General features: G+C 38.5%; 4 protein-coding genes, 1 long non-coding RNA gene and 1 pseudogene across 19 annotated transcripts; 3 read left to right on the plus strand and 3 right to left on the minus strand.

The window, feature by feature from the left end:
• Positions 1–31,269: 31,269 nt before the first annotated feature.
• On the plus strand, positions 31,270–54,225 carry RNF146 (ring finger protein 146). Of its 5 annotated transcripts, none has more exons than XM_045805588.2 (4): positions 31,292–31,382; positions 39,911–40,075; positions 42,532–42,639; positions 52,460–54,225. In XM_045805588.2, the coding sequence occupies exons 3-4, from the start codon at positions 42,632–42,634 to the stop codon at positions 53,538–53,540; spliced, it is 1,089 nt and encodes a 362-aa protein (XP_045661544.1). In that variant the 5' UTR covers positions 31,292–31,382; positions 39,911–40,075; positions 42,532–42,631; the 3' UTR covers positions 53,541–54,225. The 5 variants fall into 5 exon arrangements, with proteins under 5 accessions (XP_045661543.1, XP_045661544.1, XP_045661546.1 ...); XM_045805590.2 differs by having other exon boundaries at positions 42,537–42,639; XM_045805587.2 differs by lacking the exon at positions 39,911–40,075 and having other exon boundaries at positions 31,270–31,382.
• Positions 54,226–55,278: 1,053 nt separating this feature from the next.
• Positions 55,279–124,871, minus strand: ECHDC1 (ethylmalonyl-CoA decarboxylase 1). Of its 5 annotated transcripts, none has more exons than XM_045805593.2 (6): positions 124,740–124,871; positions 105,298–105,519; positions 103,849–103,991; positions 80,228–80,280; positions 78,280–78,360; positions 55,279–56,270 (listed from the first exon to the last, which is right to left on the minus strand). In XM_045805593.2, the coding sequence occupies exons 2-6, from the start codon at positions 105,515–105,517 to the stop codon at positions 55,862–55,864; spliced, it is 906 nt and encodes a 301-aa protein (XP_045661549.1). In that variant the 5' UTR covers positions 105,518–105,519; positions 124,740–124,871; the 3' UTR covers positions 55,279–55,861. The 5 variants fall into 5 exon arrangements, with proteins under 5 accessions (XP_045661549.1, XP_087721598.1, XP_087721597.1 ...); XM_087865472.1 differs by lacking the exon at positions 124,740–124,871 and adding an exon at positions 124,602–124,728; XM_087865471.1 differs by lacking the exon at positions 124,740–124,871 and adding an exon at positions 124,048–124,173.
• On the plus strand, positions 118,079–120,148 carry LOC123797610 (large ribosomal subunit protein eL21 pseudogene; annotated as a pseudogene).
• On the plus strand, positions 124,804–151,997 carry LOC123797611 (uncharacterized). 5 transcript variants are annotated; one of them, XR_015726106.1, is made up of 8 exons: positions 125,167–125,698; positions 132,045–133,864; positions 134,602–134,719; positions 137,543–137,676; positions 139,353–139,571; positions 141,813–141,970; positions 142,675–142,885; positions 151,163–151,997. It is a non-coding gene; the product is annotated as an uncharacterized LOC123797611 (long non-coding RNA). The 5 variants fall into 5 exon arrangements; XR_015726107.1 differs by lacking the exons at positions 141,813–141,970; positions 142,675–142,885; positions 151,163–151,997 and having other exon boundaries at positions 132,045–132,730; positions 133,756–133,864; positions 139,353–139,855; XR_015726108.1 differs by lacking the exons at positions 141,813–141,970; positions 142,675–142,885; positions 151,163–151,997 and having other exon boundaries at positions 132,045–132,387; positions 133,756–133,864; positions 139,353–139,855.
• A 41,043-nt stretch (positions 151,998–193,040) lies between these two features.
• KIAA0408 (KIAA0408 ortholog) lies at positions 193,041–214,605 on the minus strand. 2 transcript variants are annotated; one of them, XM_045805585.2, is made up of 5 exons: positions 213,969–214,605; positions 203,613–203,975; positions 203,444–203,523; positions 200,266–201,592; positions 193,041–198,110 (listed from the first exon to the last, which is right to left on the minus strand). In XM_045805585.2, the coding sequence occupies exons 2-5, from the start codon at positions 203,937–203,939 to the stop codon at positions 197,937–197,939; spliced, it is 1,908 nt and encodes a 635-aa protein (XP_045661541.1). In that variant the 5' UTR covers positions 203,940–203,975; positions 213,969–214,605; the 3' UTR covers positions 193,041–197,936. The 2 variants fall into 2 exon arrangements, with proteins under 2 accessions (XP_045661541.1, XP_045661540.1); XM_045805584.2 differs by lacking the exon at positions 213,969–214,605 and adding an exon at positions 207,780–207,921.
• On the minus strand, positions 207,924–263,206 carry MTCL3 (MTCL family member 3). 2 transcript variants are annotated; one of them, XM_087865473.1, is made up of 7 exons: positions 262,109–263,206; positions 261,427–261,651; positions 259,428–259,586; positions 233,231–233,302; positions 226,221–227,396; positions 224,512–224,818; positions 207,924–208,032 (listed from the first exon to the last, which is right to left on the minus strand). In XM_087865473.1, exons 1-6 carry the CDS (start codon positions 263,204–263,206, stop codon positions 224,708–224,710), a joined length of 2,841 nt encoding a protein of 946 aa, XP_087721599.1. In that variant the 3' UTR covers positions 207,924–208,032; positions 224,512–224,707. The 2 variants fall into 2 exon arrangements, with proteins under 2 accessions (XP_087721599.1, XP_045661542.2); XM_045805586.2 differs by lacking the exon at positions 207,924–208,032 and adding an exon at positions 219,704–223,797.
• Positions 263,207–273,400: the final 10,194 nt, after the last annotated feature.

Below are 273,400 nucleotides of genomic sequence, written 5' to 3' on the forward strand. Positions count from 1 at the left end.
GTTCCAATAGCAGAATAAGAAGCAAAAAGAGAATAGAGGTTTCTGTGTATATTTTAGAATTTTAATATTTCTTCAGGAATAATTTGAGAGTAAGATCCATCTAAGGAATTTTTCATTTCTGTGTAGGAACAAAGGATGTTTTTGATTAAGAGAAGAGATTCAATTTGTTTGGTTTTATGGAAAGAAAACAGTTTGCAGACACATTATATTTCTGGCCTCATATAACTGAGCTGGGCTTTTATCTGATGGATGTTGCATAACCCTGGCTAGTTCTCCCACCCAGCTGCGTAAGAAGAGCCAACGGAGCTCCCCTGAGTTCCTCTCCCAGCCAACCCCAAAAACACAGAGGAAGGGAATCCAACCAGTTTGCCGTAGGCCAAACACTTTCTTGGTTTTCTCTGCTTTCCTCCACCGTTTGTTGCTAGACCGTGTGCTTTCCTTGACTCCGAGAGTGCTGACATTCCAAATTCAGATTTAAACTTTGAAGCACAAGCAAAGAAAGCAAGTAAGTCTCCCACAGGGGGTGATCCTAGGCTACTTAGGCCCAATTAGCCAGATCGAAAGAATCAGTGTATGGTCAAGTGTACCCACCCACTGGAGCTCTCCAAAGGAGTGTGGAGCCAACACCCACAGCAATAACGTGTTCTTTGGTTTTGTTTTCGGTGCATGGTTTTTGTTTTTGTTTTATTTGTGGGTATGGGCAGCTGTTAAGAATAAAATTAAGGTGCTTGTAATGCTGTGTCCTGGCTAGCCATACTTCTTTCCATAAAAATCTTTTGCAGTTCACACAAACATATATACACACATTCACACACTCATACTTTATTACAACTAAATACATATGTATGTGGGGTTCTGATATCCTAGTATAGTGGAGTTCTAAACTTGGCTTTTAATTCCTTTCTTACTTAGGAGTTTATGAGATCCCCTTAGTCAGTGTAAATGAGGAGATATAGTATCTGTACGGCTTCAATCTGGAATCCTCTTATATTCTCTTCTATGACTGTGATAGTTTTTAGCAGGCCACCTACGTTGGGATTTATGTCTTATTTAAAAGCCCTCATTACTATTTTCAGAGTAGTCTTTTTCTTTTATATCTACATGCTCAAATTTCACGATCAGTTGATTTCTACAGAGAATTGACTCCTCTAATTTGTTCTATAAAATACTTTCAGCCTGCTTTACTTCTTAACCTTGACATGATCTCTCTCTCCTCTCCTCTCTCTCTCTCTCCCTATCTCTTTCTCGGAGAGATGGTGGATGGATAGGAAGGGAGAGAAGGAGGGATGGAGGGAGGGAAAGAGGGGAAAAAGGAAAAGAAAAAAAAGAAAAAGGAAAGAAAAAGATCTCAGAGTGCATTGGTATCATATTCCACAAACATGGGCAAGAGGAGTTATCTCTAGCTGGGTTGATAACAACTTTCCTATTGATTAAAACCTGAATTTCATGCATGGCATGGCCTAGGTCAACACTGACTACAAGGGCTGAGAAAATATCTATTTGACAATGTCACCCACAACATCACAGAGGTTAAACGTAGTTAAAATTCAGTTTCCTCCTCCTTTGGCAGGAGCATAACCAGAAAGGCAAGAAAGAGATTCACAGGTGTCCCACGGGGGCCAAAAAGAGGATCAGAAGACGGAGACTCGGGCTGCCAAAACTTCCCTACCCCCCTGCTCAGCCTTTTCTGTGCCTTAGCAGTGAGTCAGGGAGGCTCTGAAAAGCCTGGGAGTGGGTTTAATGGCCCATGAGGCACCTCTGAAGTCAGGGCATCGGTAAGAGTGGGCCCCTCTCTTAACTCCTGGTAGCCTGGGTCGTGTCAGAGCGCTCAACACAGTCAGAAGTCAGCTCTTGCCATCCCATTTAGAAGTCTTCTTGACCTGGGGGTGCCTGGGTGGCACAGCGGTTAAGCGCCTGCCTTCAGCTCAGGGCGTGATCCCGGCGTTGTGGGATCGAGCCCCACATCAGGCTCCTCCACTATGAGCCTGCTTCTTCCTCTCCCACTCCCCCTGCTTGTGTTCCCTCTCTCGCTGGCTGTCTCTATCTCTGTCAAATAAATAAATAAAATCTTTAAAAAAAAAAAAAAAAGAAGAAGTCTTCTTGACCTGAAAACGTTAATGAACCTGTGATATGTGTTAACCTTGGAATGACTCCTCTTCTCTTTCTTATATCATTTCTTGTGCCAGCTTGTACGTACAATTACAATATAAGGAAAATAAGTTTGAATTAAGGCACAGATAGATTGTAGTAACTATTCTTTAAAAAAAAATGGAGTTGGTGTCTAATCTAGTTAGATATAAGCTGTGTTGTCATGACTCAAAGGGTATGGCAGCCAGATGTGGAGGAGGCCGCCTGCCACGTGTTAAAGCACCAATACCTACAGAAACTAAAATGTAGGAGTAAATCCAAACTGATTCAAATTTCATTCCTAAAATACTGGCACTCTCGTTTTTGCATTTTGGTATGTGTAGGGCTGGAGACACTCGTAGCGTTCCGTGTAGATCTCCTTGGATGCCCTTGGCCCTCCCTGAGTGGCTCTCTGCCCATTTCTAGCCAGTGCCTGAGTCGCTTTCGTAAACCTGCCTGAAGGTAGCGGTGTTGGGGAAACCTAGAGCATGAAATCAGCCATAGTGCCTGGCTTGCTAAAATGTAACACGGAAGCCGCTGAGGGCGATGAAAGGTTTCAGAGAAGGGCGTAGGCCTTTGGAATGCCGAGGCCTGAGTGACCGCTCTGCCGTTGGAATGCCGCAGGGAGTTGCCTTCCCCAAGCTTTCGGAGCCCCAACAGTCACCCTGTGATCTAAGATGTCGGCATTGCCCCTAGGCTGTGTTTAGCAGAACTCCTAGAATGCACAGATTAGCTTATCGTATCTTTCCCTAAACAGATCCTCCCAGTTCCAGTAAGACCCCTTGTCACACATCACATCCTTGAGAAACAGTGATAAGGATTTGTGATTATCTTGAAGGACCAATAAAAGCGGGAGCAGAGAAGAGCGAAGGGTCCTCGCCTCTGAGCATTGATCCCCTTGCCTTCTCCTCTCTTTCACAGCAAAGTCGGGAGTTGGGAGTCATCTTTCATCCATCAGTACAGGGACTGCCGGCCATTCCGCCACAGCGGAAGCTGTTTTGCCTACAGACTTCGAGCTGAGGAGCTGAAGGTGCCTGAGAGCCTCTCCACCTCCCATTTCCCCAGTCCTTGGCCATTTACTCACTGACACAAAAACACGAATGACTGCTCTTTTACCTCCAATCAGGACAAATGCTGAGGTGAATTTTACCTTTCAGAGGACTTGACAGTCTCTGGAAGGCAGGCTGAGGCCCCTCCCTGGCTTCTTTTGCTTCCCTGTCCTGCTAGCCCTATTCCCTTGCTCTAGTGTTTCCCATGAGCCTTTCTTTACAATTCATGTGTCTGGGGTTGGTATGCTTCTGAGAAACCCGGCCTAAGACAATATGCTATCTTGAATAGAAGAGAAAAATGAAAAAACTTGGACATGGTCTACCAGAAATGGCACAGGGTTCCAAGTCCACCCACAGAACTGCCCCTCAGAGGAATGTCATCTGTAAGATGTCACCACAAAAACACAATGTTGAAATCCTCCCCAAACTAAGCCTGGATGAAGAATATTTTTATATATTCACTCTTTGTACTGAAGGAGAGAGAAAGAAAAAAAAATCGTAAATGAATGGTCATACAAGTTGTGGAATTTTTATTTATTATTGAAGTATAGTTGACCAGTGGTGGAATTTTTTGAGAGAGAGAGAAATGAATCAGAATCTAGTCATTTTTTAAATTATTAATGGGAATGTTGGATTCTACTGATTTATCCCAAAAAATTATAAAATTTCCATTTCAGTTACTTTCTAGAGAAAGGTGAAGAATAGGAGGAAAAGAGCAGGGGACAGGGAATGGAGACGAGACAGTGAAAACCAAATCTGCAATCATGTCTAAAGCTTAGAGACTGCGGATTTGGGGCTAAGTATCATCTGAATACACACATGTACACATAGATATACATGTGTCTGCAGGTGTGTATTTATCCACCCACCACTCTATGAGTTGGGGACTATTATTATTTTCATATTTCAGATGAGTTTAAACTATGTGGGTCCACTTATAAGCAATTTTTTTACAATAGAGTACCATAAATGTATTTTCCTTATGATATTCTTAACATTTTCTTTTCTTTAGCTTACTTTATTATATAGTGTATAGTATGTAATACATATAACATACAGAATATGTGTTAGTCAACTGTTCACGTTATTAGCAAGGCTTCCAGTCAACAGTAGGCTATTAGGAGTTAGCTTTTGGGGGAGTCAAAACTTACATGTGGATTATCAACTCCATGGGGGTGTCCCTAACTCCTGCGTTATTCAAGGGTCAACCGTACACACATCCACACATAAATATACATGTGTGCCGCGTAGGTATGCTTCTGCCTACAGTTCTATGAGTCGGGGACTATTATAATCTTCATATTTCAGATGGGAAGGCTACGACACTGAGATGCTGAACTTGTCCCAAGGACATCACACAGTGTGTGGCAGAGCTGAGGTCTAGGTCCCAGCAATCTGACTCCAGTGTCTGTACTGTAATCCACTTCACTCTGCTACCTGTCCTGGGAGAGAGTGAGAGAAATAAGTAGAGAAAGAGACTGAGAAGGAAAAATGGAAAGTTAATTAAACATGTAAAAACTGACCCATACATAAAGATTAAGGCTTGGGCAGAAAGCTATCAACAGAGAAACACACACATCCCACGGAGGCAATGCGAAATTGATATAAAAAGACTCATACTGTAACACAATCAGAGAGAGCTACCCATACACAAAAATAAGGCATGCACACTTTATAAAGACAGACTGATAGACAAATCGAGGCAGGAGAGGGTTTACATATAAATAAGCAAGACTCAAGAAGAATGGGACGTGCCAACTAAAGGATTCTGCGAACCAAAATTCAGGCAGACAGGTCTTTATTGCCGGAATGGCTTCATTGGTGTGATCCGAAGGGAGCTATCTTCAGAGATAGAAGAGGGAAACTGATGTGAACCGTCCCATAAGGAAAGTTAAGTCCAAGATTCAGAATATCCACTTGTTCCCATTATCTATGGCTGCGTAAAAATGACTCCCAAACTTAATGGCTTAAAACAATAACCATTTATTATATGTCATTATTTTGTGAGTCAGGAATTTGAGCAGACTTACCTGGGCAAAGGTTTTGTTTGCAGAGCTGACTCACCGATTTTCAGCTGGTGGCTGGGCTGCCAAAAGATCTAAGGTAAGCTTCACTCTTATACGGGATACCTTGCCACACTCAACTAGAAGATGGGCTCAACTAGATCTCTCTCTCTCTCCCTCCAAGTATTTTCAGGCCTTTTCATGTGGTCTCTCCAACAGAGTAGTCTGACTTCTTATTTTGTGTCTTGGGGCTTTAGGAGCTCAAAGCAGGAGCTGCTACCCTCATAAAAACAAGGTCTAGAACTGCCAAAATCTCTTTCACATAGTCTCTCTCTATTAGTCAAAATAGCCTCTTGCCAGTCCAGATTTAAGAAGAGGACAAATAGACCCTGTCTCCTGATAAAAGGAGTATCAAAGAATTTGTGGCTATCCTTCCTCTGCCATACCATTCAAACAGAAACAGGCCAATAATGCACAAATGTCTGAGAAGCCAGCAAGGATTCAAACCTTGGACACTTTCCAGAAGGAAGTGCCATGGGCAGCTAACTTTAAGAGCAGAAAATGTCTCTGAGGTAACTAGTGAATCTGAGGGTTGGATAATTACGGAAAAAGAAGGCAATAAGAGGACAGACTGTGTGGTCAGAGCCACGTACTTTGTTCGGAACTAACCAAACATGCTACAGGTACTTGGCCCAAAAGGTTGTCTGCATGTTCTTACATGTTACACTGTATACATTGTCTTAACTGCCTAAGTGACTTACTTGCTCGGACTCCACAGCCTTGTTTTTAAGATCCTAAGTTCTGATAATTTTCATTGTCCTTTATGTTTCTGAAGTATCCTCCATCTGTAAATATACTGGGGTATGTATGATTGATTGATAGTACACAGCCCCAGTCAGGATGACTCTCCTGTTCTATTTCCTTGATCAAGACCCACACACACAAAGGTAGGAGTGGAGACATGAATAGTAAAAGCACTGATAATTACGTAGTTATATTAGCAGGATTTTCTTTTTGCCCCCAGGTCAAAATAGAATAGTTCAAGGCAAAACCGGTGGTGGTTCACACAAGCTCTGGAGTCAAGTAGAAATCTACCATACCATTTGCAAGATAGATGACTTGTTTAAGCCATAGTTAATGCGAACTTAGCACTACTTATTTTCTAGAATTGTTGGGATTGTTCAAGAAAATGCATATTGTACAGATAGCACAGAATAGTCACTCAATAAAGTAGCAATCACTATGAATATTATGTCAACTCTAATACCATAAATAGTTTATCAGTATGACTCATATTTATGTATTGTCATTCAATCAGAAACTACATGTTACATTATGGGTTTTACCAAAATTTATTTTCAGAATTCATTCTTCTTTGAATTTGATTTGACCAGTGTCTGATTTCTGATATGTTTGCTCACCCATTCTTCACGAGCATAAAAATTTAGAAGATATTGTTGTTAATGGAAAGTAGTAGATTAAAAGTGACATTTTTTATGGCCATAATGTCTGTTCTTGGCATTTTCTTTGGAGAACAATTATTTCTTGATTATTCTAAGTGTACTTAAAACTAATACACTTGAAAAATGTATATAGTACCTCAAAAGAAAGTTTCCAATAGGCTAGTTTTGAATATAGAAGAGTATTTAAAATAGATCCTCACACCCCCTTAGTCTGGCATTTTCTGTTTATTACCAGAGTCTAGTTTCCAGGTCATCACATATTATTTGTTTCCTCTTCCCGGTAACCTCCAATGAGAATTAATCTCTCCCTCATACACCTTTGTTTTTAAAGGGCGGATGTTGTATTTTTTTTTAAATAATTTTAACATTTTTATGTGGTGCTTTAAGAACTGTGTTTATGCCTGTCTCTCCCACTTGATTACGAGCTCCTGAAGTCAGAAGACCCTAAACCTATGTTCAAAATACAAACCAAAATGCAAATCAAAAGCCTGTGTATGTCAAAGACATTCAGTAAGAGGGATTAAGTCTGGTAACGCACACCATGAACCAATCATGTACTTCAATGACCAACCAAAAACACACCATAACATAACACAATAAATACGAGCTTTTTACAGCAACCTACGTATTTTGTAAGACGGGCTATGTAAAACATACAGCCTTACCGGAGTATTTAGGACTAATTTTATTCCAAGAATACATCACCTCGTGTCTTAAGACAGAGCTGCAACTAGTGTCCTCTCGAGATTGTTGACGGGGGCTACTCCAAGGGCAGCCCGACGGACCGCAGCAGAGCCAGACCTTGGAACTTGTCAGAAATGCGAAGTATCTGGCTGCACCCTCATCTGCTGGATCCGAACCTCTGGATGAAGGAATCAGAAATCCGCGTTTTATCAAACTTCCTGTGGGACTTTAAGGCACACTAAAGTTTGATAGATATTATTCTAAACATTTATTAAAATTCCAAGCTAGTAGGAAGTCTTACAGTCTAGCTCTTTACTTATTGGATGAGAAACTGAGGTCAAGATGGGATATGGTCCTTGCTTAAATGGCAGAACCAGGATCACAACCAGGATCTTTGATTCCAGACCAATGTTCTTTTCAGTGTTCTTTAACCCCCCCCCCAAAAAATGTCATTTTCTCTTAAAGTAAAACAAAACGGTTTTGAATGAATACTAGGTGGAGTTTGAATTAATGCTGGGTGGAATTTGGGATCCAAACTATAGTCACTTGTTACAAATTGTTAAATTAGCCAAAAGATGTTAAATAAAAAGGAGCATGGAAAAGTTGCATTCTTTTGGCTGCTGGGAAGGGACCATGCAGTATATGACCCTCCTATTCATCCTGTCACTGAGCAATAACCACACAGGCTCTCGCATGTATACACACAGTTATACACAGGAAATTTCACCCCAGATATGCAACAACATCACAATGAAGCCGTTCCTCCTCCAATGACGCATTTAGGAAGATCAGACATCTATGTCTTGTTCCTGACATAGACGGCAAACATTTGTTCTTTTACCATTAAGTATTATGTTAGCCGTGGGGTTTTATAGATTTCCTTTTTCAAGTTCAGGGAGTATTCTTGTTTTCTTTCTTTGCTGAGTATTTTATGAGGAGTAGATGTAGAATTTTGTCAAGTGTTTTTTTTTTCTGTGTTGGTTGAGATAAGTTTTCAATATGACTTTTCATTTTTAGCTTGTAATATGGGGAACACATTGATATATTTTCTGTTAAAGCAGCCTTATATTCCCAGGACAAAGCCCATTTGGTTATGATGAATTATCCATTTAATATATTTTGGGGCTCAACTTGCTAAAATTTTGTTTGGAACTTATATAAAGATACTCATGAGGAATATTGATCAGTAATTTTTCTTATTTGTTTTGTTATGTTTCTTGGAATGCCTTTGTTTGGTTTTGGAATCAGTTTAATAGTAGCTTCATAGAACAAGTTGGAAAGCATTCCTTACTCATTAATTTTTGGAACCGTGTGCATGGAATCGATATTGTTTTCCCTTAGCTATTTGTTAGAGTTCACTAGGTAAGCAATCTGAGTCTGGAGCGGTCTTCGTGGGACGTTTGATAACTATACTTTCCGTCTCTGTAACAGATGGAGGAGTAGTTAGATTGTTTATTTGTTCAGGAGTGAGCTTTGGTAATTGATGTCTTTCAAGGAATTTGACAATTTCCTCCTTCCTTCTTGACCTGGAAACTCTCTCAGAGCACTGTGGTAAGGATATCATAGTACTCACCTCATTTGTTTCCCATCTGTCAGAAATCACTCTCCTTGTAACTGTATGTGCAGTGTTTTAAAATTATTGTTTCATATTATTTATACATTTTTTGTTTGTTTGTTCCTTGTGTGAGGTAATCCCCCATCCCTGTTTCTTCACTGTGGCCAGAAGTGAAAGTCCTCCACCATTCTTTTGATTAGCCTTTGCATGGTATTTATTTTTCCATGCATGGTCTATCTTTTCCCATGCTTTTAACTTACCTGCTCTTTTCTATTTAAATTCCGTGTCTTGTAGACAGCATACAGTTGGGTCTTTCTTTAAAAAAAAAAAAAAATCCAGTCTAACTATCTCTGCATTTTAATTGGGGTATTAGGGCATTTACATTAAACACAATTATCAATACTTATGGGTTTAAATCTATTATCTTGTTATTTGTCTTCTTAGTTTCCCATCTGCAATTCAATCCATTTTTCCTGCCTTCTTTTGGATTGTGTATTATTTTTTATTCTATTTTATTCCTATTACTAACTTATTACCTCCCCCTTTTTATTTAATTGTTCAGTGATTACTTTAGGCTTTACAGTATACATCAACATTATAGTCCACCTTCAAATAACTTTTTTAAATTCATGTATAGTCTAAGAACCATAAAACTGTCTACTTCCCTTTCCCCCTCATCCTTTGTGGTATTTTGTCATACATTTTATTCTATGAATGCTTTAAACTGCATAGCACATTGCTATTATTTTTGCTTTAAACAGTCAGTATATACTAAGAAGATTAAGAAATGAGTTAAGAATAAAATATTCATCTTCCATTTATTTATTATTTCAGGTGCTTTTCATCCTTTAACTTAAATCCAAATTTACTTCTGATATCATTTTCCATCTGCCCAAAGAGGTTTGTTTTGTTTTGTTTTGTTTAACATTTCCTGTTGTACTTATCTGGTGGCATGAATTCTTTCAACTTTTATTAGTCTGAAATAAAGTTGTGTTTTGCTTTTTTTTTTTTTTAAGATTTTATTTATTTGGGAGGGACACAACTGGTGGCGGAGGGGCAAAGGAAGAGAGGAAGCAGACTCCCCACTGAGCAGGGAGCTAGATGCTGAGGTTCCATCCCAGGATCCCAAGGTCACGACCTGAGCTAAAGGCAGACACATAACCTGCTGAGCCACCCAGGTGCCCCTATTTTGCTTTTGTATTTTAAACATATTTTCACTAGCTAAAGAATTCTAGTTTGACCATATTGTCTTTCAGTGCTTTGAAGATGGTACTCTGTCCACTGTCCACTGTTTTCTGGTTTCCATTGTTTCTGCTGTTATTCTTCAATATGTTCCATTGTAATATGACTTCTCTGGCTCCTGTTAAGATTTTCTCGTTTTTTCTGATTTTCTATAATTTGATTATGATGTGACTTGACATGGTTTTCTGAGTAATTTTTATTGACCTTCTTGGATCAGTCGGCTTATAGTTTTCATCAAATTTGAAAAATGTTTACCCATTATGTCTTCAAATGTTTTTCTGACACCCTCGCCCACCCCATCCCTTTCCTCTGGGACTTCATTTACACATATATTAGAATGCTAGATACTGTCCTGCCGGACATTGATTCTTTGTTTTTTCATTCTATTTCCCCCCATACTTCATTATGGATAGTCTCTACTGCCATGTCTTCAAGTTCACTGATCTTTTCTTCTACTGATTTAGACTGTTCTTAATTCCATACAGTGCATTATTCATATCTGATATTGTATTTTTCCTCTCTAGAAGTGCCATGCCAGCCATTTTTTTTTAATATTTTATTTATTTATTTATTTATTTGACAGAGAGAGAGACAGCCAGCGAGAGAAGGAACACAAGCAGGGGGAGTGGGAGAGGAAGAAACAGGCTCCCAGGGGAGCAGGGAGCCTGATGCGGGGCTCGATCCTAGGACTCTGGGATCACTCATCCTGAGCCGAAGGCAGACGCTTAATGACTGAGCCACCCAGGCACCACTACGCCAGCCATTTTTATAGCTTCTATATAAAAGAAGATTTTCTCCTCATCATTTCATGTTTTGCTCTACCTTCTTGAACATGTTGGTCCTATTTATAAGACCTATTTATATGTCGTTGTTAATTTCAACATCTCTGTTATTTCTGGATCAATTTCTATTGATTGATTTTTCTAACAGTTATGGGTCACAAGTTTTTACTCATTTGAAGAAAATTTTTAATTTTGATTCTGATTGTGGATTTTATAGTATCAGTTGCTCTCTTTTGTTTTATTCCTTTAAATTGTGTTAAGTTTTGTTCTGGTGTGTTGTAACATGTAAACTATAGGTAAGTTACATAACAGAAGAGTTACATTACAATCAGTTAGATCATTCTGAGTTTTCTTTTAAACTTTATTATAGTGTGGCTGTAGTGTAAAAACTAAAATTTCAAATGCTGCCTTGTTACCTTTGAGCCTCATAGGTCCCCACAGGCCTATTTATGTGTTCCCCTGCTCTCAACAGATAACGCCCTTTATGCATTGGGAAAGGCTGTCTATCTGGTTATCTCCCTATCAGCTGAACCAGCGACACTGTACTTGGTCCTCGACTTAATAGTCTCATCTTATTGCCAGTCCACACAATTATTCAAACAAGCCAATCACAACATCCCATAAGAACCAAGGGACACCTCTTGTAACTACAGAGCCTGCCTCCCATAGCCTCACTGGGGTTACTTTGCTCCCAAGGCAACCCCATGTAGCCCTACATAGAATTTGGTGTCCACTCTTAAGCTGTGAGTATATGTGGCCCATAAACTGCTTCCAGTCTCTTCTGTCCATTGTTGGGTGCCATGTGTCTGACAATCTTATACTATTTAGGGTGAGGGACCCCTCCCTCACCAACAGGGTGAATAGGAGTTCATCAGAACAGTGTCAGAGCAGTCCTCAGTCTAGGGCTTATGTAGTCCCATGATAGTAACATTCTTTTGAGAATTCTCTTAGATGAGCTTTGTATTATATGATCTTCACACATTTTCAGGTGGGAACATGAACAGTTTCCAAACCTGTGTGATTTCTAGGAATTATTCTTCTATTCCTTCATGGAGGTGCTTTATGTAATCCTCAGGTAGTTTTCAAAACCTCTTACTTATTATATATAGATAACTTTTCAGCTAAAGACTCAAGAGATCCCTCTGAAAATCTCTGGAACTCTTTCTGTGCAATTCTTTCATCTCTAGTAATCTCTCCAGCAAGTTTTAGCCAACTCAGCCTCCCTAAACTTTGATTTTTTTACTCTCCAACTTAGCAAGACTCCTGGGTTCTTTTGGGTTCCTATAACTTTACTGAGGCATGAAAACTCTAAGCTACTAGTAAATCACAGGGCTCTTACCATTTACTTCTCTTCTCTCAGAGGTCACAGTTCTGTGCTGTTTGCTATCCAGTATCCGAAAACTTTCATTTCTAATGTGTCTCTTTTTAAAGTTGTTTAAAACAATGAATGTGCATAAAACCTGACCCCAATTAGTTCATCTTGACTGGAAGAGAAAGTTCTCATCTAAAATTTTAAAGTGTATTTTTAACAAATAATAATGTGCTCAAAAATGGAAAAATATTTATTTTTCAACTAGAAGTAGAAACTATAAATTCTGAGAATTTATAGATGTGAGAAGAACTTTGTTTTTATTTTTTTTAATTTTTATTTTTTTAAAAGATTTTATGTATTTACTTGACAGACAGAGAGACAGCCAGCGAGAGAGGGAACATAAGCAGAGGGAGTGGGAGAGGAAGAAGCAGGCTTCCAGCGGAGCAGGGAGCCCATGACGCGGGGCTCAATCCCAGAACCCTGGGATCTCGCCGTGAGCCGAAGGCAGACGCTTAACGACTGAGCCACCCAGGCGCCCCAGGACTTCGTTTTTAAAGATTTACTTTGAAACCCTGGAAACTGTTGATTTTCACCAAGATGTATGTTATTCTTTGGCAAGTTTCCTATTTTTTTTTCAATTCTGTCTCTCAGATCTCTAGCCATCATATATCTCTAGATTAAAATAAACTCCTATCTGATCTTTCTGGCTCCACTCTCGACCCTACGTCAGATCTCTTGCCCATCAACGCAGAATAGATTGTTCTTTACAGCTATCTTCACCATAATATTATCTTGCTCAAAATTGAAACATATATTTTTAATGCTTACATAATTAAATCAAAACTTTCAAAATTTGGACTATTTTATAAACTAAACCACAAAACAAATGTTATTTATTAATAGGATTATACTCTGCCTAAATTTTAAAAGCCCTAACATATTTCCAATAACAATGTGAGTCACAGACTCAATGGTATTAAACTGGGATATGTTTATCTTCCTGTTTTGGGTTTGTTTTTTTTTTAAGTTTATTTGTCAGTATTTGAATGCTACTTTAGGGATAATTCTCTTCATTTTTTTGATCTAATATTTATTGAATGTTCACTATTTTCCAAGTGCTATATTACATATGTTAGGTACATAGATGACAGATATTATGGGGTTATGTATAATATAGTACTTATGCACCTTACATATAATAATCATATAATGATATAATACTTAATTTTAATACAATCCTGTAAAGCCAACTCCACACCCATTTTAATTTTACAACTGAGGAAATATTCAATTGAAGAGTTACAGTGACTGTATCACAGATAAAAGATGTATATATGATCTTTCTGTTTCCAGAATTGATCATCTTAACCACTATATATAAACGGGCAATACAGAATATAAATGTTGCGATTATTTATTTGCTCATGGAATCCTGAAATAACAAATTATAATTCAAGCAAAAAATTATAGGAAATGAGTGATACATAGTAGTAAAGTATAAAAGCCACAATGACTATTTAATAGTTATGTAACTTAAGGGGCACCTGGGTGGTTCAGTCAGTTAAGCATCTGCCTTGGGTTCAGGTCCTGATCCTGGGCTCCTGCTTCTCCCTCTCCCTCTGCCACTCCCCGTGCTTGTGCTCTCTTTCTCTGTCAAATAAATAAAATCTTTAAAAAAAAGTCACGTAACTTTATATACCATTGCATCTCTTATATATCACACCACTTTTTAAACCAATTTATTTAACTAACATTTGAATAAATACTATTTGAATAAATACCATTAAGAATATAGCACAAAATTAAAAAAAAAGTTTCAGAAGCATAAAAGGAGTAAATAAATGTACCATGTCATTCTGTTTATTATAGTCAATTAGATGAAAAACTATAAATATAGGGTATAATGGAATACTCTCATTAATAAGATTTATATAATAGCTATGTGTTGACTAAATTCTCCAAAAGTTACATGGTCTTTTCAAGCATACTTTTACATAGGAAGATTTTTGAGTGCATAATTTTGCACAAGGAAAAGTCAGTAAATTTTTTAAAAGATACAGAAAAAAAAATAACAATGCTACAAATGTAAACCAAGAAAATTATATTCAAGACACATACCTCTCCTAAAAAAAAAAAAATTCTTCACAGAGAAATCAAGTCTTAAGCGCTCTTATAAAATAAAGTACAAAATAATCACAAGAAAATGAGGGGTGAATCCAAGAGATTAGTACAAAATAGCAAATGAAAAATAAGAAAGATATAGAAGAAAAGAATCAATGAAGCTAAAAGTTGGAACTTTCATCTCCGTAAAAAGAAATTACTGTCAGAAGGGGAAAGAAGAAGAGCATAAACAGAGAGCTGAGATGGCTTCCCTCTGACTGTAATGAAAATTCTGGATGAAATATTTTCTAAATGGCGTAATACAACTCTTAGCTTGAAAGAAAAACAAGAAAACTCCAGGAGCCCTAAGCACAGAAGTAAAGCAATTAGCAGAGACAGAAGGTGAAGCTGATATCCCAGCCTACATAGTAGTCAGTCAGTCAGACCTGCAGGTGCCGGGGCTCCAAGGCAAGCAGGAAGCCAGAAGCGTGACAAAGTAGCTACATAATGGAAAATTTTAACACACTTCTCTCAAACTGGTAGTTAAATCATAGTAACTGATAGCATTAAAACACACTTTTTAAAGATATGAACAACAAAATTAATAACTTAGAGAACAGTTAGGGAATGCACATTCTTTTCAAGCTCAAAAGAGATGTTTTCAAAGGCTGATCAGGTTCTGCCACAAAGTATTTTCAATAAATGCCGAACAATTAATAACATAGTCCACATTCCATTATTACTCTGCTACCAGGATGAAATGAAAAACCAGTAACTTACAGCCTAAAAAGGTAAATAAATCAAAATTATTGTAACAAATATCTGGTAAGTCACAAGTCAAAGAAGAAATCATAATGGCAAGTGTTTCTTATTAAACATTAAGTCGTGAATTATAACTAAACCCCAATATGGTAAAGCTTGTGCAATGTAATTAAAACAGTTTCTAGAGGGAAATGTATAGTCTTAAAATGCATTTATTACAAAACAAGAAAAACTAAGAATTAATGAGCTATTCAACCAAGAACTTAGAAAAATAACAGAAAGGGCACCTGGGTGGCTCAGTGGGGTAAGCACCTGCCTTCAGCTCAGGTCATGACCTCAAGGCCCTGGGTATCCGAATCCTCCAATCCTCCAGGCTCGCTACTCAGCGGGGGGTTGCCTTTCCCTCTGCCCCTCCTCCCTGTTGAGAAACCAAAAAGACGTTTTTGAAAAAGACTAATAAAATAGAAAAATATGTAACAAGATTGATGGGAGAGACAGAAAGAGCGGGAAAGAGGCAGAGGAAGATGTGGAGAGAAAGTGTTGTGTTAAACCAGCTCTCTGGTGTGGGGGTATGTCCCAGTTCGTGAGACTTCTGACTTCCATGGTGTAAATATTGCTGGTATCGCTGATTTTAATCTACCGACATGATGTCACCGTACACAGATTGAGAAGAGATGCAGAGATTTGGCTCTGGGCCGCCAGTATAAGCCAGCTCTTAGAGAGAGGTCACTGGAGAGAAGTCATAAACAAATAATATTAGGACCGAAAAGAGTACACAATGCAGTAAAAATGTAAAACATTATAAGAGAATATCTTGAATAATTCTGTGAACATAAGTGAAAACTTGAGAAAAGTAGACAATGTCTTAGAGAACCACAACTTACTAAATAGACCCAAAAGCAAGCTAGACTAGAACTAGTCTTCATACTTACTAAATTAGAATTTCTGGGTATGAGGTCACTGAGTCTGTATGGTGATACACACTGAAGTTTGAGAAAGATTGTTTCAAGGAAAAGATCAACCTAAGGTTATGCAAACTATTTTAGAGGCTAGAAAAAGAAGAAACTCCCCTATGAGGCCGATATAGCCTGCCATCCAGAATCAGACATAAATACTATAAGAAAAATTATAGGCTGATGTCACATGGGATATAAATCTTCGAGCTAACGTGTTAACTAACAATGGAATCCACCAACACTTCTGTGTGTTTGTCTCTGTTGGTGTGGGCCATGACTAAGTTGGGAATATCCCCGGAACCAAAAGATGTTTTTATATCTGGAAATCAGTTACTATATTTGCCACAGTAATAAATTAAAGGAGAAAAGCCATATGATGATCTCTATAGGTACAGAAAGTATTTTTGGTAAATTTAAATATTTTATTATTATTAACTCTTAGCCAACTAGAAATAGAAAACTTCTAACCTGATCAAAACGACCTTTAAAAACCATAATTATTTTGATAAAATTATAGATATATTCCTTTCAAATTAGGAACAAGACAAAGATACCTGCCATTAACACCTCTATTCAGCATTGTATTGGTGGAAGTGGCCCCACTCTGTGCAGTAAAAAATACAAGAAATAAAAGGATGTCAACCAGATAGATGGAAATTTCATTTTTCTCAGTGATATTATTGTGAATACAAAAATTCAAGACACTTTGTTGACAAATTAATAAAGTTCAAGAAGCTTGTTCAATATGAGATCTCTATACAAACAGCAACAGGACTCCCCAGTAATAACATTTGATCTGATTCACAATAACTTGAAAAATTTTAAGTCATTTAGAAACAAATCTAACAAAATAAGCAAAATATACAACCCTAATTATTTAGTGATATAAACACTAAATAGATGGAGAGTATACAGTGTTTGCGAAAAGGATGATTCAGTATTTTAATGATGTTATTTCTTCCCAAATTAGGGTTGCCAGATTTAGCAAACACAAAATAGAGTATACTCAGTTAAACTTCAATTTCAAATAAATAATGAATAACTCTTTAATATAACTCTCTCTCTCAAATATTGTGTGGGGCATATTTACATTAAAAAAATTATTGCATGGGGGCGCCTGGGTGGCGCAGTCGTTAAGCGTCTGCCTTCGGCTCAGGGCATGATCCCAGTGCTCTGGGATCGAGCCCCACATCAGGCTCCTCCGCTAGGAGCCTGCTTCTTCCTCTCCTACTCCCCCTGCTTGTGTTCCTTCTCTCGCTGGCTGTCTCTCTCTCTGCCAAATAAATAAATAAAATCCTTTAAAAAAAATTATTGCACGGATACCTGTATCTATCGAACTAGATATATACACATATAGATATAGATATTTATTTATATTTATATAATTTGTTATTTATCTGAACTTCAAATTTAACTGGGCATCTTGTAATTTACTGGGCAACGCTATACTAAATTAATCTAGTGACCAGGTATTATCCAATATAATCCCAACAGGATTTTTCATGGAATTTAGAAATAATCCTAATATACATCTAGAAGAGTAAAGCAAGTAATATATAAATATGAAAATGGCTTTTCCAAGAATAATGGGTAGTGTAAAGAAAATCTACACTACTCCTGGGTCTCTCCTTTATGCTCACATGACTACCACACCAGCAACACTCTGACACCAGCTAGAGGTGTGGGGGAACTGTGACAGCAGCTGGGTGACCTACAATTTAACTTAATTCTGACACTATTTACCTGGGGACAGCATCAGAACCCTCAGCTTAGGGCTATCTCACAAGACGGCCCCCCAACCTCAGCCAACAGCAAGCCCAGGTCGTTGCCTGTACTTCTGGCCAATCAGCTATAGACCGAGAGATTCCCATTTGTCAGAAGGTGGAGGAGAGACAGTAAAGTATCTCCCAGACTGAAAAGGCACTTTGAGACCAGAAGGGAAGCAGGCCAGTCTGTACAGTTCACAGAGTTTTATTCAGGATAACTTACTGACAGGGAGCATTGGGCAGAGAATGATGCATGGCAGCTGCATAGTCATTCCCTACAAAACTCGGCCCTTAGTCCACAGATGTCACAGAGTGAGGGGACAGTCAGAAGGGCAGTGTAGTGAGACCAAAGGGTTTGCAGGCACCTCCGAGGGTTGCATGCACCTAATTGACAGCTACTCTTCCGTTAGATCTTGCAGCACCACCTATGAGTCAGGAATGAGAAAGACTACGTTCTCTCTAACAGATTCATGGGATGCCAAAGCAGGTCCCCCTCTCCCCCATCCTGGCCTTGGTGGGCATTTCTGAGGTATGTGTATTAATCTCCCAGGGGCCTGGAACACGTAGCCTCAAGAGATATCACTGAGCAAACATGAACAAGATGGAGGGCCAAAGATGGAGTCAGTATTGTCAGCACTCCTACACCATTACACCCTCCTGAGATTCAATTAATTTGCTAGAGCAGCTCACAGTTTACTTACTGTTTACCAGTTTATTATAAAAGGGTATGATAAAGAATGCAAATGAGCATCCATCCAGATGGAAGAGACGCATAGGGAAAGTTATGTGGGAGGGGGCACGGAGATTCCATGCCCTCTCCAGGAGCACCACTTTCCCAACACTTCCATGTGTTCAATGGCCTGGAAGCTCCCCCTACCTGGTACTTTGGGGATTCTTATGAAGGCTTCATCATGTAGGCATAATCATAATTTACTCAACTCCAGCTCCCTCACCCCTTCCTGAAGGATAGCAGATGGGGCTGAAAGTTCCAAGCTTCTAATCATGTCTTGGTCTTTCTGGTGACCAGTCCCCACCCCAGAGGCCATGGAGAGTCATCTCATTAGAATAAAAGACACACCGCTATCACCCAGGAAATTCCAAGGGATTTAGGAACTCTGTGTCAGAAACAGGAGTTAAACATCAAATATCAGAACAAAAGATGTTCCTAGTGTTCTTGTCACCTAGGAAATTATAAGGATTTTAGGAGCTTTGTACAGGAACCGGGCCAGAGACCTATATATATATATTTTTTTCTATTAATTCACAGGTAGGTTTTTGCCTTAGACCTGGATGATTAAAGAGACATTTTTAAGAAATCTAAAAAGCAAGATAATGTCTTCCTCAAAGATAAATTCAATCTTTTTACTCCAGAACTCAGAAACTTCGGCCCTGATTACACCTGCACTGGCCTATTCACTCCTGCCAGGCGGCAACAAGAGGGGAAAGGAACACCTCCACATCACAGATATTGCTGTCATCTGCTTTCTTCTCTCCCCATCGGGGATTCAAAGAGTACTTTTGATTTGTGGCAATAAAAAGCAAAAACGAAAGTATTAGAATTTGAAAATGAGTCATGACAGTCATTTGACCTCAATAACCATATTCTAGCTATGATCTGATCTTAGCCCCATCCTGTGCATAGATCCTGCATCTAAGAGAAAAGTAGACCAGATGGGAGGATGGTGTCAGTAAAATCAATGTGGAATTCTCCTTGTAGGTAGATGTAACCGAGTAATAGGAAATTTGGAGAAAAATCATTCTTACATAAAAATGCAATCACGAGTAGAGCTTGTATCAGTTAGGATTCTTTAAGAGCAAGAAACAAAAATCAACCCATCCTAACAAGCACAGAGGAATATATTGGAGGATTGAAGAATATGGGACATTTTTACACAACCTCAGAGTCCGTCTTGGAAAAGTGAGGAGCCAAAGTATCTATGGGGAAAATGGAAAGGAACAGACAGTTACAGCCAGATGGGCTTGATCAGCTCCAGTTGCTTTCTCCACCTTTCTCTACATTCCATGTGAGCTTTAAATTCCAAAGAGAGGAAAGCATCCGATTGGTATAGCTTGGGTCACATGTCCATTCCTTGGCCAAGGGAAATGGGGACATCTTGTTTGATAGTTCCTTGTTGTATCCAATAGTGAAGAAGTAGTTTTCCCAACAAAAGTTCAGGGCACCATTTCAAAAGAAGAGGAAATGGATTTTTGGCAGCCATAAACGGCAGATGTCCACTGCATGACCAAATAACACAGGTTTTGGGAAATGTACCAATGTACAACAATGACATTGTGATTATCAGTTGCACCTTGGTGCAAGACTGTGAGATATATATATATATATATATGTATATGTATAATTATTATATATATTATATATATAAAGATTTTCTCAAGATTAATCATTCCAGAAAGTGGTTAATCCTAGAGTAGAAAATGAGTAGGGCTGGAGGCAGTCTGCTGACACCAAGATGTTATTCTAGAACTACTCCTGCTTATGGTGGCTGCGGGGAATCTCTGCTGTGTGAGGTGCGACAGCAACAACAACTTAGAAAGGTAAGCTACTTTCTCAAGCTTCCAGCACCACGGCGGTCATGGAGAACCCTCCCATGGCAAGGAAGTTACCTCCTGAGTGAGTGGCAGATACTAGAGCATGGCAGAAGCAAAACAAAACCCAAAAATGCCACCCCATAACAAAACAAACCAAAACACTCCAGTTATTTGGACTGCACAAGAGTCTTCTTTGCCTAAGGTTAGGATGGGTTTTCCTCAGTGGTGATTAGTAAATGGTCTGTGGTCAGCAGAGAAATACTGGAATCAGCGGCAGCAGCATAACACAGAAGAAAACAGAAACATAGGTACCTATATGATGTATAAATGTGTACACATATGCATATGTGTATATATAATAAACATAATGTATCTTTCACTTAGGAAATAACTACTACTAATATTTCCAATCTTTGCCATTCCCCCCCCCCCGCCTTGTGCTCTCTGGCTCTCTCCCTCTCTCTCTCTCAAATAAATAAATAATATTTCCAATGGTTCTTCATTCCCTATTTAATTTATTTTTGTTGTACAGAAGCTTGCCATTTTTGTGGCATCAAATATTGTTTTTTTTCCCCTGTAATTTCTTCTATTTCTTTCATGCTTGGAAAGGACTCTCCTGCAAAAGACACTATTATGTCCATAATTCACTTTAAAAGCTGTTGGCATGGACGGTGTGCTACCAGGCAGGTGCTACTTGGCTCAGGCTGCGCATTATGTGCTGTCATTTGCTGCAATCAGGACTTCCCATCTAAAGGGCGATCAGCTAGCTTTCAGTCAGAAAGGTCACACTCCAAAGACTACATCTGAGTGCTTCAGCTAGTTTCTCTCTGATCACCACCAGATATTTTGCTAATCAATATATGAACGGGAGAAAAGGGTTTCTGTTGATGAGACGGATTCTTATTGATGGAATTAATGGCATTGGATAAAAATCTCAGAGACACCTTCTGCTCTTGCTTAAACAGCATACAGAAATCAAGGAAACCCTAGATGCTGGTCGCTCAGGGATTGCGCCAAGACTTGATCCCTAATGAGGTTTTTCGCCTGCTACTACTACTACTGATAAATGGTTGCATGTGCGGAAGAATTTAGTCTGAGAATCGCCTTCTTTATAACCTGATAGAGGTTGTGGGGAAGTAGTTAATCCTCACCCACCTCTAACCCCTGCAGACTACTATTAATTAACAAAAATAACTGAAGAGTTGTACGAAATCAAATTGGCTTAGGCCAATTCATAAGAACCAGTTCAATATCCACCTGTGTTTTCTTCTAATTTATTTCATGATTTTATCTTTTATATCTAACTCTTGATCCATCTGGAGTTTTTAATTTCCAGTGCCTACAGGAGTGGAGCCATTCATATAAATGCATGAGACAAGCTGGCATAGAACAGGAGGTAGGAAGAATTGTGCCAAATTGCAGAACCCAGGGGGCCACTACTCCTCTGTTCGTGCCAATTCTGGCCATCTGGGGATGAGGGTCCAGTGTTGCTATAGTTTCTGATGTACTTTTTCTTCACAGTTTTTCATAAACATTTATATTTTGTTGAAAATTTTTCTGATTTTTAGAATACCATGCAACAAACAGTATATATTTGCAGCCCAGTTATGGTACAAGGGGGGCCAGGTTATAATATTTGCTTTATCATATAAGAGGTGAATGTAATATATTTTTTCCCTCCAGGCAGGCAATTTCTCCCGAAAACTGTTGAAAACAGCCTTCCTCTTTTAGATTCTTATGCTTCCTTTATCAAACTGTATACTTGTATATTAGCAGCTTTTATTTCCCACATATTTGGGTAAATTTGAGAATCACTTGTCCATCTCCAACAACATTCAGATTCTGACTTGGAATTTTAATTGCAAATAACGTCCTTATTACTTCAAATAATTTTTAAAGCAAAAAAACAATTTTTAAAACAACATTCATATTTAATACAATAAATATTTACTTTAATATTTTAGTAAAAGTAATATTTACATTTTTGGGTATTTGTTTTGTTTCTAAATATCTGACTTAAGTTTTTTCTAATTCTAAGAATTTTAAAATTTATTCTTTTAGGTGTTCTAAATATATAATTGAATAATCGGTCATCACTTTCTGGGCTAGCAAACATTTCATGTAACATGGAGAGTTTTTATTTGTTGAAAGTTTGCAAGGGCTCAACAGTAAAACGGTCATGCCTTGGAACTATTTATTTTTTAAAGATTTTATTTATTTATTTGAGAGAGAGAGAGACAGAGAACGGGCGAGAGAGAGCACAAGGGAAGGCAGGGTAACGGCAGAGAGAGAGAGAGAAGCAGGCTCCCCACTGAGCAGGGAGCCCAAGGTGGGGCTCAATCCCAGGACCCTGGGATCATGACCTGAGCTGAAGGCAGATGCTGAGTCAACTGAGCCACCCAGGCGCCCCTGAAAGTTTCTTTTTTTTAAGTAATTGCATACTTATTGGAGGTATGTCTTATGATTCTAGTCTATTTTTATTTTCCTAAAACATTCAAGTCTTGGTGCAATCCCTGAGCGACCAGCATCTAGGGTTTCCTCGATTTTTGTATGCTGTTTAAGCAAGAGCAGAAGGTGTCTCTGAAATTTTTATACGATGCCATTAATTCCATCAGTAAGAATCCATCTCATCAACAGAAACCCTTTTCTCCCATTCATATATTGATTAGCAAAATATCTGGTGGTGATCAGAGAGAAACTATGTGCCTCTGTTTTATGAGCGTTGGGCAGTAAAGACATTCAAGGCCCCTCTTTTCAAGAAACTTAGATTCTCAGAAGCAAAGACAGATAATAAACCATGAAATAATTTTTTACAATATCAAGTAATGAAAAATACTCCAGTGAGATTAAGAGTGTGATATGAGGGGCACCCAAGTGGCTCAGTTGGTTAAGTGGGCACTATTGGTTTTGGCTCAGGTCAGGATCTCAGGGTAAGAAACCAAGCCCCCCCTTGGGCTGTGTGCTCTGTGCATGGGGAGTCTGCTTGGGGTTCTCTCTCTTCTTCTGCTTCTGCCTCTTCCTATGCTCTCTCTCTCTCTCTCAAATAAATAAATCTTTTTTTTTAAGATTTTATTTATTTGACAGAGAGAGGGAGAGAGCCAGAGAGCACAAAGCGGGGGGGGGGGGGGTGCAGAATGGCAGAGGGAGCCCAATAAAGGGCTGGCTCCCAGGACCCTGAGATCATGACCTGAGCCAAAGGCAGATGCTTAACCGGCTGAGACACCCAGGCGCCCCTAAATAAATCTTTTTTTTTATTTTTTTAAGTGTGATGTGATAGGAAGTGACAGGCTGAGGGATGTGGAGGAATTATGGGTAGTCAGGGGAAAACAAAAACAAAAACAAAACACCTCTCTGAGGAGGTGATACCTAAGCTGAGACATCACTGACAGGAAGGAACCACCACAGATCCAGAGAGATCTGTCTTAGTGCGCTGGGGCTGCTGTAAGAAAATACCACAGACTAGTAGCTTATTAACAACAGGGATTCAACACTCACAGCTCTGGAGGCTCTAAGGCGAGATCACGGTATCAGCAAGGTTGGGTGAGAGCTCTCTTCCAAGCTGCACACCTCTCTTTGCATACTCACAAGCAGAAAGCTGGGTAGCTCTGCGGGGTATCTTTTACAAGAGTACTAATCCCATTAGTGAGGGCTCAACCCTCAGGACTTTGTCTTCTCCGAAGTCCCATCTACAAATAAATTCACCTTTGGGAATTTAGGATTTCTTGCAGGGACACAAACATACAGACCATAGCAGGATTCCACATAGAAGACATAGTTAGTCCAAAGTGTACGAAAAATTTCTCTGTGTACAAAAAAGATTAGTATGTTCCAGGTTACTCATGTCACTGGAATTTTCAAATTTATTAGTATAGTGTTATTTAGTAATGCTATCTTCCTCCATATCTATGGCTGTTTTTCTTTCTCATTCTTAATAATATGTATTTGTAGTTTATATCTTTTTACATTTATTTTTAAACCAAACAAAACTTTTATAGTATCAATTTTACTTTGATTTTTATATTTAGGATTTTATTCCTCTATTCTTGTGTCCTTTTTAAAAAATGATTGTTTTTATGCTTTATTTTTAGTAATAGGAAATTATAAGACTATGAAATTTTCTCTGGTAAGTTTTGCCCATGTTCAAAATAATGCTGACACATTGTGTTCCTCTTTTTCTTGTTTTAAGATTGTCTCAAATTATAATATTGATTTTATTGTTGGCCCAAGATTTAGAGACTTTAAACTTTGAAATGATAGGTGATTTTTCCTATCATTTAAGCTTTATTAATATCCAGTTTAACTGCATTGTTATCAGAAAACATGACCTGAGAAACTTATTGAAATATTCTTTGTAGTCTAAGTACATATACATGAGTTTCTTTTCTTCCCTTTTCTGTTTCATAATTATCACACAGGTACTTGAATATAAGGTATATTCTTCTCTTGTGGATATAAAGTTTATCTTATATCTATTGATCAACCTTAAAATATTATGCAATTTTTCCTTGTCATTATCTTTTTTAAAAAGCTCTGTACTCTATCAAATGTTGAAAGATGTTATTGGTTGTACAAAACAGATGGGTGTTTTTTTTTTTTTCAGTTTGCCTGTTTCTGATGGCTTAGTAGGAATGAAACGGTGTGAGAGCCAGAAATACAAGTTTGCAGCTAGAGTATGGGACTCTTTATTGCCAGATCTAGGAACTGTATCATGTATCAGGATGTTTCTTGTTGCAAATACTACCCAAAAAGTGAACTCAAACTGACTCAACAATATAGGGGCCAGACGAGCTTACATAATTGAGAACTTCAGAAAAAAAGGCAGCCTTGAAGTGTGCTTCCATGAGGCTTCCAGCATTCTCTCAGTCCAGTTGTTCTGTCCCTATTGGTTTCATCTTCAGGCTGTTTTTCCTCATGGTAACCATATGAAGGAGGCAGCCCGAGGTGCAACCTCTGCACTTGATGCCACCCAAAGGAGGAGAGGGTCTGCATCCCAAAGCTCTCTGCAAAAGTCCCAGAATTTCATGATAGCACTGTCTTAGGTCAAATGCCCACATCTTATAGTCATTAGCCTGGGGTTTGTATATACTCGCTGATTTAGTCCAGTTTCATGCTCCATTTATAAGAGTGGTGAGTTGTTTCTCAGAATCTCATGGACCCCATATGGAGGGTCCATAGGACAATGAGGAAGAACAAAAGGGGAAACTCAATAATAGTTAGAGTAGCAGCTAATATCTTGTCTGTTGATGCCCAGCTTCACACTGGCACGTCTATATTCTGCTTGGTAGCTAAGGGAGCTGGAAAGTCATTTTCCAGAAGCTGCTGACTGTTGGTTTCCTGTGTAGTTCTACCAATGGAAGATACTCATATGCAAACAGGAGGTGGAAGGGGGAAGTTGATTCTTTTCTGGCTCTGGCAGTGGCAGGGGTGGGTAAGTCCTGGTGGCCAAGAGTTCCTGGATCCCTGCAGCCTCGGTGAGCTTATGAGCTCCTGGCTTGCTCTTGTAGCAGTTCAAACAGATGTGCTCCAGCGGCCTCGAGGAACACAGGAGTAGGTCTTGGGAACACTAGAAAACCCTCTGCTCCTTTGACCTCAGGAGAGCTTAGTGACTTTCTAGTTACTGATTTCATGGAATCCTCATCTTCCTTCTTTGGATCCTCTATTTTTCCAAAACTTGCAACCAATTCACGGCATCAAGTTTCCTTTGTTTGAAATACGTAAGGTGGTTTCTACATTCCAAACAGGACGCCGACTGATACAGTGCTATGCAAAATAGTTCAAGTTTTTAGGCTATGATTTTTTTCAGCTGATAATTGATATGCATATAATTCCATAAATAAACAAAAGCCCAAATACACATGTTTATAAGTCCATTTAACATTGATTCCTTAAATCCTAGCCATTTTGAGAAAAAAATGTGATGTTGCAAAACATATTTGCTGCCTGTATGAATGTAAACTACTTCCTTTTATGTAATATGGTGCACTCTTTAAGTTTCAGTTTTACTAAAATAATAATCAAGCTTTAAAACAACACATGATTCTGTCAAAAAATAAAACAGAGCACTTATCTTTCAATACTATACTTAATGAGTGGTCATGTCATCCAATAAATCAAGCATGGATTTTGGAGATAATAGCTAATATTGTCAATATAAGACATCTAAAAATCAATACATACACCATGTGTTCATACAACCGAAGTTAGGAAAGGCATGCTTGACTTGACAGTCAAACTGTAAAATTTTGACACAGTGACTGTTTGTACTGCATTATTTCTGAGGAATAAAGTTGTCAGAATTCGGTTGTAACTTCTGGGGCTGCTGTAGGAACATTGAGAACTAGTCAAAGGAGAGCATTGATTACCACATTAGGTAAAGGAAAAACACAAGTAAAACTGTCTACTATACTATTACTTAAAAGGGAATTCTACTGGGAAGGTATATTTTATTTGATAACTTTAAGTAGAATGACATCAAATGGTAGGACAGAGCTCTTGGAACAAAATCTTCAATTGAGATGGAGAAGTTTGATTCCAAAACTTCCCCTTGGCTTTATTTGTATTCATCGGCTAGCTATAATGACTGGTGCATTTCTGAATCTGGTTTCTCCTGTTTCCAGAGATATGAGAAAGTTGTGTCCACACAACTGGTAACAACACTTAACAGGTGATTGCTGGCATGCAGGAAGAAATCTAGCTTAGAGTGGGTACATGAAGGGGCGCCTGGGTGGCTCAGTCGTTAAGCGTCTTCCTTCGGCTCAGGGCCTGATCCCAGGGTCCTGGGATCGAGCCCCATATCGGGCTCCTCTGCTGCGAGCCTGCTTCTTCGTCTCCCACTCCCCCTGCTTGTGTTCCCTCTCTCGCTGGCTATCTCTGTCTCTGTCAAATAAATAAATAAAATCTTAAAAAAAAAAAAAAAAAAGAGTGGGTACATGAAATTGGCTGAGGCCAGTGTTCTCAAACTTTTGGGTCTTAGGATTCCTTCATACTCTTGAAAATTATAGAAGACTCAAAATTAACTGCTGTTTGTATGTGTTCATTAGAAAGTAAAATTGAGAACTATCTAAAATATTCATTCATTTCAAAATAATAACCCCACTGGGGTGCCTGGGTGGCTCAGTCGATTAAGCATCTGACTCTTGATTTCAGCTCAGGTCATCATCTTAGGGTCCTGAGATGGAGCCCTACGTTGGGCTCTGCACTCAGTGGAGAGTCTGCTTCTCTCCCTCTCCCTCTGCCCCTCCCCCACTCATGCTCCCTCTCTCTAAAATAAACTAATCTTAAAAAATAATAACCCCATTAAGTGTAAACATAGTACCTAAATATTTTCTGGAAAAAAAAAAAAGCTCTGTATTTTCCAAGAAGAAACTTACTTAGTGAGAAGAGTGGCATTATCTTTTGTTTTGTAAACCTCTTTTAGCCTGGCTGAATTGATATAGCCAGATTCTAAGATCTCCTTCTACATTCAGTCTGTTGCTCCACCACACATCATGTAACCTCTGGAAAACTTCACTGTACGAAGGGGCAGGGGGGTGGGGAAGTGAGTGAATCAGGCAGCTCGAGTCTTAGTATTATTATCAAAATAATTTTCACCCCTGGAACCCTCTGAGATCTCAAGGACCCCCAGGGCATACTAGAAAACACTTTGAAAACCATTGCCCTAGACTGGCTACATCAATAGTTTTCAACACATTTTTCACTGTAACACATAATTTTCTCATATGTGTTTTCATGGATGTCCTCATATTAACTAAACAAAATGAATATTTTTATTATTAAGCAAAACAAATAACATCAAACACTTTTGGGTGCTGGGAGGATAGTAGGAGGAAGTGGGGCTGCCCAGAGACATACCTGGTTTTCATGAAAAGTATTTTTTGTGCTTGTGGGAAATAGACAATGGGTTAGGAATAATGAGCACTTCCTAGCAGCCTGTTGCAACTCCTTTATTTTTGATTCAATGAAACAAAATAGAATGCTGGTGTCAGTAACATTATTACAGAGATACCTTGAATCTGTTAGGCTCTGATTTATTTCTTTAAAACACTTGAAAGTTTGGGCATTTTAACTACTACTGGAAATCAATCACTTTTTATTTAAAAAAATTTATTTGAGAGAGAGAGGGCGCGCGCGCATGTGCACATGAGGGGCAGGGGCAGAAGAGGGAGAGAGAATCTGAAGCAGACTCCACACTGGGCACAGAGCCCCATGTGGGGCTGGATCTCACCACCCTGAAATCACAATCAAGAGTCAGATGCTCAACCGACTATACCCCCAGGCGCCCCAGAAACCAATCACTTGACAATGTTGAGAGGTGTTGTACTGTATGTATTATTCATAGATAGAAACTCACCAATGTCTTTCAGGTGGCTGGTAGAAATGGGGTACATACTATTATATAGAGCCAATTCTCTTTATATGCAATTGCTGACAAAAAACAAGTTTTTATTCATTTATGTATTGTTTGGGATATAAATGTGTGTGCAGTATTCATTCATTCTTTCAACATATATTTATAGAGTTTTTCTAATGGGTCAGGTACTATTTTGGGCAGTTAGGATACAAAAGGGAACACAAATTCCTGCTCTAGAGAGATTTATGTTCTAGTGTGGAGAGAAACACAATAAAGATAAATAAACCAACTAAATCACACCTTACTTTGTGATAAGCATTAGAGAAAAAAAAAGTAAAGGAGGGGAATAAGAAATACTGGGAATAGGGGATGCCATGATTTAAAATAGGGTGGCAAGAAGAGGACTGACCGAAAGAATGCCTTTTGGGAACAGACAGAGGAAGGAAATCATTACAGGGAAGAGCGTTCTAAGCAAAGAAAACAGCAACTGCAAAGACTGAGGCTGAGAGCTTAGTAGTCTTCTTAGAACACAAAGCTGAGAGAACAGTTTGTGAGGTCAGAGAGGTAATAAGGGGAGAATCTTAGAGCCATGTTTAAGGACTTCGGTTTTTACTTTGTTTTGGGAGGTCATGAGAGACTCTGAATAGAGAGAGGAGTGTATGATCTGACTTTCTTCTAATAAGTTTACTTTGGCCTCTGTGTTGAGAATAGGCTCAAAGGAAAGCAAGAACAAAAGCAAGAAAATCAGTCCCTGGGCTATTGCAATAACCCAAATAAAAGATGATGTAGGTTGTAGTAGATGTGGTAAGAAACCATTTTCTGAATGTGTTTTGAAGGAAAAATCAACAGATTATTTGCAAAGTGGATAAGGGACATACAAGAAAGAGGAATTGAAGATGGGTTTGGATATGGAAAGATGGAGCTTTTCACTGATATGATTTAAGATTATAGGTGTGGCTGAGAGACAGTTTGAAGCCTGAAGGGGCATTGTAGTGAGATTGCTGATTAATTCATTTCTCGTGTGCCGATGGGTAGATAGACAGAATATCAATTATAATATTTATTTACAGAAACTGTTCTAAATATACACCTAGAACAATGGAAGACTCCTGAATAACTCTTTCTAAATTAAAAGAATTTATAGATCAGTAAACATGCTTGTGTTCTGATCCCCATTCCATCTTGAACAGGAAAGTCTTTAAGTAAGTCATTCAACCTCATTATATCTATTTCTTAATTGATAAAATAAGCACTGGATTAGGTGAACTCTTAACGGTCCCTGCCTCGATTCCAATCCCAGCTATGTGTGTTTCTGTAAAATGGGAATAACAATAGGACCTACCTCATAGTTTATTGTGAGCTAATATGTGTAAATCACTTAGAATGATGTAATTCACAGTTAGCTCATATTAGTATTATATCTTAAAGCTGGAATCTTCAAGTATATGTCAAATTTTTGGTATTATTTATTCATGGGGTGTATAGGATAGAGAGGTAAAACTGGATGGCTAAGGAGAACATAAAGACAGAGGATTAAGCTTAAAGCTGGAGAACATACTCTTCAACGTTAATACACTTACAGAAGTTATAAAAAATATTGTTTTTATTACATTAAGCATCATTGGCACTCTCTAAGAACTAGTTATATACTGATACATATGAATAAGAACCTTGAAATATATTGATTTCAGAAGAAGAAAAGAAAATGTAAACATGTATATGTTTATACACACACACACACACACACACACACACACGTGCGCGCGCGCGGAACAGACAGTAAAAATTTCCAACCTAAGTAAACAGTTAATGACATCTCAAAATGCAACAGCACTGCAGGTAAGATACATGGAATGTTGGAATATGTACTCTTTTAAAGACAAAACGCATGCTATTCCACCTTCCTCATTTTACTATAAATTGAGAAAATACAGTCAGTTCCGAGAAAGACTATGTACACGCTAAAATGAAATGGAGGATACTGCCAAGGTTTTGACGTTTAAAACCACAGGAATGCAATAAGATAAACCATTCCTTTAGTTTTCGATTCTTCTGATTAATCTCTTCCTCCAGCTTCCTAGGCTCTAGTCTAAGAAAAATAGGTCCAAAGGAAATTAAGATCTATTTTTTCCGATTAAATTGCTCAACCCTTCAGACGACGAATAAACTAGAACTCTCAAAGGACCCCTTTGTTGTGGTTAGAAGAACAAGCAGTACTCTGCCTAGGGCTCTGTACCCCAAAATCCAGCTAGGCGCCCAAAGGTTTCCTTGGGTCTCGAAGAGGGGTTTCTGAGCAGCACCACCTGCTGGTTCTACACGCGTCTTACTTCCTTTGCCCCAAATGTCTCTCCCGTGGACCTGCATTCTTTCAGTCTTCTACACCTAATTATAAGTAAAGCACAATACAAAGCAGGCAGAACGATTCAGGCAGAAACTGCAGGTCTCCAAAGGCAGAAAAAAGTAGGTACCGAACCGCTCGCTTCAGGGTTGGGTCGTCGGGAAACACCTCGCGGAGGGATTGACGCGACCGCCCCAGTGCAAGGCTCTACTTCCGCCCCGCGCGGCCCCGCCCCCCGCAACGCGACGGGCGGTCACGTGACCGCCGCGCGCGTTCCCGGCCGCTGCGGGCTCCGAGGCCGAAGAGGAAAGACTGCGAGCCGGCCGCGGCTGTGGCTAGAGAGGTGGGAGTCGGGGCGAGGTTCTCGCGGGGAAGGGTCAAAGTCAGCCAGTCCGACATCCTAACCCAGGGAAAGGCGTGATGGCTCGCGGTGTCACCTCCAGCCGCGACGCGCTCCGGGTCGGCCCTGCGCTTCGGGCCTGAGAGGGGCGGCGGCGGGGTCAGGGGCCGGTACGTAGATGGACGCCCTTGGGCCGGCGCGGCCGCAGCTCCCTGCGCCCAGGCGGGATGGGGCAGTTCAGTCTTTCCCGCCGCCCCCACCTTGGCTGCTGTCGCAGGCAAGAAGACTGTGACGGGCCCTGCGTTGTCCGCGGCCGCCGCAGAGCCTGCACTGGGCGACGGCCCGGAGCTGGTCACGGTCGGGGTGCGAGAGGCGGAGCAGCGGCCATTACTGCGCAGCCTCTTCCGCCGGGGTCCTCGTCTCTGCCTTTGGTGGCAATCAGGTCCCTCTCCTCTCTCCTTGGCGGTGGTGTCAGGCCTCTACTCGGGGACCTTCCGGCCTCAAGACTTAGGGGCGGCTCTGGTTTGAAGGGTATCCTGCTCCCAGTCTCCCGTGTGGAGGCCTCTGCCCGGGCCTTGGGTCAGATCGCAGCCAGGGCGTACAGTCCCTGCGTTTTGTCTTTTTCCGGAGTGTCTTTGGCTGCTTCCTTCTCTTCCCTCTCTCCCTCCTCCTCCTGCTCAGTGTCTGGGTCTTGCCTAATAGGAAGAGCAGTCCCTCTACCTTGCCCTGGTTAAGCCCAGCGCTGCGTATTCTCGTTGTTTTGATGATCAGTAAATCATCGGAACAATTAAGAGATCTCTTGATACCCGTTGAGCCAAAACAACAACAACAACAAAAACAACCCCTCAGTGCATCTTAAAAGCGGAGGCTGTTGCTTTGTTCTGGTTGCCGAGTGCGAGTTCTCTCCCTACCCGCCCCCCATCCCGTCTTAAAGAGTACGGGCCTTCCTTCCATTGTTGTAGCTGTTTTGTTTTCCGTAGGGGTCTAGAGAAGGTTGCAAAATTGTTTTGAGTTTACACGCACATTTTGGCAACTAGAGCTTTCTCTTGTTAACCATTTCGAATATGTTTTTATTTTTCTTCCCTAAGAGCCAGTTCAGTGACACTTTCCAAGTTTTGAAAGTACTTATATTTTGTTTAAGTAATATTTTCGTAATATTGGAACGTGTGGAATTGAGGGAATAAGAAGGCCAAGAAATGATAGAAAAAGCGTTGTCTTTATAGCTTGACATTTCAGGTGCTTGGGTGCACTCCCTCTCCTCCAGTGTGTGTACTTTTTAAATAGGATGTGAAAGTATAACATTGGCATTGAAAGCACTCTATAATTACAGAATTGGAGGACTTAAAACTTTTTGTCTTTTTAGCAAGCGAATCTATGTTTAGACTCTTAAAAAGACGTGGAATATAGGACACATGAAGAAAATGACCCACAGAAATAACAGGATTTATGATGTTGGCTCTGCTGTTTTCATGACCAGCAAATACTGTTCTGTCTTGAGTGTTTGAGTGCTCTAAAAACAAATGAAAATGGGTCAAGTAAATCTCTTTTTAAAGGGAAAACCAGAAAAGTGAAAGCTACACTAGAAATAGCTTTTTGGGTGTGTTTGTTTTAGCCTTGTGTATCTTAAATTGAAACATTTTGTTAAGCCCGCTCTTTGATGTAGAATTTATGTTTCAAATGGGCCAATGTAAATTGTGGGTAAAATAAAAATAATGGTAAACATTTGAAGGTTTTTGTTATTTACTAGTTGTTATAAACTTGGTAGAATTATAATCATCAGGGAAACTATTTTTCCAAATAGCTAGTCATTAGGAGGATGAGAAGGGAAATGGCGTTTTTCTTTTAGGAGACACGTGTCAACTGGTGAAGTATTTTGTTTCAGTTTCCACCAATTTGAATTGTTAGAAGAATAGGACAGATTTTTCTTCTTGAAAGGATCCAGAAATGATTTTTTGACTTAGTGTAGAAGAAAAGGTAGTATTCAGTCTTGTCTTTTCACAATATTAGTCTGTTTAGAGAATATTATTTTATGTATTAGCCATACTAGCATGAAATGCCTGACACACTTGTCAGCTGGATATTGAATGTTTTTTTCACCAGTGTCAGTAACAGAGGCTTCTGACCCTTTTTTCCATTCCCCTGCCTGGTTCTTGATTGTGACAAGGAACATGAATTTGTGAAGCAACAGGTTGGATTAGAAATAATCTTTGTGGGTATGGAAATCATTTTATTAACATTCTTCTACAGCCACCTGCGCTTATTTATGGAATATTTAGTGTTTATGGCTTATTACCTTTTGGATTAATTAAAATAAAACCTGTTGTTAAATTCCTGTTAATTAGGGGTGCCTGGGTGGCACAGCAGTTAAGCGTCTGCCTTCGGCTCAGGACGTGATCCCGGCGTTATAGGATCGAGCCCCACATCGGGCTCCTCCGCTATGAGCCTGCTTCTTCCTCTCCCACTCCCCCTGCTTGTGTTCCCTCTCTCGCTGGCTGTCTCTATCTCTGTCGAATAAATAAATAAAATCTTTAAAAATAAATAAATAAAATAAATTCCTGTTAATTAAAGTATTTAGAATTAAGAAATACAGAGTAGGGTGAAATAACTAAGACATGGGAGTTATGACTTGACCAGGGTCACACATACAATTAGCAACAGAGCCTACATTTACAAAATGGCTGGAGGCTGTGAAACTTCTGTTTGATAAGATTAAAAGACTATTTGTGCACATTCACATTTCATGTTTTGTTTAAATAAAATGCAAAGGCCACAGCTGGGGGGATGTAAAGGTTTAATGCTTGAGTACGAAGATTGTGAAGGTCATAGATTGCCATACAGTAATGTTTTTTAAGGGAAGTACTGAACAATAAGGGTTTTAATTCTTTTAAGATGTGTAGTGTTAGGGCACCTGGGCAGCTCAGTTGATTAAGTGTCCGAATCCTGATCTGAACTCAGGTCTTGAACTTAGGGTCCTGAGTTTAACATTTTGGGCTCCATGCTGGGTGTGGAGCATACTTAAAAAAATTTTTAAAAGTAAAATAAAATAGTGTAAAGTATTGGCCTCCATTTAGTTGAAATGAGTTTTGACTGAAGACTTTTGTTTCCCAGTATGACCTGTGCTTCCTGTAAGCTGAGTTTTAGCAGGGGATGAGAGAGAAAGCTAAAAATGGAAACATTAGGGCATTTAGTTACCTCTCTCAATTTGAGACTCTTTCTTAAGAAATATTAAGATGTATCTATCTGCTAAATTACACCCCATCTCTCTATTCTTTCTTTCACTGGTCTTTGCTTTTTCCTTTTTCCTTTTTTTTTTTTTTTTTTTTTTGAGTTTGTATACCACAAGTTGGAAGGTTTGAAGGTTGTTTTTTTTTTTTTTCTGTCATTGCTATCTTTTATATAGAACATTTCCTGTTTTGTGTATTTTGAATTAAAAAAAGTAAAAACTACTTTATTAAACAGCTGTCAGTAATTAGAAAAATATAAGAAGTCTTTATATCTTTATAATTTGATGTTTTAATAGTTATATACATAACTTTTTCTTTGATTAGTTCTTTTAAAAAGATAATCATTTATTTGAATCTATTATGTGGGAAAAAATGATGGTTTTTTGACTTTGTGACTGACTTGAAAAGTGGAATGTAATTAATCCTAGATATTTTTAGAGAAGATAACAGCATATGCAAATAATAGAAGTGTGAATTTGTTGAGTGGTCACAAATTATAAATAGTACAGTATTACTTCATTTTCAGTTTTACTTATTTACTAATTGGTTGAGTGGGTAAATGACTTAACTTCGCCAACAATCTCTAAACTCATGTATTTTGAAATTCAGTCTGTCATCTTTTTCCCTCAGAATTGTTAAGAGGAGAAATATGTAAGGTAGTTTCAAATCTTTTCTCTTTTTAAGTTACCTTCCTAATAGTTCTTTTCTGTCTAAATTTTCACCTAAAGAAAGACCCCTAACCCATTCACTAATTGGTACGTGCATATCAAAATACTGTGGTAAATTTTACTATAGTAATTAATAAATTATATTGAGTTTGGTATATAGTTTATAAATCATTCATTGAAGCGAGAATTATGTATGTTTGAATTATTTATGTTTGCCAGATTAATTCTGGCTTATAGTTAGAATTACACTGTTTTATCTTACATCTTTGGATGAAATTAAAAGCCTCCCCCTTCCCCTCATTAAAAAAAAAAATCTTTGGTTTCAAATGTAGAAATTTTCTGAGGACTACTGCATATGACCATTCTGAACATTACGTGCTATGCCTTGTGTTGTGCCCACTTGGCATTCTAATTCTCAGACATTATAGTGGATGGATCCATTTGGCAGAATTGGTGTCACTGAAACCAGTCCATTTTGATTACAACACAACATGAAATTTGCTTTTTTATCTGTGCCAGCACAGGTGTGGATAAAGTAACGTGGAGTTCATTTTCTTTATTCAGCGATTCTGGTAGTAAATTGCCAGCTTTGTATTTTAAAAAATTGTTAATATTGCAAGACATTCTAAACCGGCATTGCCCAGTATGGTAGCCACCAGCCACACTTGATATGTGGCTAGTCTGAACTGAGTTGTGCTGTAAGTATAAAATACACCCACATTTCAAAGAGTGTACATACACATGAGAATATAAAACATCACATTAATAATTTCTTTATATTAAATACATTTGGAAATGGTAATGTTTTAAGTATTTGGGGTTAAATAAAATATTTAAATTTTACCTGTTTCCTTTTATTGTTCTTAATGAGGCTAATGGAAAATTTGAAATTACAAATGTGGCTTGCATCATATTTGTTTGATGATGCTATTCTAGACCTTTTCTCTGAGATACAATACACTGAAGATTTTTTTAAAGAAACACATGGGTTTGAATCCCATCTCCCGGTATTGATAGCTTTGTGACTTGGGGTTAAATCCTTATGGGTTTGGGTTTCCTCCTTTATAAAATGGGTGTAGTCATATCTCACAGGGTTGTTTTGAGGTCATTGAGAGCTTCATGAACTTTTTAGTATGCATATGAACCATCTGGAGATCTGATTTCTGTCGGTATGGAATGGGGTTCTAGATTTTTCATTTGTAAGGGACTCCCAGGTAAATGCTGTTATAGTTGGTTGGGGACACAGTTTGCATAGCTAGGATCTAGAATACTACATAGATTTTAGTTTATTTTCCATCCCCCAACCATTATTATCCATTTAAAGTCCACTTTGAAAATTATCCATGGAGTATAGGAAATGGAAAAGTCACTGTAGCTTGCACGATTTACTAAAACTGGTTTTATTCTTGGTTTTTCATCTGCATTCTAGAGAATTCATTGCCAGTGAACTAAACCTTAGGTAAATTATGTGCTTGTCAAAAGATATAAAGATGGTTTGAATCTTATATTTGTAAATATATTAACTTCCCTTTGTTGTATTTTAAGCTCTTCAAAAGAAATGATTAGAACTTGGGTATCTTTGTATCTTTTGTGGCTGGGTGCCTTGTTCACAGAACACAAGTGTGTTATGTGAATAAATTTATTTCAATATTTTATTTTTCTCAACAGTTACTTTACGAAGTTTTGCCTTCATCCAAGAAATAACACTTCAAGTCAACAAAAACTGACAATTTACTAGCCACTTAGAGATAAAAGACAGTCTTTATCTTTAGGATGTGGATGGTTTAATAGAACAAGTCAAAAGCAAACAAATAATTTCAGTGTATGGGATAAGTTCAGTAATAGAAGAATGTACAAAATACAGTGGAGGGAACAGTTTTTGGGAGGTAGAGAAAGTGGTAGTATAGTAGCATTCATAAGCTGTAAAGTATGTTATACCAGGATGGGGCGCCTGGGTGGCTCAGTCGTCAAGCGTCTGCCTTGGCTCAGGGCGTGATACCGGAGTTTTGGGATCGAGCCCTGCGTCAGGCTCCTCCGCGGGAAGCCTGCTTCTTCCTCTTCCACTCTCCCTGCTGTGTTCCCTCTCTCTCTCTGGCTGGCTGTCAAATAAATAAATAAAATCTTAAAAAAATATATATATATATTTATTTATTTAAAATACCAGGAGGAGGAAGTACAGAACTACAAAGGGAGGTTTAGAGAAGTATGAATAATTTAGATTAGGTAATAATATAGATTATGAATCTCTGAGAATGGTGGTAAGAGGTAAGTAAGACTAGAGAGAGATTTAGGTTTCAGGTCATTAAAGCCTTTGAATGCTGTTAGGAGCTTTGCCTTTATTGTGTAGGCTGGAGAACCATTATAGGGCTTCGCATGTGGGAGGCCCATTTGCCTTTTTAGTATATCACTCAGAGGCTTAGTGAATAAATCTGAGGGGTGTTACTGAAGCAAGATAGACTGAACAGTAGTTGGGGTGAGAGGTGATGTACGTCTAGACTAGTACACTAGCAATGGCAAGAGAGTAGAAGATAGATTCCAAAGGTGTTAGAGGTAAAATTTGACAGAATTTGGTTGGAGAGGAGATGAGAAAGAAGATTTTTCTGGTTTTTCTATCTGCATTTCTTGATTAAAGCGTGGAGGCCGAGATGTCGCTTTGTAAGATTCATGCAGACATGGGGTTTTGTGGAGAATGCGTGGATGAGAGACAGATGTGAAAGAGCCACTTCCTTCTGCTGAGAAAGAAGTTACAGTGGTTGGGCTCCAGATTGGGCAGGAAAAGAAATGAGACTGGGAACTGGCTAAAGAAAAGGAGGCTGTCAAGAAACTAGAGGTCCCTGTGATATTGAAGAGCAGATGTGGGAATGAGTAAATTAGTTGGAAGGACCAGAGTTTATAATCTAAGAGTGAGATTAAGATTTTGGAGGGGCAGCACTGTAGGTGGCTTCTAGTTCCAAATGTATACATCATAATTTGTTGCTGGATGGACAGGGAGGTGAAGTTCACTGAATTTAGGATTTTAGGAATTGAAAATGGAGAAATTTCTTTTTCCGGAATTGGATTCGATGGATTACCTACATTGCTTTGACTTAAGGTGAGATTACTAGGCTTAAAGACCATACATGTCTACTGGCCTAGAATCTCCAGGGTTAGGGCCTGAGAGTGCATATCTCTAATAAGTAACCTCCGTGGGGTAAGTTTAAGAACCTCTGAGTTAGGAAGTTGGGATGGGTCAAATTTAAATTGGTTCATAGTGATGTATCAGGAGTTAGGATGGAGAGGATGATGAACAGTGAAAATTAAGTCACTGCCTTAAAGGTTAAGCTAGAAGAGCTGTAGGGGATTTATATAGTCAGTGGTGAGCCTTTAGAGAAATACTGTTTTTGTTAAAGAGTAATGATGATAGAATAGTAGAATGTTTCCTCCTGTCCTGTGTGTGAAAATGGGCAGTTCTGTTTTGAGTGGCCTGTGAAAGAGAAATGGAGTCTCCTGTGGTGTCATGGAAGTTGTATAGGCACCTAAAGGGCAGAGTGAAAGGCTTTGGCGGGGGGGGGGGGGGGGGGGGGTCCAGACAGTGGAGTCCATATAATGTATCAACCAAGTTTCCGAAGTCTGTATAACAAAAAGGTTCTTTAGACACTCTTTTTGAGTCAGTTACTTTTGAAAATCCTCTGGTTCTGAAACAGATGATTGTTCTGTTGAACATTTGGTAGGATAAGCTGGCTTGTATTAAATTTCACTGGGAAAAATTTCTATAAAAGGTAAATATTTATCTTTAAACACTAAAACTCCTGTACTGTGAGAGGCACGTGGAACTGAAAGACTTCAAGTGTTCCCTCTTGATGTTACTGTGAGGCTTACAATCTCTTTAGTCACCATGTTTGCTTGGGTTTGCTTGGGTCTGAGTTCTATGTAGTATGATGTGCCTCCTGCACTGGGCATCGTGAAGGGGCAGGAGAGAATACTGAAAGAGAAGAAAGGATTAATGATGAATGATGTTTTGATTGGTGCTTCTGGATTCTCTGAATAAGAGGCATCTTGAGAGAAGTTTGGCTGAATGATGGTAAACTTGGATATACATACAAATAGCAGGAGGTTCTAGTTAATGTGGTGGCGTTGTCTTTTCACACTACTTCCTTGTAGAGAGGCAGTGGCTTTGGAAGACCTCACATATGGGCTAATTTGTCCATATAGAACCTGTTTTACTTCAGAAACATTTTTATTATGGTAAAATATAAATAACAAAATTCACCATCTTAACCATTTTAAATGTATAATTCAGTGTCATTAATTGCATTTACAATGTTTTGAAACCATCACCACTATATATTTCTACAACTTCTTTATCATTTTAAACAGAAATTCTGGTGGGGGGATGGGCTAGCCCGGTGAAGGGTATTAAGGAGGGCATGTATTGCATGGAGCTCTGGGTGTTATACGCAAACAGTGAATCATGGAACACTACATCAAAAACTAATGATGTACTCTATGGTGACTAACATATCATAAAAAAAAAAAAAAAAGAAATGGAACTTATCCAGTAGCAGATGCCTAAATCACTTGACAATGGGAAGGTTATATCGTCCTTTGGCATTACTTCACTGTACATAAACACTCTCTCTCTCTTTTTTTTTTAATGCAGCCAGTTTTTATTAAAATCTAAACCCTAGTGTTTTGAGGCAAAACCATTATTTATTTAGCTGGAGAAGTTGACTGGTTAATGAAAAGCCACTGAAGTCTCCATTGTTGCTTTTATTGCTGTTATTCTGCATGACAAGCTGTTATTTAGAAGACACATTTTATAATGGTAAGATATTTGGATATATGCCTAAGAATCAAGAAATGTAAACCTTTTATTAGTATTCTAGTAATGCAAGTAACTCAAGGGCCTGATGTAAACTTACATTTGTACTGTCCACAAAAAGAGTTCAGCAAAATTTTATAAAAGATTAAGAGTATAATTACACGAGAAGTGATAATCTCTAAAATACTGAAGCACCAATAGCATTTATCACAATTGGTGATTGTAGATTATAGCTTATTAACAGCTTATAAACAATGATTTACCACGGTAATCTTATTACATAGCCTGGTATAAAAGCTCAGAAAATTTTGTTGGAACGGATCAATTCTTTTGAGTACCTTACAAACACTCGAAAGATCCATTCACAAGTAATAGGTGAATCACTTTACCCACTCTTTAAAAATAGCTCATTAAGCATAAACACTCTCTTAGCTCCAAAAAAACAAACAAATAAACAAATTCTGTATCCACTCAGCAATAACTCTGTTTGCTCCTCTCCCTAGCCCCTGATAATTTATCTGCTTTCTGTCTCTGAATATGCCTATTTTCAATATTTGATTTAAATGGAATCATAACATTTGTCCTTTTGTGTCTGGCTTATTTCACCTAGCATAATACTTTCAAGGCTCATCCATGTTATAGTATATATCAGAACTTCCTTTCTTTCTGTGGCTGAATAATATTCCATTGTATTTGTATACCACATTTTGTTTATTCTTCTGTTGATGGGTGCTTGGCTATTGTCCACCTTTTGACTTTTGTGAATAATTCTGCAGAGAACATTGGTTTACAAGTACCTGTTTCTGTCCCTGTTTTCAATTCTTCTGGGTATATATACCTGGGAGTGGAATTGCTGGATTATATGGTAATTCTGTTTAATTTTTTTGAGGAACCATCAGACTTCACGGTGGCTGGTCTATTTTTCAGTCCCATCAACAGTGTACAAGGGTTCCAGTTTTTCCATATTCTCACCAATGCTTATTATTTTCCTTTTTTTTTTTAATTATATCCATCCTGATAGATGTGAAGTGGCAATTCTTGTGGTTTTGATTTACATTTCCCTGATAACAATGTTTAGCATCTTTTCATGTATTTTTTGGTAATTTCTACATCTTCTTTTGAAGAAGTCTACTCAAGTCTTTTGTCCATTCAAAAAAATTTTTTGTCCTTTTGTTGTTGAGTTGTAGGCATTCTTTTATGTATTGTGGATATTAAACCCTTATCAGTATATGATTTGTAAAGATTCTCTCCCATTCTGTAGGTTGACTTTTAACTTGCTTGACAATTTCCTTCAATGCCCAGAAGTTTTAATTTTGATGAAGTCCACAATTTGTTTTTTCTTTTATTACCCATGCTTTTGGTGTCATTCATACCTAGGAATTCATTGCCAAACTCAGTGTCATAAAGATAAACCCCTCTGTTTCTTCTAGGGGTTGTATGCTTTTACCTCCTTTTAGGTTATTGGTCTGTCTTGAGTTTGCTTTTGTATGTGTGTGAAGCAGGGGTCCAACTTCATTCTTTTGCATGTGACAGTTCACTTGTCCTAGCATTGTTGAAGAGACTGTGCTTTCTCCCATTGAATGGACTTGGCACCCCTTTTTAAAAATCAGTTGTCTATACAAGTGCGGGTTTATTTCTGGACTGTCTCCTCTTTCGGTATATTTGCCTGTTCTTATGGCAGTACCACATTGACTTGATTACCGTAGCAATCTCGGTGTGTGAGTTCTTCAACTTTGTTCTTTTTCAAGATTGTTTGGGGTTATTTTAGGCCCTTCACAATTTCATATGAGTTTGAGGATTGGCTTTTCATAAGAATTATGTTGAATCTGTAGATTAGTTTGTGTAGTATTGTCATCTTCAGTCTTCCAATCCATGAACAGTTGTCTTTCCATTTAATTAGCTCTCCTTTAATTTCTGTCTGCAGTGTGTTATAGTTTTCATTGTAAAGTCTTTTCCCTCCTTGGTTAAGTTGATTCCTAGGCATTTTATTCTTTAGATGCTATTATAAATGGAATTTTTGAGCATTCTCTAAAATGCTTTCTTGATTTCCTTTTTGGATTGTTGACTACTAGATGTAGAAACACAGCTGACTTGTACTTTGAGATTGTGACCTGCAACTTTGCTGAATTTATTACCCCTAGTGGTGGTTTTCTTGGGGATTCTTGGGATTTCTTATATAGAAATAGAGGTAGTTTTACTGTCTCTGCAAATAGAGATAGTTTTACTTCTTCCTTACCTTTTTGTATGCCTTTCATATCTTTTTCTGGTCTAATTGCTCCAGCTAGCACTTCCAGTACTGTGTTGAATAGCAGTGATGAAGCAGGTACTCTTGTTTGAAATTTTGTCATTTTTAAGATAAAATTTGCCACTGAATTTTGTTAAAGGATCATACATAATTGACTAATTTTGTCGATCATAATTAGTCTGTATAGAAGTTGATGAAATAATTTCTTTTGCAGCACAGAATGAACCAGCAGTGGAAGACAAAATACCACACGCTGTTTGATTGCTGGTGAAGATGATCTTTTATTTTTGTGACATACAACTGTGGGATCTGTAATGGAAATGTAAGTATGGCATCATGGTTTGTCCCAAAGGTGCAGTAAATTCAATGAACTGATAAAATGCAATAAGCCAAGTGTATGTTATATTTAGTTCTAATTATACAAAATGAGTGTTTTGTATTGAGTTTTAGATGTTTTATTGAGTTAGTAATTTTACTCACGTGAAATTACTGTTAATGTTAGATACCCAGAAATCTTAATCAGGAAAAATTTTTATTCTATTTTTTATTTTAAAGTCAATGAAACTGAAGACAGAAGAATTTTCTCATAGAAGGCTAAAAAACTGGAAAGATTTTTAGATCTTCTAGGTTCTACTTTCTCTTTACATAGTAATTTACTTAAAAACTAAAGTAGGCAGACAGTATCACCTTTTATAAATAAGAGGGACTTAATGGGACTTAAAAACACTAGTTATTAAAAGCCTGTTTCACTAAATTAAAGTGTTTTTTAAATTAACTGATTTTTTAAACAGATTTATTTAGAGGGAGTGAAGGGGAGGGAGGGGCAGAGAAAGAGGGAGTGAGAGAGAATTAAGCAGATCCTACACTGAATGCAGAGCCTGACATGGGGCTTGATCTCACGACCCTGAGATGAAACCAAGAGTCAGCCGCTTAATCAGCTGCACCACCCAGGTGCCCCTAGATTAATTGATTTTTTAAAGATTTAGTATATTATTGCATTTTAATTAATACTGAATTCACTCTAGCCCCCAGTTTTACCAGTTGTGTTTTCCTATCATTTAGTTTTTGTGAAATATGCTTTAAAATATGACATTACCATGATCTTGCCCATTTTGGTTGTCATTCTATTCTTGATGTATATTTTTACATGATGAACATCATATTTCTGTCTTCCAAGGTAATATGAACATTATCTAACCTGTAGGTACTATTTCACATGTTTGTCAGTTTGACATGTAACTATTGCTATCTACTTTTCAATATGATGCTTTAATGATATGTTAAAAGTATGGCAATATCATCATTAGTGTTGAGAATTTGGTAAAAGAAAAATGAAACCTGTGAGCATTTTTCTTTAAAATTGGGGCAAATATATCTTTTATTTAATCTTGTTCGTATGTTATCTGCCTGTATATATGTATATATATATATTTTTTTTAATCCTGTAGATTAAATATTATAGGTGCTGGCCATCAAGGAACTAGACTATGGTCTAGGAAGTGAAACATAATTATTAATTAAACATTGGAAGAAATGCCATATTGAGGTAACAATAAGATGCTTTTGGAACTAAGAGAATTTAGTCCATATGAAGGTTCAGAGTGAGAAGAACTTTTAGCTTGATCTTGAATAAGTAGAATTTTAACAAGCTGAGAAAATTAGGAAGTATTTTTCAAGCCAAGGGAATGAAGGAGGGGCACAGTTGTCTAAATATCAGGGCACCTTAGGGGAGTCAGGGAACAATCCCATGTGGCAAAGTGGCGTGGGGAGAAAGAGACTTCAGAGTTGGTAAAGGGAGTGAGTGTTTATTTAGTACTTACTGTATTGCTTGGTGCTTACTGGGTATTGTATTTGGATTATTGAATTGAATCATTGTGAAAAATGGTAGTAGCTCATTTACTGGAGAAACAGAATTAGAGAGATGAAGTCATTTGCCCTAGGTCAGTTTTCCAAATTTCTCTGAGAATAATCCTGTGGGGCACTTGTTAAAAACACAGATTTTTAGACTGTACCGCATATATGTGCAAATTTACAGGGTAGAGCATATCAGCTAATTCTTACTTTTGGAGAAGTTTGGGAAATACTCTTCTAGGTCAGTTTAGTGAGAATAAATAATAGAGCCAGGATTTTAGGTAAGTCTGTTTTACTCTATCGGCTATGTCAATTTTACTTGGAAGCCAGTGCTTGGGAATTTGGATTAGATAATGTAGGCAGTAGAAAACTATTTAAGATTGAAGAGAAGACTAATTAGACATGATTGAACTGAGAAAAAGGGATGAGGAGGAGAAAGGACTGAAGTCAGGGAGGCCATTTGGTCGGTTAGTAGAAGAGTGTTTCCAAGAAGCCAGAATTGGGATCACCGGCTTTGGGAATGAAGGGGACACATTCTAAAGAAGTTTCTGTCATGGAAAAGAGAAGTGCCCAAGGAATAAGGGAGCATCGAGGATGGCTCTAAGTTTTATGCAAGATCAAAAACAAAGGAAAGAGGATTCAGGTTTAGGAGAACAGATAATTTTGGTTGTAGTCCTGCTTGATTTTGGGTCCTTGGAGAATATTGAGGTAAATTCTTTGAATACAGATGGGAAATACAGTTGGCATGGTTCTGGATATTAGATTTTAGGAGTCATGGTGGTATATGTATTAGTTTGAAATACTCAGTAGATTGTCTATACCTAGAATGTAGTATGAAAATAGGGCCACATGCAGAGCCTTTGTGAAGAATACTGGTACTTAAAGGGCAGCTAGAGGGGCGCCTGGGTAGCGCAGTCGTTAAAGCGTCTGCCTTCGGCTCAGGGCGTGATCCTGGCGATCCGGGATCGAGTCCCACATCAGGCTCTTCCGCTATGAGCCTGCTTCTTCCTCTCCCACTCCCCCTGCTGTGTTCCCTCTCTCGCTGGCTGTCTCTCTGTCACATAAATAAATAAAAAATCTTTAAAAAAAAAAAAAATAAAGGGCAGCTAGAGAAAAGAGAAAACAATGAAATAGAAAGAATTGGGAGAGAGTACCATCATGGAAATGCATAGTATAAAGTTTTAGAAAAAGAGTTGGTGGTCATATCATTCAGCGTAATGGGATCCAATATATTGAGACTGAAAGAGATCATTAGACTAAGGATAGTAGTTGATTTTGAAATTTAAGGATTGAGAATATTAACCAAAATCTTCCAACAGTTGGGATGCTACAAACACCAGAAACTGAGGAGTTAGCTTTTCAAAACAACTAGCAGTACCCCATCCTGAGCCAAGAGGAATGATGATAGGGTAGAGTAAAAATAGAGATAAATTTCAGGGATTCACTCTTACCTAATTTTTTAATGACACAGGAGTCCAGGATACCTCTATACTAAAAAGTTGGAGAAGTTGTGTAATAGTCTTTGGGGGAATAGGGAAAGAAAGTTGTCTTGACTGAGTAAAAAGTTATTGATAAGAGGCTTGATAGTCTCTGGGAAATCAAAATAGCTAATTATGGGTGGTGCTCACAACTTTTGCACCATACGTTTCACTCTAAAAGTGGAAATTTTCATGAGTTTAATAGTTAACTTTTGTTAAGTGCTCTGCTTGATTGACCCTTCTTTTTTTCAAATGTCTCCCTTGTAGCTATTTTGGTGGTGGTATCTCTTTATTCCCCATCTCTCTCTGACCATTTCTTGACATGTTTTGTAAGCTATTTTGCCTCATTAGTAAATACCGAAATAATCTAAGGTTCTGTGGTTGGGCCTTTTGTCTGCTCCCTCTGCAGGTTTAATTTGGGCATTCATTCATTTTCGTGTCTCGTAAGAACCATATATTAGTGACTCATCAGACTTTTTTTTCAGCTTAGATTTCTTCAGAGTACCAGTCTAGTAAATTCAACTGTCAACTACTTATCTTCATCCGGAGACCTTATAAATATCTCAAAGTCATTACGTCTGAAACAGAACTCTTCTCAGATTCTGAATTTTGATGGATGTGCCACCGTTGATCAGTAACCAAATGCTTTCTCTTGTTTCCTAAGTATTTCTTATATTCATTTATTAGAACCTTATCTGCACCCTCCTTCCCATTATCTTATACCTGGACTACTATAAATTGTAGTTACTTCTTACCCCATGCCACTAAGTCTTCCTCCAAAAAGCTGTCCAAATGATTTTAATAAACTGCTAAGCCTAGTATCACTTCCTTACATAAAACCTTTCAGTGAATTCCTGTTGCCTGCTTAGGAGTTCGTATGTAGACCAGCTTCATAGTGATCCTGAATCCTTTGAAATTATATGTAACATTTCATCAAATTCTTCTTAATCATGCTGTGATCTAAAAATGTTTAAGAACCAGGATGCCTGGGTGGCTCAGTCAGTTAAGCGTCTGCCTTCGGCTCAGGTCATGATCCCAGGGTCCTGGGATTGAGTCCTGCGTCGAGCTTCCTTGCTCAGCAGGGAGCCTGCTTGTCCCTCTCCCACTCCCCCTGCTTGTTGTGCTTGCACACACACGCTCTGTCTCTGACAAATAAAATTTTTAAAAAAATAATATCTAAGAAGCATTGGTATTTAGAATAAATCTTTAAACTTACTAAGATAACAGTGTACAAGGTCTTTGCAGCACTTCCTCTTGCATAGTACATTTCATCATAGCCATAATTATAATGGAGGCATTCATAGTAGCTAAGAGTGCAGACTAAAGTCAGACCATCTGGATTTGAAACCTAGATTTGGAGTTGGTTCAGTCACTTATGAATGGAGCCGGTGACTTTGGGCTTAACACTGAGGTTTCTGTATCTCAGTTCCCTCATCTGTAAAATAAGGAAAATAATGGACCCATTTTATAGGTTAATGTGAGGATTAGATGTAAAGTACTTCAAACAGTGCCTGGCACATATTACACAATAAATGTTGTTGTATTTATACTTTAATGTAATGAAAATATGCATCAATAAACACCTAATAGTATTGAGATTAAACACTGTGCAATATGAAAAGTAAAGAATTTTAAGGACTTCGGACATTGTTTAAATTTTTAAGCTGTATTTTTAACTTGTATTAAACTTTGAACTCTTTATATTCCAGCAGAGCTAATGATTTGAGAAATTTTTTTAATAGTCAAAGTTTTTAGAAGGAAGATGACATTCTTCTCTGATAGGTTGACACTTAACAAAAGGTGGTTTGTTAACTTACACTTTGTTCTCTTTTTGGTGTTTATAATTGTATTCTGAGCCCAGACTTTTAAACCTGATTTGCAATATATGGAATTTTTATTGCTGGCTGTAAAGTTCTTCAATACTCTGTAAGCCAAAGACTTTTTTCATTTATAGTAATTTTATCTTTCTTTTGATTAGATGTCTTCAAGAAGAATAAACAAAATCTGAGTACTTGGCGATTTCCACTAACTTTGCCCACCATACGCTTCTATATTTTGTCTTCTTGAAGAGAAGGCTTACTTGTTTTCCAGAAATATTTAACATACATACTTTACTTATGGGAAGAAGAATGGGACTTTTGCATAGAAGTTACATCACATTAAGAATTCAACTAGTAAAGTCTTCAAAGTAGAAATATTTGAAATGTGAAATATTTACTGTGTTCTTCAGCAGAGTTGAACTTCACTCCAAATTTCTACATAATAGATTATTCTTAATTTAGTAACCAGCAAATAAATTCTGTTTTCCAGAACAACCTCTGGAGTTTCCGAAGATATTTATTAGTTAGGGAATGAATACCTCTCTTTGATTAGCATTAACTGTTTTTCAAATCCTGCTCTATGAAAAGGAAAAAGACATTTTTTAAATTCATATTGGTATGATCCCCTGCACACATTTAGCCTCCAGCCTATTTGAAGATCATTGAAGCTATGCGAAGTAGAGACTTTGTAGGGTAGATGAAAATGGCAATAAAAGTAATCTTGAAGTATGTTTTATAGGCAGGCTAGTAGTTTAGGTTACTTTGTCTTTATCTTGTTATATATCTCAGTTGTATCTTGTCCACTATGTGCCTCATCTAGAATTATGTAAGAGGCATTTACTAAGTTGTACTCCTCATTTCTTAGTTGGTGATAAACTAACAGTACAACTTGTTGGGCAGACAGAATCAGAATTTATAATTTGCTATGGCAAGTTAATAGTTGAAAGTGCTTTAGATGAAACAATGAAGCTTTAGCTGTTTGTGTCTGTTTCCTGATGTTTATCCAATTTGTATCCTTCATTTTAATGAAAGAACCAAAGTACCTGCCCCACGGATTGTTTTGCCTTTCCAGGTGTGGTGCTTTTCCAGTTCATGCTTTCCTCTGGGATGGTTGTAATTGATTTTTTTTTTTTTTTTGGTTTAAAATTATGTTTAGGTTTATTCATTTGTGCAAGAGTAAGAGTCATAAGACATTGATCATGTTAATAAGCAGGGTGGAGATAATGTTTTTAGGTTGAAAACTTTTTTTGGTAGATAAGCTAAGCCAGCTAATGGAAAATTGACTTTTGGGGTCAATTTTACTTAAATGCAGCAGGGTTTGGGATTATGTTGTTGTTTCTAAGTATGGTATTCATCCAAATTACATGTTGGATATTTTGTTCATGTTTTATAAGGCTTTTCGTTTTCTTTTTTAAGTTTTAAAATTATGGGCCTGTCCTTTGCCCAGAGGGTACCTAGATAGCTTAGTTTAACATCTATACTTATTATATGTACTTATTATATTCAAGACGTTGCTGCTTTTTTTCCTCCAAGTAGTGATGAGCAGTAGCCCTTCTCCATTTTTGTCTTATGAATAGAATCAAAATGGATGATGGCTCTCTCTTTTTCTTCTTCTTAAGTGGGGCTTTAAATAAATATGGAGATATAAAAGATTTTCAGGAATTTCATTGACAACTAATTTCTTTAACCTAAATTGAAAGGGATATAAGAATATACATATTACTTGTTCTCCCATTCTGTAGCTAATTTTAGTTCTTTCTGTTTCCAAAATGTTTAAAGTTACATTGAGGTTTAAATGTAGCAATAGGAACTAATGAATTAAGAGAGGCTTTCATTTACAGGTTTATGCTTTCATTTAATTTATTCACTTTACAATAATTTTGAGTTGAACATGAATAATCCCCATTTTACTGATGAGAAAGCTGGAGACCCAGAAGCACAGTGTAAGTGTGTGATTTTTAAAAAACCTCTTACAGGTACATTAGGTGCTGCTTATATTTGGCAGAATTGAAAGTAATATACATAGACTGTTACCACAGTGTAAAGTTACCTGGAACAGACAAAAGTATTCTGAATCTTTGCCAAATGTAAATTGAAATACGTGGTATTCTCTCTCTCATGGCTTTGGGAAGTACTAAGATTTTGTATTTAAGAAATACAGATGAGTTGTGGGGAGTCTAACAAAATGTATTGTGCACGGCCATTTCACTTCAGGGGAAGTAGGTGGACAGCATTAATTAACCAGTTGAGAAGCAAGCGCTTTCACTTACAACTTAGACTGTTAAGTTACAAGATACTGTTTATCACAAAATACTTTGAAGCTCCTATAAGCGCCTAACACATATGAAGAGTTCACACCTGCTAGAACTTAACCATAGGTTGGGAGAAAGTTGTGCTTTACTAGTATGTGTAACCTAGAGGTTCTGGTAAAGCAGTTGATTGGAAATGGAATTAAAGGTTGAAAAAAAGAGTTTGGAAATCAAGTATTTCATAGTGTTCAGTTCTTTCCACTGGGACTGTGTGCCACTTTCTTTTCTAGATAAGTACAGTCTTTTCCAAAACTTGCTATCGTTTTGAACCTTGTCTATTGAGGAACCAAGGACACAGAAAAAAGCAGTAAGAGAATGGATTGTTGGACTGGATGTGCTGTGATGAAAGCCTGAGAGGATTGTTCTTCAAGCTTTGATGAACATAAACATTTTTACTGACTACACCTTTTGTAACCACTGTACCCATTTTTAAATGCTTGATCTTGGAAAAAGGCAGAAATCCTTAGGGTGATTAAATTCTAAGTATTCCTTGTTTAAAAGAGTGAAATCAGCTGGTACAGAGAGATTGTCATTTTAAGCAGCAGTTAATTAATGGTTGTGAATCTCTGCGATTCCTTTACCTCTATTTCTCAATCTTTTTATATATCACTGGTGCACTTCCTCTACCATTTTCTCCCCTTTTAAAATATCTGTGGTTTCCTAGTACTATGGGATAAAATCAAATCAGATGCTTCTTTAGCAGGGCACAAAAAAGACTTCCATCATTTGACTTCTGATTACCTTTATAACTTCATTTCTTGCTATTCCATTCCATTCCCAAGGTACGTACAAGTAAATTCTTTTAAAAAAGTTTGTCAGATGGTTTAACTTAATGTTATTTAAAGTAAACTAAAAGGGACGCCTGGGTGGCTCAGTTGGTTAAGCATCTACCTTCAGCTCAGGTCATGATCCCAGGGATGGAGCCCCACATGGGGCTCCTTGATCAGCGGGGACTCTCTTTCTGCCTCTACCTTCCGCTCCCCCTGCTTATGCACTCTCTCTCTGACAAATAAGTAAAATCTTTTAAAAAAATAATAAAATAAGACTCAAAACATCTATTGTATATGATGGTATTATATTCTTCATTGAAAAACATATTCATTTTCTTAGCTAATAATATTTGAGTGTTCTCTATCTGCCAGGTCTTGTATGGGAATACAGAGAGACAAGCCAAAAGTGATCTGTTTCTTGCTTTTACAAAGCCCACCTGCTTATGGGGAAGACTGACATTAACAAAATAAACACACGAATAAATGTAACCATGCAATTCTGATAAGTGCTAGGAGTGAGAAGTACATGGTAGTAAGATGGGTAGTAGTTTGTCCATGGGGGATGTGGGAGGCAGGAAGTGAAGAAATGTTCATGTAGAGAAAACCTGTTGAAGGGAGTGATGTAGAGAAAACCTGTTGAAGGGAGTGGCTAGTGTGATTGGAAGCCTGATCAAGGGGAAGTCTGATAGAGATGAGGCTGGTGTGGGAGTTGGGGGGGCAGGACCATTGCAGGCCTTATAGATCCTAGTCTTTATCCTAAAATCATTTTTTTAAGCAAGAGGTAAGGCTAGACCAATTAAAACGCATGTTCAGTAATTTAATAAACAGTATTCATGTGGTGGCTAGGGAAGGGTAGAAATGCATGGTAGGTGGATTCAGGAGATACTTAGGATAAAAATGATAAGATCTGGGGATGTTTGGATGCAAGGAGTAGGAGAAGGGCAGTTTCAGTGATGGATTTCTGGCTTGAAAAAGCAGATGGATAATGGTGTCATTGGGGTTGGGGAGCTTTTAGGGAGTAAATAAGGAAGAAACAGATATGAGTTAAGGGTGTTTTTTTTGCCCTCAAGACATCCAGGAAGAAATCTAAAATAGCCGTTAGAATCTGTCTAGATCTAGGGCTGAAAGGAGAGACCTGGGCTGCTAAAACCAATTTGAGACATTTGTTTATAGGTAACAGTTGAAGCCGTGGGTATAGATGACATCATCTTTAAAGAGTAAGCAAGAAGAGCATATGGTTTAGAAAAAGGCAGCAACGACAAGGAAAGGCCATCACAAGAGCGTGTTTTCATAGAAGGGGTAATGAAATGACTGGTTTAACGAGTGTTTTTAAATATACAGCAGGAGTAGAAAACTTGTAGGATTTAGTCTTAATTTCATATGGTCTGCTTGTCACGTACCAAAAGTGTATTAATATATGGTAGTGTTTGCAAAATTGCCACTTAGTACTATCGTAACAGGCCACAAAATACCACCTTCTGTAATCGGAATCTATATTACTTTCAACCATTTTCTGTGTCTCTGACTACTTTCCACACTGACTGGAAAAGTCAGTCTAGAATAGATTGTCATTTAACATTTTTAAATCTGCATTTAGTTATATGTCATAAGTTCTGTGACTGAATGGAAGTGGTATATTTACTTAAAATCTATATTTTGGTTGTATTTTTATTAATTTTTGGCTTAACATTGTGTGCCTCATTGCTCCCCACAAGTATAAATTAATGACATAACAAATTAAAAAGATTTTTCTGTACAAGTTAGATTTTTTCTTTCATTTTTGTTTTCCCATTGTCCAGTATGTAGCACACATATAAAATAGGTGCTTAATAATAATCTGAATTGTTGAATTAAGATATTGGAAGAGTTGAAATATAGTTTTAATATTATATGTATTTTCTCTCATTTTCTTAGGATGGCTGGCTGTGGTGAAATTGATCACTCAATAAACATGCTTCCTACGAACAGGAAAGCGAATGAGTCCTGTGCGAATCCTGCACCTTCTCTAACTGTCCCTGAATGTGCCATTTGTCTGCAAACATGTGTTCACCCAGTCAGTCTGCCGTGTAAGCATGTGTTCTGCTATCTGTGTGTAAAGGGAGCTTCATGGCTTGGAAAGCGATGTGCCCTCTGTCGACAAGAAATTCCTGAAGATTTCCTTGACAAGCCAACCTTATTGTCACCAGAAGAACTCAAGGCCGCGAGTAGAGGAAATGGTGAATATGCATGGTATTATGAAGGAAGAAATGGGTGGTGGCAGTATGACGAGCGCACTAGTAGAGAGCTGGAAGATGCTTTTTCCAAAGGTAAAAAGAGCACTGAAATGTTAATTGCTGGGTTTCTGTATGTTGCTGATCTTGAAAATATGGTTCAGTACAGGAGAAATGAACATGGACGTCGCAGGAAGATTAAGCGGGATATAATAGATATACCAAAGAAGGGAGTAGCTGGACTTAGGCTGGACTGTGATGCTAATACTGTAAACCTAGCGAGAGAGAGCTCTGCCGACGGAGCGGACAGTGTATCAGCACAGAGTGGCGCTTCTTCTGTTCAGCCTCTAGTGTCTTCTGTAAGGCCCCTGACATCAGTAGATGGTCAGTTAACAAGCCCTGCAACACCATCCCCTGATGCAAGCACTTCTCTGGAAGACTCTTTTGCTCATTTGCAACTCAGTGGAGACAGCATAGCTGAAAGGAGTCATAGGGGGGAAGGAGAGGAAGATCATGAATCGCCGTCTTCAGGCAGGGTACCTGCACCAGACACCTCCATTGAAGAAACCGAATCAGATGCCAGTAGTGATAGTGAGGATGTATCTGCGCTTGTTGCACAACACTCCTTGACCCAACAGAGACTTTTGGTTCCTAATGCAAACCAGACAGTATCTGATCGATCAGATCGATCAGGAACTGATCGATCAGTAGCAGGGGGTGGAACAGTGAATGCTGGTGTCAGATCTAGAAGGCCTGATGGACAGTGCACAGTAACTGAAGTTTAAATAAAAAAGTCTTCAGCTCCATGCTCAAAGTTAAAATGGTTATCTGTAAATTTCTGCCCACATAACATTATACTCATCCCTGGTAGTGCATTTTTGGGAGTTGGGGTGGGAAGGGGTATGGGGAGGACAGACCTGTAATTAAAATGTCTAACACGTCTCTGTTGAGGAATTTATTTAATATAAGGAACTTGGCGTTAATAGTTGAGAGCTGTTTAGTAATAACCCAGTTTTCTTGAGGTCTGTTAATTTTATAGTTTTTTAAAATTTCTTCAGTTCTTTTGGCCAGCGTGTGCGTATTATCTGTGCATTAACAGTCCTCATCTGACTCTTGCATTGTGTCTTATTTTTCTGCATGGATTGACGTAAAACCATTACTAAAATTTGGCTCCTATGAGATGTCTGGTATCGGTATGAACAGGAAGCTTAATTAATGTGAGAATAGATGTGAATTTGGGATTTTAAAATAGATGAATAACAACTATTAAATAGTAAAGTTACTGAAATGGAAATGTAAAGAAAACAGCTAATAACTCGTGTTTCAGAATCTTGTCTGTAACATACTTCATGGCGTTTCCCATAGGCTTTGCTGTCTAGTCCTTGTAGTTTGAGGTTTCTCTTGATCTGCATTTTTCTTTTTGATTACAGAATTTATAATTTAATAAATACTAGAGTTTATCAAAAATAATTTGTCTGTTGTTTGAGTCTGGAAAGAGGATGGAAAGAAACGCTTTGACGTTTGTGGCCAAAGGTCAGTAAACAGGCGGTGGTTTGAGTTGGTTGTACTCAGCTTAGTCACTTGCTCAGGAAAGTGGGTTTTTTCAGAGAATAGACCATCTACAAGCAATTGCACGGCATGAGTATGTATGGAAATAAACCTAAAGTGATGAGACTTAAATTTCTTACATAACCGATAGAGACCATACATATTTTAGATTTCCATTGCCAGTCTTCATTAGTGGCCTGACACTAATGAATTAAATGGTAGGCTTATTTGTAAACAGCATCAGTAGGCACAAATGTTCTTTACAGAAAATGTAGAATCTGTGGCAAAATAGGAAGTCTTGGGTTAACTTGGTAATCCAGAATTTGGTTCTAAAAAATGATAATGTGAATTTGTCTTAATATATTTTAACTCAAAACGGTAGGATCGTGTTGAAGCATATGCAAGTTATTTTTAATATGTTTTTCAAATGTGAATTGAATGTTACCACAGCAAATAAAAACTGTCACTACTTCGAAATTATCTTTTATCTCTTGTTGTGATAGGTTAGAATTGGGAGTTAATTCTTTGACTTACATGTTTTTTAAAGCCTATATTGTAGAGAGGATCATAAAAGTTTGAGTTGTGCATCTGTATTAAGTCTACTTTCAAAATATAGCTAGTAAATGAAAAAGGTTAGCTACTTTTCAGAAAAAAATAGAAATCTGGTATATAATGCAAATGTTACAGGATGCTTCATGAGTCCCTTTGACTTCTTGAGAAGTTTCGATGTAAAGTTAAATTTTATTACTATGTAAACAGTAGTACTTACTATCAGTTCGGAAATCCCAGGGCATACACATAATGGCCAGTTTTGTAGTCAGTAGACCTTCCACGTGATGGCTATTGTTCAGTAGAGAATTTAAAATAGAAAACTAATTATTAAGGCTCCAAATTTGTTGGAGGGTAAAGTGGGAAGCATTTTTATTTAAAATAAGAATCATAAAAAAATAAAGCGCCATTCACCAATTTTTTTTTAAGATTTTTTATTTTTTTATTTTTAAGTAATCTCTACACCCAATGGGAGGTTTGAACTCACAACTCGAAGATCAAGAGTCCCATGCTCCAGCAACTAACCCAGCCAGGCACTCCCTCCCCAAATCTTTACCTCCCAGCTGCTCAGAGCAGAAGAAAATGATTGATCATACCTTTTCTTATCTTGTCCCTGACCCCTCTTCTCCACTTTTGCTCTTTAGTGCAAGTTTCATTAAGTTATTTTTGTAATTTCCGGGTAGACAGAACACATACTATGAAAAATAACCCAGGAATAGGTTTTGTGGAAATGTTTTTCCTTTTAAAAACTGGTCTTTGGTCGTAGGGTAAGAACTACTGTGGGAATTGATAAGTTTTAAGCCAAAAGTGTTGTGTATTTTAGCTAAATGTTTCAGATTACTTGATAATTACCCAAATACACTGAAAACTAGGTCAAGGAGTTCAGCTATTCAAAAAATGATTAAATACAAATCAAATACTAGTGTAACCTTCAAAGTAATTCTGGTATTTAACTTTTATAAATGTTAATCACTGGAGTTTTACTCTTAGTACATCGTATTTTTTTAAACTACTTCTTAAATTTTCCTTTCCTAGCAATAGCTTCTTTATTTGCAGGTCCACCCCAAACTGTTCCTAGAAGATCTTTTTCAGTCTGTAATGCCTCCTCTAAACAAAGTTCTTTGCCTGAAGAAACACATCTTTTCAAAGCTCTGATTACTTCCGGTGGCCCTCTGATAAACTGCATTAGCCACTCCTGTGCCTCTCCTAGACATTCAGTTTCACCTGTGGACTGCAAGACCTCTTCAGCCATTCCTATGCTTAAAGCTTTTTTTGAATCCAGTTTGAGGGCCCCACTTAACACTTTGAGAGCCTGCCTACTGCCAATGATTTCAACCAGTCGGGTAGCACCGCCCCAGCCTGGTATTATACCCATCTCTTTGTGGACAAATCTGATCTCACTCTCTGCAGTCATTAATCTGCAAAAGAGAAAAGAAAAAACTTAAGTATATATGCTTTAGTCATAAAGTACTACTCATTCATTATCTACTCTGAAATCTCCATAGATCTTTATAGGTAGATTTGTGAAACTTCAAAGAATCTGGCTAAGTACACAATTCAGTTTTACTACACAGTCCTTAATATTTACCTTTGAAAACAGTATCAGCATTTTTATTGTGCTTGCTTATCCTTTGCTTCGGAAAATAAGAATTCAGTTTTTATTTCATGTTTATTTCTAAAAACCCAAATCATCTCTCTAAAGTGAGTCGTGGTCTAATGAGAAAATCTGGATTAAGTGAAAATATGGGAGTAGGAAATGTTGGGGTCATACTGTGAAAAAAAAAATGCATAGTAAAGTTAAGGTCCATAGTTATCAGGAAAAAATTGGTTCTTAACCCAGGATCTGTACATCTTCAAGGAAATATTTACTAAGCACTATCTATGCCAGGTTATCTAGGTGTGGAATTACAGGAATGACCAAAATAAAACCCTGTGCTCAGTTGACATTCCTGATAGGAGAAAAAGACACTGAACAATACAGGACCAGTGGTGTAAGTGCTATAGAAAAAATGGGACGAGGGACTAGAGAATGAGATGTGTGTTGGGGGTGTTAACTAGTGTTAACTAGTCCTCAGAACAAGCATATGAGGTATCGTAATATCCCCATTTTACAGAGGGAAACTGAAGCCACAGAGACTAAATAAATGGCTCACTCAAGGTCATGCCACTATAGCAGCGCCAGAACTTAAACCCAGGAAGGTTAGCTTATTATGTGTGCTCTTAACCTCACAATACACGTAACAGCGAGACTAGGATGGAAACAGGGATGCCATTAAGAAAGCTGACAGTGGTATGGGTGGGACTAAAAATAATGATATCCTATAGCAGGTATGCATTTTCCCCAAACAAGGTTTTTGTGAATAGGGTGATTAAGAAGCAAAGTGGAACAAGAAAGGGGAGTGTTAACACAAAGAAATCAGTGGACATAGTAAAAGACTTCGTATTTGCTAAATATCCATATACTATTAACAGAATGCACAAAGCTACCCTGTGTACAAAATACTGCCTGTGAGTTTTATTTTGACTGCACACTTCAGTGAGCTTTCACTGTCAAAACCTCTAATTTGGAACAAAGGTCATGTCTGAATTTTAATTTTTTAAGAAAAATTATAGCTGTCAAACTATACACTATGCAAAGGGCGGCCTTACATTCATTCTGCTTTCCGAAGTGTAAATACTCAGCTGCAGGTGTTTGGGTTCTATTAGCACCAAGAACAACAGACTCTTAGTCTCTGACTCTTTAGTCAAGAAAAATATTCCAGTAAATTCTCACAAAAGCCTATTTATTAACCCACTGGGAAAGAGAACTTTCTCTTCACAGCTGTGAACTCCTACAAGAGAAAATCTGCCTCAATTATGAACAATTGATTTTAGAGGCGAATAGCCATGAAAACAGTAGTTTTCAATAAATTTAAGTGGAAAGGAAGAAAAACAAATCATCTAAGAATCCAATCTAGCCCCAAATTGTGAGAGGAGTACTCCCTGTTATATAACAAACAGAAAACAATGTCAAAAATTAAAGTGGGGGGCACCTGTGTGGCTCAGTCATTAAGCATCTGCCTTCAGCTCAGGGCATGATCCCAGCATTCTGGGATCGAGTCCCACCCACATCAGGCTCCTCCACTAGGAGCCTGCTTCTTCCTCTCCCACTCCCCCTGCTTGTGTTCCCTCTCTCGCTGGCTGTCTCTCTGTCAAATAAATAAATAAAATCTTTTAAAAAAAATTAAGAAAGTGGAATAGAAATTAAGAAATAATGTCTAAGTCTTGGAGATAGGAATACTGTTAATACTGAACACAATTCAATGAAACTTTTCACAGCGTAAATTCAGTGTGTCACGTTGGCTCAGAGCTATGCCTACAGTACAGAAAAGGATTGTCAAAAGTACATTCACTTAGAATCAGCTGAACATATAAAAAAAGTTGGTTGAAGCCCAAGATGTTGGGATAATGTAGATGAGCTTATGACAACGGAAGTTGTTATCTATGTAAGCACGCTTCTATTTGGAATTCTCTGCTTCTAAAGAAGAATCTATTTCTATACCATGTACTATTTTTCCTCTGCCACACTTTACAAGGTCAAGTATGCTTTTTGGAATTATATTTTACAACTCCAACAAATCCTGAGGGAATCTTCGTAAACACTACCTGTTGTGATCAAACTCTGACATCCATTTTTTTATATATCATGCCTAGGGTGTGTTTGTGTACTGATACACATACAATTAGCAAATACTACCAAAAAATGTATTAATGACAAAAGAACACAAGGTAGTTTAACGATGAGAGAAATACGGAACGTTCAGATTACCTTTCACAAAACTCAATCTAAAAATTAAAGTTTAAATATAAAATTTTAAATGTTGGTAACCATAATCTACAAAGAAAATGTCCAATATCCAAAAATAGAAACAGCTTCCCGATAGACCTTACAAGATTGTACACTAATTACTTCTAGAATTTAGATGCAGTTATACCACCTGTAATGTAATTTATTGCAAGCGATAATCTGTACGGAAAACTGGAAGACCTAAATCTTAACATTCTGAAGACTTAACAGTAAACTCAATTTATAAGATGACATTAAGCTCCCTTATTTTGACAAGTAAAAGAATTACAAGTATTTTCTTACCAGTATAATTATTATTGGCAATGTTTAAAATCTCTTGTGACACTGTGGTAGAGAGGGGATGAGGAAATGAATCAAGTGTCGATACACTCCTCCTTACTGGGTGGATGCAACAGTAAACTACCCGTAAAAAGAAAAAGTCATTCGACAAGTGTTGCAAAGTCAGTGATGATACCTGAAAGGACTCTTTGGTGTGCTAGTACTTTCTAAAAAGTTAGCTATAAGTTACAGGTCTTTTTTTTTTTTTTTTTTTTAATTTTATTTGTTTATTTGACAGAGAGAGAGAGACAGCCAGCAAGAGAGGGAACACAAGCAGGGGGAGTGGGAGAGGAAGAAGCAGGCTCCCAGCGGAGGAGCCTGATGCGGGGCTCGATCCCAGGACTCCGGAATCACGCTCTGAGCCAAAGGCAGATGCTTAACGACTGAGCCACCCAGGCACCCCAAGTTACAAGTCTTTGAACAAATGTATTCAAGAAAAACTACTTTTAAAGATCTTATTTATTAGAGAGAGAGAGCACGCGCTCACGCAAGCAGGGGGAGGGGCTGAGGGAGGAGGAGAGAGAATCTCAAGCGGACTCTCTGATGAGCATGGAGCCTGAGGCTGGACTTGATCTCACAACCGGAGATTATGACTTGAGCCGAAACCAAGAGTCAGACCCTCAACCACTGGCCACCCAGGCACCCCCAAGAAAAGCAATTTTAAAACAAGTATCAAGTTTTACTTAAAAAGGAAGCGTTTTAGTAAAACTTATAAAAGGTTATTTTTAAGTAAAAGTACTTTTACTGAACTCAGTTGTAAAAAATTGAGAAATAATTATGTTGGGAGACAGTAAGGCTTTGATGGGAAGTGCACAGACTTGAACCAGACTGCCTGGCTCTGCCAATAGACAGGCTGCGTACTACACCCTGTAAAATACAGCAAAGAAAAAGACACACGGTATAAAGAGGATGAGGAAGATTAAACTACTTAACATCCCGGGGCTTCAGCATGCTTGTTTATAAAGTAGATATAATAGCACTTATGCCAGAGAATTATGAATATTAAAGGAATTAATATATGAAAGGTGCTTAAAATATATTGGCCACAATTCATTTAAATAGAAGAAATCTTAGAGGGATTGCATTTGTGTATGTTTAAAAAAGAAAGTCTGTGAAATCTGCCTCAGCCACATCCATAGTGGAGCACAGTATTATACTTTAATTTGGAATATAAAAGTTGTATATGTTTTGTAGCCTCACAAAATTAAACTGTGTACTAGCTTGTATGAAGTTGGTTGCATTGATAGGTGGGTCACTACAAGTTAACAGTAGTGTTTCTGCTAGAAAAGCAGCATAAAGTTGTTTCCCCGACTAAAATGACTTGATCCCTAAAGTACTGAAAGTAAAAGAGTTCTTACACTGGGAAGCCCAGCAAATAACAGTATACTACCCTTCCTCAATGTCTGTTAAGAGAGACTACAAAATATATACAATTTTTATTTACACATAAAGGTAGAAATAATACCCGGTTCTATAGATAAGGCTGAAACAAAAGATTCTAAGTTGATTTAAAACGAACATATGGGACGCCTGGGTGGCTCAGTCAGTTAAACATTTGCCTTCGGCTCAGGTCATGCATGATCCCAGGGTCCTGGGATCGAGTCCTGCATTGGGCTCCTTGCTGAGCAGGCTCCTTGCTTCTCCCTCTGCCTGCTGCTCCCCTGCTTGTGGGCTTTCTCTCTTTGACAAATAAATAAATAAATAATTTTTTAAAAAATTAGACATATATCTAACTTAAGGAAGACTGTGTAATGTAAGTAAAAGCATAAATGTTTTTAAATTTTAAAGAAAGCATTCATGTTACAAATTAAGTAATACAATGTCATGAAACTAAAGTTGAGAATCATTGATTTAAATAAACTTTAGCCTAGGGCCGGCAACTGCTAGTCCTTTTACAGTGCATGTTATGAGCCAAAGACAACAAAACAAATTGTGGTGACATGAGGGAAATAGGTTACAGAAAAAGTATATAATTAGCAAGAGCATCTCTGATTCCAAACAATACTTTAAATCATGCTTGAAAGTCAGCACTGATGTGTTTGCATATGTACTTTCCTGGCACCTTCTCCCTCCTGCTTTCTACCTGACATCACACCCCATGACAAACTATGAAGAAGAGAAGGCAAGAACCCATACATACTCTCCATAATCTCCCCATAATCTACTCTGAGTAGATTTTCTACTCTTAAGTGATTGGCCTCATGGGGCTCCAGTTATTTTATGCAGAGACTGCGGGAGTGAGGAAGTACACGGTTGAATGAGTGAACTTTTGTATTTGTGTACGGAGGGCGGGTGATGGTTGAGTGAGGGAAGAGCAGACAGGAAAATATTTTGGGCTGTCAACTCTGATTTTAATATACAGTGGGTAAGCCTGCTCAGAGGTGAATTTTCTTGATATTATAGGCTCTAAAGTAAGAATTACACATAATATGGTGGTAACTACAAAACGAGCCAACATAGGCAATGTGATTGCTTCCCGAGGTGGACATCTCATGTTCAGAGAACAGGCTCTGCCACATCAGAAGTGAAATTTGCTTTTTAATTACTCTGAGACCTGGGGTGTGTGTGTGTGCGCGCACACACAAATGTGCACATTTGTCTCTGTGCAAGTGTATGTTATATATAGATATTTTGTGTTTTATTTACAAATAAAGTTCATATTAGAAGAAAAGGGCTACCTACAGTAGCTCCCTTGGGATAAGCATGCTTACAGCCCCCTTTCTTTGTCATATACCTTGGGTAGCAGCTGGAAATGCTAATACCTGGGGCTAAGGGTTATTATTTAGATTCATGAAAACGTTAGAGAATGGAAACAAATTAGACAGGCAGACTCTAAACTGCATAGTTGAGAATCTTATTTCACTAGGGTGATGGAGGAATAAAAATGTGTTTTTCATCCTGTGCATAAACAGCTAAATCCTTGATCTTCCAAAGAGAAACAGGAAAAGAAAATGCAGACAATTCACACACACACACAAACACACACACACACACACACACAATGAACATAAAAATGTATATGTTACCAAAAACCTTTAAAAATGCAAATTAAAATTTAATTTTTGGTGATAAAAATTAGAAAAGTGGTTTTAAAAGATTATACTCGGGGCGCCTGGGTGGCACAGCGGTTAAGCGTCTGCCTTCGGCTCAGGGCATGATCCCGGTGTTATGGGATCGAGCCCCACATCAGGCTGTTCCGCTATGAGCCTGCTTCTTCCTCTCCCACTCCCCTGCTTGTGTTCCCTCTCTCACTGGCTGTCTCTATCTCTGTCGAATAAATAAAAATCTTTTAAAAAAATAATAAAATAAAAGATTATACTCATTAAAATGTTCTCAAATAGATACTCGTCTACTGCTGGTATTAGTATAAAGTGGCAGAATCTTTCCTGAAGGATAACTTGGCAGTATGTATGAAAAACTTTGAACATTTCCACATCCTTTGATTAAGTACTTTAACTACTTACAGGATTTATTCTAAGGAAATAATCTGAAATGTGGTAAAGTCTTATATAAGTTAGTTATCACAGCATTAATTCATAATAAAGAAATCAAAATAGAGAAATTAATCAAAATAGAGAAAAACTGGAAACAACCAAAGGAGGATACTTTAGTACATCCATACTGACGGAATATTTTATACTTATTAAATTCATGTTTTCAAGTATATTCAAATATACTGCAAGACTTCTTCCCTTTGTGGGATCTCTAGGGATCAATCCACTCCAAGCTTTTTCAGATTGTTGGCAGAAGGAAGTTCCATGCGATTTTAGAACGAGGTCCCTGTTTCTGGGCTGGCTTTCAACTGGGGGGTTGTTATCTTCAAAAGGCCACTTGCATTTCTTGGTTCCAGGTCCCTTTCTCCATCTTGGAAGCCTTCGCATGCCTGTAATCTCTCTCACTTCCCATTCTGCCTCATGTCTTTATTTCTTAAATGCTCATGTGATTAGATTGGGTCCACCCAGATAATCCAGGATGATCTCCCTGTTTTCAACTTCAGAACCTTAATTACATTGGCAAGATCCCTTTTGCCAAAAAGTTAATACAGTTGACCCTTGAACAACATGGGCGTTAGGGGCATTGACCCCACGCATGGGTGCCCCCCTCAACACAGTCGATTAACAATATTTTGTATATGTATCATATACTATATTTTTACAAAGAAGTAAGCTAGAGACAAGAAAATATTAAGAAAACCATAAGGAAGAGTAAATACATTTACAGTACTGTAAAAAATCTGGGTGTAAGTGGACCCATGTAGTATAAACCAGTGTTTTTCCAGGGTTAACTTATAACAAGTTCTGAGGAAGAACAGAATGTGAGCAGACATCTTTGGGGGGCCAATATTCTGTCTACCACATCACCTAAAAGCGTAACGGAAGCTCTCACTAGCTCCCACTACCCCTGTCACCCCCTTTTCACCTTTCACCTTCTAGATAATTTCTGGCTATTTAAGGATTCTTTTTGTTCTATTGTTTTAGTTGTTAGTAAGTAAAGACTTCATGGGAAAAGCAATCTCCATTAGGCAGAAAAAATGAGAATTTGCTGGAACCATAGCATTATTACTCTTAGGTGAATGTTAAAAGCACTCTAACACCTGTTGAGGAATCCAGATTTCGTTAAGTGTAGACCCTAGACCTGCATAGTTCCAGAACCTCAAACAAGACTTTTTTCCTCCAATATTAACTTAGTAAAACCAGAAAATAAAGGCATGATTGGTCCCTGCTGTGCTGTCATTTTAAAGAACAACACGGGTATAGAAATCTAAGTAAGGCCTGACTGAATATGAAAAAAAGGTAAGTATCATAGTTGGTGGAATTAATGTATTCTGTTAAGAACTTTCCTAATTATAAAATATTTCAGTATCATAGTTGGTGGAAATAATGTATTCTGTTAAGAACTTTCCTAATTATAAAATATTTCAAATACACAAAAAATAACATACAAATGTACCCACTACCCATATTTTATAGATGTTAACATTTTGCCACATTTATTTCTGGACTCTATTCTCATCCCTTTTCCTTCTCTTCCTGACTTCTCTCTCCAGTGGCAGCTAATATCCTGAAGTTAGGAGAATCATTTCCATGTATGATTTAACTTTTAATAAATATTCTATAATCAAATAGTACATTTCTGCATGAAGTAATAATATTTCAGTTTATGTCCAGTATCACAAAAGACTCTGTACCCTGACTGCCCACACTAGTCTTAAATTGTTCAATATTTGGCAGGTAATTTCTATATTGAAAATGAATTCATCAGACTATCATAGTGTGATGACATGAACCATTAAGATAATTCAGTTAACCCTGTCTACTCTGATTTATCACTTCCACTGCTGAAGGACCTTTAGGGTTGTTTCCTGTTTTTAGCTATTATGAATCGTGCTGCTATGAACATTCTAGCACCTGTCTGTAGATGAACATCTGTATGCATTTCTACTGAATTTATGCTATATTAAGGTTTTTTATTATTATTTAAATTCAATTTAGTTAACATACAGTATTGGTTTCAGGGGTAGAATGTAGTGCTTCATCTGTTGCAATAACACGCAGTGCGTGTTACATCAAGTGCTCTCCTTAATGCCCCTCACCCAGTTACCCCATCCACGCACCCCTCTTCCCTCCAGCAACCCTCAGTTTGTTTCCTAGAGCTAATAGTCTCTTATGGTTTGCCTCCCTCTCTGTTTTTATCTTATTTTTCCTTCCCTTCCCCTATGTTCATCTGTTGTTTCTTAAATTCCACATGAGTGAAATCATATGGTATTTGTCTTTCTCGGACGGACTTATTTTGCTTAGCATAATACCCTCTAGTTCAATTCCACGTTGTTGCAAATGGCAAGATTTCATTCTTTTTAATGGTTCAGTAATATTCGCATCCCACATCTTTATTCATTCATCTGTCAATGGACATCTGGGCTCTTTCCATACTTTGGCTATTGTGGACATTGCTCCTCTAAAAATGGGTCATGTGTCCCTTCGAATCACTTTTTTTGTATCCTTTGGAGAAATACCTAGTTAATATAATTGCTGGGTCGCAGGGTATTTCTACTTTTAACATTTGAGGAACCTCCATGCTATTTTCCAGAGTAGCTGCATCAGCTCGCATTCCCACCAACAGTGCAAGAGGGTTTCCCTTTCTCCCCAACCTCACTAACACCTGTTGTTTCCTGACTTGTTCATTTTAGCCATTCTGACTGGTGTGAGATGGTACCTCATTGTGGTTTTAGATTTCTATTTCCCTGATGCTGAGTGATATGGAGCATTTTTTCGTGTGTCTGTTGGCCATTTGTATGTCTTCTTTGGAGAAATTTCTGTTCATGTCTTCTGCCCATCTCTTAACTGGATCTTTTGTTTTTTGGGTGTTGAGTTTGATAAGTTCTTTATAGATTTTGAATACTAGCCCTTTATCTAATGTGTCATTTGTGAATATCTTCTCCCATTCCATATAGTTTTATTGATTGTTTCCTTTGCTGTCCAAAGCTTTTTATCCTGATGAAGTCCCAGTAGTTCATTTTTGCTTTTGTTTCCCTTGCCTTTGGAGACATGTCTAGCAAGAAGTTGCTGTGGCTGAGGACGAAGAAGTTGCTGCCTGTGTTCTCCTCAAGGATTTTGATGGATTCCTGTCTCACGTTTAGGTCTTTCATCCATTTTGAATTTATTTTTGTGGATGGTGTAGGAAAGTGGTCCAGTTTCATTCTTCTGCATGTGGCTGTCCAATTTTCCCAACACCATTTGTTGAAGAGACTTTTTTCCATTGGATATTCTTTCCTGCTTTGTTGAAGATCAGTTGACCATAGAGTGGAGGGTCCATTTCTGGGTTCTCTATTCTGTTCCATTGATCTGTGTATCTGTTTTTGTGCTAGTACCGTACTGCCTTGATGATTACAGCTTTGTAATAGAGCTTGAAGTCCAGAACTGTGATGCCTCCCGCTTTCTATTACAGTTTTGTACGTTACAAAGTCCAACAAAAGACTCACTAGTTTAAAATCAAGATTTCAGTAGGGTTGCATTCCTTTCTGGAGGCTCCAGGGGAGAGTCCATTTCCTTACCTTTTCCAGCTTCTAAAGCCTGACCACAATTCTTGGCCCATGGCCACGCTCCTCCATCTTCAAAGTCTGCACTGATTGGTTACATCCTTCTCACACTGCATCAACTCTGATCTTGCTTCTATCACTAACCCTCCTTTTCTGACTCTGAGCTTTTCAGTGTCCCTTGATAGCATTTTAGGACCTTGTGGTTACACTGGGTCTACCCACCAGGATACTCCCCCTGTTTTAAAGTCAGCTGAGTAGCAATCTTACATCCATCTGCAACCTAATTCCCCCCTGCCATATAACGTAACATGTTCACAGGTTCCAGGGCTTGTAAGGCCATTACTCTGTCAAACACAGACACATAGGAATAGAATTACCGTGTCTTTGGGTACGTGACATTCTATGTTAGTAGATACTGGGCATTTTCCACTGTACCAACTTACACTCCCATCAGTACTTTCTGAAAGGTGCAGCTGCTTCACACCCTTGCTAACACTTGATATATTCTTTTTCATCTTAGCTTTTCTTGTGGCAGTATAATAAAAAGGTGTGATTTTAATTTGCATTTCCTTAATGGCTAATGAAATTCAGTGCTTTCTAACCTTTTTTTTTTTTTGCCATTTAGATATCCTCTGAAAAGTTAGAGTTTTCTGCTTCCTTTATTTTAACTGGGTTGCCTGTCTTACTGCTTTAAAGGAGTTCTTTATATATTCTAACTATGTCTTTTGTCAGATATAAATATTGAGAATCTTCTCTCCCTCTGTGGGTTGCATTTTCATTCTTTTAGTTATGTTTTTGATAGAAGTTATGAACTTTAATATAGTCTAATTTATCAACCTTCTTCTTTACGGTTAGTGATTATTGTGTCCTGTTTTAGAAATCTTTGACTACTTTAAGACCACAAAGATATTCTCCTGTTTTCTTTCAAACAGCTTCACTGTTTTACCTTTCACTTTTATATCTGCAATTCATCTTGAATTGATTTTACACATACACATAGACTTACTAAAGAGACCATTCTTTCCTAATGCACTAACAGTGTCACATTTGTCTTAAACAACCATGTGTTTTGGATCTGTTTCTAAACTCTGTTGGTCAATTTTTTCTACCCTTGTATGTACGAAAAGCATATGTTTAAATTACTTTAGTTTTATAACAGGTTTGCTATCTGGTAGTATAAACCTTCTAACTTTTCTCTCTGTGACTTCCTTAGTTCTTCTCAGTACTCTGCATTTCCTTACGAATTTTAGAGACTGTTGATTCGCGCACACACACACACACATACCAACCTTCTGGGATTTTTATTGGAACTACATTGAATCTTTGGATTATTTGGGGGGAAAGGTCAATCTTTACAATATTGAGTCTTTTATTCCATGGACATGGTATATTTCTATTTCACCATTTATTTAGGCATTCTTTACTTTCTCTATTATTTTCCAGCTCTCAGTGTAAAATTCTGACATGCCTTTTGATTTGTTCCTAGGTGTTAGGTTATTTTTTTTCGAATGCTACTCTTAATGGTATTGTTTAAATTTTGGTATTTATTTGCTTGCTGCTGGACTACAGAAATGCTATTGACTTTTATTAACCTCACGGACAGCAAACTTACAAAATTCACTTATTAATTCTAAAAGATTAACTATATATATTCTTTTGGATCACAATGATGTCATATGTGAATAATAAGGTTTTATTTCTTTAATCCAATCCTTATAACTTCTTTAATCTTGCCTTACTGAACTGTCTAGTATAGCTAGTATAATTATGACCAGAAGTGGTGATAGCACTCTCCTTGTTCCTGATGTCAGAGGAAAAGCTTTCAATATTTTTATCCTTATGAGAGGTTTGCTGTAGGATTTTTGTAAATGTTCTCTATTAGACTAAGAAAGTTCCTTCCAAATGTGTTAAGAGTTTCTATCACGAATGGATGTTGAATTTTGTCAAACGCTTTTTCTACATCTATCAGATTGTAATAATCTGTCTCCCTTTTTTGTTAATATGGTGTATTACTCTAATTGTGTGTGTTTTTTTTAAGATTTTAGTTATTTATTTGACAGAGAGAGAGACAGCAAGAGAGGGAACACAAGCAAGGGGAGTGGGAGAGAGAGAAGCAGGCTTCCCACCGAGCAGGGAGCCTGATGCAGGCTCTATCCCAGGACCCTGGGATCATGACCTGAGCCAAAGGCAGATGCTTAACCACTGGGGCACCCAGGTGCCCCTATTTAGTTTTCTAATGTTAAACCAACCTTCAATTTCTGGAATAAGCCCCTTGTAGTCATAATGTATTATCATTTTTATCATTAGATTAAATTTGTTAATATTTTGTTAAGAATTTTTAAATTTATGGGATTGGTGTATAATTTGCTTTCTTATAATGTCATTTCTAGGTTTTGGAATAAATATTATACTCATTAAAAGAGCTGGGAAGTATAACTTTTCTATTCAATAAGTGTATATAAGATTGATGTTATTTCTTTCTTAAATGTTTGGAAAACTTCACTGATAAATCTGCTAAGTTTTAAAAACTAAAATTTCAGGCATTCATCTAGAAGATTGCTGCCGAATGATTCCTAATCCTTCCACACATCCTCCCCCAAATTACAAAATTAACAAGGAGTGAAAGAAAGCCACACCAATGGGATTACTCAGAGACAGAGAATACTGCCTCCTTGAAATTATCTTTAAGTACAGAAACACAGACCAAATTCAAAAATTATTTCCTGCTGCTGTTGCAAGGTCATGGGCACAAAGCTATAACGAGGAGGCTTAATATATCCATATAAAACAGGACAGGGAAATGGAAGACTTTGAGGAAGTACAGTTAAAATCACGCCCAGGGGGCGCCTGGGTGGCTCAGTAGTTAAGTGTCTGCCTTAGGCCCGGGGCGTGATCCTGGGGTTGTGGGATTGAGCCCCGCATCCAGCTCCCTGCTTGGCGGGAAGCCTGCTTCTCCCTCTCCCACTCCCCTTGCTTGTGTTCCCTCTCTCACTGTCTCTCTCTGTCAAATAAAATAAAATCTTTTTTTTTAAGATTTTATTTATTCATTCAACAGAGATAGAGACAGCCAGCGAGAGAGAGAGAGAGAGAGAGAGAGAGAGAAAGAGAGAGAGAGAGAGAGGGAACACAAACAGGGGGAGTGGGAGAGGAAGAAGCAGGCTCATAGCAGAGGAGCCTGATGTGGGGCTCGATCCCATAACGCCAGGATCACGCCCTGAGCCGAAGGCAGACGCTTAACCGCTGTGCCACCCAGGCGCCCCAATAAAAATAAAATCTTAAAAAAAAAAAATTTCTCAGAAAAAATACATACACATACATATATAGATATACATACACATATATGAGAGAAAATAAAAACAAAATATCAAAATGTTAAAAACCAGTGAATCTAAGTGAATGTTATAGGAAAATTCTTTGTATCATACTGAAATTTTTTATAAGTTTGTAATTATTTCCAAACAAAAAAAATGCAATTCTAGTTTGTCTTGTACCAAATTCAGTAATAAAAAATTAAATATTAGAAATGTCATTAAAATATTTACATGATTTTCCTTGCCAAAAATTGATGCTAAAAGCCAAGCAGTCTGAGTCTGTCATTTTCTCTTTTCTAGGGTAGTTTCAAGAGATTTTTCTTTTCTCTCTCTCCTCCCCCACCCCCATTTTTGAATGATACGGAATAAGACAGAAAGTGGAATAAAGGAATGAGTGTTCTAAGTACCTCCTAAAGCACATTCTGGAATCTTGAGCTTAAAACCAATCTAAGAAACCATATTATAATTACTCTTAAAATATGGGGCGCCTGGGTGGCTCGGTCAGTTAAGCATCTGCCTTCAGCTCAGGTCACGATCCCAGGGTCCTGGGATCGAGTCTTCGAGTGTGCGTGGGGCTCCCTGCTCAGTGGGGAGTCTGCCTCTCCCTCTCCCTCTGCCCCTCCCCCCATTCCACTCCACTTGTGCTCTCTCACCCTGCTCTCTCTCAAATAAATAAGATCTTTAAAAAAAAATAGTGTCTGTATAAGTGAACCTTTATCAATTTGACGTATATAGGAACTATTATTGTTTTCCAGAAAATATCTAAATAAAAGTTAAACAAAAATAAAAATAGTTTACAAAGGTAACTTACAATAACAAAGTTACCAATTTTCATTAGTGCTCAAATAGGTGAAAGGTGACAACTCTATTCTCTATGCCAAGCCTATATGCTGTAGGCAGAATGCTCCCACAAAGATGTCCACGCCCTAATCCCTGGAACCTGTACAGCATGTGTACTTCATGTAAGAAAAGAGACTTTGCAGATGTAATTAAGATTACATACATTAAAATAGGGAGGTTATCTGAGTGAACCCAGTTTAACCACACGAGCTCTTAAAAGCAGAGAACTTTCTCCAGATGGAGTTACAGAGATGTAGCAGAAAGGTAAATGAGAAAAACTCAACCCACCATTGGGCCATATGGAAAACATGACAAGGAATGCAGATATCCTCCACAAGCAAAGACTGGTTCCCAGCTGATAGTAAGGAAAACAGCGACCTCAGTCCTGCAAGTGCATAGAACTGAAATCTGCCAGTTGCAATTGGGATGAGCCTGGAAGTGGTTTCTCCCTGAGTCCAGTCCAGCCAACATACCTTTTTTGGCCTTTTGTGACCAGGTTTAGAGAAACCAGCTGAGCCCAGCTGGACTTCAGGCCTACACAGTTGTGAGATAAACTGATGCTGTTTTAAGCCACTAAATTTGTGGCAATTTGTTATGGCTGCAATAGAAAACTAATAAGTAAGTATTTTCTTAATTTATATTTCATTCTAAATATTTTTATTAGTTAAGATAGATTAAAAATTTAGAAGAAAATTATTTTATCACCGTTCTAGCTTTTCATTTCCTCACATCAATTTTACCACTAAAAAGGAAACCTAATGTTTGACTAGATTCTGAGCACTGAGGAATGCCAATTTTGAATTCGTAAGTCTTTCGCTCTTAAACATGTTTTTAAAATGCCATTTTCTCTAAGAATATTTTATATGAAAATTTTGACTCCATTGAATGCAATTTAATATAAGGGTCTATATATGCCAAATACACCTGAGTGTTTCTGCACTATTCTGAAATATTACTTCATTATATGTATGATCAGCTGGTGCTTACAGGGTTTGGGGACAGCTAGAATGCTGCATGAGCTCGTTTCTTTGGAATATTCCTATTCACTGTATCTCACATCTTCTGAAATATTTCCCATGGGAAATGGAAGAGCAGCAGGAATGAAAATCCTAGCTGAGTGAATTCCAACAATTCTCCAAGGTAAGAAAGTTAAACAAGCTAAAAAAGGGACAACATGTATCCCTAAGGAAGAAAGTTATCTTTTTAGTGGAATGCTATGAAAGCTTTTGGTGTTCTTTTGGAACAAGCAGATGTTTTCAGAACAATAATTAAAAGCAATCTGTCATGGAAGATAACTGACAAGGTACTGATAGAGTTGGGGGAAAGATCGGCTAGAGTAAGTTGTATTGACTTATCACTTCCTTGTAACTGTGGCTAGTGAGGTAGTTCAGTATGCGGTCCTCTCTATCAGGCCCTAAGTTCTAAGAACTTTTGTTTCTGGTATGTAGGTTAAAAAGAGCTCAACAGCTGAAGACGGTGCTTTTCAAACTTCTATTGGGAAGGGTCAGTTTCTACCATTTGTTTTTCAACTTGTCGATTGCAAATCAATAATTTTGTAAGATACAGTAAAACTAGAAATGAAACAAAATCCCAAGACATAGAAGTTTCTTGAATGGCAGTGTTTAGTACATATGGGTGCTAAACATATGCTTAATGAGTGACTCAACTGAATATAATTTAATATGAGGGCCTATATATATATACCAATAGTTGATCCATAAATGAACATGGCAAGGTGAATGTATCTGGTTTATTACTTGATCTATCTGATGAGAGCAAGCACTGTCAGACATCTCATAAGCAATAAAGTACATATTTTATGAGACCCTAGGATATACGACACTCCCTTCACTTAGAGAACAACATAGCAAGCAAGGCAAGTTAGCAGTACTAAAAGACTAAGTATACGTAGTTTCTGATTATTTTTCCTGTGATTTTGCCTTTTGTCCTAAACCCTAACTACCCAAATGCAGATCAGGAATGACTCCGAAGAATAATGCAAAAGTCTTACAAATGCTTACAGATGAACACGAGACTCTACGTTAAAGATATCCAGAGGATATCTATAAAGTTTAATTTGTACTTACTTTTATGTAGAGGGTTTTTAAGTGTAATAATGCACATTCACATATAGCTTAGAATATTCTTTAAATATATTAAATTATATATTTAAATACAAATTTATATATGTAATATATTAAAAAGCATATATTTAAATTATATATAAGTACCTGTATTTCAGAATAAAGTGAGAAAAGTATTTAATCCTTTCACACATAGAACACTTTAAATTTAGTCTCACATTGTCCATAAAGCCAATGATTACCACTTCTTCAAATAATCAAATGTAGTATTCCAATGCAATCTGCACTGATGACAGCAGAGGGCACTGTCATATGAAATGACCATTTTTCACTGTACACAAGATTCCTCCCCAATTAAGAAGTACTAGTTTTCAAAGAGGCTAGGATCTTTATAAATTGTCTTATACACCAGAACTAGTTTAATATATATATTTATGTGAACACAAAGTGATATATTTCAATTGATAAATTGGAACCCGAGTCATAAATTATAAAAAAGATGAAAAATAATTTAATACTTTGCATGAATAAACTTAGTGAATCTTTCCTCATACTATTTCTATTACTATATGATGCCATTTATATAGAGCTCAAAAGAAGAAAAATAGAACATATCAGTTATAGGATAATTTCCTTTCTTAGGAAATAAGGGAAGTAAGTACTTTCAAAAGGAAAAAAATTAATTCTCACAAAATTTAGGGTAATAGTTTCCCCTAGATGGAAATAAGGGGGCTGTGAATTAGAAGGGGCTTATAGGAGACTTCAGGAGTGCTGACGATGTTCCCATTCTTGACCTATATCATGGTAACATGGGTTCCCATTTTGTAACAAGCCAGTAAACTCAACATTTGGTTTATACATACAAACCCAAAATATTTTAAGGCCTTACCAAAATTACTTCAGTAGTCAGAAGAAATATAGAAAAAAGGTAATGATAAAATAAATAGTATACATGTAGAAATACCTACTTTGAAAACAGGGGTTCTAAACCAAGGGTCTATGGATGAGATTTCACGCAAAGTTTCCTAAGGTAGGGTTCATAGCTTTCATTACATTCTCAAAAAACTAGAAGAACAATGTGCAATGTGAAAATAGCATCTGGATATTAATAGAGGTCCAGCTATCTTACAAGTAATTGAGTAAGTTCCAAATGACACATAATAAAACATATCTAATATAGAAGAGTTTCTGGTTAAGGAAATCATTACCTTCATTCACGAAGTTAAAAATTCACTTGTGCTTAAATGCATAAAAATTTGTGAAGTTATATGTGGAAGCAAAATGTATGACAACAATAGCATGAGGACAGGAGAAGGAAATAGGAGAATACTGTAGTGTTCTTGAATTTTATGTAAAGTAGCATAATATTATTTGAAGTTGGGCTGTGATAAGTTTAAAATGCATATTAACTCTAAGCCAACCAGTTAAAAAAAAAAATATATATATATATATATATGCACATGTGTTTGTGTACGTATATAAATAAAATGAGAAAATATTTTTCAGTATTTTAGAAATATGTATTTTTATATATTTGCCAAACACTACAATTCCAGAAATTTGTATGTCTTGGTTTTGTTTCATTTTTCTAGGAACATATTTTTACTTAATATAAATATGTATATAAATATATACATATTTATACACACATATATATTTATATATAGGCATACCTCATTTTATTGTGCTTTGCTTTATTGCACTTTGCAGATATTGTGATCTTTACAAATTGCAGCTTTATAATAAACCTGCCATCCAGCAAGCCTATCAGCTCTGTTCTTCCAACAGCTCCACTGACTTCATCTCTCTGTGTTGCATTTTGGTAATTCTTGCAATATTTCAAACTTTTCCATCATATTATATTGGTTATGGTAATCTGCGATCAGTCATTTGTGATGTAACTACCGTTAACTGTTTTGAGGTGCCATGAACCATGCCCATATAAGACCACAAACTTAACTGATAAATGTTGTGTGATCTGACTGATCTAGCCACTGGCCATTCCCCATCTCTCTCCCTCTCCTTGGGCCTCCCTATTCTCTGAGAGACAAACTGCAATTAGGCTAATTAATAATCCTGCAATGGCCTCTAAGTGTTCAAGTGAAAGGAAGAGTCTCATGTCTCTCACTTTAAATCAAAGGCTAGAAATGATTAAGTTTAGTAAGAAAGGCATGTCAAAAGCTGAGGTAAGGTAAAGGCTAGGCTTCTGATACCAGTCAGCCAAATTGTGAATGCAAAGGAAAAGTTCTTGAAGGAAATTAAAAGAGCTACTCCACTGAAAACACAAATGATAAGAAAGCAAAACAGAGATGCCTAGGTGGCTCAGTCATTAAGCGTCTGCCTTTAGCTCAGGGCGTGATCCCAGTGTCCTGGGATCGAGCCCCGCATCAGGCTCCTTGCTCCACTGGGAGCTCAGTGGGAGCCTGCTTCTTCCTCTCCCACTCCCCCTGCTTGTGTTCCCTCTCTTGCTGGCTGTCTCTCTCCCTGTTGAATAAATAAATAAAATCTTTAAAAAAAGAAAGAAAAAAAGGAAGCAGAACAGCCTCATTGTTGATATAAAGTTCTAGCGGTCAGGATAGAGACCAAACCAACACAGCATTCTCTTAAACCAAAGCCTAATCCAGAGCAAGGGCCTAACTCTCTTCAGTTCTAGGAAGGCTGAGAGAGGGGAGGAAGCTGCAGAGGAAAAAAGTCTAAAGCTAACAGCGATTGGTTCATGAGGTTTAAGGAAAGAAGTCATCTTTATAGCATAAAAGTGCGAAGTGAAGCATCAAGCGCTGATGTAGAAGCTACAGCAAATGAGAAGATCTAGCTAAGATAATGAATGAAGGTGCCACACTAAACAGACTTTCAGTACAGATGAAATAGCCTTCTACTGGAAGATGATGCCATGTAGGACTGTTACAGCTAGAGAGCTTCAAAGCTTCAAAGGACAGGCTCACTCACTCGTTAGGGGCTAATGCAGCTGGTGACCCTAAGTTGAAGCCAGTGTTCGTTTACCATTCCAAGACTCTTAGGGCCCTTAAGAATTATGCTAAATCTACTAAACGTACTCTGCCTGTGCTCTATAAATGGAGCAACAAAGCCTTACTGATGGCACATCTGTTTACCACACAGTTTAATGAATATTTTAAACCCACGGTTGAAACCCACTACTCAAAGAAGATTCCTCTCAAAATATTACTGCTTATTGATAAATGCAGCTGGTCACCGAAGAGCTCTGACAGAGATGTATGGGATTAATGTTGTTTTCATACCTACTAACACAACATCCACCTGCAGCCTATGGATCAAGGTACCATTTTGACTTTTAAGACTTATTATTTAAGAAATACATAAGTCTAGAGCTGCCATAAATAGTGATTCCTCTGACAGATCATGACAAAGTAAACTGAAAACCTGGAAAGCATTCACCACTCTAGATGCCATAAAGAACATTCATGATTCATGGGAAGAGGTCAAAATGTCAACATTAACAGGAGTTTTGGAAGAAGTTGATTCCAACCCTCATGGATGACTTTGAAGAGATTCAAGATTCCAGTAGAGGAAGTAACTGCAGATGTGGGGGGATTAGCAAGAGAACTAGAATTGGAAGTGGAGCCTAAAGATGTGACTGAATTGCTACAATCTCATGATCAAACCTGAATAGATGAAGAGCTGCTTCTTATGGATGAGCAAAGAAAATGGTTTCGGAGGGGCACCTGGGTGGCTCAGGTCATGACCCCAGGGTCCTGGGATCGAGCCCCAAGCTGAGCTCCCTGCTCAGTGGGCAGTCTGCTTCTCCTCCTCCCCTCCAGCTTGTGCTCTCTCTCTCACTCTCTCTCTCTCAAATAAATAAAATCTTAAAAGAAAAGAAAAGAAAAGAAAAGAAAAGAAAAGAAAAGAAAAGAAAAGAAAAGAAAAGAATGGTTTCTGAGATGGAATCTACTCCTGGTGAAGAGGCTGTAAAGATAGTTGATATGACGACAAAGGACTTAGAGCATCACATGAACTTAGCTGATAAAGCAGCGGCAGGGTTGGAGAAGATTGACTCCAATTTCGAAAGAAGTTCTACTGTAGGTAAAATCCTCTATCAAACAGCCTTGCATGCTAATGAGAAATCATTCGTGAAAAGAAGAGTCAAGTGATGTAGCAAACTTGACTATAGTCTTATTTTAAGAAACTGCCACAGACACCCCAACTTTTAGCAACCACCACTTTGATCATCAAGCAGCCATCGAGGCAAAACCACCAAAAGATTATGAGTCACTGCAAGTTCAGGGTTGGTTAGCATTTTTTTAGCAATACAGTATTTTTAAATTAAGGTATGTACATTTTTAAGCCATAACGCTACTGCACACCTAATGGATTATAAAATAATGTAAACATAACTTTTATATGCTCTGGGAAACCAAAAACTTCATCTGACTCACTTTATTGTGATATTCGCTTTATTGCGGTGTCCAGAACCAAACACAGAGCATCTGTGAGGTATGCCTGTTTGTTAAAAGTAGTATAAGGAAAAGGTAAATCAGTTGGTGTATAGAATAAATTTTATTTTTGAGGAAAGCCTGGAAAAAGACAGGTTGTTCTGGAAGCAGCTGCAGTGGTCCGTGTGTGAAGCAATGAGAGCCCAAATACCTTTTTGTCATCTCAGACATCTTAAGAGTAAAATGTCACAAAAAGACATGCGCCTAACATCTAAAATGTGGAATTTCAAGAAACTATAAAGAGCTCTTATCTTCTTTTTGCTCTCAAAATTCCCCTATTCAGATCATCATTGTTATGAAAACAGACTTTTTATGCTAACAAAGAAATACGCAACTTTGAGGAATGCCTTTTTGAATAATTAGGGCTCCTTTTGATCATAGTTAATGCAGACAGTAAATCTCTCTCGTTTTCTCTATTCTCTACCTCTTTCTATGCAAAGGAAAACACTACTGTTCAAAATCTTTGGGATGCAGCAAAGGCAGTCCTAAGTGGGAAGTATATAGAACTATAAGCCTTTCTCAAGAAACAAGAAAGGTCTCAAATACACAACCTAACCTTACACCTAAAGGAGTTACAGAACGAACAGAAAATAAAGCCTAAACCCAGCAGGAGAAGAGAAAAAATAAAGATCAGAGCAGAAATAAATGAAATACAAACCAAAAGAACAGTAGAACAGACCAACAAAACTAGGAGCTGGTACTTTGAAACAATAAGATTGATAAACCCCTGGCCAGACTTATCCAAAAGAAAAAAAAAAAAAAAAGGACCCAAATAAATAAAATCATGAACGAAAGAGGAGAGATCACAACCAACGTCAAAGAAATACAAACAATTATAAGAACATATTATGAGCAACTATATGCTGACAAATTAGACAATCTGGAAGAAATGGATGCATTCCTAGAGATGTATAAACTACCAAAACTGAACCAGGTAGAAATAGAAAACCTGAACAGACACATAACCAGCAAGGAAATTGAAACAGAAATCAAAAATCTCCCAAAAAACAAGAGCCCAGGGCCAGATGGCTTCTCAGGGGAATTCTACCAAACATTTAAAGGAGAATTAATACCTATTCTTCTGAAGCTGTTTCAAAAAATCGAAATGGAAGGAAAACTTCCAAACTCATTCTATGAGGCCAGCATTACCTTGATCCGAAAACCAGACAAAAACCCCACCAAAAAGGAGAATTACACACCAATATCCCTGATGAACATGGATGCAAAAATTCTCACCCAAATGGGGTAACTAGGTGATGGACATTGGGGAGGGTATGTTGTAATGAGCATTGGATATTACAGAAGACTAATGAATCACAGACCTGTACCCCAAAACAAATAATACATTATATGTTAACTAATTGAATTTAAATTTAAAAAAAATAAAATAACTGACAAGAAGAAAATATTCACTAATTGAACATCCTGTTTAAGAATATAAATAAGGTTTATATTCAAGCAAAAAATAAGTTTGAGCATGTTGATTATATTTGTGGAGGGAGTAAAGCAATTTTCATCTTACCTGAAATCACATGCTGTAGTAAGTTCTGCTCCTCCACCCAATGCCCAACCTTGAATCAGCGCAACACTTATTAAAGGGAGTCTTTTTATTGAAGGAAAAAAGAAAGAAATGGATGTTAATATTTTTCATTTCAATATTAATTTACAAATATTACTTTAAAAAAACTTGAGATGCAGTAGAAACAAAATTATTGAACTATGTTTATAATAACAAACATACCTTGAAGTATAGTGGAACCCTGAGTGTGTATATCATGAGGAATAAAACAGTATAATTCTTAAGATATAATAATTCATACTAAATGCTATGTAAGTTTAACAAACTACCTCCCTGAATCATCTATTTTTAAACTATTAACTATATTTTTATATATGAATAATATAAAATATATGAAGTTTTATAAATACTATATATGATATATATACCTAATGTATATTTTTATGTATTACTAATTATATATATTTTTAACTAGATATTGTAACTTTCTTCCAAATAGATGAATGTTTTTTTATATAATATACAGCTTCTGCAACACCTCAGCCACTGGCAATCAAGAATAATTCAATGGATCTTATCTTACTCCATTTTTATTGATGTCAAGTTAGATGGCAAAATTAAGGCTATATCCAAAGGGAGGAAATGTGGTCGAGCAGACTGAGCTCCAAAACTGTGTTATTATAAAGATTCCTATCAAAAGTCTTATTACCTATTGAAATGGTCAATAAACTAATACTATATAAAGGAATGGGTCTGTGGCAAAAATAAATCTCTTCACCTTTCCTGTCTGCAAAGACCCACTTTGGAGGAGTGTGTGAGTATTACAAGGTAAATCCAGATGCTTTGAAAGCACGGAGTACTTTGTAGGTTCTAACCAAATGCAAAGTTGCACGCCTAAAGCAATGGAAAATTCATTAACACATTCTGCTTCCAAAAAAAGAAGATTAAAAAAGCCTTTTAAGATTTATCTAAGAAAGAGTCAAGTATAATAGGGAAAGGAAGGTGAAGAGGAACTAAAACAATAAAAAGAAGTACTTTAGAATAATGTTGTTGTTTTTTTTTTTTAAAGATTTTATTTATTTATTCGACAGAGATAGAGACAGCCAGCGAGAGAGGGAACACAAGCAGGGGGAGTGGGAGAGGAAGAAGCAGGCTCATAGCAGAGGAGCCTGATGTGGGGCTCGATCCCAGATCGCCGGGATCACGCCCTGAGCCGAAGGCAGACGCCCAACCGCTGTGCCACCCAGGTGCCCCTAGAATAATGTTTTGATTCCATTACTCTTTCTAGGCTCTCAGATATGAAAAGCACCAAAACCAGAGTGATGTCCAACTAGTAAGGATGCTAAATAATATGAAGCCTTAGTTTTTATAAGTTTTACATTATTTACATTTGGAATACAGAGGTAGAAAGCTAATTAGCCAAAACATGTCAGTTTGTAACCCCAAATGCATAGTGATAGGCCAAGAATTTCCTTCCCTTTTTTTCTTCATCTAGATGCAAAGTGAATCCATTTTCCTCAAAAATCTGTACAAACCTTCACCAATCCATAGTTCTTTTTCTCTCTCCTTGGATATAGATCACTTCACTATACACTCTAATTTTGAATATAAGGGAATCTTTATGTGTCCTCTCTTGACCAGTGTTTTTATTCTGATCTAAAATCACTATTTATCTTTCCCAAGTCTATACGTAAATATAGCTAGTAATAAACTCTCTTTAGGAAAAGTGCTGTCTTAAAATTCTTTTTATCTCTCCCTTCTCCTTTCTTTTAAATACCTATGCATACCTCACTAACATTTAATTAAAGGACTTTCCTTGATAGCACAAGTAAACAGTTCACCATTAAAATAAATATAATTGGAAAATCAGGTATTTTTTAACTGGTGCAAAACAGAACAAGAGCTCTTTTTGTTTTTTAGATTTCATATTTTAAAAAGAAAGATACGTTACCTCATAAATCTTGTTAAGGTGTTTTGCATGAACATACACAAGGCCATTCCATCCTTTAAAGAATAAGCATAAACACAAAGGTATAATGTAAATGTATTATAAAAGAAATTTTTAAATTTTTTTCAGGATTTAGAAAGTAATGAAGCCAAAAATATGCCCAACTTTTTTTTTTTTTAATGAGGTTTTCACTTAAAACTCTTTGATGCTGTCAGAAATGCAAATGATGCAGTATTAGATTTTGTTGACCTTCTAGGGCTCCTTGAGCTCAGCTCTACATGAGGTATTAGCAAAGACTTAGGCGTGACAGTCAAATCACATTCTACTCAGGTAATTTGGGAGAAAGAGACATAAGATGAACTTACTTATTATCCCAAATTCTGACCCCCTAAGAACATATAAAAAAAAATTTCTTAAAAGTACATTTGACCCTTGAACACAGGTTTGAATGGCATGGATCCACTTACATGTGGATTTTTTATAGTACAGGACTGTGAATGTGGTGAATGTGTGAATGTGTATTCTTTTCCTTATAATTTTCTCAATAACATTTTCTGTAGCTTACTTTATTGTAAAAATACAGTATATTATACAAATAACATACAAAATGTGTGTTAATCAACTGTTTATGTTATTGGTAAGGCATCCACTCAATGTAAACTATTAGAACTTAAGTTATTGGGGAGTCAAAAGTTACATGCAGATTTTTAACTGCACAGGGCTCGGGGGCCCTGACCCCTGCATTCTCCAAGGGTCAACTGTAGTCTAAACTCACTACCTTCTCTTTTTTAACTCACATACTTCCTTCAACCTAGTGTAATCTAGTCTTCGGCCTTCTCTCAAAAGACTCCCCTCAAAGGTTTCTAATAATCTATTTGTTAAATAACTTATCCTTATCCTTATTGTCTTGTCTCTGTAACATAGGTATGTTGCTTTGACCAGTTTCTGTATTTTAAAGGCCTCTTATAGTTTCTAGCAGTACTTTCCACTCTTGATTCTCTTCCTATTTCTTTGATTGTTCCCTTCCAGTTTTCTTCTTTGTCTCTTCTTATTCAGATAAATAAGTAATTTAATATCTGTAAATGCATGTGTTCCCCTAAAATCCAATCCATGATTCCCTTTCTCTATCTACAATTTCTTCCTTGGAAGTCTCATCCACCCCCATTGCTTCAACTCTTGTTTTCATGTAAACTCCCAAAACCTACTAGAAATTTCACATTCTGCCAAGACTTCAGATTCAGCATGGCAAAACCAACTGGGAGTGGACGAGCTGAGTTTGGATCCTAGTGCTACTGCTTAATAATAACATGAATTGGAGCAAGTCTTAACTGAGTTTCCTCATCCGAAAGGAAGGAATGACAAATAAAAATACTTGTTCTTTTTTTTTAATGATTTTTTATTATATTATGTCAGTCACCATACAGTACATCCCCGGTTTCCAATGTAAAGTTCGATGATTCATTAGCTGCATATAACACCCAGTGCACCATGCAATACATGCCCTCCTTACTACCCATCACCGGTCTATTCAATTCCCCCACCCCCCTCCCCTCTGAGGCCCTCAGTTTTTTTCTCAGAGTCCATAGTCTCTCATGTTTCATTCCCCCTTCTGATTACCCCCCCTTTCTTTATCCCTTTCTTCCCCTACCGATCATCCTATTTCTTATGTTCCATAGATGAGAGAAATCATATATTTGTCTTTCTCTGCTTGACTTATTTCACTTAGCATTATCTCCTCGAGTGCCATCCATGTTGCAGCAAATGTTGATAATTCGTTCTTTCTGATAGCTGAGTAATATTCCATTGTATATATGGACCACAACTTCTTAATCCAGTCATCTGTTGAAGGGCATCTCGGCTCCTTCCACGATTTAGCTATTGTGGACAATGCTGCTATGAACACTGGGGTGCATATGGCCCTTCTCTTCACTACGTCTGTATCTTTGGCGTAAACACCCAGTACTGCAATGGCTGGGTCATAGGGTAGCTCAGTTTTTAACTTTTTAAGGGACCTCCACACTGTTTTCCAGAGTGGCTGTACCAACTTGCATTCCCACCAACAATGGAGGAGGGATCCCCTTTCTCCACATCCTCTCCAACAATTGTTGTTTCTTGCCTTGTCAATTTTTGCCATTATAACTGGCATAAGATGATATCTCAGTGTGGTTTTGATTTGAATTTCCCTGATGGCTAATGATTTTGAACATTTTTTCATGTGTCTGTTAGCCATTTGTATGTCTTCATTGGAAAAGTGTCTGTTCATATCTTCTGCCCATTTTTTGATTTATTTGTTTCTCGTGTATTGAGTTTGAGAAGTTCTTTGTAGATCTTGGATACCAGTCCTTTATCTGTAGTGTCATTTGCAAATATATTCTCCCATTCCGTGGGCTGCCTCTTAGTTTTTTTGACTGTTTCCTTGGCTGTGCAGAAGCTTTTTATCTTGATGAAGTCCCACAAGTTCATTTTCTCTTTTGTTTCTCTTGCCTTTGGAGATGTGTCATGAAAAAGGTTGCTTTGGCTAATGTTGTAGAGGTTGCTGCCTATGTTCTCCTCTAGAATTTTGATGGATTCCTGTCTCACATCGAGGTCTTTCATCCATTTGGAGTTTATTTTTGTGTATGGTGTGAGAGAGTTGTTAGTTTCATTCTTTTGCATGTAGCTGTCCAATTTTCCCAGCACCATTTATTGAAGAGACTGTCTTTTTCCACCAGATGCTTTTTCCTGCTTTATCAACAATTAGTTGCCCAAAGAGCCAAGGGTCCATTTCTAGGTTCTCTATTCTGTTCCATTGGTCTATGTGTCTGTTTTTGTGCCAGTACCATGCTGTCTTTGTGATCACAGCTTTGTAGTACAGCTTGAAATCCGGCATTGTGATGCCCCCAGCTTTGTTTTTCCTTTTCAACAGTTCCTTGGCGATTTGGGGCCTTTTCTGTTTCCATACAAATTTAAGGACTATTTGTTGCAGTTCTTTGAAAAATGTCCTCAGTATTTTGATTGCGATAGCATTGAAAGTGTAGATTGTTCTGGGTAGCATGGACATTTTAACTATGTTAATTCTTCCGATCCATGAGCATGGAATATTTTTCCATCTTTTTATGTCTTCCTCAATGTCTTTCAAGAGTGATTTATAGTTTCTAGAATATAGGTCCTTTATGTCTCTGGTTAATTCCAAGGTACCGTATGGTTTTTGGTGCTATTGTAAATGGGATGGATTCCCTAATTTCTCTTTCTTCAGTCTCATTATTCGTGTATAGAAATGCAACTGATTTCTGAGCATTGATTTTGTATCCTGCCACATTACTATATCTATATTATAACTTCTAATAGTTTGGGAGTGGATTCTTTTAGGTTTTCCATATAGAGTATCATGTCATCTGCGAAGAGAGACATTTTGACTTCTTCTTTGCCAATTTGGATACCGTTGATCCCTTTTTGTTGTCTGATTGCTGTTGCTAGGACTTCTAGTACTATGTTGAATAACAGTGGCGAGAGTGGGCATCCTTGTCGAGTTCCTGATCTTAAGGGAAAGGCTTCCAGCTTTTCCCCATTGAGAATAATATTTGCAGTAGGCTTTTCATAGATGGCTTTTATGAGATTGAGAAATGTACCCTCTATTCCTACACTCTGAAGGATTTTAATCAGGAAAGGATGCTGTATTTTGTCAAATGCTTTTTTTGCATCAATCGAGAGGATCATATGGTTCCTGAGACTTTTCTTGTTGATATGATGTATCACGTTGATCGATTTACGAATGTTGAACCACGCTTGCATCCCAGGTATGAATCCCACTTGGTCATGATGGATAATCCTTTTAATGTACTGTTGGATTCTATTAGCAAGTATCTTGTTGAGGACTTTGGCATCCATATTCATTAGGGAAATCGGTCTGTAATTCTCCTTTCTGAGGGGGTCTTTGCCTGGTTTGGGGATCAAGGTAATATTGGCCTCATAGAATGAGTTTGGTAGCTTTCCTTCTGTTTCTATTTTTTGAAATAGCTTTAGGAGAATAGGTATTATTTCTTCTTTGAATGTTTGGTAGAATTCCCCAGGAAAACCATCCGGGCCTGGAGTTTTGTTATTTGGAAGGTTGTTTATCACTGACTCAATCTCTTCATAATTAATTGGCCAGTTTAAGAAATCAATTTCTTCCTGTTTCAGTCTTGGTAGTTTATAGGTTTCCAGGAAGGCCTCCATCTTTTCCAGATTGTTTAATTTATTGGCATATAGCTGTTGATAAAAGTTTCTAATAATCCTTCCAAATTTCATCGGTGTTGGTCATGACCTCTCCTTTTTCATTCATAATTTTATTAATTTGGGTCCTTTCTCTTTTCTTTTCGATAAGTCTTGCCAGTGGTCTGTCAATTTTATTGATTATCTCAAAGAATCAATTCTAGTCCTGTTGATCTGCTCTACTGTACTTCTGGTTTCTAATTCATTGATTTCTGCTCTAATCTTGGTCAACTGCTTCCTCGTGAGTGGATTAGGCCTGTCCCTCTGTTGCTGTTCCAGCTTCTTGAGGTGAGAATATAAAAACTGCATTTTAGATTTTTCTATTCTTTTGAGTGAAGCTTGAATAGCTATGTATTTCCCCCTTAGGATTGCCTTTGCAGTATCCCATAGGTTTTGGACCGTTGTGTTTTCATTCTCATTGGTCTCCATAAATTGTTTAATTTGATTTTTGATTTCCTGGTTTATCGAGTCATTCCTGAGCAGGATGGTTCTTAGTCTCCAAGTGTTTGAGTTTCTTCCAAATTTTTCCTTGTGGTTGAGTTCCCATTTCAGAGTGTTGTGGTCTGAGAATATGCACGGGATAACTTCAATCTTTTGGTATCAGTTGAGACCTGTTTTGTGTCCCAGAACATGGTCTATTCTTGAGAATGTTCCATGGGCATTAGAATAGAATGAGTATTCTTTGGTTCTGGGGTGTAGTGTTCTATATATATCTATGAGGTCCAACTCGTCGAGTATGGCATTCAAAGCCTTTGATTCTTTGCTTAGTTTTTGCAAGGGTGTTCTGTCTATTTCTGATAGTGGGGTGTTGAAGTCCCCTACTATTAATGTATTTTTATCTATATGTCTCTTTATTCTGGTTAAGAGTTGGCTTGTGTATCTTGCTGCTCCCCTGTTGGGGGCATAGATATTTATAATTGTCATATCCACTTGTTGGATACATCCTTTAAGAATAATATAGTGCCCTTCTGTGTCTCTAACTATAGTCTGTAGTTTAAAATCCAATCTGTCTGATATGAGAACTGCTACCCCAGCTTTCTTTTGAGGTCCATTGGCGTGAAAGATGGTATTCTATCCCTTTACTTTCAGTCTGAATGTATCTTTAGGTTCAAAATGAGTCTCTTGTAGACAGCAAATGGATGGGTCATTTCTTTTTATCCAATCTGCAACCCTGTGGCGTATATGGGAGCATTCAAGCCATTAACATTGAGACTGCATACTGAGAGATATGATTTTATTTATTTATTTATTTTTAAATGATTTTTTATATTATTATGTTAGTCACCATACAGTACATCCCTGGTTTCCGATGTAAGGCTCGATGATTCATTAGTTGTGTATAACACCCAGTGCACCATGCAATACGTGCCCTCCTTACTACCCATCACCGGTCTATCCCATTCCCCCACCCCCCTCCCCTCTGAAGTCCTCAGTTTGTTTCTCATAGTCCATAGTCTCTCATGTTTCATTCCCCCTTCTGATTACCCCCCCTTTCTTTATCCCTTTCTTCCCCTACCGATCATCCTAGTTCTTATGTTCCATAGATGAGAGAAATCATATGATAGTTGTCTTTCTCTGCTTGACTTATTTCACTAAGCATTATCTCCTCCAGTGCTGTCCATGTTGTAGCAAATGTTGAGAACTCGTTCTTTCTGATAGCTGAGTAATATTCCATTGTATATATGGACCACAACTTCTTAATCCAGTCATCTGTTGAAGGGCATCTTGGCTCCTTCCACAATTTAGCTATTGTGGACATTGCTGCTATGAACATTGGGGTGCATATGGCCCTTCTCTTCACTACGTCTGTATCTTTGGGGTAAATACCCAGTAGTGCAATGGCTGGATCATAGGGTAGCTCAATTTTTAACTTTTTAAGGGACCTCCACACTGTTTTCCAGAGTGGCTGTACCAACTTGCATTCCCACCAACAATGTAGGAGGGACCCCCTTTCTCCACATCCTCTCCAACAATTGTTGTTTCTTGCCTTGTCTATTTTTGCCATTCTAACTGGCGTAAGGTGGTATCTCAGTGTGGTTTTGATTTGAATTTCCTTGATGGCTAATGATTTTGAACATTTTTTCATGTGTCTGTTAGCCATTTGTATGTCTTCATTGGAAAAGTGTCTGTTCATATCTTCTGCCCATTTTTTGATTTGTTTATTTGTTTCTCGTGTATTGAGTTTGAGAAGTTCTTTGTAGATCTTGGATACCAGTCCTTTATCTGTAGTGTCATTTGCAAATATATTCTCCCATTCCGTGGGCTGCCTCTTAGTTTTTCTGACTGTTTCCTTGGCTGTGCAGAAACTTTTAATCTTGATGAAGTCCCATAAATTCATTTTATCTTTTGTTTCTCTTGCCTTTGGGGATGTGTCATGAAAAAGGTTACTTTGGCTGATGTCGTAGAGGTTGTTGCCTATGTTCTCCTCTAGAATTTTGATGGATTCCTGTCTCACATCGAGGTCTTTCATCCATTTGGAGTTTATTTTTGTGTATGGTGTGAGATAGTGGTCAAGTTTCATTCTCTTGCATGTAGCTGTCCAATTTTCCCAGCACCATTTATTGAAGAGACTGTCTTTTTCCCACCGGATGTTTTTTCCTGCTTTATCAAATATTAGTTGCCCAAAGAGCCGAGGGTCCATTTCTGGGCTCTCTATTCTGTTCCATTGGTCTATGTGTCTGTTTTTGTGCCAGTACCATGCTGTCTTTGTGACCACAGCTTTGTAGTACAGCTCGAAATCTGGCATTGTGATGCCCCCAGCTTTGTTTTTCCTTTTCAACAGTTCCTTGGAGATTCGGGGCCTTTTCTGTTTCCATACAAATTTAAGGACTGTTTGTTCCAGTTCTTTGAAAAATGTCCTTGGTATTTTGATCGGGATAGCATTGAAAGTGTAGATTTCTCTGGGTAGCATGGACATTTTAACTATGTTAATTCTTCCGATCCATGAGCATGGAATATCTTTCCATCTTTTTATGTCTTCCTCAATGTCTTTTAAGAGTGATTTATAGTTTCTAGAATATAGGTCCTTTACGTCTCTGGTTAAGTTAATTCCAAGGTAACGTATGGTTTTTGGTGCTATTGTAAATGGGATGGATTCCCTAATTTCTCTTTCTTCGGTCTCGTTATTCGTGTATAGAAATGCAACTGATTTCTTTTTTTTTTTTTTTTTTATTAATAATGATTTTTTATTATATTATGTTAGTCACCATACAGTACATCCCCGGTTTTCGATGTAAGGCTCGATGATTCATTAGTTGTGTATAACACCCAGTGCACCATGCAATATGTGCCCTCCTTACTACCCATCACCGGTCTATCCCATTCCCCCACCCCCCTCCCCTCTGTAGCCCTCAGTTTGTTTCTCATAGTCCATAGTCTCTCATGTTTCATTCCCCCTTCTGATTACCCCCCCTTTCTTTATCCCTTTCTTCCCCTACTGATCATTCTAGTTCTTATGTTCCATAGATGAGAGAAATCATATGATAGTTGTCTTTCTCTGCTTGACTTATTTCACTAAGCATTATCTCCTCCAGTGCCGTCCATGTTGTAGCAAATGTTGAGAACTCATTCTTTCTGATTGCTGAGTAATATTCCATTGTATATATGGACCACAACTTCTTAATCCAGTCATCTGTTGAAGGGCATCTTGGCTCCTTCCACAATTTAGCTATTGTGGACATTGCTGCTATGAACATTGGGGTGCATATGGCCCTTCTCTTCACTACGTCTGTATCTTTGGGGTAAATACCCAGTAGTGCAATGGCTGGATCATAGGGTAGCTCAATTTTTAACTTTTTAAGGGACCTCCACACTGTTTTCCAGAGTGGCTGTACCAACTTGCATTCCCACCAACAATGTAGGAGGGACCCCCTTTCTCCACATCCTCTCCAACAATTGTTGTTTCTTGCCTTGTCTATTTTTGCCATTCTAACTGGCGTAAGGTGGTATCTCAGTGTGGTTTTGATTTGAATTTCCTTGATGGCTAATGATTTTGAACATTTTTTCATGTGTCTGTTAGCCATTTGTATGTCTTCATTGGAAAAGTGTCTGTTCATATCTTCTGCCCATTTTTTGATTTGTTTATTTGTTTCTCGTGTATTGAGTTTGAGAAGTTCTTTGTAGATCTTGGATACCAGTCCTTTATCTGTAGTGTCATTTGCAAATATATTCTCCCATTCCGTGGGCTGCCTCTTAGTTTTTCTGACTGTTTCCTTGGCTGTGCAGAAACTTTTAATCTTGATGAAGTCCCATAAATTCATTTTATCTTTTGTTTCTCTTGCCTTTGGGGATGTGTCATGAAAAAGGTTACTTTGGCTGATGTCGTAGAGGTTGTTGCCTATGTTCTCCTCTAGAATTTTGATGGATTCCTGTCTCACATCGAGGTCTTTCATCCATTTGGAGTTTATTTTTGTGTATGGTGTGAGATAGTGGTCAAGTTTCATTCTCTTGCATGTAGCTGTCCAATTTTCCCAGCACCATTTATTGAAGAGACTGTCTTTTTCCCACCGGATGTTTTTTCCTGCTTTATCAAATATTAGTTGCCCAAAGAGCCGAGGGTCCATTTCTGGGCTCTCTATTCTGTTCCATTGGTCTATGTGTCTGTTTTTGTGCCAGTACCATGCTGTCTTTGTGACCACAGCTTTGTAGTACAGCTCGAAATCTGGCATTGTGATGCCCCCAGCTTTGTTTTTCCTTTTCAACAGTTCCTTGGAGATTCGGGGCCTTTTCTGTTTCCATACAAATTTAAGGACTGTTTGTTCCAGTTCTTTGAAAAATGTCCTTGGTATTTTGATCGGGATAGCATTGAAAGTGTAGATTGCTCTGGGTAGCATGGACATTTTAACTATGTTAATTCTTCCGATCCATGAGCATGGAATATCTTTCCATCTTTTTATGTCTTCCTCAATGTCTTTTAAGAGTGATTTATAGTTTCTAGAATATAGGTCCTTTACGTCTCTGGTTAAGTTAATTCCAAGGTAACGTATGGTTTTTGGTGCTATTGTAAATGGGATGGATTCCCTAATTTCTCTTTCTTCGGTCTCGTTATTCGTGTATAGAAATGCAACTGATTTCTTTTTTTTTTTTTTTTATTAATAATGATTTTTTATTATATTATGTTAGTCACCATACAGTACATCCCCGGTTTTCGATGTAAGGCTCGATGATTCATTAGTTGTGTATAACACCCAGTGCACCATGCAATATGTGCCCTCCTTACTACCCATCACCGGTCTATCCCATTCCCCCACCCCCCTCCCCTCTGTAGCCCTCAGTTTGTTTCTCATAGTCCATAGTCTCTCATGTTTCATTCCCCCTTCTGATTACCCCCCCTTTCTTTATCCCTTTCTTCCCCTACTGATCATTCTAGTTCTTATGTTCCATAGATGAGAGAAATCATATGATAGTTGTCTTTCTCTGCTTGACTTATTTCACTAAGCATTATCTCCTCCAGTGCCGTCCATGTTGTAGCAAATGTTGAGAACTCATTCTTTCTGATTGCTGAGTAATATTCCATTGTATATATGGACCACAACTTCTTAATCCAGTCATCTGTTGAAGGGCATCTCGGCTCCTTCCACGATTTAGCTATTGTGGACATTGCTGCTATGAACATTGGGGTGCATATGGCCCTTCTCTTCACTATGTCTGTATCTTTGGGGTAAATACCCAGTAGTGCAATGGCTGGATCATAGGGTAGCTCAATTTTTAACTTTTTAAGGGACCTCCACACTGTTTTCCAGAGTGGTTGTACCAACTTGCATTCCCACCAACAATGTAGGAGGGACCCCCTTTCTCCACATCCTCTCCAACAATTGTTGTTTCTTGCCTTGTCTATTTTTGCCATTCTAACTGGCGTAAGGTGGTATCTCAGTGTGGTTTTGATTTGAATTTCCTTGATGGCTAATGATTTTGAACATTTTTTCATGTGTCTGTTAGCCATTTGTATGTCTTCATTGGAAAAGTGTCTGTTCATATCTTCTGCCCATTTTTTGATTTGTTTATTTGTTTCTCGTGTATTGAGTTTGAGAAGTTCTTTGTAGATCTTGGATACCAGTCCTTTATCTGTAGTGTCATTTGCAAATATATTCTCCCATTCCGTGGGCTGCCTCTTAGTTTTTCTGACTGTTTCCTTGGCTGTGCAGAAACTTTTAATCTTGATGAAGTCCCATAAATTCATTTTATCTTTTGTTTCTCTTGCCTTTGGGGATGTGTCATGAAAAAGGTTGCTTTGGCCGATGTCGTAGAGGTTGTTGCCTATGTTCTCCTCTAGAATTTTGATGGATTCCTGTCTCACATCGAGGTCTTTCATCCATTTGGAGTTTATTTTTGTGTATGGTGTGAGATAGTGGTCAAGTTTCATTCTCTTGCATGTAGCTGTCCAATTTTCCCAGCACCATTTATTGAAGAGACTGTCTTTTTCCCACTGGATGTTTTTTCCTGCTTTATCAAATATTAGTTGCCCAAAGAGCTGAGGGTCCATTTCTGGGCTCTCTATTCTGTTCCATTGGTCTATGTGTCTGTTTTTGTGCCAGTACCATGCTGTCTTTGTGATCACAGCTTTGTAGTACAGCTCGAAATCTGGCATTGTGATGCCCCCAGCTTTGTTTTTCCTTTTCAACACTTCCTTGGAGATTCGGGGTCTTTTCTGGTTCCATACAAATTTAAGGACTATTTGTTCCAGTTCTTTGAAAAATGTTCTCGGTATTTTGATCGGGATAGCATTGAAAGTGTAGGTTGCTCTGGGTAGCATGGACATTTTAACTATGTTAATTCTTCCGATCCATGAGCATGGAATATCTTTCCATCTTTTTATGTCTTCCTCAATGTCTTTTAAGAGTGATTTATAGTTTCTAGAATATAGGTCCTTTACGTCTCTGGTTAAGTTAATTCCAAGGTAACGTATGGTTTTTGGTGCTATTGTAAATGGGATGGATTCCCTAATTTCTCTTTCTTCGGTCTCGTTATTCGTGTATAGAAATGCAACTGATTTCTGAGCATTTATTTTGTATCCTGCCACGTTACTGAATTGCTCTATAACTTCTAATAGTTTGGGGTGGCTTCTTTTGGGTTTTCCATATAGAGTATCATGTCATCTGCAAAGAGAGACATTTTGACTTCTTCTTTGCCAATTTGAATACCTTTGATCCCTTTTTGTCGTCTGATTGCTGTTGCAAGGACTTCTAGTACTATGTTGAATAATAGTGGCGAGAGTGGGCATCCTTGTCGAGTTCCTGATCTTAAGGGAAAGGCTTCCAGCTTTTCCCCATTGAGAATAATATTTGCAGTAGGCTTTTCATAGATGGCTTTTATGAGATTGAGAAATGTACCTTCTATTCCTACACTCTGAAGGGTTTTAATCAGGAAAGGATGCTGTATTTTGTCAAATGCTTTTTCGGCATCGATTGAGAGGATCATATGGTTCCTGAGTCTTTTCTTGTTGATATGATGTATCACGTTGATCGATTTGCGAATATTGAACCACGCTTGCATCCCAGGTATGAATCCCACTTGATCGTGATGGATAATCTTTTTAATGTACTGTTGGATTCTATTAGCAAGTATCTTGTTGAGGATTTTGGCGTCCATATTCATTAGGGAAATCGGTCTGTAATTCTCCTTTTTGATGGGGTCTTTGCCTGGTTTGGGGATCAAGGTAATATTGGCCTCATAAAATGAGTTTGGTAGCTTTCCTTCTGTTTCTATTTTTTGAAATAGCTTTAGGAGAATAGGTATTATTTCTTCTTTGAATGTTTGGTAGAATTCCCCAGGAAAACCGTCTGGGCCTGGAGTTTTGTTATTTGGAAGGTTGTTTATCACTGACTCAATTTCTTCATAATTAATTGGCCTGTTTAAGGAATCAATTTCTTCCGGTTTCAATCTTGGTAGTTTATAGGTTTCCAGGAAGGATTCCATCTCTTCCAGATTGCTTAGTTTATTGGCATATAGCTGTTGATAAAAATTTCTAATAATCCTTCCAATTTCAATGGTGCTCGTCGTGACCTCTCCTTTTTCATTCATAATTTTAATAATCTGGGTCCTTTCTCTTTTCTTTTGGATAAGTCTTGCCAGGGGTCTGTCAATTTTATTGATTCTCTCAAAGAACCAGCTTCTAGTCCTGTTGATCTGCTCTACTGTACTTCTGGTTTCTGCTTGATTGATTTCAGCTCTAATTTTGGTCAACTGCTTCCTCGTGCGTGGATTAGGCCTGTCCCTCTGTTGCTGTTCCAGCTTCTTGAGGTGAGAATATAAAAACTGCATTTTAGATTTTTCTATTCTTTTCAGTGAGGCTTGGATGGCTATATATTTCCCCCTTAGGACTGCCTTTGCAGTATCCCATAGGTTTTGGACTGTTGTATTTTCATTCTCATTGGTCTCCATAAATTGTTTAATTTGATTTTTGATTTCCTGGTTTATCGAGTCATTCCTGAGCAGGATGGTTCTTAGTCTCCAAGTGTTTGAGTTTCTTCCAAATTTTTCCTTGTGGTTGAGTTCCAATTTCAGAGCGTTGTGGTCTGAGAATATGCACGGGATAATTTCAATCTTTTGGTATCGGTTGAGACCTGTTTTGTGTCCCAGAACATGGTCTATTCTTGAGAATGTTCCATGGGCATTAGAATAGAATGAGTATTCTTTGGTTCTGGGGTGTAGTGTTCTATATATATCTATGAGGTCCAACTCGTCGAGTATGGCATTCAAAGCCTTTGATTCTTTGCTTAGTTTTTGCCAGGGTGTTCTGTCTATTTCTGATAGTGGAGTGTTGAGGTCCCCTACTATTAATGTATTTTTATTTATATGTCTCTTTATTCTGGTTAAGAGTTGGCTTGTGTATCTTGCTGCTCCCCTGTTGGGGGCATATATATTTATAATTGTCATATCCACTTGTTGAATACTTCCCTTAAGAATAATATAGTGCCCTTCTGCATCTCTAACTATAGTCTGTAGTTTAAAATCCAATTTATCTGATATGAGAATTGCTACCCCAGCTTTCTTTTGAGGTCCATTTGCGTGAAAGATGGTACTCCATCCCCTTACTCTCAGTCTGAATGCATCTTTGGGTTTGAAATGAGTCTCTTGTAGACAGCAAATGGATGGGTCATTTCTTTTTATCCAATCTGCAACCCTGTGGCGTTTATGGGATGGTTCAAACCATTTACATTAAGACTGATTACTGAGAGATATGATTTTAATGTTGCCATGTTGCCAGTAAAGTCTTTGTTTGTATTGGCTGTGACTTTCTGTTCTGTATCACTCTTGGGGCCTTTTTACTTTTATAGAACCCCCCGTAATATCTCCTGTAGGGCTGGTTTCATGGTTACGAAATTGGTTAGTGACTGGCGATTCTGAAATGTCTTTATTTCTCCATCAATTCTGAATGACAGCCTTGCTGGATAAAGGATCCTTGGCTGCATGTTTTTCTCTGAAAGAGCTTTAAATATGCTCCCCCAACCCTTTCTCTCATTCCAGGTCTGTGTAGACAGGTCTGACGTAATTCTGATGCTTTTGCCTTGGTACGTGAGAAATTTCTTTGCCCTGGCCGCTTTCAATACTGTATCCTTGCATCTAATATTTGCGAAATGCACTATGACGTGACGTGACGTGGCGTAGGTTTGTCATGGTTGAGCTCTCTGCCTCTTGGACACGAATGTTTGTTTCCCTTGCTAGATTAGGGAAGTTTTCAGCTACAATTTGTTCAAATATCTCTTCTAGACCTCTGTTTTTCTCCACCCCCTCGGGGATGCCGATGATTCTAACATTGGATTGTTTCATTGAGTCAGTAATCTCCCGTAACCTACATTCGTGGGCGTGGATTTTTTTAAGACCATCTTCTATTTTCATTTTTTCCTCTATTAACCCATCCTCCAATTCACTAACCCGTTCCTCTGCTTCTGCGACCCTGGCCGTCAGAGCCTCTAGTTTTGCCTGCATTTGGCTCATAGAATTTTTAATTTCTGTCAGATTCGCTCTCATTTCTGTCCTTAGGGATTCTATATTCTCAGTAACCTTTTCGTTAATAGTTTTTTCAATTCTACTCATCATTTTGACCATCGTTACTCTGAATTCCATTTCTGATAATTTGGTTACATCCATATCCATTATTTCTGTGGCAGAGGCCACAGAATCACTGTCTTTTCTTTGCTGGGGGGGGCTTCTCCTTCTTGTCATTCTGATGAAGAGAGGTTGCGGGGTTTCCAGAGCCCAAATTATTGACTGGGTCCCAGGCCGTGCCCCTTGTTTTATAGGGATCTTAGGGATGTGGGCTTCTTCTTTAAAGATTTTATTTATTTATTTATGTGGCAGCCAACCAGCGAGAGAGGGAACAGAAGCAGGGGAGTGGGAGAGGAAGAAGCAGGCTCCCAGCGGAGGAGCCCGATGAGGGACTCCTTTCCGGAACGCCAGGATCACGCCCTAAGCCGAAGGCAGGCGCTCAATGACTGCGCCACCCAGGCGCCCGGGTTGTGGGCTTCTTGATTTTTCAGCCTGCCTTCTGTGTTCTGGGGGAGGAGCCTGCCGCGCCGATACTCAGGCAGCCATGTTTGGGTAGAGTCTCGGCATCCCCTGCGAGGGGGGATGGGGATGGGCACTCCCTGAGCCGGTATTTCCAGGCTTTTGTTCTCTGGCGGCTTTCCCTGGCGGTTTGCTGTGCCTCTTCTGAGAGTCAGAGCAGCAGCGGCCAAATTTCAGCCTCTGTCACAGAACAGAGGGATTGCGGCCCGTTCTCTACTAATGTTCTGGCCACTTTAACTCTGTTTCTGTTGGTGCTGCTCAACCCTGCAGCGTCCGGGATGTGCGCCCCACACCCGGCGTCCCAGCCCTCACTTCCAGGGCCAGCGCGTCTCTGTCCTTTGTGTTTCTAATGCCGCCAGCCACACCGCGCGCGCTCCCGGATCTCCCGGTCTCAGACTGGATCCAGTGAGCGCACCGGGATTCCGGTGTTCCGCGAGATGCCTGGTGGCACGCGCACCCAGCTCACGGTCTCAGTCTGCTGTTTTGCGGGTGCCGACCACGAGCCCGCCCGCTCTCTCGTGCAAGTGGCTGCCGCTTCCCGGCGCCCGAACGCGGCGGCTCCCTCCCCCTTCCGTTTATCTTCCAATATCTGTGCACAGTTTCACGGCTCCCCGCTTCGTACCTCAATACTCAGCGCTGGAGATGTTCATTTGTAGAGATCCAGATGCGTCTTCCTGCGTCTCAGGCTGGTGCCGTGGTTGTTTAGGCTGGTCTGGTACCTATCCAGCTCGACTCGGAGGACCGGCTGAAAACGGTGTCTCCTACTCCTCCGCCATCTTAACTCCTCCCCGAGAGATATGATTTTAATGATGCCATGTTGCCAGTAAAGTCTTTGCTTGTATCGGTTGTGACTTTCTGTTCTGTATCACTCTTGGGACCTTTTTACCTTTATAGAACCCCCCTTAATATCTCCTGTAGGGCTGGTTTCGTGGTTACGAAATTGGTTAATGACTGGTGATTCTGGAAGGTTTTTATTTCTCCATCAATTCTGAATGACAGCCTTGCTGGATAAAGGATCCTTGGCTGCATGTTTTTCTCTGAAAGAGCTTTAAAAATGCTCCCCCAACCCTTTCTCTCATTCCAGGTCTGTGTAGACAGGTCTGACGTAATTCTGATACCTTTCCCTTGGTACATGAGAAATTTCTTTGCCCTGGCCACTTTCAATACTGTATCCTTGGATCTAATATTTGCGAAATGCACTATGACGTGACGTGGCATAGGTTTGTCGTGGTTGAGCTTGGGAGGGGTCCTCTCTGCCTCTTGGACACGAATGTTTGTTTCCCTCACTAGATTAGGGAAGTTTTCAGCTACAATTTGTTCAAATATCTCTTCTAGACCTCTGTTTTTCTCCACCCCCTCGGGGATGTCGATGATTCTGACATTGGATCTTTTCATTGAGTCAGTAATCTCCCGTAACCTACATTTGTGGGCGTGGATTTTTTTAAGTCCGGCTTCTATTTTCGTTTTTTCTTCTACTAACCCATCCTCCAATTCGCTAATACGTTCCTCTGCCTCAGTGACCCTGGCCATCAGAGCCTCTAGTTTTGACTGCATTTGGCTCATATAATTTTTTTTTTTAAAGATTTTATTTATTTATTTGACAGAGATAGAGACAGCCAGAGAGAGAGGGAACACAAGCAGGGGGAGTGGGAGAGGAAGAAGCAGGCTCACAGCAGAAGAGCCTGACGTGGGGCTTGATCCCATAGCGCCAGGATCACGCCCTGAGCCGAAGGCAGACGCTTTAACGACTGCGCTACCCAGGCGCCCCTGGCTCATACAATTTTTAATATCTGCCAGATTCGCTCTCATTTCCGCCCTTAGAGATTCTATATTCTCATTAACATTTTCGTTAATACTTTTTTCAAGTCTACACATCATCTTGACCATTGTTACTCTGAATTCCATTTCTGATAATTTGGTTACATCCATATCCATTAGTTCTGTGGCAGAGGCCACAGACTCATTGTCTTTTCTTTGCTGGGGGGGACTTCTCCTTCTCGTCATTCTGATGAGGAGAGGTTGCGGGGTTGTCCAGAGCCCAAATTATTGACCGGGACCCAGGCCGCGCACCCTTGTTTTATAGGGATCTTAGGGATGTGGGCTTCTTGATTTTTCAGCCTGCCTTCTGGGGGAGGGGCCTGCCGCGCCGATACTCAGGCAACCCTGTTTGGGTAGAGTCTCCGTGTCCCCTGAGAGGGGGGATGGGGGTGGGCACACTGTGAGCTGGTATTTCCAGGCTTTTGTTCTCTGGTGGCTTTCCCTGGTGGTTTGCTGTGCCTCTTCTGAGAGTCAGAGCAGCAGCAGCTGAATCTCAGCCTCTGTCTCAGAACAGAGGGATCGGGGCCCGTTCTCCACTGATGTTCTGGCCACTTTAACTCTGTTACTGTTGGTGCTGCTCAACCCTGCAGCGTCCCGGGATGTGCGCCCCACACCCGGCATCCCAGCCCTCACTTCCAGGGCCGTGGCGGCTCTGACCTTTGTGTTTCTAACACCACCAGCCGCCAGCCGCCCCTGCGCGCTCCCGGAGCTCCTGGTCTCAGTCTGGATCCAGTGAGCACACCGGAGCTCCAGAGTTCCATGAGAAGTCTGGTGGCGCGCGCTCCCGGCTCACGGTCTCAGTCTGCTCTCTCAAGGGTGCTGGTCCGCGAGTCTGCCTGCTCCCCCATGCAGGTGGCTACCGCTTCCCGGCGCCCGAACGTGGCGGCTCCCTCCCCCTTCCATTTATCTTCCGATATCTGTGCGTGGTTTCACGGCTCCCCACTTCGTACCTCAATACTGAGCGCTGGAGATGTTCATTTGTAGAGATCCAGATGTATCTTCCTGCGTCTCAGGCTGATTCCGTGGATGTTCAGGCTGGTCTAGTACCTATCCAGCTCGACTCAGGGGACTGGCTGAAAAAAGGGTCCCCTACTCCTCTGCCATCTTAACTCCCCTCCACCAAAAACACTTGTTCTATTTGACTTAAAGGATGTTTGGAAAGATGAAAATGTACCTAGATACTCTGTAAAAGATCATATAAATGTGAGTTTTGAGTTTAAAAAAAAAAAGGTCTGCTGGTCAATAGGCTCAGAATTTTGGTATTTTCTTGGATTCTTCCACTTTACAGTTCACCCACAATTAGTTACCAAGTATGTCCTCTGAAATATTTCCAATATAAATCCCTTCTTTTTCTGTTTGCACTGCTGCTGCGCTAGCTCAGACTTGTTACTCATACTTAGATTATGACAACAGCCTTATTTCCTAACTAGGAATGCATTTCCTAACTATATTGCATCAAAGTACATTATATTATACAAAGCATTTTAAGAAATGCTTGAACAAACAGAAAAGTACCAAATAAGAAGCAATTCATTTCAATTGGGTCAAAGTAGTTGGAAATGCTTTATAGAGGAGAAGGGAAGATGGCATTTGCTAAGTTTACACAATAAGCCTTCTGAGGTTGACAAAATGCCTTCTTTGTCCTCAGAAGCTAATAAAATGTTTTGCATATATTTGATTTTGAAGTAAACTGAATCAGATGAATTTTAAATGGAAAACTATGTTATTCTAGAAAACAAATGCAGTAAATGAAAGGTAACAACCAACATAAATTAAATATAAATTTCATAACTGAAAGCCTTTATCACAAAGGTCATTCTATATTATAAATTGGTAAGAAAATTAACACAAGCACAAAGAGCTAGAAGGTTTAAAACTAGACTGATTTATATTCTATTAAAATCTATGCAATAGGGGCGCCTGGGTGGCTCAGTCAGTTGAGCAGCCAACTCGTGATTTTTGGCTCAGGTCATGATTTCATGGGTCTTGAGATGGAGTCCTACATCAGGCTCTGTGCTCAGCAGGGAATCTGCTTAAGATTCTCTCTCTCCTCTCCCTCTGTCCCTCCTCCTGCAGTGCTCACTCTCTCTCTTGAAAATAAATAAAATCCTAAAAACTTTGTGCAATAAAGCCTGTTAAATTATCTCAATAAATTAATTTTAATAGGCCTATTTTCTATTATACTAGATTTAGAGTTTTAAAATTCTGGCAGAAGCATCTAGAATTGGCAGAAATGAAAGTGAAGCATGTATTAGACTGTATACTGTCATAATTCTCATTCAAAAGATAAGTCACACTAAAAATGTTTAAAAGCAGTATAGAACAATGGTTAACAATATAGACTCTAGACCTAAAATGCCTAGGTTGAATCTGGGCTCTACTACTTACTAGCTAGAGTTTGGCTTTGGGCATGATACCTAACCTCTCTGTTCTTCAGTCTACTCACCTATAATAATGGTACCTATCTCATTAGGGTAGTTAGTAATGAGTTAATAAATCTGACATGTAAAGAACTTAGTGCCTGATATATAGTAATAGAGCAAGAAATGTTATCTAGCACTGTTTTTTTTTTTTAATGATTTTTTATTATATTATGTTAGTCACCATACAGTACATCCCCGGTTTCCGATGTAAGGCTCAATGATTCATTAGTTCTGTATAACACCCAGTGCACCATGCAATACGTGCCCTCTTTACTACCCATCACCGGTCTATCCCATTCCCCCACCGCCCTCCCCTCTGAAGTCCTCAGTTTGTTTCTCATAGTCCATAGTCTCTCATGTTTCATTCCTCCTTCTGATTACCCCCCCTTTCTTTATCCCTTTCTTCCCCTACCGATCATCCTAGTTCTTATGTTCCATAGATGAGAGAAATCATATGATAGTTGTCTTTCTCTGCTTGACTTATTTCACTTAGCATTATCTCCTCCAGTGCCGTCCATGTTGTAGCAAATGTTGAGAACTCGTTCTTTCTGATAGCTGAGTAATATTCCATCGTATATATGGACCACAACTTCTTAATCCAGTCATCTGTTGAAGGGCATCTCGGCTCCTTCCACGATTTAGCTATTGTGGACATTGCTGCTATGAACATTGGGGCGCATATGGCCCTTCTCTTCACTACGTCTGTATCTTTGGGGTAAATACCCAGTAGTGCAATGGCTGGATCATAGGGTAGCTCAATTTTTAACTTTTTAAGGGACCTCCACACTGTTTTCCAGAGTGGCTGTACCAACTTGCATTCCCACCAACAATGTAGGAGGGACCCCCTTTCTCCACATCCTCTCCAACAATTGTTGTTTCTTGCCTTGTCTATTTTTGCCATTCTAACTGGCGTAAGGTGGTATCTCAGTGTGGTTTTGATTTGAATTTCCTTGATGGCTAATGATTTTGAACATTTTTTCATGTGTCTGTTAGCCATTTGTATGTCTTCATTGGAAAAGTGTCTGTTCATATCTTCTGCCCATTTTTTGATTTGTTTATTTGTTTCTCGTGTATTGAGTTTGAGAAGTTCTTTGTAGATCTTGGATACCAGTCCTTTATCTGTAGTGTCATTTGCAAATATATTCTCCCGTTCCGTGGGCTGCCTCTTAGTTTTTCTGACTGTTTCCTTGGCTGTGCAGAAACTTTTAATCTTGATGAAGTCCCATAAATTCATTTTATCTTTTGTTTCTCTTGCCTTTGGGGATGTGTCATGAAAAAGGTTGCTTTGGCCGATGTCGTAGAGGTTGTTGCCTATGTTCTCCTCTAGAATTTTGATGGATTCCTGTCTCACATCGAGGTCTTTCATCCATTTGGAGTTTATTTTTGTGTATGGTGTGAGATAGTGGTCAAGTTTCATTCTCTTGCATGTAGCTGTCCAATTTTCCCAGCACCATTTATTGAAGAGACTGTCTTTTTCCCACCGGATGTTTTTTCCTGCTTTATCAAATATTAGTTGCCCAAAGAGCCGAGGGTCCATTTCTGGGCTCTCTATTCTGTTCCATTGGTCTATGTGTCTGTTTTTGTGCCAGTACCATGCTGTCTTTGTAGCACTGTTATTATTAGTATCAGTAATAGTATTGACAATTGGATAAAGAATATGCTTTGGCTTTAAATGTATCATAAAGTAGAGATTACACTGTAGTAGTCGACATGACCTTGGGAGAAAAAAGATTAGATTTGTCCCCCAAAGCCATTGGGCCAAAAATGGTTAAATGCTCAGGCCCTTTCCTGGTCTGTAAGAAGAAAAAAAGCCAATGAGAGATAAAACCCAGCTTGTGATATAATAAGTTGAAAAAAAGGAACCAACGAAAAGCTAGAGCTGCTCTGATGAATAAAGGCTGGAAACTGGAAAGTAACAAAAAGAAGGCTTTAAGAGCTGCTGCAGACAGTGATATTTTCATCCAGCTAAATGATACCCTGAGGCCCAAACCTACTCCTCCAGCTTTTGCTTGTCTAACAAAGATGGGAAGCACAATGTTCCACCAAAGTGCCAAAAGGAACTGTTAACATCTTATTTACTCTAAGCCACATTTATCCTAAGTGGAAAAATGCTCAGCCTATAAAAGTATCTTATCCTAGAACCATAAATAAGCCTTTCTCTTTTTTTCCCCTAAGTGCTTATTGTATGGATTTATTAATTTCCTCAAAATACATGGGAGGGTTTAGAGAAAATTAGAATAATTTGTCTATAAATTAATGAGGCTACAACTGAACAACAGTAGTAGCAAAAGCAAAGAAGAAAGATGAGCACTTTGAGATCACTGCAGAAATTTAAGCAACAGAGAAATAAGGACAACAAATTGGCAGAAAAGTAACTGAAAGGTCAGGGAGCAAAGGAAAATATTTACCTTTAAGCTAGATTAAGAGTATAAAGGTTTCTAAAATGCCAGACTTTTCCTCGAGAAATTATACCCATTCACCACAGAATAAGTAGGTTTGTTTTCCCATATCCTGAAGATTATAATTGGATTTTGATGATTTCTGCCTTCTGAAAGGCTATAGAACATCTGTGGCATCAGATCCAACTCTCGTAATTGGGTTAACACATTAGATTTTTTTCCCACCTTATTCTTTTCTCTGTCCCATAACTTTTCAGGGCTAATGTGTATGTTATGCTAATCTATCTCCCTGCCTCAACCTTTTTCAACCCAGGATTAACTGCCTAATAGGGACAGTTGGAGCTCTTTTTCTACTCATAAAACAAAAAATACCAAAATGAAACCAACTTCTTAAGATACCAGCTACATTTTTTAAAAAGTGGACTGATAAATATAATAAAGTGTTGATGGTTATTAATGCTATTATGGCTACATGAGGGTTTCACTGTATTAGTCTACTTCTATCTATATTAGGTAATTTTCACTAATAAAGTATTTTTCAAACATTGAAAAAATACACTGGCAAAAACATCAACATAATTATATATTTTTTTAAAAAGCCATTTAATAATCACTTTCAAGTATCTTATTATAATCAGAAGGGACTGTAATCCAATTACTAAAATCATCATCTATTCTAGTTATCTCATCATCTTCAGAAAAGCAAATTCACCACATAAGCAAATGTTAGTGATACATATGCAATAACAAAGAGTAAGTGTATTAGATAAAGAAACACTTCACTTAGAGAAAGGCTGTTCATAATTGAGTGTTAAAAGTCTTAGAGTATCTCAGCTGTGAGGGGCAGATGCATTTATACATGCAGCTGCAACTCACACACATGTGTGAGGCTCAAAAGTCCTTTCTGAGGTCATTTTAAATCTCAGTTTTACACATATTCATAGTTCTTTCTTAGGTATATAGAAATCAGCATGATTCTGCTTTCAGCTTTTACATGTATACAAAATAAAAAATCCTGGCCATATGATCTAAAGAGACAGAAACAACCTTTTAAGTAAAAGAAAGCAAAATAACCTTTCACATTTTTACGGATATTTTCCTACCCAACTTACATCAGACCCCAAATAATCTATTATCTCATTCTTTCTATCCAGTGTCTTTTATGAACAAAGTAAGGTGCCTAGGAATTCAATCATTCCAGAGATGAAAAATTATAATCAAATAACTTGCAGCTCATATAGCTAATTATGAGATGACCTTGGGCAAAAATTCATATAGTGAAATCTCCAGCTTAGTGCTCTAATCATTTGAACACAGAGCAAATTTAAGTCTAGTGGTGCTACAAATTATGGATCATCTTGTGGATAATAATGTTTATTAATACTTAGATCTTTGAAATAAAAATAACAGTTACCTTTTTCAGACACTATCCTAGTATACATTTTATATACATTATCTTCAATCCTCACAATAGCTCTGTAAAGTACAGAATTCTCATTGCTAGATTAGGAAAGTAAGACTTAGAAAGATTAAGTGATTTGCCCAATCACTTTCTCAGGTGTTGAAACCAGCATTCAAATCCAAGTCTATCAAAATTACCCAAAGAGAGTGCTTTGCTCACAATTTTATGCAAATATAGATCATATACTACATAGAGCAATGTGACTTACGGAATACCATTTAAACATTATTACCCACATAGAGCCCACCCCCATAATTAAATAGCTATGAATACTTTTTTTTTTCCTTTTTCTTCCGTTATTTTTTTTTGCCTAGGGTATATGGGTGGAATCCCAGGTTCCTTGGAGAATAATGGAAGAGACTAATAACAGAAGATGATTAGGATTCCTTTTCTATCAGGGTAATTCAGAAGCAAATGTTTTAACTGTTAGCATTTGTTGAAGCCTACTATGTGCCAAAGGTTTGCTGGGTACTTTATATATGTACCTCATATAAAATTCCTCATCATGAGATACTAAGGGTCTTCTACTTGAAAGAATTCAAACTCTTGCTGGTTTTAATGGGCTTTAGTGATTGCGAATCTTCTTGTCCTTCCTTCCTCCCCTCCCCCACCCACACTATTTCACCCTATTTGTAACCTCATCTTAAGGAGAAAACCAAAACCTCTGATCCTTGGAAAGATCTTAAAGAGTAACTATCATAATAACCATATGTAAAATATAAATATCTCAGCTACAGATAGCTGATAAACATGTGGAATCTAGTGCATAATTCATATAACACTTGCCTCTGGAGTCCCTAGTGCTTTCACAGCATTCAGATCAGATCCTGAGCAGAAAGTATTTTTTGCCCCACGGACAATGACACCTTTCCCCTCTGTCCAATTTTCCAATTCAATCACTTTTTCCAGAAGTTGTAGCATCATAACACCTGTCAGAGAGATGAGGGGGAATGAAAGCACATAAGATACTGGAAAAAGAGAAATAATTTAGAAACTATCAGGAGTCAAATAGGACTCTTAGATCCTACATTCTACAAATATTAACTGAATGTCTATCAAATGTCTATTGTGTTGGTACCATGGGATATACACAAAAGAGGTATATTTGACAGTCCCTGCTTTAGAAATTTACAATATGTTAGTAATCTCTCTATCTTTCTCACTATCTTAATTAAGAAATCACACAAACACATGGTTAGGTAGAAAATGAGAATATATCATACATATTCTAGGAATAGGAAAATTGGAATGAATAAGGGGTATGGTGGTAAGAAAAAATTATTTCTTAGGGTCAAAGTCAAATATAGACCTGACTTCACAGTAGTACACACAGCACACATCTTAGTCAACAAGCTCAACAAGGATTATAAAATCAACAAGCTCATAACAAGAGTTATCCCTGTATTCTGAACTCAAATATAGTACTGCCCCAGAAGACTGAGATCTTAACAATCTATTGGGTATATGGTACTCAAAACAAAGGTAAGATTCCTAACTCTACTCACATGAGAACTATTATAATAGGATGTTAATTCAGGAAAGGGATAGTACATCATCTTATTCCACAGTTGACAAACTATGCTCTAAACCAAGGCATACTATGAAAGTACTTCATAGGCTGCTAATAAGACACCTACCAACTATCAGTTCTATGATTTATAGATCAAATTTTTACCTTAGTGTCATTTCAAAATTCTACTGGAGCTTCTTTATAATGGACAAATTTAAAATGGAAACAGCAGGGACTATAATTCTTATCAGTGGTGATCTTCCAAGTTCACAAAGTTCATAATGCTATCAGTGATTAAGTTTACTCTTTCCTCTGCTTAAGAAAATGCTTTAGAAGCCAATAAAAAGATGATGACAGAGGTTTAAAACTGGTGAAGAATCTGTACCACAAGGTTTCAAAACTTAACTATATAAGCCCCATTAAACTACGTACAGTACTTTGGAATATAAACCCCATGATTTCAAGAACTATTAATCTTTTTGCCATTTTCTGAAGTAACCAACAATGAAGTGGTTCCACAATAAGCGTTAATGTTATTGATTCACAAGTAACTAATGCAGCTATCCTTTCTAATTGCTAATTATGACCTAATTAAAGTAGTAGCCCTACCCTAGGATGTGCTAGGTGTTTTAGAAATATAGTTCTGTCACCAGAGTAGAGATTAAAATCATGTGATAGCAGCTTAGATTTAGTCTCATTCTTTAGCAGAAGAAAGATCTCTATACCTGAGAAGGCATTCATTTTACTTGGATTGTTCAGAGTAAGAATGCCAATGCCACTGTCTTCCTTCTGAAGCTCAATGGATCCACCAGGAAACTGCTGAAGTTTTTTTTTTACTTCTTCCTCATGGTAGCCATGAGATGTATTATAAAGTGACACTCCCATTTGATGTAGTAATTTTGTCCTTACAGACAAAGATGATGTCTTCAAAAGATTTCCTGCCATTTCTGGAAAACAGAGAGAAACATGCAGTAGTCCAGATGAATGCTTTTCTAATATTATATGTTAATAGACCTTTCTGTTTAATTGGCACTACTTCCCCACCTGTAAAAGCACTCTGAGGAAATGGTCAGTATGGAAATCCTTCCCTTTTCCCTCCTTCTCAAACCAAATAATTCACAAAGTATACCATTTCAGTATACCACTGAGAGATGATGATGTAGTTACAGTGCATTTACTGGGATCCAATACACTGGGAAGGTTTAGAAAAATGTTGCTGTTCTGTATTTAGCACCATTTCCTACCTCCTGGCAAGTCTTTCTCATGATAGTAGCTCTTCTTCCTCCAACTCTTTAACTTCTGCAAAATCTAAGAATAAATTCAGTCCAATGTCCCCTTGGAAACAGTCTCTATGCAGGAATGCTACAGGAGCAATCCTACTCTCTAATAGAAATTTCATTCTCAGCATTATTCTTACCTTATGTAACACTTTCATAGGAAACCCTGAGGAATATGGGGAAAGAAATAGGAATGTGTGCATGGTTTCTTGTGTTGCCCAGCATTTTGTCACTCTTCTCTTCTCACTTTATATATACATCCTGGATAATCTCATTTCTGCCCATAACGGTTTTTGCCCTTTGTAAGTATTTTTGTTGACATAAAACATACATTCAAACAGTATACAAATCATAAGTTATACCTCAATGAATTTCACAAGGTAAATACACTCAAGTCAATAACACCCAGATCAAGAAACAGAACGTGAAAACAAACAAAACAAAAACCATGAAGCTCAAAGGTCTGTTGTGTCCTCTCTATCACAACTCCAAATAAGGATAATAATTACCCTGACTTCTAATACCCTAGATTAGTTTGTGTTTTTGAATTTTATACAAATTGAATAGTATATAGCCTTCTGTGCCTGGTTTCAACTGTGTTTGTGACATCCATTATGGTTATTACATGTAATTACAGTCTAAATAGTTTATTCCTCCCATTGTTGTATTTTATTACATGAATACACCACAATTTATTCTAATAGATATATTTCTGTTGGCTATATCTAAAAATGGAATTATTTGGTTGGGCTGCAGCTGACTTATACTGATTGTTAAACGTTGAAGAATTTTCAAGTTGGTTTTTTAAACCATTGATGGCTTGAAATTGATCATGGCAGGAATATCAGCAAACTCTACATATCAATATTCACCTGTCTCTCTCTCCCCTCTTTTTCTCTCTCCTTTCCTCTCTCCCTCTCTTTCTCTCTCTCACACACAACCACCCACAGCCGGATTCCCATTATTGCATCTGTTCAACTTGAAAAGATACCAAAGAGTTTTCCAAAATGGTTGTACCAATATAAATGGGTATTTCCACAGCTAGTGAATGTTCTAGTTGTTTCACAATCTTGCCATCACCTGCTAACATCTTTTTCTATTTTCTTTTCAATTTAGGCATTCGAAAGAGTGGTATGTCATTGTGGTTTCACTTTGCATTTCGATGATGTCTAATGAAGTCAAGCTCCATTTTCATATGCTTATTGGTTATTTGCATATATTTTCTAAAGTGCCTGTTAAAGCTTTTTGCACATTTTTTCTATTATTGCCTCTTTATGATTGATTTGTTGGAGTCCTTTTATTTATTTTCCTGTAGCTTTTATTAAAACTCATAAAACAACAAATCCCATATTTCCATCTCCAGTAGAAACTTTATACCTGTGTACTCCTAACTCAAACAGAAATCTAATTCCTTATTCCTCACCTCTAGATGTACCACAGGCTTCTCAAAATCGTTGTCGAAACCTGAAGTCATACTTCTCCTAAAACCTGTTGCTCCTTCTTTATTCCTTTCCTTAACTGTCTCTAATATCATCAGTGCTATAGGCCACAGAAAACCAAATCTCCTTCCCTTCCTTCATCTCCCATATGCAACCTACCTGTAAAATGTCATCTTCTTTATCTTTCCATCCTTTATTCCTTCTACTACCAACACAGTTTAAACCTCATTACATAACATACATGTCACCAATTAGTTTCACACTACTCCTTAAAATCAAAGCTATCTCTGTAATCCGATCAAGTTATTCCAAATGTAAGGTTTTTTCAGTAGCTTTCTACTAACAAAGGGATCAGGTCCAAAGCTCACTTTGTTTGGGCCCTTACTGGTATCTTGAATCTCATAACATCTCTAGGCACAGTCTACATGGACACCAAACAACTAGAATTCCACAAATTTACCCTGTTATTTTACATTATTACATCCCCATATAATGTTTTTCCTTCCTCACTGACCTGATAAGTACCTAATCATCTTTAAATTCCTAAACTTTCTCCTCAGTGATTTCCTAAGCAGAGATAATTATTCCTTTTATTTATCCCATCCCATTATATGATTACATTTTAACACATTTTACACATCATTTTAATTTTATTTTTCATTTGTCCTTCTCACCAGACAGAAAGCTTCCTGAGAGCAGTTCTCTGAGGTACATACTCTCTGTTGCTAGGGCCTAGTACAGTGCTCAACACAAACAAGGCACTTAAATGCTTAATGAAGAAAATAAATAATCAGGTTGCCAAATGGAACGCCACAAGCTTGTTTTATACCTTTAGAAATATCTCTAATATGTGAGTTATAAAATGGTATCAGAAGCAGATGGAGAACAGGTCATCTAAAGATTACAATATGATGTCCCTTCCACTTTAAATTCTTTCACTTTAGAAAGGACCTTTTTTGTTAAAGTGTTTCAGCAGAATACTTGTAACTATGTAAGTATCTAAAAATATTACACAGTGGAATGCAATCCTCTAAACAGATATACTTTAAGAACTTGGAAACAGTATTTCAAAATTTCCTCATTAAGGTGACTTTGAATACAATATGGAGGAGACCAAGATGTTCCTGAAATGTCATCCAAAAAGTTAAATAAAATGTAATTCATATTAGATACAGTATGACCTAATGTGCTGTGATACATGGGAGAGGGTTTAACAAAAAAGAATGGTAGTGAGTAAGTTGTTTGTTGTCTTTGAAAACAATATCCAAGAATAAGACCTTAATGCTATTTTTCCAAGAAAAAAGGTGTCCTAAGTTGCTATCATAAGTGCTGTGGCTTTCAACTGCCATAACTTTATTCTTACTATCAAACTACTTATGGTCTTAACAGTTAATCCTCTTTCTTTCCTACTGGAAGGGCACTTCTGCTTCCCCTGAGTATTTTAAAGAAAATTTACAGGATAACTTTCAAGTGTTTGAACACAAAAGCTGAGATCTTGAACCACTGGCAATCTAAGTAAGAAGCCCTCTGAAGCACTCCCTAAAAGACTTCAAGAGCACCTTAACTATAAGAAATTCTTTGAACCCAGAAGTTACTTAACCTAGAGGTAGAGCTTAGCACTCTGGAACTTAGTAAAATTTGTTCTATAGACTCTCTCATCAATATTCAACTTGGACATTCATCCATCCATGTAACAGCTTTCAGAATTATTTTTCACAACTACTGGGGTTATTCCTAACAGGGTGAAGATTTCAAGGATTCTATCCAGAAGCAAATTCTTTTAGGTTCTTATCAATTCATTCCTGAAACTTATGGGAAAAGAGGAACAGAGAAAGAGGCTCTATTTATTATAGTTTAGGCTGCAATAGATCTAGGCATTGTCTCCCCATTCTGGAATAAAAATGATTAGAAATTTAAAAGAAAATATGCGGACTAAGTGGAAAGGATGCGAAGTGCTCACATGCATGGAAGTAAGCAGACAAGTGTTTATTTAGAACAGAACATGACCGGGGCACCTGGGTGGCTCAGTCAGTTAAGCGACCCACTCTTGGTTTCGGCTCAGGTCATGATCTCATGATCTCATGATCTCATGGGTTGTGGAATTGAGTCCTGGGTTCGGAGGAGGTAGTCTGCTTGAAAGATTCTCTCTCTGCCCCTAGCCCCCCTCCCTTGCTCATGCTCTCTCTCTCTCAAAAAAAAGCTAGACATGTCCATGCTCCTTTTCTCCCCCCACAAAAAAGTCACTATTTGCCTGTAGCTATAGTAATTGACATTAATCTATCAGTAAAGAATAATAAAAGCACAAAGGACCCACTTATGGATTCTGAGTAATACCGGTCTGGGTCAAGGTGATAAACAGACCTAATAAGCAACCTAGCAAAGTAGTCAAATATTACAAGTTGCAAAATAAAATATCTAAGTACTTAAAATTACCTTTAATATCTTAACCTGGTGCCAATTTTATACTCCTTTTCCAAAACCCATGTAATATGCTTACTTGTATACCATTCTCCCATCCTACCGCCAATCCTATCAGATTAGAAAATGATATAATTAAGATGATAGATTCTATGGTATTAACTGGTTCTAAGGTATCTAAAGCCTCTTGAAGATCTTGAAAGCTAGAAGGAATGCTTATCAAACATAATTCTGTAACATTAAAGGATATTTTCAGTTAATTCAAGAGACATTGCAAGATTTTTGAAATAAATTTCAAAATGAACAAAAGAATCCAATTATAACACAGAAATGTATAATGACACACAATAAATGCAGAATAAACTTAAAGATGTTCCCACCCCCTGTATTAGTGCAATAAAAGGTACTTTATTGGTACTACATAAAATTATTGGGCAGATAGGAAAATTACAGGATACTGTAAAACTGAAGAAAATGAGGCAATCTCTAAATGTTGACTATTATTACCACATGCTATTGGCATCACTGTAAACAGTGATTCATTTGAAATAATTTTCCTGCAAATATTATTGCATGTTATTCCCCATATCTACCTTATTTCTTTCCCTTGCATAGCCCCAGTTCTCAAAACTTAAGCCTGATTCAAAGGCATAGTTCCCTGCTTTTCCAAAAGAGAGTTAAAGTTCTTCTGTCTATGGAAAGGAAGTACCTCTATAATTATGGTCATTAGTTATCTAGCATCACTAGAAAATCAAATAAACTAGTAACCCTTTAACTGAAAGCAAAACTAGACAAGGACAAATCCTTTTGTTGAAAGCATTCTTGATCTCAAGTACATAGAATTGTAATGTTAAATATTTCAATTAATTTCAAGATATTTCAATTTATTTTTTAGGTATTTCACATTCCTAATCATTCAAAAGTACACCCATAGAAGTACAAATCTATGTACACATTTTCAAAGAGATTGAAAAAATTTTAAATAAGGTGGCTTCTCATGACTTGAGCATGAAACTGAAGGGGAAATCAAGTAATAAAGATAGAAAATTTAGGTCTATGTGAAGTGGGACTGGAGAGAAAAACTTCAAAAATAACATGTTATTACTAAGTATGAAGTAGTTATGAAAAAACACAAGGATTTTGGAGGCTTCCTAGATTATCACCCATACGTAAATATCAAGCTGCCTCGAGATCTCTTGAGCTGGCAAAAGAAGTCTACACTAAAAATCTCAGAAGTTACTGAGAATGACAAGCATCAGGGCTTGAAATAAATTTAACAAAACCAATATCTTCATGACAAGATGGATTTATGTTCATAAGCTCCAGCCACGTGAGTAATTTTCTCATCCCCAACAGATGAGGGATAGAAGCTGAAAAATGTTCATCTTTGGCCCAGAAAGTTGACCCATAGCCTTCATAGTTGTGGTAAGGATCAAATCTGCACTCCTTCCTTCTTTCCTCCCTCCCTCCCTTCCTCCCTCCCTCCCTCCCTCTCTCCCTTCCTTCCTTATTATGTTATTCACCACACAGTACATCATTAGTTTTTGATATAGTGTTCCATGATTCATTGTTTGCATATAACACCCAGTGCTCCATGCAATACATGCCCTCCTTAATACCCATCACTGGGCTAGCCCAACCCCCCACTCCCTCCCCTCTAAAACCCTCAGTTTATTTCCCAGGGTCCATAGTCTCTAGTGGTTCATTTCCCCCTCTGTATACTGCTCCCTTCATTTTCCCCTTGCTTCTCCTACCAATCTCCCTGCTATTCCTTATGTTCCACAAATGAGTGAAACCATATGATAATTGTCTTTCTCTGCTTGACTTATTTCACTTAGCATAATCTCATCCAGTCCCATCCACGTTGACACAAATGTTGGGTAATCATTCTTTCTGATGGCTGAGTAATATTCCATTGTATATATGGACCACATCTTCTTTATCCATTCATCTGTTGAAGGGCATCTCGACTCCTTCCACAGTTTGGCTATTGTGGACAATGCTGCTATGACACTTCACTACGTCTGTATCTTTGGGGTAAATACCCAGTAGTGCAATTGCTGGGTCATAGGGTAGCTCTATTTTTAACATCTTGAGGAACCTCCACACTGTTTTCTAAAGTGGCTGTACCAATTTGTATTCCCACCAACAGTGTAAGAGGGTTCCCCTTTCTCCACATCATCTCCAACATTTGTTTCTTGCCTTATCAATTTTTGTCATTCTAACTGGTGTAAGGTGGTATCTCAAGGTGGTTTTGATTTGAATTTCCCTGATGGCTAATGATTTTGAATATTTTTTCATGTGTCTGTTAGCCATTTGTATGTCTTCATTGGAAAGTGTCTCTTCATATCTTCTGCCCATTTTTTTATTTGACTATTTGTTTCTTGGGTATTGAGTTTGAGAAGTTCTTTATAGATCTTGGATACCAGCCTTTTATCTGTAGTGTCATTTGCAAATATCTTCTCCCATTCTGTGGGTTGCCTCTTTGTTTTGTTGATTGTTTCCTTTGCTGTGCAGAAGCTTTTTATCTTGATGAAATCCCAAAAGTTCATTTTTGCTTTTGTTTCCCTTGCCTTTGGTGACGTGTCATGAAAGAAGTTGCTGTGGCCGATGTCAAAGAAGTTACAGCCTATGTTCTCCTCTATAATTTTGATGGATTCCTGTCTCACATCGAGGTCTTTCATCCATTTGGAGTTTATCTTTGTGTATGGTGTGAGACAGTTTCATTATTCTGTATATAGCTGTCCAATTTTCCCAGCACCATTTATTAAAGAAATTGTCCTTTTTCCACTGGATGTTTTTTCCTGCTTTGTCAAAGATTAGTTGACCATAGAGTCGAGGGTCCATTTCTGGAGTCTGTATTCTGTTCCATTGGTCTATGTGTCTGTTTTTGTGCCAGTACCATGCTGTCTTGGTGATCACAGCTTTGTAGTATAGTTTGAAATCAGGCAACGTGATGCCCCCAGCTTTGTTTTTCCTTTTCAACATTTCCTTGGCGATTCAGGGTCTTTTCTGGTTCCACACATATTTTAGGATTGTTTGTTCCAGCACTTTGAAAAATGTCTTTGCTATTTTGATCTGGATGGCGTTGAAAGTGTAGATTGCTCTGAGTAGCATAGACATTTTAACTATGTTTATTCTTCTGATCCATGATCCATCTTTTTGTGTCTTCTTCAATGTCTTTCAAGAGTGATTTGTAGTTTCTAGAGTATAGATCATTTACCTCTCTGGTTAAGTTTATTCCAAGATATCTTAGGGTTTTTGGTGCTACTGTAATGGAATTGATTCCCTAATTTCTCTTTCTACAGTCTCAGTGTATAGAAATGCAACTGATTTCTGAGCATTGATTTTGTATCCTACCACATTACTGAATTGTTGTTTGAGTTCTAGTAATTTGGGGGTGGAGTCTTTTGGGTTTTCCATATAGAGTATCATGTCATCTGTGAAGAGAGAGAGTTTGACTTCTACTTTGCCAGTTTGAATACCTTTATTCTTTTTTGTTGTCTGATTGCTGTTGTTAGGACTTCTAGTACTATGTTGAACAATAATGTTGAGAGTGGGCATCCTTGTTGTGTTCCTGATCTTAAGGGAAAGGCTCTCAGCTTTTCCCCATTGAGAATGATATTCACTGTAGGCTTTTCATAGATAGTTTTCATGAGATTGAGGAATGTACTCTCTATCCCTATACTCTGAAGTGTTTTAATCAGGAAAGGATGCTGTATTTTGTCAAATGCTTTTTCTGCATCAATTGAGAGGATCATATGGTTCTTGTCTCTTCTCTTACTAATGTGTTCTATCACACTGATTGATTTGCGAATGTTGAACCACCCTTGCATCGGAGAGATGAATCCCACTTGGTCGTGATGGGTAATCCTTTTAATGTACTGTTGGATCCTATTAGCTAGGATCTTGTTGAGATTTTGGCATCCATATGCATCAGGGATATTGGTCTGAATTCTCCTTTTTGATGGGGTCTTTGCCTGGTTTTGGGATCAAGGTAATGCTGGCCTCATAAATGAGTTTGGTAGTTTTCCTTCTGTTTGTATTTTTTTAAACAGCTTCAGGAGAATAGGTATTATTTCTTCTTTGAATGTTTGGTAGACTTCCCCAGGGAATCCATCAGGCCCTGGACTCTTGTTTTCTGGGAAGTTTTTGATCACTGCTTCAATCTCTTCACTGTTAATCGGTCTATTTAGATTATCAATTTCTTCCTGTTTCAGTCTTGGTAGTTTACAGGTTTCCAGGAAGGCATCCATTTCTTCCAGGTTGCTTAATTTATTGGCATATAGTTGTTGATAATAGTTTCTTTTTATTTTATTTTATTTTATTTTTTATTTTTTTATTTTATTTTATTTTATTATTTTATTTTATTTTATTATTTTATTTTTTTATTTTATTTATTTTATTTTATTTATTTATTTTATTTTATTTTATTTATTTTATTTATTTTATTTTTTATTTTATTTTATTTTATTTTATTTTATTTTTTATTATTTTATTTTATTTATTTTATTTTATTATTTTATTTTATTTTATTTTATTTTATTATTTTATTTTATTATTTTATTAATTTGACACAGAGAAACAGCCAGCCAGAGAGGGAACACAAGCAGGGGAAGTGGGAGAGAAAGAAGCAGGCTCCCAGAGGTGCAGGGAGCCTGATGCGGGGCTCAATCCCAGGACCCTGGGGTCATGCCCTGAGCTGAAGGCAGACGCTTAACAACTGAGCCACCCAGGCGCCCCTTGATAATAGTTTCTAATGATTGTTTCTACTTCCTTGGTGTTAGTCGTGATTTCTCCTCTTTCATTCATAATTTTATTAATTTGCGTCCTTTCTCTATTCTTTTGAGTAAGTCTGGCCAGTGGCTTATTGATCTTATTAATTCTTTCAAAGAACCAGCTTCTAGTTTTGTTGGTCTGCTCTACTGTATTTCTAGTTTCTAATTTATTGATCTCTGCTCTAATCTTAATCAGTTGTCCTTTCATGCGTGGCTTAGGCCTGTTCTTTTGTTCCATCTCCAGCTGTTTAAGGTGTGAGTATGAGGATGGCATTTTAGATTTTTCTATTCTTTTGAGTGAGGCTTGGATGGCTATGCAGTGTCCCATAGGTTTTGGACCGACGTGTTTTCGTTCTCATTGGTTTCCATAATTTGCTTCAGTTCTTCTTTAATTCCCTGGTTTACCCAATCATTCTTAAGCAGGATGGTCCTCAGTTTCCAAGTGTTTGAGTTTCTTCCAAATTTTTCCTTGTGATTGAGTTCCAGTTTCAAAGCATTGTGGTCTGAGAATATGCAGGAAATAATCTCAATCTTTTGGTATCAGTTGAGACCTGTTTTGTGACCCAGTATATGGTCTATTCTGGAGAAAGTTCCATGTGCATTCAAAAAGAATGAGTATTCAGTTCTGGGGTGTAGTGTTCTGTATATATCTATGAGGTCCATCTGGTCCAGTATGTCATTCAAAGCTCATGTTTCTTTGTTGATTTTCTGCTTAGATGATCTGTCTATTGCTGAGAGTGGAGTGTTGAGGTCCCCTACTATTAATGTATTATTATCTATATGTCTCTTTATTCTGGTTAATAGTTGGCTTATGTAGTTGGCTGCTCCCCTGTTTGGGGCATAGATATTTATAATTGATAGAGCCTCTTGTTGGATACACCCTTTAAGAATAATACAGTGTCCTTCTGTATCTCTAACTATAGTCTTTAGCTTAAAATCTAATTTGTCTGATACGAGAATTGCTACCCCAGCTTTCTTTTGAGGTCCATTGGCATGAAAAATGGTTCTCCATCCCTTCACTGATGGCTCAGGGCGTGATCCCAGAGTCCTGGGATTGAGCCCCACATCAGGCTCCTCTGCTGGGAGCCTGCTTCTTCCTCTCCCACTCTCCCTGCTTGTGTTCCCCCTCTCACTGGCTGTCTCTCTCTGTCAAATAGATAAATAAAATCTTTAAAAAAAATGAGTCTCTTGTAGACAGCATTTGGATGGGTCATGTCTTTTTATCCAATCTGCAACCCTGTGGCATTTTATGGGAGCATTTAGGCCATTTACATGGAGAGTGATTATTGAAAGATATGATTTTAATGTTGTCATGTTGCCTGTGAAGTCCTTGTTTCTATAGATTGTACATTTCTGTTCTGTATCACTCTTGGGGTCTTTCTACTTTTATACAACCCCCCCCCCCTTCATATTTCCTGTAGGGCTGGCTTGGTGTTCACATATTCTTTGTTTCTCCCGGTCTTGGAAGCTCGTCTCTCCATCCGTTCTGAATGACAGCCTTGCTGGATATAGTATCCTTGGCTGCATGTTCTTCTCACTCAGTGCTCTGAATATCTCTTGCCAGCCCTTTCTGGCTTGTCAGGTCTCTGTAAACAGGTCTGACATTATTCTGATGTTCCTCCCTCTGTACATAAGGAATCTCTTCCCCCTCGCCGCTTTCAAGATTGTTTCCTTGGATCTAAGATTTGTGAATTGCACTATTTTATGTCGTGCTGTTGGTCTGTTCTCATTGATCTTGGGAGGGATCCTCTCTGCCTCTTGGACACAAATTATTGTTTCCTTCACCAGATTGGGGAAGTTCTCAGCTACAATTTGTTCAAGTATCTCTTCTAGACCTCTCTCTTTCACCACCCCCTTGGGGATGCCGATAATTCTGACATTGGGACGTTTCATTGAGTCAGTAATCTCCTGTTGCTTTATTTCATGAAAAAGGAGGTTTTTTTTCCCATGTTATTTCTCTTTCCTTCTTTTCTATCATCTCATCCTCTAACTCACTAATTTATTCTTCTGCCTCGTTTACCCTGGCAGTCAGAGCATCCAGTTTAGACTGCATTTCACTCATAGAATTTTTAATTTCCACCAGATTCGTTCTCATTTCAGCCCTTAGAGATTCTATATTTTTGTTAATATTTTTCTCAAGCCTATACATCATCTTGATAATTGTTACTCTGAAATTCATTTCTGACAACTTGGTTATATTCATATCCATTAGTTCTGTGGCAGAGGCCATAGTCTCTGTTTCTTTCTTTTGTTGGGGCTTCCTCCTCCTTGTCATTCTGATGTGGTGTGGTCGTGGGGATGTACAGAGTCCAAATTATTCACCAGGACCCAAGCAAGATGGACCTGTTTTATAGGGACCTTAGGGATGTGGGCTTCTTGTTCTTTCAGCCTACCTTCTGGGGGAGGGGCCTGCTGCATTGATACTCCGGCAACCCTGTTTGGGTAGGGTTGCCCTGCCCCCTGTGGTGGGGGGGGGTGGCCACAGTGAGAACGGTTTTTCTGGGCTTTTGTTCTCTGGTGGCTTTCCCCAGCGGCTTTCTGCATCTCTTCTGAGAGTCAGAGCAGCAATGACCTTATCCAAACCTCTGTCTCAGAGCAGAGTGATCGCAGTCTGTTCTCCACTGAGCTCTCCAGGCCACTCTAACTCCGTTTCTGTTGGTGCTGCTAAAAACCCTCAGTGTCCCGGGTTGTGTGCCCCACCGCCACTCTCCCAGTCCTTGCTCCCAGGGCCGGCAGGTCTCTGCCCTTTGTGCTTCTAAAACCTCAAGCCACTCCCGGTTTGCGTGCAGACTCCCAAGCTCCCAGTTTAAGTCTGGTTTCCCCATGGCTACCAGTCTGCTAATGCAGCCGCTCCCCAGCTTGGGAGGCTTCTACTTCCTAGCGCCCGAGTGCAGTGGCTCCCCCGCCTTCTGTTTTTCTTCCAAAATCTGCCTGCAGACTCTCAGCTCCCCGCTTCATACCTTGAGACCAAGACCAAGTGCCAGAGATGTTCTGTTTGTAGAGATCCACATGTATATTCTTATGTTTCAGGCTGCTTTCATGGGTGTCCAGGATGGTCAGATACCCAGCTAGATTCAGGGGACCAGCTGAAACAGGGTCCCCTACTCCTCTGCCATCTTTCCCCTCCTCCTGATTGCTACATTTTTACAGGGTCTCAGGACTGCCTGTATCTCTTGCTGATAGTTAATACTGAATTGAATGATAAGCACCACAGAAGTCTTGCAATAGTAGTTTTACCACTACAAGCAGAAACTCGAAGAAGACATTTATGATCTAATACACCCACCCCGCATGTCTCCTCCCTCTTGAGCACCAAGCATACAACCACCAACTTCATACAGCAAAAGTGTAGCTCTTTCTGCCCAAGGGTCCTGAGCCTGTACTAAAATAAACTGTTGTACCATACAAGGCTCAAGAATTCTTTCCTGACCATTATGTTCCACCACCATGCAATCTAACCACTGTTCTTTTTCACTCCTCTTTCACAACCCCTAGACCCAAGTTCAGGAGTCAACCTCCATGGGAAAAATAGTGAAATATACCAAAATGTAAAATTCAAAATGAGTTGTGATGGGAACAGCCATCTTCCAGTAATTTGCCAAACTGATCAACACAAAGGGAAAGAGAAAAAAAGACACCCGCTGTATGTTCTCTAGCCTTTTAGGAAACATGGAGCTGTTCTTTTGGCCACATACGTGCAAATCTCCAAGAAAGGTGATATTGTAGGTATCAAGGGGATGGGCACTGTTCAAAAATGAAAGCTCCCCACGGTACCATGGCAAAACTGGAAGAGTCTACAATGTTACTCAGCATGCTATCGGCACTGCTGTAAACAAACCAGTTAAGGGCAAGATTGATTCCTGCCAAGAGAATTCATATATTGAGCATATTAGGCATTCAAAGAACCAAAACAGCTTCCTGAAGCATGTAACGGAAAATGATCAGAAAAACAAGGAAGCCAAAGAGAAAGGTTATTTGGGTTCAATTGGAGCATCAGCCTGCTTCACCCAGTAAAGCACATTTTGTAAGAACCAATGGATAGGAGCCTGTGCTGCTGGAACCTATTTCCTATGAACTCATGGCATGATAAGTTTAAAAAAAATAAAAACCTCAAGACTGTTAAAAAAAAAAAAAAAAGACTTCTTTGCTTCTCTAAAGAAAAATTTTGACAATATTAGCAATTAAGATATTTTAAAACAGGACAGTATTCATTGTCAGATTAAAGTAAGCAATAATTGCATTCTAAGAAATAAAAAAAGGACTGAAGGGTGCCCGACTGGCTCAGTTGGTAGAGCAAATGACTCTCAATCTCAGGGTCATGAGTTCAAGCCCCACAATGTGCATGGAGCCTACGTAAAAAAAAAAAAAAAAAAAAAAGGTTGAATAGTTTCTTTGCATGGATACCACACTTATTTGTAGGTTTTGATGGCCAAGAAATTCATAGACTGGGATCCTAGTGTATAAACACACACACATATCATAAAAGCATTTGGCAAGCTATAATTGGTAACAATTAAATGGGTATTTATTGAGTTCCTACTAGTGATCTCCCCTTTGCTGTTTCAAAGAGAAAAAAAAGTAGCTTTACCCTCAAAAATGTTTTAGTTTTATCAAGGAAACAAAATATGCACACCAAAAGCAAAAATAATTCAACTATCTAATAGAAACCAGAATAAAGTCCCTTCTTTTATTAAGCTCTATTAGAGATTTACATTATATTTAAAATACAGTCTTAACTTCATAAAGGGATTTTATTTTCTTAACCAGTGAACTTTTATCATGAAATCTAAGCATTTTTGGGGTGCCTGGGGGGCTCAGCTGGTTAAGCATCTACCTTCAGCTCAGGTCACGATCCCAGAGTCGTGGGATGGAGCCCTGCATTGGGCTCCCTGCTCAGCAGGGAGTCTGCTTCTAGCTCTCCGTCTGCCTCTCCTGGCTCATGTGCTTGCACACTCTCTCTCGCTCTCTCTTTCTCTCTCTCAAAATCTTAAAAAAAGAAATCTAAGGATTTTCTATAGGCAAAAATGGATCCAAAGCATTAAATCACCTGCACAAAATTATCATATTTTATTTGCCTTCATTCTTTCCAAGTTTCAAAATTCTAAGCAGAAGCACAACAAAAATCAGGCAATATTCCAGGTCTCCTGAGTAACCAAAAGAAAATGTAAACTCAGGTTTGCTTTTCTTTGTAGTGCCTTATGGCCAAAGTATTGGCAGAGGGAGTATTTAAAATACTCTCATTTATATATTTTCAGAGTATCATTTCTTTAAAAGATTATGCTCCTGCTCATCTATTAGCATGAAAATTATATAGTTCCATTACCCTTTGTGAAACAAATCTAAAAAAAAAAAAAAAAGCAAGGCCCACGTTTCCTTTTTACAATTAAAGATTACCTTTTGTCAAATTTTAAAACAACAAAAATGCTCTCAACCAGTTTTTACTCTTTTCCTCCAAATAAATACATATTTATTTTTAAATAAATTATCAATTTATAAAAACCTTTAAACTTTAGACATTATTTTATGTAACTCCACAGCTAGAACCACAAGCCTTTTGAAGGGACAAGAACATATTTTGTACATAGGCATCTGATTTAATAAAAATATTTATGAGATGGTTATAAAATTGTACAACACTATTGTTCATATACTACTTCCATAAAGTATTATTATTTTTATTTCCTAATTTGAAATTCAGGTTGAATTACAGTTGGCCAGAATGAAAATAAATGAAGGAAAAATGAAGAAAACTATTGCCTGAGTCACCTAACACATACTAAAAAAGTCAGGTTTCAGAACATGGGTGTATTTTTTCTTAACCTAGGTAAGTGATACAGTGGTATTTTCTGTTGTTCTTTAAATTCTTCTTATGCACTTTTCACTATATGTATGTATGCTACATTTCTCAATAACCTTTCTTTTTAACTGAAGAATATCATTCCAAACTTTGGGGGCTGTCTCTGCCTTTACCAGTAATCTCTTCCAATCTTCTAAACGGCCAATTTCTTTTTTTTTTTTTTTTTTAAGATTTTATTTATTTATTCGACAGAGATAGAGACAGCCAGCGAGAGAGGGAACACAAGCAGGGGGAGTGGGAGAGGAAGAAGCAGGCTCATAGCGGAGGAGCCTGATGTGGGGCTCGATCCCATAATGCCAGGATCACGCCCTGAGCCGAAGGCAGACACTTAACCGTTGTGCCACCCAGGCGCCCCTAAACGGCCAATTTCAAAACTACTTTCTTAAATACTCTATTTCATTACATAGAAGATATTAAACAAAAAACATGTAGCCATAAAGATACTAAACAAAGGACACAGTGGCCACATAGTCTGGCAGGTCTGACAACTACTAAAGAGTCCTTATTAAAGGTAGTGATATTTCTTAAAACTCAATGTACAACCAGAAACTAGATAATAGAGAATTAGAAATAAAGTGCCTGCCTTCACTATATTAAAAAATTCTTAAGGGCAGGACTGCATCTTATTCACAGCCTTTAGCACACAGTTTCACATTTAATATTTATGGAATTAAATGACCCCTAACATGGTTATTACTGTGTAGGAACTACAGTACCTACCCATCAATTCCTAAACTAAATGTAAGATCTCTATTTGCAAAATAGAAAAAATTTATTTCACTGTTGGGTTTCTATGAAATGCAAGTCCAGGATATGTAGCTACAAATGTGCAAGGTATGATTTCTTTCCATATTTACAAAATGGGTTTGCATACAACACAATCTGTATTGTTTCATTAATAAAAATATTAATACTTTTTAAGAAATGAAGTAATAAATAAGACATCACTCTATTATCTATAATATGTGTAGTTGGCAATACATATTTTACAAGGATCTGATTAGTAATATTCTTTGTTAACTATATAACATTTCTCTTACAAGAGGAATCCTAGGTCAGGTCCAGCCTGTTACATTCTCTAACTTTCTCCGGATGAGAGGCAATTCACCCAGTGATACTGAGGTTAGTACCTCATAACTGTTAGTGGCAAACTTAAAGAGGGAACCTGAGATTTGACTTACTTTGTCTCACCTTCTCTTCTTCAGCTTCCAAAGGAAGATACTGGTTTTGAGCCAAAAACAAGTAATTCAGTGTATAGCTTTGTGTACTAGGAAACAAAGTGAAACTATCTGTCCTGGAACTGCTGCTATATGGGATTTTCTCAGTTCTGTTCTCCCTTCTTTATGTCCATCTGTCTGTCTGTCTAAGAGGCTTATGTGGTAAAAGAAACCTGCGGCTGCCTTTATCTTGTTCCATTTGAAGAAGATCAAATAGAGTAGGACTCAGGGTTCCTTAGGCCTGCTTCCAGTCTAGGGAAAATAAGCTCTCAAGATCACTTATCAGGTCAGTTCACAAAAACGAAAGGTGTATATACAGAGTCAGAGCCAAAGGCAATACATCCAAGCTTTTACCTGGATATTCTCTATGCATGTTGTGCCCCTGGAGATGTCAGATATAGAACAGAAACTCAATGGAAAATTCACGTGAGGCAGAAGTCCTGATCTTTTCCATATTTACCATGGCTTAACATTTTAAAAAGTGCCCAAAAAACCTTGATAAGGACTTTGATGGCTATTTTCAAAAGCTAAATTTGCCCGTTTTCCACAATATTCTGTTTAGGGAAAAGAACAAAGAGCTAAACTAGAAAATAAGGAACAAGGCTTACAAAATCATTAGCATTTGAAATTATTATTGTGGAATTACAAAATCAATGAACAATATATCTTCTCTCTTGTAAGGAGCCTGTTCTGTCCTCATATATTACCTTTCCAATATCCAACAACACAAGGGCAATTAGAATAGATGCCATCAGATATATTATTTCCTTATCTTTAAATCATTACAAAATCAAATATACATATAACTAATATTTTTGCCTCATTAGACATCTTTGATATGCTGATTTTTCCAAGTAAATCTTATAATAAATACTTCACATATCCTTCTATTAATTCCATTTTTTCTCTCCTTTCCCATTCCTATCCCCCTTCTACTACTAACTCTCCCTTCTTTTCTCTCCTCTCTTCATGTTCCCTTGTTGTGCCACAGAAGAGTACCACAAAAACTTAAGTGTACTTCTTTTTTTTTTTTTTAAAGATTTTATTTATTTATGTAACAGAGAGACAGCCAGCGAGAGAGGGAACACAGCAGGCGAGTGAGAGGAAGAAGCAGGCGAGTGAGAGGAAGAAGCAGGCTCCCAGAGGAGGAGCCCGATGTGGGACTCGATCCCAGAACGCCGGGATCACGCCCTGAGCCGAAGGCAGACGCTTTAACGACTGCGCTACCCAGGCGCCCCCTTAGGTGTACTTCTTAAGCCTCCTAGGTTTGCTGACCTCAAGTTTGGAAATCCAATTCTACAAATTTGGTAATCACCTATTATGTATACTTTCATCCCAATTCTAAATTCAAAGACCAAATTAGACAGGAGTTCAGGGCTAAAGAGATGACAACGCATTAGCCACTAATAAACTACTATAGTTTCTGAAAGTACATGTGAACAAACAGGGTTGAGATCCAGGTTCTGTGTAAGCATGTAGTTAAACAATCAGCATTTTGGATTGTTCCAGAATCATAAGGCAATGAAAAAGTTCCGAGGAATGTACATTTTATACATTATACATTATAAACTTTTTATACATTTATAAACTTTCTTCAGGACAAAACATATGTTTACAGTTTATCATGGAGAATGCTTTGCTGTCCTGCCACTGTCACATTGGCTGAATGAGCTCTTAACCAAGCCACTGGAAAAGGGAAAGAGAAGAGAGCCCTCTGGACATCTGAGATCACATGTGTTACTCTCTCCCATTGTTGTTAAAGTTCTGCAAAGGCTTTCAAACAGTTCCCCTCCTTGCACAGGGAATAATCTACCTTTTCTTTTAAAAGCCATACGTAACCTGTTTTACCATATGCCAGAATTACTAAATCCAGAAAATTAACACAGATGCATACTTAATAAGAAAACAATTAGCCTGAGGCAGGTGGTAAACAACAACTACATGCCTTGTTTGTCAAGTTTTGATTCCGTTTTAGACGGTCATTATATAACCTACCTTTCAAGCTTCATTTACATGCCACCATAAGCACCCTTTTTCCTCATATAGCCAAAATGAACTTTTTAGTTTCTCAAATCCTTCGGGTTTTTGCTCTTCATTCATCACCTCTATATATGTGTTACACTTTTCCTCAGAGTAACTCCACATCATCTCCTTTAATACTTTAGACTGCATAAAATACTCTGCCTGCATGGCACAGTATTTTTATTAAGCCTCATGTAATAATTTTTTAACTGGACATCCCCACTGCATTTCGCAAAGCAAGGCCTTTGCAATGCCTAGAACAGTGCCTCACAAATAATATAAATCAGTAATAACCTGGCATACAATTAAGAATTCTTAATGCCATAGGAGGTTTAAGACTGTTCACAAACCAACTCTCGACCTACCCTATTTCTTACTCCCATCACTCACCCTGCTTCAACTCCATCGCTCTCCGCAAGCTGATTTCTCTGATTTCTCTTCCTGGAACGGAACCGACTCTTACTTACTTCTCCTTCAGGTCAGGTGATAAGCCGTCAGGAAAGGATCAGCTGATTTATTACTCCTCCCATTCCCAGATTTCATAATTCCATCCTTCCCCCGGTTACTTCCTCCAATAGAGTGATAGGTCTTCACAGAAAGGATCCTCTGTTATTCTTGCCAATGTCCAGTTTATCTCTATACCTCCAGCACTTAGAGCAACAGCTGGTAAACAGGAGGTTCTCCAATAAAAGTGGGAAAAGGAAAGGAGGGGGGAAGGAGGTCGGAAGGGGGTCGATTTAAATTGTTTTCCTCAAGGTCCTTATCAGCCCTTTCAACAAGTAATTTAAGTAATCTGTGGTTTTAATCCTCTACATTTGTGACCCCTCTGTTGTGTGTGTGTGTAGCATTAAGAGGATTATCGGGGCTCAAAAGAATTTCAGGAAGTAAAGAACCTATACCAAAAATGAGCTGGACATTTTTTGTTGTTGAAAGTGGGCTACACGAAACGAATAATGTTAAGTTTTAACTAAGCAAAGTAATACACAGGACAAATTCAGAAGTCCTAGGAAACCTCACCTACCCAGCACAGGGCGTGGAAAGTATTCAGAATTTAAATTAGTGCGTTAAAACCATGCCTCCCTATTCTGAAAACATTAATCTTGGTCGCTTCATCACGTTCCTTAGAAAGTTTTACTCTTCTCCCGCCGCCCTCGTTCACCTCGCAAAGTCCGCCCGCGGCGCTCTGCACTGCTTCCCCAAGCCCCGCAGAGGGCACTGGGCCTCTGCGATGGCCTCACACGGATCGCGCCGCTGAGCCCGGACGGGTGTCCACTTGGAATTCGTGTGGAGAAGCGCTAAAGTCCATCACACAGCGACAAGCTAGAGTCCTCTCTCATATGATACTTAAGGTACAGTCCCTACGCCCACTCAGTTGTGCAGGCAGCAAGGCGGGCAGCTTCCCCTTCAGCTCCCCTAGACCTTCTTCCGTTTTCAGCTCCTCTCTTCCGCTCCCCCCGGACTCTTCCTCTTGCGGGGGCCTCCCTTTCGTTCCGCTGCTTGCGTTCCCCTGTCTGGAGTCCTCGTCCCTTTTCCCGGCGTCTTCATGCATGTCCACACCGCCTCCTCTCCCGGCGCCCTTTTCCGTTCTCCTGCCGGCACCCCTGATCCCGGAAATCCCGCCCGCGACTAAGCGCCCGGGTTCTCCCGCGCTGTGGCCGGCCTGTGCGGCTCCTTTGGGTCGTGAGCGGTCCCGGGATGAATGGACCCGCTTCGCGTTTTCGGTTCTGCGACACAGCGTTAAGGGCTGGTCTAGCGAAGCCTACAGACTCCATTTATTTTTCAGGCTCCCTGTATATGTGGGGAGAGTGGAGGGAGAAGAAAGCCACGTGAGGGAATTTTGAAAGATAAGGGGAGAGGAAGGGACCAAAAGCTGTTACTTCTTGAACATCTTTTCTGCGTTATTGAACGGGGAAAGTATTTGTCTTTTTTTTTTTTTTTAAACGAATACTCAACATATGCCCTGCGAGTGATATGATTTTTATAAAGTTCAGCAGGCTTAGAATTCTGTGCCAATACCTATCCTATGGAGCAAACAGGACCTACTTTGGAAGACAGCTGGAAAGGAATGCCATTTTTCATTAGGATTGGGATCGTTTTGTCAAAAAGGAGGAACTGAAGGTAGATCTTAGTAAATAAGGGAGTAGTCTGGTGGGAGGAGCAGAAAGTGCCAAGAACAGGGGATGATAAGCAAGTTTTAGGGTATGGAAATGTGGATAATAGGGAATAAATGGGAACCAAGTTTGGACAGATGGGAAGAAGTCCAAATATTGAAAGTATTTAATTCCAATTTAATATAAAATGAGCAATTTAAGCCATTACACTCTGTTGAGCAGGATATTCGCTTGATTAACTGGTGATTCGGGAGAATTCGTTTGTAGAGTGGGGGTAACTAGATGTATTGATTATGCCATAAATTTGCACGTGTGTATATGGTATTGCACAAGTTCTGTATGTAGGTGTATGGGACTGCAGCTTTACCAGGTTGGCAGCTGTGGCTAAGAGGTTTAGCCTTTAACATTTTTTGTGTGGATTTCCTGATGGTATCTTTCTTAAGTTGAAACAAAATGTGTCTTTAGGGATGATACTAACTCATGCCTTATCTTTTTGCCAAGCATTTAGTTACTTGCTAGTTCTCAGAATTTACCAACAAGTTGAGGAGATAAATTGTTTTAAAAGTTTTTAGAATACACACACACACTATCAGAAGAGGTCCAGAGCAGCGGAGTGATTTGGAGGAGGGAAAAGATGTTGGCAGCTAGTAAAGATTCAAGGAAAGTGGCCCCAAAAGATGGCATTTATGCATTTTCAGTATTGTGACCAATATGCTAACAGATAAAACAGCACTCCTTTTTTCTAACTGTGCTTAAGTAGTGCCTTTTTACCCACAGCTATGCGAGTGTAGTAGGAAAGAATGGGAATTTGCAACGAGGTGTCTGGTGTTCTTAGATTGTGTAACCAAACCAACATGAGTTCTCTCCTTGGTGAGTCAGAAACTGCAAAGGTTGAATTGTCACACGAAGAAAACTTTTATTTGCAGTAAATGAGGTCACAGGGAATAGTTTCCAAAGCTGTGACTCCCTGAGAAAGGGTCAATGGATTCATTTTGTTCAGGGTTAGGATGAATATTTAGATAGGGAAGTCTTGTCATCCTATGTACAGACAGGCATAAGGTCATGTATGAGCCTAAGGAAATGTGCCTGTCCATCTATTTTAGGCGGATGAGGCTGAGGCACTTCTTTGGGTGGAGATTTTAGTATTATAATGAGGTAAAGATCATTCTAGAGGTCACTCCATGGTCCATCTGTGTAGGCACAAGTCAGATTTAGCTTAAATGGTCTGGGTGGTCTGGGCAGGTGGGATGGCAGGAGGTCTTGTCTAGGCAGTCCCCATCCCTGGGGAGTAGTGTTGGGTTTCCTTTGCCTGAGTGAAAAAGAAAACCAGAAAGAAGAGCTTAGGGAGGGGCGCCTGGGTGGCACAGCGGTTAAGCGTCTGCCTTTGGCTCAGGGAGTGATCCCAGCGTTATGGGATCGAGCCCCACATCAGGCTCCTCCGCTATGAGCCTGCTTCTTCCTCTCCCACTCCCCCTGCTTGTGTTCCCTCTCTCGCTGGCTGTCTCTATCTCTGTCGAATAAATAAATAAAATCTTTAAATAAAAAAATAAAAAAAGAAGAGCTTAGGGAAAAATATAAGACAAAGTTTATTAAGTACAAGCAAGTGGGCCAGGTCTTGGTGTCAAGCCCATAAATTGGAATTTATTACTATTTTGAAGTTAAACCACAAGAAAAGAAGTTAACAAAGGTTAGTGAGTACAAGCAGGTGGGAGCTGGGAGGGCTGAGACCAAAATATCTGGTACTTGCTTCCCATATCCTATAGAAAGATGGAAAGTTTTTCTCTTTCGAGACCTAGTCTTTCTCATTTTTTTTCTTTTCCAGTATCATTCTGATTGCTCATCTGTATGTATAGCATTTCAGTGTACTTGCACATACAACCTAGTGTCAAAATACCTTTTACTATAATAATGGCTGTGCCAAACCACAAGCTACAAGGTCGTGCACTATAATTAGCAGGTCAGTACTTATTTTTTAACTGCTGGCCCAATAAACAAATACTGGATGACAATTTCTTTAATCATTTGCTTTTTCACAAAATACATATCCAGGTATTCTCCCCCTCCTTCACTTGACTGTTAAACTGCTTTCTTCCTTTTACTCCATATCATGTTTTATAGTCAAAACTTTTCAATACAGATATCATCCACTATCTAAAAGTTACCATTAAACCTTTCATAAACCAAAATGGCATAAAGCAAAGAAGAAACTACTATTAGTTTATGGAAAAAATTTTGATCAACCCCAGACCCAGGTTTTAGGCTTTTTTGATACCTAGAACACATCTTGTTAAGAGATGCACAAAATAAATTGAGATAAAGCACATGATGAGGGGTAGAAGCAGAAAAGCATTCACCTGTAGTCCAGAAGGTTGGCCTATAGCCTGCATAGTTCTCACAGGATCAAATACTTACTGATTGCTACATTCTTAAAGGGCCTCCTGACTGCCTGAACATCTCACTGATAGTTAAAAATCGAACTGAATGTTAAGCATGAGAGAAATATTACAAAAGTAGTTTTATGAGTAAAAATTTGAAGAAGACATAATTTAATACTCCCTGCATGTCCCCTTTTCCTTGAGTACCAGCTTTATACAGCAAAAGTGCAGCTCTTGATGTCCATTGGTCCTGTCCCTGTGCTATAATGAAAGCATGTTTTTTGCACTGAAAATGTCTCAAGAATTCTATCTTGACCATTTGCTCATGGCCCCACATCCTTCTGGGGCCAAGTATGGGGCCAGTCTTCTCTTCTGGACTCCAAGCTTCGGTGCAAACTTGGCGAGTTACTCCCTTTTCTCTTTTATGTACATTCCAGGGTCTTACCGGAACATTTTTTTTTTTTTTGAAGATTTTATTTATTTGAGAGAGTACACGCTCGAGAGCGCGATCATGAGCAGGGGGCAGAGGGAGAGAGAGAAGCAGACTCCCCGCTGAACAGGGAGCCCCACGTGGGGCTTGATCCCAGGACTCTAGGATCCTGACCTGAGCCGAAGGCAGATGCTTAACCTACTGAGCCACCCAGGCACCACTTACTGGAACACTTTTAAGTCAATTGCTCAGGCTACAATCCTCTAGCCCATGGCTATTCTACAGGGAGAAATAAAAAGTCAGCCTTTTGACTGGAAGCCAGTATCCTAGCTGGAATGGTAATGAGACCCAGAAATTGATGCCCTCTCTTTATTCCCATTCTTATACAAAACAATCTTGGGCACAGGATAGCCACCTAAGTCACTGGGTTGGCTGCCAATTTTAAGACTCCTATGTGAGGATTCCTCTCATTGGTCTAATGTGATCTCCACATCTCTGATCTAGCCGCTTCTGGCTAAGAGAACTCCACCTAGAGCCAGCCAAAACCAGTACCCAATTAAACTAAAACCCAACCAGGGACTGTTTCCTAGGGAAGTTGGTGTAAAGACTGTATGTGTTGGAATGTCCCTTAGACCATGGTGGATTTCTGTCTTTGCTATTTTTCATCAGTGTCCCCTACTGACTACTTAAATTACAACATTGGGTAATTTCCTCTTATAAAACTTTTCCAGTGTTTTCCATGGGTTAAAAACAGCAGGTTTTTCCTTAACACAGCACAGTATTTCAATCCATTCATTGGCACTCATTTGTAGTCTATAATGCAACGGGGAAGTGGAGGGATGCCAGCATCCCTCCCAGTTTGTTCATAGCGATCATCCAAGGGATGCCTCTGGTCCCTTTGACACTAGGAACCTCTGACATATCCTGCATGGGATGCAACCTGGGAATTGGGGGTGGGGGGAATTTTCTTCTCTCAGTCCCCAAGGACTCTCTTGGGATGACTTTTAAACCACTGGAAACAATTCAGATTGCTATATTTAAGGAAAAAAAGACTCATCTTCTATAGCACTGCATGGCCTCAATACTCCTTAAGAGACAAGGAAAAATGGCCCATTAAACTTCTGTATGATCTATCAGTTAGATTTCTTCTACAGGAAACAGGGCAAATGGACTGAGGTACTCTATGTGCACGCATTCATGACCCTAAATCAGGATCCTGGCCTATGGGCCTCTTGCAGAATGTGTTTGGCCACTAACCAAGCTACTAAACCCCCTTCCAACATTGGATGACGATTATCTAAATAGGCCTCCTCCTCCTAACAGACCCAGGTTGCCAGAGGAATCACAGGCCATCCCTAATGAAGGGGATGCTGACTCTCTCACTGTTCTTCCTCCTAATAGACCCAGGTAACTCTCGTATAGGGGGGCTTCTCCCTCATTCATTTCCCAGGTTAATGGCTATGATAATTGGAACCTATTGTCTGTGGTTAGGCTATCTCAGCACAGGAACTTTAAGGAATATTCCCAAGCAGCTGCTGAAACTCCTTTGGTTTCAGGGAAGTTCCCTGTCTCTTCTGGTATGACATGGAATGCCTATTTTCACCTTTTGTTGGTGGGGGAAAAAAACAAACTATCTGTTCATCTGTCTGAGCTGACAAGCTTTAGGATGATGAGTCCTCTTTCTGTGCCCTGTGGGCTTTTATCCACTTCCAGCCTTGCTGGCCACACCTTCTGCCTCCCCTTCCTCCTCCTCCTGTTTCTGCACCACCATGGATAAGGTCTGTATAACCGCTCCTGTACCATCTTCGTGCCTCCAGCACCATCAGCTCCTACTCTTCCTACCCTCCCCACTATCAGGGAGTGAAAAGCACCCCTCCCTAGACTTCAGCTGACCACTTCAATTTCCCCATCAATGCCCCAGGTAAAAATTGACAATGGGGAACAAATTAATTGAATTTTGGCAGATATAGGTGCAACATATTCTATATTAAAGCTAATTTGAGTTTGTTGGTTTAATTAAGATAGACATATCTTTGGAGTTGTCAACATTAAATATAAAATGCTTATTCTATCAAGGTTTACTAAAGGTCAAATAGGCTTGTGTTATTTCTTGCAATTTGTCAACAAAATATGGCTTAAAACGATGGTTAATTTTTTCTCTCTCAAAATTTTCACAGGTAATTATTAAAATAGCTTTCAAAATCTTCAGTGGCTTGAAACTTGGCAGTTTTATTTGGGTGATGGGTTGGATTGAATTCACTGGCTGTCTAACTCTTTTCCAAATGAGATAAGATACTGAAACATTGATTATCGAACATAAGGTTTATCTATTTTTGGCTTATTGAAGAGGAACTGAGGATACTTGGGTCTGTTGGTAAACATACTTTATGCTTTATTAAAAGATTATACTATGGAAAATGTGTTTTTAGAAATTATTAAATGTTTTTATAAATTTGCCAGTCTAAAGAATTCTGGCATCATAGACAGTTCGCAATTGGGTATTACTTAATTTTCACTGGAGAGTAAGGATTCTAAGAATTAAAATTCTGATAAATGTAATTAAGACTAATGGAAGTAAGGAAAGCAACACTGTATGTAGGAAAGTAGGAGATATATAAGAAAGATATAAGAAATTACAATATATTTTGTTGAAGGAAAAAAGAAAGTAATTTTGTCCTAATTAGAGACTGGTTGTTTGGAAAGAAAGAGCTTAGGACAAAATCCAAATGCAAAAGGAAGTTGTAGAAAGTTTGTGAAGGGAAAGCTTTAAAAAGAATTTAATGTATGGTCAGGACTAAGGTTGAAATGAATGGATTTTAAAAGTTCACTGGTATAAGATTGAGATTCTGCTTTTTACTCTCTGTTAAAAAGTCAAAGGTTTTCTTGTATTATGGGTCTGCTCTTCATAAGAGAGTGTAAACAAAGCTTTTCTCTCTCTCTCTCTCTCTCTCTTTTCTTTCTGCCCAGAAAACTAAAGCTTCTATGTTTTGTCTTTATCAGGTCTTTGATTACTCAAGAAAGTTAAAACTTCTCAATGTTAAAGAAGCTAAGTTTTACTAACAACTATATAACTTCCTGTAGAATTCCTTATCGCCATCTTGGTTAAATACAAATATTAAATTTATAATGATCTGTAATCCTATTTAGGCATGTGCTTTAAAACTTTCTGAGGTTTTTAACAAACTTCCTGAGCTTAAATGGCAAATGAAGTCTTTGTGACTAATTAGGTTTGTTTATTTGGTATGTAAAGTTACTTAGAAAGCACTGTCAGACCAGTGATGATATCCCTTGGGTTATATTGTATGGGTAAATGCTATAACTATTCAAGAAAATACATGAAATCTTTGAAGTTTTAATATGTCATAATATAAGGTCATCACTTGATATTCTGATTATTGAAGTGTTATGTATCACAGAAATAACTGGATTACCTTGTCAGCTACATTATAATGAACTCTCATATCAGATCTTTAACCATGTCCATTTCCATTTTTTGTCATTTGTACTTATTTTTCTGATGCTCTTACGAAATGAATTTTGTCTTCAAGGAGATTCATACAAAGGACTTTTTATCAACAAATACAGGTATTTGATATCTTTAAGATCATAAAATTGAACTGATTAAAAATTTCCAGAACTAATGGGAAATCTGCATTCAAACTGAGTAAAAATTAATAACGTGGGACTAAATGAATTAAGAAAGATGATTATAGTTTTTATGACTCTTATTTGAAACATTGCTGGTTCTCTAATGTGTGTTCTTTTAGATGAAGGAAGTTTTCTCTTAAGATATCTGTGACTTATGCAAATATGATAAAATATTCCTTTGCAAGCAATTGAAACATCTAACTTTTCTCCCTACCTGAACACTCCAGAATTCAGAAACTCTCAGTGAGTATTCTTTCCATGGCAGTTCTAATTATGTGCATAATTTCAATGAGAACCTGTTCTCCTTGTAACAGGACAGCATTTGGAAATATTGGTTATATTACTTTGACTGGAATGTCATATTTGAGAGAGACATGCATAGACTCAGATATAACCAGACAGCTTTAAAGAATTAAGATTGACTTTATGGAGCCAATAGAGCCCCTTGGAAATGTTAGCCTGATATCTTGCCTACAGAGTTCCCAGCAGCCTTACCAGGTGAGTAAAGAATGTCACTTCCTGGCAGGTGCAGGAACCTCAGGATATTTGGGGGACCTTGAAAAGAGGAATACACCCAAATCTACAGGTATTGCAGACAAATCTAATGACAAGAATTTGGCTTGGCTCTGGCCTTGAGAGGCTATTGAAAGTTCAATCAATACAAATTTCCAGCATAGCAGATTTTAAAGGATCTATATGATCAACCACTATTCTTGTTGAGCTTACGTAAATAATGAGGCCAAGTTTGTTTAGACTGGACTTGTTTTACAAACAAATTAGTTTTGATTTGGCTATCTCTGGAAATAAAGGTAAATTTAGAAAGAAAAATTATTTTTCAGTAACACATCCTTATGAATGTTAAAATCTAGTTTTGAGTAATTGTCATGAATGTTTGCCTAAACTAGACAACTTGAGGTAAACTTCAGAGAGATTGCCATAATAACTCATATATAGACAATTTTTCTGCTTACTCTGTGGAGATAATAAAAGGGACCCCATGGACATGATTATTTAAACAGCTGGACAATGAGGTGGACTCCCCAAAAATTGTGTAACTCATCTGTCACCTTGATCAATTCTATGTGGCTGGGATAAAAATTTGCTCCTTAAAAGCCAGAACATATCCCACTCCATGGAGTTAACTGTGAACTTATGGAAATAATATTTGGCCCCACCCTCCTTATAACTGGATTGGATAATACACTTGGGGATGCCCTTTTCTCCTGGGACAAATCATCTCCCAATTGCCAGTGATTCCTTGTAATTATGATATTGTTAACATTAGATATCACACAAAGAAGGCTTCTTAATGGTTTTATCCCTTAGCCATATTTGTCCTGGGAGCCACTGTCTATCGATGTAAAATTAAAGTAGAGGCTTTAGCCTAGCATACAGTGGCCACCTTTAACCAAACCCAAAATGAAGTTATCAACAAATTAAAAAACTGGCCCTGCAAAACCTAATGGCCCTTGATATCCTAACTGCAAGTTAAAGAAAAAGTTATTATGCTAATACTAAGTTTATGTTGTGTAGATATCCCTGATGACTGCTAATGTAGCCAAAGTTTTAGCACACATCCACACCATATCTAAATGGTAACTCTTTTTTCAGCAGGAACAAAATTATGTTGAGCTACAAAACCAATCATCCTGCTGGATGTGTGGCTTACTGCCCATATCAAGCACTTCAAGCCTCCCTTGGTGGGTTTCTCCATTACAAGGTACAGACTGGCATTATTTCTATCAATACATAGCTGATATAATAGACCATCCCAATACCAGCACATAAATGGATATTTCTATTACTAAAAAAATGTTTCTTGCTGGCCTATGGTAAATGCTACATGGGATGTAGCCATAAGAGGCCTTTTTCTTATCTTCATACTATCAAAATTTTTAACTGAATATGCCAACCCACAGATGGGCTCACAACAATGATGGACAAGATCCGTGTTCTATTGGTATGACCATCTGACATCTATTTTTCTTTTGTCAGTACATTTAGAAGTTGTTATATGGCACATGGCAGCCCTTGATAAAGGCACAAATAAAACCTTAAATGACTCAAAATAAAATTATGTTATTAAACACTAAAGTAACTCTAATGCATAAAGCAATTGTACAAAATAGAATGACATTAGGTATCTTAGTAGCACAAGGAGGTACATGTACCATTATTAAAGCAGAATATTGGTTCTATATTCCAGATTATAACAAAAATATACCAAGATTACTTACTGATATAAATAACCAAATTGGTGCTCTTAAAGACCTTACATTGTCACTTAATGATTGGTTACATTCCTGGTCAGGAGGTGGACTATGGTCCACACTAAAGGGTCTTCTCGTTGCTCTTCTTATTTAACATTATAATAATAATCCTAATGTGTTGTCTCTTTCGCTTTGTTCTCTCCTATTGCTGAGATACATACAAACAGTTCCTTTGCCTGTCCAACAGATGATCCTTACTACTTGATACAAATTCAACCATTGTGTCCCCTCTGGAATCTACAATAACGGCCCGCCATAATAGTTGCTTGTAGGGACCACCTACAGTGACCAATTTTGGTCCACAGGTAAGGACATCTCTATGACCCCTGTTAGCTTGAAGAAGTTACAGAAAATGAGCCCTTTGCCCTTTAACACTCTTAAAGATTTAAGGACAGAAAATTGGTCAGGGGGGAAATGATGAGGAACAGAAGCAGAAAAATGTTCACCTTTAGCCCAGAAGGTTGACCTATAGCCTGCATAGTTCTTATAAGAATCAAATACTTACTGGTTGCTAAAAGGGTTTACATTCTTAAAGGGTTTCATCACTGCCTGTACATCTCAATGATAATTAATATTGAGCCGAATGATAAGCACCAGAGAAATCTTACAAAAGTAGTTTTATGAGTAGAAATTTGAAGAAGACATTTATGATCTAATACTCCCTGCATGTCCCCCATTTCTTGAGCACTAAGCATATAACCACCAGCTTCATATGGCAAAAGTGCAACTCTTTCTGCCCATGGATCCTACCCCCATGCTATAATAAAAATACCTTTTTGCATGGAAAATGTCTCAAGAATTCTTCTTTGACCATTCGCTTATGGCCCCACATCAGCACAAATGTTCACAAATACAGTTTAAAGATACGGCAGCTTGATGCTGACATGCTGAGTGTAGTTTCCGGGGAAGGAGATGGTGGTGCCACTCTTGCTGCTCAGGGTGCATGCTTCCTCTGTAATGGCTTGCTGCAGAACCAATGCTGAATGCCATTTTTGCTTGTTGCCCTTTTTTGTAAAAGCAAAAATCCTCTTAAGATTTCTTTTGGTTAGTGAAAAGAGGTACTAATGTAGGTCTTTTGTTAAAACAAAATGGAATAACACAATCCTTCCAAAAGCAGGTGATACATACCTGTATCCATTCTTCCTGAGCAAATGGTTCAAGGTGGCTATCAGTCTTGAGACACATAAAATTTTCTTTCCTACATCACACTTAATTACTCTTTTTGCACTTTTGTAACAATTCCAAAAGACTTTATGGATCTTAAAAAGTATTTCGACCCAACTTTATATCTGGATAGGTAAACCATTCATCCCTTTCTAAGGAGTTGAATGTCCAGAAAAACCCATTAAGAGGTGAAAGTGGATATTTTTGTTAAATACTAAGGGATCAAGTGGCTACAGCTTGTTATTTTATGATATCCTGCTCTCTCCTACCTCTCCCTTCTCTCTCTTCCATTCCTTTCCCACCCCCTCTCTTTCTGACATTTCCTTACTTCCTAAATAGTAAGAGATACTCCGTGGTATCCTCCCAGCTATTTTTAAAAAAAGGTGGCATTAGAAAAAAACCAATCTCATATATATAACTGCTAATATTTGAGAATATTTTTAAAATACAGATTGATATATTCTATCTATAGGAACATGTGTATCTAGTTATATATATCCACATGCATACATGTATGTATACACCCATAAAATCTATGTAATATTTAGCAAAATAAAATACTTAAAGATTTCTCCACATTGGTAAACATTTTTAAATTGATGTTTAATGATTTGTTAATATTCTCTCACTTTTTTAAGGTGTTCCTCTTACAAGCAGCATTTAACTCAATCTAAGAGTTTTTACCTTTTAGGGGAGTTTTAATCATTTACGTTCGTACAATATATGCCCTTTACTCTGAAAATTAATTTCAGAATATTTAAAATACATGAAGTTTTTGAACTCCATGAAAATGGCTATATCAATATATGATTTGGTTACTTTTTTGAAATCAGTTTTAATATCCAACAATGAATATTACAAATGGTGGGAAAACAAAGGACATTTTTACTAAGATGTATTTACTCTTTAGCAGATAGTGCTTGTATGATAAGCAGAATAATAATGGCAATACTCAAATCTATTCATGTTCTAATCCCTAGAAACTGTGAATAAATTACCTTAGCAGGCAAAATGGACTTTGCAGATAACTAAGTTTAGAATCCTGAGATAGAGAGATTACCCTGGATGATCTGCATAGTTCTTGGCCCAAGATAGTCTAGTAAGTCATGGCCAAAGTGAAACTTACACCCTTTAGATACAAGACTACCCAATTAGACAGAATACCTAGAGACAAAAGTAGCAAGTCACTTTGTTCTTTGAACCTAATAGTCAGAACTCAGAAAGTATACGGACCAACTAAGTCATTATGCATGAACTTAGTCACATCTGAAATTTGAAGGCACTTAATTGTTTCTCAGCTGTTGTGGGAGAGTATGGTTTCACTCCTAGATTCACTTAGCTCTGGAGTAGGATATTTGAGAGCCATATACTTTGCAAGATACTTCAGCTAAAGTGCAGATATTTCTTTTCAAGGAGATGTTCAACAAAAGAAGCTTAATACAATTTTACTAAGTATTTTTGTGACCTCTCCTAATAAGATGTCAATATATGGCATCCCTAAAAGTCTCTTACAATGCTAACAGGCATGTTGGCAACATACTCTCTGCTCATTTCTTGGTGGTTATGTTGTCATCTCAATTGCCCGTTATAATCCACTGTGGGGTGGACAAATGAGCCAGGCTTTGTGGAGTCTTTTGTGTGAAAAAAACTTACAGACAAGGAAGGCCAATAAGCTATTGACCAATCGTTTAATACCAGAGAAAGATGCACTAGGAGCTAGAAGAAGGATGTTGCAGACTGGCGATTGCACAGTAACAGCAAAATAGGTTAATGCAAGAAACTTTCACCCTATTTTGTGTTAGGAATTTGCCCATAAGAGAGCCTATAGGGAAAATTTTCCCTTGGTTTCTAATGCTTAGTGTGTCTACCAAAGAAGCCGGGGACAAAGAATGAATGCTGCTAACTTCATCTGATTTTATAGTGGGAGTGAGGAGCTGAGCAACAAATTTGATTGTGTATTCCAGTGGCTGTTTCCCATGATGCCAAGAAGAACTGATTCTGTCAGTGGTTGTTCGTCATCCAGCTCGAGATTTACAGTACTCTTCAGAGAATTTGAAGAGAGTCAGAGTACCCTCCTTTAGAGAGTTTGAAGAGGCTGGTATGGAAAATTTCTTGGGATATTCTCAGTGTTCTGTTCTTCTCACTCCAGGAATATGCAAGCAGAGTCTTCCTTTTTATTTTATTTTTTATTTTTTTTAAGATTTTATTTATTTATTTATTTGACAGAGAGAGACAGCCAACGAGAGAGGGAACACAAGCAGGGGGAGTGGGAGAGGAAGAAGCAGGCTCCTAGCAGAGGAACCTGATGTGGGGCTCAATGCCAGAATGCTGGGATCATGCCCTGAACTGAAGGCAGACGCTTAACGACTGTGCCACCCAGACGCCCTGACAGTCTTCCTTTTTAAGTGAGATGAATGGCTAGGAGAACTACTCAGAGACCTTGAAGTATATTGGTAAAGTTTTAGGGACATAGCAACTAGACTAGAGGGCACCCACTGAGCACTCATTGAGTGCTAGGCAGAAGTCCTAGCTGGAGTAATCAGGGAAGAAAAAGAAAGAAAGAAAATAAAAGTTCTCAGAATTGGAAAGAAGTAAAATTGTTTCTATTTGCACATTACATGATTTTATATCCCAAAGGTACAATCAAAAAACTGTTTGATCTAATTAATGAATTCAGTAAAGCTGCAGTATACAAAATTAGCATACAAAAATCAGTCACATTTCTATACACTAAAAACAAATATTCTTTTTTTAAAAGCAGTATATAAGTGTTAGCGATTGTTGATATTTTTTTTAAGATTTTATTTATCTGAGATAGAAAGAGCGAGCACACAAGTGGGGGGAGGCAGAGGGAGAGGGAGAAGCAGGCTCCCTGCTTAGCTGGGAGCCCAATGTGGGGCTTGATACCAGGACCCTGGGATCATGACCTGAGCTGAAGGCAGATGCTTAACCGACTGAGCCACCCAGGTGCCCCTAAAAACAAATATTCTGAAAAAGAAAGAAATCAATTCTATGTCCAGTAGCATCAAAAATAATAAAATACTTAGGAATAAATTTAACTAAAGATGTGAAAGATCTCTACTCTAAAAACTACAAGACATTCATGAAAGAAATTGAAGAAGACACAAATAAATGGAAAAGTATCCTATGTTCATGGATTGAAGGAATTAATAATTGTTAAAATATCAACACTCCCGAAGCCATCTGTAGATTCAATGGAATCCTGATCAAGATTCTAATGGCATGTTTTTAGAAGTAGAAAAAACACTCCTAAAATTTATATGGAACCACAAAAAAACCAAAGAAATCTAGAGAAAGAAGAACGAACAGAACAGGAAGCATCATACATCCTGATTTAACCCTGTACTATAAACTGAGATCAGGTGGTTTAATAAGTTGCCAAAGGCCTCACAGCTTCTAAAGGCAAAAGTTATAACTTGAACCCAAATCTTGTGGCTTATTTTCTTTATAATGCTTCAACAATTATTTCTCTTTTGTATCTGTACTGAATACTGAGCTATATATTAAAAAAAAAAAAAAAAAACACCACCTTCTTCTATTTGGTTTTTTATACCATTTTTAGAGCTTCTTCTACCTCATTTGTGTCTGAGTAAAAAGAAGAAAGAGTATTTTAAGATTGCCAGCAAACATTGCTGACTGCATGGCTACACAGCCAGGCCAATAGAGAGGTAGGGAGTGAGTAGAGCATTCAAAACCGATATTCCCAATGTTAGGTTCAATATTCTTAATTCCTGTTTTATATTCCCTCTGCAGGTCCTGGGCCAATTTGTCCTCAAATTCCCTTCTTGGTCTGGCTCTTTTGCAAAAGAATGGACTCCGCTGCCAGTTGGCGTATTGCCAGTGTGGGACAGGGGAGAGAAATTGAAGGGTGAGAGGAAGAGGGAAGACATGCTCTGTCTGCTCCATCTCCTTGACAGCGGCGCCTTGATGGGCAGCAGTTGTGTTTTCTAATGGTGCCCCAGCTCCGGAAAGGTGACCTGGACCCTGTGCTCTGATAGTGCTGCCTCTGCCTTTTGTCCCTTCAGGCTGAGATGGGGGAAATAGTGGTTTGCCATTGTTGCTAGCCTCCAGACGGCCTGGCTGTCTCGTTGGGCTCCTCAGTTTTTCATCTCCTGTATAATCATTCCCCTGCAATAAAGTCCTGCTGTTTTAAAAATTCAGGTGGTTTTTCATATGATATCATTTTTATGTGGAACCTAAAGAAACCAAACAAATGAATAAACAAAGAAAAAGCAGACAGACTCATGAATACAGAGAACCAGCTGATGGTGGGTGAAGGGGAAGGGGGGATGGGCAAAACAGATGAAGGGGAGTGGGAGATACAGTCTTCCAGTTATGGAATGAGTAAGGCAAGGGGCTAAAATGCACAGCATAGTCCATGGTATTATAATATTGTCCGTGGTATTATAATTATAATATAGTTGTGTAATATAGTCCATGGTATTATAATAGTATTGTATGGTACCTGATGGTAGCTACTATACTTGGGGTGATCATAGCATAACATAGAGAGTTGTCGAATCACAACTACATGTTCCTTAATTTACAAACTCAATGTATGAAGCATTTATTTCCTTCTATAAACATAGATCAAACTAAATTAAATTCCTTTCAAAAATTGGTTTGGCTATTCAATCGATCGGCATTACAGGGTCATTTGGTCCTAACTATAAAAACTTCCATTCTCTCAGTATGTTACTGTCCAATTTCTTACAGGTTTTCTATTTTTCAGTTGTGGTTAGGTTTTGTAAAGAATGCACTTACCCTAATTTAATATGTGCCTGAGCTTATCATGCTTTCAATTTCAAATCTTTTCAGATTACGCACTACAGCAATATGGAGATCACTAAACAACAGTGCTGTGTCTCCATTTTCAATGCTCATCATTTTTTTGGTGGAGTTTAAACATTGATGTTGAGGAATTGACACCAGAGAAAAATTTAAAAGCTCAGCATTGGACCTAGGTGATGTAGTTAGTGGAAGGAAGAAATTAAAGAAGGAAGGAAGGAAGGGAGGAAGGGAGGAAGGGAGGAAGGAGGGAGAGAAGGAGGGAAGGAGGGAGGGAAGGAAGGAAGGAAGGAAGGAAGGAAGGAAGGAAGGAAGGAAGGAAGGAAGGAAAGAAGGAAAAGAAAAGGAAAGAGGGAAGGAAGGAAGAAGAAAAAAAGGAATAAATTTAAAAGCTGGTTACTAGGCAGGGTAATGTAACATGAAAGAAGCGAATAAACACTGTTATGAGAAAACAAAGAGGCACCAGTCCCACTTGCCTCAGAACCATGAGACAGAAACAGGAGCACAGGCAAGGACAGCCTACAATGTGATGGGGGCAGGGGAACAAAAACAGTTGGGTCCACCAACTAGACAGTCTGTGTGAAGACGTCAAATATAAAACTTCTGAATCCATCTACACTTGTCATTTTCAACTTATTTATGGCTTTTGGACATGAAGGAAAATGACGTGAGGAAAAACATAAATAACTTAAAAACTTTATGTACCACTGTGGTTTAGGAAGACAAAAGACACAGTCGAACAGTATGACTATTTCAGTCCATCAACACAGATTTTGAGAGCTCTTTATTAGGATCAAATATTTCCTAAGATTTGGGGAAGTATATTTCTGTTCTACAGATTCTTTTTTTTTTTTTTTTTTGAACGTTCAATAGACCTAGCTTTTTTTTTTCTTTTTTTTTTTCCCCCTTTTGCACATATTCCCCTGTGGAAGGCCTGCAGCACCCTATGCGTTAGAAAAAGGAAAAGCAGAGCTGTTCTTCCTTCAAAAGCAGTAACACTTGGTTCTTTTAAGGACCTGCTTCTCTGATCTTCCCATATTTAGTAAAGCAAGGAATAACAGAGGATGATGCATTAATAACACTGGCAGGTTTATGTAGCAATGCCTAAAGGTAAAAAAGAAAGAAATTTGGATATACTGTGCATTTTAGCCAGATCAGAGGAAACTTTCCAGATGTTTTTTCTGGACTATTTAGGTAGTTTTTAAAAAATGTACTCCTGAATTTCCGTCATATGGGACTTGTGACTTGATCTGTCTCTGATCCGTGTGGCAGGCTTGGGTTTACTCTGGCATCCTCAAATGGCTTCAGATCATGGGGTAAACATTCTTCTTGCCCCCCTCTTGAGCACGGTGGATGGGGGGAAGGAAGCATGCCCTGCTTTATTTCAATGAAGTACATGCCTTATATTTCCTCTTGTTTGAGTAGAAAGACTTGGAGCCATCATGCAAGAGTATCCAGGTGGGATTCAGAAGGGAACTCAGAGGACCTCACCTCATAGCCCAGAGCCAAATAACTCAGCAATATCATTGTAGTGCATATCTGATGCGCTTTGGAATTTTTATCAGCTTTTCTAGCTCTTCTTGGTAAGAGGGCTAGTCTACAATGAAATTCTTTGTCAATACCAGAAATGGGAATACTATATAGATATTAATAAATATGGACAAAAATAACTTTTTATTGTGAAGAGTCTTTCAGCAGGAATGGATATTGAACTTTATTGAATTTTGTGTTGGTTTCTAGTGAGATAATTACATATTTTTTGGCTTTGACTTATTGATTGAATTAATTATATGAATATATATTCTAATATTAACTTATTCTAGTATTTCTTAATAAGAGCCACTTAAAATAAGTGTTACTTTTGGCATATGACCGAATTAATTTTGCTTAATTTTTATTTAGGGGTTTAAGAATGTATGTTTATAAAGAATTACGGCTTTAATTTTTAAGTGCAAGTTTGATTTCTTCTTGGATGAAAATGTGATGAAACCCCCCTGAGTTTTAAATTTTTAAGTGATATTTTTGTTCATACTTTTATTATTACATTGGTTTTATTGCATTATATTCAGAGAATATGGCCTATGCCATTTATGTTTTTTTTGTAATTTGAAACTTCCTTTGTGGCCCCATAATCAATTTTTGCAAATTTTCCATTGTTATTAAGAAATAAGTTGTATTGTTTATAAGGCACAAATTTGGGGAAATTAATAAATTCTATTAATTATATCATCAGATTATCTAGAGTTATAATTTCTGCCTACTTTTTCTTTCTTTTTTTTTTTTAAAGATTTTATTTATTCGACAGGATAAATACAGCCAGCGAGAGAGGGAACACAAGCAGGGGGAGTGGGAGAGGAAGAAGCAGGCTCATAGTAGAGGAGCCTGATGTGGGGCTCGATCCCATAGCGCCGGGATCACGCCCTGAGCCGAAGGCAGACGCTTAACCGCTGTGCCACCCAGGCGCCCCTCTGCCTACTTTTTCTATCAAGGACTGACAAGTAATGTTTGTATTTTCTATTAATATAGTGCTTTGGGTGGTTTTCCTTTCAATTAAAATAGTTTTGAGGTTTTGTTGTTTGTTTGTTTGGTGGGGGGGTGCCTGGTGGCTTACTTTTCAAATATGATGCTTTGGTTAATTTTGTCTCTATTTCTTTCATTTGTCTAGCTGATTCCTATGGTTTTCTTCATGTTATTCAATATGCTGATGATAGCATTGTTGAGATCAATTCTGATCTTAATGTGAATTAATCAGACATTTCGCTAGTGGGTGTGGTAAATTTCCGTAAGTTTATAGTAGATTCTTTTTATGAGTAAAGAAGTTTTCTCCTATTCCTAAGTTGCTATGAATTGTGATAGTAAATGCTGAATTTCACTAATGCATTTAATGAGATGATCAGAAAACTTTTCTTCTTCAAGATATTAACATACTGAACTCATAGTAAACTTTTAAATGCTAAAGTGTTCTTGCATTCCTGCCTGGTATTAATCCAATTTGATCATGATGTATAATTTTTAAATGCATAGTTAATTCAGTTTCCTGATACTTCTTTTTAAAAAAAGATTTTATTTATTTATTTGAGGGAGAGTGAGAGAGAGAGAGAGAACACAAGCAGGTGGAGTGGCAGGCAGAGGGAGAGGGAGAAGCAGGCTCTCTGCTGAGCAGAGAACCAGACAAGGGGCTCAGTCCCAGAACCCTGGGATCATGACCCAAGCTAAAGGCAGCCACTTAACCAACTGAGCCACCCAAGTGCCCCAGTGTCCTGATACAATGATTTTTGCATCTATGACTCATGAAAGGCCAGAAGATTTCCTTTCTTGTTCTGTCCTTCACTAGTTTTCATATCAAATTTTTCCTATTTTCTGCTTTCTGTATATCTTGATTTTTATGTTTCTCTTTTTTCACCATTCTGAATTTCTTTTGGATTACTGTAGTTTTTTAAAACACTTCTACTGCCCTCCCACACACACACTGACTTGGTAATTATAAATTCTATTTCTCTTGGTTTTTCCTTTGAAAATTATAATAAATATTACACATAGTTCTGACTAATTCCATCTTACTATGTAATTGTCCACTATTTTTTGTCAGATCTTCTTTTCTTGCTCCCTGAGTTAGACATTGATATTATTGTTCAAATTTTTAAGAAAAATATATCTTTTTCTTTATTTTTATCAATTACTTCATCATTATTCCTTCTCATTTTTCTGGGACGGTTTTCTCTTTTTTGAAATATACTTTGGAATTTCCTTTATTGAGGGTTTATTGGAGAAGAATGAATCTATTTTTGGTTGTTGTTCTAATATGTTTTTATTTTGTCTACATCCCTGAATAATAACTTATCTGTATATATAATGACAGGTTGAAATTAATCTGTATCAGTACTTTGAAATGTTCTGGTTTCCACTGTTGAGATTGAGAAGTCTGCAGTGAATCTAATTATTATTACCTACAAAGGTCATCTTTTTCTTCTGACTGCTTTTAATATCATCTCTCTGTCTTTGCTTTTATTTTTACTATGTATGTTGTGGAAGAATTTTCCTTTATTTATTCTGATTATGAGGATTTGTCCTTTATTAATTATAAACATTTATTAACTATTATCTCTTGAAATATTGCCTCTTCCTTTTTCTATTTGCTTCTGTCTTCTAGAACATCATATAAATACATATATATAAATGTGTGTATATATGTATGTGTACATATATAATATACATATACACACATATGTACATGTATATACATACATATATTTTATCCTTCATGTGTCTTAATCTCTCTCATATTTGTTCTTTATTTTTGTGTGCAATTTTTTAGAAAATTAATTTGGATCTGTCTTCCAATTTCCCAATTTTTCTTATGTTACATGTAGTCCATTATTTAAAGCACATTGAATATTTAAATTCAATGATTACATTTTTTCCTACAACTTCTATTTGTTTACTTTTCAGATCTGCCAATATTTGGAAACAAAATATCTGGTTAATTGCTTCATTTCTATTTATTTCTACTTCTTCAAGCATTTAAACATTTTAATTTTGTGACTTTCATAATTCTGAGATGTGAGATCATGTTTGGCCTGATTTTATCTGCTTGACTTAGACTTCTGAGAGCTTAGATTAAATGTATGCCCTTTAAGGAGAATGTTCTGCCAGGTACCCAGAACTCTGCCCATGAGGACAGCTGCAAATTTATTTCTCAAGCTTGGCACTTCCCATGCCATACAAGTAGTTTAAATTAAATCCCTAAAGCTGCCCAAATCATGCCTGTGTTTACAAATCCCCAAAGGAGAATTTTTCCTTACTCACAGCACAAATTAAGACAGATATAGTTTCTGATTGTACAGATTTTGCCTTATTTATCATTTTACAGAAGGCATAGGCCTTCAAAAACCACAGATTTGTGTGGGGGTAGGAGGGCTGGATTTAATTTTAACTCTACCTGGAATGGTTCCAGGCCTTATTTGTTTTTTCTGTGTGTCATTAAACCCTGATCCTCTAGATAACTCAGATCAGAAAATACCCTGAGGGCTACTTCAACTCACCAATATAAAGCACAAAGAAGAGTAATCTGTAGATAGAAAGCATTATGTATAAATACACATTAAATAAATAATGGAAAATGTCACATAGGAAATGGTTGGTGGGGCACCTGGGTGGCTCAGTCCATTAAACGTCTGCCTTTGGCTCAGGTCATGATCCCAGGGTCCTGGGATAGAGCCCTGCATTGGGCTCTCTGCCCAGCGGGGAGCCTGCTTCCCCCCACCCCCCATTGTGGTCTCTCTTTCTCTCTCTCTGTCAAATAAATAAATCAATAAATCTTGAAAGAAAAAAAAAGAAAAGAAAGAAAGAAAGAAAGAAAGAAAGAAAGAAAGAAAGAAAGAAAGAAAGAAAGAAAGAAAGAAAAAGAGAGAGAAAAAGAAGAAAGAAAAGAAATGGTTGGTGGTACCAGAAATGTTTAATTTCGACAAGTTGTGACATTTTGTTAGGGTTGAGGATGAGTGGGCAGATCATTTGGTAGCTTTCCATACTTGTTTCAAGTATTCAAATGTTAGAGAAGTTGAAAGAGATTTGCTCTGTATGACCTAAAAGAACAGTATTGTATTTAGATTGATCAATCAATAAATATAGCAACCATTGCTGTCTGGCACTAGAAACTATAAAGAACTGAAATAGCATCATTTGATTTGTTTTCTTACTCATTTTTCAAAAATTTAACATTAAATCATAAAACTTTAAAAATAATTGAAAGTTTTCAAAACATGATTATTGGCTCCACAATATCTTGTAATTTGGAAATGACATGATTTATGTAATCATTCTCTTGTAGAGTTAATTTTTGCTCTCAAGAGTACCGTAAAAAACATCCATACTACCTTTTTAAAAGATCTCTGATAATCCTTGGATAGATTGCTAAAAGTGTCCAAAGGTCATGAATAAGTTTTAAAGGCATTTGATATTTGTTTTCCAAATTGTTTTCTGGGAAGGTTCTGGAAAGTTTAGACCAAGTTACACTCCACCAGCAGTACATGATCGTATTTGTCTCATTTCTGTAATTTCTTTTCTGGGTGTATTTACTACAATTTTAAAACCAGGATCTCATGTTTGCAATCTGTAATACTTAAACTACAAGTGTTTCTCAGAAATTATTCACCAGATTTGTAATGATAAACAGTTGCCAAATTGATGGCTATGCAGGTATTATAGTTATAATAACTTGACATAGCCTCTTTCTGCTGCTTCTGTTGAACAGTCCCCTTGTTTCTTTTGCCCAAAGGAGTCTACCTATAGTTCCATATGGGATATGTTTGAAACCTTCATGGTTTTAGATGCCAACTGTTAACTACCATTAATTGCTTTATTAAATTTCATAATATCTAATACAAATCTGGATATAATAGGCCCTTTGTTTTAGATGCTAACTGTAACTACTTTTGTGGCAATAGACATAGAATCTAAAAGTAAATCCATTTTAGATTCCTTCTTATATGACATTTTCTCTTCCTACAATAGCATGAAGTCCTTGATAGCAAAGAAATGATGTTTATTAAAGGTCAGAAACTATCATCTTTAGAATATAAATGTTTTTATTTTTTAAACTTTGAAGGTATCAAGGTTGCAATGTAAATTTTACTCAATACAAAATTATATTGTTATGGGTGGTGTGAAAACTGAAGCTACATTGGCTAACGTGTTTCAGTGAGTTGTTTAAATAAGTAAATCAGTGATCCAGAATATTTATTGCTATTCCACACTGAGATATACTATGCAAATTTTCCCTGGGCAAAGAGAGTTGGGATGACATGATCAACTTATTGCATTAGATCAAAAGTAAGTATTCTACTGGCATGACTGAATCAACCTCATTCATTTAAACCTTGAAGTAAACTTAAACCAACTCCTTATGTTCACAAAACATCTTCGTTTAGAATTTCTTTCTCTTCTTTTCTTTTCTTTTTTTTTTTCTTTTTTTTTTTTTTTAGGATGAAAGCTTTCATCCCTTGTAAATGTGTCAGGAGTCAGTCAATAGAAAAGGAAGTTGATTTGGGTGGCAGGCAGCCTTCGTGTTCTCCCCAAAGAAACATTGCATAGGGGCTCCTGGGTGGCACAGTGGTTAAGCGTCTGCCTTCGGCTCAGGGCGTGATCCCGGCGTTATGGGATCGAGCCCCACATCAGGCTCCTCCACTAGGAGCCTGCTTCTTCCTCTCCCACTCCCCCTGCTTGTGTTCCCTCTCTCGCTGGCTGTCTCTATCTCTGCCAAATAAAATAAAATAAAATCTTTAAAAAAAAAAAAAAAAGAAACATTGCATAAATAGCGATGACTCATTGGACAGGTATCTCAAGGCTTCTTGACCTGGTGGCTATATCATATTTGGAAATACAAGCCATATGCAACTGGAACTCTTCCTGTGAAATCTTTAAAAATTGAATTTCAGGAAAGAAAATATCATAACTGGAAAAAAAAAAGCCATACTTGTAGGAAAAATGTGTCTGTGCCATCTGCCTTTAAATTAATCACCAACTGGTTTTGTCTAGGTGAATATAGCAACTTATATTTTAACAGACAGGACAGCAAGACGCAAACAGAAAACATAATAGCCACCTACTTTGAAAATTAATTAAATGGAATATTATCCTTTATGATCTTTCAGAAGCTGAAGTTTATGGTCTTTTGTTCATCAGCCTCAAGACTTGTAACTCAAGTTACATGGCTGCAGAACTGGGGCTGTTCACCACTGTGTAATGCCACTGCCCACTTTCCCTCCCTGTTGCCTCATCTATAATGGCTTCTGATTCCTTGTTCCATGACGTACTTCTCAGGAAGACCTCTCTCTTTCTTTACTCTCCCCTGTACAATCTTCGTTTATCCTGTTCTCCTACTCAGAGAAGTCTCCCATCTTTTCACTGTCAGTTGAAATGCTACACTGTCTGACTAATGTCAAGTGGCACACTGAAATTTTACCTTACATGTATACAGAAACTTACCTCTCTATCTTGCGTATATCACATAATTTACCTTTAGAATTATATTCAGGCTGTTAATTTTGTTTACTTTCTGTCTTTATTGTTTTGAACTTATTTATTAATTGCTTTATTAAATTTCATAATATCTAATACAAATCTGTATATAATAGACCCTTAATAAGTACTTGTTGCCTAAAAATAGATCATTGTAGTTCATCCTAAAATATGTACATTTTGCAATGATGTAAGAGCTTAACCATTATGAAGATGAACTTAGCCAAAATTGCCTAAAATATGTACATTTTGCAATGATGTAAGAGCTTAACCATTATGAAGATGAACTTAGCCAAAATTGCCAAGTGCAACATGGTAAGGATGACAAGATGTCTATCTCATTAACTGCTTTACTCAGAAATATCGGCACAACTCCTAAATATCAGGCCTTGTGCTAAATGTATGGGATTCATTAGTGTGCAAATCACTAATGTTCCATTTCTTCATAAAGCTTACAGTCTAGGGGGGGATCTGATAGTGAAACAATTAAAATATTGTGTGTGGTTAGGTGCTCTGATGGAATAGTACACAATGACTGGTTCATGCTTTCACTGAAAAACAGAGAATGTTAATTCTACCATGCAACCTCCAAAGAATGTGTTTTTCTTTCACTTCAAGTTATTTCAATTGTAACATCATTCATAGAATTTTTTTGGTTGGGAGCAGTAGGAACCAATTGTGACTAGCATAAGCAAACCAGGGAATGTGTTGGAAGACAATGAACATATCTCAGAAAATCAAAAGAAAAAATCAGAATACAAGAAAGGAGGGAAGAAGGCAGATGCAGGGATCCAGTAGCAGGATACCATTAACATTTTTTTCCAGATATTCCCTGCCATTTAAAGCATTCAGGTGAACTAACTCTTCTGGTTAACCAGTCGTCCTGTGCCAGTCCCAGCCTATCAATAACCAATGTGTGGCTGGACCAGCCCTGTGTTTCTTACTATCATTGTGAGATGCCTTTCAGCAATAACCACCAAGAAACTTTGGGTAGGGGAACAAAAGTTTATTGTTCATATATCCTGGAAAGCACATGGCATCCCTGGGGCCACACAGTGAGATTTTGCGGGAAGAGAAAGAGAAGGAGAGAGAGAGAGAGAGAGAGAGAGAATTCACAGGCTGGAGTTCTGGTTTTATAGTCATTAAGGGTGGAGGACTAGGGTTTCACTGACTCACTCTTTATTGGTAAAAATAAAAGTTAAGAATGGAGAATTTATTTTTTTTTAAGATTTTATTTATTTATTTGACAGAGAGAGACAGCCAGCAAGAGAGGGAACACAAGCAGGGGGAGTGGGACAGGAAGAAGCAGGCTCCTAGCGGAGGAGCCCAATGCAGGGCTCGATCCCAGAACGCCGGGATCATGCCCTGAGCCCAAGGCAGACACTTAAAAACTGCGCCACCCAGGTGCCCCAAGAATGGAGAATTTAAAGCATGCGAAGAGAAAAAACAAGTGGCCTAGATGGATAGTTATTGAAACCAGCCAAGATCTGTAAAACAAAGGAGGTTCAGTTGGGGGGTAGGCAGCCTGACTCATTTTCTAGTTGTGTAGCTGGAGATAGGTATATTTGAGATAGCTATCTTTGAAATGGATGCCTCTTTGAACTGGATGCTTCAGTAATCAAAGCTTAAATTAGGCACTTGCATTACAAAAAAGGGAAAAAAAAAACCCACAACTATCAGAGTTTACACCACAGTCCACCTTGTGCTGTCACAACATCAGAGTTTACGATGAGGACACTAACTGCCTGGGTAGATGATATACTAAAAGTCAGGTGTAGGGCTCTGTTGTAACCCAGACATTGCACACCGAAACAGGATCAGAATAGCAAATTCTATAATAATTCTATAGGCAAGAGCCTGAAATCCAGTCCATAGTTACTGTCCAAATTTAAAGGTCCAAACATAAAAAGGGGTCAGTGATCTCAGAAGTCTTGGGAATCTGTTCAAGGATTTGGATAATATTGTGAAATATTTTAACACCTTGGGCCAAAGGTGTAAATAGTATTAAGTAGGTTTGAACATGTCCTGCGTTGGTAGATTACTCATCTAAGGAACAACTAAGGGAACCAAACTCTTAATCCTGAGGATAAGTCAGTTCAGTTAAAGGGTTGCGTCTCATTTTAGGAGGTGACAATGCAGGTTTCTCAAGTTAGGCCTATATGGTACAACAATTTGCATCAGACATTTAATAAGAGGCACCAGGTATTTAATAAGAGTTTCTATGGAAACAAACAAACAGGAAACAAAGGTTAGTGATTGGAGCACATTATAAACCCAGTTTTAGACTTTCTGAAGGCAGCCTGTTGATAAGATTTCTAGACATTGGGCTCAAAGTGCCTTCAGATGGGGTGAGGGTAGACAGTGGCAATCTGATAGACTTTCTTGGCTTGCAGTTTGAATGTCTCTGGTGATCTTTCTGAGTGGTCCACACAGCAACAGGCATGAAGACTGTCCATATATGAGCTATTTTGGTGATTTCTCTGAGGTTTATATAAAGTTACCCCATTTTAGCTTGCATGGCTTCAGGAAAAGGGAAGTTCTAGTTCTCAATGATTCCAAGTCAGAAGGTGGGAGAAAAGAATGGAAATGTTAGTTTGGAGAGTTATAGCCAGATATTGGAGGAAATGAGAAGAATTCAGCATTCATTTTAGTTTACAAGGAGAAAATAAAACTTCAAAGACAATTAAGAGGATTAGAATCTGATATTCACAAGGGTGTACTATAGTTTCCATTGACACATAATTTTTTTCTCTCTGTAGTCATCCCTACTTCTAGCTATCAAAGAAGCCACACCAAGGACTGGCCATCAGATTTCACTGGCAATACCTAAAGATTTGGATAAAGTCTTCTCTTTCCGAGCTCTCCAAAATATCCTGAGTTTCCTGGGCCCACAAGGAAATGACCTTCCTTGCTCATCTGATAAGGCCGTCTGGAACCCTGTAAGTAAGGTCCCAGGCTGGTTTTTCCAAGGGGCTTTCCCCGCTCCATAAAGTCAACCTTAGATCCTTAAAGATGTCTGGTCATATCTGAGTCTATGCACATTTTTCTCAAATATGACATTCCACGCAAAGCCTTATGAATTTAACCAATGCTTCTAATTGTGTCCTGTTACAAGGGAAACAATTGTTATTGAATTTATACAAATAACTATATTGTCATTAAAATAAGAATACTTATGGAGAATTTTTTAATTCTGGGATCAGGTGGGGAGAAAAAGTAATGGTTTCATCTTTGTTCACAGAGATATAGTTTACCAAATTGCTGTACATTATAGATAATTAAAGAGAAATATGTAAAAAAACAAAACATGAAGAATCAACAATGTTTCAAACAAAAAATCATAAAAATTATAAACACCCTCATCAGTTCATTCACCCTCATGTAATTAACTGTTGTTGATCTTGATCTTTTGTCAGTTCTATGAAGTCATCAATTTCTCTGTTTGTGTCCTGTAAATTCATACCCAGTTTAGTGGTATGACCTGAAAACTATAAGAAACCTGTACTTATCAGAGTTCTTTCCATGAATCTCCTTGAAGACAAGCACTTTTGCCAAAGCATCAGAGTAAGACAATAACTGTGAATGGCAAATGTTTTAAAAATGTCTATGGCTAAAGATCTTGTGAGATTCATTATAATGCAATTGACAAAGAAATTCAGCTATTTCTTTGACCCACATTTTAAGATAATGGAATTATGAGTGATAACATTACATATCAGATTTTTAGAAATTTCATATAATTTCCAAGAGACTTATATTAATAACATATATTCATACAAGGATAGCCATAAAGAAGGTTTCCATTATTTTTTAAAATAGATTTTATTTAATGGGGCGCCTGGGTGGCTCGGTCTTAAGCGTCTGCCTTCGGCTCAGGGCGTGATCCCAACGTTCTGGGATCCAGCCCGGCATCTGGCTCCTCTGCTGGGAGCCTGCTTCTTCCTCTCCCACTCCCCCTGCTTGTGTTCCCTCTCTCGCTGGCTGTCTCTCTCTCAAATAAATAAATAAAATCTTTTAAAAAAATAGATTTTATTTATTTGAGAGGGAAAAAGGGACCACGAGCAGGGAGGGAGGGGTAAAGGGAAAGGGAGAAGCAAACTCCCTGCTGAGCAGGGAGCCTACCTGGGCCTCCTGACCTGAGCTGAAGGCAGCTGCTGAACCAATTGAGCCACCCAGGTGCCCCTTCATCAATTTTTCCATTATTTTTATGTGACAATGATTCCCACATAATTTAAGATATTAAAGAAGCCTAATTGGTTTAATGTTTCTCTTTTTATAAGAAAAGAGAACAAATCTTTTGAGATGTTTTAGGAACTCTCTGGAAAATCCTAAAGGTAGTTCCAGTTAGAGTAGTTCAAAAATATTTCATTTAGAATTTGAAATATTGGGAAGTTTGTAAAAAAAAAAAATCAAAAGGTTTTAAAACACTTGATTAAAAAGAATCAAAGGTCACTGGGAAACAATACTTAGTTATCTGTTCAACAAAGTGGTACTTAAAGACTTTGCAGGCAAATACAGAAAGTTACATAGTTGTAAAAAACCAAACAAAAAACTTTAGCTCATAGTAGGGAAGACTCAGTTTTCATAAATAAACCTGATAAAGAGTGATGCACAAAGATTATTTTGATAAAACAGAATCTTTGTTTTTGAGGCAGATTACTTTAAAGACAAATAAAAGCCTTTTATAGTTCATCAGTATTGGGATCACAGAGGCCCAATAATGAATTGGGCCCAATAATGAAACTGGACCAAGGCAGGCAGTTTTATACATTTCAGACAAAGAGACAATAGATTTGTGAGGAATTTATAGGATAAGCAAAACAAGTGTTTGGGAGCTTTAATTAGCAAGAAATTTTAAGTGGAATTTGGGCTGATGTAGTAGATTAATAAATATGTAACAAGGCTTGTTTTTAAAGCTTTCTCAACTTTAAAGTCTCTTATCGCTGATGATTTTTGATGAGGTTGGGGAATGTAAGTGAGGTTCAGTGGGGTGGAGTCCAGAGCCGACGACCGAGAAAGAATTCTTGAGACGTCTTTGGTGCAAAATGGTGGTTTATTAAAGCACGGGGACAGGACCCATGGGCAGAAAGAGCTGCTGCCCTGAGGTTGTGAGGAATGGCCATTATATACCCTCAAGTTGGCAGGGGGTTAGGGATAGCGTAAGTCTCTAAGGAATTTTGGAAGCAAGGTTTCCAGGACCTTGAGGGGGCTAGCTGCTGTTGGGAAAAGGTCATTTACTACTGTCTAATAACACCTTAGTCATGAGACCCTTCAGATGTATATCGGTGGGCCATAAGCTTGGGGTATGATTGCCAACACGTATCCTGGGGGGGGGGGTGAGAGATAAAGGAAGTTTCCAAAGGAATTTTTATACATTACGTATAAAAATAGACTTACAGGATCTTGGTGGAGGGGAGGGGGTCAGGCTAGGACTGCCTTTTGCCCTTAGCAAAGTATTAACATCAAGGCAGCTGAGTTCCTAGAGGAATGTCACCTTGCCTGTTTCAAGGACTTGTCAATGGGCTGTGGGTAGTAAGGAAATTTCATTGTGTCTACATACATTCGTCTTGGAAGCTAGATTACTGATAGCTTTGTTCTTGTAAACTGCTAAGACATTTGTAAAGTGAAGGAGACTCAAGTCTTGCAAGATTGTGGTATCTATAGGTTAACTGTTTCTTTGTCCTTTAGGGCAGCCAGGAGTGCCTGAGGAATGTCACACACTTCCCATGGAGGGGGGGAGTGGGAGTGTTGTTGCAGGGTGTCAGCTTCTGCTTTGTCTTCAGCTTGCCTTCCGTTCCCTCATCAATTTTTACTTCTTAGTATAGGAAGGATGCCTTTTACATGGGAGATATATTTCCTGCTTTTGATGAGGGATGTGCAGATGATGAGGAGCAGAGGGCGGGCTGGGGACAAAGCGGTAACAGACGCCCCACAACTCCCACCATGGGATGTACGTGGCATCCCTTGGGCACTCCTGGCTGCCCTGAAGGACAAAGAAATAGTTGACCTATAGAGACCACAATCCTGCAAGACTTGAGTCTCCTTTAGTGTACAAATGCCTAGCAGTCTACAAGAACAAAGCATCTCTGTCAGTAACCTAGCTTCCAGGAGGGAATGTAGATACAATTGAATGTCCTTGTAGTCTGCAGCCTCCAGGAAGTTCCCGACTATCTTCATGTTGATGCCTTACAAGAGGGGTACAGGGCCTTGACTTGACAATGGCAAGGCCTCGGTATCCTGTGAGTCTTCTTTAACATATGAAAGTCCTTTCTCAATCTCCCTTTTTCCTTTCCTCCCCCAACCCTGTGGTATATAATCAGCCACCCCTCACAACCTGGGGCAGTATCTCTTTCTGCCCACTGGTCCCATCCCCATGCTTTAATAAACCACCATTTTGCACCAAAGACGTCTCAAGAATTCTTTCTCAGTTGTCGGCTCCGGACTTCACCCCACTGAACCTCACCTGTCCCTCATCACTTTCAGGGGGACAAAGGAAGTTCTCGGTGACCTTCTTGCATAAGTTGTCTCCTAAGTAACTTATAATTAAAATAACTGTTGAGGAGGAAGAATTTCCTATGCCCTTCAAAGTCCTTCTAGCTGGACAAGAGTCGAATTGACATGAGACAGATTAACAGGAGAAAATCAGATGTAATAGTGTACGTATGGGGAATCCACAGACATGGAAATTCCAATGACAGTGAAGCATCATGATGCTTATATGAACTAAGGTGAGGGGTAGTGGTCTAAGGATAAAGGGAAGCAAGATCATTAGTAAGAAGATGAAAGATGTTTGCAAAGCAAAGATTGTCCTGTTATGTAGATAAGCTTCTTAGGTAAAGGGTAGTCTCTGTTAATAGCTCTTTTCCTGGTACAAGCAGGCAGTTGGTGGGGAGAGAAAAGAACTTTTTTTCTGAATCTACTGGCTGTGGATTGCTTTTAACTCAAAATAATGTTCTTGTCATAGTGACCCATCTTGGTGCAGCCTGAACTTGGCCAGCACAGAAAGCAACTGTAAATTGTTACACCAGCACTTTTTAGATTGGCAAATTTATGAATACATTTCGCAATTTCAGAAATGTACATTTACTCATAGCACAATTTCTCAGCATGGCATAGACATTTTTACTGTCAGACCCAAATATCTTTCTTTCCTCAGTAATAAGAGGTCAACTTAAACTTGTGTGACAATTACTGTTTTAATATTGTATCTTATTTAGAGATGATCTAGATAAGTCAGTAAATTTTTAACATTTAACTTAACCCAGCAGAACTCTAAGGATGGGGGCGCCTGGGTAGCTCAGTCGTTAAAGCGTCTGCCTTCGGCTCAGGGCGTGATCCCGGCGTTCCGGGATCGAGTTCCACATCGGGTTCCTCCTCTGGGAGCCTGCTTCTTCCTCTCTCACTCCCCCTGCTGTGTTCCCTCTCTCGCTGGCTGTCTCTCTGTCACATAAATAAATAAAATCTTAAAAAAAAAAAAAAAAAAACTCTAAGGATGTAAATCACCAAAGAGGTTTAGGAAACAATTTAAGTAGATGTATCATAAAACGTTATTGTTGAAAATTTCACTTAAAAACATTTATCACACTTATATTTATTTACTTGTTCCTAAAATCCTATCTAGATTACTTATGAAAATTTTTATGAGACATTAACATAGCTAGCCAGAATTTTATAACAGGTATCAATGAGTTTATTTGACTAATAAACCCAGATAGAATATAAGTTGTAAGTCTACATTATATTTAATGCTGATAACTCTGAAGACATGCTTATTTTAATTAAACTAACAAACTTAAGCTAGCTTTTATTTACCAAAGATTATCTTGGCTCTCATGAAATTGAAACACGTTTGGGTTAGTTTCTATTATATTTCTGAGAGTTTAGAAATATTTAATTTGATAAGCACTTATTTTTCTTTAAGCCAATTAAATAGAGCTTTTTCATAAGTTAGTTTTGGCAATACCATCCAGAGGTAGAGAAGGGGGGAAAAAAGGCACATACATATAACATAAATCTACAGACATACAGAAACACACAGACAGACACAGACACTCTGTAACTTCTACCTCCAAATTTCAGCCAGGAATCAGGTATAACAACATAAAACTCACTAGTTTATAAGTAACAGTTGAATTCAAATTTTGTCTCCAGCTAATGGAACAAGTTAAGGTTACCTGCTCCAATGGCTAGAGCTTTTAAGAAATATCTGTGCACACAACTTTTGTATCTGTCCTTGACAACTAATCTTTAAAAACAAAACAAAAAAAAAGATTTTATTTATCTGAGAGAGAGATGGAGGGGGCCGGGGGGAGGACAGAGGGAGAGGGAGAAACAGGAGCAGGGAGCCAGCACAGGTCTCCGTCCCAGGAGCCTGAGATCGTGACCTGAACCGAAGGCAAATGCTTAACCCACTGAGCCACCCAGGCACCCCTGTCCTTGACCAAAAATCTTAAGGAGTCTGCAAACTAGATTTGGGGCACGAGCTTTTACAACACTTTGTATTTTAACAGCCCTCTTCCCACCACTTCCTACCCCTCTTTTCTTCCTTTAGTCTCAGGAGATAGAGGGCAGTGTTTTAGTTTGCTCCTGGGACGTTTACATTTCAAAGACTTGGTAAGATTTACATATTCAAGAGACAGAAAAAGAATGTGAGTTTTCTGTGGGAGTTCTATTGCCTCTAGGTTGGTTTCGTCAGTCCCCATGAGATGTAATTGTGCTGCCCTGTAATTGGGAGGAACAGCTTGTGAAAATAGTTTTCTGGGTCAGAGGGGGCCTCTTCGGAGTTAGAAATGAATAATGTGGGGCGCCTGGGTGGCACAGCGGTTGAGCGTCTGCCTTCAGCTCAGGGCGTGATCCCGGCATTATGGGATTGAGCCCCACATCAGGCTCTTCCGCTATGAGCCTGTTTCTTCCTCTCCCACTCCCCCTGCTTGTGTTCCCTCTCTCGCTGGCTGTCTCTATCTCTGTCGAATAAATAAATAAAATCTTAAAAAAAAAAAAAGAAATGAATAATGTGTCCTTTGGGTCACTGTGGTCATGGAAATGTGCCACTGGACTGTGCCAGTTTTGTGGCACAAGATACGGGTCTCATCTTAATGTCTTCCATGCATTGTGAGCCTTAGCAGGGACTGTGATGGAAGGATGGGCTCAAACATTGCCCTAGGGCCTTTTGCCTTTCCATTTCCTCCTTCTTCTCCCCTGGAGAGCCTCGATAACCCTGTCAGCTTTTCCCTTGCTTGCTCGGACACTTTTTGAGGCATGTTGCTTAGCTCTGCCCCTTTCAGAGGAAAGGGGGGGGGGATTGAGGAGCTCTGGTATGTTGGAGGAAATGAGCATATAGCCTGGGTAGATCTTTAAGGAGGCTATGGATTTTAGGGTCTTTAGAGATCCTGGCCGGTGGAGACATTTTGGCAGCCATGTGCAAAGGTTCCCAACCAATTGAACAAAACCCCACAAAGGCCAGGTAGCTCCTCACCTCCTTCCTGCTGCATAAAATCTTTAAGAAAAATTTGAATTTCAGTTAAGAAATAGTTTCTGATCTCACTTCCTACTTCTTGATTTTCTTCTGTTGCCTTATTTCTTATGGTTATCAGAAAATTTTGACTGATGCCCCCTTGTAGGTGGCCACTTTCCAGAGCATCCCAGCTAACCTCTCTAGAACTGAGGTCTGCTGTGCTACCGGGATACACACATGGTCTCTGGGAAAAGCCCCGAGCCCTCAGGACTGCAATAGCAGAGATCTAGCACGTTTTCATGCCGAGGCACTACAACACCCAGGAAGCTCCTATGGGGGTCCGCTTCTTTAAGGAGCTGGTACACCTCCACAGGGCTCTTAGGAGGCACTAGCACCAGAAGTTCAGAACATTTATATTTGTCCATTAAGCTTTTCTTAGCAACACTGTGCCAGAGATTAGACCCACAATATTCCATTGGATCAGAGGACAAAGAGTGACAGTGTTAGGTGAAACAGGGACCATAAACCTCTGTTTTATTTTTCCTCTGGTTGTGCCAGTAGTTTCCAGGTGCAGGATTATTTTCACTCTTATGGGTTAGGACACATAGTCTCGGTACAGCCCGCTGACTCAGTAGTTACAGATAAAGATCTTCTATTCCCTTTAAAGGAAATCCTTTCCTGTGCCTTTAGCCCAGAGCCTTTCCATAGGTGGTGACAATAGACTAGCAATCCAGTCTGCCTTCCTTAGCTGTCCTTGGCCTTGAGGTATGGACATTAATCATGCACATTAATCATCAATTAAACCTTTTATAATTAGTGGTCTTATTAGATAGTTCTTATTCTCATTGGACCATGTGGCCTTGATCACGCCACTCTGGGAGAAATTGTTGGATTATTAAGGCAATCAACCCTTTGGGCAGACAATGCACAACAGGGGCAACATGCCAAAGTACATAGCAGCATGACAGGCTCCCAGCAAGAGGTAGTTCTTTCCCAGGTGGTGATTCCCACTTGAGTTGGGTGGTTAGTAGCAAGCTGCAGGTAAAGGACATTCCCCTCAGTTAATCGCAAGGGCAAGCATGCAGTCCTGCTGACTGCGCCAATTGTTTTGTGCCAGGCTCAGCCTAATAATAAACTATGTTCTGGCTGGACCAGTCCTTGGTTCTCATCATGACTGCAAAACCCCTTCAGCAATAACCATCAGGAAACTTGGAAAAAGAAGTTAGGACTGGCAAGTCCTGATGGCACACTTCGTGTCACACAGTGAGGTTGGAGAGCGAAAGAGGGAAAGGGAGAGAGAATGTATGGGATAGGCCTGGGATTCTGGTTTCATTGGGGTGAGGGGTGGAGGCCTAGAGTTTCATAAGCTTACTATTTGGTGAATTTAAAACAGAAGAGTGGGAATTTAAAGCATGGGAAGCAAAATAAACGAACAAACAAATAAATAAATAAAAAGTGGCCCAAATGGTTAGTTATTGAAATCAACCAAGGTCTCTAAAATAAAGGAGGCTCAGGCTGGGTAGGTGGCCTGACTCATTATCTAGTTGTATGGTTAGCAGTGTGCTTATTTGAGATAGCCATCTTTGAAGTGGATGCCTCAGCGAACAAAGCTTAAACCAGGCATCTGCATTACACAAAGGAAGAAAAATACCCAACTGTCAGGGTTTACACTACCCCACTTTGGCTCTAGAATACATCTTTGGATCAAATAGTCTTGGCTGTGGTCGTAACCTAGGGGCTACTAGTCTGTACAGCTTGGTATTGCATCAGTCCCGTTACCTAATAGAAAGGAGTTATTAGCTTGCATATAATACTCATATTTTATTTTATATTATTTTAAAGATTTTATTTAGTTATTTGAAAAAGAGAGAGAGTGAGCAAGCTTGTGCCAGGGGAGAGGCAGAGGGAGAGGGAGAAGCAGACTCCCTGCTGCCTGCAGAGCCCAACGTGGGACTCTGCACAGGGCTCAATCCCAGGACCCTGAAACCATGACCTGAGCCAAAGTCAGCCGCTTAACTGACTGAACCACCTGGGCGCCCCTGTAATGCTCAGGTTTTAAGTAACATCTCAAGATACAACATTCAAAGGCAAGCAACATTTTCAACTTTTTTACCCCTATTAAATTAAATATAAATAATTACTTCGGCTTGTTAGTGTGCCCTATCCGTGGGTACAAATTAGCTACGATTTGGCAGAAAACTGTGAAATGATCATTTTCCGTATATGTTTTATATCACATACAGATATTTTTGGATTTATAGATTTTTATTTTCTATGCCCATTCAATGGATATAAATACACTTGAAAGAGAATTTACTTCAGAGTGAGTTAGAGTTCCCCCTGTTGTTCAGAAAGTGATCAGAGCGTTAAGGAGTTAATTGTGAAGTCCTACAGAGAGGTCTTGCGTCCTGCCTTGACATGATGGATTACTGGAACAGCCAGCCTGTCTTATTCTCTGAATTGCATCAAGAACAGTTGGTTGCAAAACAAAATGAAGCAAAAAGAATAGTGTTAACAGCAGAAAGAATAGTAATAGTCTCTCTTCTACCGCTATCTCTCCATTCTGTTGGGAGGCTCATGACTACTCTTTCCCTATAGAGCTGAGTGTATCTGTTTAGACAAACAACATGTTTCATATTCTATCTTTTCCAGGTCAAAGGTAAATTAAAGGCAAATTTGTACAAAGAACATATTGTATGGAAGGCTAAATGAATAACTTTTGAAACACGTTCTCACTTAATAAGGCGATTAAGTATTAATAAATTGGTTTTACCGAGCTCTTGGCCAGAAAAGAATAACAACAACTTTGCAGGGAAAGCCTCTGGCAATGTTCCCAGTTAGAGGGATTCTAATTGTCTCTCATTCTCCGTATTGTTCAGCTACTCGATAGGACTGTGCAAGTAGAAGCCCTAGGTTCAGTTCCATTTGTGAACTGGTCCAGAGGCAGTTCTCAACAGAATGATGACCCAATGTTCTCTAGGGGCAACTTCTTGGCACCCTGCTCCAAACTAGTTTTTTTTGTGAAATACTTTGGAACTCAATGAAAGAATGGGTAAAACCTAACATCCCACTGGATGCAGAAATTAAAAGGGATAGAGAGATTTCTTTTAACAAAATCAAAGGCTACTAAGAAGAAAGTAGGTGGGGAACAAATATTTACTGGTGCCTGGTCTGTGGCTGACTGTGCTAGGAGCTTGACAGTCTATTACATTAAAACTTCAAAAAGATTATACCCATACAAAGTATTTTAACATTTCAAAAATGATGAAACAGAGTTTCCTATAAGTGATATAATGAAATAATCCCTCCCATTCCTAGTAAGGAGCAAGCTTAGAATTCAAAGCCAGACATAACTGATTTTAAATATCATGCTCTTTTACCATGTGCCTTTATTTAGTTTTCGTTTTAGGTTCTTTTTTATTTTATTTTATTTTATTATTTTTAAGTAAGCTCTACACCCAATGTGGGGCTTGAACTCATGACCCCAAGATCAAGAGTCACATGCTTTACGGACTGAGTCAGCCAGGAGCCCTGTTTTTGGTTTCTTTAAAAAACTTAAAAGCTCACTTAAAATTAATTCTCAGCATTTATAAATTACCAGTTAACTAGGAATTTCCCGTATGAAGCAAAGGAAAATGAATAAAGCACTATTTCTAAGAGCTGCGTTCTGATGTCACCAGTGGCATACCTTGTTGAAAACAGAGAGGAAACTTGAATCGATCAGTTTTTTAAGATGTTGTAGAAAGGCATATACAGCAGAAAACATATTCCTAACTTATTTAATATTTCCATTATATAAAAATGTACTAACAACACCTCTCTTATAGTTTAATTCAACACATCAGACAGATTGTAATATTCTGTTCTCCACTAGAACTAATAAGATAAATTACTTGAAATACCTTTTGTGAAAAGAGGACAGAGACAAGCCAGAAATTGTCTTTGAATGAGAACACACACTTTATAGGGCCAAGAAATCTCTGGACACTTCAATGTGACTGAATAAGGAATACAAGGCACTAACTATAGTGCAGGGTGGAGAGTATCACACATTTTTGCAATGCTGCAGCTATTTCCATGACCAAGAATGTGATGTGTCGGAGCCATCGTGCAGCCAGAAACCCCTCATGCACAGACTAATTGGCAGGACAAGTGTGTACTGCATCACAGTGACTGCATGCTAACAAGTTTTAGGTGGAACTTTCTAGCAGGAGGGGAAGGGCAGTGCCACCCTTGTCACAGACAAACAGTTCACCACCCTGTCTCCCAAAGCTCATAATTACCTATGAGTGGTTCATCTCTGACAAAGCCTGGACCACATGTGTGTAATGTCAATAATGCTCCCTGTTGATGTGCAACGTTCTGTCAAATAGATAACTATTTTGCCTGTATAACATCAAGCCAATAGGCATTCATTCATTTTCCTCTTCATTTATCACATAAAGTTATCTTTTTTTCATTTGGATGCTTGATATCCTTTAAATATGATCCAGAACTTAGTCAGAAATGAAAAGCGCTCCTTTCTTATACAGCTCAAATTACCAGCATGATATCACCACCACCTGGCTATACATAATGGGCCTATCAAATATCCTGCTGCTTCCCTCACACAAAGCGGATGACAAACTCCTACCCCTTTACTCCGGAGGAAGATCTAATCCACAATGTTCTTCTATTTTTACATCTATAAAAACCGAGACTAGGAGACGTAGGAGCAATTTAGGATATGTTAGTTTTGTTGTCCACGTTGACTCAAGGACATTTGAGAGGCCTAGTCTCCAGCAGTCAAGCTGGGCACACAGCTTATTTCTGACACAGCTGTCTACTTAAGCCAGGTGGCTCACTAGGAGCATGGCTTCTCTCAGCTCAACCACCGTCAAAGTTATCTTGAGTCATTACGTCGCTATCAATCTCAGAGTCCATCATCCATGGTACAGACTAGTGATTTTTAGCTGGCAACTCACCAGCTAACTTGTGTTACCAGCATAACCTGATATTACCATTATTAATATTAGAATCACAGACTTTTAGAGCTAGAAAGAAGCTTCTGGATCATTGGTGTTCCTCTCCCTTATTTTAGAGAAAGAGACCAGATTAGGTGTTGATAGAGATAAAAGGCTCTCCCATGAACCAAGGTGAGGTTGTAGGATTTTATACACAATAAGGACATGAAATTCTTCAGTACATGACTCACAGTGGTAGGCAAGGAAAGATAAAAGACAGAGACAGGTTGTCTGCACTATAAAAATGTATGAAAACTAAGAATTGCTATTGGCCAAAAGGCAGCTCACAGTGAGATGCTGAGCAAGAGGGGTATCATCTCTGCGAGGAAGGCCTTTCCTGCCAGGACCTGGCTGACTGGCTTTGCTTGGTAAACCAAGACTCTCAGGCCTTCTTTCTGCCATTGAATTGAGTCATTCCTAAGTTTGATCTAAGAACTCATCTTCTAGACCTCAGGGAACTTCTATTCGAAAACAAGAACAATATACACATATATATCTATATTCTGTAAATTTGAAATGGGCGAAGATTGCTAGCTCTTATTTCCTTAATTTCTTAACTCCTCCCCTATGCCCCCATAGTGGCATAGGGGAGGTTAGCTTTTAAATTTCATTCTACTGTTATTCATTCATTTGTTTGTTTGTGTGCCTTCTTACATTCATTCATTCCAGATTTATTAAATACGTGCCTTGTATGGTGTACCTTCCACATCCTGGATGAGATACAAAGATGTTTAAGTTATGTTTCCTGTTCTGAAGGATTTCACAGGCATATGGAATTATGAAAGCAGAATACCACAACAATGACAGAATTGCTGTGGGAGCATAGAATACAGTGTTACCTACTATTCATGAGAACATCTGAGACAGAATTTGAAAGAGGAGAGAAGTTGTCATTGGTCAGATGGAAAGAAGGAAGATCCTTGCAAGTAATAGCATGTACAAAAACACAAAGTTATACAAGGAACCTGTGATGTTTGCGAATTGATAAGCAGTTTCATGGGGGCAGAATAAAGAGTAGATCTGATGTAATATTTCCAGAAGTTGTTTGACTGGATGGATGTGGGAAAAAGGAAGTGCCAAGGTTTCTAGTTTAGGAAACAGAATAAATAGTGCATATAGTAGAAACATCTTTGTGCAAGTCCAAGATGGCACGGAGTTCAGTTTGGGATACGTAAAAACGTGTAAAACCAGGCCATTTGCAAAACGATTATTATTCTGCCTGTTCAGTAGTTTTAGAAAACCGGTTTTCACCAATATAAATGGTCTTGTTTTGTTCTCAGTAATCAGGAGATAAAAGAATACATAAATATAGTGGCGAATACTAACTTAAAAAAAAAGACTTTATTTCCTGCAATTGATAATAATCCTGAAAAACTGGACCACATTTCTACTGCATGTAATTTATTAACATTAGAGATTTAGTTAGAAGTGGGGCCCACCTTTCCAGTATTGTCCATTTTCTAATTAATTAAAACAGTTACACGTGTAACTTGCAATACTAGTTTTTAAAATAATTGAAATTAGAATGGAAGCAGATGTATAAGACCTAAAGAAAGTGGGAAAATACATATCACAAATACATTAGATCACGATGAAGGAAATAAAGCCAATATATTTTTTAAAAGGTAACTGATACACATCAGTAAGTGATTTGGTTTCCGTTTCTTCTTTTTTATTTTGAGAAGTAAGTGATTTGGTTTTCTGCTAATTTGTTTCAAATGTTTATTGTTCTATGAATATATCTACAGATTATCTACATAATCTATAATAGAGTGCTGTGAATTATTGGAATAGAATAATGTAGTATATTTCTCATATGTTCTTTTCTTTTTTTAACTTTTTATTTTATTTATTTATTTATTTTTATTTTTTTTAAAGATTTTTTATTTATTTATTTTGACAGAGACAGAGACAGCCAGTGAGAGAGGGAACACAAGCAGGGGGAGTGGGAGAGGAAGAAGCAGGCTCATAGTGGAGGAGCCCGATGTGGGGCTCGATCCCACAACGCCGGGATCACGCCCTGAGCCAAAGGCAGACGCTCAACCGCTGTGCCACCCAGGCGCCCCTGACTTTTTATTTTAAAATATTTTCAAATTTGGGGTGCCTGGGTGGCTAAGTCAGTTGGACATCTGTTTCTTGATTTCAGCTGGGTCATGATCTCAGGTGGTGGGATTGAGCCCTGCATCAGGCTCCACGCTTGGCGAGGAGTCTGCTTCTTTCTTTCTCCCTCTCCTTTTACCCCACATGCTCTCTCTCTCTCTCTAAAGTAAATGGATGGATCTTTAAAAAATAATAAAATAAACTAAAATCTTTTCAGATTTATACAAAAGTTATAAGAAAAATTTAAATAACTTAAATTAACACAGTACAGTTAACAAAGTCAGTAAATTGAGCTTTGATACAATAGTTTTATCAAACGCACAATCTGTATTACAATTGACAATTTTCTCATAAAGTTTGGAGTATTTTTTTTCCTTTAGTGCAAACCGGTCTAGGTCACACATTGCAGGAAGTTGTCATGTCTCTGGAAGAGTTCTCCAGCCAATGACAGTGGTATTTGAAGGAATACAGGCAAGTTATTCCACAGAATATTCCTGAATTTTTAATTGTTTGATATTTCCTCATAGTTAGATTTAGGTAAAGCCTTCCTGGCCAGAATGCCACAGAAGTGATGTTGTGTCTTTTCCAGGGTGTTGTATCTGGAGGCACACGATGCCTTACCTATGCTCCTTGGTGATGTTTTTTGATCACTGGTCAGTGGGTTGTCTGGTTTCTTCACTATGTAGTTATTAATTTCCCCCTTGAAGCTAATAAACAATATGTGGAGAGACACTGTGAAACCATGCAAACACTGATGTTCTTTATCAAATCATCCCCTACCCCCTGCCTCCATATCTATCCATTGATTATTTTTGGCCCAAACCAGTGTATACTACAATAGAAGCAAAATGACCATTTTACAACTCCAGGATCCTTTTCAAGGTTACTGCTTCTTGTTTGACTCTAAGGAAGAGTCCTTTACTCTCCTCTACCTATCGCCATGTGGACCCATCGATTCCTATTTTATTTGATTTTACTGTCCTTATTTACTGAAAGAATTAAAATATCTCAGATTGCCAAAGTGGCAGTTTAATTTCTGGGACAACAATGGGTTCCAGGCACATCTTGTACCTTCCTTGCCCCAACCCTGGAATCAATCATCTCCTTTTATTAGCTTTATGAAGCCATTTAAAAGAGTTTACATTTTAACATTTAACACAAAACCCAAAGACATTCTGGCATTCTGGATATATTCCCTGTTATTGCTTGCTGTGCTAATGAGAAAAAAATATTAAAACATTCTCTTTTTAACAAATATGCAGCTCATTAAAAAAAATCTAATCAAACTTCTGTGGACTAAAAAATAATCAACACTAAGAAATTTGTAATAGAGGGGCACCTGGGTGGCACAGCGGTTAAGCGTCTGCCTTCGGCTCAGGGCGTGATCCCGGCGTCCTGGGATCGAGCCCCACATCAGGCTCTTCCGCTATGAGCCTGCTTCTTCCTCTTCCACTCCCGCTGCTTGTGTTCCCTCTCTCACTGGCTGTCTCTATCTCTGTCAAATAAATAAATAAAATCTTTAAAAAAAAAAAGAAATTTGTAATAGAACTTGTAAATCAGAGCATACGATGCTAGATGAGAATATTTTCCCCGGCATGTAGGGCATGTTAATAAGGACAGAGGTGCTAGTTATGCAATAAAGTATTATTGAAATGATTGGAACTTGTCCAATCAGTGTCTACTGTCACTTAGTACATCGATCACTTCTGGCAACAGTTCTTGATGTTCTGCCACGATAAAAATTTGCTTTTCATCATGGATTATTAAGCAATCTGAAGTGACACATGTTGTTTTTCTTAATATGACATTTTTGTCATATGATTCAATAATGACTTTCTGTTTCTCAAAATGAAATACTATATATTCATTGATCAAGAATATTTTGTTAAGTTACATTAGAATACAAAGATGGAGTAAGTTTAGGAATCTATTAATAGACCCTGATTCTGAGACAAGCTATTACACAATGAAATGAAATTGCAGTCTTCTCCAGTTTTCTTTCTTTAGTGCATTTGTAGGTTATAGAGGTCACACTGTAGTACTTTAAGTAATATAAGTTATATAGCTTAAGATGCACATCTGAATAAAGTCCTATGATGAACAAAGAGCAATTTTTAAATGAATGTTGAGTTTTTCCATGAGTACTATTTTTTTCTTTTTTAAGATTTTATTTATTTATTCGACAGGATAGAGAGAGCCAGCGAGAGAGGGAACACAAGCAGGGGGAGTGGGAGAAGAAGAAGCAGGCTCATAGTGGAGGAGCCTGATGTGGGGCTCCATCCCAGAACGCTGGGATCACGCCCTGAGCCAAAGGCAGACGCTTAACCGCTGTGCCACCCAGGCGCCCCAATGAGTACTATTTTTCATTCTAGAAGACTTTTTGTCTTTCTGGACCCGTTTCAGGAAAGCAAAGGTCAGGAATTATCTTATTTCCTTTGTAGTATTTTCACCAGTATTTCTAGAGAAACAAATATGATCTGGTATGGTATGGTGTGATATGATAAATATCGTATACTCTTCAAAGCCTTTTCCACGATTTTGATGTGGCATCAGCATCTCTGGGGACAGTTTAGAAGACCCAAGGCTTCTACCTAATCAGTTGAGTTATAAGTTAAGCGAGGGCTGACTGGTGGTTTATACAGTGGTTTTCAGGGTTACCTTCCAGATTATTCCAACGAGTGAGAACTTGTTTTGTGGTAGTAGAGGATGTCCCAGCATGCTACTGGGCAAAGAACACAGAATTGGGAGCCAAATGGGTCTCTGTTTGAGTTTTGACCACTCCAAAGATGTGTGAATTTAAAACATTTAAACTCACAAATTTTACCCTCCTAGAGTATTAAATGGGGGCTGATAATAACCACTTCATAGGATTATTTTTAGGTTTAACTGAGATAAAACAATAAAAGTGCTTTGAATTTTGAAGTGTTACACATGCTTCGTCTTCTTACTATAATAAGATATAACTATATATATAACTATATAAACTTATATAACTATAATGTTAGCATTATAGGCTTGTCTTCATCTTTTCTGGATGACCAGTAAATAACTTGGAATCAATGTACTTGGATAAATACTAAACAAATGAAAACCATAACAGGGGCACCTGGGTAGCGCAGTCGTTAAGCGTCTGCCTTCGGCTCAGGGCGTGATCTCGGCGTTGCGGGATAGAGCCCCACATCGGGCTCCTCGGCTAGGAGACTGCTTCTTCCTCTCCCACTCCCCTGCTGTGTTCCCTCTCTCGCTGTCTGTCTCTCTGTCACATAAATAAATAAAATCTTAAAAAAAAAAAAAGAAAACCACAACAAAATACCCCTATTAAGAACCTTATTACATCAAGCATTATCAAAATACTTTTATAAATAGAAATTTATTCTTAACAATCCTATAAATTATAACTTATAACTCATTTTGCAAATGAGAAGAATTAGGAATGGAAATGTTAAATAATGTGCCCAAAGTCTTTAAGTTATAAAGCTGGGATTTGAAGTTAGATCTGCTGGACTTCAGTCTTCATCAAATGTTGTGTTCAATATTAACTTTTTTATGTGTCTTGCTAATTTTCATTCACAACAGGAAGAAAGCTGAGTTGTTACAAGAGGAAAGAATTTTCCATGGGCTATAATAAACTGTGAGTGGGACCGGGAGTGCTCATCAGGTAAACTTGGTTGTGAACAACTGAGAATATTGTCAAAGATGATCACAATGAAAGGTGAAAGGCAAAAGAGAGCCTGAAAAAGAAAATTTGCTTTTTGTTTTTTCAGATGGAGGACTGAACCTAGAAAGAAGTATGGGAGGAAGATCTGGAAAGGTTTTTTTTTGTTTGTTTGTTTGTTTGTTTGTTTGTTTTTTTAAGATCACTGAAGAAGTACAGCTCCTCTTTTTTCATTTTGTAAATTAAAACAAAACAAACACACCAACCAACAACACAACCTAGAACCAAACAGGTACAAGTTACTCTGAAAACAAAAAAATTGAATTGATCTGTTCTACTGTTTTTCTGGTTTGTATTTCATTGATCTCTTCTCTAATCTTCATTATTTCTCTTCTCCTACTTGGTTTAGGTTTTATTTGCTGTTCTTTCTCCAGCTCCTTTACGTATAAGGTTAGCTTGTGCATTTGGGATTTTTCTAATTTTCTGAGAGATGCTTGGATGGCTATGTATTTCCCTCTTAGGACCGCATTGCAGTATCCCATAGATTTTGGACTGAAGTGTTTTCATTCTCATTAGTTTCCATGAATTGTTTAAGTTCTTCTTTAATTTCCTGTTTGACCCAATCATTCTTTAGCAGGATGCTCTTTAACTTCCAAGAGTTTGAATTCCTTCCAATTTTTTTTTCTTGCGATTGAGTCCCAGTTTCAAGGCAATGTGGTCTGATAACATGCAGGGAATAATCTCAGTCTTTTAGTATTGGCTAAGACCTGATTTGTGACCCAGTATGTGGTCTGTGTGCATTTGAGAAGAATGAGTATTCTGTTGTTTTAGGGTGGAATGTTCTGTATATATCTATAAAGTCCATCTAGTCCAATGTGTCATTCAAAGCTCTTGTTTCTTTGTTGAACTTCTGTTTAGAAGATCTGTCCAACGCTGAGAGTGGAGTGTTAAAATCTTCTACTATTGATGTATTATTGTCAATCTAATTCTTTATTTTGGTTAGCACCTGGCTTATATAGGTGGCTGCTCCCATGTTGGGGGCATAGATATTTAAAATTGTTAGATTTTCTTGTTGGATAGACCCTTTAAGAATGATATAGTGTCCCTCTAGATCTCTTATTACAGTCTTTGGTTTAAATTCTAATTTGTCTAATATAAGCATTGCCATCCTATTTATTGCCATCCTATTTTCTGTACAGTCCCTGTTTCTATGGATTATCTCTGTAAATTTCTGGTCTATATTACTCTTGGAGTCTTTCTTCTTTTATAGAATCCTCCTGAGTATTTCTTGCAGGGCTGACTTGGTGGTCACACATTCTTTCAGTTTCTCCTGGTCCTAGAGGCTCTTTATCTTTCCATCCATTCTGAATGACAGCCTTGCTGGATTAAGTGTTCTTGGCTGCATGTTCTTCTCATTTAGTACGTTGAATAGTTTAGTACGTTGCCAGCCCTTTCTGGCTTGCCAGGTGTCTGTGGACAGGTCTGATGTTGTTCTGATGTTCCTCCCTCTGTACATAAGAAATCTCATCCCCCTAGCTGCTCTCAAGATGGCTTCCTTGGTTCTAAGATTTGCGAATTTTACTATTACATGCCAGGGCATTGGTCTGTTCTCCTTGATCTTGGAAGGGTCCTCTCTGCCTCTAGGACACGAATGCTCATTTCATTCGCCAGATTAGGGAAGTTCTCGGCTATGATTTGCTCAAATATACCTTCTAGTCCTCTCTCTCTCTCTCTCTCCACCCCCTCAGGGATCCCAATAATTCTGACATTGGAAAGCTTCATGGCATCATTAATCTCTCTAAGTCTGTTCTCATGGATTTTAAGCTGTTTGTCCCTCCTGTTCAGGCCTCCTCCTGTCCTTTCTATCAGTTTATCTTCTAGATCTCTTCTGCCTCATTTACCCTAGCCGTTAGAGTATCCAGTTTAGACTGCATCTTATTCATAGCATTTTTAAGTTCAGCCTGATTAGCTCTCATTTCTGCCCTTAGAGATTCTATATTGCCACTAATCGTTTTCTCAAGCCTAGCTATTGACTTCATAATGCTACGCTGAAGTCTATTTCTGACATTTTGCTTATATCCATAACCATTAAGTCTGCAGGAAAGGCCATTTTCTCCAGTTCTTTTCTTGGTTGGGAGTTCCTCCTCCTAGTCATTCTGTTGAAGGGTGGTTGAGGGGATGTACAGAGTCCAAAATATCAACCACAATTCAGGCAAGATGCACTCTGAGAAAATTCAGAATGGTTGGAAGCCACCACCAAAAAAACAGCCAAAATGAAACCCAAGAATAAAATTTATAAAATTAAAAAATAAAAAAAAATTTTAAGATTAAATTTTAAAAAGGGGGGTAAGGAGGTGGCTATAATCTCTCAATGTGGGCAAGGTAGGGTGTTTCAGTTCTTCCTGGGTGTATTTTGTTCTCTTTGTTAGAAGATACTACTTCTCAGAGTTACAGAGAAAATAAAACTGGTATATATAAAGGTAATATTGAACAGGGAAAAAAGGACTACATTGAAGCTTATATCTATATATATAAAGTATATATATATAATTGTGTGTGTGAAAAGTACAAGTTAGAAAGCTACTATGAAATATGTTTTATTAAACATCTAGTTGAAATGAGAAATAGGTAAAAAGAAAAAAACAGAGAAGAAACATGAGAAAGAATAAAAAGAAAAAAAAAAGCTGTATCTGAGAAATACACAAGCTGTGAGGCAGCACCTGGAGCTCAATAAACTATTTTCCCCTGGTGTTGGGGTTTTACAGTTTTATGGGGACCCTAAAATCCTAGTTATAGGGTTGTCATACTCTTGTTCTTCCAGCTTGTTTTCTGGGGGAGGGGCTTGCCTCCCTGTTTTTCAGGCAACCCTGTTTGAGCAGAGTTGCCCTGCCCCCTATCAGGGCTGGGCTCAATGCAAGCTGGGATTTTTGGCTTTTGTTCTCTGGTGACTTTTGCTCTCTGGTGGCTTTTCATGCCATTTTGGAGGCTCAGAGCCAAGGAAAATGTCTGCACCGAGACCTCTGCCCCAGGGCAGAGAAGTCACAGTCTGCTCTTCTCTGAACCCTCCAGAACACACAGTCTTCCTTTCTGTGAGCATCGCTGAAAACCCCAGCCTCCCACGGTGGTGCACACCTCCGGCAGCCCTCTCAGTGGTGACTCAGGCTCCCCCTTGTCTCTGCCCTTTGTGCTTCTAAAATTTTAAGTGATCCAGTCTGTGCAGGTGGTGGCCACCGGCCCCAGATCCGTGGACGCAGGTCCACACAAGCAGCCTCCCCGGGTACGTAAATGCACCCCCTCTGCTCCTGGATCCTCTTTGAGTGCTGTTACCAGGCCCTTCCCAACCTGCCACTACTGCTCTGCAAGTAATCACGGGTCGCCAGCGCAGGACGCTTTTGCGCTCGGGTGTTAAATCAAGGTCCAGGGGCCGGCTTATGGCAGCTCCCTCCCCCTTCTGTTTATCTTCCAATATCCACCTGCAGAATCACTACTCTGTCCTTCATAACTGGCGACTGCAGATTTTCTGCTTTTAGAGATCCAGATAGATATTCTTACATCTCAGGCTGATTTCGTGGGTGTTCAGAATGGTTTGGTAGATACCCAGCTAAATTCAGTGGACTGGTTGAAATGGAGTCCCCTACTCCTCCACCATCTTACCCCCTTGACCTAAACATTTATATCTTAAGGAAATAAACATACTTATTTAAGTTTGCTAGAATTTAAGTTTTTTTTTCAGCCACTCTATGCTTAATAATAAATTAATATAACTCATTCCATAACCTCACTAAAGCAGTACATTCTTCCATTCAACAAATATCTACTGAGCACCAGCCATGGCCAGGCCCTGTTTCATGTGATTAGGATATACCAGTGGACATAGCAGACAGGAATCCCTGTCCTCCTAGAGCTAACATTCTGGCAGGAGATTATACCATTGCAATGTCTCTAAGAATTTATGAAGATGTAGGTCACTGAGCCCTAAAATGTTCAAGGAAGGCTTCATGGAGGAAGTAATGGTGAGCGGTGTATTCAACTGAGTACGATTTGGATAGAAGACACAAGGCTACAGTAAATGTATTCCTGGAATTTGGTCTGCATTTTTATGAATTAAAATACTAATATTTTAGTTGGTATTGGTAACCAAAAAAATCTGAAATCTGCAATTTAAAAATGCAAATAAGGCCAATCTTGATTTAAATCTTTCAAATGGCTTCCCATTGCTTACAGGATAAGATCCAACATTATTAACAGGCTTCTTCAAGATCTGTTTCAAGCCTACCTATAAAGCTCCTTCTTTACCCTTTCTTCTCTTTTGTCAATAAACTCTAGACACACTGATCTACATTTAATTTTTATAGCTGATTAAGCTTCATGCCAAGCTTTATGATCACTTTGCCTAGAAAACACTTTTCCCATCAATCTTGCTTAACTAACTCCCACTCACCCTCCATTTCTCAATCCAATGACATTGTTTTCAGGAAGACTTTTCTGATGCCACAGTTATGCAAGATTCCCTGTTATATACTCTCAACATCCTACACTTTTCCTTCAGAGCAGTTAATAGAATATAATTAAATAATTATCTGTGTAATTACTGGTTGAACATGTGTTCTCCCACTTGACTGTAAACATTTTTTAGGGCATTTAATATTCATTAAATAAGTTAATGAATAACATGAAGGTGCTGTACCTGTTGAGACCTATTCTTGTTCCAGGGACCATTTATTGTAGGCACTGCTTATATCTGGGAACAAATGACACTAGACAGTCTCATGGTTGGATTTTCTAACAAGAGACTTTCCAGCAGAAAGTATAATCTTTTCAATCTCCTTGGAGGGATGGGGCAAGAGAGGATGCTTTCTTAGGGTACCAGTGAAAGATCTCCTTTTCTCTGTCCCCTCTCATGGGATGACTAGCATAAACCTACCCAGTTGGATGTTTGCTGAGTTGCAGGATATGCTGTCCCATTCTGTGCCTCTGGTGTATACAAAAATATTTGCAGGGTAAGGTGGACTAGTGGATATATAGGGAGCAATCAAAAATAAACTGATTTAAAGACATTAATCAAATCTATAGTGGTGAGTGAGATTTCCTGGGAAAAATATAAAAAAGTATAAAAAGAAGAGAACTAAAAACCCCAGGACATTTACACTTAAGGGAAGATTAAAGGAAGAGAAAAAGCATACTGAATGGGAGAAGCTTCCAGAGGTCTGGAAGGAAAATAGGGAAGCTGTATGTCATGGAGGCCAAGGGCAGAGAATCTTTCAAGATGAAGGACCAAGTCAGTGCTTTAAATGCTGCAAAAGAGGTTGAGTATAATTTTAGAACTTTTCAGATGATTTCCAACAAGAAAATCATTGATGACTCTGGGAAAAGATAATTTTATGGAATTAATGTGGCTTGTAGGCATGGGGCATTTTGAATCGGGGGCGTGTTTTAGACAGTATATCTAAAGACTTGTGAGAAAGAGATTATAGAGATAGAAAGATTTAAATACATCAATAAGGGAGGGAAAGTCCCTAAAGGGGACTCCCTAAAGGGAGTAGGCAGAGATTGCATCTAGGGCACTGGAGAAAGAGCCAGTCTTTGAGATAGGAGGGGGTTAAAGTTGGGTGGCTAGCATGGACATAGGGGAAAGATGATCCTGTTCTTGCCAAATGACCTCTTCCCCCCCTTTTTTTCTTTTTTCAGTTAAAAATGAGGTGAGACAAATTGTTGAGAACAAGGAGGGTTTGGGAAGAGTGGAGGACTGAAATGCTCATAGGGCAATGGAAGGAAGATAAGAAGAAAACCGGACTAGTGCCAGGCACTGAGGCCCAAGTGAACTTGATGGTTAACCTATGTGACAACATACAAACACGTTCAGGTGTAGGATTTCCTTTCATTTGCTCAGCTGTCCCAACAGACTTGAGAAAGGAAACTACTGTGTTGGTATAAATCTTGATTTTTCCAGGTGAATGACATGGCTAGGCATAATGACATGGCCACTTCTCGCTGATCCTGTGATTGTTATTTAAATCATAGAAGAAATTCCAAAATTTAGAAAACAGAAGAAAGAGGAAAGATCATACCACATTGCATAAATAAACACAACAGTGGCACTTTGATATAATTGTCTTTTTAATACATGTTTTCATTTTTCACATAATGAAAATCAATGACTGTACAATGAGGTATGTTCTCTTTTTTTTTTTTTTCAAATTTAAAATAATATTTTAGGTCACCTGGGTGGCTCAGTGGGTTAAGCATCTGACTCTTGGTTTCGGCTCAGGTCATGATCTCAGGGTTGTGAGACTGAGCCCCAAGGTGGGCTCTGAGTTGGGTATGCTGGGTGTGGAGTTTGCTTGAGATTCACCCTCTCCCTCTCCTTCTGTCTCTCCCCACCACCCCCACTTGCTCGAGCTCTCTCTTTAAAATAAGTAAACAAATAATTAAATTACTTAATCTTTTACAATGATGAAAATTATGTCTCAGGGGTGCGGAAAGGTCAAGTTAGAGATTTAAATTACTGGAAATGATTGGCAAGTGGCTCTGAACTCTGATCTTTTTTTCATAATGTGCTGAGTGGCCTATATTCTCAATTACATACCTCTCTTAAAACCACTTCAATAATCATCAAATGTCTTTTGCCCAAACACGATCCTGTAAATGCTTTTAGCAGTTTTATAAATTGTTCTGTTAGACTAGAATTTAAAAGCAAAATAAATATTCTCCATATTCAAAGGCTACTAAGTGTTCATGCAAATATCACCTCTTTTAGAAATGTTTAGAAGAATTATTTTTACATTATAGAGTAAAAAAGATGAGTCAAAAAATTAGAAAGCTTGCAGTTTAAGTTTTTCATTGTGATCTAGTAAGAAAAAGGCCTATAAACATTTGTTGATGTTTTTGTTAGACTTAACTCAAATTTGGACAATGTTCTTAAGTCCTTCCTGATCTGAGCTTTTCCTCTCAATGGTCTCTCTACCTGCCTAGTGCAGCATATTAAATTTAACAGCTCAGGAAGAGGAGTCCTGTATCCTATCTTTTAGAAGACAAATTGTATTATTTCTTTGTCTCCCACTTGCACCAACAACATTCTCTTATACATTTGGTCAACCACTCAATGCCAACAGGGTTTCTCTCTCTCTGCCTGACACATCTTTGGCTGTTTGACCTCCTGGCCTCTGACTTGGCCTGTTACAAATCCCTGCCTGACACCCCTGGGTCTTGAATCTGATAAGTCTGCTTTCAACATCCCTGGTCACCTCCGTGCACTCCACCATGAGCTTTTCTTTAAGTACCTCATTACCGCGTTGTTAAGGAAAATGGGAAGTCCTCCCAGCTATATCCCTTTAGACGAAAATAAAATCATGTCTTGGATACAATCCTGGCATTTAAACTCTCAGGAAGGACCTCTCCCACAACGTGTGTGTGTATATGTGTTTATGAGTTGGAAGGGGGGAGGGAAGACATTGAGAAATACATTGGCTTCTTTTCTCTTGTTATGATTTTACCTTCACCCCACTCAATGCTATTCTTGCTCTGCTCTGAGGCCAGGTGGAGAAGCGAACATTGACCTTTTTTCTCCTTGTTTCCTAGCCTGCTCCATGAAAAAAGCAGACCCCACACAGGTACCTTAGCATGTCTCTCTAAAACTCTCCATTTTCAAAAAATCAACAAACAAACAAAAAAGAAACTCTTCATTTCTGGCAGGAAGGAAATTAACTTTACTTGCCTCTGTGATCAAACTCCCAGCTCTATTCTATGCCCACATGTCCCAAATGTTCTACATCTCTGGGTTACTTCCATACTCTAAAGAACCCAGATTAAAAAGAGAGATTTACTTTTTTAAAGCTAGATTTACTGAATCTGCTCTCTTTACTTGAATTAGCAAAATAATAATTCCTATCAGTGCAAAGCTTACAGATAGAATATACCTGACAGACACAATTTGCTTCTAATTACATTTCAGTTACAGGGTTATCTGGGAACTCTGAAGTCCTTGATTTCACAAGATACTCATTGACTTATATAAAATCTGAAATACAGTTTTATGGGAGGTGACTTGGATGCTGTCCTTTTCTTCCTGTGACTTTAGAAAGCAATTCTTTCTGGTATCTCAAGTTTCTGTGAGGAGGGATGTTTTTCTGGGTATGGTTTTCTGGGGGCTCTGAGATCATGCCATGTTCAGGTGCTATGGACTCTTCCTGTTCACGGAGGCAATGTTGATTCCAAGTGCTCCCCACTTCGCATTTACACAGTCTAAGAGTCAGGCTCATGGTAACTCTGATAGGGAAAAATCAGGGCACAGCAAGAAAAAGGTGGACTTCGACTTAACGCCTCCCACTCCTCAGCCAGATTCTTGACTTCCAGCACTTGCTCCTGACATACTCCTCTTATGTTAGTTCAAGAAAAAGACTGAAGAAGCAATGATCACTAAGAATGTTCTATCATCTTTCCTGTCTCAGAAATAAAATGAAAAGGGAAGTTATATCATATTAGTTTTAGACGGCTTAGTACCTAGTTTTGTCTAAAATATGTGAAAGTAAATGCGAGCTATATATTTTTTTAAAATTTCGCTAATATCTTATTTAATCTGGTATGTTACCATATCAATAAGTGATCAATGCCAAACTTATTAATGAGGTATTTTACATTCTTTTTTTGGTAACAGATCTTCAAAGTTTGTGTATATTCTGTGTGCACATCATTAGTGGTTTTGCCAAAATGAAGGCAAGAAAATTAAGTGTAATGGAATGTATGATAATTTATTAATTGGTGTTTGTCTCTATTTTATCACTCATCACAACACTGGTCTATAAGCAGAACACTAGACATGTAATTTAAGTCAGCCAACTTTAATATTTCTCATCGTTCAAGTTGTTTAAAAAACCATAGTTATAGGGGCACCTGGGTGGCTCAGTCAGTTAAACATCTGACTCTTGATTTTGGCTCAGATCATGATCTCAGGGTTCTGAGACTGAGTGTGTCGACACACTTATGCTCTGTCTCTCTCTCTTTCGGAAAGAAAAAACATAGTTATACACGTATTTTACAATTTTATTGTTATGAAGGTATCTGACATGCAGAATATGGGGCTCCATTTGTGCTCTTGGCCCAAGCCCCATAAATGTTAGGGGCGGGATTGATTACTTTCTCTCCACCATATGTATGACCAGGTACCGTGAAAACAGGAGAATCCATGAGTAGACTATAGACCCCTCTGTGATAGCACTTACTGCTGTGCTTCTTATTCCTAAATACCTTCCCATGTTCCCTCTATTCTCCCCAACCTTCCCCTTTCAATGAAATAAATGCTTATTGACTGCATAAATTAATGTGGTGTTTTGCAATCTGCAAGGACCTTCACATACATTATGTCTAGTTGGTATATAACATACTCTGTGAGGTAGGTAATAGCAGATAAGGAAACAGGTTGAGAAAGTTAAAGTGGCGTGACCAAAGTTTAGCAATTACTCACCCAGGGCTTCTCGCTTTACATTCTTGATCTTTCCACTTCATATTGTTTCTTCCTTTTGGGCCTTTTAGGAACCAGGAGAAGGGGGAATTCTGGAAGCATTTTAGGCAGAGCAAACAGCATAAGCAAAGAAATAGAAAACAGCTGTTCAGTTTGGCTAAAGCTCACTGTCCATGTTCAGGAAAAATAGAAAATGTGGGAAAGAAGAGCACTGTGTAGATGAAGACTTGGATGTCAGGTTTGGGATTTTATGTGTTACTCTGATAAGTATATATAGATTTTTTGAAGTAAGTTCTATGCCCAATGTGGGGCTTGAACTCTTGACCCTGAGATCTAGAGTTCTGAATATGTGTTATCTTTTTTAAAGAAAGTAATTGAAGACAAGAAGTCTTACTTTTTATTAATAAAAATACTGTTTACTTGCTCTTGAGAGCAAGCTGACTTTCATCTTAGTAGGAGTAGGAGGAGAAATACATAGTGCAACTTGCGTTTGCCAATAATAAGTTCCTGAGCCCACATCTTCCTTTCATTCTCCAGTGTGGGAAGGACGCACGTAATCCTGACCAGCTGGCTCCTCAGCATGTACACCCGGTCATGAGGGCACCAAAGTTAGAGAGGGTGGATGGATCGGTTCCAAGTTCGCCACCATTTTTTAGCCACATACCTAAATGAGGACGAATCAGCCACATCTTTGTGCAAAGGACAAGACATTTTCTGTTTCAATTCATATGTAATACTTTTACGGACTCCTTATTCCTAATGCTAGGGAGAATTATAGGTTTAGATTTTTAATTCTCAGCACAGCGGTTAGAGCACTCCCTTTGAAACGTGTAAGATCATATTATTCTTTTGCTTAAAACCCTGAAATAGCTTTCTGTTCTACTTGGAATGAAAGCATAATTCTTTAAAACATTTCAGAGGGCCTTAAACAATCTGGTTCCCCATTACCCTCCTAGTCTCTCTTCTCTCTCTCTCCTCCTCACTCTTCTCTAGCCACACTGGCCTTTTTGGTGTGCCTCCAACACACTAGACGCACTGCTGGCTCAGGACATTTGCATTTGCTATTGCCTCTGCTTAGACAACTCTTCTTCCAGAAGCCTACAAGTTCACCTCCTCACCTCCTTATGATCTTTGCTCAAACATCCTCTTCCCAATGGGGCCTCCCTAGTCACTCTATTTAAATAGAGTCCCCTTTCCATCATACCCTTTCCTCTTTCTGTTTCATTTTTCAACACACTACTTATAACCTAGCATCCTATGTCTTTTAGTTATAGGTTTGTTTCTGGTCTCTCTTCAGCCACTAGACTGTTAGCATGAAGCAAAGAAATTTGATCAGTTTTGCTCATGGTTAGATTTTCCAATACCTATAACAGTGCCTGACACATACATGTGCTAACAGATATTTGTTGAATGAAAAACTGAGGTCTTTTATTCTCTGGTGATTGAGCATAGAATTTCTTTGGATCTTTTAGTTTGTTAAAGAAACTATTAATCTTCTTTTTTTTTTTTTTAAGATTTTATTTATTTATTTGACAGAGAGACAGCCAGCGAGAGAGGGAACACAAGCAGGGGGAGTGGCAGAGGAAGAAGCAGGCTCCCAGCAGAGGAGCCTGATGTGGGGCTTGATCCCAGAACGCCGGGATCACGCCCTGAGCCAAAGGCAGACGCTTAACGACTGTGCCACCCAGGCGCCCCGGAACTATTAATCTTCTGATGAATTTCTATAAACCTAGATAAATTTCCTCATCCTGCTGAGTATTTGGGGTTATAGTGATAGAGGCTTCATTCCCCCCCCCCCCACCCCTTTTAAAGACGGGCAATGTCAGCAGGGTTTTAGTCTGGCTGAACAAAATGACCTATTTCTTCTAGGTCAGAGAATGGGCTTGTCAAAGCCTGAAAAAAAATCTCCGTCTGCTGAGTGGAATGTGGGCACCATCTGTGGTCAGAAATATTATTCCCCAATCTGTCTAGTTTGTTATTTTCTTCTGATTCTGTTTTATATGTATGTGCTTAATTTGTGCTATTACAATATTCTTTTATGCTCACTGACTGCTAACTTTGGAAATGCTTTAAAGCATGTACGTTTTTCTTTATAACCAAGTTTTAATAGTTGGGGAGGAAGGACGAGGTTTCTGTGATGTCTAAAGTGGTGGTGTGCACAGAAGTTCAATAAATATAGATTGACTGGGTACAGTAATGACAATCCTTTAATTATGAGAGTCAAATAATGCCATAGAAATTATAATCATAACCCATGCATATCAATTATACCAAGTTTTTCAAGATCTGTATCACAAATAAATCGTGTTTGTTCTTAAAATATCATGATATGTGAGATCAGAGAATGGAAGAAAAGGAATAAATGGAAGGATAACTTTCTATTATATTGTTTCAGTGTTTTTCTTCAATTATTTAAGAATTGAGAGCATCTTTAGAATGTTCACTAATTTTATTCATCCTGGTATGTCTTGCATCCATATTGTTTTCTTTTTTAAAGATTTTATTTATTTATTTATTTGACAAAGAGAGACAGCCAGTGAGAGAAGGAACACAAGCAGGGGGAGTGGGAGAGGAAGAAGCAGGCTCCTAGCAGAGGAGCCTGATGTGGGGCTCGATCCCAGAACGCCGGGATCACTCCCTGAGCCGAAGGCAGACACTCAACAACTGAGCCACCCAGGCGCCCCTGCATCCATATATTGTTACAACATTAATTGGGATGGTATTCATAAGAAAAATTTTAGTGAGTCCTTCAAACCCATAGATTCTCTCCATGCTTTGCCAATAACGAACTTTGTAAAAAGGACAGAGTTCTACTGGAGAAAGTACTAGTGGTGTAGGCCTTTATTTTGTTACCTCAGCAAAATGGAAGCTAACTCTTCAGCTCTGATCTGGAAGGAAAAGACAAAGAAGCAATGTTCCCTAATCCTAGATCTGAATCTATCCTTAGGTCTTAAAACTTCACTCCATATAGATTCCAGACCAGTGTCACTATTATGCCATTCACTTCCTCTCTGCCATTTCGCTTAGTTTCTAGGGAATCTCAAGGCTTTTGAGAGGCAACACTGTGCCAAAATGTTCAAAGGCCTTGAAACAAAGGCTGCTTATTAGAGATGATAATGACCCCAGTTTCTTATTCAAAAAATGATTCTTAGAATTTCTGGGCATTCTAACAAAGAAACGGTTGACATAAATGAATATCCTTTAGCTACTATCAAACAGAATGGAAGCATCTGTGAAAGGATTTTGACAGCCCAGTGATATCTGTAAAGTTTTTGCCAAGATTAGTGGTCTGAAAATTGATTTTGTCATAGTATGGCAGTCTGGAGTTCCTAGAAATAATTAAGGCTTAATTAATCAATTAACCATTATATATTAATAATTAATTAATAATCAATTAATTTAAATAATAATTTTTTATTTGAAAGAACTTCAGACTCATGTACCTTATTGAAAGCTATTGTCATTTTCTTCAGAGATATAAAGTCACTCGCTTGTCTTAAAATTTTCTTTCTTTTTTTTTTTTTTAAGATTTAATTTATTTATTTAACACAGATAGAGACAGCCAGCAAGAGAGGGAACACAAGCAGGGGGAGTGGGAGAGGTAGAAGCAGGCTCATAGCGGAGGAGCCTGATGTGGGGCTCGATCCCATAACGCCGGGATCACGCCCTGAGCCGAAGGCAGACGCTCAACCGCTGTGCCACCCAGGCGCCCCTAAAATTTTCATTTTCATTAGTTACGCATAAATGTACCTAATAAAGTATAAACACTTTAGCCTTACTATTCCCGCCTCACCTGAAGCCTCCCCTCCAGGAAAGCTGGTTTACTCACTGTTCTCCAAATTCCAATGGAGGCCTCTAGCACTCCTATTGCCAAACCTTTGCAACAAACTTGTTTTGCACTTAACATGAATTATGTGTTTAGGCCCAGTCAAATCCAGCATCTATCATGAATGTTCCCTGATAGGTCCAGGCTCTAATTTTGATCTTGTAGACATTTAGTTGCCTGGAATACTCAGAATCATGAATTTGATGTTAGACCTTATCTTTTATTACAGGTGAAATAATGGGCAAGTTCATATCTCCCTAAATCCCAATTTCTTCATCTGTTGAATGGTGGTAATACCACATTCACAGAGTCGCTGGGAAGATTAAACCTTGTAAACCCTAAAAAGTTATGGAAATATTAGGTATATCATAATTTCTTTTCAATATCATGTATCATTTTTAGTTATCATTTTAAGTGTAAATATCTTATTTTTCCATCTACATCCTGAATCCTGTAGAGTTTAAAAGTTTCCTTTATAGTTGTATAGTTTTTATACTTTGTCTCCTTAATATGCATGGCCAGGTATCCTCTTTATTCTACATGAACAAAACATTTGTCAATTGATTGCCTGGATTTGATACAGTGATGAAACGTTTCCATAGTAACTCACACTTGATATCTTATTTATTATATAGTGCTTAATTCATTTTTGTTGTTAATCATAGTGGATTTGGGATAATTTGAAACGATCACTGTGACTAAAAAGAGCTATGTTGTATATATTAAAAAAAATACGTACCCCTCCTTTTTGTCTCTACTAGAAAACCAATGCTGAATTTGGTCAAACGTCACCTGTTATTCACTGTTTTAGCTTTAAAAGTTAAGACACAGCCTTGAGTCTCTATAGAATGACTTGTAATTCAGCCTTGGGGACTGTGTATCAAAACGCAGTGGCTTTAATTAGAGTTTTCAAACAGCTAATAAAAGTGGAAATGCTTGAGGAGGCGTAGAACAAAAGAGAAAAGATGCTTTGTTCTAGGGACTTTTTTTTTTTTAATCCAATGATCACAGGATATCAGCAGTTGCTTCAGAGCCTCTGGTAAGTGAAGTTGCCAGTGTGTAGTTTTGCAGGTCTCTAGGGCAAATGTGACAGTCTGGTGGAGAGCAAGAAAAAAATTAATTGATTATTAATTAATTATTAATATATAATGGTTAATTGATTAATTAAGCCTTAATTATTTCTAGGAACTCCGGACTGCCATACTATGACAAAATCAATTTTCAGACCACTAATCTTGGGAAAACCTTTACAGATATCACTGGGCTGTCAAAATCCTTTCACAGATGCTTCCATTCTGTTTGATAGTAGCTAAAGGATATTCATTTATGTCAACCGTTTCTTTGTTAGAATGCCCAGAAATTCTAAGAATCATTTTTTGAATAAGAAACTGGGGTCATTATCATCTCTAATAAGCAGCCTTTGTTTCAAGGCCTTTGAACATTTTGGCACAGTGTTGCCTCTCAAAAGCCTTGAGATTCCCTAGAAACTAAGCGAAATGGCAGAGAGGAAGTGAATGGCATAATAGTGACACTGGTCTGGAATCTATATGGAGTGAAGTTTTAAGACCTAAGGATAGATTCAGATCTATCTTCATCAAGTATTCTTTCTTCTCTTACCTTTGATAGCTGCTACTGGGTTGAATTTATTTTTGTGTCTCACTGTGCTTCCAGTGGGGGCAAAGAGGGTTGGGATCTCCCTAAAAGGAGGGGAAAATTGACAGGGATATTCTTTCTCATGACTCCCAGTGATTTTGAATGTTTTAGAGTATTTAATCAGGACAAGAAGAAGGAATTTTAAAGGTCACTTAAAAACATCATAGGAACCTACAATTGCTTGAAGAACAAGGGGAAGACAAACTATTGCATAAAACATATTGTGCTACTTAGGAAAATAGGCAATTCAGTAACATCAGAACTTTTAAAATATTCATTCTTATTTACTTAGAAATTCTATTCCTGATAATCTTTCAAAAGGAATACTAGCAAATATGAAAGAATAAAACCTTTATTCACCAAGATATTAGGTAACATAAATTAATTATAATGCAACTATTAAAATACTGCTATTAAATGTGATATTTATACTAACATGCAATAATGTTAGGGAAAAAAAGTCATACATAAAATTATGTTTATATTGTATGATTAAAGCTTAAAAAAACCACAATGATATATAAGATATTATAAGAAAATACCCCAAAATGCTAATGGGGTTATATCTAGGTACAGACTGTATCAAGTTAGCTCCTTAACTTTCCTGTGTATTATATAAGGACAAAGACAATTTAAAAATCAGAGCCTTAATTATTTCTGTTGAAATTAAGGGAAGAGATTGCTCTCCCTTCCTTTTTCTCAGAACATTTACTTTAGAACACTTGTAACTGCAAATACTTTCTCTTCTCTTCTAAACAGATCTAATTCCTTCTGAAGGCTAGCTAGGACTTTTGTCAGCTTTATTACCCAGAGTGTCTCTTTCAAGGATCTGAGAACTATCTCTTTTGAAATGCAAACATCAAACCTTTCCACCGTGTGAGCACACAGTGAGAATGAACCTAGATGTATATGGACCCGGAAGTGGGTTCTCATCAGACACAGAATCTGCCAGTTTCCTTGGTTTTGGACTTTTCAGTCTCTAGTCCAGAACGATGAGAAATAAATGTTTGTTGTTTAAACCACACCTCCCTCACCACCCCAAAAGAAAATGCAATCATCGAAGAAGATAGATGGAAGGGCAGGATGCTAACTTTAGTGGGCACCTTGTTCCAAGTTGCAAGACTACATTCTATTATAAAAATATAAGTTTGTTTTTCCTGTGGATAAGGCCAGTTAGCTAGCACAGATGGCCATTTCAGTTACCAGGGGAATTTAGGGTGAGCTATGTGTGACAAATGGTGCTGTCTAGTTATTATCATCTTGAAAACACCTATGTAATGGGTTGAATCAGCCGGCTATATAAGGGGATGATATTCCTTTCTGTGTCTGCAACCTCTTAGCAGATTATCTGTGATGTACATTACATTCCAGTTCAAAGCTTACTCCATAATAAAAGTGCTTTCATTCTCCATTGCTGGGTTTTGGGCTGGGAAAACATTGTGTTAATTATATCTCTTCAACAATGCCAAATTTTATATAATAAACTTTATTATGCTTGTGCTGGAAAAATATTTTATTTTATAATTAGCATTTTTCCCCTAAATGATGACTTCTTTATCTTTTTGTTATTAGTTTATAACTACTTTGTTGGTTTACCCTACTCTAAGCTATAAGTTCCTCTCTGCTCCAAAATCTCTTGACTTGGACGCTATTCCATTTTTTTCTGAGCTGCAGGTTGTAGAGCTTTAAGCCTGGAGAATATGTATCAGTACCATCTTGCTACAACTAGGAGCTCCATCAGTCTTCTATGGAGATCAACTTAAAACCTTCCCTGTTTTTCAAAGCATCCATTGTCCAATCTTGCCACTCTTTTTCACCATTGTAGTGGATGATATCCATGTCAATTAGTGAAGACAAGGAAATAAAAGACATCCAGATTAGAAAAGAAGTATAATTATGTCTACTTATAGACGTAGACCCCGACTTCACACCATATACAAAAATTAACTAAAAATGAATAATAAACCTAAATGTAAGAGCTAAACCAACAACATGTTTATAAGGAAATATAGAAGTAAATCTTTATGACCTTGTATTAGGCAATGTTTTTTAGATATGATACCAAGCATAAGTGTCAAAAGAAAAATATATCTTAATGGACTTCATCAAAATTAAGAATTTTTGTGCTTCAAAGGACACCATTAAGAAAATAAAAAGACAACACACAGAATAAGGGAAATATTTGTAAATCATATATCTGATTAGCACTTGTATCCAGAATATGTAAAGAATTCTTACAAGTCAACAATAAAAGAGAGCATAATTAAAAATTGAGAGAAGATTTGGACAGTTCCTCAATGAATACATACAAATAGCCAATAAGCACATGAAAAGATGCTCAGTTTCATTAGTCACTAGGGGCATGCAAATCAAAACCACAATGAGATACCACTTCACATCCAGTGATGTGAATTCAAAAAGAATTGTTAAAATAAAAAAGCCCGACAATAACTAGTGCTACCAAGCATGTGAAGAAATGTTAATCTTTGTACATTGCTGGTAAGGATTGTAAAATCGTGAAGCCACTTTGGAAAAATATCTGGCAGCTCCTCAAAATGTTAAACATAGTCTTACCATATGACCCAGAAATTCCACTTCTAGGTATCTAGAGAAATGAAGCACATATTTTCATGAAATCTTGTGTCTGAATGTTCTTCACAGCATTATTTATAATAGCCCCAAAATAGAAACAACCCAAAAGTATATCAACTGATAAGTGGAAAAAATGTATACCCATACAATGAAATATTATTTGGCAATAAAAAGAAGTAGTGATACACCCTACAATATGAATGAACTTTGAAAACATGCAAAAGGGAAAAAAAGCCAGTTAAAAAAGCCATTTATCCTATGACTCCATTTCTATGAAATCTCCAGAATAGCCCAATTTCTAAAGACAGAGAGTAGAATTGTGGTTGCCAAGTTGTGTGTGTTTGTGTGTGTCGTGGGTGAGGTAGAGACTAACTGCGATCAGTCTAAGATTTCTTTTTGGGATGATGAAAATGTTCTAAAATTAGATAGTGGTTATGGTGATACAACTCTGTTAATAGACTAGAAACCATTGAATTGTACATTTTAAAAGGACAAATTCTGTAGTGTATGAATTACATCTGAATAAAGCTGTTATAAAATAAAAAGAAATTGTTTGGAGGAAGACTGCTTGTTCTGGCCAAGATGCAGTAGCGCAATCCTTCTCAGGTACTTCTTTACAAACGCTGGGCATGTCACTATAAACAAATACCAGCAGTCTCTGAAAGCTGGGCTGAAGACAGAAGTGACCAGTACCCAGGGATGGGAGGCACGATAAAGGGTTGAATTCTCTGGATTTTCCTTTTGCCTTCCATATATCCCAGACAGGGCACTGGGAAAGCCTCCAGTCTGAACCACCGATAGCGTGCAAACCAAAAGAACTCCAAGAAAAGCCTATTCACCCTGGTTGAAGAACCAGGAAAAAGACAACCTAACAGAACAGAAAAAGCTTTTTAACAATACCTACCACTACTCGAGCAAAATACCAATACAATATTCAATACTCTGTCCACCTCACCCACAGCACACATTCCATGGCTTTGGCAGAGATGAGGGAGGAGCCAATTCTACCTCCTACTCAATGGATACAGGCCACAATGGTCTGATATTCCTGCCAGGGTAGTGTTAGTGGGGTCCGGCTGGGAGCTGGCCTCCATTCCCAACCTGGCATAGATGAAGCAGAATGAGGAAGAGGAGCAGGCTGGGCTGGTCTTCACTCTGTGGTCCCACCCACCCTGTTGTCATCCGGACCCGGTGGGAAGCAGAGCCTCCACCCTTGCCTGGCATCAAGGTGGACCAAGGTGGGAGGAGGTGGGCTGGGTGGCACTCTGGTTTCCTCCACTCTGGTGCATCAGGGAAATGTAAATTAGAAGCACAATGGGATATCATTACATGCCTGTCAGACCATCTAAAATAATTACAAATATTGGTGAGGAGGGGGAGAAACTGGATTTCTCACACATGGTTATTGGGAATATAAAATGGCACAGCCACTCTGGAAATAATCTACCAAATTTTACAAAACTAAATTGTGCACTTACCCTAGGACCCAGCAATGGTACTCTTTTGGGGGCATTACCCCAGAGAAAATTTATGTTCACACAAAAACTTGTACAAGAATGTTCAGAGTGATTTATATAGTAAAATACTGGAAGCGACTCAAATGTTTTTAAGGGGCTGTATGGTTGAGCAAACTCTAGGACATCCATACCATGGAATACCACTCAGCAATAAAAACTAATGAAATAATGATATAGGCAAATAAGTGGATGGACGTCAAAGACGTTATGATTAGTGAAAAAAAGTTAATTTCACAATGTTACATTTTGTATGATTCCAGTCATATAACATCCTGGAAATGATGCAACTGCAGAGATGGGCAGATTAGTGGTTGCCAGCGCTCAGGGACGGGGGGAGTATGGGAGATGGACACAAATACAAAGAGCTAGCACAAGGGAGTTCTTTTTGGTAATAGAAAATCTCAGTATCTTGATTGTAGTGGCAATTATATAAATCTGTACGTGGAAAAATGCATAGAATGGCTCACACACACACACAAATGAATGCATGTCTTAAAACAGTCATGTACCAATGACAATGACTTTAGGCTACAGCTTCATAAGATGTCATCATCGAGGGGACTGGGACTCATTCTATTTTCAAATGTGCAGGGGACTCATTCTATTTTCTTAGCTTCCCATGAGACTATTAATATTTCAAAGTAAAAAGCATAAAAAACCATGTTTTCTGCTTGCCAACAAAATGAAAATTTAAAAATCTACTTCTTTGGGGTGAATATTTTGTTAATTTTGTGGGAAGCATAAGGTTTTCATGCACAACTCTTGATTGAAAAATGTGGTAACTCTGTGATGGGGGAATAAAATACTGTCAATATTGCAGTTCCAAGAAATTACTTTGGACATGCTACCAGAAGAGTAAAGTGTGCTAAGCTTGCTCATGGCACTGACTGCTGGAGTGGAAAAGCTTAATTGTGATTTCTTCATTGGTCCTCAGGGACTTGCACAGTCAGTTTTTGGAGAAATTATTTTGCTATTGTTGCGATCAGTGTTTTTTTTTTTTTAAGACTTTGGCAGAGAGAGAAAGAACAAGTACAAGCAGAAGGAGCCACAGGCAGAGGGAGAAGCAGGATCCCTGCTGAGCAAGGATGTGGGGCTCCATCCCAGGACCCTGGGATCATGACATAAGCCAAAGGCAGACGCTTAACCAGCTGAGCCACCCGGGCATCCCAGTGTTTGCTTTTTAACTTTAAATTATATCACCACACCTCTACCCACAGCTGGGCAGTCATTGATTCCAAAATAGAATTTAAGGATTTCTAACAATTATTCTCATCATATATTTTGTTTACAAGTGCTTGATTTCTTTTAGTTCTACTTTCTGCCAGTAGCAAATAAGTATCCCAAAAGTCTACTTGCGTGTGTGATGTTACCATTTTTTTCACTGACGCGTTTAAAGTATAATAATTTTAAATAGAATTAGATTTCCAACAGGAAATACATTATATGATTTAATACAGGAAGTTTGGATCACAAGCTGGATATTGGGCAAAATAGGAACGATCGTTAAAAATTTTTCGTACAATCAGGAGTCAGCAGTCAGCCTTACCAGTGAAATTGGTGGTAAAAAAGATCATAGACCATTCTCTTCACTACTGAACTGGTAGTAGGAAGCTGCCATCTAAAAATAGTAGGATACACTTAGAGGCATACTTAAAATAGGAGCTATAATATTGTAGAACTGCCAAATATCTAATCCTTTATATCTTTTAGTGGATAAAACGCTGAGAATAATTGCATAAACCATCATTGCTCTTTTGGGTAACATTAAAAATGAACTATTTCAAATAACCAGAAAATTTCCAACAAAGGAAACAACAATATTGGCTATGTATGAAAAGCACACTTAAAAAGATAAAACTGCTTGATGGTCAATTTAAAGTCAATTTAAAGAAAAAAAAAAGCTTGATAAAACTCCATGCTACAGTTATGGTCAAATCTCTTGGGAGCTTAAAGAGGTGCAAAAGTTACCCATACTGACCGGTGCTCAATAGTTCTAACATTTCAAAAGAATATCTTAGAATGTACTGGCTGAGAGATGAATGCTAACCTCGCTCTTTATCTTAAATTGGAAAGCATGGACACTAATTTGCAGAAATGATTATTTAGATGCTTATCTTTTTAGATAAATTTGTAAAGAAATGGCAATTGAGTTTGGAAACTTGCTATTTGACGTATGTATGTGCCGATTTAGGCGGAGAAAAATGCTCATCAAATTTTCAATTTAGTGAAATTACTTTTTTAATGGAGAATTAATACTATAACAATGGCTGAAACATTGTGGTTGTTTTAGGTTGTTTAGAGAGGATGAATTGTGGTTTTGCCTAATGATAAACAGTAGTTCTCAGAGTTGGCTTATTCAGCAAAAACACTTGAAAGGTGAATTGTTTGCAGAAGTGAAATTGTGAAAGCTTTCACTGGGTGTGACAGGACACAGCAGAATTAAAGTGTGAGAGTTCTCATAAGTTGACTTTATTGACAATGAAATTTTGGAAACTTAACTCAATTCTGTGTGATAAAAGCCCATATAATGTAATTTTTTTTCCTTCAAAAAGGCCCTTCAGGATGTGAGGGCAACCTGGCCGTAACATCTGTCACCACATTGATCACCAGGATTGATTCGGCTGATCTGGCTGGCTAGGCGGTGTCCCCTTCCTCCCTCACCTCTCCCTGCGGGTCCCTCCTGTAGCTGTGTGCTCGATGGAACTTGCACAATACAGGAAGACCCGTCTTCAGTCAAGGTTATAGGAGTAGCTGCATTCTGAACCTCCCAACAAGCTCTCAAGGTCCATTTGTAGGAGAACGCAGGCTCGTCAAGCTTCCAAGATTCCAGACACATCCACATGAGACACCGCATGTGGCAGTCTGCCTTTTCAAGAAGAAAGAAAGAAAGAAAGAAAGAAAGAAAGAAAGAAAGAAAGAAAGAGAAAGAGAGAGAGAGAGAGGAAGAAAGAAAGAAAGAAAGAAAGAAAGAAAGAAAGAAAGAAAGAAAGAAAGAAAGAAAAGAAAAGAAGAAAAGGAAAGGCCCTTCAACTATTTTCCCCTTAAGAGAATAAGAGACATCCTCACAATATTTTCTATAACATGAGTCACTTGACTTTTCAGCTAAAAAATACTTAAATTTTTCACCAGCAGGCATCTCTTACCTTAGTATACTTATAAGGTTTGCCCAACAATGAGAAAAACTATTTTGATTTGTATGCACATTTTCAAATGGATTCATAGTCTCAAAATACCATGACACTATGACAAGAAGAGAAATAACTACACACGTAAATTCAGATTGCCTCAATTCTATAAAATAAGTACATTACCAGCTGTGATTAAATTGGAAAGCAGAAAGGAAAACCTTTTGTTTCTCCTGATAGCAAATGATTGAAGCATTTAAAATTTGCATTAATTTATTCAACAAATATTTATTGAGCCTACTATTTGCTGACATTTTCCTAAGTGCTTGGCAAAATCAGCAAATAAAGCAGAAAATATCCTTGTTTTAGAGCTGAAAAGTGTTCAAGTTGCAACCCTCCAAAATTCAGGAATTGTAGACACCATCCCAGACCTTGAAATACCCTTTCTTTTCTCTGCTATCAGAGAATTTTCTCACACATGTCAAAGAACCAGTGGTCTAGATGCTCTTTTACTTCTGTAAATACCTAAGTAATTAATTTGAGATTCAGAAGGCTGCTTGAGTGCAAGTGCGAAAAGTGAGCCGCTGCAATGGGTGACCTTGAGGGCTATCTGTGTGGTACAGATCAGTCTGGGGGAACCTACCCCTCCCAAGACGGAATAGAACAGGCCATAGCCAGGAATTTCATCTTTTCAGGCCCTGGCCTTTTCCACTGGAGGGCAGTGGAACAATACTAAATATTCTTGCCCTGGGGCTACCTTTTCTTTGGCTCCGTGTGGCCCATCTCCTTTCCATTCATATAGAGCTCAGAGTAGCTGATTAAATTTGCCTTTAGTTATAAACACATTGCATTTCTTTTTCTTTGAGACAAATTCTATTCTCAGATGCAATTCGGCATTCCCTATGCTCACCCACGTCATACATACAGACAATTTTGTATGATTTTCTAAGTTCTAAAAATGGGCTCACTCTTTGATTACGCTCCTGTTTTATATGACTATTGGAGAAGAACATCACTTTCCATTTCTGGGATACCTCCTTTTGCTCTCATGGTCTATTTTATGAAGATGTGGGTGGCTTATTTTATGAGGCTCTCTGGATAAGGTTTTTAGATTCTGTTGATAACAGTCACAAGAAAATAATAAAGCAAAGGTGGAGAGCAAAGAATATCTGTCCACATGTCATCATCTTTACCCGTCTTGTTAAATTCTTCACAGCGAGGTCTTCTGATGGCCTCCTATCAATTCTAGTTCCTCAAAATATTTCAGTGCTGACCCTCCATGTATTTCAGCTTTGTGGTGGTTATACTGCTAGTTGCCTACTAGCAATTAGTGCGTTCCTCCCTTGCTGCCCACGCCTCCTCAGCTCCCAACTTCAGTAAAGATATGGTGTGCTGGTGAAGACCTCTCTGCTCCTATTCCCACTGGAAATCTCCCAGCCTACCTCTAGCTGCATCTCAACCTCCCTACACGTTGATTCCCAGGACAAGCCTTCTTGACCTAGTATCTTGCTTTTGACAATTTCCTTCCCTGATTACTTCATTCCTACCCTGGCCCTGACCTCAGTTTCAGGTCCTAGCTGCCTTATGAAGAATCTCCTTGAAGATGACCACTTGCCTGAATCCTAAACATGGTGCACCCTCGAGTCTTTGATGTTGGGTTTTCCCCAGGCCCTCAACTTGCCTGGGAAAACATAGTGCTTGCTTTTGCCGAGTTGAGTGAGTCGTGAATCCGTGTAGCTTTGGCTCCCTGGGCTATGCTTCCACCAGCTTCTTTTTTTAACAAGGTGACATGCTTGGTCTCAGCTCCTCTCTCCTTGCTTGGGATCTCCTAGGAATTATCTCTATTCCCAATAATTTACCTCCTGAATTTTAGCATACAGAAACTATTGCCCCCTTTTACTTCAACATGTAACTTCTTTTAAAAAATATTGTAAATGGTTCTCTGGCGTTCATTGTGGATTAACTATTTCACTCCAGATATCTTTAATTCAGGGAATCTCTTAACTGGGTTTATTACAACACAAAATTTTGTGCAAAGTTTAACATACATAGTTCAGATTAGATAATTTAGCATTATTTTGAGGCTGAACGGTATTATATAGAAAGAAAAATCTGCAGCTCCCAAACAGCTAGATTGAATTTAATGATTTTTATAAAATTACATAAGTAAATAATTGGAGAATAAAGCCTCAAAAAGAAATTGGCAGATACAATTTAATTTGGAGTAAGATTATAAATTGGAAATAACTACAGGCTCCAAGGGAAATGTTCTCATTTATTCTGGAGTACATTTAAGCCATATAGTGTGAAAATTTTCTGTGATTCTTTTGAAGGGTGAGGAGATCAGGACTCACTTAGTACTACGGATGAGGATTGCTTTGGCTACTTACTAGTTTATCTTTAAGATTTTGGCCCACAAACAAAATTTATAAATATCAGAGCATAGGCATCAAAAAATGAAACATATTTTGATAAAGTGAGCCTTCTTCATGACTTCTTTAATACTATCTTTTGAAACCATATAAATCGTGATGAACTTCGGTTAAGAAGATGGAAAGGCAAAATTAAGAGAAACTCTCAATGAAATCAAAACAAACAACTTGTCATGCATAAAATGTAAGTGAAAAAGAACTGTTCACTCTTTGCTTCCTTTTCCTCTTTTTTGGAAAAGAGGCAGAATGAGGAGTCTGTAGAACCACCTATTTATTTCTCAGTATTGTCTTGAGAAATATTTATTATCTTGGTTATTTAATTTTTCCATCTGTAATTAGAAATCACAAGGGCTGCCTTGAAGTCTGTTGGAAGAAGTAAACAAGTCAAGGAATCAAACCATCAGATCATAAATGCATGCAGGTGTACAGGGAGGCAGGACACTGGTGTTGGAGCCCACCGTGGTGCCCATCCTTATAACCCTGGCAGTCATACAGACCTCTCTGAGTTTCGGCTTTCTCCCCTCTGCATGAGATTGTTCTGCACGACTTTTATGGTCCTTCCTATTCTAGAATCTTCTCTATTTCTAGACTCCAGCATAGCTACCCATAAGCAGAATTTTTTTTCCCAGAATTTGCCAATCATACACATTGGATTCAAAAGATCATTGCAATATGTATCAGATTTTAAGTCTTTTGATTTTTTTCCCACTGGAACGAAAATTATCCATGATAAGAAAAATTCCTACAGTACCAAATGTTGAGTAGACACTTGCCTGAAAGCTGTCCCCCACCAACTTTTGCTTTTTATTTGTTTTAATTTTTTACTTTTTGAAGCCCATTTTTTGAGAGCATATTCTGGGCTATATTAAACAAGTAAGTCGTAGTCATACATTCTAATAAAGATACTTGCTACTTAAGAAGAAACATGCAGAATTTGAAGCAAAATAATACTATAACAGAAATCGAAGTCTACCTAAACTCATTAAACTAATTTCACATATAAAGGCAAATTTCAGAGGAGTAACCTTTTCTCAAACAAAAATTAATCAGATTGAATAAATGGTTTAAATGGGCAGAGTGGTTATCAGGGTATGAGAAGCTATTTGGGGTTATGTATGGTCAGGTGCAGGAATTCATGCAGGCTTTTAGATTTTATTATGTAGAGATATTTTAGGAGAAGCTCGGCCGAACTATGGACATATTTGATTTTAGACTTCATAAAACTTTCAGCTTTCCTGGAGATTGCTACAGAAAAGAAGGAAAATCAAAATGTTCTCAATGTCCACACATGCCACAGCAGGTGTCTCCATGCCTATTTTATTTGGTAACTTCCAATCAGTGAAGGAGATTCTAATATGAAGTAGTTACTTGTCAGCAAATGTGCCTGAAAATAATTTTAAAAATCTCTGCAGGGAAGCAAATTCTCTTTCTTAAGTCCAGATATTTTCTCAGGATAACATGGGGTTTGGCTGCATCCTCTCTTTAGAGGTAAATCATGCATGAAAATATCTAATCATCTTCATTGTCTATGTAAAAACAAATGAAAGTTAAGGTTAATTTTTGATAAGTGAATTATGCGAACTTAACATATTTTTATATTTGGCTTTGGTCATAAGGCAACATAGAGAACTCGTGCAAGGGTTGTGTGTGCCCACACACACAAGCGCGCGCACACACACACACACACACATGCACAAAAACTCAAGCACTTTTTCTGCCTTGCTCTTATTCCTTTCTGAGGTCAGACTCCTCAGTTGAAATAATATGAGTTTTCCCCCAAAAAGTCTGCTCAGCAAAACTTCTATTAATACAAGTGTTTCCAATCAAACATTTCTGAAATGTTTACAAATGTCTTAAATCCAGCAGTGACGGCATAATGAAGGGTATGTTGTTGGGAAGAAAATGCCCATCCAAAGTAGAAAAACTACCAATTAAAAATCACAATACATAAAAAAATATTTTTGAAGGATAATTTCCATTTACCTGATAGGTTTTTCCATAAAACATTATAAAATATTTTAAAAGAGAAAACAGAATATTTCAATAATCTTTGTTTTAGTTTCTTCGTCTTTACAATCAAGGAGTTGGACTAGATACTAAGTTTTTTTTTCAACTCTAACATTCTATGATTTTAGTCAACATAGGAAGATGTTAAAATGTGTCTCACTGTTTCATTCAAATGGTAATAGAAAAGGTGACTTAAAATTGTATGCCTGATAATATAACCCTTTTATTTTACAGGTAACAAAAGCAAGTCCCAGGGAAGTAACATGACTACCCAATGGTGCCCATCTAAATAGATGGGCTTCGATCAATGTCACTACTTCCAAATCTCTTGAATCATCAAATATTTTGCTTTCTTTTTGTTGTTGTTGTGGTTATTGTTTTATTAAAGACTCCAGATCCCTCTCTGTACCCATGAAAGGTCTGCCTTAGTAATTATGGGATGAGGTCAGGAATCTAATTTTTGAAAAGAAATCCTCAATATTTTGACTTGTAGTTAAAGGTAGGAACCATAGAGCCACATCAGACTACCTGGGATACAGTGATGGCGGGGAGCAGGTATGTTGCCCAATTCTTGGGCAGTCTCTCCATGTAACATAGCAGCACCTTCCCAATGGGTCCATCATTGTATGCCACAGGCTATCACTTTCCTGATTTCCTCCCCACCCTTCTAGATGAAAAGCATATAATATAAGTGACATCACTTGGTGTCTATGTTACTTTTCTCTGATAGGTTTCCTATGGAAAAGGATATTCCTGAAAGAAACAAGAATTAAGAGTGGATCTAAACACCACAGAAATAGAAACAATTATAAGAGAGTATTATGATAAACTATATGCCAACAAACTGGACAACCTAAAAGAAAGGGACAAATTCCTAAAAACATACAACCTACCAAAACTGAAGCAGGAAGAGATAGAAAATTTGAACAGACCAATTACCAAAAAAGAAACTGAATCAGTAACCAGAACACTCCCAACAAACAGAAGTCCAGGACCAGATGGCTTCGCAGGCAAATTCTATCAAACATTTAAAGAAGAGTTTATACCTTTTCTTCTCAAACTATCCCAGAAAAGAGTGGATCTATAGCCCTTACCTATCATCTGTTCCAACTTCATATTCTAGAAGTTTAATTCATCTCAACTCCTATAAACTCTTCTTATTGGAAAGCATGAATCTGTCTATTACCATGCACAAAACAGTCTCGAGCCTTTTAAGGCAGTCTGGGATTTGGAAATCATTTACTTTACCTCAGGTCATGATGTATAATGCAATGAATTTCTCTTAATTGCTAGAATATAATCATAAGAAGAAGGTCTTTGAATACTTGTGTCACAAGACTTTCTTAACCTTTCTGGTAATAAAAGAAAAGCTTAAATAAAATTCGTATCTAATACCAAAGTTGGTTTTATAGAGAGACAGTGGAGAGCAGAGTTGCTTCTAAGATCTTCCATGTAAAATTCCAAGCACCTCAACATTCATACTTCCTTCAGTTCTCAACATAGATCTTATGTGCTCACTGGATGCAGATTGTGGCCAAAATACACACTTCTCTTCCTTATGCTACTCATGGATGCCAAAGTTTAGTTTAAGGCTTTTGTTACATAGCACACTATAAGAAATATATTATAATTCAGTTCTCAATGAAATATCATTCCTAACCTTCCTTGTTAATAAAAAAAAGTGAATTTGTTTTTTACCTACTAATTTTAGGGAAAAGTTAGAAAAAAGAAAAAGGAAATGACTTACCTCTAAATATGCCTTCAAATAAAAGCTATACAATTTAACAAAAAAGTAGAATTCAACATAACTGCATTTCTTTTCATATCCTATTTAAGGATTATTTTTTACTGAAGTTGACAAAATAAGTTCATTTTTAAGTCCTGTTGTTTCTAAGGCAGTCTTATGATATGGCTCTGGGGATCAAGTACACAGTTAAAGCCATAATAGACTACCGAATGATATACAAAAGATTTTGTGAACATTTTATGTTTGCTTTAGAAGCCTTATCTATTAAAGCTGTGACAATTTCATTTATTTAAGAGAGTAAACAAGGAGATCAATGGTATTAGTCCATTCTTACACCGGTTAAGAAACTATTTATGAGTTGCATTTAGAAATCTACGAAATGTTATTAATGTGTATAATTCTTATTTTTCAATGTAGTTGGGGCCAAGAAAGTGGTTAGTTAATATATGTACCTCAAAAGCCTTAAGTGGATACCTATTAAAAGGTATACAAAATATAAATAGTACTGTATATTTTCAAAAATTTTAAATAAACAGAAAGATACATAGGTATACATGTTATAATTTCAAAGTCAACACTAGCACATACGTTTTTCTTATCTAAATACATACTAGGATACTTCCTATTTCAACACATGCATCTACAAACACATGGCCATGCACATAACCTTGCTTTCTGCCGCTTGCAAGAAAGTTAGAATATACAGTATAGTACATTGCTTCAACTTAAATCATATTGGCAAATTAATGAGGATGGCATTAAAAAATTCTGATCTAAGAAATCAAAATACAGGAAGATAATTATTCCATAGATTAAAAACACTGAAGACTGATGGGAAGTTAAGATTTACATTGTTTGTCCCAGGGATCTTGAAAGACAGAGAAGAGACAGGATTGGCTGTAAACACTCGGAATGCTCTGTTTGGCAATTAGGACTTTTGTCATCTAGCAATCCAGGCCAGAGACTCAGACCATCGATGCTGCGGTTCGCAGAGAAATGCTATAGCTGGGGGCAGTTCTCCGCAAGGCAGGGGGCGCTGATGGAGATCTCGAGGCCCATCTGGATGGGAGACGGCGATTTGCTGGTCTAGCAGGTCGGGAAAACCCTCTTCCATGTGAAGATTTCACCGCCATGGATTCCTAAGAGACAGAGGAAGACATCCATCTTAACATACAAGCACCAACAACGGGCTTAACATATATTATGGATCCCAACTACAGGGTTAACATATTAGTATATTTACAAGCCAGTAAAAGCATGGATAACTGAAGAAGGTAATTGTCTAAATTTGTGATCTTGAATCAAAAACAACTCACTTGTAACGAGGAATAAGACATTTGATAATCTGGCAGATCTTTTCACACTGCCAAATTTTAATACAACTGATCTCTTTTTACAACTAATTATGAATTCAGGATTCAAAAGTTTTTGTTAGATAACTTTGATGAGGGAACTACATCTTTCTTAGTGGGATATTAGGGTGTTTTAGTGTTATTAAAAAACAAAAAGATAATTTATAGGAGAAATTGTGCCCCTTTACGTCAAGCTATCGGCACTTCAGAGGTCATAAGCAAAAGGCTCACAGATCACCAAACGACTTATCTGATGCTATCTTTTTCCCCCACCAAGAACCACTATTACTATTTCTCAAAAGTTTCAAAATTATCACTAAAATATTTTAAAATATAACTTCATTGTAATTGCTAATACAGAATCATTATCTATATTGGGCATCATCAGATGACTCAAAACCTTTCCTTCCTGTCCCTTCCTTTTCTTTCATTTCTTTCTTTCTTTCTTTCTTTCTTTCTTTCTTTCTTTCTTTCTTTCTTTCTTTCTATTTTAATGGAAGAAAAACATTCTTAGACCGTTGCAATTAAAAAAAAATTAAAAAGTTTCCACGACACATTTTATACCAGTATTATTATTGACTTTCTTCACAGAGCCTGTGCTCTTTCATCTGAGATGGTAGTGAGGGTGGCCTCTAATTCCATGACAGTAACCTGCAATTTCTTTCTCTCTCTTTAGAATCTTATTTTTTTAGATTTGCTCCTGTGGCAGGGTGGGGGAGGGGATGAAGAACTACTCTTAAGAATCTACAGTAGAGGACCGCTCTCAAACCCTCAACCAATGCAAAAATGTAGCTGATGAATATTTAGCTGGTTCTTTTATATGTGTTTCCATTTGCCATCTGAAGCTTATAGGGCCTCCCAGGTATTTATGGACTCAACTAAAAAAGGGAGAAATACAAAACCAGGATAATTATTTGTACCTTGTACAAACAGGCAATGTTTCTGGTAAAATGGATAAAAACTGGTATTTTTATGGGTTTGAAAGCCACATAAAAATAATTTTTTTACATCAGAAGGAGGCTACCTGCATAGATTAAAACTATATGGCATACACACTACATTTTGCAAAAGTATGATTTTTCGAAATACTAGCTCATTATAACAATCTGTCACCCTGTAACTTTTTGCAAATTACGCATAAAAAGGGATTGTTGGAGAGCTCTGTGTTGTAAATACCAATCTCTTCAACATCTTTTCCTCCTCTAACTAATGAAAACTATATTCTTTTGCAAACAGACTGGAACAAAAAAAGAATAATAGTTTATTTAATATTTTCTAATATGAAAATAACAATTTTCATGTTAGGAATTTACAAATATGAATGACCTTAAAAATTTTTAAGCTCTAATATCATTTTATTTCCATGGACTGCCTTTCTGCTCCACACATAAGAGAACTTTATGAGGCATTATTTTTTGATGTGTTAGACCCACAGTCACATCCGTGTGACTAATTCCCTGAGAAAGAACATGAATCAAATGCTGGGAATGACTGAACCAATCATAGCCAACAACTGAAAAGGGTAAGAAATTATTTTTAAAATATTTCCAATACTCTTTTTAAAATATAAATGCTAAAAGAATAAAATTCTATAAACCAATAAATGCACATTTGGAATGTTTTTTCAAGAAAGAAACTTACAACAAACGTTGGAATCTTCTTGAGATTCTTGAGTCCATTTATTTTACTTATGTTGTCCCATTTCAGAATTTTAAAAAAGTTATAATGTACTATTGCCAGTCTTAAAAACTGTATTTTAAGAAGTTCCTGTTGAGTTACAGTCCTTAGGTTTACACTTATTCACAAATAAAGGGTCAAGAAGTTAAGAAGATGCCAAACCATGTGCCTACATTCTATTTATATAAATGGGCAGTTGACTGAACTCTGAGTCAGGGCTACATATGGACGCAGTTCTACCGACATATGTTAATTGCTTTCTCACCTCTGTTATCTTTCTCCAATCTACTCCTCGCTTCACTTGCTGTGCTCCACACATAGCTGGCTTTTGCTGAAGCTCTTGTTCTAGCGGAAGTACTTCTAAATGCTGACTTAATGCGGGCCCACCGCTGACCGCAGAATTACATCTGGTCCAGTTATCCTGGAAGCATTTAGAGTTTTGCAACGCAGACCCTGTTGATGTCTCATAGGTTTTCAGCAGCTTTTCCACAACACCATAATTTGACCTTGGATCAGCTGATCTTGGCCGGCCAGACAAATTACTGGGTCTCCAGTCATGCTCTTGGAGCATACTCCGATAACTGCTGGGGCTCATGTGTTCCTGCATTTGTCTGAGGAGGCCTGTTGTGGGTATTTTGGTGGGATTGTCAGGCACCTTTTCTCTGCGCACAGGCACGTGGGCACTGGTTTTCAGAATATCAGACGCACTGTCATTTTCTGATATGTTATCTGTATGCGGAATTAAGGTATCACAGGGCTTAAGATCTTCAGATGATTCTGAATAGCTTTGGTTTTGCTGTATTGCCCGACAATTTCTATCTGTTCTAAATACAATTCTGTTAAATTCATCCGTCTTTGCTGCCAGTTTCTCATTCCTAGTTGTCCTCTTAACGCCACAACTGAAACTTTTAAGTGGGCCGCTGCTCTCTGTCACGGAGGAGCTATAGTCACTGCTTATATGAAGATCGGGGCGAGACTTAGTAGGGTGATCTGGAAACTCTTCACACTGCGGCTGACTGGGAGTTGCGCAGGTTTTCCGAAACCACGATGGAGAGGGACTACTTTTTGCACTGATCCCAGTGTCATATGACCACATGCTAAGTCCGGTGTTTTCATTACATGGGGGCTTGTTATCTATTTTGGCTTTGGGCGCCAACGAAGGAAACATGATACCATCTTTCAAAGTCTTCCCTTCATTTAGACACAGCATAGGCATCTCATTGTGCCTCGAAAGGCAATGAGGACTGCAGTTCTTGTCACCCTGATCCTCCTGGGCCACCTGGCTGTTGTGGTTTAAACCTTCCTTCAAACTTTCATGAGCTTGTTCAGAATATGAGCTGGGAAAATTTCGAGATGTGCTTCTTGGAGGCGGAAGTGGTGGAATTTCATTTCTTTGCAGATCAATTGTATCAAGTTCATGTTTTTTCATAGAATTACTTTGGAGCACGCTGGTGCTTAGATCCTTTCTATTTTTCTGTGTTTCTTTTTCTAAATTGATGGGAAGAATGCCCTGGCCATCCTTGCTCATGTGGTCTCTGTGAGGCATATTAATCACATTTGGCATTTCCTGAAGAAAAGAATCTGACTTCATCCTAAACAATTATAAAACACGATACATTGGTGATGATTTTATTTAGGACAAGTTCTCAAAAGAAACCATGGCTTAAGCAATGAATTTCTACAATAAGAAAAGGACTCCCAACTTCCTCAAATAGCATTTTCATATCAATTCTCTAGTCAAAACCTCCAAGTCCTTCTTCCTGTAGGATAAAGCCCACTTCTCAGTGTTGCATTCATGGTCTACATGCTCTGACCCACACTATCTTTCCATTATATTCTTACACCCACACTAGACTGTGTGGTGTCTTGGATGTCTGCTTATTGGCATTCCCATTTCTACAGGTTCTCTCCTACCATTTCCTCACCTCTACTCTACCTACTGAATTCCTACTCATTATGTCATGGCAGTTCAACTTCCTTCTCTTGAATTTGAAATGACATTCTAAGGTAAGAAATGAGACAGAAATCTGAATACAAGCTCAGTGAAACATGAGTAATACCAAATGGAAGGTGTCATTTGGGCTTAAAACAAAAGTAAGAATTTTTGGGGGATGAGTAAAAGACATATAGGCAAAGTGATTCACAAAAAAAATAGTGTGGCTCTTAAAAGAATAGAGAGTACTTTGACATGGCTGGACCATAAAGCAGAGTGGGGAGAATGACAGAAACATTCGGTTAAATTGTAATGTATTTGAATTACATACTAAGGATTTTGAAATTTTTTCTAAAGTGTATGGAGTAGTAAGGAAAACTTTATACCAGGTGTGGTTTGTAAAAGAAAATTGGCAAATTAACTTTTGGCAAGAAATTGTAATTGGCAAGAAAAGTAAACTTTTCTAAGTTTAATCAAAACAAAAACCCTAAATAAAGCAACAATATAAATTCACAAGTTAAATTGATCATACTGATAAATATAAATCATCTTTATCATAGTCATATAAATATAAATCATCTTTATCATATTTATATAAATATAAATCATATTCAGCTTGTAAAATGTTACAAGATAGAATACAATAAAGTATAGATAAATACTCAATAATAGAGAATGGTAGGAAAAGAAAAATGGGCAGTTGGAGGGGGAAATTATGTATAAAATACGGTTGAATAAGGAAGTCTATTGTAAGTCAATACAAAAATTCTTTCTGAGCTTCCTAAGAGCTAAAGAGAAATAAGGGTACACACTGCTGCTGTTTCTAAGAGGAACATACTCCCTCACTAGGAGATAAATGTTGAACCTAGAGCAGTCCATCTTTACCTACCTTGTAGAGAATTCCAATTTATTTTTAGTTTTTAATTTGGTGAAAACTTACTTTTACAATTATATAGGTGCTTCTAAACTGAAACAACATTTTAAAATATCATTGTATGTATGTGCAAACGTATTTACAATATGTTATTCTGAGAATTATCTATGCTTCCATTATATACATAAAATATGTAGAGAAATAAACGACTCTTAGGTACAAAATACTTCAGTAGAACATCATTATATAATGAAAACTCCACATTGTTAAATTTTAAGATACATTGAACTGGATTAGCCCTGCTGTGTACTCGTCCACTGGCCAAACACTCAAAATGAAAAAGAACTCCACTAGAAGGTACTTGTTACTTTATTCTGGAGAGTGTACCTTAACCACACACAAAAAGAGGACGGTATTCCTCACAAATGATGGAGAGAATGAGATTTGGTTGAAGAATTAGTAAGCAGGGAAATATTCAATTAAAGTCTTTCTCTCCTATCTAAGATAACAGATTTTAATAACTCATTGTTATTGGCACTAACCAAGGATAAAGAGGAGGCAGTTTGGATTCATTCACTGAAAATAATACTTCTCTTGATTTTCTGATATAAAATAATCATAGATGTACCAGCCCACCTTCTGTGGTTAGACCGCTTTCGGATTTCCTCTTGAAAGCTGCATAATTCTTCACTAACTTTGGCAAGTTCTTCAAGAGCCTTTGTACGTAGAAGCAACAACATGTTAGCACTTTGAAATGTAAATATTTCTTTAGAAACAGTTCTAGGCCAACCGCAATCTTACTTACCAAGTTGAGGGCCCCAGAGCAGCTCCTGCTCTCTTCCCTCGAAGTCCTCAGACCAGGGCAGGCCTCACATTCTTTTTGGTTATTTGTGGCCAAAGGATCCGTAAACCCTACTTTCGATTTTTTTGTTGCTTTTGGTTCTTTACACATTTGATTTCCTTCACAGAGTAAGCTTTGCTCTGTGTTATTTTCTTTTTCCCGACCATCCCTGTGATTCATCCCTGTAAATTCACATCGTCCTGAATTGGGGTAATTTGGAGAAGATTCCAGCACTTGATCTTGAATTGCTTTCTCGCGATCATGACTGATGATCTTGGCACGTTCATTCATGTTGATTTTCCTCCGAAGCTTTACTTCATGGCAAAGCTGCAAAGAAAACAAAGATAACACTTTTTCTCCCCCTAACTTACTTTGCCAATATTTCTGATACTAAGCACACTGTTTGGAGTTCTCTTGGCCATATCATGATGCACTAACTACCCTGGGGTATTAATGCTCATACCTCTGCTAGTGCTTCTAAAATCTGATCAGCCGGAACAACTCTGCTGAGCCATAAGGACTGCGCTTAAGTAGGTCAAACTATGGATGGTTATTTCTATACCTCTGTGTAGAAATCAAATTCATTCAAAACCAAAATAAGCCTGCTTCTGTAGAAACATGTCACGATGATGCAGAAGCACTGTTATCAAGTTGGAATGTCCTGAATCAATTACTGGTCATGCTCTCTAATGACTTTCAGAGAAAAGCAAGAGTTTAACTGACATTCAAGTGATGTTTAAACAAATACATGATTCCACTTGCATGCCCACATTGAAGTGTCTCAATAGATGACAATATCATACAGTAGGCCGGTTCACTCCACTCCCCAAGTGGACATTGTGCAACCAAAGGATGTTTCCTTTGGAAGTTAGGTTGGTGTTACTGAGGTATGGCTAGGTATTACTGAAATTTTTTTTTTAAGAACAGATTTTTTTTCAAAAAGGATTTCTCATACTGATTAAAACAAATGTGACCCTGTCCTATGTGATATTAGACTCTAAGGCTTCCATCATCTATTAGTCTATGTGAATAGACTTAGTCTATGTTTAGTCTAATAGAATTAGTCTATGTTAACGTGGATCCCAAATTATTTCTTGATGAGATCTTAGTTTAACCTGCAGGCACTCACACAACTCACCCCTAAATAGAGGAAGTAAGCGGCCTTTCTTTTTAGGCTTGAGCTGTGGGAAAGCTTGGCAAATTTCAAAGGAGTCTGTCGGATAACTATTAAAGCAAATGACTAGATTTTACGGCCACAACCTATATTTACACCACATCTATTATTCAAGGAGTATAATAACAGATTTATTGCTGTTCAATATTTACCCAAATCTCAGAGAGAAGCACTATGCATAGTTGGTGCCTGAAGTATATACAGTATGTATATTTCTAGAGATACTTACATATCTATCATTGGATGATCTCAGGATAGCATCCAGTTACAACCGTGGACCAATTGTTTGGGTCCTCATAAAATTACTTATTCTGAGCTACTGTGGGCATTATGATTTGGGCTGACCTTGAGAGATATTATATGAAGCCACCCTCAAAAATTCATGTTAAATATAAGGATGCTGCTGGTGACACTGTCCTCTTTTTAAGGAGCTATGGGGGAAAATAAAATTGCCTTATTTTCGAAATCAGGGACAAAAGTGCTATTCCTGGGAAACAGGTTTGCCTTTGTCTTCTGAATATTGAGAAATACACATCCGCTAATTTTTATGTTAGTTACTAGAAAGATAGACCTGCTGCATCCAATTCACATAAGGTCCTTCCTTGTGTCTTCACGTCATCTTTTCTGTTTGTTGTTTTGAAATACCTTACCTTATGTAAAATTTTACATACCACCTTAAATTCTCTTGGGATTTAAGTGAGGTATGGATAAGCAAATACTATGCTATTGATAGAAAACCAATTTGTTTTGTATAAGAAAATCTGTGTTACTTCACACCCAGCACTTGTTTATGGTTCTCTGATCATTTGAACAAAGGTGACAAGCAGAAAAGATTGCAATGTGATTAAAAAAAAAAAAAAAAAGAATTCCCAGGAACCTAAGAACTCCATCTATGGTTTCTATCTGGATTATCCCAGGTTCCAAATACTTCCAGGTTTTAGCGTACTTCTGGGCTTTGCAGTAGCAAATGCAATGATTGTGGATAGTGGCTGAACAAGGAATCATTAACATCTTAACCCTCAACCCTGGATCCTCTCACTGGGAAATATCTCTTGCAAACAAGTCACATGGGAACATTTGGGAATCCACAATTCTCTAGTACATGGCTTAATAACTTGTGTCTGAGTTAACATACACAACTTAGTGATATATGTTAAACAAATACAGTCTATTATGCTTGTGGCATGTTATAATTTTTTCAAGTGGTGTTGTGTAATTTTAGTTTAAAAAAATGTCTTGATTCTCTGTGACATGTGAGGATACTTTCCTCCTGTTTTCCTCAAATTTTCCTACCCTTGTTTGTAGCCTATAAGACGGGCATTTAATTATAGGCTACAAAGCTGGGAGTACAAAAGAAATATGTATTAGAATGATAAGGGGAGCACAATACTAGGATTCAGGTATGAAAGAGGACCAGCTATGGGTATTCTGCGTAAGCACATTATCCAAACATACTCCCAATAATGGAGCGGTATATTATAAGCCATACATAGCACCATGGCTACTATCCAAGAGGAAGAAAAAATATTACAGCCCTCTATCTCCTTGATGCAGAAAGAACAGTATTTCTACAAACTATCATCCTATGTTTAAAATACATTTAATGCCTGCTAATGGAAAAGGTTAATATTTACCATAGACAGAATCTACAGAGTTGTTAGAATAATTATTTGACAATAAAATATCTAACCGGACGACAGATTATTTTAGCCACATGGTTTAACAATTGGCTAGTCTAATCCTGACTCCTTTAATTTTTTTTGCTTGGATACTAGAATTATCTGGCCTTCCAAACCTTTGGGAAACAATGACCCATGACTTCAGGTTTCTGTTTGGAGTTTTGGATTCTGATGTGACTTAGACATTTCCTTGTTGATCCGCCCTTAGTCTTTGGGTTAAGGAGTTAAGAGAATAAGCAAAACACATTTTCCAAACTACAGATGTATGAGCCCTGGATTCTCGTTTCAGTCGAACCATACACTACAAGCCTGCCTTCCCAGCTCTGCTACAGGAACAGTTCAATAGTTATTCTTTGAAATTTTTCCTCGTAGCGTGTTGATTTATATTTTATTCACAACCAATTACACGGCTGTTAATAAGAAAAATATTTACACTATAAACATATAAAGCACCAGCTTTGATTGCCTGTGAATAAAGGCCAAGGAGTCTGTTAAAAGAATCACTTTGGCAATGTGCACAAGCCACATGACAGCACGGATGTCACCAGAAGAAAGCAAGATAAGTAGAAATAATTTTCAGTTGAAACCAGCTCAAAAATACATCAATGTAAATACTTAAAGGAAATATTCCAGGGCCAACGGGGAGGGATGGTTAATGGGAATAAAATGACTATTTGTATCAGGGTCATGGCACGTTGTTTTTCATAACCCCTTTCCTAAAATGTGCCAATAAATGTGGTACAATCTGCCAGAATAAATATCATGTCCACCGTCACTTTGAAAAATGACACTCCTTTGGACTATACTGAACGATCTAATATGTGATTTCCTTTAGTCGACATGATTCATAAATTGCTTCAGGAAAAATCTGTATTTTAATGCCCGATTGTAATTTTGCTAATAGATGTTCCACCAATTATGTTTTTCTTACATTTTCCTCCTGGACCTTGTGCTTGAACACTCATGCAAAATTAAAAAAAAAACAAAACTCACTTTTGATACCAAGGCACTTTAGTCAGAAAATACTATATTGCTACCCTTTAGTATGATGTTTTAAGTTTCAATTTTCATGCGGGGTTATTAAAAAAAAAAAAAAGCCTAGTCCCTTCAATACCACTGGATAAGGTTCTGCTATTTTTGGTCTAGTAAATGGCATTGAGACACGATACGTATCTCTTAGGTAGAATACGGAAAGCAGAAATAGTTTCCAATACAACACAACAGGATTTTCATTCTGAGCTTTCAGTTTCAGTGTATTCAAAACAAATCAGTTTGTACCTCTTCTATCTTCTTCTGCATGATTTTCCATTGACTCTCCCATTCCTTCCTTTCATTGTCAAACTGGTCCAGTAATTCCATCTTTTCCTTGTGCCAGTTAGCCTCTGTGTTCTCCCATTGCTTATGCAGGTCCATGGCAACCGTGTGAGTGTTAGTGAAGGGGTATTTCTGCTTGTCTCTGCCTTCTTAACTGTTTCTTCGAAGCTTGGAGTTGTTTTATTTGAAGCAGTCTAACTTGCCTTTAAAATAAAGCCTAATATAAACATAAGGAGAAAGAGTTCCAAATCCGTTGGCTTTTTGGAAACATGTTATCATTTTGTTAAGAGCCATCGACATAAACAAAACTATAGGAAAACCGTACTTAAAAGAAGAGAGGAGATGATTAACAATCTGCTTAAGAACAACTAGCACAGTTGGGACACACAACCACACTGACATTTGATCTCCTCCCAGGTCTTGATCTCAGGGCTGTGAGCTCAAGCCCTGCACTGGGCTCCATGGTGGGCACGGACCCTACTTAATTAATTAAAAAAAAAAAAGAACTAACACAATCAAAAAGTAAGTATTGCCCAAAGAGTTCTTTTCTCCTTTCTCAAATGGGTTTTTCCTCCTTTCTGAAACCAGACAGCAAAATTAGAGTTAAATGCATATGTGAGATATAAGCATTCCTTTGACCAACCACCTAATCTGAAGATGGAATTTTTGTGTGACTATCTAAGAGGAGAAGTATGAAATTCCACTGTATGGTCCTAGCTATACAATCGCGGTAGATTCTGCTGCGACAGAATTACTCCTGTTTTGATGCAACCAGACTGTGTGTTTCTGTGAACTGAAGCTCTGAAGCAGTGTAGGACCACAGTCTCCATTTTATGTTCAGAGCTGCAAGCCCAGGCCAAACGCGATGACTGTATCAATAAGACCGCTGGGTTGGTAGTCAGTCTGAGACTGATGTAGCAGCAAAAAACCAAACTAAGTCCTAAAAATAGTTTCATTATTTTAGTTCATCAAATAAAATGTGAAGGCAGCAAAGCCATCCTGGGAACCACATGCTAAAACTCGCCCGTTCTCTCTTTTTCTTCTAATGGACCATAGACCAGAATCTGTTAGGCTGTTGAGTACAGAGCACTGCAGAAAACACTTCGCTCCCTTGCAAGCAGCAATATCCTTGATCACACTAAGCAGTGACTGAAATAATTAGCTTTCTAGTATTTAGAGTATGCGTATTTAGGGTTTGAAGGTGCCATTTATTTATTTATTTATTTATTTATTTAATATTTATTTTTTTTTTTAGATGGTGTATGCGTGTGGTTGGTGGGGACAGAGGGAGAGAGAGAATCTTAAGCAGTCTCCACTCCCAGCATGGAGCCCAACGCAGGGTTCAGTCTCACGACTCTGAGATCATGACCTGAGCTGAAATCAACAGTTGGACGCTCAACAGACTGAGCCACCCAGGCGCCCCTGAAAATGCAACTTAAAATACCAGATTGGTATCACTAAGTCATCTAAAATTTCTGCGGTTTAGTTTATTTACATTCAAATGGAGGCTACTTAAAGGGTTACAAAGATTAAATGGCATATGGTATGCAAAATAATTTGAGAAATTTAAACATTTTCCCTAGTTTTTCCTTTGAAAAATCTTGGTCTGACTTTTACCAAAAATAATTTCTATTAAGAAGGTCATATGGGGCACCTGGCTGGCTTGGTCGGTGGAGTGTGTGACTCTTGATCTCAGGGTCGTGAGTTCAAGCCCCACGTTGGGTATAAAGCCTACTTTAAAAAAAAAAAGAACAAAAGACGGACTGATATTTTTTAGTGGGTGGGAAAGAATATTGAAAATACTTGAATCACCATCGAAGATAATTATGTCTATTGGAAGTCTAGCTCTTCAGTTTTCTAGGCCATGACCGAAATGGGTTAATTTACCAGGTGGCAGCTAATGCTGATTATGAGCACAGTGCCCCCCCACGCCAATAGCTGCTTGGGTGCTGGAGCTGTGGGGTGAAGCTGACGTAACTGTGCAGGCAAACCCCATTCTGCAGGGGCAGAAGATGGCCCCCTATTTCGGGTCCCAAATGTAAGATAAACATTGAAGACGAATTTCGCTTTTATCAGACTGTTCTGAACATGCATATCCAAGGTGCAAACTGCTCCAAACATATTTTTTGAGCTGCAATCTATCAAAGAATTACAATAGACTAATAAGGCTAAAGAAAATGTTAGGGCTATATGCGGGGCTCCACCTTCAAAAACAGCCTATAAATACTGGGATCTACACATTGTTATTCTCTCAAGTAATTTGCTACAGACCCCGTGGTCATTTTTACCTACTTCTTTGACAGTCATAATACTGTGACTAATTGAGTCAAGAAAAGAAATAATTTCAGATTTGAGAATGCTCTCATGTCTCATTTTGTCCACTTAGCCATGCTCTTTTTCTAGTCTCATTTTCCATCTTCTCTGTCCATCCTTCTGTCCTTTTGCTACCTTCCCTGCTGTGAGCCGGTGACCAGTGACCACAGCACCTGCCATAGCCAAAGCAAGTTGCCTAAAATAAATACGTCAATGAAGACCTAACAAAATGAAGGAAGTAAAGAATATATGCTATTTTGGTTTTTGTTTTGTTTTGGTAGATCTGTCATTAATTTTGATTACCTAGTAATCTTTTAAGTTCATCTAATAACTATTCACAGGAAATGCAGACAGTGCCTATTTCTTGACTGGGAGACTGCTTTAAAACTGTATGTAATTAACTGTGAGCTGAAACTGTCTTGCTTACTAACTGGTACTTAACACTGGGACTTCTTGGGGAGAGTGGAGTGGTTTAAGATCTCAAGAGGTAGTGGCAAAGGTAACCAAGAAAATTACAGAAAGGGAGCAGACTCATTTCAAGCTACCTGGAAAAGAGGTGCTCTGACAGTCCATGTTTCATCCTGTTTCTAAGCGCTGGAAATACTCAAAAATCATCATAAAGTTTCTCCTACAGTTACATACCAAATAGCTTCAATCAATCTTCCTTCCTTCCTTCCTTCCTTCCTTTCTTCTTTCTTTCTTTCTTTCTTTCTTTCTTTCTTTCTTTCTTTCTTTCTTTCTTTCTTTCTTTCTCCCTCTCTCCCTCTCTCTCCCTCCCTCCCTCTTTTCCTTCCTTTTTTAAAACTATCTTTTTACAAAATATATTTATTTATTTGAGAGAAAAAGAGAGAGAGAGAGAGAGAACAGGAGTGGGGGCGGGGGAGAAGGAGAAGCAGGCCCCCTGCTGAGATCCCAAGACCCTGAGATCAAGGCCTGAGCTGAAGGCAGGGGCTTACCCGCTTAATTGACTGAGCCATCCAGAGGCCCCTCCAGTTTTTCTTCCTATTGCTAACTCTTCTTGAACCACTTCCAGACCAGGGTTAAAAGGAATAGGATTCTTCCTTTTTTTTTTAAACCTACTCGAAGATCATCCAGGAAAACTCTAACTCAGGCTTGCTCCTTGTAACAGCACTATACACGAACCCAGGTAATGTTCCCAAAGCAGACAGAATCGTGCACTGAACTGCAAAGAGCCAAACTCATCACTTACTATGGATCAGAGCCAATCTACAGAGCTTCCCCGTTCCAGGGCCAGAGCAGTATCTAGTGCCAGGAAATGTAATGCTTATGGATCAGAAACAAGCCTTTGAAAGAAAATTCCTGTAGAGCAATAACCGTGCCAATTTTTGTGGGAGGATTTATGTTCCCTTCCTAGCAACTCTGTTGTGCCATAAATGTCAAGTGTAATATGACTGAATGTATTGCTTTCTCCTCTAGAAATAAAACGGGGTCCATAGAGTAGTCGTGAGGATGACACGAACAAAAGAGAGAGAATGCTTAATAAAAGAGCCTCACATGGTTTTGAATCATAGCGGGTGCTCAGTAAATGCCTGTTTCTTAGTTTCTTCTTTCTGTCCTTCCTTCTTTTTCTTTTCCTCCCTCCCTCCTTCCTTGCCTTCATTTTTCCTTCTTTATGTTTTCTTTCTCTGGAATTAAACTGATGATTTTCATCTTTATTTAATTAGAAAATTAATAGAAGCAAACCTAATTTTGCACACTCTCGCATTTTCAATGACTTTCTTTTGCCCTCCGTATTTTTCAAGGATTTTAAGAATACATGGCAAGTTGAACATTTAGGCAATTTTTTTATTGTTAATAAAAATCTGAATAGACGAATCTTACATAAAACTGCTTTTATTATAATTCTTCTTAAATATTAAAAAAATCCAACTAATGGGATTGTAGGGACATAATGTTGTATAATGAGAAATTATGGAGTAAAGTGGTTCGGCAGATTCTGAAAGTCAGTTTCACTGCTGTCTACTGAGGCAGATACAAACGTGCTCTTTGTTCCTAGCTGTCACTCTTTTCGCCCACAGATACTGGCATCTATGTGGGAGAGAAGGAAGGATTTTTGCTATCTGCATCCCTCCCTGTGTCTCTAACTCTGTATCATTTCACTTCGTGCAGAATTTCATTCAGGATACAAATTTATTAGAGCAAATGTAAAGGGGTCGAGTGAACTGCATCACTTAGTCACGCACGTGCTCTCCCCTCAACGACGCTAAGGTAGGATTACGCAACCCATGTAACCTGCTTCTGCGCCCCAGAAGCCAGAATCGCTGGGTTGTGAGTGGGTTGCCTAAACATGGCGATGGGAGGGAAATAGTTCTGCTTATCTTCTGCCCTACTAGCAAGCAGCATTTAAGAGCAACTCAGGTGTCTCACAATAAATTAATTTCTCAAATTAGCCTCAATTTGGTCATGGTAACACTTCTTTGAGGAGTGCTCCATTCTTCCTGCACTTCGGTCATTACCATTTTAATCACCACCCCCCACTATTGGAAACTAGACATCAGCTAAACAAATGAAACAGTGTTACGGGAGCTGACTCTATGGCTACTTCTCTCTTCTGAGGTTTTTGTTCTGAGTATTTGTTTCTTGCTCTCCTATTTATCCTTTTTCTAAACATGCTACTTTTCATATAATCAAAGATCTTTCATTTGTAGGAGGTTACAAAGGAATGCAGGAATCCTACACATGGTAGATATAGTCCATCTCACAATTCCTAGAAGAATCATTGGCCCCAGAGATGGTTTGCTTCTCTTTAACCTTGAGGAATTAGGAATCCACATGCCCACACCCACGAGCCTTATGCTCCATTAGCCTCTAAGACTCTCTAGCCCTTTCTCCACTTGGCATCATTTCAACTAATTAACAGATCTTATTCCTCCACTATTGTTTCACTAGCAAGTGCATCTTTCAAAGACAACCATGATTTGATTTCATGCAGTGCAAAAAGTATTTTTTCATTGCTATTTCTTGTTATTTCACCATGTTCCTCATGCTCTAAAAAGGCCAAAGCAATACTACTACATGCAATTTTGAAGAAATCCTTTTTGCCTTCTCATTTGATTATCTTCTCCTTCCTTGTTTTCCTCCATTTATACACTCACACTAGAAAACATCCAAGATTAAAAAAAAAAGGAAAGAAAGAAAAGAAAATTTCCAAGATAGAGACGCACTGATTTTACTTCTCTTAACTTAGAAAACCTTTGAAAGAAACTTCTGGCTTGGGTAAATAAGTATCTAAAATTAATCAACTTAAACAACAGAAGATGTAGTGGTAAGGTTCCTGCTAACCGCAGATTAACCGGTTATGAATGGCACGCACTTTTACTCAAATTACAGAAACACTAGCCATGGAGTGAGCAAACCATCATCTTGAATGAACTACATTTACTTTTCATTGAAATCTTCAAATACCAACAATCTCAAGGGATGTGAACTTTACTCTGTAAATGTAAACAGTCTTCATCCTAATAAAAAATCGCATTCTAATAAAGACATTTAGTGAAATCCCACAGTAGGCAAAGTGCTGCTCGAAGGACTGAGAAGCAGTGTTTGAAAAACACAGTGTCGGAGGGGGGATGTCACTGTCAGTCCCGAGCTGAGAAATCCACTCACAGCAGCTGAACCTTCTCCTCCCTGGGAGTCAGTAAAATCCGCTATGCACCCCGCCCACTGTGTTTTCAGCCCAGACACAGACACTGAAAGAGGCAGAGGTTGAATTAACCCTCCACTTGAACAGTGCCCGTCATCTAAACCACGTCAGCAGCAGCCCCTCTCTATTTTGCCACAATGAGTCACTTGATTTCAAGCTGCTAGAAAGAAACATACCTTTTTGCTCTGGGGAGAAATCCTAGGGATGTTCCACCACTGGTCAATCTAGCAATGGAAGGATGGCTAGTTTCTTTTTGTTTTTGTTTTTTAAAGACGAAAGTCTCGGCTCGGTGAATCTTGCTTCTTTGCAAGAAATGGGAATGCAAAATCCGTCCAACCATTCAACAGAGAGGTACTGACAAGTCCTTTTGAAACTTTCACCCCTTTCACAAATCAAAAAGCTGCTCAGCTCAGTGTCACAGCAGCAGCTGAGACTACTGTGACGTCAGTTACTTGGAGGCGGCCTTCAAGCCACTCTTCCAACCAGAGCTCTGTAACTTTAGAGCCGCTCATACTCTGGGTAAACAACTCCAGGTCCAGGACATTTTTAGCTTTTATAATGGAGCCCAGTATTTTCAAACTTGCCAAAAGAGCTGGTGTTAATATCACACAATGACAATGGCCAATTTTAGATTTCATTTGGAAAAGTCAACTCGTTTTTTATAGGCAAGAATTATCTCCTTGTATACCTCTCTCTTTCCCCTTTTCAGCTGGAGTCAGAAAGCACTCTTCAGTGCCTTGGCAGGCAGGTGTCTGCATGTGGCAGAACAACATGGGTAGCAGTCTCCAGAGATTTGTGAAAACGTATCAAACTTCTGTCTTTAAATAAAGTAGAAGTGGGGCATAGAGAAAGACGAACCTCACACGCTTTGTGGTTCTATGACAGCTTGCTGTCTGTATCGACAGTGTTAGTGATGTCTTTCCGCCAGAGGAAGTCAGAGACCATGGAAAAGAATGATATTTATCATGGGAGGAAAATAACAAAAACAACAACGACATGCCCATGTGCTCGCTTTCGGTGAGGTATACCACAGCCCAAGTATATGGAGAGGCTCTCTAGACCGTGGCCAAATCGATCTATCCTGGAAACGCCAGAAGGGTTACCTCCCCAGCAGCATTTCCAGGCTGTGCGTGAACTCGTACATCCATGCCTCTGTTCGCGTTCAGTTTAACTGAGATATAAGAAAGTGTCTAAAACAATTTTGTGTGTATTTCAGCAAATAAGCCAGTTAAAGGCTTAAACACTAAGGTCTTACCCTCAAGTCGGAAGAATTTCCTGTGTGGCCATTAAACCATCACATATTCACTTTCACATGATTTTTTGCCTGCTTCCAGACGAGTGTTTCATGGGGAGCTCCAAAGTGTCGTAATAGTAACCTGCTCATGGTAGCACTTTAGTACCTATAGTACAATTGAATGAAATCGTGTTGTGTTTTGAAAGCCTGGCATCATGACTTCAAAAGTAATTACAACATGATAGTTACAGCAATAATAGTGATTGCTCATGGAGAGATCGCTCTCTGCAAAGCTCTATGCTAAGTACTTGGCATGTATCTTTATCCTAGTTCACCCTCATAGCAAATGTATCTGTCGATACTATTCACCCAGCCTTAATGATAAAACAATAGGACACAACGTATCTTGCTAAAGTTCATAGAAAGATGCCCGTGTGGAGGAGTAGGGCTTGGAACTGGTTACTCTAACTGGAGGCCAGGGAATTTTGTCACAGAGATCTTGGTTTCAATTCTGCTGCCATCACTTATCAGTGTGAACTTTTGAGTGTATCTCTTCTGTAAAGGGATAATTATATTTACTTCATGAGGTTGTTGTCAGAGTATGAGGGGATACTTTTAGTGCCAGGGACCCAAAAAATGGTAGCTTATTTCTGCCTCTATCCTGACCAGGACAGGAGGAAAATCCTGGGGTGGGGAAAGCGATTGCCCCAAAGCACCTGTATAGAATTATCTGGTAACGTTCTTCCGCCTACACTCTCTTCCACTCCAGACCTTTTCATTTCCATATGTCGTTTGTAAATAAAATTAAGACTGTTTTCTAAACCCTATCGGAACTTCAGATAATATGTGGCTAAGTTATGGGAGAAATGATGTTGGGCTATCCTCTACAGTATTACTCAGTAGGATCCACCCCAATGCCCTCTTCATGGAAGTCCTAGTAATTATTTATCACGGGGTTTTGTCTGCTTCTCGTCATGGTAAAGCTCACCTGAAATTAGGCAGAACCAAAAACTAGGAAAAGACTTTGACAAGAATTTCACCCACGTCTATCACTTATTCTAGTGCTTACCAACACTTTTTGTTGAATAATTTTTATATGTATTAAGTTCAATTTCCATGCACTATATATATACATACATATATATATATATATGTATATATATATATATATCCCCAAAAGATGAAAACATAGGAAGGCAATAAATATTCAGCACAAGTGCTTTTGAATCTTTCCACTAAAAATGTTTAAGAAAACTTTAAGAAAAGTTCCTACTGTTATTTACATAAAAAGACCGATGTTGGTGTACTCAGGCCTTCAGGGATATTCAGATATCTTGAAGCGACTGACATTTTCAGGCAGATGTCAAGATGGCTGAAAACCTTATGGTAAAAATGCAATTTGTGGTATAATCTAGATTGCTTTTAAACCATTTCTATATTTTGCCTTCAAATATGAAATTGACCCAAATCAATGCTGTGTGTATTGGAGAGAATTCAGAAGAATCGTGCCTATCTTGTGCCACACTAATCCTGTCTCGATGTAGAACTAATATGTAAGGACACGAATAAAAGAACACTTCATGTAAAGTAAATGTAGCAACACCAGCTAGGTATTGAGAAACAAAAAAGGAAAATCCTGAAAAGGACTTGAAAATGTCTATATGCATAATAATCTTAGACCACAGACTAAAACATTTTGGAAAGGGTGAAAGAAGAACACTGAGTGCGTAAGTGTCATAGCAGGTGTTTCTAGATGTAGAGAATTTTAGAGCCAGAAAGGACCTCTGAAATCATCTAGCCAACCCTCTCATTTTACAGCTGGGGAGAGAGGCCGTGATGCTACGTCATCTGCTCAAGGTCACAGAGCCACTTACTAGCAATGCCGGGAATAGAATCCCCGTCTTCTCATTCTTGGTGGAGTGCCTCGAAGTTTAAAATTCCAAGGAGTTCAAGGGAAGGGAACAGAACCCAGAGAAAAGGATTTGGGGCATGGGAGGTTGATTTCTGGCCTGGTCAACTTCTAAATTCATTTTTCTTCTAAGTCTGTATGAGGGAGATGATACTCCATCTTCCAAGTATAACATAGGAGTCAAATAGCAGAGAATTTATCTTGATGACTGCTATCTGAAGAGGTCTGTGTCCTGAGATAATCCACATCTTGGGGCCAAATGCAAAGATAAAAGGATTTTAATTTAGTGGTTGAAGAAAATCTGGGGTAAACGTTCCAACTTTGCCTCTAGCAGGCCAGTACACATTTAATTTATAGTTTTCACCTGAATGATGATCTTGAAGCTTTGCAAAGCAGTCGTTTATTTAATCTCTTTATGCTATGACAACTCTGGCTGTGTATGAGCCTGGCTGGCTTCTGACTTCTGGTTTGTATAGTTTTTTTCTGTCCCTTTTCTTTTATTCTTCAAACATATTTACCAGGAGAAAGGGTATTGAATTTCTATTATCCTTGGCAAGGAAATGGAAACAACTGGAAAAGCGATGACTTTGAAAAACTGAACTCACTCTTACGCACATTAAAACTTAGAGGCTATTATAGGAGACATATTTAAAATAATCCTTCCTTCTAGAATAATGTCTTTTGCAATTTTCAAAACACAATATGATACATGATCTGGGTTGCTTAGTAGAACTCTCCTGACTCTTAAATTATCTTCCATTCTTTAGGGCGAGGTCTCGGGCTCTCCAGTTAATGTTCCATTTAACAAATATTTGTGAGTGCCAACTCTGTACGAGGTATACTGTCAAATCCTAAGGCCCAGAAGAAGAATAAGACAAATCCTTGTTCACAACAAGCTTGGTCAATGCTGACGATTCCTGAAATGTAACCTGTGGCATGACTGCCCACATCCTGAGTGGTCCACTACCTAAAAATAAACTTACAAACAAATGTGAAGAGCCTCTCCTCCTTGTCCCACAGCATTCCATCAAGGGGACTACACTCCCAGCCTTGCTGTACTCTGCAATCACTCAGAGAATTATTTAAAAAAAAAAAATCATGAAAGCTGGAACGTTCCCCAGACTTTGGAATCAGGTGATGAGGCCAGGGTTTCTTGATTTTTCTAAAGTTCCACAGCTAGTTATGTCCAATTGGGTCCTGTGTTACTTTAGCCCAAGAATGACAGGGTTTGGATTCCGTCTTAGCAAAAGCAATATAATTTTGATACTTACAAGTATCTGTTTTGGGTTATAAGATTATGAGAGTTGCACACAGAGCGTTAGATTGTCCCATATTTAGACTGTTGTGTTTCGGTGAATGTACTCTTTCCCTAGTGCTGGATGTTTTCCCCCTAGAATCATGGGATGTGGGCTCTGTCTTCTATTCTGAGGGCTAGTAGCATGTCAGCAGAGTTTTTAGCCAAGCAGATCTGTCATGGGGCTTATGTACAGGCACTTCCAGATGACAGAAATATTCAAAAGAAACAGTCTTAAACTAACCGTTCTTTTTAAGTACTGGTCTGTGTTCTGAAGAATAAAACAATAAAACAATAAAACATTTTAGGAGTATGAGCTATTTAAAATTAGAGACAGATCTTGTTTACTGTTCTCAAATTATTTTTTTAGTATCTCATTATATATATTCCAGCTTCTTGACTTGGGAGCTTTTGATAATGATGACAACAAAATCTAATAACAGGACAGATTGTTCTAGAGCTACCTCCTTCCAGAAAAAGACCTCGGGAATGCCAGTCCACCACAAGAGGGCCCCCCAGCGTCATTTCTCTCTGGGCGGAAGTTCTAGCAGTAAAGCAGGGCCAGAGAGAGGCCCTTTAGCTGGTTAAAGTTGAAGACACAGCAATAACCCCCTACTCCCTACTCCCTTTCCCTTCCCCACTGGCCTTCCTTGGGGTTGCCCCCCCACCTGTATCTTCTACCACAAATGTTAGACTTATCATCATTATTTCCAGTTTGTAATTGTCTAATAACATTTCATTGACAGAGGAAACAGTTACTGGCTAGTCCCACCCTGGCACATAAAAGAAGAGCTAGCACACAGGAAGGACTGGGAGGGACACATAAATATAGATAAGCTTTGATTGGAGCTCGGGAAAAGAATCGCTTTCACGGGACATGGAGCGGGGAGAGGGCGGGGAGATCAGAATGGGAGACTATCTGGGTGGCTGCTAACTGTATGGGTGGGGGCCCAGGTGAAAAGAAATGTGGCATCATGACGTGGGAAGACTATGGCAAAGAATCTAAAGACAAGGGTGCGGACAGCGAGGCCCAAAGCCGCAGTTCAGGGCAGCCCTGTGAACAGCGATCAGACCACTCCGCAGGGCCAGCCAGACCCATGGCCCACACCAAGGTCTCTCGGGAAGTCCACATGAGACGAAAACACGGTAGGTACCCCAATGGCTGTCCTCGGCCCTCACCCCGTATTCTTTTGTTGACGCTGTCGCCATTGAAATATTTTGCACAGGATGAGTCCCACGACTTCATTCTTTCTTATCTATTTTGAGTTCACCTTGCTTTTCTGAATCCGTCTACTTTCTACAAATATCAGGACTTCAAACAAAGAGCTTGTGACATCCAAGGCTGGGGGATCCTAACTTTCGGTCAACTACCTCCTTTGGCTGCTTCCCTGTGGCTTTTTTCACTATATGGAGCCTAAGCGGTTAGAAGAAGGCTAAGACCCCCCCCCCCCCCCATCCCATGCAATGACTCAGGCGCCTCAGCAGAGACACATTTTGCATTTTTTTTTTCAGGTAAAGGAGCTCAGATTCCTAAGAGTCACCTAAAATCCAGAAGAAACTAATTTTGCTGACTTGTGATGTTACATTCCTCCTCTGAAGTTCTAAATGACTGACTGAGGCTGACCCACGGGTTGTCCTATTTAAAAAGCTGAGCTCTGTTTTATCTGTCCAGGAGTTAATGATACAAAGGAAATAACAAGGATTGTGCAAAAGCTGCACATATTTGTGAAGAAGAAGAAAGGAAATTACAAACTAGATGCCGAACTGAGTTTTCTGACTTTAATAACCGACTCTATAAGGTATCTTTCAAAAAAAAAAAAAAAGTTCTTAAATTCTCTTCCCTTCCTAAGCCATTGGAGGCCAGTGGGCAAACTGATGAGCTTCTCTCTCCCCCTCACACCCTCTTAATTTTCAAATGCATAGGTTAAGACAGGTACTTTCGACATGAATTTAAAGAGCGGACGTGCTGACTTTCACAGTATGTTATGTTGGACCACCTCAGAAAGGAACAAATATTATTTGCCAGCCTTTGATAATCACGTAACGAGTTTTGTTTGTTAACATAGCTATATAAGCAGCTCAACCCACACACTCAGCAGAAACTACAGAAAATCAACAGCTTTTGTCACTTTCTGCTATCACCCTCCGCCACTTTCTCTTCAATCCTTACCCTCCATTAGAGGATGTGCCCATGACTACCAGATGAAAGTGGCTGGAGTTCTACAGGAAAACAGCACAAACAGTGCACGGGTATTTGGAGTTAGGCTTTGAGACCAAACTGACATACCAAACTTCACTGGCAGCTGATTAAATAACCGTGTCGCAACTCTACCACACGGACTGAAACGAAGGTTGCAGAATGCAGGCCAATACACATTCCAGGCTCAGCACTGAATTTTCCTTTGTTTTACGAGTTTGAGTCAGTTATGCTTAAAAATAGCCAACTAAATTTTTTTTTCTTAAATCCTGGCCAAATTACCAAAGACACTTCTTCCTACACCCAAGAACGTGCATGCAAGGGAATTTTCTACAGTAAGTTTTGCTTGTTTGAATTTCTCTTCAGTGTCATGTTTAAATAGCACAGCTTCAAAGGTAAAAAAAAAAATAGGACAAAATTCCTTGTCTATAATTGGGGGACTTTGTTCTCTTGATGAACACAGAAATCTGGGTGTTCCTCTTTCAGAACTAGCTTTGTACAACAAAGATAAAGCAAGTAACAGGATCAAGGGGAGGGGAAGAAGATACAGAGGACTCTCTTTCTGAGGTCTTGGGTACCATCTTTGTTGACTTCTGTTCCCACATCTATAGCCTGTGATGTAAGGGAGAGATGTACCACCGACTGTGGGTACCCACAGAACAGCTTGAAGTTCCAGGGAGAAGTTAGCAAGGGACTAGGTTGCTTTGTGCTTGTTGGCAGTTTGCTAAGACCACCTCGCAAATACCGGCCCCCAGCAGTCCCGTGAGATAGAGGCAGGTCTGAATCCCTCATGCTGGATGCATGTCTCATTGTACACCACGGCGTGAGAGAGGTGTGTGCTTACATGCAGGCACAAACTGGAAAGTGGGTTTTGCAGCGGGTGGGGTAGAGCGGGAAAGAGTCTCCCTGTAATTTAACTATATGGTAAAATTGCCTTGTCAATTTCAGAGAGGCTGTCAGAGTGACCCCAGTTCCTCCAGAATCCAGGAGCGGGAGCCAAGTCAGTCCTGTTTGCCCTCCTCAGTTTCTTCCTGGGGTCTCATATATGGAGTGCCTGGATGAAGATCAAGATTCTCATGAATTCTTCTCTAAAACCAATGCCTTAGAAGTTCATAGGTGAGATTAATCTCCCTGTTGCCAGGATGACTTTAATTCCTAACAAGATATCTAAGGATGAGGCTGGTGTTTTGATCAGCCCAGACCTCCCTTGGCAAGCCTCTCCTTTCTTATTCAGGCCACAAGATATTGTGGAAGTATATGCAGCACCCCTGTATTTATTTATTTACTTATGGTATCATTCCATGCAAGAATGTCTTGGGATTTTATGGTTTTCTTAGGGAAAGTCAACATGTTATCAGGTGTCCAATAAAAATCAATGGCAACCACGAGCCTTTTTGTTTGTTTTTACACTTCAGTAAGAGTACCTGTTAGAGTTAGCTGTTTACATGTCCGCTGGGGTCCATCGGCCAATTGAAAGTGCTAAAAAGAGTAAAAAACCAAACTTCATTTTGTCCGCACCTACCAGCCGCCACATTACAATGTTCGTTAAATACACAGGGATCCATACTCTGTGTTTCGCTGCATTCTCACATCTCCTGCATATGCCTTCTCATCTTGGTTTGGCAACAGCAGAGTCAGCTGGTACCGCCATTTCCGGAGGATTTGTGGCACACCACATGGGAAGCTTTGTGGCGTAGATAACTGTATACGAAGCCACAAGATGGTGGATTGTCAGTGTGTGTGCATGCGTGTGCATGTGTGTGTGGTCAGCTTGAGTCTCTAACTGAGGGTGTGCATGTGCCTACATCTGCAGGTGTGTGCATGACCCCGCACCCACGCACTATTCATCTTGGTCCTCCTTCCCATCATGTATCATTCCTATTTGTCTTCTCTGCTTTTGTTGGTTTCAAGAACCTGTATTAATGAAAGGAGAGTTTTCTAACACTGCACCACTGTGGAATTAGAACTGCTTTATCATTAGAAGCAAAGGCCGAATAACAAAGATGGAAATGCTCTAGAGAGGATGTGGACATCCACTGAATGGCTGAAACTTTAAGGTTTCCTGAAAGCTAGACAGCCCAGGATTCTAGAGAGCTGGCATCACATCGTTCACTGTAACCCTGGGGCAGGCTGCGTATACATATTTTAGACAACTCAAACATCTAAAGAAATGGTTGTTGGCAGTTTAAGAAAATACAAATGCCTGGATTCAAAAATTCAGTGTCAGTTGGTGAGGTAGGGGCTCAATTCTAGAAACATCCCAGGAATTCTGGTGTGCAGCTAGGATTGAAAATCACTGATCTAGATGCTGAGTTCTTAATTCCTTTCATGATAAAGAAAGTTACAATTCTGAAGCCTGTTTCTTAAAGACACACAAGGTATGAATACCCAGGATACTTCTGAAGTGAACAAGTACGCGGCATACCATGCTTCATCAGACGGACAGTGTTAGCCATTGGGTGGGACAATTATTTGAGATTTTGACTCCTGTCCTCTTACTGCCATTAGAGCTTCCCAGTCATTGCGGCCACCTACAACACTTCCATGAACCACCAAATGTTCCATAGGTAGCTGAGAATCATTGCTTAGGTGGGTGTATCTGGCTTCAAAGGCAATAAACAGTTCAGATAAATTTCAGCCATCAAACATTGACTTTCAGTTCTGTTACCAAAATGGTCCCTCTGAGATGGCAGTCTGGAGGCTTAATCAAGGATCTAACAGACAGACTTTGATTTTTAAAGTGGTTGCTCTCCCTGAGATAATTAAAAAAAAAAAAAAGTAAATAGTGGAATAATTGATTAAATACAGCACGTAGATTATTTCATTTCTTTTTGTCATAAAGTTCTGCCTAGCCTTTTGAATCTCTAAGATGAAAAGCCAAGTAGATAGTGACAGATTCCAACTGTTGGTTAACTATTCCTCATTCCTGGTCTCTCTTCCCTCCAGAACAAAACAAAAGAAAAGCCAAAAAGAAAAATGTAAATAACAATGGAGACTAAGAGCAGTTATTTTAAACTGAATTCTGAAGAACTGTGAAGTGTTTTCTTTTCTTTTCAAAAAATTACTACTCAAAGGGAAATGGAGGTACTGGGGGATGAGGGTTCAAGAGATTGTTACTAGAACCAACTTTCACAGTAGAGCAAAGATTTTCCACATATTACACTTGATGCTGAGGCGTAAGATACCTCACTTTACCACAGATTTTCAAATCCAGCAGCCAACCTGCAAAGCATTTGTGAGTGCATGACTTCCACGAGTGCTGGTATTTCTGAATCTTGGTGGCAGTGATGCATTCCAGCTTTCCACTGGGTAAGTTGTCAACAAGATGAACAGAACGGTAGGTTTTGGGTACACGGAACCTCTCTGGGCCACTTTAAGGATGAGAAGAAAGGGAGATGCCCGGTTCACCAAAGTGAGTTTATATCTAGAGAGCAACTCCCACTGGACCTATGCTACTGGCCTTGGACTGCGACTTAATGAAATTCTAGAGAATGACTATTTTTTCCCTACTCTACTACCTGCTCTGGAAGCAGTTCTGTGTGATAATCTCTGAGAGAAGACAGAACTCCAGGCAACAAATCTGATCGGCAACAAATGTCCAAATATAATAGGTAAATGCAGAAATGGCTGTTTTGCTTAGAGCTGGTCATATGCAGTAAGAGGGATATAATCACTTTCTCAATGAACTAAGGCCTAATCCACTCTCATGCTTCCAAACACATCTTTTTAAACAGAATACCATCAGAAAGCATCACGACAAATTGCTTACTTTCCATGATGGTCACATTTCATTTGTTCCCCATAATTTTTGCTAACATTTACTGGATATCAAAACTATCTTGTTAGTCTGATGCAACCTAACAAAGATACTTTATAAATCCATCTATCTATATTTTGAAATGTGACCATCTTGTGAATGTCCAGCTTTTCAATTATCATAATAGTCAACTACTAAGAAATAACTGAAAGATCTAGTCAATTTTTACAGTCATAATTACTTATCAAGAAGAGTACAGATTAAGATGTAAAAGAAAGAAGCAAAAATTAAAGTGATTTATATAAAAAAGTCACAATTACTTCCTTACCTGAAATATTTTAATGCTTGGGCTTCTTATTGAATTTGGTAGTGGTAAGATGTGTCTTTTTAAAAAAATAAGCAGTCTTCAGTGTTTTTATAGCATTGATTACTACAGAAATTATACTTCTTTTACTTCTTGTCTTGAAGGGTGAGGAAAATAAATGAACTGAAAATACTACAATGAATGGTAAATGATGAAAGATTTACAGTACAAAAAACAGTGTAAAAAGGAAGACAAGTTTAAATATTGTTGTGTAAGAAAGTGATGAAAATAATACAAGAATGAGAATAAGCAAAATGATAGGCTGGAACATCTGGGAAGGTAAATGCAAAGACAAAGAGAAGAGTTAATTAATAATAATTTTTAAAACTTAAATTTATATTAACTAATCTAAGCATTCATTCAATTTACGATGAAGAAGAACCCTCCCTTCAGCCTGTATTTACAAAATCTGAAACCTATTCGCAGCACAGTGCCTTCTCTCACTCTGATTTCTATTTTTTCCCCTGATGGTGTAATTGAAAACCCACATGCTTCGAGTATTCAAAAATCTGCTACGAAGAAACTAAAAACCAACCATTTGACGTAAGTAGAGAAACAATAAGCTTTAACATTTCAAAATTCAACAAGTTTTATCATAAAACTTTTTTTTTTCCAGAGCAAAGCAGAGCAACATGCAAGGTAAAGAAGCAATAGGGTTGCGATTTTTCTAGTTGTGACTAACAGGCAGTTAATTTAATATCATGCTTCTGCGTATACACTGATTTTTAAATTTAAATCTCTTGCGTGTCTTAAAAGCCATGCATGCTGTTGTACTTCCGTGTGTTCTCCAATGGATACAGGACAGGAGGCTTGCCAGAGAGGCTGTGCTGCCTGTTACGTTTTACAAATTCTCTCGTGTGTGGTTAATTCTGACAAAATGCATGGGTCTTTGGCCACCATACCTGGCTAGAGCAGCTCAGTCCAATTCATCAGTTGTGCCTCTACAAATTAGGATGAAGGAAAAATGCTGGTTTTCCCTGTTCGGGAATAGTTATTACTATTTCTCTGAATTGGTGTTGCGTTAAAGTTAAACACTCCTTCCCCAGTCCTGAGAGTCTCCTCTAGAGAGCTGGCAGTGATTTTTTTCCCCTAAAAATAATGATCCTCTTACTTCCACTTGTGGTAAAGGGCTGACTTCCATGTGTTCCTTTTGGTAGGGCTGTAGACACAGTTATCCTCTCTCTTTATTGCTGGTTTGTACATTTGTCAGTAGTTATACAATAATCCTGGATATTTAGTAATTAAAAAATGTTTAAACCCAATTTCAATCTTGGTTCAAAACCTGCAAATGCATAATCGAAGATTCCCATCTGGGATTTTCTTTCAGCTCGATCCATTAGAATCAGTAGAGTAATACTGAACATGTTGACAAATAATAATATATCTTAAAAAGCCCTTAATATTTACACAAAAACTGAGGGGGGGTGTAAATTTCCTTTTTAAACAAAACAGAGGGGAGGGACTTACTAAGTGGGTTACGAAAACCTGAGGCCTGAAGAAGGACCGTGTGAGAGAACAGGTGTGCTGTGGGGCTACGAAGCCCAGTGAGGCTCTGAGCGGGGACTTCCCTAAAGCGGGGCGCGGAGGTCGGTGCGCGGAGACGCCCCACCAGGGACCACGAATCCGCGGACCAGCCTCGCCATCGCCGTGGCTCGCAATAGGCAGAACTGTACCTGACTCACGGATATGGGCTCCTCCGCGCCGCGGTCGTCCGCAGACTTGGGCACCTCGAGGCGGTCGATGAAGGTCTGCAGCTCCTTGCGGAAGGCTTTCATCTGCGCGTTGATGCGGTAGAGCAGCTCGTGCTCGCGGATGCGGCTGCCGTCGTCCTCCTCATCCATCAGTCCGAACAGGTCCCCGTTGGCCACGTAGATGCGCGCCTCGGTGATGATGGTGCTAGTGTCGGCGATGAGCCGGTCGATGGTCTTGCCCAGGCGCTCGGCCTCCGAGCGGATGTCCTTCATCTGCTGCCGGTCGGAGAAGCTCTTGGGCCAGGGCCCGGGCGCGGGGTAGAAGGAGCGCGTGGGTGTCAGGCAGCGGATGTTGCGCACCTCCTCCGAGTCGCTCTCGCCGCCGATGGGCCCTTCGCGCTTGCGGTGAGGCGGCCGCGAGTCGTCGTCGCTCTCCTTCTTGCCCGCGTCGCTCTCGGCGTCGCTGTCGCGGGGGCTGCCGCGGATGCCCAGGTGCGAGGCCAGGTCGTAGCGCTGCATGTTGGACATCAGCACGCGGTTCTCGTACTGCAGCTGCATGACCTTGCCGCTGAGCTCGTTGATCTGCAAGCGTGCCGCCTTCAGCTCCTCCTGCAGAGCCTCGGTCTTGGCGCTGTCGTGGTGTCGCGCGCTCTCGTGGCCGCCCGACTTGTACTTGTACTTGTTGAGCTCCGCCGTGATGCGCTTGTTCTGTTCCTCCAGGTCGGCCACGTTCCGCCGCAGCAGCTCCGTCTCGTCTTCCACCAGCTGCAGGTGCTGCCGCAGCTCCGACAGGGATTCGCTCTGCTCCCTCATGAGGGGGTTGGCCGAGCCGTTGAAGTCGTCCCCCCTCAGGTCGTCGAGTTCTGCCTTCAGGCCTCTATTTTCCACCTCCAGTTCCACGATTTTCCTGCCCAGGATGTTGGCTTCTTCCTCCACCAGCCTCAGCCGCAGCTTGAGCTCAGCCTCCCTGGTGCTCGGAGGCCCCCCTGCTTCTCCTTTCGGCAAAGGACTGTCCAGATCTCCATAAAAGGATCTGTACTTCTGAAGCTCGTGTTCGAATCTGTCCTTTTCTTTATCAATCTTGGCCATTTTCTTTCTCATCAAAGCAGCTTCTTCCTTCACAAACTGCAGCTGGCATTTCAGATCTTCATTGTCCTCCTCATTTGGGAGAAAGAGGGGAAGAGGGTAGGAGATCATTTTTATGTAAATCAAGAAAACAAAAAAAAGTACACCTGCAAAAGTAATTGCTTGTTTCTTGTAATTAAGATTCAATGAGACAGACAGAGAGAAGTAGATGCTGTATATTTTCTCCAAATCGTTTAAATTATTTGGCAGATAAAAGATTAGGACAATATCACATCCCGGAAACAGAAAGAGAAAGAAATATAAAAAGAGAAACACTATGGTCATCACTATTCAGAAATTATCACATATTGTAACTAAGCACAACTGTGGGGCTGTCATTTCGACAATGTTCCTTTTGTATGATTTGTTTTTTACATGATTTGAATTCCCCGGACTATAATAAATGTGAACCTATTCCTCAGAAGGAACTTTCCACCTGCTGTGCACTCACTGCTATTTATTGGGCATGGGCTCTCAGATAATTTCTGTAAAGTTCTTTAAACGTATGACCTAATTGAATGTTTAGAGTAAACTTAGTAATAGATATTAAAATACCTGGTTTAAAGATACTCCAGAACTTTTTCAAGGTTAACAGAGCTAATAAGTGGCAAAAGACAAAGGCGAAATTTGAATTCAGTTCTGTCTGACTCTAAAGTTCATGATCACTCTGAAAGAGCAAAGAAAGTAATCTCTCCTCCATTTTTCTTCAAGGCAGAATTGCTTATTTAAAGGCCTTATTTCAAGTAAGGAAAATTTAACACTGAAATGGCCCATCCAAGGAGAAACTGCCAAGTGTTTCAGCCAGATCGCTTTAAAAATAAGATATATTCCCATCAGTCTGAAATGAACAAAGTGGGTTCTGCCCGGTAAATGGATGATGGAGTAGACCCTATAGGAGCTCTCCTCTTTCTTAGGACAACCTGCAAACACTAATCATTGACTAAGTTGAAAAGTACAAACAAAAATTGGAAAATAACTTGCTGAGAACTAACTAACATCAAAGTACATTATTATGCCCAAGGACGCATTTCCTGAAGACATTTTCCCCAAATTCTCTTTTAAGTATGTACTTTGGGTCAACCGCGTAACTTCTGTGGATTTTTTTCCCTTATTTAAAAAATTTTTTTAAATTTATTTATTTATTTATTTGAGAGGGAGAGAGACAGAGGCAGAGAGAGAGAGAGCATGAGTGGGGGCGGGGAGAGACAGAGGGAGAGGGAGAAGCAGACTCCCCTCTGAGCAGGGAGCTGTATGGGGGACTTGACCCCAGCACCCTGATATCATGACCTGAGCCGCAGGCAAATGCTTAATGGACTGTGCCACCCAGGCGCCCCTTCTCATTTTTTAAATGGAGATAAAAATGCCATCCTTGCCTGGCAATGAGTCAGCTGTGCTTGAGATGAATTGTGGTAAAGTAGCAGCAACTACTGGTATTGAAGGTGAGAATAATGAACTTCTGCCAGAGCTGCTCATTAAATGTGGCCCAGACCTTTGAGATGGAAGAGATGGAGAGCAGGGCACAGGTCTTTTGTTCTCCTTTCTGCTAATGAGCATGAATACGGAAGGGTTGAGGGCTGCCTAATGCACAGAGCCTGACGTCACATTCTTTATATCATTAGACCCTGACATTAGCCCTATGGGGAAGGTGATGTAGGTCTACTTTATAGATAAGGCAGATGAGCTTCAGAAAGGTTGATTAACTTGGTAGAGCACAAGTTAATAAGCGACAGAGCACATCTGTATCCAGACTGATTCCAAAACTCATTCTTTCCACCATTCGTGTTGCCTCTAGAAAAGCAGCACAAGAGAAGGAAAGTAGGACAATGGGGTAAAAGAAAAGAAATCAGATGTGTTGGTTTGCATACTTTCCTCTAGAAGGGGTTTAGAAGAAAGGGCAGAAGCACAGAGAGAAGAGATGAGATAATTCCCAGGAGCACAGTGAGAGAGAAGGACGAGAATGTATGTTACAGAACGATTTGACATGAAAATCCATTTCACAAGGACAGAGAGAAGCGGCTCTACAAGAGACTATGTGTTGAGCCCTCAAATGAATTCAGCGAGTATGAAACCAAGGACACACAACAATATTAATATCACATCAGCAGAAGACTCAAAGGTAACCCTGATGTTTCCAGCTTCAGTGTCTTGATGGACGGTGCTGCTGATGACAGGACAAAGAGTGAACAAAGAGGAGGAGGCGTGAAGAAGATGTGTCTAAGTATTAAACTGCTGTCTTTGAGGTGTGTCAGTGGAGGGATATCTAGTGAAAACATCTATCAACAGGCAAGTGGAATCGGAGGCCCAAGATTACAAAGATTACACCTCTGGCCCTGTAGAGAGTTCAGGTCCAAAGGGGAGGACGTGAGAATGAGATGTATAGAGGTGATGGTTGAAAAAAACTAAAACAAAAACAGAGGTGATGGCTGAAGCTATGGCAGTGGTTTTGAAAGCAACCGAAGAGAAGAAGAAAGGAAAGAGAGACACATAAGAAATGGTTAAAGGTGTGGTGGGGGCAGGAGAGTCAAATATCATGCAGAAATTAGAAACAATGTTTGAATAGAAAAGTGACCAGCAATAAGCAAATCTAATATGCTTTTACATAAGCTAGGCTTTGTTAGGCAGTAAGAGTAGGAGAGACTGGGAAGTTAGGTTGGGCTACGTGTATGGTAGAACTCCTTGATTGCAAGGCTAGGCCTTTATTTACTAGTAAAAAAAAAAAAAAATGTTAGTGAAATGCTGCAGCTTGAATGTAACCAAAATAGCGCTGGTTGTGGTCTAAGTCACAGACTGGGGCAGAATCACACTTCACCAGGCTATGTTAAGCAAGCATGAAAGAGAAGGCTACCTGATTCGTGTATATGTAAACTCTCCTGCCTTAAAGGAATGAAAACGTAAGCCTTATTTTAAGACTTGGACATACACTACATGTAAGAAAGTCACTACGAGGAAAGGAGAATGACGGGCACCATGGTAATTATTTTGTATTCGTTTAAAAAAAAGTCTTTGCAATATACAAAGAACTTAAGAACCCCGTAGGCCAATGTGCCCTGTGTACTCAGCCTGTCACCTAAGTATGATAGCTGCATTTGCAACTGAGCATGGAAAGACTGTATATAAATGCTGAAAATGTCAACTCCGAGATGGTATGGAAAGTGCTGGTTGACAATGACTGGGCAGTACATGCTTGCTCCTATTTTCCACAGTGAATGCTGTGGAAAGAAATATTACAGATGTGAAGCAAGTTGTCTCTTATTTTTGTGTATGTTGAAGACTCACTCTTAAGAAGATGCGAATGACATGCGAAGAAGGGGACCAAAAGATGATGAGGGGCCAAAAGAAGGGAGCTGAGCCCAGCTTTGACTTAGCCACTACTAGATGCTAAATTAAACTCATTTAATTCCTACAACAGCTCTCTATCATGATCCCATTTTACAGACGAGGAAACAAAGGCATGGAAAGAATAAGTAAGTCACCTAAGGCCATACAACTGGCATGTCACTGTTCCTAATTGTTGTGCAATACCATTTCTCAGTAAATAAAGTCACTGTGCTGCTGAAGCAACATGTAAATAATACGTCGAAGAAGCTGATGCAAATAAAATGAAGTACACCGCTGTACAAGTAACAGTGGGTTGAACCACATGGAACTGCCATTTGCATAGGTCAAAATCACAGCATGGTGGCAATTTCATTTGGCTCAACCTAGATAAAGGAGACAAGGGAGTATTCAAAAGTGCACATCGAACACGTTGCAGTATCAGACACTAGACACTGACAAGTCAAAGCTGAATAACATGACCCATGACTACAATCTGCCCTGGCCAAGTATGGGAGATGAATACGTAAACAATAGAATGGGACGCTTGCAGTAATCTAAGAATCAATGGTCCTCAACCTTGACTGAGCAATAGAACCATCTGTGGACTACTTTATAATTGAGATCTCCCATCCAAGACAGTCCCGATCAATCTGCTGGCGTGGGTTTTTGAAAAACTACGGGTAATAATCTCTGCAAATAAATGAACTGGAAACACTAGCAGGGACTTCAACGGCCACAACAGCGCACTTATAAATTTCCCAGGCGTTTGGGCCATGAAATAAAAACTCGTGGACTGCAGTGTTTCTTGACTGTTGTAAGGTCCAAGGTCCCACTGGGACACGGACGAAGGCTGTGGATGTCTTTTGCAGAAAGGTGCCCACGTGCACATCGAGTGGGAGGGTCACAGAGCTAGAAACAAACTCTTAAACATTCCTGAATAAGAGAGTGTTGTTGGAAAAATAAATAAACTTTAACACAGGAAGTATAAGAATAGGCCAAATGTGAGTTTTAAAAGAAATATACTCCTGATTAAAGCTGACTTAGGATTTTAGAACAGGGAGCATATAGCCCCTTCTCCATTAATGAGGTGGAGAAGAGAACTGATGGCAACATTTGAAATGATCTGTAGCAAAATACATACAGACAGGTGGCTACAGTTAGGGCAAAGGCAGAGTGAGAAAGCTGTAGGACTGAGCATCTTTGAACTTAGTAAGAGAACAACGAGAAAGATACAAAATGGAGTCATGATCTTGGTCTGAGACCCTCCAGGATTTTTGAAGTGCTGACACTTCTCAATATCCTTTTGCCAGTACCGGGAGAAAAGTTAGCCAAGAACAGAGCAGAAAGAGAGAGGAAAAGGGAAGATAAACATTCAATATGTTGTGTGTTATGGGGCTCCTGGGTGGCTCCGTTGGCTGAGGCATCCAACTCTTGGTTTCAGCTCGGGTCATGATCTCCTGGGTCGTGGGATCGAGCCCTGCATTGGGCTCCGTGCTCAGTGGGAAGTCTGCTTCAGATTCTTTCTCTGCCCCCCCCCACTTGTATGCTCTCTCTCTAAAATGAATACAAAAATCTTCAAAAAAAAAAACATTTAATATGTTGTGTTTTTTAAAAAATTGAGATCAACTTTTCCAAATTTTGGATATTTCAATATTGCTTTATTTAAAATTATTTTCTAATGAAAAAACAACTTGTAAGAATAAAAAAAGGTATGCTATAGTATGAGATTCCAACTGACGCATGCAACATTCAATAACTAGCCAAGTGTTTTTGGAGAGCCATAATGTCACTTCTGCCCCCAAATATGTCCTCTTCTGCTTTAAAATCTCCCTCGTTAACATCCACCAGCGCATTCTGCTGAACCTGAAGGCAGAGCTAGTCTACTGTGGCTGTGTTTCTAAAGTTCCTAACAAGCCCATGTTGAATACATCTTTTTTTTTTAAGATTTTATTTTTAAGGAATCTCTGCACCCAGTGTGGGGTTCAAACCCACAACCCCGAGATCAAGAGTCACACGCTCCACTGACTGAGCCAGCCAGGCCCCCCTTAGTGCATCTTCTAAGTTTTATTTTTATGCATTTCCTTTCTTTTGTTTCCCCAATCGCTGCCATAGAGAATTGGTTCTTCTAGGCCCTTCTCATCAGAAGGCTCTCTCTCCCCTCACCATCCCTTCCTACAACATTCCTTTCTCTACTCATTCCTGATGCTAGAGGAACAGCCATTCTATTGACCTTATTAATTATGAGTGAAGAAGATTAGCAGTATGTGTACAGTTGTCAAACACAGCACACATAAGGTACTAATGACATTTTGCCATGTGCTTACAACATAAAAGCAATAATGGGGTGTTGGCGTTAGCTTTATCAGCAAAGACGCTGAATGCTTTATACGGCCTGTCTCTACAGCTACAGAGTGAATATGCATAATTAAACTTTTTTTTTTTTTTACATGAGTGTATATCTGGCTACTATGTCCACTTACAGATATAGCTTATTATTCTATACATTGAGAGGAGTCTGATGTACTAGTTGAAATTTTCTTTCCACATACCTCTGTGGGAGTCTGTTGAGTCTTTTTTTCAGATTTTGGCAAATCTTTGCTTCCTCTTCTTTTTAAGGACAGCTGAAACAAAGCATGAACATAATTAGTTTGGTAAACTATCATTTTAACCCAATTTTATGGTTTTAGAAGTGCCTAATGTCATATGACAAAACCAAACCAAATAAATCATGTTAGTTCAATAATCATACAGAAGGAAAAAAATTCAAACCAGATAAATTTTAATGTATTTTTACTTTGGACTGGGATACACGTCTCAGTAGAAGAGTAACTGGCAATCATCTAAATAATTTGAGGAAGACAGGAAACCCACTGTGAAACTGCAGAAAACAACTTGGATAAAATTTAGATTGATGACCCAATATATTACATACTCTACACAAAAGCAAATCCTTTCCTTGTTAGCATTCCTCATCACTTAAAAAAAAAAAAAGGAATAGGGTATTTCCAGTTGAAGGCAGGGTTTCATAAGCTTGTAAAGACAAGCTTTCAGTGGGTTTATGTAGAATTTGAAGAATTTACTCTTCCCTCAACATACATCTATGCAAACAAATACAATACCCATATCCACATGCACACGTGTAATACAGGAGGGAATCATTCCAGAGAACTGGAGAGGACAGGCTCCATCTCAGGAGCAGGGTGAGTGGGAATTAGCTGCAGCTGATTGGTGCAATACAGAAATGCAGGCTTTTTGTAGAGATGCTAGAAATCTGGTTGTTATGTATTGATTGGCCCTAATTGAAATTCAGACAAACAACACTTTGTAAGTAAAAAAATACGTATCTCGCGCCAGATCCTTTCACGGACCCGCAATACATGATCTCTGGTACTCTGTTCCATTTCTCAGCACCAATATAACAAGGAGGGCCCTTCTGTATAAATACTAATCCATATGTATGAATACCTACCATATACCTGATATTGAACTGGATATTCAAAGATCAATTAAATAGTGCACCCACCATCAGGAAGCTCACGATATACCGTGGGAGACAGAGAAGCAAACAATTATTGTACAAGTTGGTAAATGCCCTGCTTTAGGTTCTGTGAAGCAGGGGCTTTGTCTTAGTGTGGTATCACCACCATCAGAATAGTACTTGGCACATGGCAGATATTGGATAAAACATTTGCTGAACTAATGAAACATATTCATAGTGAGTGTATTCATAAAATATGAGGTTCTGAGGTCAGAGAGGAGGATGGGGGTATAGACGGAATGTAAAAGCAGAAGAGGCTTCCCAAAAGAGGAGGCTTCATGAATTTGCAAAGAACTCCAAATTACATTTTCCCCATGTTAATTTCTAACCCATTTCCAGTGTTAAATGCAGGCGAAGGTTTAGGCCCAAAAGGCAGGGGAATACATTGTTGCAACTGCTTCCATTCAGTATGAAATCCAGACCACAGAGCCAAATGAATCGCCTGTGTGCTTGTTTATTTCTACTTCTTTACAGAAAGATGTTCTCTATGTTGCTTGTATAATCTTAGAAACAAAGGCTGTGAAGACTGATTCACCATAACCAAAAGTGGTTCAGGAACCAATCAACAAAAGCAGCCCCAAGAAAACCCACAAATACAGCAAGCTGAACGAGGGAATTCTGGAACAGTCTGTGTAGGAGCTACCTACAAAGAAGCACCCAAATTCACTTTATTAAATATTTATTGAACATTTTTATTTTGAGTGTATTTTATTATATGTTCATTTAGTGCTAACTAATGCATTTTATAGGGCACCTGTGATACAACAATAATAAAACCGGCAGAGTCACCGCTCATTGTGAGTTTCCTAATTTACTTGGCAAGTGGTCTATTCGGTCTGCAATTTAAAACAGTGTGATGAAAGCAGTGATAATGTAAAAACAAAAGTAACTGGCCATGATTGAGCACTAATTCATGTCAAACATTTTACATATATTATCTCAATTAATTCTTAAAACACCCCCCCCCTTTTTAAAAGATTTTATTTATTCATTTGGGAGAGAGAAACACAGAAAGAGAGCATGAGCAGGGGGGAGAGGCAGAGGGAGAGGGAGAAGCAGACCACCTGCTGAGCTGGAAGACTGACATGGGGCTTGATCCCAGGACCTGGAGATCATGACCTGAGCTGAAGGCAGACACTTAATCATCTGAGCCATGCAGGCACCCCTAAAACACCCCTTTGATTTAACAAGCTCTCCACGTGATTCTGATGCATGATAAAATTTGAGAAGGGCTGGTCTAAAATCAGTGTTCGGTAAGCAGCAGGATCAGGTTTTGACCCAAGTCTTTTTTATCTTTATTACACTAGATCATAAAGGAGAAAGGCTTAACCCAGCTTGGGGCTGGAGATGGTGTGGGGAGCTAGGGACAATTTCCAGAAAGAAGTAACATCTTATCTTGATTCTGGGAGAGGAAGAGTCAGCCGGTCAAAGAAGAGAAGAGCGGAAAGGGAAAAACAAAGTGTTCCATGTAGAAAAACCATTTCCGGGACACAATTCAGTATGTCTGCCACAAAATGTAAGAAGAGCATATGATACTGATGGCATGAGTCGGATCTTGAAGGCTACTGAATAAGGCTGTTGAAAGCAAAAAGTGTCCATAATCAAACTGTCGTAGAAGAAATACATAGACACAAAAGTAGAAGTCCAAACGGCCATGAGGTAAAGGGACATCACGCAAGGGAAATGAGGGAAAGTATGTTCTAAGATTCTGAGAGCTTTTTTGAGGGGGGTCTTTATTTTTCATTCATTCCATTGATATTTGTTGAGTTCTGGCATATGTATGATACTATATGGTTATACAAATGTGACTGAGGAATATTTTACTCTCCTCCCCACCAAAGAGCTGTTTATGATGGTTAAGAGAATGCGGATAATTAGCTTTAACAGTAGACAGAATTAATGAAGGGCAATGAATGAAGAACAAACAGAAGATTGAGAGGACAAAGAGGCAACTATGATTCCAGATCTGAAGAGATCAGAGGAAATCATCTGAGATGGCTGATCTTTGAAGGATGTACACAATTTCAACAAAAATAAAACCGAATAAAAGCAGCAGCAAAAGCTCAGGGGAATAGGGGAGCCTTTATAGACTCAGAGACTTCAGACAAGAAGTAATGGAGGTAGAGACGCCACAGAGCTCAGGCAGAGGAGACACTTCTAAAGCACTGAGGTCAGCTTGTGCAGCTGAGAAATTTAGACTTTATCCTGTGGGCAATGTTAAAATGAGCCCTCTAAATTAATATCGGAGAAAGGCTGAAACCAGGCCATCCTTTCCTAAGAGGCGTTTTCTATTTTACTCTTATTTGAATATCACTCAAGCGAGGTGTTAAACCCAAAGCTCTGAAAAAAGATTGCTCCTTGAATAAAGGTAAACTGAGCGTAAGGCACCTCTAAGACAAGTACTTCCAAGTATCACATTTAAATTGTCAATACATATTTAATCATCTTTTCATATTCCAGTAAGTTTTTATTAACTTTCTGACTCCAATAAAACAGATAGGACTCATCTTGGGTAGAGAAAGTTGGGAAACTAGTGTAAGTCCAGTCTCTTTCTTGTGAGTGTAAACGTTCATCACCAACTGTCCCCCACCCGCGTTATCCTGCCCCACCTGCATGCACGAAATCCAGGAATCTCTTCAGGGAAGTGGTCTGGGACTCCAGAACTAAATCTCACATCTTCATCTTTGTTCTCAAAGTAGGAGCTTCAGATGGTTCTCTAGATAAATGTGTTGAAAGCATGTCTTCTTGACCACATCTTAATTCTTTTCCTTCCCACCCTCAACTAGTCCAAAAAGAGGATGCTATTCTTTTTCATCCATGTCAAGGCCAGGAATTAAAGGGTTTTTCCAAAAACACACGCTTGTACAACAATTAAAGAAAGTGGATTGTTCCTGTTCTAAAAGTATTTTGAGACGGCCTTTTTTCCCTCATTTGAAATTTAGTCCACTTCTTAATATGTAGGATCTTTATGTTTTCAGCAATTAAACAACAGAGAAAAGCCTGTCTAACATGGCACTGAAAGTCATGACATGTATAATAGTCTCCTATGTGTTTGCTAAGAGACCCATTTGTCCTGTGATGAAATCAGGAAGGAAACTATAGCTGTACTAATATCTAGGATATATTGAGCACTAACTGTTGTGTCATGCACATTTTTAATTGCTTACTATGTAACTAGTCGTTTGATTTTACAACAGACTTAGAAGGTTGACCCAATTATCTGAAGCACACAAAGGAGAAACCAGTGAGCCCGTAAGTGTTAGAGTCAGGGTGTAAGTTATCCAACTTCTGTGTTCTTGTTTTGAATAATTACATTATAATGTAACTTCAAAGGACGAAAAGGCTCGGATTATTTCTGAGCAGTGACACAACGCAGCATGGGCTTGGGGCCTTAGTTTACGTACATTACGCACGAGCAATATATTTTTCTATTTCAACATAGGACTCACCAGCAGTGACACACACACTCACAGTCATCCTCTAAATCTAGGGCAACGTTGGGAAAGAGGCATGCGGATTTCCAACAAAGGCTGGAGGAAAACTGAAAGAGGCAGGAACTCTGGCTCTGCTGCCGTCTGAATCTGAATGTTTATGTCCCCCCCCCACTTTACCCCCCCAAAATTCATATGTTGAAATCCTAATGTCCTGTGTGATGGTATTTGGAGGTGGGGCCTTTGGGAGGTGCTTAGTTCATAAGGGCGGAGTCGTCATGGATGGGATTAGTGCCCTTACCAAAAGAGCCCCAGAGAGCTCCCCAGCCCTCTCTACCAGTGAGATACACGTGTGCAACCCAGAAGAGGGCCCTCACCTGGCCATGAGGACACAAGTCGGATCTCAGACTTCCAGGCTCCAGAACTGTGAGAAATAAATATCTGTTATCTATAAGCTGCCCCGTATGTGTTTTGTTACAGCAGCTCGAATGGACTAAGACAAACTTCAACCCATTTTGAAGGGAACAGGAGAGGCTCTAGAAGTCTTCCTCCTTCCCTCCTATTATATCTTTGACACCTCTCAGGGAGCGTGGCTGAGAAGGGGCCACCATGAGCACCCAGAGGTCTCACTCATGACCACATTCTCCACTCTTCCTTAAAAGGGGAAGGCAGGATCCCAAGCTTTATACTCAGTCATGACCTTGGGGGCCAAAGGGAATGTGGGTGAAGGAGGCAGGCTAGGATAATCAGGTCGTGCCGTGCTGTGCAAAATCGTCCAGCAGTTTTCTGTCTCAGAATCAGAGCAGAGCTTTTCAGAGGCCTAGGAGACCTCAATCACACACTGGGTTTATTCTGGGAATGTTTTCTAAAGACTTCACCAGGCTCAACCCAGACCCATTAAAACAGATTCTGCGGTTAGGCCCAGGCGTGTTTTCAGAGTTCACAGAGTGAGTACAACATACTCCGAGAACCACCTTCCACTGCCTGAGGTCGGTCTTCCACCCCCCCCCCAACAAGCTCTTGCACCTCGTCAGCCACTACACCCACCCCTGCTTTCCTTGCGCTCATGTCACAGACAGTCTTGTGGTTCCTCAAACATGCCAAGCATGCTCCAGAGACGGGCCTTTCCTCGGCCCACAACACTCTTCCTTCCTGTGCTCTCACACCCACCCCTGCAACTCCTTCAGGGTCCCTAATCGGAGACCTTCCCCAACCATTTCATATAAGATAACAGATAACACTACATAAAATACCTCCTCTACTCCCTTGCTCCGTGCACTCTTGTCTTCCAACCCTGCCTTATTCTTCTCCATAGCTCCTTTCACTCTCTGACGTGTGTAGTTGATTCCTGTCTATTCCTCATTCTAGAACGTGAGCTCTACCCACACAGGAACTTTGATTCTTTGTTAGAAGTCCACCTGGTATAAGGTCATTGCTCAGACATCAACTGAATGAAGAAATGACCCCTTGGACCTTCCTTCTTACATAGATTTGTTTTTTGAAGCATTCTAACCCAAGCAGTTGGTAGAAGGTCAAAACAAACACATAAATAAAAGTCCATTTAAAGCTTGTAAAAATAAAAATGTCTCATCGTTTTATACAGAAAAAGTCTGAAGAGCAAAAAAAAGTATGAGCTGAAAAGTATTTACAATAGGACATACGATATACCTTCACTGTGCTCTAATCCTTCTCTTGATTTTTAAACTAACCCATTTTCCCCAGTGTCGAAAATTAAGATTCTGGGTCTCAAAATCATTTTGTCAAGGATATCTGGTACCAACACTCTTTGATGGGCTGTCGGCTTTTGTGGCTTCTACTCAACAGCTCCTCTCACACAGTTTCTCTTCTGTCCCTCACAGTCTCCAGAGCCCGGGCTTCTCTTACTGCCTTCAAACCCAGGTCATGGGGACTCTTTTCCAAGTTGTTTTCTAAAAGTGCCCTCTGTTTAGGATGCATGGGTGGCTCAGTTGGTTAAGCATCTGCCTTCAGCTCAGGTCATGATCCCAGGGTCCTGGGATCAAGCCCTGCGTGAGACTCCTTGCTCAGCAGGGAGCCTTCTTCTTCCTCTGCCTGCCATTCCCCCTGTTTGTGTTTTCTCTCTGATGAAAAAATAAATAAAATTCTTAAAAAAAAAAAAAGTGCTCTCTCTCCGCTCTCAGTCATGGAGAGACCAAGTCAGTGACCCTCCCAACTCTTTCACTTTCCCTAGCCTTGGAGAAACATCAATGTGATTACTCTGATGTGGACTAAGTCATTTTCCATGTCATATCACTCACCAAAGGTCTACAAAAAATAGTCTGGAAATTATGGGCATAAAGGCAACTGACATTTGGGCTCCAATCACTATCTGTTATATATTAGACTTAAGACTTTTTTTAGTGATTAAGGTTTTCCACATTAAGACTCTTTACAAAACTGGGTGTATTCTTCCCCTTCCCAATAGGCAGCCCATTTGCAATGTGCCCCATTAAGAGGCAGAGTCTATTTCTGTGCCTCTTCAAACAGGGCTGGCCCTTTGACTTGCTTTGAGCAATAAAATGTGGTGGGAGTAAAATGTGGTAGGGGAGGTGACATGCTAGTCTGATGCTACGCTCAAGGGATCTGGCCCACTTCTGCTCATTCACTCTTGGACACATGCTGCCCCATACGACAAGTCTAGGACAGCCTGTTAGATAGAAAGAGTCACATGGCTCTAGACAATAGCCAGCAAACTTTCAGAGGCTGAGCCTTGATTGTCAGGGACCCAATAATAATCATAATAAATCCAGGGACCCAATTAAGACAAAAATAATCCAGACAGAGGACCACAGAATTAAGTAAATAAACAATCATTGTTTTAAGCCACTAAATTTTGGGATGGTTTGTTACCCAGCAAAAGCTGATACATTTATCAAATATTTTTTACCACTAGAATTGAAAAAGTTCCAGTTGATATTTATGAAAAAAAATCCCCTATTCAAAATTCCAGAAAAGCAAAAGACTCACATAGAATGTCAAGAAAGAGAATTGAAGGCGGTTCTCAAACATAGGAAAAAATAAAGCTCAATGTACTTTCCTTGTTTTTATTTTTCTCCTGCCTTTGTCAATATTTTGATTCCATAAAGTATTTTTTAATAAAACTGAGCTTTAAATAAATTATTATAAAGGCTCACCTTTCAGTTCCAGATTGCAGATGCTTCTTTTAATAAAAGTAGGTGTTCAATTAGCACCAAAGGTGTGATATGAGTTAAAAGCTAATAAAGTTCATCCTAACAGGCTTATTATAGGGTCTGGCTCAGCACATTTTCGAACTTAACACATTTGAACTTAGCTTTTATTCTTTCTTTTCAGGAAGAAGTGATGTATACACATTTATAGAGCTTCCCTAGATTTAGGTTTCTTATTTATATGTCAGTTCCACCTTTAGTTTATCAAATGTTGATTGTCCTTTTGTTTCTATAAATTTCCCAGGCGGTGGAAGAAAATAACTTTAATTTTATAAGACTTTCTACTTAAGTCAATTTTCAGAATTGAAATGTAAAGAATTAAAGGAAGCTGTACCCAGAAAATCCTCAAGTGTAATGTAAGGATTAGATTTTTCAAATTTTTACTGATTGTTAGTTAGGAAGACCCGAATTTGGAAAAGAACAAAATGGAGAATAGAGGGAAAAAAAATCACCACTAATGAATCTATTCCAAGAAACAACCTTGGAAGATTCTGGAAAGGAAACTGACCAGCAGTTTAAATCTGGATTTGTTCCCAGAAGATATTAATAAATAAAAAAGCTGTGAACTTTTCATTCTTAAGAACGAGAGTGATGCCCTTCTGGATACTGATACAGAGATGCCTGTCACGGATGTGGGGAGGTAGACCTGGCGCACAGAGGTGGAGCCCCACATCTGCAGGCATAAGTCAACCCTCTTCTGCCAGAAGGCCATCTCCTTTTCTGTCCTACAAGCCCAGGCCCCATTCCTATCTTCTGAATTATGAGGCTTCCAAACTTTGTGGTTTCTCTTTTTCTTCTTTCTTTTTCTTTTTCTTTCTTTCTTTCTTTCTTTCTTTCTTTCTTTCTTTCTTTCTTTCTTTCTTTCCATCCAGTCAATGCTAAATAAACACTTTTTAAAGCTGGAAAAGCTACTTTTCTTGCTCAGTCCCTTGATATAATGCTCAAGAAAATACACATGTGCACATGCATCTTTTTTATATCTACATGGAATGCAGGCAATTTTTTCTTCAGGATGTACACACACACACACACACACACACACACACACACACACACACTCCCCAGTTTTTTAAGCATTTATCATATTGTATGGTCTCATATCTAGCTTTTGGTCAACTAAACTCCCTAAGTGCCTCTTTTTGTGTAAATAGCTATGAATATATTTCTATCCTTCTGTATTTGTGTACATTTTTAAAAAATCACATCATAGGCCATCACATTTATTCATATTAAATTTCATCTTATTAATGTGGGTTTAGCACTCGCTTCTGTTGACATTGTTTTGATTTTTTATTCTGTCTTTGCTTGTATCTTTCCTGATTGCTATTAAGGAGGATTCTGCTTAGGTTTTTTTTTTTGTTTGTTTGTTTGTTTGTTTTATTTTGTTTTGTTTTGCTTAGATAGCCTTTAAAGTATACTAGGTATTTACTAGAGACATAGTTGAAATTATTTGAAAACAAATGGCAAAGGAGACTGAGTTAACTTCCTATAACAAATTTTTGAAAACATTTATGAATAAAGCATGACAATCATAATCTTTGCAGTTTCTATCATATACCAAGTAAGTAAAAATCATGAGTAAAGTATGATTATAGAATACTTTCTCTGCAAATCTTAAATGGATTGGGAAAAAAATCTTGTTTCCATGGTTTAATTTAGTAATAATCAACAATTCCTGAGATACTGGCCCTTTTCTATTTTTAAGGATAGAGAAAGTAGGGGAAGCAGTAATTGGTTTAATTAAAAAAAAAATCACATGGTATATTTAAAAAGGCAAAGAGCTGAACCCAAGCTTTTAAGATGAAATAACATATTCATGGTGTGTGTTTTGTTTGTTTGTGTATGTTCACCTTCACAGAGCAAATGAGTATGAGTTTGTGTGCATGTCTATGTGCGCATGTGAATATACGTATATATGTGTTGGAGCACACATGTGCATATACGTATGTGTGTTAGGTCCTGGAATTTCAGCATATCTTAAACACTGCTCAGTGAATTCTAAAACACAAGGACAAACAGAATCTCTGTAACCTCTATCTATACACTGAACATATAATCTGAAATCTATTATAGATATCACTAGAGAACACATGCTCATTGAAATCTTACAATCTTGGGGCGCCTGGGTGGCACAGTGGTTAAGCATCTGCCTTTGGCTCAGGGCGTGATCCTGGCATTATGGGATCGAGCCCCACATCAGGCTCTTTTTCTATGAGCCTGCTTCTTCCTCTCCCATTCCCCCTGCTTGGGTTCCCTCTCTCGCTGGCTGTCTCTATCTCTGTCGAATAAATAAATAAAATCTTAAAAAAAAAAGAAATCTTACAATCTGATTTTATTTCATATTAAGACGTATTGTAATGTCTTTTGGAAGTATATTGTATTTGACCAAATTAGTTCATTTCAAAGTAATTTTGGAATAAATGGACAATCACTAAATTTCTGAAATTTTAATTTGAACAAGAACAAGTACCATATTGTAGGCTAAATAAATTTACTTAGTCCCTTGATATAATGCTCAAGAATATACATACGTGCACATGCATCTGTTTTAGACATATGAGAACAACTTGATAGCTACGCATATGGTAGTGCCTTTATAAATAATAAATAAGTACCCAGGGGGAATATATGCATGAATCTAAGAGCATGAGATATAAATGGAATAAAAATAAAATATTCCATATATTAAGGAAGCTATGGAAAGTAATCGCAGATGAATCAAATTCATTTCCTAAGGTATTATATTTTAAATAAAATTTACCTTTTACATTGTTAATCAATAGAGAGAATTTGGGGCTAATAAAATATGAAGCTATCACTTTCTCCCTATTAAAATATACTTGAAGGCAAAGATAAAAATATAGATGCGGTAACACTGGAAACTGAAGTTAACAGTCAAGCATCTTCCAGAATCTGAGAAAAATTTCCCTTAATAACAGTATCAGTGGAATTCAATGAAGAAACATACTATATCTTACATGTAACGTTAACTGTCTGAAACAGAAGAAATGGAGACCAATCAAAACCAGACATCCCTAATTCTTAAAAGGTTAAACACAAATTTACCATATGATCCAGCAATCCCACTTTTAGGTGTACACGCAAGAGGAATGAAAACCTATATTCACAAAAGGATTTACACAAGAATACCCTTAAAAGCATTATTCCTAATAGCTCAAAATTGGGAACAACCCAAATGTGCATCTACTGGTGAATGGATAAATATGGATAAATAAAATGTGGTACCCCCCACAATACTATAATATCCAGTGATTTAAAAAAGAAGGAATGAACTACTGCTACATGATAAGACATGGATGAGCCTCACTTATGTTAAGTGAAAGAAGCCAGACAGACACATACTGTATGATTCCATTTATATGAAATGTCCAGAAAAGGCAAATCAATAGGTAGAAGAAGTAGATTCGTGGTTGCCTGGAGTAGCAAGAGGGAGGGAAGGAACGGGGATTAACAGTAAGTGGGCATGGGGGATCTTATAAGGTAATGAAAATGCAAATTTCTTGCATTCTTACAATTACTAATTGTAAGCCTTGGAAATTTTACTTAGAGATCACTGAACTGTACAGTTGGAATGGGTTAATTATATGACATGTAAAACATGGCTCAATAAAGTTATTAAAAAGCAAACAACTGGGCAGCCAACACTTCTACATCCCAGCCCTACTTTCTCCAACACACGCATAAATATTGCACAGATCCTGCCTTATCATGTATCTGGAGAAAGGGCCTGGCTGATTTGCAATCAGCAGCTCTCAGGTTATTAAAACTCCAATGCTCCAATACAAGCAGGAGCCAAGCAGTGAAGGAGCTAGATGATTAATTGTGTAATGAATCATTAGCTAGGTTCTTTTCCTATCCAGGGCTTCGTGGATAGAACCACAGGTAGAAAAGCCTTGGGAACACCCAAATTGAGGTTTGTTAGTTTTCACATACTACTGGTAAAAAAAAGAACAAGATTTTTCTAAGATTCAAATTTTCCCCCTCGTCAGCATGCCTGAGTGCTGCAGTAGTAGACTTTCTCATGTTCCTTCCGAACAGGCCAGAACTAGATAAAGGTCTACCAGCCATCAGATGTTGGATTGGAGCTGTGTGTACCAAGCTGTGCGACAGCTTTGCATCTGAAAACAAGCAGTCTCGAGAGGGACTACGAACTAGTGACACAGTGAGTGTGTCTTGAGACAACATTGAATTTAAAAGGAAAGTCTGACATTCAATGATATTTTTTAAAAAGAAAAAAAAGTAGAAAAATAAAAGTACACTGGACAAAGGCATTTCAGTGGGGAAAGGATAGTCTTTTCAAGAAATGGTGCTGGGGTCATTGGAGATCCATACGCAAAAAGATAAATTTAGATGCCTAACTCACACCATACACAAAAATTAACTCGAAATGGATCATAGGCGTGAATGTAATCGCTAAAACTCGTAAAACTCTTAGAAAAACAGTAGAGTGATTTTCCTGTAGGTTAGGCAGAGATTTCTTAGAAGTGACACCAAAAGCATATGTGATAAAAAAATTCATAAATTGGACTCCATCAAAATCAAAAACTTTTGCATTGCAGAAGACATTACAAAGAAAGTGAAAAGGCAAGCAACACAGAAAACATTACAAATCATACATCTAATAAAAAAAGTGTATCCAGAATATATATAGTTTAGATATCTATTTTTTTAAGAGTTTAATTAAGCCCAGTGTAGGGCTTGAACTCACCACCTGAGATCAGGCCCTGAGATCAAGAGTTGGACACTTAACCGGCTGAGCCACCCAGGCACCCCCAGAATAAACAGAGTTTGAGTTAGAACTCAAAATAAGTAGACAAATAAGCCAATTTAAATGAACAAAAAATAGAATAGATATTACACAAAAGAAGATACATCAATGGAAAATAAGCACAGGAAAAGATGTTTGATGTTGTTAGGGAAACACAAATTTAAGTTATAATGACATACCACTTAACGTTCAATAGAATAGCTATAATAAAAAAGATAGGCAATAAGGTTGGCAAGGATGTTGATAAATTGAACCCTCTTTTGCTGGTAGAATGTAAAATGGTGCAGGGGCTACCAGGATGGCTCAGTCAGTTAAGCATTTGACTCTTGATCTTAGCTCAGGTCTTGATCTCAGGCTTGTGATTTCAAGCCCAGTGCCGGGCACCACACAGGGCATGGACCCTACTTAAAAAAAAAAAAAAGAAGACAATCAAATGGTATCACACCAATTAAAAAAAAATGGTGCAGCCACTTTGGAAAACAGTTTGGCAATTTCTTTAAAAAGTTAAATATAAATTCATCATATGACCCATAAATTTCTCTTAGATATCTACCCAAGAGAAATCAAAAGATAGGTCCACACAAAAACTTGCACGTGAATGTTCATAGTAGCATTATTCATAAAAATGGAAAAAAACACTAATATCCATCAACTGGAGAACGGTGAAACAAAATGTGGTATATATTTTAACTTTTTAAAGAAATTGCCAAACTGGCAATATATACATATATATATGTGTGTGTATATATATATATATATATATATATATATATATCTCATACACACAGAATCAAGTATTATTTGGAAATAAAAAGGAATGAAGTATTGATAAAAAACATTAGGCTCAATGAAAGAAGTCAGATGCAAAAGGCCAAAAATTGTACGATTGTAATTGTATGAAATATTCAGAAAATATAAAGCTATAGATTTAGAAAACAGATTAGTGCTTGATTGGGGTTACGAGTGAGAACCGGAGGTGACTGCAAGTGAGCACGATAGATAAATGATCTAAAATTGTATTGCAGGGATGCTTGCACAACTCTCTGTACACTTACTAAGTCATTAAATTATATACTTAAAACGAATTGGTGGTATGCAAATTATACCTCAGTAAAGCTGAATACAATAAAATGTATTAGGTAAACTAAGAAAAATGTATTCAGCTAAAAAGAAAGAAAAAAACCCAAAAATATATGTTTGAAAGCTATTTACTCTGGAAAACAGAAGGCAGCTTTAAAAATATTGTATTCTTAATAAGATAATGAACATGGGGGCGCCTGGGTGGCACAGCGGTTAAGCGTCTGCCTTCGGCTCAGGGCGTGGTCCCGGTGTTCTGGGATTGAGCCCCACATCAGGCTCCTCCGCTATGAGCCTGCTTCTTCCTCTCCCACTCCCCCTGCTTGTGTTCCCTCTCTCGCTGGCTGTCTGTATCCTGTCAAATAAATAAATAAAATCTTTAAAAAAAAAAAAGATAATGAACATGGCCTCTGTGAACTAAAAATAGAAGGTCATAGAGGAGATTAAGATCTGAAGACTGAGAAGCTGTTGGGAATAAGAAAACTCAAAGAGGACACTACACTTCAATGCAAGAATTAGGGAGTCCCTGGGTAGCTCTGCTGGTTAAGCATCTGCCTTAGGCTCAAGTCATAACCCCAGCGTCCTGGGATCAAGCCCCATATCGGGCTCCCTGCTCAGTGGAGGGCCTGCTTCTCCCTCTCCCACTACCCTGGCCACCCCAACCCCCGCATGTGCTCTCTCCCAAATACATAAATAAAATATTTTAAAAAAAGAATACTTGTATGTGCTTGAGAATATAACCTTAAATTTAATGTAAAAATTAAATTTTGCACTGGAGTCTTCAAAGAGCACAACTGACACAGCAGAAAATTAACTTAATGATACTGAGAACAAACTTGAGAATTTGCCTGAGGACACAGGTGAAAAGGACAAAAAGAGGGTGAAAGGATGAGAAGTAGTAGGGGGTACAAAGTGAACAAAATAGAGCACATGTGATTGTCAAGCCTATACTACAAGAAAGCTTCTCTGAGATAATTAAAAATAAGTGTTCATTTTCAGATCGGAGAGTCTACATGTTCCGGACATATAAACAAAGACCATCACCTAGATATGTCCTGGCGATATTTTTGAACTGGTTATTCTCCTTAGCTGTCCAGACTCATTCCTGCCCCTTCTCGGTCCTGCTCTGTGCTTCAGGAGGCTGACCTCTGCACACTTCTTTATCTCTGTTCCCTTCCCTGCCAGTTGCCTTCCAGCTGGGTTTGGCCAATAGAAGGCACTGGCAGAAATGCTGAGGGATGGAGAAGAGAGAGTCGAGGGTATTTCTCCACACTCCCTCACTTTTTCTTTTTCTTTTCTCTTTTTCTTTTAACTGTGCTTATATATTTTTTTAATTTACTTTTTTATTAACATATTATGTATTATTGGTTTCAGAGGTACAGGTCTGTGATTCATCAGTCTTATATAATACCAAGTGCTCATTACAATCCATGCCCTCCTTAATGTCCATCACCCAGTTACCCTATCCCTCCACCCTTCTCCCCTCCAGCAACTCTCAGTACTCCCTCACTTTTTCAACCTGCCATCTCAGCAGTAGCTACATGTCCAGATGACAGCTCCCACCGGGGGACCCCCCGCCACAGTCCCAGTCTCACCAGCCCCTGGAACACCATTCCCTCACAGCGTCTACATATCTAGAGGTGGTGCCCACATTAAGAGCGTGTTTTCTGAATCCTGCCCATGCCACTGTGAGGAATCCCATATATAGTATCCATCTAGGGTGACTTTCCTTTCCTACTGGACGACCGTGATTGATACAGAACGTAAAGAAAAATATCCATAACTATGTAGCGAGAACACAATCTGACCTACAAAGGATTCAAAGTCAGACTGATCTCATATTTCTCCACTGAAAAACAAATGCCAATAGATAATGGAACAGAATATATGATGTGAAAAGAAAAAATTTTTACTCGCTAGTGCCATTCTGCCATTTCTGTGTGAAGTCAGCCACATGCTATTTTCAAAAGTACAAAGGGTCAAAAAGTATAACATCTACAATTTGCCTCCAGTAAAAAAAAAAGTCAAGATCCTTATCTAATCCAATTAAAGATTATTTAAAACTGAGGTTTCAAAAATGTGGTCGTGGTTTAAAACCACTGATAGTATTGAAGTTGGAGATACATTGCTTGAATTACATACGAAGCAAAAGATATTCTTTAAATTGAAACTATATACTATAACCGTAAGTAATAGTAACAATCTTAGTTCATAATCCTATGTTAGATTAACAAAGACCAAACAGTAATCCAAGAAAGAATTCTTAATTCCTTGTTTTATTCTTGAATTTGGTAATCGGGAAAATTGAGAATCATACATGTATTACCAAAAAACCCCACAAAACCACTTTAAAGTTAATACTAGTAGAATTAAAAATAGAATAACTACCTTCCAAATCATTACAGAACATAATTATTCTATTTTAAATGTAGCCAGAACTCTAAAAGAAATGAATCTGATAGCTATATTTTATCCTCAAAAAACAATACTTTCCATAAAACAGATCCTTCTAAACACATACAGATGGCTACCATTTGATAAAGTTCTATGAAAATCTCTTCTTCCATATGCAAGGAGGCAGTTGATACAACCACATGTCAACATGTTAGTCGCTTATTATGCACGTGAATACAATAATCAATTGGGCTAATTATTTCTGCTATTTATTCAGGGTTCCTGGCCAATAGAATGGTAAGAACGTTTACTTTGTGAAGGAAAGAAAAAAATAATGTAGTTAATTTTATTAACCACTTACCACCATGATTAATTGGCTAGACAAATTGGAAATAACTGAGCTAGCCAGCAGAGGAATATAGAATACTTTGAATTTTTAATTTTAAGTGCTTCTGAGTTGAATCACACTGAATATAAATGGTCCCATTAAGTGAAATATATAAGTATAAAATGGAAAATGTCAGGAGAGAAGCTAAATGACATCTTTAAATGTCATCTTCAAATGTCATTTACCATCTGGATAAAGATCAGTTTAACTGACCCTAAAATGTAAAAATGGAATTAGAATGGAGACATCGAATAAGTGACTGTATTTCCATTAAAATGAAATGAAGTCTAAAATCTTCAAGATATAACTGAATTTTCAATTTAGAAAATACTTCCTAATATACAGTGAAATTGCATGTTATATTTACGCAAATGTAACACAAGTATTAGAAAACAAAGGAACCTAGTAAATTCTAATTTAAGAGCTAAAGATGAGCTCCTCTGACAGCAATCACATCTTCCTAAACGCCTCTTGCCCAGGCAGTTACAGTTTTTGTATATATAACAGTCTCTCTGTGTGAACAAAATAGAAATACAGTTAAATTCAGAGAGCTTAGAATTACCTATGGAGGCACTAAAAGGCACAAAACAATCTAAAGTATCTTGTGCTTGAAGACAATAGCCCTCCTCTCTCTGCTAGGATGTTTCTCTTTAAGAAAAATATGTGTAGAACAGCCAAGGTAGGAGAGACATTCATCCAGACAAATCAGCGATCAGCGCTGCCGGGGAGTGCAGGGGCGGATGGTCTAGCTGCACTGTCCACACGTCCCTTCAGACCTCTGCAGATGTGAAGTGCTGGATGGTGAAGCAGTCAGGTCTGAGGACATGCCTCGTGGGAGAAGGAATGGGACGAGTGGAAGAAGTTAGAATGGCTTTACAGTGAAGGCACCTATAAAGGGGAACTTCACGGTCGTACGCACTCATGGGGAGAGAAAGCAGAAGTGTTTCAAAGCCCTGTGTAAAAGAACTGGAGTCCTGGATACATCTAAATTTCACTCTCATGGACTCAAACATTCTAAGAGTTAAGTCTTAATCAGTGAATCTAGAACCATGTGATAATGACAAGAGCATCTGATGTCTGATGTCTATACCACCTTATGGTTTATAAGGCACGCCACACATAGTCTCCTCTGTTGTCCTTGCGAATGGACTGAAGAGGGTAAATAGTTATTTTCCTTTAAGAGGCGATTAAGTTGAGAGTCAGCTATTACTGATCTATCTGAAATAACACAGGAATGAAACTCTGTAAAAAGAAGAGATGATATCAACAGACCCGAAAATTCGTTTTCTAGCCCTATGTTCCCAGTTCCTTCTTTTTTTTTTTTTTTCCCTCCAAGAATTTCCATTCTATGAGATAAAACAGAGTTTGCCTTTGGATACCTTGGAAGTATTCTCTCAATACTTGCTTAGTGCATTTTCTAAATGTGTGCTAGAGGCACAGAACTTGGGAGACTGTAGGAGAATTGAGGTCCCTAAAGAGGGCAGGGTATTTGCGGGTCTGGAAAAGATAGAGGTGCTTGTGGAAGGGGCGCCCTGAGTCCCAATAGTTTTGCCAGCGGAGACTATGGGCTTGGAGGCAGGCGGATCAGTGTGGACCCTGCCTGCTTACCAGTGATATCAACTTTGCTGAGCCTTGAGTGTTTATCCCTAAAATGAAACTATTTTTTAAAAGATTTATTTATCTGAGTGAGAGAGAATGGGGAGAGCGGCAGAGGGAGAGAATCTCCAGCAGACTCCCCACTGAGCACAGAGCCAGATGCGGGGCTCGATCCCACAACCCATGAGGTCATGACCTGAGCTGAAACCAAGAGTCGAATGCTTAACTGACTGAGCCACCCAGGTGCCCCTAAAATGACACTATTAACAACATCATTACACATAAAGTATCTGGACAGTGATTGGCTTCTAATTAGCACTCGGTGTTGGTAGCGGTTGAGTACCTGCAGGCCTAGGGTAGTTTTCCTTACCTGTTCAGCCAAATTAACTGCTGACCTGACTATCCCAAACATCGAAGATTTAAAGCAAATAGCTGGATAGTCTTTGGGAATGACAAGATCTGCAGTCTTCTCTCATTCTCTAAACCTGCATTTCGTATTGTCTCACCAAACAATATAGAAGTCAAACGCAGAGCTGATGTGTAGGGTGTCAGGGTTGTCCTCTGGTGGTTGTGCTCCCGTCCTCATTCCCCCTCCCAAAAAGCCTATGAGACCTTGTTCCAGGGAAGACTTGTTGCTTCTGGGGAATAACGGGTTTAAGAGAAGCAAGGTAGAGGACTAGAAGTTTCTAGGAGATAGCAAAGTCTCAAGAGAGCTCTAATTCTGGACACAGGGTGAGGCTGGATTTCCTCATTCATTTCCCTCGTATCTTGTTTGGATTACACTAGGCACCATGGAAAGAGCTCTGTTTCTGAATCATATTTCTTGTTCTCCACAAAATAGGGCCTGAAACGCCTCTCCTAATTTCCATACATTCTCTCACTCAAAAGTATTTATTGTTTGCGGCCTTTGTGTCAACAATTTCTGGTTGTTGTGGACGCGATCATGAGTGAGACAAGATTCGGTTCTTACTCCCAGGGGGTTTACAGTCTAGTGTGGGGAGAAAGATACATACCAATTAAATATGGAATAACGGTTGTTCTTATATTGCAGAAGAATATGGTCAAATTGATTAAGCGCCGGGCACTGAACTGGATGTTGAGGGTGCTGCGGTGATCAAACCCAGGGTCAGCCTCAGCCTCATAAGTTTTCCATTCTGAATCGTCAACATCGAGGTTATTCAGCATAGTAATGCACGTGTTAAGTATTGTCAAAGTGCAACTTCCACAAGGCTGTCTTTTCTATCAGAAAGTAATTAACTGGAGGTCAGCGACTACCCTCATGGTTACGCTATTATCTTGTTATATACACGATATATATGCTCAAGAAATGTTTGCTAAATTACAGTCAGATCAAAGTTTTTGGTTTTTAGCCTCGAGGAAAATGCTGAGGCAGAGAGATGCTATTTTCTGCATCACTAGAAGCAGGGCCCTGCTCAGGCAGTCAAGGGTAGAGGGGAGTGGGAGAGAATAATGTTGTGAATTATGGCCCCAAACCTAAAGGCACCACAGGGACTGGCTGGGTCACAGCGATACCCATCGGAGTCCCTTAAGGAAAGGACTAGGTTGTTTAATGGAGGTCAGTTCTATGTGAGGACTGGCTGACGACTGCACTCATTTAGTAGAAACTCTGAGGTTAAGGCAACACCCTGATATCCGTGCCTTTGTATCCTCCGGGTGGTCTTTATGCCCACACTTCAGTAGGCAATATATTACTATTCAATAAATATCTGTTGACTGAATGAATGAAAAAAATACTTACAGTAATAAAAGTAATAGTAGTGAAACTGACTGGCATACCTGACTATAAATAAAATTTTGGGGGAGAATAGAGATGAATAACAAAGTAGAAAATGACATTTTTATAGGAATTTTTGAGAGTATTTAGTTTAACTTCTACATTTATGAACAGAGACTGTGCATTTCAAGTTAATTGCTCAATGTCACAGGGAATGAGAGGCAGGCGTCAGAGTCAGTTTCCAGACGCCATGACGTGTGCGCTTTCTAATAAACCACACTCCAATTCATAGCTAATGACAAAATGTCTAAATGCTATTTTCTGCAAAAGTGTAATTCTTAATTTATTGATTGTACAGATGAGAACTGACAGTTGTTACGAAGGCTCAGCCACCCACCGGTTGTCATGTGAGCCATCCACTGGCTGGTTATAATTGTGAACATTTTCCTGTACTAGGATTAATTTTCTTCATGGTTGCTCGGAAGGCCTCCTATAAAATTTGGTATTGCCTCCATATCCAGTCACAGTCAGGAAGTAATTTCTCTCAATTTTTCTCTCCCTGCCTCGATTGCTACCGAGCTCAGAGCTGTTTCACAACAATGCACATCCCTTAGATTAAGTTGTCCTTCCTCTTCCCAGAATTCTCATGTGACCAAAATTGTAAACTCTTATTTCAAGGGTTATGATTTATTGAGAACTGTTTCAAATTCCCTTTTAAGGTAGGTTAGAGAAAGAAGTTGGAGAAGTAAACAACTCCTTAATATCTGTGTAGGTAAAGTAATTCCATGGAGATATTTAACCATATATAAGCTGTTCATCTCTCATACACAGGTCCCTCAAAGTTCAGCCTAGAGCCCCAGGACCTCTGTTAGATTGGCAGAGTCCACAGTTGGAGACTTAGCTCCTATCAATATGGTTTACCAGAAAATGCAACAAACATTTCAACATACTTTTTTTTTTTTTTTTAAGTAGGCTCCATGTCCAGCATGGCACCCAGTATGGGGCTTGAACTCATGACCCTGAGATCAAGACCTGAACTGAGATCAAGAGCCGAGTGCTTAACCAACTGAGCCAGCCAGGCACCCCTCAACATACATTTGTTGAACAATTTCTACGAAGCCATGCCATTGAAAACATCAGAACTAATAAATATTTGAAATGGGAACTGAATAGATAATCAAAAGGAGATGCTTAATTAGATAAAATTCATATTTATATAGTGCCTTACTGCTTTAAGAATATAAAGTTCAAAATGCCAGCCAAGACACAAACTGGCTATAGGAAGAATCCTTACTCTCAAAGCTTTGAAACCCGTGCTCTCTTCATTCAAATAAAAATTTGATGTTTACAATAAAAGTTCAATATGTTTCAGAAAATACTCCACCAACAGGGACTGTCTCACCAACAGGGATTTGCTTTTACTGGGGGCTTGGCATGTGGGTAAAAGAAAAGAGCCACTAATACACAACTGAGTCTTGGGAATCACTTCAGAATGCCTACAACTGCAGATGCAATTTCATGGGAAAAAATCCAATGGAGTTTATAAATTCTGAATAAATACATCTTTGAAAATACATTCACTACATACAGTAACCTGGAAAACAGGTTTCCTCTGTTTACCAGGCACATTGGTTTTTGCTTTTAATTTAGTCCGTATTATTCCTGCTCAAGTTACTCAAACTACAGCCTCTGAGAAGATGTGACTAAAGTAATAGTTTTTAATTGATGCATTTAAAACTATTTATGACAATTTCATTTTAAAATATCAATGACTGCTGTCCTGTTTTTCAAATTACAACTACCAGAACCAGGGGAAAAAAATATTTGAATGTCAAAGAAATTCCCCCTTAAAACTGTCTCTTGGGTTGTTGCTTTGCTGATTTATCATTTCATTTTTGCACTTGATAACTTAAACATACCCTATCGACACCAAGTAAAGTTATACTCATTTCTTAATTTTACATCAAAAAATAAATAGGCCATAGTAAACATGCAGGGACCAGCATTTGTTTAGTAAAGTGTTCTGTCTGTAAAGAGAGTCTGAGTAAACAGATATATTCTTTGTGTACTTAAAAAAAAGATACTACTGTCGAAATTTATAGTACTAATTATTTTTGTGTTCTAGAATGAGAGTTCACTGTAATAGATAGGGTATATTAACCAAGTGCACAGAAAATAAAAGTCCCAAGATAAACAGTGCTATTGTAGTAGGCAAGTTAAGAGCCCTCTGGGGCAAAGACCAAGGAAAGTTAAGAAAATTATTAAAGACTCTTGCGTGATATCAGGGTGTTTTAACACAAAGAGGATAGATTCTGAAATAAAAAGGATCAAATAAACATTTATCATTATCATCATCATCACCATCATCATCATCTCAGTTACTCTTTCTTCCTTTCCATCTTCAAAGGTCCTTGTTGGTTATTTCTTTCCTCAAATGTCCGTCATCAATGCTTCTCCAATGGTCAGATCTTAAAGGCAACATGAGAAGACCCCTCCCTTCTGAAGAGCACATGGGTTTCAAAGTTCTCAAAGTAAAGTTTCTTCCCACAGCAGCAGGACTTTATGAAGGGCAGTGACCTTCAATTAACTGTAGCAGAGACTCATCCCTCACAGAGCCTCCTCCATATCCTCACTTTATGCTATTTGTGCGTTAACTTGTCCTGGCATTCACACTACGAGCTAGTTGTAGTTTCCATGAAATAACTTTTGCCGAAACCTGTCTCTGATTGCTCGTGATGCTGAAAGACCACCATTTCCCCTGGGTTACATAAAAGTAAAGGCATTTTTCTACTGCAAGAAAGCATAATGGTAGTAGCAATCAATGTTTTGTAATTGGATGAGAATAGCATTAAGATTCTAAGACTGCATCCTAACAGGTCCCTCTAGTTTGCAATTGGCAGAATACCAACTGTTTCAGTACAAGCAATGAGTTGCAGTAGACTCAACTAATTACCTCTATTCTGCCTCTACTCAACTGTTCTTACCCCCGGTGCCTACTCTGTGCTCTCAGAGGAAGAAGACAAGCAGATGGATGTGAGCAGGTGCTTAGGACCTTGTGCAGCCACTAGCCTCGAGAGCAATTGGTCAACACCCTTGAAGCCAATTAAACTCTTAGTAAATGGTTTCCAAACTCCAGCAGATGGTCTATTGGTCCCAGTTGTGCTTTTCAACATCTATGTGCCTCCATGTAAGAAACTAAAAACTGAGAGTTAGAGGATTGCTTCTCTCTAGTATATTCTACTTAACATTTTATGATTTTACTCCATAACTAGTGTCTTTTCTTCATAATGGAAAGTTTGGCCTCGTTCTGTTTTCTCCACTGATTAGAATGCCACAAAGGGATGACAGTTGTGTGGTTAACACTCACCAAGGACTTGAATATGTTTTCATTTTACAACCAAGGAAGCAGATGATTAACTGAAGCTGTCACAGTAATACAAGGCCAACTCAGGCTTCAAACTCACAGCTCCTTCCCCACATAGTGAGACACTTATTACTGCAATTCAGTTTTAATATTGATCTTCTTGGAAAATAACAAAGTTACCCTTCCAAGAATCTCATTTTAATGAAACATTTCTGATTTCCAAATATATTTTTAAACTATCTTTTCTATTCCCGACACTTTTCTGAACACTATGAAGGTCAACCTCAAATGAATGATTATAGAGCTTCCCTGACAGAATATTTTTCATTTTTCTTTTATTACATTTAGAATCCCCCAGATCTTTATCTTCCACTCTCTTGTCCTTCCTCTCTATTTCTATTTCTTTTCTCCACTCCCACCCACCTTCTCAAACTGGGATGCTAAAATTGTAGAGCCCATCTTTTTAATCAAAGGTTACTTTAAAAGCTGATATCCTGAATACATGCTCCTAAATTCCCTACACTTTTTTTGTTGTTGTTGTCGTCTCTAATTAGGGACTGGAGTTTGGCTTTTAGAACTCCAAGGAGAATGTGAATTTCCTTTTTGGCATGAACAAATACCCACATTGCTTGATGTTATAAGAGTGTTTTCCCAAATCAGAGTCAGAGTTCTGAAGGAAGAAATAGTTATAGCGAAGGGTGTAGGGAACAGAATCAAGGAAATGCATCTACAATGATTCTCCTGAGGACATTATCAGGTTCTAGCCCTTCTTCCCAGTAGCCAGACTATTCTGGCTTTCATTTTACAAGGGGAGAGGTCCCATCTCTCTGGCTAATGGACAGTTAGTCTGCAGGCATTTTACCCTTTTCTGGACACAGTATGAAATCAGAAAACTCTTACGCCATTCTTAAATCCAACTTCCAGATATTTACTAAAAAAACATTCACATGATACCAAATCACAAAGTATTTCTCTTTTATTCCTGGTAGTCAAATGAAGTTTGTTTTGACTTGAATGCTCTTAATTGTATAAACAAGGAATATGGGAGGAGGCAAGTGAGGTGTGAATGTGGAATGGAGCCTAACGCAACTGACAATGAACTTTCTCTTTGCTTGCCTATAGGAAGGTGTTTAATAGCTATGGTTATAGGATGAATTGGGTCCCCTCAGTTCACATGCCGAAGTTGTAAACTGAAGTACTACAGAATGTGACCTTTTTTGGAGAGAGGGTCTTTACAGAGGCAGTCAATCTACAATGTACAACGTATGATTAGGGAGGTCCTAATCTACAATGACGGATGTCTATAAAAGGGGAAATTTGGACACAGGCATCTATAGGGAGGATGCAACGTGAACATGAAGATAGCCATCTACAAGCCAAGGAGAGAGGCCTGGAACGGATCCTGCCCTCAAAGGGAGTAAACCCTGACCACACCTTGACTTTGGACTTCCAGCTTCCAGAACTGTGAAAAAATAAATGTCTATTATTTATACCACCCAGTCAGCGGTACTTTGTTCTAGCTCCCTAGTGAACTAATAGAGCTGCCTGTTTCATTGTTTTCCTGAAAATTAAACTTTCATTTTTTGACACATTTCAACTGTACGTTATTGTTTAAGAAACATATACTTACCTAATTTCATAGTTAATCTTTTAACTTTAGGGAAAAAAATCTATGCTACTCTTTAACGATAACATCCTGGATGATAAAAGTCATGATAGCTGCAGGAGATGTTGAGAATCATTGAAACAACATCTTAGAACTGAATTAACTGAGGAAAATTTGAAGCCTTTTAAGTCACCCAGTTAGTTACTGGTAAAGATGGTCACATGGCTCCCAGTTTCCATGTTTTCCTACTGTAGCACACGGCCATCCTTAGGTATCAGCCAAGAATTACATATCATGAAAATGGTTTTGCCCTAATTTGTCATGTTAAAAAATATTTAAAATCAGGATAATATAACAATAAGTAGAAACTCAGATCACAAAATAGTTTACTCCACTGAAACTATTTAATACAAATTCCTGGCACATATTCCTAATCAGGCTTGATATTTTCACTGTTACGTGGTAAATATATTTTTATACCCTATACCATTTTGAGATAAGTATAGCAATGAAAGGTGTAATATCTCAGTTAGTCCATGGAAAGATTAGGATTATCATTTAAATTCTGCATATTTAAGCAGAGGAAAATATCCAGAGGACCATGTGTGCATTTGCTAATTCTCAATAATAGTTTTCACAATTCACATTTCACATTTGTGTGTACATTGTCAGCCAGTTTTCAAAGATGATTATTCTAATTCAAATTGCTAATTATCACAAAACTAATTACTTCTTGATAAATCTTTTCTGTTTCTTTTCTTCTCCAATTATTTTCTTTGCTACTAATCTTGTTCTTTGAGAAACTTTAGGGAAAACATGGTAGAAACTTCAAATACCTGATGTGGAAGAGGACCCTTGACAATTCTACCCTGAAGGGTAAGAACTAAGATGAATTGGTCAAGGTTACAATGAACTAGATTTCAACTCAAAACAAAGAAAATGTTTTAACAGAGCTATGCTGTGACAGAATCGGTTAATGCAGATGATCTTAAAGGTCAGTCACTGGTGATGTTCTAAGCATTAGATCATTTGGGGGTTTTGTCATTACGAAGATTCAAGCAGTGATTCGATTCAATTCAATTTGATCTGATTTGATTCAATTAAATGGTTTTTATGGCCGTTATGTCCTAAAAGTCTGTGTTCTATGAACTTAGTAGTAATCACAGGACTAGCTCTTCTTTTCAACACTTAGTCCTTCATACTCTTGACATCCTTTGTGTTTGGTATAGCTGTATAATTTCTTTAACATAAATTTATGTATTTATTTGACGGGGCTAGGGGCAGAGGGAGAGGGAGAAACCCAAGCAGACCCCAGGCTGAGTGCAGAGCCTGACGCAGGGCTCAATCCCACAACCCTGATTTAACATAAATTTAGAGGACAGGATGAAACCTCAGTCTGAGCTCGTATATATCAAGTTAGAGGCAGGGGTGAGGTCAGTTTTTCTTTGCTACATATTAATTTAGTATGAAGTCACGTGTCTGTTAGTATATTGGGTGAGAACAACAAACTGTTCTATAATCATAAAAAACGGAATTATTTTAACAGTCATATTAGTCCTGGGGATTCTTTTCTAAAGAACTAAACGTATATGTAGCATACCGTGAGGTAATAGAATACTAACCTCCTTCATTTTTTCCAGTTCGTTCTGTAAAGCTTGCTTTGCAATCTCAACTTCTATAAGCTGTTGCCTCAGTTTTTCATTTTCATCTTCTGTTGTTGTTCGCTTTTCTTCCACATTTTCCAATTCATGGTGAAGTCTCACAGATACATCCTTTGCAACCTAAATTAAAGTGTTTTAACAATAATATATAACTAAAGACAATACAATAAGTGGGCTAAAGTTATATTCACATTAAAACTACTAAGAGCCAAAAATAAATAAATAAGAGTCAATACATAAATTGTTTCTACCATATACCAGTAAACTTTCCAGATGCTTTATCTATAAGTCATTCACATATATAAATTATTTAACCCTCCAGCAATCCCATGATATAGGGACTATTACTATTCCTACTTTATAGATGAGGAAAAGGAGTCTCAGAGATGTGAAGTAATATGCTCAAGGTCACAGAGCTAACTAGTGGTCAGGTAGTCGGGCTCTCCACTCTGTTCCCTTAACCTCTGCACTCACCACGGTCATAGATGTTCAACTGTGATATATCTTGTGTAAAGAAATGTCACATATCTCCTCTAATTCTACAACAACACTAGTAATTTCCATTATCACTCATTTTAAAGACTAGAAAACAAAGTCTTCCCAGGAGAGACGTGGGGCTTGAATTTTGATCCTATGATGTCAGGCGATTACTTTTAGGAAACATATCAGTCCTTGAGATTAACTATTGTTTTGTTTTGTTTTACAGGATACATTTCAGCCTTTTGCTTTGAGATTATCTTGGAAATTTTAGGGTTTGGAACAAAACCCTTTGGTGTAGTATTATGTAGTGGCTCAGAACATAGACTGTGGTTTTATACTGGCTGGGGAGACAGCCTGGCCACCTATTAGCCGATTCCCAGGGCTGGGGGCTGGGCACTTTACCTCTGTAAAAGGTTCAGCTTCCATACAAGATGATCAAGATGATGCTATTAATAATCCCAGCCTCACAGGTGCTTTTTTTTTTTTTTTTTTTTTTTTTTGGTCTTGAGCTAACATTTAGAGAGATAACTAACTCACTGTTAATATATATGAAAATGCTTGCCACAGTTCCTGGTGGATAGTGAGCACTCAACAAATGTTAGGAAAAGAAAAAAAAATAATATGACTTCCATTAAGTTTTTCTCACAGGTTTCTTTAAAACAAATATAGGATAATTACACTTGATTTTCATATCTTGAGGAAGTTAAAATACTTAAAATTATGTTTGGTTGTCCAAGGTTATGAAGATAACATTGATTTGCATTGTCAGTGAATCTGCCTACAGGCAAACTACACTGAACAGACCACACCTACTTAAAAAACGTATTTCAAGGTTAAAATTTCTCCACTGGGGGAAATTCTAAAGGAACAGGTTCACATTAAGAATGGGGTTCTTTCATTTACTGCACTTGCTCTTTACTTCTCCAAAAGGGGCGGCAAGTTGGACAGATTTTCTTTCAGGCAGTTAGCAAAGTACCGAAAGGAAGGAGTCCTGGAGGAAGGAGGTTAGGGGGCCTTGCAGCGAGAAACCCAACTCTAATACCTTCCCAATGCTGTTCCTATTCTGGCCTCCAATTTCTTTTCCTTCAGCAGTCTTTATCGCTCTGCTCTTGACTGCCTGATTTCACCTGCCCTCTACTTGAAGACAGCCTCTGGAGGCCGATCAACCAACGCGAGTCTGCGCTCTGCCACGCCCACGTTTCTGCCGGGGGAGGCGCCCTCCTCCCACCATCTCTGGAGGAGTCACCTTTACTCCCAAGAAAGCCCACAGAGCTCGCTTTCCGCAAGCCTTCCACGCACACTAGACCCTTTAGACCCACTAGTCTGTTCTTCGCTTTCCCCTGCCTGGAACCTGATATTTCGTGTTTAGCGCTGCGGAACTCTGTCTTTGCTAACGACCAGCGAAGGCCTTTCCTCGCAAAGAGGTCCCACCTGCCGCCCCTGCCCCCCCACTCCCACCCCCAGCCCCCGCGCTGCAGACCTTGAGGTCCTGCTCCAGGCTGCGCAACAGCTCCCCGTCGATTTCTCCAGTCTGTGCGTAGCGGAGCCTTTTGCGCTCGGCTTTGCGGAGGCGGTACTGCAGGATCCGGCAGTTTTTGTTGGCTCTCTCCAACTCGTGGCGCATTTCCTGCAGTTGACAGGCATCCTCCTCGAAGAAAGTGTCCCTCATCTCGTCCATCTCGGTCCTCAGCTCATCAATCTCGTTCTGAGGCGGTGACAGGCCGCGGGTCAAAATTAACCTCGCCCCCTGCCACCTGGACATGCACCGTATGCACCCCATCCCAACTCCAAATTCTCAGTTTTATCGCCCCCTCTCCATGAGACAAGAGTGACAGACATGAATGAAGAAACTAGAAAAACGGGCCTTCTTTTGGCCTTCTCGAGCTCTCCTACTCTACCTCTCTCCATGAAAAAGTGGGACAAATCATGGTAATTAGAGAAATGAAGGCCCAAATTTGGATTTAAATTAAGACATGAGGCTACTCATCTTAGGCCGTTTTAAATCTAGAAAAGGCCTAGGAGGCCCCTCCTCTTCCTTCCTGTTCCCTTCCCTCTTTAAGGCCCCCTAACAGGTTAACAGCCTCTCACCCTCGCGGGACACGCCCTAATTCTCCGAGGCCCACACCGCCCCTCCCCCACCGGGTTCCCCCCACCCTTCTCACCTTGAGAGTCTCGTTCTCCTCTCGCAGCTTCTCCATCTCCTCCTGCATTTCTTCTTGCTCCTGGAGCTGCTGCGGGTGCGGCTGCGACGAAGGAGGCGCTGCCGCCTGCATGCCCCCTCCACTCGCGCTGCCCTCGGCGCTCTGCTGGGGGCCCTCCGCTGCCGCCGCCATTGGGGAGACGGAAGGGACTGCAAGAGGCTCGCAAATGGCAGGGGCGCCAGCGACTGGGGAGCTGCGACTGCTGCTGCCGCCGTTCTTAGTGTGCATCTGAGCCGCGGCTGCTGCCGCTGCCGCCCGCTCTTTCTTGAGGTGGAACTGGATGAGCTCAGACTGCAGACATCCTTCCTTCCAGTAGCTCCCTCCGCCACCGCTGCCGCCCCCCACAACACCGCTTCCGGAGTTTCTGCTGCCTGGGCCTGGGGTTTTGCCCGCAGAGGAGGATGGTGAAGGGGAGGCCCCCTCCCCGCCGCTGCCGCCCCTCTGCTGAGTGCGTACGCCTTTCCCTCGCCAGCCCCTGGGCGGCGGCGGCGGCTGCGGAGCGCCCCCCTCCCTTTCCCCGGAGCCGCCGCCGGCTCCTCCTCCTTCCCCACCCCCTCCTCCTCCTTCCCCGAGCGGAGGGGGTTCCCCGAGTTTGGCGGACACTGGCTCTAGCTCCCGGGATGGCTCCTCCGACGGGCCAGGCCTCCTGCCGCCCACTGGGGCCAGGGTCGCCGCGGGGGCCGCTTCAGCACCAGCCGCGAGATGGACAGCTCCCGGAGCGGCCCCTTTGGGCGCCAGGGGCGCAGCCTTCTCCGCCCCGCCTCCGCCTCCTCGGGTGCCGGTCGGAGGCACTGAGCGGCTCCCGGTCTTGTTGCCCTGCTGCTGCTGCTGCTGCAGCTGCTGCTGTCGAACAGAATTGAGTTTAGTGCCGGCCCCCACGGGGGACCGGGTGGTCGCTGTTGTCTGTCGGACCGAATTGTCCCTTAGTCTGGCAGGTGACTGGGCACGCTGCTGTTTTCTGCTGCTGCCCTCTGGGTGCAGTCGAGCCTCAGTGGCAGAGGTGGCCGCAGAAGCTGTGGCTGTGGCAGGGGCAGCGCCCCCCATCGGTGGCTGACTCATGGCGATCTAGGAAGAATCTACCAGATGAAATTTAGAATGGTCCATCACCAGATCATTCCCCTCCCTCCTCAAATCCACCAACCTTCCTTTCTAATCTGGGATAGAAACAAAAGAAAGGAAGTACACAACATGTCTGTATTGTTACAGAGCGAAGGGTGATTTCCCCATAAAAGAGAAGCCCTAGAAAATGAGATTTGGAAAGCACTTAAAATAGAAGCCTCGAATTTAGGAATAGGATGCAGAATAGTCGATTTTCATTTTGCCCAGGGAGGCACCATCTCCTTCTCATTCCATCTCAGTAAAATGATGATGATCTGAAATCAGCTGAACCTAACATTCTCACGGTAGCCAGTTCTGGCAATGGTAAGATATGGGTCAGGAAGGAATTGATGAGAAGGGAGATAAAAAAAAAAAATGAGGGGATAAAGTCAGGAAGAAGCTTCAGAAGGAAAAGGAGATGTCCACATGCTAGAGTTGAATACCCTACGTTTTCAACTTCGGTTTTCCTCCTTATTCAATCCGCATGTTAAAGCCTACTTTAGTAGAGAACGTTTTATTTAATTACTATTCTCATTTAGAGGAAAGAGGTTATGATGTAGGTTCCTGGAGGAAATTTGCTGTGGATACATGGTACTTTTCTCAGACAGCTCTAACTTTTATTGTTGTTCTTTGTTAGAGAAATGCACCCATTTTCCTTTAGAACTAAAAATAAATGTAATGAATGACTTTAAATCAACTTCAGTTTCAAGAAAGTAATGGCATTCAGAACCATCTATATGCTCTAGTTATTAGTAACCCTAAAAGTATTCTTCTTTAAGCTTTGGTAAATCATTTTAAAAATACTTTTGGGAAAGTTTATTGGTGGCTCTGCACAAATTCTTAAATTACAGGTGATGACTCTATGTTTATCAGAATTTTATTGTTCTTGTGAGTCATTTTAGTTTTAAGTGTAATTGCTGGATAGAAAATATTTTCATTCTTAAACATCTTATATCATAGGTAAAGTTTATATCATAGGTAAAGTTGTACTTTTAAAGTGCCTGGTTCCTCCTATGGAGCCAAATTCTGAGACAGAATGACCCTGCACCTGAGAACCTGGTGCATCCTCACTTATGGTGGCAAGATAAACCTCCATTGTGTATTTTTTCCAAGATAAATCCATCACTAGCTTTTAAAATCTGAAAATAGCAAGCCGTTGCCTCCTGGGCTCTTCTCCCTAGTGATCCAGCTACTTGGTCAGCTGTCAGTTTGGTGCTTTTTCCTTAGACCTATCATCTCTCTTTAAAGCACTGAAAGGGTATGACTAGGCAGAAAGTTCTGTTTTAACAAAAACCATCCTATTAGGAGAGGAGATGCTTGCCAGTTATTTTACTAGCATTATTCCTGTTATTGTCCATTTTAAGTATCATAACTTAGTGAAAGTGCAGCAATTCCTCATTTTATGAAGAAGTATTACTGGGAGTTTCCTTCTGTACCTGCCTTTCTCTTTTTGGGATCTCCTTCCAACTGCTATTATTTGAAAAATAATAGCAAACAAAGAAGACACTAAGGGGGAAAAAGTTATCCATCAAATTATTTTCTACATGTTCTCCAGAGCCACATGCACCTAGAATGTCTGGCCTAGTTCAACAGCATGGGTCAGTCACACTAATGTGGACCTCTTAAACAAGCTATATTGCCAGTGCAACCTTATTTTTGTTTTGAATTAGGCATAATCACTCAGGAGCTGAGACACCTGACACCTGACAACGTTTAAATTCTGCCCCCAGACTGCTCTAACCCAGGAGAAAGCTCAGGTTCCAGGAACTCGGCTCCCACAATCAAAGGTACCATGCTGTCACGTGATTCTCACCAAGTGACAAGATGCTGTGCCTCTTCAAGGCTTCCCCTGTGGAAATCGCCAACCAAGCAACCCCGGATGGGCACAAACCAACAAATTTAATCTCCAATTTTATCTGCCCACTGACCCACCCCATCTCTCATCCCCTTTAGAAATCCAGAACTGCTCACTTCTCTGCAGACGCGATGTTTCGAAGTTGATGCAAATCAACGGCGCTTTCCTTCTGATCCCCCGGCGACCTCGGGCTTTATTTTTATGTCTTTTAAAGACAAGGAAAGTTTAACTTCGTAGTATTATATGCGACTTTTTGGCTGAGCACGACTTTGGGCCCTCTCGCCCCAGTTCCACACCCACTGGATTTCTCCAAACAATGGCGATAACGTGCAGGCTCGGCGGCCCTCAGAGCCGATTACTTCCCGCGGTCGGCGACTCGTCTGGAGCTGCGGCTCGGAGCAGGCGAACACGCGAGGTACCAAGCGGTGCCAGACGCTCCTCAGGAAGTGCACTGATATTCATGAGCTGACCTCACCGGACTGGGCAGGGGAGAGGGCGGGATTGCAAAGGAGGATAGGGTAGAAGTAACCAAAGAGAGGCTACTTTCAAGAGGAAAGAGAAGGCGGGGACGGGCCGGGGGCTGGGGGTGATAGGGTAGGTGGCAAGAAGACAAAAAGGCCTGAGCCACACCCGAGATGGAAGATCGTAGCCGCACTCAAAGTCCGCGCTGCGCTCCCGTGTCCTGTACTTGGCAGAGGATTCCAAAACCGCTCGAAATCGGATGCACTGGTTTTCTGCAAAGCTTTGTCCTGGACGGATCAATCTCCATCAATTATTTACTTGAGCTCTTTTCTCTGGGAGGCGTATTCGAACAGCCTTCCGGGTGTGACTGACGTCTCCTGATGCAGCTGCGAGGAGCCGGCGGGCGGCTGCTGGGAGTTCTCTTTGTTCGCTCACTTTAATTCTCGTAGAGCTCTCCACGCGGTGCACCCTCCCCACCCCCAGCCCGGGCGGAGTCATCAGACGTCGCTTCCCCGAGTAGATAATGGTTGCCAGACCCACCGTCCCACAGACAAAGGGCTCTTCTGATGCCACCACCAATTTAGTGCAAATCGAGTAAATATCTGTTTACAGAGATCGTTTACAGCCGGGGTTGCCCTCGGTATATATTCTTCCCTTTATTAAGTTCTCGTTTCTCCTGTGAATACAAGAAGCAATTATTAGAATCCATAATCTTTATAGTAGGGCACATGGTTAACAGCAATCATCGAATGTTTTTATAAAACAGGAGATTAAAGGACATTCGGGGAGGAAAGGAGGGAATTCAGAATATATGTCTTTACAATGTACACTAATCCGTACTGTTCCACAATAATATTTTAAAAATCAGACTGGAAAATTTTTTTCCTTCCAGTCTTTTTTTTTTGGGGGGGGGAGGGGTGGTATGAAGGTCTCTGTCGTACCTCAAAGAATTCCTTGGTGAACCTGAAGATGAGAATAAAAGTAAACACTACTTTAGAAAGGGTATTTTATGTTTTAATTTTTTCTCATATTAATATGTGGTTTTGTAAGTAAAAGGAGGTCAATATATTATTTTTATGCTAACATGAATTTTAGTGTAAGATTTTACTTTCTGAGTGTAAGATCTTGCATTAAAAATGAAATAATAATTTAAGAGTAGTTTGCATACAAGCAACATAATTACAACAAAATAAAAAGATGTTAAAGCCCTGGTGATTAGTAGCTCCAGCGATCTATAAGACAAAAACATTCCTGTATTCATCTGCTGTAGAATACATAAGTGCCTCTTTTATGCCCGGCACTGTCCAAGGTGCTAAGGACGCAAAGATAAATACTTCCTGTCTGGGAGGCTCAAGCATATTGAAGGGAATTGGGATAATTTCCATATAATCCTTTGCATACTTTTTAAAAGTAGAAATGTGGTGTCTGTGACATCTATAATGAATAGCTCAGACCTCAACTAGGCTACAAAAATAAAGGGGAAAAAAGCAAAATAAAATATAATCACAACTTCTTTGGAATTATATTAGACAACTTGTCATTATGTACCCAAACTTGACTTGTAATTTCCTTAAGAAATACCAAGATCCACAGGTCTCATTTAACCAAAGTGGATAAATTGGATAAAAATACTTTTTTTCAGATTAATCTTTACAAATAAAATAATGATATTGTAAACATAGTCTATGGACATAAAATGTACCTGGTCCTTTTTCTCTGAGAACTTGTACTCTGTTTAGTCATCTATATTTCAGTTTTTTCCCTAAGGTAGTATTATTTATTTCAATGTAATTAATAACTTTAAAGTCTAATAAAAACCAAGAATTTATTATCATGCATGCTTAAATCAAGTAGTCACTGTGCTTAAATATGTCATTTCATAATTTAGTATTATGCAGTTTCAATGTTGAAGACTACTAATAAAGAATAAGAATAAGCAATATTAAGGTGCTTCTCTACTCATGTAAATATGCCATAAGAACTTTTGAACTTGAAAATCATTCTTTTATTTGCTAGTTAGAATTTTATTTACTCAATTAAGCAAACCCCAAAGATGATTTTTCAAAGATTTTGTCAGAATTTAGAAAGGCTTCAGTATTATTTTTACTGTGTTTCAGAAGTGGACAGGCCAACTGACCTTTTAATTCTGTAATAACGAATCATCGCTCTGAGGACAGTATCATGTGCATCTTCAAACAAGGGAAGAAGGCTAAAGTCTCATTTTCAAAGTCCTTAAATACATAGCTTAAAATATCTACCCTTTGATTCTCAAGACTTTAACTATATAAAGGTATCTTTATATAGCTTTACAGTTTGCAAGACCCTTTCACTTTGTATGCTTAAAATACTGTGAAGTAGATACTCTTTTCTCCACTTAAAACATGGAGTAACTCAGTTTGAGATGGTAAGTGACTTATTTAAATTAAATTTCACAATCAAAACTTGAACTTGGGTCCTCTCTTTTATCAAGTCTGCTTTTTATATTCTTCCCACATGCCTATTTTTCATACCAGGACTTAAAAAAAAAATCAACGCTGATTTTGTACCTGTATCCTAGTCTGATCTTTTCACATAGGTACAAGACCGTCTACATTTGGAGGTAAAACTATCAACTCAAACTCCATGTGAAATTTCTCTCTCTCATCCAGCTGATATCAAGTTTTATTTTATTTTCCTTTTAGTGAAGAAAAAAAAACTATATATCCATTTTTTAAATGAGGTCATCATTTGATACATCTTCTCACTAAACATTTGTTTCTTTATTGCTTAATCTTTTTCCTTCTCATCTGTATCCATTTTTCCTTTCAAAATATTTCTTAGACTTGTCTTTTTTATTTTTGGTGTAATCAATACCAAAATCCAGAACGTAATTCTGTTTAGACTATTGCAAATTCCTCCTATATTAAATAGATTCTTCCTGCCAAATCCATACTGCTTAATGCTGCCACTTTACACCCTTATTAAGCAAAAATTTCCTCATGTCACTCTGCTGACAATCACTGCATCATGTTCAAACTCTTCTTCCTAGACTTCAAAGAATTGCACGGTTCTCATCCTATACCAAAATGTACTTTCTAATACTTCACCACACATACTCCCTTCCTACTTGTACTTATTGTTTCTTTGCCCCTTAAGCATGTAGAGCTCATTCTGCTTGTGTACTATTTTTCTTGCTATTTTCCATACTTAGCATGTCTGTCTTCCTCTCCTGTTCAAAAGCTACCCTTACTGGGGCTCCTGGGTGGCTCAGTTGGTTGAGTGTCTGCCTTCTGCTCAGGTCATGATCCCAGGGTCCTGGGATCAAGTCCCAGAATGAGCTCCCTGCTCAGTAAGGAGTCTTATTATCCTTCCCTCTCCCCCTCCCTCCCTCTCCCTCCCTCCCTCCTCCCCTTCCCCCTTCCCCTGTCTCTCCTTCCTCACCCTCTCCCTATCTCCTCCCACTCCCTCTCCCCCCCATGCCCTCCCTCTCAATCTCTCTCAAATAAATAAATTAAAAACAAAAAAAGCTACCCTTAAGGCTCATCTTAAGTTTCAAATTCTTCTGTCATGTGAACTTAGGCAGGTTATTTAAATTTTCTGAGCCTCTGTATTTTTCCACTCATTCATTCATTTATCTATATATTTAACGTATATTGTTGAGTTTATGTGATGATTATTATAAAATGGTGAAAGTAATTCTTATCACAGTGCATTCTTATCACATGTGCCAATCGTGACAAATTAAAAGTGATAATTACTATGCTCCTGACACTGTAAGCTACCAATGAATGTTAACTATTATTCTTATTTTTCATATTATAGGAATATTATTACATTAGTTTACACCTTATTCTCCCATTCTTGAGTTTCTATAGAACTAATAAATAATATCACACTGTTAGAAATACTTGATTAATCTTGGATTATTTTATAATTGTCCATCCAAGCTTATGTAATACTATATGTTAACTATACTTCAATTAAAAATTAATTGTAAATATGATAAATATTTTCAAATAATACAATTGTATCTCTCATTGCCTCTAACAGGTAGTTAATCAGCATAGAGGCTGGATTTTTATTGGTAGACTTCAAGTGACAGAGAAAACCTGACACTTTCAGATCCATCCTCTGTTTTTAGAGAGTAATTTAACTTGGAAATGTGCCATTGTCTTGACCTTTACTGACATGTATGCAGTCACAAGCCACATTTGTTCCCTGGATTACATTTTAGATAATGATTTATGAATCATAGGCTCCTTGGGTTGTAAACATCATGATTCATCTTTTTATGTCTGTGCAGACTACCCAAGCCATATTATATATTGTCTTTTGCCTAATTTCTATTCTATAAATTCTCAAAGTAAATGTACATATGTTGTAACAACACTGTGACCAAAAACTAGTAGTTAATTCATATATTGGATTCAGGCTGCTTTATGAATGGCAGAAATTGCTACTGTACTATGAATGCTTTAGTTACTCATGCATTCGCTGCTGTATAAGTTTGCAGTTAGGTATTACATAGTCAAAATTCTGTTGCATTACTTCTACAAATACTCATGAATATTCACCCTTGGTAATTCAAGCCAATGTCTAGGCACCCACCATAGCCAAAATTCTGTCAGACATTAGATTTCAATTTAGTCCCATTTTCAATCTTAGTCTTAGTGGAAATTTTTTAACAAGTCTGCAAGTTATTATGTAAATGTTATATATATTTAAGATTACCATTAAATTTCCCCTAATATCAAAATTGTTGATTATTTTTGGCAGTGTTTTAATAACCCTTTATCTCACCTCTAAATCCTCCTTCATCAATAATTAAACTGACCTAATATAAGTATAGTAGGCTAATTCTCATTATGGCAGACCAACAAGAATGGCATCCTAAGTTACCATGTACTTCACTAGTAAATTTTAGCACAAGTTTTAAATTTCTACCTCCTACCTTCCCAAAAATGTGTCTAAGCGTCCTCCTCTGCATAGACATAATCAAGCAAAGATTCTACTAATGGTAAATGGGTCTGCTTGTTTTTATATTATATGCCTGAGTATGTGTTAAATAGGCTGCAAAGGTAATATTTAATATTTAGCTGATCCAGTTATAGAAAAATAAGCAAAATGCCACCTATATTTTATATTCTAGTATTCTGTTTTCTTGTTGTTCTTGAATATCGGTGAGGTTTTTATTCAATGTCTAGTCACTGAAGTTTTGGATACTATAATTTGCTACACAAAGATCAGGGTACTCTTTTTTTTTCTTTGAAGATTTTATTTATTTATTTGAGAGAGAGAGAGCAGCGAGGGGCAGAGAGAAAAAATCTGAGCAGACTCTGCACTCAGCGATACAGGGCTCCATCCCCAACACTGAGATCATGACCTGAATAGAAACTAAGAGGTGGGTTCTCAACCCACTGAGCCACCCAGGTGCCCCCGGGGTGCTCTTTTATCTGATGGTCCTAGATTACTTTGACTTGATTTATTCTTTTTTTTTTTAAAGATTTTATTTATTTATTTGACAGAGATAGAGACAGCCAGCGAGAGAGGGAACACAAGCAGGGGGAGTGGGAGAGGAAGAAGCAGGCTCCTAGCAGAGGAGCCTGATGTGGGGCTCGATCCCATAACATAGGGATCACGCCCTGAGCCGAAGGCAGATGCTTAACCGTTGTGCCACCCAGGAGCCCCGACTTGATTTATTCTTCACTCAATGATATTTATTGTATGTGAATGTTCACTCGGACATACTCAATTTAAGATAATTTGAAGAGGGCTTATTTACAATGGGACTATTTATGAGATGTGGGTTGGATATAGGACAAACCACAATGGATACTTCAATAACTTGGGGTCAAATACCAGGGAGGAGCTATCAGCACACTTCGTTAAAAAAAAAAAATGACACCATTGGTGTCATTAAATAGTATTAAAAAGATGAGGGGACAGAGTGGTCATTGGAACCCAGAAAAATAAATCTATGTAGAGCATGCCACTTGAGAACAGTGATTTTCTATTGGCTGACATAATCAGCTCAAGATGACCTCACTGTCCTGCCTGCTTCTGGTCTCCTGCTGGGGCTTTCCATTGGTTGATCCAATTAAATCCAGAAGCCTATGGAGGTATTTGATGTGATCCACTCAGGCCAACCTCCTGGTTGGAGAACAAATTTGAAGACGTCAAATATGAGATATTCAGCACAGAGTGAAGTACGTGAGACAGAGAAAGACACATACCATATAATGTCATTTGTATATGGAATCTAAAAAACAAACAAACAAAACAGAAATTGAGTCAAAAATATAGAGAATGAACTGGTGGTTGCCAGAGGACAGGGGTGGGGGAATTGGAAAAATAGGTGAAGGGATTAAGAGGTACAAACTTCTAGTTGCAAAATAAATAAGCCACAGCGATGAAAAGTACAGCATTGGGCATATAGTCAATGATCTTGTAATAATTTTGTATGGTAACAGATGGTAACTACACTTATCATGGGGAGCCTTACGTCATGTACATAATAGTTGGATCAATATGTTGTACACATGAAATGAATCTAATGTTATATGTCAACTATACCTCAATTAAAATAAAAAAGATATTTATCACAATAAGCAACAGTATGATCAATAACTCAAAGACTTTAAAATTACTATGTTTCTCACAAACTCATGTTTTTCATGTATGATAGGGATCTTAAAATTTCTACTTTCAGAAAAAGCATACGTTTTGAGGTATTTCTTTTAATACTGATAATGAATTTTCTCTATGGGCATTTTCATTGGATTGCATATTAATCAGTTGAAGGGTTTATCATTTTTATGATAGGAATTTTATCTCTACGTTAACGTGGTACATCTTTTTATTCAGTTAGATTGTCTTTCTGAACCTGAATGCATATTTTTTGTTTTCCCAAAGAGCTTATACATCCTTTGTTAGATTGGTTCCTCAGTATTTGATATTTTTATGTTGTTGTTAAAAGTGTCTTCTTTTTAAGCACTTTTTAAAAGTTTTTATTTAAATTCCAGTTAGTTAACATACATTGTAGTATTAGTTGCAGGTGTACAATATGGTGATTCATTTCCATATGTAACCCGTAACCTGGTGCTAATCACAGCAAGTGCTCCTTAATCCCCATCACCTATTTAACCCATCCCTCTACCCCCTTCCCTTCTGGTAACCATCAGTTTATTCTCTATAGTTAAGGGTCTGTTTCCTGGTTTGCCTCTCTCTCTCTTTAGCTTTGCTCACTTGTTTTGTTTCTTAAATTCCACATATGAGTGAAATCACATGGTATTTGTCTCTCTGACTGAATTATTTCACTTAGCATAATACTCTCTAGTTCCATCCGTAAGCACAGTTTTAAAACTGTGTTGTTAATGTATAGAATGGCCATGGACTTGTGTATAATGACCTTATATGTATGCACACATATTTCTGTGTTCTATTGCTTCCATTTTTTTTGTAGAATCATTCTGTAAGTAGATAATTATATCATGTAAAAATAATGATGTTAATTTTCTTCTTTCCAATTCTTTTGCCTTAAATTTATTTTTCTCATATTATGATACTGGCTAGGACTTTGGTACAATATTAAATAGAAATAGTGATAATGGAATATTGCTAAATTAAGAATAAATGAGAACATTCTCATCTTGATATAGAGTATCCACAAAAATTATCTATAGCAAACAGCATGCTTGATGATTTATTAAAAACGTTTCATTTGGGAAATTAGAACAAAGACACAAAAGACTACTATCACTATTTATTTTCAATATTGTGCTGGAGATGCTACAGTAAAACAGTAAAAGAAAAATTTAGTTTAAGAATTACAATGGAAGGGTGCCTGGTGGCTCAGTTGA

This window comes from Ursus americanus, chromosome 11 (assembly GCF_024610735.1).
Source record: "Ursus americanus isolate L20-20 chromosome 11, mUrsAme1.1.p, whole genome shotgun sequence".
In the NCBI taxonomy this organism is placed as follows: Eukaryota; Metazoa; Chordata; class Mammalia; order Carnivora; family Ursidae; genus Ursus; species Ursus americanus.

Bases quoted from the DNA above. Each gene is read 5' to 3' on its own strand.
- ECHDC1 (XM_045805592.2), bottom strand. The intron at 80,281-103,848 runs GCAAGTGTTATA...TATTCTTTAAAG, and splicing joins AAGCACTAGGGACTCCAGAG to GATGGAATGGCCTTGTGTAT. The intron at 56,271-78,279 runs GTAAGATGAAAA...TCTCTTTTGCAG, and splicing joins ACTACAGCATGTGATTTCAG to ATTAATGACTGCAGAGAGTG.
- KIAA0408 (XM_045805584.2), bottom strand. From the start codon at position 207,914: ATGGACCTGCATAAGCAATGGGAGAACACAGAGGCTAACTGGCACAAG. The intron at 203,976-207,779 runs GTACAAACTGAT...TTTTCTTTGCAG, and splicing joins TGCAGAAGAAGATAGAAGAG to CTTTGCCATGAAGTAAAGCT. The intron at 201,593-203,443 runs GTGGGCTGGTAC...ATAATTGTTTAG, and splicing joins AAGCGGTCTAACCACAGAAG to GATGAAGTCAGATTCTTTTC.
- MTCL3 (XM_087865473.1), bottom strand. From the start codon at position 263,206: ATGAGTCAGCCACCGATGGGGGGCGCTGCCCCTGCCACAGCCACAGCT. The intron at 259,587-261,426 runs GTCTGCAGCGCG...ACTTTAATTTAG, and splicing joins GCCTGGAGCAGGACCTCAAG to GTTGCAAAGGATGTATCTGT. The intron at 224,819-226,220 runs GTACAGTTCTGC...TTACCTTCCCAG, and splicing joins AGCCCATATCCGTGAGTCAG to ATGTTCCAGCCTATCATTTT.